The 288,358-nt window shown below is 42.9% G+C and overlaps 2 protein-coding genes and 1 long non-coding RNA gene across 4 annotated transcripts; 1 reads left to right on the plus strand and 2 right to left on the minus strand.

The window, feature by feature from the left end:
• Positions 1 to 9,199: 9,199 nt before the first annotated feature.
• On the minus strand, positions 9,200 to 9,829 carry LOC139582338 (merozoite surface protein 2-like). Its single transcript, XM_071412327.1, has 2 exons — positions 9,817 to 9,829; positions 9,200 to 9,609 (listed from the first exon to the last, which is right to left on the minus strand). The coding sequence occupies exons 1-2, from the start codon at positions 9,827 to 9,829 to the stop codon at positions 9,200 to 9,202; spliced, it is 423 nt and encodes a 140-aa protein (XP_071268428.1).
• Positions 9,830 to 34,624: 24,795 nt separating this feature from the next.
• Positions 34,625 to 66,250, plus strand: LOC139583780 (uncharacterized). 2 transcript variants are annotated; one of them, XR_011676613.1, is made up of 5 exons: positions 34,625 to 34,742; positions 42,116 to 42,235; positions 42,334 to 42,501; positions 65,683 to 65,731; positions 66,012 to 66,250. It is a non-coding gene; the product is annotated as an uncharacterized lncRNA (long non-coding RNA). The 2 variants fall into 2 exon arrangements; XR_011676614.1 differs by lacking the exon at positions 65,683 to 65,731 and having other exon boundaries at positions 34,626 to 34,742.
• Positions 66,251 to 69,117: 2,867 nt separating this feature from the next.
• LOC139583781 (cadherin-7-like) lies at positions 69,118 to 208,449 on the minus strand. The gene is made up of 12 exons (XM_071415229.1): positions 208,211 to 208,449; positions 197,578 to 198,173; positions 154,770 to 155,064; positions 139,529 to 139,648; positions 122,904 to 123,071; positions 120,609 to 120,793; positions 117,569 to 117,822; positions 116,208 to 116,344; positions 110,912 to 111,033; positions 90,187 to 90,304; positions 89,000 to 89,251; positions 69,118 to 72,736 (listed from the first exon to the last, which is right to left on the minus strand). The coding sequence occupies exons 2-12, from the start codon at positions 197,812 to 197,814 to the stop codon at positions 72,207 to 72,209; spliced, it is 2,418 nt and encodes an 805-aa protein (XP_071271330.1). The 5' UTR covers positions 197,815 to 198,173; positions 208,211 to 208,449; the 3' UTR covers positions 69,118 to 72,206.
• Between the last annotated feature and the right edge of the window lie 79,909 nt (positions 208,450 to 288,358).

Genomic DNA, 288,358 nt, shown 5'->3' on the forward strand with positions numbered 1-288,358 from the left:
TTTTTAGTCAAGTTTTCGATTATTTATTGATTAGATTAGGTGCCTTTCCAAGATGGCGCCGGTCAGAATGCATGCCATGTTTTTACTGATTACATTGCATAACCACGATTTGTGCTGTTAAATATGCACATTTTCGAACAAAAGCTACATGCATTGTGTAATATGATGTTACAGGACTGTCATCTGATGAAGTATATCAAGGTTAGTAAAATTATATATCTTTTGCTGGGTTGTTACGATCGCTAACATTTACTGCTGGTAAATGCGGTTGTGATTCTGGCTATTGTGGTAAGCTCATATAATGCTATATTGTGTTTTCGCTGTAAAACACTTAAAAAATCTGACATATTGGCTGGATTCACAAGATGTTGGGCTTTCATTTGCTGTACGCTGTGTATTTTTCAGAAATGTTTTAAGATGAGTAATTAGGTATTTGACGTTGGTCTCTGTAATTATTCTGGCAGCTTCGGCACTATTTCAGATTGCAGCTGCAATGTACAACTGTGATTTATACCTGAAAAATGCACATTTTTCTAAAAAAACATATGCTATACCATAAATATGTTATCAGACTGTCATCTTATGAAGTTGTTTCTTGGTTAGTGGCTATATATATCTTTATTTAGTCGAATTAGTGATAGCTACTGATGGAGTAAAACTGGTGGAGTAAAAAAAGTGGTGTCTTTTGCTAACGTGGTTAGATAATAGATTTACATATTGTGTCTTCCCTGTAAAACATTTAAAACATCAGAAATGATGGCTGGATTCACAAGATCTGTATCTTTCATCTGGTGTCTTGGACTTGTTATTTAATGATATTTAGATGCTAGTATTTACTTGTGACGCTATGCTAGGCTATGCTAGTCAGCTTTTTTACTGTGGGGGGTCCTCCCGGATCCGGGATGGTGACTCGTGAGAAGTTAAGTACTGCAGTGCATCTCCTCCTCATGGACTGCACCAGATTTGCCAGTTCTTGCTGTGAGATGTTACCCTCACTCTTCCACCAAGGCACAAGCAAGTTCCTGAACATTTCTGGGGGGAATGGCCTAAGCCCTCACCCTCCAATCCAACAGGTCCCAGATGTGCTCAATGGGATTGAGATCTGGGCTCTTCGCTGGCCTTGGCAGAACACTGACATTCCTGTCTTGCAGGAAATCACGCACAGAACGAGCAGTATGGTTGGTGGCATTGTCATGCTGGAGGGTCATGTCAGGATGAGCCTGTAGGAACGTTACCACATAAGGGAGAAGGATGTCATCCCTGTAATGCACAGTGTTGAGATTGCCTGCAATGACAACAAGCTCAGTCCGAGGATGTCGTGACACACCGCCCCCAGACCATGACGGACCCTCCACCTCCAAATCGATCCCGCTCCAGAGTACAAGCCTCGGTGTAACGCTCATTCCTTCGACGATAAACACGAATCCGACCATCACCCCTGGTGAGACAAAACGGCGACTCGTCAGTGAAAAGCATTTTTTGCCAGTCCTGTCTGGTCCAGCGATGGTGGGTTTGTGCCCATAGGCGACGTTGTTGCCGGTGATGTCTGGTGAGGACCTGCCTTACAACAGGCCTACAAGCCCTCAGTCCAGCCTCTCTCAGCCTATTGCGGACAGTCTGAGCACTGATGGAGGGATTGTGCATTCCTGGTGTAACTCGGGCAGTTGTTGTTGCCATCCTTTACCTGTCCCGCAGGTGTGATGTTCGGATGTACCAATCCTGTGTAGGTGTTGTTACACGTGCTCTGCCACTGCGAGGATGATCAGCTGTCCGTCCTGTCTCCCTGTAGCGCTGTCTTAGTCATCTCACAGTATGGACTGTGGCAGGCCAGTGGGTTTGATCAAGACGTTTACACAGATCAGAGTCACTAGGAGAGGAGAGGAGGAGTAGAAGAGTTACTAAAGTCAGAAATAGCGATAAAATGAATCACTTATCTTTAATGATCTTCATGTGGTTGCACTCAGAAGACTCCCAGTTACACAATAAATGTTTGTTTTGTAAGATAAAGTCCCTCTTTATGTCCCATAAACTCTGTTTTGTTGGCACGTTTTGTTCAGAAATCCAATGGCTCCAAGGCGGTCACAGCAGGCAGACGATTACATACAAAAATTACCGGTAAAGTTCGTCCAAACATGTCAAACGATGTTTATAATTAAGCCTCAGGTTGTTTATTGTCTTTATAATCAAAAATATGTCAACCGGACAATACCATTTTCAATAGAAAGGGAAAATAACAAACGGCGCGGAATCAGGTCTGCAAAGTTCCTCTGTCCTCTGACCAAAATGTCTGTTTACTCGTAGTTTTTCAAAATAAAAGCCTGAAACCATGTCTAAAGACTGTTGACATCTAGTGGAAGCAATAGGAACTGCAATCTGATTCCTAACCCATTGGATTCTCTATAGGCATTGAGTTGAAAAACAGCCACATGATTTTTCTCAGGTTTTCACCTGCCATATCAGTTCTGTTATACTCACAGACATTATTTTAACAGTTTTGGAAACTTTAGACTGTTTCCTATCCAAATCTGCATATGCATATCCTAGCTTCTGGGCCTCAGTAACAGGAAGTTTACTTTGGGCACCCTTTTCATCCGGAGGTGAAAATACTGCCCCCTACCCAAGAGAGGTTAAATAATAAATCAAAAGAAAAGGATAGGTCTCCCACATGAGACCTTCTCCGGGATACCGTCTTCTGGGCTCCGGGTCTTACTGTATCCTGTCGGGCACACAAACTCAAACTCCCTCATCTTAGCTCGGGCACCGTCTCCAACTACACGGAATTCACCTTATTCACCAGTCCTCTCCTGTGTGCTGCCCTTCTGGCAGCTTTATGGGGCTTGTACAGCTGGTGAGCAATCAGCCCTTGATTACTCACCAACTCCCCAATCAGCCCCAATTAGTCCTGGGCGGAGAGCCCGTCGAGACCTGGCAGATGGTGCCCTCGCCTCACGCTTTGTGTCATCGTGAACACAGGAAATGGACATCTCCCTACCCCTTTCGGTCTCCTGGTTCAGCAGGCTCGTGGTTACGAGCGTAACCATACTTCCGGAGTCCAATAGTGCTTCCGTGTCGTGTCCTTTAACTTTCACCGGGACCATGGGTGCAGTTGATTCGGGGTGCGCCCAACAGGAGGTGACATAGTTCACTGCGTGACCAACCTCGCCTCCGGGGCTAGCTGATGGCATCGACTCCTCTCGAGCCAGGCAATTCCAGGCAATGTGCCCCCGGGCACCACATTCAAAACACCTGCTTTGGTCTCCATCTGCCTGGGGTCGTCGGAGACGGGTCGGCCCTACCCCAGCCATTTCTCCACGGGTTTGCGATCCTTTGGCCCTGCCGACTGTCGATTCGGGGTACACCGCGGTGGGGCTGTCCTTCCGTCCCCTCGGACGGGTCACCGACTCGGCCCGGCTCCCACTGCGTGTTATGATGCGTCTCCACTGCTTCCAGGAGGCCCTCCAAGGTCTGGGGCGCGCATAGACTCGCTGCCCTCTTCATGTCATGGGGTAGCGCCCGTAAGAAACGATCCAGGACCACTTTGTCGAGGATGGAGAGGGTGGATACGTCGGTTAGGAGCCATGCCCTGGAGACGCGCGGTAGGTCGCTCACCTGTGCTCGGGGGGATGCGTCGGCTACAAACCTCCAGTCGTGGAACCGTTGAGCCCGATGAGCCAGGCTGTACCCGTAGCGGCTGAGTATCTCTCGTTTGAGTCTGTCATAATTAGCCGCCTGTTCGTCGCTCAGGTCCCAAAACACCTTTTGGGAATTACCAGAGAGGAACGGGGCCAGCAGGCCATCCTTCCCATAGAGCTGTCCGTTCAAACATACAGAGGTAGCTTTCGACGTCATCGTTTTCCGTTAGTTTGAGTAAAAACTGGTTGGGATGTGATTCAGGAGACGCTCCTCCTTGCAGCTTCCTGATTTCCTCAACGAGGCGGACGTTTTGTAATCGCTGTTCCTCCAGCGTTCGTTCCTGAACCTCCTGTTGTGCTTGTTGGGCCCGGACGAACTGAACAATCAACTCGTCCATGCTGATGCTGCGTAAACGTCAACCCTGATCTGACCACGTTATCAGATTGCCCGCAATCTCCACTACTTGTGGCAGACCAGTGGGTTTGGTCAAGACATTTACACAGATCAGACACGGACAGAGTATGATTAGTTCGGTTTCAAGGGTTTTTATTCAATAATAAATCAAAAGAAAAGGATAGGTCTCCCCCATGAGACACTCTCTGGGATACCGTCTTCTGAGTCGTGAAATCTTAAGCTTGTTTTAGGCTGTGTTTTACACACTGTTTGTACACCTATTTTGCAGTGCTCTGCAATCTCTTCAACCTCTTTCCATAGTTCTCCAAAGTAACCCTCACTTCTGTAGTCCTGTAATGTGTCTGTAAGGGCACCTACTAGATCCACAGCTCTAGCTAGGTCAAGAAAGCTTGATTGGAGCATGTCAGTAAGACATTTGGCATCACCAAGCACTTTACAAAAGGTAACCAAAAGCCCTATGAAATGTAAATCTATCTGAGAAAGAAGGCCCTTTGCCTCCACTGATCTATCACCACTATTTTCAAGTGTGATATCCTGTAGCACTCTCAGAACTGCTGGAAGCCTGTCCCTCAGATTATGGCATGCCATGTATCTGCATGCCCACCTTACATCCGCAAATCTCTGTAGTTCCCTGGACTGCTGCTGTGGATACAGCTCTTTCTGAACTGCAAGCCACTTGAGATGAACATACGAGCCAGATACAACGTTTTATAGCTTCTGCAGGAGAATTAAAAAGTTAACTGCCTCATGCACTGATTTTAAAGCATCGACAAGAACCAAATTCAAACAATGTGCAGTACAATGCATATAAAATGCAAATCTTGCACTGTTTTTAATCTGTGCAGACTCTGTCCAGAATGCTTTCCTCTCATGACGGATGCACCGTCATAGCCTTGCCCCACAAGATTATTTCTGTAGTCCAGGGCATGGTTTTCAAGGCAATCAATTATCATTTTTGTGAGACCTGCTGTGCTGCATCTAAGCTTTCAGCTGAATGAAAGTGTAAAAAGCTTTCGTGGATGGCCCTTGTGGAATAGCACCTCACAACTAAAGACATTTGTTGTTTTTCTTTAAATCTTTGGTTTCATCTGCATTTACACTAAAAACATAACTTGATTTTACTTCTCTTATTATTTCACTTTGTACCATCTCAGCTAAGCCCTCAAGAACTTAATTCTGGATTTGGTGGCGTGTGTACTTAGCATTGCCACATGCATTCATCCTTTTCTCTATGAGGGTCATGCTTTTCTATTTCTTCTAAGATTGTCAAAAATTACCCTTGTTGTGAGAGTCATCAGACTCTCGATGACCTCTCTGCGCTATATTTTGAGTGGCAGTTAATAGGAGCACATCTGCAATTGTTTTAAAGTTTTCCTCAACTTTCTTTTTCTGGTCCTCATTTATGACATCTAACATTGATGAGTTGCTGTCAATAGCCCTTTTATGCTGATTCCAAGCATAGCATTGATATTCAAATGGAGCTTAAACACAGAATCTTTAAACAGCACCTTTCTTTCAGTTACAAAAACCTTACTGTGATGTGAAGGCAGATTCAGGTGTATTGGGCAGAGACAAATGCCTACAGGCGAAATAATAAGTTGAATCTTGAGTTCCAGAATATTCAAGCCATGAATTGTCCTTATACCAGGAGCTGTTGAAAGCCCTTTTCCTAGTACCATGCTGAGTTCTGGGAAATGTTTTCAAACACTGCTGTACAGGACCCTCTTCTCTGGATCTTGAAATGTCTGAAATACAAGTTAAATAATATGTCATATCACTATGGAAATGTATAATTAAGGGATCCGCAAGATTAGATACTAACAGCTGATACTAACAACTAAGATGTGTAGTTTAAAGTATAGGCCTGGGTCCTTTTGGAACAGCATATCTGGTGCTTGATGCATTTGGGAGGGGCTAGATGACATCTCCTGGCAGCTCTGGCTCAGAGCCAGAGGTCTCTGTATCATCCCTTGGTACATCTATTACATTAAAATTAGAATGAAAATGCCAGAGCCATCAAAACAAGAACACACATGAATCAACAACCAACATTTTAAAGTAAGGCTTAATCTGACAAAATCATCTATTACAAGCTGAAGCAAAACTTAAACTCTGAACTGGGCATGGGACTGACTGCCTGGTAGATGCTCCGACCTGGTGGTGGTAGACTGGGTCCTTGTGAAGTCTGACCACACTGACTCTGACTAGCATCAGGTAGGGAGCTGCTCTGGGGTCCGGTGGTGATGCAAGGGCTGGGGTCTGTTTGCACCTAATCTGCCTATTTGTGCTACTTTAAAAAGAAGTCTGATATCTCAAATAAAATAAAATCAAATCAAAGTTTATTTGTCACGTGCCCCGAATACAACAGTGAAATGCTTACTTACAGGCTCTAACCAATAGTGCAAAAAATGTGTTTAATTGATCCTATGCAAAAATAAGACAGTCTATAGTTACATCTAAGCATCCAATTACCCACATTTTAGTCCAATCTCAATCTTAATAACAAATTCCCATTGTCATAACTGTACCTTAAAATCAACTACCAGCCTAAGTTACTAGTTAGATCATGGCTAGCCCTACTCTGCAGTAAGTAACTTAGCTAGCTATAATGTCTTACTATTATCTGCAAATTGTGGTAATATTTTGAGTTATGTTAACCGATTGATAATAACAATTGTTCATTTTGAGTTGAAGTATGAAAATCTAACTGAGTTAAAGGATTTTAAATTGCTGAATGTTAACTTGCTGAAAACTGACAGCTGTAGCCTACTAGTTACCCCACATTAGCTAAACATTCATATACTGTAATTTACGACACTGCACTGTATATGTGTGTATTACTATCACAGATGTAAACATAATGTTAGGCTAAATTGGGCACCGATCTCTCTTATCTGACTAACTGTCTGTTAATGGATCCAAAGTTCTAACGTTAACTTACATAGCGACTCAACTTTCGTAAAAGTTGTTCAGGAAACCTAAACCCGATGCTAATCCTTAAAACTTACTTCAAATATGATGCTTTCGCCAATCGCGAAGAGCTTGTGGAGCTGTGGAAATATTCTCTCTTCTTCTGTATGTTCTTCTTATTCTTATTCTTCTGTCTCTCGCAACCAACGTTAATATTCTCTCTTCCTTGTCCTCGATTTGAAAAATGTGTCGCCGAACGTCAAAATAAATGCTTCTTTCAAGAGGTGAAATGAGATGTCAATCAGCATCAAACTGCCAGTAGCAAATTACAGAGGGATGGCACCCCTCTGGCTCCACCCCTGGTAGTAACGCATTTTGCATTGCGATTCGGTGACTTAGACACCTGCGCCACTGTGGGAGGCCCAATCCATAAAAATATCAAAATACAGAGAGGTGTTGGTAAAGGTATACTGTCCTGCTAATAGCCCATTATGGGCTATTATAATACTGTGCATGGTGTCCAAGTCAGGATAACCAAAACATTTCTTTATTAAAGACTATCAGAAAGAATGATGGTACTTATTTATTTTGATCCAAAGCCTTGAATGAGTGAGTCACTCAGCTTTATGTAGGTGCCGCTACATGACTGTGCCATCAACTTGATAATATATAATGGTATTTTGGAGGTTATTTAATTTTTTCAAAAAAATTAAAGTGAGTGATTGTAATCTGAATAACGGCCCAAAAAATATTTGTAAAGGTCAAACCATTTATTTCTGTTTTTAGAGGGAGAGAACGCTGGGCCAATTGTGCGCCCCCGTATGGGACTCCCAAACACAGTCGGATGTGATACATAATAATACTTTTTGTGGTATTATTTGTTTTGTCTTTTCTGCTGGATTAAACTGAAATTGCAACCAATCACGGCCGGTTGTGATACAGCCAACCTAATTTAGAAATACATTTGACGATAGAATTCTCCCCCTACCTTCCTTCTAGGCAAGTATATTAATCGAACAAAAGGACCATTAATCGAACAAAACGACCATTTGTGATGTTTATGGGACGCTAGCGTCCCACATACCCTAGAAAAGTTAAGTTTCACCGTAATAAAGAATGTGGAACTCTACTCACGCTGCGCCTTGGTCCACTCCTTGCAAAGAACGTGACAGAATATCCCACCACACAAGGACCAAGCAGCGTGCTATGGAGGCAAAAGTGAGTTGGACATGGGTGGAGATCCTGGGAGGATGCGAGACCCTTCCTTGAAGGGAGTCGCCAAGGAATCTGGAAGGACAGCGACAACGCCGGGGTCCGCGGCCGCAGAAAACCCCAAGATTTTTTGGGGAGGGGCAGTCAGCTGAGCTGAGGAGAGAGCCAGAGACCGTCTGGCAGTCGATGGAGGAGTTTGAGGAGGGATACCAGAGAGAGGTGTTGGCGAGGAGTATGCTGCAGCGCAGGCGTGCTGAAGAGCGTGTCATCAGTCCGGTGCCATCTGTCCGGGCTCCACGCACCAGGCCTCCAGTACGCCTCTCCAGCCCGGTACGTCCTGTGCAGGCTCCCCTCACTCGCCCTGAAGAGCGTGTCATCAGTCCAGTGCCACCTGTGCCGGCTCCATGCACCAGGCCTCCAGTGCGTCTCCCCAGCCCGGTACGTCCAGTGCCGGCTCCCCGCACTCGCCCTGAAGAGGGTGTCATCAGTCCGGTGCCACCTGTGCCGGCTCCATGCACCAGGCCTCCAGTGCGTCTCCCCAGCCCGGTACGTCCAGTGCCGGCTCCCCGCACTCGCCCTGAAGAGGGTGTCATCAGTCCGGTGCCACCTGTGCCGGCTCCACACACCAGGTCTCCAGTGCGTTTCCCCAGCCCTATACGTCCTGTGCAGGCTCCCCTCACTCGCCCTGAAGAGTGTGTCATCAGTCCGGTGCCACCTGTACCAGCTCCACGCACCAGGTCTCCAGTGCGCCTCCCCATTCCGATACGTCCTGTGCCGGCTCCCCGCACAAATCCACCAGTGCGTGTGTACAGCCCGGAACCTCCAGCGGCGGTTCACTGTCCGGAGCCTCCAGCGAAGGTTCACACCTCGGAACCTCCAGTGACGGTTCACAGTCCGGAGCTTCCAGAGACGGTCAGCGGTCCGGAGCCTCCAGTGACGGTTAGCGGTCCGGAGCCTCCAGTGACGGTCAGCGGTCCGGAGATTCCAGTAACGGTCAGGAGCTTCCAGTGACGATCAATGGTCAGAAGCTTCAAGTGACGGTCAACAGCCCGGAGCTTCCAGTGACAGTCAACAGTCCGGAGCTTCCTGCGCCGGTGCTCAGTCCAGGCACTGCGTCTAGTCCTACTCCATGGCCTGAGCCTTCCTCTGCGCCGGTGCCCAGTCCAGGCACGGCGTCCAATCCCGCTCCATGGCCGGAGCCCTCCTCTGCGCTGGTGCCCAGTCCAGGCACGGCGTCTAGTCCTACTCCATGGCCTGAGCCATCCTCTGCGCCGGTGCCCAGTCCAGGCACAGCGTCTAGTTCCACTCCATGGCCGGAGCATTCCTCGGCGCCAGTGCTCAGTCCGGGCACGGCGTTCAGCCCAGCTTCATGGCCGGACCCGCGGTCTGAGCGGGGGCTACGCCCCGCACCGGAGCCACTACCGACGCTAGTTGCCCACCCTAACCACCCCCATCTAGGTTCAGGTTTTTGCGGTTGGAGTCGACACCTTTGGGGGGGGGGTACTGTCACGCCCTAACCATAGAGAGCCCTCGGGGTTCTCTATGGGGTATAGGTCAGAGCGTGACTAGGGGGGTTTCTAGCGTTTCTCTTTGTATTGTTCCCAATTAGAGGCAGCTGATTATCGTTGTCTCTAGTTGGGATCATACTTAAGTTGCCCATTGATCCCACCTGCGTTGTGGGATATTGTTTTGTTTAGTGCCTAGGTGTGCTACGAACAGCACGTTCATTTGTTGTTTTTGTTAACTTCTTTGGGGTATCCCCCCTTCTTCTCAATTTCCGCCTAAAGACATACCCTAATCTAACTGCCTGTAGCTCAGGCCCAGAACCAAGGATATGCATATTCTTGGAACATATATACAGTGCCTTCGGAAAGTATTCAGAGCCCTTGACTTTTTTCACATTTTGTTACGTTACAACCTTATTCTAAAATTGATTAAATAAATAAAAATCTACACACAATAGCCCACAATGACAAAGTGAAAACAGGTTTTTGACAATTTTTGAAAATGTACAGAAATACCTTATTTACATAAGTATTCAGACCTTTCGCTATGAGACTCTAAATTGAACTCAGGTGCATCCTGTTTCCATTGATCATCCTTGAGATGTTTCTACAGCTTGATTGGAGTCCACCTGTGGTAAATTCAATCAATTGGACATAATTTGGAAAGGCACACACCTGTCTATATAAGGTCCCACATTTGACAGTGAATGTACGAGCAAAAACCAAGGCATGAGGTCGAAGGAATTGTCCGTAGGGCGCAGAGACAGGATTGTGTCGAGGCACAGATCTGGGGAAGGGTACTAAAAAAATTCTGCAGCATTGAAGGTCCCAGAGAACACAGTAGCCTCCATCATTCTTAAATGGAAGAAGTTTGGAACCACCAAGACTCTTCCTAGAGCTGGCCGCCCAGCTAAACTGAGCAATTGGGGGAGAAGGATCTTGGTTAGGGAGGTGACCAAGAACCTGATGGTCACTCTGACAGAGCTCTAGAGTTCCTCTGTGGAAATGGGAGAACCTTCCAAAAGGACAACCATCTCTGCAGCACTCCACCAATCAGGCATTTATGGTGGAGTGGCCAGACAGAAGCTACTGCTAAGTAAAAGGCACCTGACTGCCCGCTTGGAGTTTGTCAGAAGGCACCTAAAGATTCTCAGACCAGATGAAACCAAGATTGAACTCTTTGGCCTGAATGCCAAGCGTCACGTCTGGAGGAAACCTAGCACCATCCCTATGGTGAAGCATGGTGGTGGCAGAATCATGCTGTGTGGATGTTTTTCAGCAGCAGGAACTGGGAGACTAGTCAGGATCGAGGCAAAGATGAACGGAGCAATGTACAGAGATATCCTTGATGAAAACCTGCCTCAGAGCTCTCAGAACCTTAGACTAGGGCGAAGGTTCACGTTCCAACAGGACAACAACCCTAAGCACACAGCCAAGACAGCGCACTAGTGGCTTCGAATGTCCTTGAGTGGCCCAGCCAGAGCCCGAACATCTCTGGGGAGACCTGAAAATAGCTCCCCATCCAACCTGACAGAGTTTGAGAGGATCTGCAAAGAAGAATGGGAGAAACTCCCCAAATACAAGAAATTGATGTGTAGCAGAACCACTACAGGCCCCCTTGGCATATAGTTTGAGGTTGGCACCGATTCTTTCTGACACAAGGTCATTGACATGGAAATTATCTGATGACGTCAGACTCACACTGCCCAGGTTGCAGCCTACCAGGATACTTGGTTTCTTGCCCTTGACATGTGCACTTGTATAAGCATAAGCGCACATTCACAATGGAACCTTTAATGAGGATTTATACTAGGGTCACTTTAGGGTCCAGTCTTGGTAAAGTTGAAAATAGACCCTGAAGCCCCTTTGACTCTACAGCATGACATTAGACAAATTTCCATTATAGAGTCATTTAGCCAAGACTGTGGACGTATATAGAATAGAGTCCAATTATATGATTAAGGTGTGGTAACTATATTTGGGATATCTTTTTTGTTTGTGTTTTTATTCATTTTTACTTCATTTTCTTTGACACTTAGGAAGTGATACTGCCATAAACAAGATCCCCATACAACCACCAGTTATTGCCAACGCCGTTCCTATGGGGAAGAAACGTAATGATGTTTTCGTGAGTGTTATTAACATCTGTCTAAGTTACTGTCTAGATCCACAAGCCTGGACAACCGGACGATGGGACTGAAACGAGGATCCACAAACAGGACTTCCCATGGCCATTCTTGTTGGGGTCTGCAGATTGCAGATATCCTACCAGGTTAAACTACCAGGGGGGGACTGTCACGATGATCCACTAACCAGGACATCCCATGGTCATTCTTGTGGTGGGTTGCAACTTGCAGAATCCTTCCTAGATTGAACCCACCAGAGGGGGACTGTCATTACTGTGGTCAGATCAGCTTTGCAATAAATAACTTCTACCAGACCCCCTCTCACCCGCAAGGGGGGTGACAGCTCACACTCTGTTGTACATCAAGGAGAGAACATTCAGCATCTCCCTCTCCAAATTCACCCAAGGAATGTGTTTTTGTTTCAACACATCTATTCCACTGAAACTCTAACATGTTCTAAAGCAAATACTGGAACAATATTTCTATCATAGAATGGTCAGTGGTGACCTAAAAGAACACTAATGTAATATTGTGTGTTATTTTAGGATGACATTCAAAATGGTATAAAGGAATTACTGTAACTTGGAAAGTATTCCCATTATAAGCGTGAAGTGCATAAAATATGAACAATTCTGAAAGTTTTTTTGTTAAGGGAGGGATGTGATTTTAGAAACTATGAGGAAATTGTTTTGAAAACTGTTCAAAGTAAGTAGTCACCGCCTTCTTGAGTGAGGTCAGAGAGCGTGTCAGCCTGATGGAACCGCCCCTTTTGAAGAACTGTGTAAAATGATGGGTTACGAATGAACATGTCAGACCAGAGAGACGTTGAGCTGCAGCTCACGTTTAAAGTGGTTTGAAATCTGAAATCTCAACACGAGGTAGAGACGATTGGAACCCCCACCACATTCCACTGAAAAGGCAGCGCGCGAAATTCAAAAAATATTTTTTTGATATATTTAACTTTCACACATTAACAAGTCCAATACAGCAAATGAAAGATAAACATCTTGTGAATCCAGCCAACAAGTCCGATTTTTTAAATGTTTTACAGCGAAAACACCACGTATATTTATGTTAGCTCACCACCAAATACAAAAAAACACAGACATTTCTTTCACAGCACAGGTAGCTTGCACAAAACCCCCAAATAGAGATAGAATTAGTCACTAACCAAGAAACAACTTCATCAGATGACAGTCTTATAACATGTTATACAATAAATCTATGTTTTGTTCAAAAAATGGGCATATTTCAGGTATAAATCATAGTTTTACATTGCAGCTACAATCACAAATAGCACCGAAGCAGCTAGAACAATTACAGAGACCAACGTGAAATACCTAAATACTCATCATAAAACATTTTTGAAAAATACATGGTGTACAGTAAATGAAAGATAAACATCTTGTGAATCCAGCCAATATTTCAGATTTTCTAAGTGTTTTACAGCGAAAACACAATATAGCATTATATTAGCTTACCACAATAGCCAAAAACACAACCCATTTATCAGCAGCAAAAGTTAGCGATCGCAAAAAAACAGCAAAAGATATATAATTTTTCACTAACCTTGACAAACTTCATCAGATGACAGTCCTATTGTAACGGTAGTCATATTCCTCCTCCTCCTCCTCCTCCTCCACGGTAAGCACGGGGAGTTGGCTCAGGTATCCTACCCGGCTTTGCCACACTCCGCGTGTGCCCCCCCCCCCCCCCCCAATACATTTTTGGGTCTGACTCTCGGGCTCCCAACCGCGTCGCCGCGCTGCCTCCTCATACCAACGCCTCTCTGCCTTCACTGCCTCCAACTCCGCCTTGGGACGGCGATATTCCCCTGGCTGAACCCAGGGTCCTTTGCCGTCCAGGATCTCTTCCCAAGTCCACGAGTCCTGTGTCTTCTGTTGCTGCTGTCGCTGCCCTTTTCCAATCCGCTTGGTCCTTTGTTGGTGGGTGTTTCTGTAACGGTAGTCATATTCCTCCTCCTCGGACGAGGAGAGGCGAGAAGGATCGGACCAATACGCGGAGTGGTTAGTGCTCATGATGATTTAACTTCTTGTCACTACAGGGGGTGCTGTTTCAACATTTTGCGTCTCCAAATTAAACTGCCTCGTACTCAATTCTTGCTCGTACAATATGCATATTATTATTACTATTGGATAGAAAACAATCTCTAGTTTCTAAAACCGTTTGAATTATGTCTGTGGGTGAACCAGAACTCTTTCTACAGCGAAAATCATGACAGGACATGCGAAGGTCTGAAAACTAGGCTCTGATCTCGGATCAGTTTAAAGCTCTGTGTGTGCCCTATGGATCGAAATGAACTGCACCCGCCTTCCCCTGGATGTCAGTAACCAATGAGAAGTGGAATGGTGTTTCTACGTATTTCTCAGAGCTTATAAAAGGGCAAGGAACGAGGTGCGCTCTCGACTTTACGCAACGCAAGACCCCAGGATAGCATTTTGAAACGCTCAGTTATCGGCCTTAGATATGTCCGTCTGTAATTTAATTCGGTATAGGTGTTAGAAACATCATAACGAAGTTATTTGAAACCGATTTATATCAGTTTATGCGAGTATATTGCTATTTTCGGAATTTTCGTAGTATTGCGTTTGAGGATTTGGACATGTGTGTGCCACGTAGCTACTGTTAGCTGCTAGTTCCGAAGTTGAAGTGGACGTTTTACAACAAAGCAACGATTCTTTTGGACAAAAGGACACCTTGCCCAAGATTCTGATGGAAGCTCGTCCAAAAGTAAGAACTATTTATGATTTTATTCCGTATTTATGTGGAAAAATGTAAACGCATTTTTCGGCCAATATTGCGGCACTAGTCTGGCTGTAACGCACACTGTATGTCTAGTAACGTTAATTTTAAAAATCTAAATCAGCGGTTGCATTAATAACCAATGCATCTTTCATTAGCTGTCCAACCTGTATTTTTTTTGTCAATCTAATCGATAAATAATCGTAAACTTAGGTGCCCTTCCAAGATGGCGCCGGCCAGAATGCATGCCATGTTTTGACTGATTACATTGCATAACCACGATTTGTGATGCTAAATATGCACATTTTCGAACAAACTCTATATGCATTGTGTAATATGATGTTACAGGACTGTCATCTGAAGAATTCTGAGAAGGTTAGTGAAAAAATTAATATATTTTGGTGGTGATAACGTTATCGCGCTTTTTGCCTTGAATCAATGCTGGGGTGATGTTAGCTCATGTGGTATGCTAATATAACGATATATTGTGTTTTCGCTGTAAAACACTTAGAAAATCTGAAATATTGTCTGGATTCACAAGATGTTGGGCTTTCATTTGCTGTACGCTGTGTATTTTTCAGAAATGTTTTAAGATGAGTAATTAGGTAATACACGTTGCTCTCTGTAGTTATTCTAGTCGCTTTGGGTGAGTTTTGTGATAGTGGCTGCAATGGTAAACTGTGATTTCTACCTGAAAAATGCACATTTTTCTAAAAAAACATATGCTATACCATAAATATGTTATCAGACTGTCATCTTATGAAGTTGTTTCTTGGTTAGTGGCTATATATATATCTTTATTTAGTCTAAATTGTGATAGCTGCCCATGCAGGAAAAAAATGGTGGAGAAAAAAAAGTTGTTTCTTTTCCTATCGTGGTTAGCTAATAGATTTACATTGTGTCTTCCCTGTAAAACATTAAAAAAATCGGAAATGATGGCTGGATTCACAAGATCTGTATCTTTCATTTGGTGTCTTGGACTTGTGATTTCATGAACATTTGATTATATGATATCCCTGTGGCTTTAGGCTAGGCTATGCTAGTCAGCTTTTTTGATGGGGGGGATCCCGGATCCGGGGTTGTGACTCGTTAGAGGTTAATAAAACGAAACTGAACACTGAAAATACAAAAACAAATAAACGAAGAGCAGAAAACCGATACAGTACCGTGTGGTGAAAAACACAAACACGGAAACAAACACCCACAAAACACACGTGAAACCCAGTCTGCCTAAGTATGATTCTCAATCAGGGACAACGATTGACAGCTGCCTCTGATTGAGAATCATACCAGGCCGAACACAAAAATCCCAACATAGAAAATCAACCATAGACAAACCCACCCAACTCACGCCCTGATCAACTAAAATAAATACAATACAAAAGAAAACAGGTCAGGAACGTGACAGAACCCCCCCCCCTTAAGGTGCGAACTCCCGGCGCACCACCATAAACTCTAGGGGAGGGTCTGGGTGGGCGTCTGTCCACGGTGGCGGCTCTGGCGCTGGTCGTGGTCCCCACCCCACCATAGTCAATCCCCGCTTCCGTGACCTCCTCCCAATGGCCACCCTCCATATACGCAGCACCGGACTGAGGGGCAGCTCCGGACTGAGGGGCGGATCCTGGCTGGTTGGCTCTGGCGGATCCTGGCTGGCTGGCTCTGGCGGATCCTGGCTGGCTGGCTCTGGCGGATCCTGGCTGGCTGACGGCTACGGTACGGTCTTCCATCTACCACCAACCTACTGATCAGTAGACTCTCGATGACCTCTCTGCGCTATATTTTGAGTGGCAGTTAATAGGAGCACATCTGCAATTGTTTTAAAGTTTTCCTCAACTTTCTTTTTCTGGTCCTCATTTATGACATCTAACATTGATGAGTTGCTGTCAATAGCCCTTTTATGCTGATTCCAAGCATAGCATTGATATTCAAATGGAGCTTAAACCCAGAATCTTTAAACAGCACCTTTCTTTCAGTTACAAAAACCTTACTGTGATGTGAAGGCAGATTCAGGTGTATTGGGCAGAGACAAATGCCTACAGGCGAAATAATAAGTTGAATCTTGAGTTCCAGAATATTCAAGCCATGAATTGTCCTTATACCAGGAGCTGTTGAAAGCCCTTTTCCTAGTACCATGCTGAGTTCTGGGAAATGTTTTCAAACACTGCTGTACAGGACCCTCTTCTCTGGATCTTGAAATGTCTGAAATACAAGTTAAATAATATGTCATATCACTATGGAAATGTATAATTAAGGGATCCGCAAGATTAGATACTAACAGCTGATACTAACAACTAAGATGTGTAGTTTAAAGTATAGGCCTGGGTCCTTTTGGAACAGCATATCTGGTGCTTGATGCATTTGGGAGGGGCTAGATGACATCTCCTGGCAGCTCTGGCTCAGAGCCAGAGGTCTCTGTATCATCCCTTGGTACATCTATTACATTAAAATTAGAATGAAAATGCCAGAGCCATCAAAACAAGAACACACATGAATCAACAACCAACATTTTAAAGTAAGGCTTAATCTGACAAAATCATCTATTACAAGCTGAAGCAAAACTTAAACTCTGAACTGGGCATGGGACTGACTGCCTGGTAGATGCTCCGACCTGGTGGTGGTAGACTGGGTCCTTGTGAAGTCTGACCACACTGACTCTGACTAGCATCAGGTAGGGAGCTGCTCTGGGGTCCGGTGGTGATGCAAGGGCTGGGGTCTGTTTGCACCTAATCTGCCTATTTGTGCTACTTTAAAAAGAAGTCTGATATCTCAAATAAAATAAAATCAAATCAAAGTTTATTTGTCACGTGCCCCGAATACAACAGTGAAATGCTTACTTACAGGCTCTAACCAATAGTGCAAAAAATGTGTTTAATTGATCCTATGCAAAAATAAGACAGTCTATAGTTACATCTAAGCATCCAATTACCCACATTTTAGTCCAATCTCAATCTTAATAACAAATTCCCATTGTCATAACTGTACCTTAAAATCAACTACCAGCCTAAGTTACTAGTTAGATCATGGCTAGCCCTACTCTGCAGTAAGTAACTTAGCTAGCTATAATGTCTTACTATTATCTGCAAATTGTGGTAATATTTTGAGTTATGTTAACCGATTGATAATAACAATTGTTCATTTTGAGTTGAAGTATGAAAATCTAACTGAGTTAAAGGATTTTAAATTGCTGAATGTTAACTTGCTGAAAACTGACAGCTGTAGCCTACTAGTTACCCCACATTAGCTAAACATTCATATACTGTAATTTACGACACTGCACTGTATATGTGTGTATTACTATCACAGATGTAAACATAATGTTAGGCTAAATTGGGCACCGATCTCTCTTATCTGACTAACTGTCTGTTAATGGATCCAAAGTTCTAACGTTAACTTACATAGCGACTCAACTTTCGTAAAAGTTGTTCAGGAAACCTAAACCCGATGCTAATCCTTAAAACTTACTTCAAATATGATGCTTTCGCCAATCGCGAAGAGCTTGTGGAGCTGTGGAAATATTCTCTCTTCTTCTGTATGTTCTTCTTATTCTTATTCTTCTGTATCTCGCAACCAACGTTAATATTCTCTCTTCCTTGTCCTCGATTTGAAAAATGTGTCGCCGAACGTCAAAATATATGCTTCTTTCAAGAGGTGAAATGAGATGTCAATCAGCATCAAACTGCCAGTAGCAAATTACAGAGGGATGGCACCCCTCTGGCTCCACCCCTGGTAGTAACGCATTTTGCATTGCGATTCGGTGACTTAGACACCTGCGCCACTGTGGGAGGCCCAATCCATAAAAATATCAAAATACAGAGAGGTGTTGGTAAAGGTATACTGTCCTGCTAATAGCCCATTATGGGCTATTATAATACTGTGCATGGTGTCCAAGTCAGGATAACCAAAACATTTCTTTATTAAAGACTATCAGAAAGAATGATGGTACTTATTTATTTTGATCCAAAGCCTTGAATGAGTGAGTCACTCAGCTTTATGTAGGTGCCGCTACATGACTGTGCCATCAACTTGATAATATATAATGGTATTTTGGAGGTTATTTAATTTTTTCAAAAAAATTAAAGTGAGTGATTGTAATCTGAATAACGGCCCAAAAAATATTTGTAAAGGTCAAACCATTTATTTCTGTTTTTAGAGGGAGAGAACGCTGGGCCAATTGTGCGCCCCCGTATGGGACTCCCAAACACAGTCGGATGTGATACATAATAATACTTTTTGTGGTATTATTTGTTTTGTCTTTTCTGCTGGATTAAACTGAAATTGCAACCAATCACGGCCGGTTGTGATACAGCCAACCTAATTTAGAAATACATTTGACGATAGAATTCTCCCCCTACCTTCCTTCTAGGCAAGTATATTAATCGAACAAAAGGACCATTAATCGAACAAAACGACCATTTGTGATGTTTATGGGACGCTAGCGTCCCACATACCCTAGAAAAGTTAAGTTTCACCGTAATAAAGAATGTGGAACTCTACTCACGCTGCGCCTTGGTCCACTCCTTGCAAAGAACGTGACAGAATATCCCACCACACAAGGACCAAGCAGCGTGCTATGGAGGCAAAAGTGAGTTGGACATGGGTGGAGATCCTGGGAGGATGCGAGACCCTTCCTTGAAGGGAGTCGCCAAGGAATCTGGAAGGACAGCGACAACGCCGGGGTCCGCGGCCGCAGAAAACCCCAAGATTTTTGGGGGAGGGGCAGTCAGCTGAGCTGAGGAGAGAGCCAGAGACCGTCTGGCAGTCGATGGAGGAGTTTGAGGAGGGATACCAGAGAGAGGTGTTGGCGAGGAGTATGCTGCAGCGCAGGCGTGCTGAAGAGCGTGTCATCAGTCCGGTGCCATCTGTCCGGGCTCCACGCACCAGGCCTCCAGTACGCCTCTCCAGCCCGGTACGTCCTGTGCAGGCTCCCCTCACTCGCCCTGAAGAGCGTGTCATCAGTCCAGTGCCACCTGTGCCGGCTCCATGCACCAGGCCTCCAGTGCGTCTCCCCAGCCCGGTACGTCCAGTGCCGGCTCCCCGCACTCGCCCTGAAGAGGGTGTCATCAGTCCGGTGCCACCTGTGCCGGCTCCATGCACCAGGCCTCCAGTGCGTCTCCCCAGCCCGGTACGTCCAGTGCCGGCTCCCCGCACTCGCCCTGAAGAGGGTGTCATCAGTCCGGTGCCACCTGTGCCGGCTCCACACACCAGGTCTCCAGTGCGTTTCCCCAGCCCTATACGTCCTGTGCAGGCTCCCCTCACTCGCCCTGAAGAGTGTGTCATCAGTCCGGTGCCACCTGTACCAGCTCCACGCACCAGGTCTCCAGTGCGCCTCCCCATTCCGATACGTCCTGTGCCGGCTCCCCGCACAAATCCACCAGTGCGTGTGTACAGCCCGGAACCTCCAGCGGCGGTTCACTGTCCGGAGCCTCCAGCGAAGGTTCACACCTCGGAACCTCCAGTGACGGTTCACAGTCCGGAGCTTCCAGAGACGGTCAGCGGTCCGGAGCCTCCAGTGACGGTTAGCGGTCCGGAGCCTCCAGTGACGGTCAGCGGTCCGGAGATTCCAGTAACGGTCAGGAGCTTCCAGTGACGATCAATGGTCAGAAGCTTCAAGTGACGGTCAACAGCCCGGAGCTTCCAGTGACAGTCAACAGTCCGGAGCTTCCTGCGCCGGTGCTCAGTCCAGGCACTGCGTCTAGTCCTACTCCATGGCCTGAGCCTTCCTCTGCGCCGGTGCCCAGTCCAGGCACGGCGTCCAATCCCGCTCCATGGCCGGAGCCCTCCTCTGCGCTGGTGCCCAGTCCAGGCACGGCGTCTAGTCCTACTCCATGGCCTGAGCCATCCTCTGCGCCGGTGCCCAGTCCAGGCACAGCGTCTAGTTCCACTCCATGGCCGGAGCATTCCTCGGCGCCAGTGCTCAGTCCGGGCACGGCGTTCAGCCCAGCTTCATGGCCGGACCCGCGGTCTGAGCGGGGGCTACGCCCCGCACCGGAGCCACTACCGACGCTAGTTGCCCACCCTAACCACCCCCATCTAGGTTCAGGTTTTTGCGGTTGGAGTCGACACCTTTGGGGGGGGGGTACTGTCACGCCCTAACCATAGAGAGCCCTCGGGGTTCTCTATGGGGTATAGGTCAGAGCGTGACTAGGGGGGTTTCTAGCGTTTCTCTTTGTATTGTTCCCAATTAGAGGCAGCTGATTATCGTTGTCTCTAGTTGGGATCATACTTAAGTTGCCCATTGATCCCACCTGCGTTGTGGGATATTGTTTTGTTTAGTGCCTAGGTGTGCTACGAACAGCACGTTCATTTGTTGTTTTTGTTAACTTCTTTGGGGTATCCCCCCTTCTTCTCAATTTCCGCCTAAAGACATACCCTAATCTAACTGCCTGTAGCTCAGGCCCAGAACCAAGGATATGCATATTCTTGGAACATATATACAGTGCCTTCGGAAAGTATTCAGAGCCCTTGACTTTTTTCACATTTTGTTACGTTACAACCTTATTCTAAAATTGATTAAATAAATAAAAATCTACACACAATAGCCCACAATGACAAAGTGAAAACAGGTTTTTGACAATTTTTGAAAATGTACAGAAATACCTTATTTACATAAGTATTCAGACCTTTCGCTATGAGACTCTAAATTGAACTCAGGTGCATCCTGTTTCCATTGATCATCCTTGAGATGTTTCTACAGCTTGATTGGAGTCCACCTGTGGTAAATTCAATCAATTGGACATAATTTGGAAAGGCACACACCTGTCTATATAAGGTCCCACATTTGACAGTGAATGTACGAGCAAAAACCAAGGCATGAGGTCGAAGGAATTGTCCGTAGGGCGCAGAGACAGGATTGTGTCGAGGCACAGATCTGGGGAAGGGTACTAAAAAAATTCTGCAGCATTGAAGGTCCCAGAGAACACAGTAGCCTCCATCATTCTTAAATGGAAGAAGTTTGGAACCACCAAGACTCTTCCTAGAGCTGGCCGCCCAGCTAAACTGAGCAATTGGGGGAGAAGGATCTTGGTTAGGGAGGTGACCAAGAACCTGATGGTCACTCTGACAGAGCTCTAGAGTTCCTCTGTGGAAATGGGAGAACCTTCCAAAAGGACAACCATCTCTGCAGCACTCCACCAATCAGGCATTTATGGTGGAGTGGCCAGACAGAAGCTACTGCTAAGTAAAAGGCACCTGACTGCCCGCTTGGAGTTTGTCAGAAGGCACCTAAAGATTCTCAGACCAGATGAAACCAAGATTGAACTCTTTGGCCTGAATGCCAAGCGTCACGTCTGGAGGAAACCTAGCACCATCCCTATGGTGAAGCATGGTGGTGGCAGAATCATGCTGTGTGGATGTTTTTCAGCAGCAGGAACTGGGAGACTAGTCAGGATCGAGGCAAAGATGAACGGAGCAATGTACAGAGATATCCTTGATGAAAACCTGCCTCAGAGCTCTCAGAACCTTAGACTAGGGCGAAGGTTCACGTTCCAACAGGACAACAACCCTAAGCACACAGCCAAGACAGCGCACTAGTGGCTTCGAATGTCCTTGAGTGGCCCAGCCAGAGCCCGAACATCTCTGGGGAGACCTGAAAATAGCTCCCCATCCAACCTGACAGAGTTTGAGAGGATCTGCAAAGAAGAATGGGAGAAACTCCCCAAATACAAGAAATTGATGTGTAGCAGAACCACTACAGGCCCCCTTGGCATATAGTTTGAGGTTGGCACCGATTCTTTCTGACACAAGGTCATTGACATGGAAATTATCTGATGACGTCAGACTCACACTGCCCAGGTTGCAGCCTACCAGGATACTTGGTTTCTTGCCCTTGACATGTGCACTTGTATAAGCATAAACGCACATTCACAATGGAACCTTTAATGAGGATTTATACTAGGGTCACTTTAGGGTCCAGTCTTGGTAAAGTTGAAAATAGACCCTAAAGCCCCTTTGACTCTACAGCATGACATTAGACAAATTTCCATTATAGAGTCATTTAGCCAAGACTGTGGACGTATATAGAATAGAGTCCAATTATATGATTAAGGTGTGGTAACTATATTTGGGATATCTTTTTTGTTTGTGTTTTTATTCATTTTTACTTCATTTTCTTTGACACTTAGGAAGTGATACTGCCATAAACAAGATCCCCATACAACCACCAGTTATTGCCAACGCCGTTCCTATGGGGAAGAAACGTAATGATGTTTTCGTGAGTGTTATTAACATCTGTCTAAGTTACTGTCTAGATCCACAAGCCTGGACAACCGGACGATGGGACTGAAACGAGGATCCACAAACAGGACTTCCCATGGCCATTCTTGTTGGGGTCTGCAGATTGCAGATATCCTACCAGGTTAAACTACCAGGGGGGGACTGTCACGATGATCCACTAACCAGGACATCCCATGGTCATTCTTGTGGTGGGTTGCAACTTGCAGAATCCTTCCTAGATTGAACCCACCAGAGGGGGACTGTCATTACTGTGGTCAGATCAGCTTTGCAATAAATAACTTCTACCAGACCCCCTCTCACCCGCAAGGGGGGTGACAGCTCACACTCTGTTGTACATCAAGGAGAGAACATTCAGCATCTCCCTCTCCAAATTCACCCAAGGAATGTGTTTTTGTTTCAACACATCTATTCCACTGAAACTCTAACATGTTCTAAAGCAAATACTGGAACAATATTTCTATCATAGAATGGTCAGTGGTGACCTAAAAGAACACTAATGTAATATTGTGTGTTATTTTAGGATGACATTCAAAATGGTATAAAGGAATTACTGTAACTTGGAAAGTATTCCCATTATAAGCGTGAAGTGCATAAAATATGAACAATTCTGAAAGTTTTTTTGTTAAGGGAGGGATGTGATTTTAGAAACTATGAGGAAATTGTTTTGAAAACTGTTCAAAGTAAGTAGTCACCGCCTTCTTGAGTGAGGTCAGAGAGCGTGTCAGCCTGATGGAACCGCCCCTTTTGAAGAACTGTGTAAAATGATGGGTTACGAATGAACATGTCAGACCAGAGAGACGTTGAGCTGCAGCTCACGTTTAAAGTGGTTTGAAATCTGAAATCTCAACACGAGGTAGAGACGATTGGAACCCCCACCACATTCCACTGAAAAGGCAGCGCGCGAAATTCAAAAAATATTTTTTTGATATAGTTAACTTTCACACATTAACAAGTCCAATACAGCAAATGAAAGATAAACATCTTGTGAATCCAGCCAACAAGTCCGATTTTTTAAATGTTTTACAGCGAAAACACCACGTATATTTATGTTAGCTCACCACCAAATACAAAAAAACACAGACATTTCTTTCACAGCACAGGTAGCTTGCACAAAACCCCCAAATAGAGATAGAATTAGTCACTAACCAAGAAACAACTTCATCAGATGACAGTCTTATAACATGTTATACAATAAATCTATGTTTTGTTCAAAAAATGGGCATATTTCAGGTATAAATCATAGTTTTACATTGCAGCTACAATCACAAATAGCACCGAAGCAGCTAGAACAATTACAGAGACCAACGTGAAATACCTAAATACTCATCATAAAACATTTTTGAAAAATACATGGTGTACAGTAAATGAAAGATAAACATCTTGTGAATCCAGCCAATATTTCAGATTTTCTAAGTGTTTTACAGCGAAAACACAATATAGCATTATATTAGCTTACCACAATAGCCAAAAACACAACCCATTTATCAGCAGCAAAAGTTAGCGATCGCAAAAAAACAGCAAAAGATATATAATTTTTCACTAACCTTGACAAACTTCATCAGATGACAGTCCTATTGTAACGGTAGTCATATTCCTCCTCCTCCTCCTCCTCCTCCACGGTAAGCACGGGGAGTTGGCTCAGGTATCCTACCCGGCTTTGTCACACTCCGCGTGTGCCCCCCCCCCCCCCCCCCCAATACATTTTTGGGTCTGACTCTCGGGCTCCCAACCGCGTCGCCGCGCTGCCTCCTCATACCAACGCCTCTCTGCCTTCACTGCCTCCAACTCCGCCTTGGGACGGCGATATTCCCCTGGCTGAACCCAGGGTCCTTTGCCGTCCAGGATCTCTTCCCAAGTCCACGAGTCCTGTGTCTTCTGTTGCTGCTGTCGCTGCCCTTTTCCAATCCGCTTGTTGGTGGGTGTTTCTGTAACGGTAGTCATATTCCTCCTCCTCGGACGAGGAGAGGCGAGAAGGATCGGACCAATACGCGGAGTGGTTAGTGCTCATGATGATTTAACTTCTTGTCACTACAGGGGGTGCTGTTTCAACATTTTGCGTCTCCAAATTAAACTGCCTCGTACTCAATTCTTGCTCGTACAATATGCATATTATTATTACTATTGGATAGAAAACAATCTCTAGTTTCTAAAACCGTTTGAATTATGTCTGTGGGTGAACCAGAACTCTTTCTACAGCGAAAATCATGACAGGACATGCGAAGGTCTGAAAACTAGGCTCTGATCTCGGATCAGTTTAAAGCTCTGTGTGTGCCCTATGGATCGAAATGAACTGCACCCGCCTTCCCCTGGATGTCAGTAACCAATGAGAAGTGGAATGGTGTTTCTACGTATTTCTCAGAGCTTATAAAAGGGCAAGGAACGAGGTGCGCTCTCGACTTTACGCAACGCAAGACCCCAGGATAGCATTTTGAAACGCTCAGTTATCGGCCTTAGATATGTCCGTCTGTAATTTAATTCGGTATAGGTGTTAGAAACATCATAACGAAGTTATTTGAAACCGATTTATATCAGTTTATGCGAGTATATTGCTATTTTCGGAATTTTCGTAGTATTGCGTTTGAGGATTTGGACATGTGTGTGCCACGTAGCTACTGTTAGCTGCTAGTTCCGAAGTTGAAGTGGACGTTTTACAACAAAGCAACGATTCTTTTGGACAAAAGGACACCTTGCCCAAGATTCTGATGGAAGCTCGTCCAAAAGTAAGAACTATTTATGATTTTATTCCGTATTTATGTGGAAAAATGTAAACGCATTTTTCGGCCAATATTGCGGCACTAGTCTGGCTGTAACGCACACTGTATGTCTAGTAACGTTAATTTTAAAAATCTAAATCAGCGGTTGCATTAATAACCAATGCATCTTTCATTAGCTGTCCAACCTGTATTTTTTTTGTCAATCTAATCGATAAATAATCGTAAACTTAGGTGCCCTTCCAAGATGGCGCCGGCCAGAATGCATGCCATGTTTTGACTGATTACATTGCATAACCACGATTTGTGATGCTAAATATGCACATTTTCGAACAAACTCTATATGCATTGTGTAATATGATGTTACAGGACTGTCATCTGAAGAATTCTGAGAAGGTTAGTGAAAAAATTAATATATTTTGGTGGTGATAACGTTATCGCGCTTTTTGCCTTGAATCAATGCTGGGGTGATGTTAGCTCATGTGGTATGCTAATATAACGATATATTGTGTTTTCGCTGTAAAACACTTAGAAAATCTGAAATATTGTCTGGATTCACAAGATGTTGGGCTTTCATTTGCTGTACGCTGTGTATTTTTCAGAAATGTTTTAAGATGAGTAATTAGGTAATACACGTTGCTCTCTGTAGTTATTCTAGTCGCTTTGGGTGAGTTTTGTGATAGTGGCTGCAATGGTAAACTGTGATTTCTACCTGAAAAATGCACATTTTTCTAAAAAAACATATGCTATACCATAAATATGTTATCAGACTGTCATCTTATGAAGTTGTTTCTTGGTTAGTGGCTATATATCTTTATTTAGTCTAAATTGTGATAGCTGCCCATGCAGGAAAAAAATGGTGGAGAAAAAAAAGTTGTTTCTTTTCCTATCGTGGTTAGCTAATAGATTTACATTGTGTCTTCCCTGTAAAACATTAAAAAAATCGGAAATGATGGCTGGATTCACAAGATCTGTATCTTTCATTTGGTGTCTTGGACTTGTGATTTCATGAACATTTGATTATATGATATCCCTGTGGCTTTAGGCTAGGCTATGCTAGTCAGCTTTTTTGATGGGGGGGATCCCGGATCCGGGGTTGTGACTCGTTAGAGGTTAATAAAACGAAACTGAACACTGAAAATACAAAAACAAATAAACGAAGAGCAGAAAACCGATACAGTACCGTGTGGTGAAAAACACAAACACGGAAACAAACACCCACAAAACACACGTGAAACCCAGTCTGCCTAAGTATGATTCTCAATCAGGGACAACGATTGACAGCTGCCTCTGATTGAGAATCATACCAGGCCGAACACAAAAATCCCAACATAGAAAATCAACCATAGACAAACCCACCCAACTCACGCCCTGATCAACTAAAATAAATACAATACAAAAGAAAACAGGTCAGGAACGTGACAGAACCCCCCCCCCTTAAGGTGCGAACTCCCGGCGCACCACCATAAACTCTAGGGGAGGGTCTGGGTGGGCGTCTGTCCACGGTGGCGGCTCTGGCGCTGGTCGTGGTCCCCACCCCACCATAGTCAATCCCCGCTTCCGTGACCTCCTCCCAATGGCCACCCTCCATATACGCAGCACCGGACTGAGGGGCAGCTCCGGACTGAGGGGCGGATCCTGGCTGGTTGGCTCTGGCGGATCCTGGCTGGCTGGCTCTGGCGGATCCTGGCTGGCTGGCTCTGGCGGATCCTGGCTGGCTGACGGCTACGGTACGGTCTTCCATCTACCACCAACCTACTGAAGCGCAGCTCAGAGTAAATATTTATTGCATTTTCCTTTTCAAATGGGCGGTAATTTAGAATGCATAAGATACTGTATTTACGATAGTACAGCTTCGCCTCTGTCCCAGACTCCCGCGCTTTCACTAAAACTCAGCCCCTTCCCTTTGTGTAACAAGCTGTCATATCTATTCCGCCCGCTAGGGACGTTTTCCTTTATGACGGCAATTTGTAATCAAGTAATGATTTAATTGTGTATGTGTGATTCTGTGTGATTAGTTAGGTATTTAGTAAATAAATAATTAAACCCAATTTTGTATTGCTGATTCAACTTGTTAGCCAGGATTCTTGCAGATAACCAAGGATTTACAACTTTCAGATGAGACTGACTAAAATGACGATTAATGTGACTGCTATGGATGTAAAATATTACTAAATCTTTAAGAGTTTATTCGGAAGATAACAGCTCTATAAATATTATTTCGTGGTGTCCCTCTCTAGTTTATTATATTTACATGATTAGTTCAATCAGGTAATATTAATTACGGAGAAATTATTTTATAGAATAGCATGTCAATCTGTTAACCTCTTTGGGCTGCAGGGGCAGTATTGAGTAGCCTGGATAAAATGTGCCCATTTCAAACGGCCTCGTACTCAATTCTTGCTCGTACAATATGCATATTATTATTATTACTATTGGATAGAAAACACTCTCTAGTTTCTAAAACCGTTTGAATTATATCTGTGAGTAAAACAGAACTCATTTTGCAGCAAACTTCCTGATCAGGAAGTGGAAAATCTGAAAACGATGCTCTGTTCTAGGGCCTGCCTATAAATGGGCTTGATACGTATTAGTATACATGCACGTCATACACCTTCCACTAGATGTCAATAGGCAGTGAGAGAAGAAATGGAGTGTTTATCTTGGTCTGAGGTGGAATAAAAGCTCTTGGCATGACGTGTCACCCATTTCCTGTTTTCTGGAAATCGCGAGAAGGAGCCTGGGATTGCCTTCTGGAAAGCTGTCGTTATAGACCACTAATATCTCCGGCTTTGATTCTATTTGATAAATGTGACAATATCATCGTAAAGTATGTTTTTTCAATATAGTTTTATTAGATTATTGAAATTTATTCGGGACGTTAGGCGTGTTGCGTTGTGTGCCTTTGTTCAGGAAGGAGAGCTTCGCGCCACTTTGCTAGCTTTCCGTGCTAATTGACTGGAGAAGAGGACATTCTAAATCCAAACAACGATTGTTCTGGACAAAGGACCCCTTGTACAACATTCTGATGGAAGATCATCAAAAGTAGGACCCATTTTATGATGCTATTTCAGATTTTGGGCACTCTCACTCTCTCGCTATAACTAAGCTGGATGTCGTAATGAAGTTATTTTTAGAATTCTAACACGGCGATTGCATTAAGAACTAGTGTATCTATCATTTCCTATACAACATGTATTTTTTAGTAATGTTTATGAATAGTTATTTGGTCAGAATATGTGCGTGTCAGAAAAATATCCGGACGTTTTGGGAAAAAGATGCTACGTTAGCACAATGTATAACCACTGATTTCAGCTGTAAATATGCACATTTTCGAACAAAACATACGTGTATGTATAACCTGATGTTATAGGACTGTCATCTGATGAAGCTTATCAAGGTTAGTCAAAAATAATATATCTTTTGCTGGTTTGTTACGATCGCTAACTTTCGCTGCTGGTAAATAGCTTGTGTTTCTGGCTATTGTGGTAAGCTAATATAATGCTATATTGTGTTTTCGCTGTAAAACACTTAATAAATCTGAAATATTGGCTGGAATCACAAGATGCCTGTCTTTCATTTGCTGTACACCATGTATTTTTCAGAAATGTTTTATGATGAGTATTTAGGTATTTGACGTTGGTGTCTGTAATTACTCTGGCTGCTTCGGTGCTATTTCTGACGGTAGCTGTGATGGTAGCTGCAATGTAAAACTGATTTATAGCTCAAATATGCAAATCTTTCGAACAAAACATAGATTTATTGAATAACATGTTATAAGACTGTCATCTGATGAAGTTGTTTCTTGGTTAGTTTGGTTGGTTCTTGGTTAGTTAGGTTGGTTTTGTGCATGCTACCTGTGCTGTGAAAAATGTCTGTCCTTTTTTGTATTTGGTGGTGAGCTAAATATATAAATAAATAAATATACGTGGTGTTTTCGCTGTAAAACATTTTAAAAATCGGACATGTTGGCTGGATTCACAAGATGTTTATCTTTCATATGCTGTATTGGACTTGTTAATGTGTGAAAGTGAAATATTTCAAATAAAATATATTTTGAATTTCGCGCCCTGCACTTGAAGTGGCTGTTGTCATATTGGGCCCGGCTTCGGGCTTGCAGCCCAAATCAAATCAAGTTTATTTTATTTTAAATCAAATCAAGTTTATTTTTTATAGCCCTTCGTACATCAGCTAATATCTCGAAGTGCTGTACAGAAACCCAGCCTAAAACCCCAAACAGCAAGCAATGCAGGTGTAGAAGCACGGTGGCTAGGAAAAACTCCCTAGAATGGCCAAAACCTAGGAAGAAACCTAGAGAGGAACCAGGCTATGAGGGGTGGCCAGTCCTCTTCTGGCTGTGCCAGGTGGAGATTATAACAGAACTATGCCAAGATGTTCAAAATATTCATAAGTGACAAGCATGGTCAAATAATAATCATGAATAATTTTCAGTTGGCTTTTCATAGCCGATCATTAAGAAGTTAATCTGGCATAGCCAAAGACACGACACTTAAAAGCGTGCAGCAAAAAGTCCCAACCTACCCCCTTTCCAAGAAGGCCCGGTTAGGAGAGACACATGGCAAACCAAGGCATTTCCACGTGAATACATTCATGATTTCTTACTCCAAGCAGGCGGCGGTTCGTGTGCAAAGTATAAGTGAGAGTAGTTTCAAAATGTACCAACGTTAAGTGTCTCTGATCCTCTCTCTCTCGCCCTTTCCATGCCTTTTGTAACAAGCAGCCATATTGTTGTCATTCTGCTAGGGACCTGTTTCTAATGTATTAAGTGTGTATGTTCATCCTGTGTTACCATTTAGTTAGCTAGTAAATAAATAATTAAACCAATTTGTGTAGTACTGAATCATAAGTAAGGCTCAGGTTTTTGCAGATGCAAGGAGGTTACAACTGTTCAGAATGATGATATGATACGAGGTTATGATTAATACGTTGACTGTTTATGGATGTAATATTTAAAGACCTTTAGAGTTTAATTCGGGAGATGGTAACTCTTTAAATAACCACTCTCGTGGTGCCTCAAGTTAATTGTTACCTGATTTAATTTAATCAGGTAACAATTAAACCTAGTTAATTGATTAGATAAATAACAGTCATCAGATTAATGAAAGTAAAGTCATAACCTGAGTTTCAATATCACGAGCATGTACTGTGACACTGTACTGTCAGACAAGATCAAAATCGTAGCGAAGATGTTGAGCCCCATGTTGTTCTCACATTACACCTACCACAACACTTGTCCAGGGGTCTCACTTACAGAAGAGCTGCTGTTTTGTAGTTGCTATGTCCCTGTGGCATACTGTAGCTGCTTCTTAGACACTGGGTAGAGGACATTGGCGGGACACGCCAGCTTATACATGTTAATGCCTCCCTTTTCCCTATTCCAGTCCTGTTAGATTGATGGCTCAGCAGTGGTTCTCATTGATCAATCTGACACAATCTGCATCTCAATTGAACCCTGGCCAGAGGGATTGTACATTCTTTCAGAGGAAGCACATCCCTTAGGGCTATGACAGTGCTCTGCACTGGATCGATTGTTTTCAACTTATTTGTGCAAATACTTTGTAACCTTGTCCATTAATCATCTATAGTCGCCCAGTGGCACGGAGTAGGAGACAACACAGCTACAATACAGGAGTGACAGGGCCTCTAAGTCATTTTCATTTAGGTCGTCAAGTCAAGAGAAGGGAATACGGAAACAAGGATTAATTATGTATTTCATCACAATGACGGATACCACACCCCTCTCTGATCCATATTTCCCCTGAGAACAGAGAGAGGCTTTTGCTTTAGGCTTGTATTTACTTTTGAGAAACATTGTCCTTTTTCAATGCTTGACGACGTGTCACAACGACTTGCGAACAGTGGGTGCAGAACAACAACGACAAAAACTGTATACAAAAAAAAAATATATATATAATAACCACCACCCAAAAGGGCTCTTGGCAAGTGGGGGGGGCATGTGCTCAGCACAGGTAGACACCTATCTGTGCACGTGCCTACAGTATATACACTTGTATTGGTATAGGGCCTATTTCATGTATTAAGTTATTTTCTGACTCTATCATACGTTTCTCAGAATCCCATTTAACCTCAGGTGGCTAATTTAAGACATGCCTATAGCCATTATGAGTTATTTAGTACGTGGGGTTGCTGTTAAGGTTGTATAACTGTAAATGTTACTAACACATACAAAAAACAAACTCAGTAAATTTTTATGTAAAAACAGCCAATAACTTACTGGAGATACATGCCATGACAGCAGACTCAAACTATACAGCTTGAGTTCTGGCATGTCATCAACTGTGAAGACAAACACTTTACAGGTGCGTCTCCTCTTGCTCCTCCAGTAGGCAGACATGAGGAAAAGAGACTAACGGTTCCATTGGAATGAGTAGACCAACCCTTAGCACTCTGTCCTTATTTGTCATAAGTGTTCGCTGTTTCCCATGGCTGAATACAAAGGCCAAGGAACGCACGAGGAACATACATTTATTATGTGACGTCCTCATCAAATTCAGTGCAGTGGAATGAATGGAATCGCAATGACGTTTTCACATAAAGGACAGCTCTTCTCCCTCCAGCAACGGGGAAAGGGCCTTTTTCCACTAACCCGGACATGCAGAACTTGTGTCCTCAGTTGTTCATTCACAATATAAATGACTCCCTTCAACATCTGTATTTTATGGTTATGGCCGACGTGTGAAGATAATGTAAACAGCTTATCTGGGTTATAAGAGTTATTTAAAGCATTCAGTGTGTGATTCCAAAGCAGAAGTCAGTCATCACCAAAATAATAATTTTCTCTTAAATTCTTAAATCATGAACTATTAGTCTTATAGCAATGTTTGTCCAGGATCCAGCCTTGGCAAGCTGATTCCGTCCTACACGAAGAACAGCTCTGGGTTCAAATCTACCCTGTTGCTACTCTCAATACAGCATGTGTTTTCATTAAATGTTTTCGGTTTATATTGCAAAATGTAATACCAATATAAAACCTGTTGATTCTAGTTTATAGCAAAGGATAGCTTAGGGTAGACAACCTCTGTTTTGAGCCTAAACTTTTTTTTCTGTATTGATGCATTAATTCCAATATTTTGAAAGAACAAGAGTAGAAACAGAGATAGGGGTAGCATTCAATGGTGCTATTCTTTCCCAGTTGTTGGTGATTCTAATGAGGGAGGCTCCATTAGACTCAGTCCACAATGGATGGAGGTTTGAAATGTCACAGTACAAGTCCTGACATTTCTGTGTTTGATGTGGGATCAAAATGTGAGTCATGGAGTTCACAGCAATTGAACCAATCTGCGGATACAAAATAACAAAATCCTTGTGTTACTGCCTCAGAGGGGAGAATGCTGTAAACGCTAATTATGCATCCATAACCTGCGAGGTTAGCATGTCAAAATAGTGTACATGCCAGGAAAGAAAGTACTGCCAATTGTGTAATTTTATTTTTATATGGTATTATTTATGGTGGCCCTAAGAAAAGTAGCTTTTAGTTATTGGAGTGAGAAGCATTATCATTAGGGATAATTATTTCTCTACAACAGCTAGAGTAGCGTTAACTTTCCACAATAGTCCAACAGTGTCCACAGACGATTCACGACCAAACATACATGAATTCACAACTCGAGGTCACGTTTAGAAAACGTGTCAATATCAAGACGACGCCTATGTCGAGGTCTTTCTCCGTTTTTTTTCGCAGTCTTAAAAACTCTTAAGGATCGGACCCTTTTTTTTTTTTATCAATTTTTGCTAAAACGCCAAATCTAACTGCCTGTATCTCAGGACCTGAAGCAAGGATATGCATATTCTTGATACCATTTGAAAGGAAATACTTTGAAGTTTGTGGAAATGTGAAATTAATGTTGGAGAATGTAACACATTAGAACTGGTAAAAAATAATACAAAGAAAAAAACATGCGTTTTCAAAATATTTTTTTAAAATCTTTGAATGCAAGAGAAAATAAATTATATTACTTAGGAGTCTAGGCACAATTTAGCAGGGGTTCAAACTGTAGAATCTAGTTCCTACATTTTAATATAAAAATGGATTCTATCAAATAAAACTATGCTACATGTTATCTCTGGGGCCCACAGGATGGCAAATCAGAGCAAGATTACTTAATATAAGTATATTATTATTGTCAAAATCGTCATAAGGAGTGGACCAAGATGCAGCGTGGTATGTTTCCATCCTTTATTTTGGAATAGAAAACTCAAAGGGAAAAAACAATAAAGCGAACAAACGAAACGTGACGCTCAAAATAGTGCACACAGGCAACTATACCTAGACAAGATCCCACAAAGCACAATGGGAAATGGCTACCTAAATATGATCCCCAATCAGAGACAACGATAAACAGCTGCCTCTGATTGGGATCCATACCAGGCCAACATAGACATATAATTCCCCTATATAACCCAACCTTAATCACACCCCGACCTAACCAACAGAGAATAAAACGTTCTCTATGTTCAGGGCGTGACAATTATCTTCAGAGGTGAATGTGTCAAACCAGTTGCCATAATAAAGGTTTTGTGTTGTTGTGCACTCTCCTCAAACAATAGCATGGTATTTTTTCACTGTAATAGCTACTGTAAATTGGACAGTGCAGTTAGATTAACACGAATGTAAGCTTTCTGCCCATATAAGACATGTCGATATCCTGGGAAATGTTCTTGTTATTTACAACATCATACAAATCACATTAGCTTAGGGGGGGACACTGATCCCTTAGAGGATTAAATGTCAAAAACAGACTGAATTCCTCTTATCACTTGCAGAAATAGTCGATTTAGATTAATTGCCACACCAGCAATAAGTGCCGGATTGTTCTTCAAATGGAGAGCAAGAGAAAGTGAGAACTGGGTAGAAAGATAGAAATCCATTTGAATCTCATTGCTGGGCCTATTTGCATTGCCATGGAGGCCGTGAGTGTTCAGCACTGTTCAGATGTGCACCCAGACAATAGTGCCAGTGTTTGAGAAAGAGAGAAAAGGGGGATAAAAGAAGAAGAAAAGGGGAGTGGAAGGGATTACGCATCGTGAGAACAATGTCCATTTGCTGCTAATGTTATTGGGTCTAAAAAGCAGTATCTGCAGTACCAGGGCCCTTAGTTAACCAGACCAGTGTGTGCTCTTCTACACCATGATGATCTCTGTTGGTAGCAGCTGTTGAAGAGAGTGGCTTAAGGACAGAACAATCACACGTAAAGGTGGGTGTAGCTAATTTATCTTTCAGAATGTGAAATTAAGAAAGTATGAAGAGAGTATCTATCTATTACTGTCACGCCCTGACCTTGGAGATCCTTTTTATGTCTCTATTTTGGTTTGGTCAGGGCGTGAGTTGGGGTGGGCATTCTATGTCTTGTGTTCTATGTTTTCTTTTCTGTGTGTTTGGCCGGGTGTGGTTCTCAATCAGAGGCAGCTGTCTATCGTTGTCTCTGATTGAGAACCATACTTAGGTAGCCTTTTTCCACCTATGTGTTGTGGGTAGTTGTTTTCTGTTTTGTGTCTGCACCAGACAGGACTGTTTTGTTTCGTTCACTCTCTTTGTTTTTTTTTGTTTTGTTTTTTGTTTCAGTGTTCAGTTTATTTATTAAATTAAAATGAACACTTACAACGCTGGGTTTTGGTCTCCTCCCTTAGACGAACGTTACAATTACTAGAGATGATTACATTATATATTGGTACGGTTAATTTAATTAAATGATGCAGTTATTGCATGTAACAGAACACTGATGCTGGATTACGTAAAGCTGATACCAGACAAACCTTTTGGGGAAAAAATATGTTCATCATTGTTTATATTCGTTTATTCTAAAGATACATTTCTGAATTGTTACTTCCTTGTCTGGTAGAGTATGATAGGGCCTATGAAGTTTTTGTCCCAAGAGTAAATACATTTTGTTAATAATGGAATAAAATGTATCAATTGAATGGTCTTACTATTATTATTATTTTTTACATTAACTAGGCAAGTCAGTTTAGAAATAATAATTATTTTCAATGATGGCCTAGGAACAGTGGGTTAACTGCCTTGTTCAGGGGCAGAATGACATATTTTTACCTTGTCAGCTTGGGGATTCGATGATGTGAAGGTTGTCCTGAAACACTGTGACCCTTATATCCACTGTAGCCTTATGTTAAACACCTAGATGTCATAGCTATAGGCTATACCTCACTTTTACACAATGCATCTCAAGCTGCTAGTTCCGTTTGTCTATACTTGTTGAAACTGATATCATTACAGTTGTCTGTCTAAGGCAGATGACAATTAAGAACTCCTCTGAACAAAGTTTACATTTACACTCTTTACTAAGATACATTATACTATACTCATTTATTATTTTACTAGTTGTAATTAACAAGATGAAACAATTGATTTCAAGAAATATAAAATTGTGAATGTACAACGGATGTGTAAAGAATGATAGCGATGAACTTTTTTCTCTCAAATTACCAAGTTTGTGATGCATTGTTGACAATAATGACTTACATAACAACACGTACAAACAATACGTATTTTACTAAGTAGTACATGGTAGCGTGCTAACTTATCATACGATGGTATGGTTCTTCATAGGGAGATCAATCATTTTAACTGTCTGCTGGAAATCAAAGGTGGAACATTCAGCAGTGCTTTGTATTAAAGTGACATTTCAGGCTGTATATTAATAGGCATACAACTTTTTTGAAACTAACTTTTTTGCACTATAACTTTATTCCACTGATTGCATGCCAGGGATAAAAGTACAGAGAGAAATGCTTTCCACAGCATGCTCTGTACACACCAAAAAATTGTACTCTATGTTGGACATGTCCTTAATGTTATTATGCTATTACATTTGTTAGACTGTAGTTACTCTGTTATAACATATTTGATTGTCTACATAGACTACCTATATACCTTGTGTTACACATGCCTAACGCAGCCAGGTATTAGAAATGGCAGGTAAGTAGTTTAACAGTTTTTCTAGATGGATGTGGAGAATGTAAATATCTCCATGAGAGCACATATAGTTAAGTCATGTGATGGTCTCACTACATCTAGTGCTTAACATTGCGAGACCCCAGCTCATTCTCAACTCTGTCATATGGTGGAGTAGTGGACAAGTGTACATGTTGGTGCTCCAGGAGGTCTGCTGGAGTGGGAGGAAGAAGGCCTATTACTACATTAAAAAATGTCTGCCAACCATAGGGTTCTACACTCACTGATGCTAGTCATCAAAAATATATTCAAATGGTTTAGCTAATCAAAAATATACCTCTTTCTGGGGTTGCTCAGTTCAACACCCCAGCATTTTCGACAGATTCCAGAATAAGCAGTGCAACACCATTCACGCCATGATTCATTGTGCAACTTGATGCCATTGAGCCAGATGCCATTTCAGCCATATTTTCATGGAAATAAGCTATTGCAAAAATTTCCAATGGACATGCATAGAAATATGCAAGATGGTTTGGCAGCTAAACCTGTCATATTCATATAGTCTATTGTTTTCGGTATTTCTAATATCTCGGATTAGATAAACAACACAGCACTTATTCCAAAGTCAGGACATATTTCAGTGAAAAGGCGTGCCTAATAAGCCTAATGAGCGTTTGTATAAGAGCAGATGTGCTCTTTTTCCAGCTGTCTATACTCCGCCGTTTTGGCTGCCTGTAGTGCATCTTGTTAGCCAACCAACTTTCTCCAGATCTGTTGGGCAGTGTGTCAGCCAGCCATTCTAGTGTGTGACTCATCTGGCACTGGTCTTTATTGGCGTACTTAGTTGGGAAATGTTAAACACTGGGAGATGCCTTTCAGTAGTGTTGAAGGCTGTTTTCTAGTTTTGGCCAGCAGTGTTCAATTAGGCTGCTTGGCAGCCAGATGAAGTACCTTCATTACTTCACGATTCACTGGCCACAAATTGGAATGTCACTCCATGAGTCTCATGCTGATATGAATATGCCCAGTTAAGATGCACTTACAGACAAACATATACACTTTCACTCACATTATGAGACCTAATTGAATTTCAAAAATAAAATTGGGTATTGGTAATTGATTTTTACCAACACATTGTAATGTAGGAGGCTTGACAGTAAATATAATTTCACAAGATTAAATATGACCATTAGGCAGTCAGACATGAATAATACTTCCATGGCTACTACAACATCTACTATAGTAACTGCACAATGCACACAGTATTATTTAATTATTTAATATTATTGCACATAGCATTGTCTCTTGTTACGTTCAGAAACATACAAAACGTTAAACTACTGATAGAAAATACTTGTTGTGATGGTATTGTCATGCACTGACCACTCACGCCGCCAAACTTACCCTAGTAAAACTGACTATCCTACCGATCCTCGACTTCGGCGATGTCATCTACAAAATAGCTTCCAATACTCTACTCAGCAAACTGGATGCAGTTTATTACAGTGCCATCCGTTTTGTTACTAAAGCACCTTATACCACCCACCACTGCGACCTGTATGCTCTAGTTGGCTGGCCCTCGCTGCATGTTCGTCGTCAGACCCACTGGCTCCAGGTCATCTACAAGGCTATGCTAGGTAAAGCGCCGCCTCATCTCAGTTCACTGGTCACGATGGCAACACCCACCCGTAGTACGCGCTCCAGCAGGTGTATCTCACTGATCATCCCTAAAGCCAAAATCTCATTTGGCTGCCTTTCCTTCCAGTTCTCTGCTGCCTGCGACTGGAACGAATTGCAAAAATCTCTGAAGTTGGAGACTTTTATCTCCCTCAACAACTTTAAACATCTGCGATCTGAGCAGCTAACCGATCGCTGCAGCTGTACATAGTCCATCGGTATATAGCCCACCCAATGTACCTACCTCATCCCCATACTGTTTTCATTTATTTACCTTTCTGCTCTTTTGCACACCAGTATCTCTATTTGCACATGATCATCTGATGATTTATCACCCCAGTGTTAATCTGCTAAATTGTAATTATTCGCTCCTATGGCCTATTTATTTATTGCCTACCTCCTCATGCCTTTTGCACACATTGTATATAGATTTTCTTTTTTTTCTTTTTTTCCCCTACTATGTTATTGACTTGTTTATTGTTTACTCCATGTGTAACTCTGTGTTGTTGTCTGTTCACACTGCTATGCTTTATCTTGGCCAGGTCGCAGTTGCAAATTAGAACTTGTTCTCAACTAGCCTACCTGGTTAAATAAAGGTGAAATAAAAATAAATATATATATATAAAAAAAAAAGAGAGACTTTTATTCTCTATGTTGATGGGTTATCTAGGTTGTTGTATGTCTATGTTGGCCTGGTATGATTCCCAATCAGAGGCAGCTGTTTATCGTTGTCTCTGATTGGGGATCATATTTAGGCAGCCATTTACCCACTGTGTTTTGTGGGATCTTGTTTGGAGTTAGTGCATGTTGCACCTCTTATGTTACGGTTCGTTGTTTGTTTCTTTTTTTGTTTTGTAAGTTTCACGAAATAAAGATGTGGAACTCAGAGCACGCCTTTGTCCGTTTATTCATTAGACGATCGTGACAGAAGATCCCACCACTCACGGACCAAGCAGCGTGCGCAAGAGGAGAGGGTATCCTGGGCCTGGGAGGATATCCAGGAGGTAAGGTTATCCTGGACTTGGGAAGAGATAATGGCAGGATAAGAAAGCCTTCCATGGAAGCAGACGCAAGCGGTGAGGGAAGGACAGCGACGACGGCGGGGTTCGCGGCCACGACGCAAGCCAGAAAGACAGCCCCAATTTTTTGGGGAGGGGGGGGCACATGGGGTGGTCGGCGGAGCCGAGGAGTGAGCCAAAGCCAGTCTGGGAGAAGAGGGGGAAACTGGAGGACAGCGAACAGAGTGAGTCAGAGACCGTCTAGGAGTTATTGGATAAATTGGAGGAGAGTGAACGGAGGGGTGAGTGAGAGACCTTCGAGGAGTTGTTGGATAAATTGGAGGAGAGTGAAGCGAGAGAGCTGTTGGTTTGGCGTAGTATGCATGGCATTCGCACAGAGGAGCATGTTAGCCGTCCGATGCCACCTGTGCCAGCTCCCCATACTTGTCCTGAGGAGCGTGTCATTTGTCCGGTACCATCTGTGCTGGCTCCACGCACCAGGTCTCCAGTACCCCTCCACAGCCCAGTACGTCCTGTGCCAGCTCTCCGCACTCGCCTTGAGGTGCGTGTCATCTGTCCGGTACCATGTGTGCCTACTCTACGCACCAGGTCTCCAGTGCGCCTCCACAGCCCAGTACGTCCTGTGCTAGCCCCCCGCACTCACCGTGCGGAGTGTGTCATCGTTCCGGCACCATCTGTGCCAGCTCTACGCACCAGGTCTCCAGTGCGCCTCCACAACCCAGTACGTCCTGTGCCTGCTCCTCGCACTCTCCCTCAAGTGCACCTTCCCAGTCAGGTACGTCCTGTGTCTGCTCCCCGCACTCGCCCTGAAGTGCGTTTCACCAGTCCGGTGCCACATGTGCCGGCCCCACGCATCAGGCCTCCAGTGCACCTCCCCACTCCAGAGCTTCTGGCGACGGTCCCCAGTCCAGAGCTTCCGGCGACGATTCACAGTCCAGAGCCTCTGGCGACGGTCCCCAGTCCAGAGCTTCCGGTGACGGTCCCCAGTCCAGAGCTTCCGGGCCCCAGTCCAGAGCTTCCGGCGACGGTCCCCAGTCCGGAACCTCCGGCCACAGTCCACAGTCTGGAGCCTAATGCGACGGTCCACAGTCCGGAGCCTCCTGCGACGGTCCACAGTCCGGAACCTCCTGCGACGGTCCACAGTCCGGAACCTCCTACGACGGTCCACAGTCCGGAACCTCCTACGACGGTCCACAGGCCGGAGCCCTCTGTTGCGCCGGTGCCAAGTCCAGCTCCAAGGCCAGAGTCTTATTCTGCGCCAATGCCCAGTCCAGGCACGGCGGCCAACTCAGCTCCAAGGCAGGAGCATTCCTCTGCGTCAGTGCCCAGCCCAGGCACGGCGCTCAGTCCCGCTCCAAGGCCCGAGCCTTCCTCTGCGCCGGTTCCCATTCCATTCTTTTAGAACAACTATTAAGTCATCCTACAATGTCCTAGACATGACCGAAGCTCGACATTTCAGAGGAAGACACATTCAATAGTTTTGGACTTGGTCATTGGAACATCAATTCTAATTGGAGGTTTTTAGATGCATGTTTCTCTATTTTCCATGTCTAACCAGGCATTGATTTAATTACACGTCTTGATTAGTCAGCTGCAGTGCTGTATCATACTGCAGGAATTATGTTTTGGTCCTAATGCTCGCCAATGGAATACAATACATTGCCTTGTTTTCTTTCTTTCTTCTTCTTGTATATCTCAGTGGAAGCTGCATTTGTTAGAAAAAGCTGGTTATCTAAAATGTATTTTCATGTCTCGAAATACAGTGTTTGACCAGGGGTGGATAGGCTGGTATTTTGATTTGTTTCAAAGCCTGGTAAAAAAACTCTATCATCTTGTCAGCTAGATAAAACAACAATCAAATATGAAAGATTACTTTCCTCTCCTTTTATCAGTGGCGTAGCGTAGTTTCGAGGTGCCACTCGCAAAGTCCATACATTTACATATATGGATGATGAGAAATCTTAGATCTGATGTGTTTTCCTGAGCACCTGAAGTTCCGATTTAAAGTCACCTGCACCTGTACCTTGAAGAGCATTTGAAATGAATACATTCAAATTATGCATTTGGATCATGGAAAATCTTAGTTGAGGGATAAAATATATTGTGTTTTACTGAGCACCTGAAGATTGTGAGTTGTTGAAGTCCCTCACATGGTACATGGGATTTCATACAGGTTTGAAATGTACCTTGAAGAGCATTTTACATGAATAAATTGTTTCATCACATCTCATTTCAAATTAAGAAAGAATCTAAAGGGAAGGGTATATGGCTGTCCTCCGTCGCCCCTTTCAGGAATATGAAAGTATTGGTTTAGGTATCATACCTATAAATCGCTCATATGATTTATTTTTACTTAAATAATGTTGTTATTACCAGTGCCATTTCATAGCGCAAGCATTACCATTTCAATTTATATGTAATCTGTTCTGCAGAAGAATATCTTTCTTGTAATAAATCATAATGCATTTGAATTTGAGAGAGAGCAAAAGAAAGAGAGGAAAAGAGAGGAAAGGGGAAGAGGTGGAGACACTGAGAAACAGAATTGGTCATAGAGAATACAGGAAGTAACACTCCGGCTAAGAGATAGAGAGAGAGAGAGCGAGAGCGCTAGAAGAAACAGAGACATGTAGACTGAAAGACAGAGAGAGAAAGATAGTGATAAAGTGGTGGAGAGAGCGAAACGAGAAGAGAGAATGATAGGGAGCAATGTCACGGAGGGGGTTGGAAAGAGTGTCAGGCACACCTGCTCAGCCTTGGTGCCTAGTGAAAGGCCACAGTGAGCATCGGGCACCCAGCCCCATCCCTTTCTCCTACTACATCTCCTTCTGCACCCCTGAGCCAGACAGACATACCCTGTGGGACCGTGGCATAATCACTTTATTTCCCCGTTGGCTGCTGGAGGGGGGCTGGGAGGCTGCAACCTTAGCCAAGCCTGCCCGTGTGATCCTCTCCTATCCCACAGGGACCACTGTGGCCCAGGTGACAGCCACAGATGCTGACGATCCGCTGTTTGGAAACAACGCCAAGCTCATCTACTCTATCCTACTGGGGGAGCCCTACTTCTCTGTGGAACCCAAGACAGGTATAGTTGAGAGATATACTGTAGAGACATTCACGTGGGTCCATGAATGCATCAAAATAAGTCAAGTTCAGTGTCAACAATCTTTAACCCCCCCGCAGGCATAATCATGACCTAAATGGCCAACATGGACAGGGAGGCTAGGGAGCAGTATCTGGTGGTGGTGCTGGTGAAGGACATGCTTGGACTCAACGGTGGTTACTCGGCCTCCACCACTGTCATCATCAGCTTGACGGATGTCAATGACAACGGACCCACCTTCCAGCACAGTGAGTCACATCAGTCACAGCCGCACACTAACTGTGCCACTGGTCAAGCCTCTCACACATACTGATTCACATCACAATGGAGGAAAATCGGAGTGTGCGATGGTGACTTGTTATACACAGCATGAGTATTTTGAGCATCTTTGGATTGTATGACACCTTTGTATTCTGCTCTTACTCCTTGTGTTAGACCGCAGTTTAAACACACAACTACTATATATATGTTCAATATATATACAGTGGGGAGAACAAGTATTTGATACACTGCCGATTTTGCAGGTTTTCCTACTTACAAAGCATGTAGAGGTCTGTCATTTTTATCATAGGTACACTTCAACTGTGAGAGACGGAATCTAAAACAAAAATCCAGAAAATCACATTGTATGATTTTTAAGTAATTAATTTGCATTTTATTGCATGACATAAGTATTTGATCACCTACCAACCAGTAAGAATTCCGGCTCTCACAGTTAGTTTTTCTTTAAGAAGCCCTCCTGTTCTCTACTCATTACCTGTATTAACTGCACCTGTTTGAACTCGTTACCTGTATAAAAGACACCTGTCCACACACTCAATCAAACAGACTCCAACCTCTCCACAATGGCCAAGACCAGAGAGCTGTGTAAGGACATCAGGGATAAATTGTAGACCTGTACAAGGCTGGGATGGGCTACAGGACAATAGCCAAGCAGCTTGGTGAGAAGGCAACAACTGTTGGCACAATTATTAGAAAATGGAAGAAGTTCAAGATGACGGTCAATCACCCTCGGTCTGGGGCTCCATGCAAGATCTCACCTCGTGGGGCATCAATGATCATGAGGAATGTGAGGGATCAGCCCAGAACTACACGGCAGGACCTGGTCAATGACCTGAAGAGAGCTGGGACCACAGTCTCAAAGAAAACCATTAGTAACACACTACGCCGTCATGGATTAAAATCCTGCAGCGCACGCAAGGTCCCCCTGCTCAAGCCAGCGCATGTCCAGGCCCGTCTGAAGTTTGCCAATGACCATCTGGATGATCCAGAGGAGGAATGGGAGAAGGTCATGTGGTCTGATGAGACAAAAATAGAGCTTTTTGCTCTAAACTCCACTCGCCGTGTTTGGAGGAATAGAAGGATGAGTACAACCCCAAGAACACCATCCCAACCGTGAAGCATGGAGGTGGAAACATCATTCTTTGGGGATGCTTTTCTGCAAAGGGGACAGGACGACTGCACCGTATTGAGGGGAGGATGGATGGGGCCATGTATCGCGAGATCTTGACCAACAACCTCCTTCCCTCAGTAAGAGCATTGAAGATGGGTCGTGGCTGGGTCTTCCAGCATGACAACGACCCGAAACACACAGCCAGGGCAACTAAGGAGTGGCTCCGTAAGAAGCATCTCAAGGTCCTGGAGTGGCCTAGCCAGTCTCCAGACCTGAACCCAATAGAAAATCTTTGGAGGGAGCCGAAAGTCCGTATTGCCCAGCGACAGCCCCGAAACCTGAAGGATCTGGAGAAGGTCTGTATGGAGGAGTGGGCCAAAATCCCTGCTGCAGTGTGTGCAAACCTGGTCAAGAACTACAGGAAACGTATGATCTCTGTAATTGCAAACTAAGGTTTCTGTACCAAATATTCAGTTCTGCTTTTCTGATGTATCAAATACTTATGTCATGCAATAAAATGCAAATTAATTACTTAAAAATCATACAATGTGATTTTCTGGATTTTTGTTTTAGATTCCTTCTCTCACAGTTGAAGTGTACCTATGATAAAAATTACAGACCTCTACATGCTTTGTAAGTAGGAAAACCTGCAAAATTGTCAGTGTATCAAATACTTGTTCTCCCCACTGTATATATTCAGACAGACAGACAGACAGACAGACAGACAGACAGACAGACAGTGTGAGTGCGCGCATGCATGCATGCGTGCGTGCGTGCATAAACGTGCGAGTGTGTGTATGTATATATCACGATCGTCTTGTGAAGAGAGAGAGGACCAAAACGCAGCATGTGAAAAATAAGACATCTTCTTTTTATTTTAAGAAGGAAAAACGAAACAAAACACTTTACAAACGAACAAAACAACAAACGACCGTGAAGCTACAAAACGAAAGTGCACACACAAGCTACTAACGTTTAGACATAGACAATTACCCACAACCAGCTAAAGCCTATGGCTGCCTTAAATATGGCTCCCAATCAGAGACAACAATAACCAGCTGTCTCTAATTGAGAACCAATTCAGGCAACCATAGACTTTCCTAGACACCTACACTGAACACTAAACCATCTACTCTACTTAACCCCCTAAACCATACAACACCCTAGACAATACAAAAACACATACTACACCATGTCACACCCTGACCTAACTAAAATAATAATGAAAACAAAGATAACTAAGGCCAGGGTGTGACAGTATATCTGTTTGTAAGACCACTGGATGAATTTAATCATTCACACATGAAAGGACATTTGTCATGACCTTTGGAAACAAATCCGGCCTTCTCTGAGATAAACCTCTCTAAATGAATACACAGGGAATAAATCAATTCCTCTCAAATGGGAAAACAGACACAGCAGTTTTAACAAAGTATCCCTTTCATACATTTAAATATCTACATTTTTTGATCGATACTTTGAGTCAAATATCGATATACTATTGTCTAAAAATAATATTGCGATATGTTACTGTATCGATTTTTTCCCCCATCACTAATATCTCACATACTGACCAATACCCTGTTACGTGTAAGATTTTTGTAAACTTTGAAAGTTATTATCAGTGAGTGGCCGTCTATTCTTTAAGGTTCGGGTAGTCTGTTTTCTGTTGAGCATCCACCACTTGTGGCAATCATCTAAATAAACTCACTTGAAGACACAATCTGTCACGCCCTGAGCGTAGATTGCTTAGTATGTTTCTATTTTTAGTTTGGTCAGGGTGTGATGTGGGTGGGTATTCTATGTTGTAGGTCTAGGTTTTCTATTTCTATGTGTTTGGCCTGGTATGGTTCTCAATCAGAGGCAGCTGTCTATAGCCTGTAGCCTGTTTTCCCACTTTTGTTAGTGGGTGGTTATTTTCTGTTTAGTGTTTTTCGTCACCTTACAGGACTGTTCGTTTGTCGTTTTTGTTGTTTTGTTCAGTGTTCAGTTGTTTAATTAAAATAATGAACACTTACCACGCTGCACATTGGTCCTCCTCTCCTTCTCCCGACGACAAACGTTACACAATCACATTTTCTCAACTTCTTATTAGAGTTGGGCCAGGATTATATAGACCTGCCATGACCTATCTATGCCTCACCACAAATGATTCCCACAGACCACAAAGGATTTCTGTTGTTATTCTTCCACACTACTGCAGACACCCTTGACTGGCTATTCACAACTTAATCACCACACTTTTTCAACCGCTCGGGAAACTACTATGAACTTTGTGTACAATAAGTACAAGGACAGTCCTTGTTCATTTCTTGCAGGCATGTGAAAATGTGAAAGGCAAAGCTGCAGGACCGCTACCTCCGCCTTTGTGCAAGGAGGAGCACTGCCAGAGCCCTGCAAAATGACCTCCAGCAGGCCACAAATGTGCATGTGTCAGCTCAAACGGTCAGAAACAGACTTTTGTGGCCTGCTGGAGGTCATTTTGCAGGGCTCTGGTAGTGCTCCTCCTGCTCAAAGGCGGAGGTAGCGGTCCTGCTGCTGGGTTGTTGCCCTCCTACGGCCTCCTCCACGTCTCCTGATGTACTGGCCTGTCTCCTGGTAGCGCCTCCATGCTCTGGACACTACGCTGACAGACACAGCAAACCTTCTTGCCACAGCTCGCATTGATGTGCCATCCTGGATGAGCTGCACTACCTGAGCCACTTGTGTGGGTTGTAGACTCCGTCTCATGCTACCACTAGAGTGAGAGCACCGCCAGCATTCAAAAGTGACCAAAACATCAGCCAGGAAGCATAGGAACTGAGAAGTGGTCTGTGGTCACCACCTGCAGAATCACTCCTTTATTGGGGGTGTCTGGCTAATTGCCTATAATTTCCACCTTTTGTCTATTCCATTTGCACAACAGCATGTGAAATTTATTGTCAATCAGTGTTGCTTCCTAAGTGCACAGTTTGATTTCACAGAAGTGTGATTGACTTGGAGTTACATTGTGTTGTTTAAGTGTTCCCTTTATTTTTTTGAGCAGTGTATATTGCAGTCTGTTATGAATTTATAACTATAAAACAGCCTTGTCAAATAAGTGGTAGTTTATCTTTACAAACTCCAATACAGCCTTTAAACTTGTATAGTTCTGAACTAGCTTTTCATAAATAGGTGTATTCACTTCTATTCAGAGGCCTCAGACCTATATTCCTCCTCTGAGAAGTGTGAGATCAAGGCAGTCCCCATCAGAAATGTGAGACATGCACATACTGCGTGTCATAGTGCGCTGTGCTTTCTGATGAGTCATCCCAAACCTCATCACTGGCCTGTCATCAGCCCAGAGGACAGGGGTAGGCCAGACAGACAGCATTCCTAACTTCACCCTTCAGTCAACATGTACACACCATAAGTGGTAGAGTAGTGAGTTAAAAAAACAGCATTGAAAAGACGGACAAAGTATCTCAAGGAGAACGTACAATATGTAAATGTAAGTGCCTTCTCAAGGACTGATGTACCTGATGTCCGCTTGAGGGATCTGCGTGAAATACTGAGACAGTTTCTCCTCTCTTTAGTTCGGAGTAGGAAATGGCTGCTTGGAGCTGTTGTGTGGGTGCTGCAGCTGTGGTTGGATCTAGGTCATGTCCAGGTGATCAGGGTACCTACCTCCTCATCATCAACTAATTGGACTGTTCTGCTGTATAAAAAGTTCAATGTGGACTCCGAGGAGCTGCAATCAAACCATTGTTGTAGCAAGCGGTAGGGATAAGTCCAGGAAAGACAGCTTATAATGTGAAGAGAAGGGCCCTCTGTAAAAGTTTAGATTGTATATTTTCATCTCAGAATAGTTGTAGGCCTCAAAAAAAGGGCCTCACCCTGATTTGAATGTATTACTGTTCATATGGAGCCTGGAATTACACCTTTCACAGGAGCCTATGAACACTGTTGGACAATCTTTCAGAAAATTCAAATTAAATTAAAGTTGAGTCTCACAGTGGTATTCAGCAGACCGGGCAGGTGATGCAACGTGTCATTTTCAAACACCTCACATTGGATTTGCCATTTTTGTCAAACTGCCTTAGCATCTAAAGTATTTCAGCCCATGAGGACGTTTAAAACCTGTCTCGCCCCCCCGTTCCGCTAGCGGAACTCCTCCCACATTCCACTGAAAAGGCAGAGCGCGAAATTCAAAAAATATTTTTTTAGAAATATTTAACTTTCACACATTAACAAGTCCAATACAGCAAATGAAAGATACACATCTTGTGAATCCAGCCAACATGTCCGATTTTTTTTATGTTTTACAGGGAAAACACAATATATATTTATGTTAGCTCACCAACAAATAGAAAAAAGCACAGACATTTTTCACAGCACAGGTAGCATGCACAAAATCAACCAAACTAACCTAGAACAAACCAAAGAAACCAAGAAACAACTTAATCAGATGACAGTCTTATAACATGTTATACAATAAATCTATGTTTTGTTCGAAAAATGTGCATATTTCAGGTATAAATCATAGTTTACATTGCGGCTACAATCAGAAATTGCACCGAAAGCAGCCAGAATTATTACAGACACCAACGTGACATACCGAAATACTCATCATAAAACATTTCTGAAAAATACATGGTGTATAGCAAATTAAAGACAAAGATCTTGTGAATACAGCCAATATTTCAGATTTTCTAAGTGTTTTACAGCGAAAACACAATATAGCATTATATTAGCTTAGTACAATAGCCTACCACATTCATTTATCAAGGCACGTTAGCGATAGCAATAGGCACGTTAGCGTTAGCGAATAAACCAGCAAAAGATATTAAATTTCACTAACCTTCATAAACCTTCCTCAGATGACAGTCCTGTAACATCAGGTTATACATACACTTATGTTTTGTTCGAAAATGTGCATATTTAGAGCTGAAATCCGTGGTTATACAACGTAGCATAACGTAGCATAACGTGCTAACGTAGCATCTTTTTCCCAGAATGTGCAGATATTTCTATTAGACTCTCACCTATTCTGACCAAATAGCTATTCATAAACATTACAAAAAAACACATGTTGTATAGGAAACGATAGATCCATTAGTTCTTAATGCAATCGCAGTGTTAGAATTCTAAAAATATCTTCATTACGACATAAGACTTAGTTATGGTAAGGGAATAACCAAAACCTGAGCGCAAAGCTACTATTACACAGTTCGACAGATATATGAAATAGCATCACAAAATGGTTCCTACTTTTGCTGATCTTCTATCAGAATGTTGTACAATGGGTCCTTTGTCCAGAACCGTCGTTGTTTTGGATTCAGAACGTTCTTTTTCCCTCTTGAATTAGCAAGCACACTGGCCATGCAGCGCTAAGCTCTCCAACGTCAACAAAGTCGAACAACGCAACACGCCGAACGTCCCGAATAAAGTTCAATAATCTAATGAAACTATATTGAAAAAACATACTTTAGGATGATATTGTAACATGTATCAAATAAATTCAAAGCCGGAGCTCATATTCGCCCATAACGACAGGTTTCCAGTAGGCAATAGCAGGTTCCCCCACGCGCCTTGCAGACAACAGAAAATGGGGGACACGTTGTTCCAAGAGGGCTCATTCAACGTCAGACAGAGATAATCAACTCCTTTTTCCTCTCACTTCCTCTTGACATCCAGGGGAAGATGTATGACGTGCACGTATAGTCATACGTATCATGCCCATTTATAGGCAGCGACTTGAACACAGCATCGATTTCAGACTTTCCACTTCCTGGTCACAAAGTGTGCTGCCAAATGAGTTGTGTTTGACCCACAGACAAAATTCAAACGGTTTTAGAAACTAGAGAGTGTTTTCTATCCAATAGTAATAATAATATGCATATTGTACGAGCAAGAATTGAGTACGAGGCCGTTCAAATTTTGAACGATTTTCCCCAAAAGTGAAAACAGCACCCCCTATCCTCAACAGTTGGGTTTTGTCATTACCCATGGTGCATATCACGGCTAATTTAACCCAACACTCCCTTTTTTTATGTAAATCTGTCCATTTAACAACCATGTGAATGGTTCCACACTGTTAACAGTATAGATCTGTTGCTGCCATTGATCCAGATGTTCAATTCTGCACTTCTTTCAAAAGGAACTGCCAATCTTATCATAGTAGGACTGTGCCAAAGTCTAAAGCCTTCTCATTTTATAACTTTCATAGGAGAGACCAGAGACAGCTGTTTGATTGAGAAAAAGCAGTGCCAGTGCATGGTTTTCTCTTTAGAGGAAAACTATTAAAGGTCCTCAAATGGCAAAACTTTAATGTAGGATTTTCTCAGTTATGGTTTGAGATTCATCATCACCTGCTCATAATAACGTGGTATATCCACTTCTGTATGTTCATAGGTGTAATGAGATCTGGATGAAGAGAGATTAGCACCATTACTCAAATTTCTCTCTGACATGTAGCATCAAATTTCTCTGACATGTAGCATGAAATGAGTTGTAATGACCAGAGATACTATCTGCATATGGATGAGATTGAAGATGGATGGAAATGGAAAAAGTTAGCCTTTATCTATTAGATTTTAGATGTGAACAATTTAACACCATGAAGCACACAGTGCATGGAATTAGAATTCCTCTTCTAAAAGAACCAAGGTGAGAATGAATGTGTCTGAATGCTTTGGATTTGATTGATTCTAATGAACGTTTGACACAACTCGGTGTCCGCAATGTTAATTAATTAAGAGAATGTCTGCATTGAATGATGGCACAAAAGTGTAAGAAAAATGATACTCCTGCTTTTGGTATCAGAAGATTCCAGTTGATCATTCCATTGAATAAGGCTGATCAGAGACTTAAAGTTAAATGTCAATGCTTCACTATTCAGCAAAAGCATTCAAATATGTATTCCTAAATCAATATTTAACTAGACTTGGCATACTCTTAGCTAAACTGGCACCCAGAGAAATATGTTTCTATCAGAGAGCCCTTTTACTGTACCACTAAATTGATCCCAGCTCTATGTGAGATGGAGAAAATGCAGTACAACATTAGTACAACATTATGCAAACATTCATATTTTAGTCTATGCAATAGCTAATACCTTGGAGGTAGTTCTTTATCGTGATAGCATTCACAATGTCCGTAATGAGTTTCTCCCTTGCTTTTTGGTTTGAGTTCTCACTGTCACATAATTGAAAACCAAGAACAGTGGCATAATGTGTAATTATCTATTTATTGTTTAAAATCTGGTTTGTTTGTAATAGTTAGTTCCATAAAATCTGATGAATAATTAATAATTGAAAGGCAGATCCCTGTTTACCTTTTTTGGCTCATAACTGCATTCTGCAACACATTTGGGAGAGTCTTACCACTAGCCAGTTACAGATCTAGGTCCCAAAGTTTAATATTTGACTGTTTAGAAATGTATTCTAATAAAACATTAACCTTTCACAAATTACTAAAATACTGGGAATACGCTAGCCGAGAGCTATACTGTAGGTGCTAGTGGATAGTTGAGTCGCCACAGGTACATACAGCTCTTGCCTTGCCCTCTATTTTTCATGGACCTTTGAGCTGGATTCGAATCAGTGAAACTTGTTCAACCATCAGAGATTTATTAATTAAGCCTTTGAATTAAGAAAGAAATACAGAAGAGAATACCGTTATGGAATACTACAGGCTCTGCTGTAGTCCCATTAATAAAGACTTTACGTTAGGTTGCTGTCAGGCCATTCTCTCTCTGCTAAAGGATTGATACTTTCTTATTAAATCAACACCAGAAAGAGCTACCCTCTCTGTCCATCTCCTTCTGTATCACCCTCTCTCTTTCTCTCAGAGAACCAAAAGTGTTGTTATTCACTTTTTCTTGTTTGGGCCATCACTCAAAATGCAGAGCTTTCCACTGATGTGCAGTGAAGCAGGGAAATGAGAAATGACTCACACATTTTAGCTCTTGTTCATTTTCAATTGCCTTATTATTACAACACACACACACACACACACACACATAAATGTCGGGGTGGCACAGATGCATTGGAATTCGATCAAACCTGCAATTGCAATGTTTATGCCGTGTCTTTGCTAACAAACTAGATCACATTTGATCAGTCCCAGAACTAAAAAGACACCTACATCTTTGTAAAGTGGTTAAAAGGGTTTTGTCATAATGTGTTAGACATTGTAAACAGCTGCAATGCCAGCTTTGACATTGAGAGGGAAAAAAATTCTGTCATACCTCTAATTACCTGCCATTCACAATTTTATTAAAGTCAGAATATAAATGGAAATCTTATTTTATTTAGGATGTTTTGTCATTTACAGTTACCTGAGGCACTGTTCAGGCTCTGTAAATGCAGAGTAATTTGTGAATCACAGGTTACGGCAAACGACATGAGAGCCAAAGTGAATGTGTTAAGCGTTATAGCTCCCTTCTCTAACTTCAGTCCTCCCCTTTTATAACTCACCACTATTCTACTTTCAAAGCAAGTTAATTTTCCATTCACAACAACAGGACCCACACTTAGAAGTAAATGAGCCTGGAACAACCTTTTGGGGTTGTAAAAATTCAGGGTTTGGCGCATACCAGGAGACGCTACCCACCCCAATGCATAGTGGCAACTGTAAAGTTTGGTGGTTGGATTTTTCTCTGGTTTTTGCCTGCAATATGAGTTTTGTTATACTCACAGACATCATTCAATGTCAATGAGTGTTTTCTATCCAAATCTACTAATAATATGCATATCCTAGCTACTGGGCCTGAGACTCAGGCGGTTTACTCTGGGCACGCTTTTCATCCGGAAGTGAAAATACTGCCCCCTATCCCAAGGAAGTTAAGGAGAAGTTTATCTTTAATCCTATGTATAACAATTGTATCTTTCATCAAAGTTTATGATGAGTATTTCTGTAAATTGATGTGGCTCTCTGCAAATTCACCGGATGTTTTGGAGGCAAAACATTACTGAACATAACGCGCCAATGTAAACTGAGATTTTTGGATATAAATATGAACTTTATCGAACAAAACATACATGTATTGTGTAACATGAAGTCCTATGAGTGCCATCTGATGAAGATCATCAAAGGTTAGTGATTCATTTTATCTCTATTTCTGCTTTTTGTGACTCCTCTCTTTGGCTGGAAAATGGCTGTATGTTTTTGTGACTAGGTGCTGACCTAACATAATCGTTTGGTATGCTTTTCACCGTAAAGCCTTTTTAAAATCGGACACGGTGGTTGGATTAACAAGAAGTTTATCTTTAAAATGGTGTATAATACTTGTATGTTTGAGGAATTTTAATTATGAGATTTCTGTTTGAATTTGGCGCCCTGCACTTTCACTGGATGTTGGTCAGGTAGGACGGTAGAGAGGTTTTAAGAATGTGAAATGTCAGAATAATAGAGAATTATTTCAGCTTTTATTTTGTCACATTCCCAGCAGGACAGAAGTTTACACAAGTTAGTATTTGGTAACATTGCCTTTAAATTGTTTAACGTGGGCCAAATGTTTCGGGTAGCCTTCCACAAGCTTCCCACAATAAGTTGGGTGAATTTTGGCCCATTCCTCCTGACAGAGCTGGTGTAACTGAGTCAGGTTTGTAGGCCTCCTTGCTTGCACATGCTTTTTCAGTTCCTCCCACAAATGTTCTATAGGCTTGGAGGTCAGGGCTTTGTGATGGCCACTACAGTACCTTGACTTTGTTGTCCTTAAGCCATTTTGCCACAACTTTGGAAGTATGCTTGGGGTCATTGTCCATTTGGAAGACTCATTTGCGACCAAGCTTTAACTTTAACTGATGTCTTGTCTTGCTTCAGTATCGCCACATCATTTTACATCTTCATGATGCCATCTTTTTTGTGAAGTGCACCAGTACCTCTTGCAACAAACCACCCCCACAACATGATGCTGTCTTCCCCGTGCTTCACGTTTGGGATGGTGTTCTTTTGCTTGCAATATCCTTCAAACATAACAATGGTGATTATGGCCAAACAGTTCTATTTTTGTTTCATCAGACCAGAGGACCTTTCTGCAAAAAGTAAGATTTTTGTCCCCATGTGCAGTTACAAACCATAGTCTGGCTTTCCTTACTGCACACAAAGTGGGCATCAATTCACAAGTGATAATATATCATTCACAAGTGATATCCTAATATTGTCACCCATCAGACTATTCTTGATTTAATCATGTCTTTACATATACTAAATAAATATATATGTGTGAAATTTGTTTTGATTTAGAATGGACCATTATCAGACACCTGTTTCGAAAACAGGGGCAGGGGAATACTTACCACCTGCAAACATCCTATACTCAGTGGAGGCTGGTGCCTGGACACATTTAGGAGGATGGAAGACCCACTGTACAGTTGTGGACCGCACGGAGATGACAAATCATTGAATAAAATCGTCAAGAACAAATTATTTCAACCTAAAATATTTCATAAATATATTTATAGTAAAATATTATGGGGAATGGGTATGAGAGTAATACTTACACAGTGTTGGGAAGGGAGTGATTGAATGAGGGTATGAGGCATAAGTTGAGGTGTTCAGAGGCTTTAGTGTAGGACAGGCTCATTGTGGATGGATAGTGATGGAGAAGAGCTCAATTCTTCTGCTGAGGACAGGACAGGATTTGACTGGGAAGACAAAAAACAATAACACAGTTAGACAAAATAGCTATAAATGAGTTATTACAAGCAAGAATGTAAATCACATTGATGTGTATGTGATTGACTCTACTTACAGTAATGAGAGAACATTGACAGGGCTACTTACAGTGCTTGGAGAGGAAACATTCAATGCGCCAATGGATGAGAGGGCACATGAGACATGTCTTCAGTTCATATCAGGAGATAATTGACACTGGTAGTGGAGTGGTCATCCCCTCTTAATCAGGGAACGGGAGGGGACTTAGCAGATACTTTATATTACAGCAGCACCATCATACAGTAGGTTTGCGCAACAAGTTTCTCCATGAAGTTCAACTCAGACATCTCAGAATTTACCATGTCAAACACAGACTGCACATCATGCCCACTTACCATATCAAAGTAGCCCAAGAAAAGTTATTGAATAAAGCCCTGATTATCCACATACCTGACGATAACTAAAACCATGAGCTACAGTTGAGGCCTTTTGGTTTTATCCATTTGCCATGCGAAAAAATGCGCTGTGTCAACCTTTTCATCGCACTTTTAATGGATGATGCGAGGGAGGCTATTAAATCATTCTGAAATGATGTAGACATCCCAGAGAAGACAGTAGAAATGTCCATATGCAAGTAAAGCATTGTAACGTGCAATTACCTCTACAAGCTCCTTATAGTTGCCCTTGTTAGCAGAACTTTCCCTCTCATCGTACCCCCTAGCTTCGTCTCCAATGAGCCATTGTTTACAATGGCTTGTTGTGAGACAAAGCAACGTACCCCCTAAAAGCCAACTCTTACATGTTAAAAAATGCAGTATCCCTGTTTCTTCTCATCTTCTCATTGTGTTGCACAGTTTGAATAAGCAGAACTTCGTTCATTACATGATCGATGTAGCTCTTTCCAGGAAGCTTGAAATTCATTTTGGACAATGAAAGGGGTTCTTCAACAAAAAATCTGCTACATTGTCGTTAGAAATAGCTAGCCATTCTGGTGGAGAACTGCACTCTGGTAGCTCTCTACTTGCTAACAAAGTTAGCAGGGCAAATTTTTATGAATGGCACTAACTTGACACAAAGTTCTTAAACCAAGAAAATAATATATATTGTTATATATCTACCTCTGTCTCCTGCATTTGAAGAAACTACACTACATTACCAAAAGTATGTGGACACCTGCTCGTCAAACATCTCATTCCAATATCATGGGCATTAATATGGAGTTGGTCCCTCCTTTCCTGCTATAACAGCCTCCACTCTTCGGGGAAGGCTTTCCATTAGATGTTGGTAAATTGCTGCAGTGACTTGCTTCAATTCAGCCACAAGAGCGTTAGTGAGGTTGGGCACTGATGTTGAGGGATTAGGCCTGGCTCGAAGTCAGCGTTCCAATTTATCCCAAAGGTTCTTCCACACCGATCTCGTCAAACCATTTATGTATGGACCTCGCTTTGTGCATGGGGTCATTGTCATGCTGTGACAGGAAAGGGCCTTCCCCAAACTGTTGTCACAAAGTTGGTAGAAGACAATCGTGTAAAATGTCATTGTATGCTGTAGCGTTAAGATTTCCCTTCAATTTAACTAAAGGGCCTAGCCCAAAACATGAATAACAGCCCCAGACCATTATTCCTCCTCCACCAAACTTTACTGTTGGCACTATGCATTCGGGCAGGTACCGTCCTCCTGGCTTCCCCCAAACCCAGATTCGTCCGTCAGACTGCCAGATGATGAAGTGTGATTCATCACTGCAGAGAACGAGTTTCCACTGAGTCCAAGGGGGAAGCTTTCCACCACTCTAGCCGACATTTGGCATTGCGCATGGTGATCTTCGGCTTGTGTGCAGCTGTTCGGCCATGGAAACCCATTTCTTGAAGCTCCCGATGAACAGTTCTTGTTCTGACAATGCTTCCAGAGGCAGTTTGAAACCCATAAGTGAGTGTTGCAAGCGAGGACAATTGAACTTCCGGTTTGGAGCGAGTAGTCGCATTCCACTCTCGCTCCCCAGGTAGTATTACCATTTCATTTTCATTACATTTTCATTACACTTTCATTACAGTACAACGGTTTGATTTGTTTGATCTTAGCTAGCTACATAGCCGTCTTTGTATCAAAGATAATTGTGTAGTTATTGAGGTTCGCTAGCCAGCTATTTTCGTCGTAACGTAACGTAACGTAGTCAACACTGCTAGCTAGCCAGCTAGCCACCGAATAGCAGCACTGCAGAAACGATTACATTACAACGGAACGACTTGATTAGTGTAGTGTTAGCTAGCTACATAGTTGTCTTTGCTATCTTTGTATCTAAGATACTTGTGTAGCTTAGAGAAGTTTAGAGTAATTATTCGGTTAGCTAGCCAGCTATTTTCGTCCGCCGCGCTGCCGTTCTCCTACCTAGTCAACACTGCTAGCTAACACTGCTAGCTAGCCAACTTCTACCGAATAGCAGCACTGTAGAAACTCACATTACAACTTACATTACAACGGAATGACTTGATTAGCGTAGTGTTAGCTAGCTACATAGTTGTCTTTGCTGTCCTTGTATCCAAGATAATTGTGTAGTTTTGAGAAATTGTCGAGGTTACCTAGCCAGTTAGAGGTTACCTAGCCAGCTACACTTTCAAACAAAGTCAACAACGCAGCCACTGCTAGCCAGCCTACTTCACCGCCAGCAGTACTATATCATTTTAGTCAATAAGATTTTATTTTATTTTTGCATGGTAAGCTTAACTTTCTGAACATTCGAGACGTGTAGTCCACTTGTCATTCTAATCTCCTTTGCATTAGCGTAGCCTCTTCTGTAGCCTGTCAACTATGTGTCTGTCTATCCCTCTTCTCTCCTCTCTGCACAGACCATACAAACGCTTCACACCGCGTGGCCGCCGCTACCCTAACCTGGTGGTTCCAGCGCGCACGACCCACGTGGAGTTCCAAGTCTCCGGCAGCCTCTGGAACTGCCGATCTGCGGCCAACAAGGCAGAGTTCATCTCAGCCTATGCGTCCCTCCAGTCCCTCGACTTCTTGGCACTGACGGAAACATGGATTACCACTGATAACACTGCTACTCCTACTGCTCTCTCCTCGTCTGCCCACGTGTTCTCGCACACCCCGAGAGCTTCTGGTCAGCGGGGTGGTGGCACTGGGATCCTCATCTCTCCCAAGTGGACATTCTCTCTTTCTCCCCTGACCCATCTGTCTATCGCCTCCTTTGAATTCCATGCTGTCACAGTTACCAGCCCTTTCAAGCTTAACATCCTTATCATTTATCGCCCTCCAGGTTCCCTTGGAGAGTTCATCAATGAGCTTGACGCCCTGATAAGTTCCTTTCCTGAGGATGGCTCACCTCTCACAGTTCTGGGTGACTTTAACCTCCCCACGTCTACCTTTGACTCATTCCTCTCTGCCTCCTTCTTTCCACTCCTCTCCTCTTTTGACCTCACCCTCTCACCTTCCCCCCCTACTCACAAGGCAGGCAATACGCTTGACCTCATCTTTACTAGATGCTGTTCTTCCACTAATCTCATTGCAACTCCCCTCCAAGTCTCCGACCACTACCTTGTATCCTTTTCCCTCTCGCTCTCATCCAACACTTCCCACACTGCCCCTACTCGGATGGTATCGCGCCGTCCCAACCTTCGCTCTCTCTCCCCCGCTACTCTCTCCTCTTCCATCCTATCATCTCTTCCCTCTGCTCAAACCTTCTCCAACCTATCTCCTGATTCTGCCTCCTCAACCCTCCTCTCCTCCCTCTCTGCATCCTTTGACTCTCTATGTCCCCTATCCTCCAGGCCGGCTCGGTCCTCCCCTCCTGCTCCGTGGCTCGACGACTCACTGCGAGCTCACAGAACAGGGCTCCGGGCAGCCGAGCGGAAATGGAGGAAAACTCGCCTCCCTGCGGACCTGGCATCCTTTCATTCCCTCCTCTCTACATTCTCCTCTTCTGTCTCTGCTGCTAAAGCCACTTTCTACCACTCTAAATTCCAAGCATCTGCCTCTAACCCTAGGAAGCTCTTTGCCACCTTCTCCTCCCTCCTGAATCCTCCTCCCCCTCCTCCCCCCTCCTCCCTCTCTGCGGATGACTTCGTCAACCATTTTGAAAAGAAGGTCGACGACATCCGATCCTCGTTTGCTAAGTCAAACGACACCGCTGGTTCTGCTCACACTGCCCTACCCTGTGCTTTGACCTCTTTCTCCCCTCTCTCTCCAGATGAAATCTCGCGTCTTGTGACGGCTTGACCCTATCCCCCCCCCGCTTGACCCTATCCCCTCCTCTCTTCTCCAGACCATTTCCGGAGACCTTCTCCCTTACCTCACCTCGCTCATCAACTCATCCTTGACCGCTGGCTACGTCCCTTCCGTCTTCAAGAGAGCGAGAGTTCTGAAACCCCTTCTGAAAAACCCCTTCTGCACCCCTTCTGAAAAAACCTACACTCGATCCCTCCGATGTCAACAACTACAGACCAGTATCCCTTTCTTTTCTCTCCAAAACTCTTGAACGTGCCGTCCTTGGCCAGCTCTCCTGCTATCTCTCTCAGAATGACCTTCTTGATCCAAATCAGTCAGGTTTCAAGACTAGTCATTCAACTGAGACTGCTCTTCTCTGTGTCACGGAGGCGCTCCGCACTGCTAAAGCTAACTCTCTCTCCTCTGCTCTCATCCTTCTAGACCTATCGGCTGCCTTTGATACTGTGAACCATCAGATCCTCCTCTCCACCCTCTCCGAGCTGGGCATCTCCGGCGCGGCCCACGCTTGGATTGCGTCCTACCTGACAGGTCGCTCCTACCAGGTGGCGTGGCGAGAATCTGTCTCCGCACCACGTGCTCTCACCACTGGTGTCCCCCAGGGCTCTGTTCTAGGCCCTCTCCTATTCTCGCTATACACCAAGTCACTTGGCTCTGTCATATCCTCACATGGTCTCTCCTATCATTGCTATGCAGACGACACACAATTAATCTTCTCCTTTCCCCCCTCTGATAACCAGGTGGCGAATCGCATCTCTGCATGTCTGGCAGACATATCAGTGTGGATGACGGATCACCACCTCAAGCTGAACCTCGGCAAGACGGAGCTGCTCTTCCTCCCGGGGAAGGACTGCCCGTTCCATGATCTCGCCATCACGGTTGACAACTCCATTGTGTCCTCCTCCCAGAGTGCTAAGAACCTTGGCGTGATCCTGGACAACACCCTGTCGTTCTCAACTCACATCAAGGCGGTGACCCGTTCCTGTAGGTTCATGCTCTACAACATTCGCAGAGTACGACCCTGCCTCACACAGGAAGCAGCGCAGGTCCTAATCCAGGCACTTGTCATCTCCCGTCTGGACTACTGCAACTCGCTGTTGGCTGGGCTCCCTGCCTGTGCTATTAAAAACCTACAACTCATCCAGAACGCCGCAGCCCGTCTGGTGTTCAACCTTCCCAAGTTCTCTCACGTCACCCCGCTCCTCCGCTCTCTCCACTGGCTTCCAGTTGAAGCTCGCATCCGCTACAAGACCATGGTGCTTGCCTACGGAGCTGTGAGGGGAACGGCACCTCCGTACCTTCAGGCTCTGATCAGGCCCTACACCCAAACAAGGGCACTGCGTTCATCCACCTCTGGCCTGCTCGCCTCCCTACCTCTGAGGAAGTACAGTTCCCGCTCAGCCCAGTCAAAACTGTTCGCTGCTCTGGCACCCCAATGGTGGAACAAACTCCCTCACGACGCCAGGTCAGCGGAGTCAATCACCACCTTCCGGAGACACCTGAAACCCCACCTCTTTAAGGAATACCTAGGATAGGATAAAGTAATCCTTCTAACCCCCCCCCCCTCCCCCTTAAAAGAGTTAGATGCACTATTGTAAAGTGGCTGTTCCGCTGGATATCATAAGGTGAATGCACCAATTTGTAAGTCGCTCTGGATAAGAGCGTCTGCTAAATGACTTAAATGTAAATGTAATGTTTTTACGCGCTATGGTCCCATACTGTGAGCTTGTGTGGTCTACCACTTCACGGCCGAGCTGTTGTTGCTCCTAGATGTTTCCACTTCACAATAACAGCACTCACAGTTGACCGAGGCAGCTCTAGCAGGGCAGACATTTTACGAACTGACTTTGTTAGAAAGGTGACATCCTATGATGGTGCCACATTGAATGCCAATGAGCTCTTGAGTGAGGCCATTCTACTGCCAGTGTTTGTCTATGGAGATTGGATGGCTGTGTGCACGATATTATACACCTGTCAGCAACGGGTGTGGCTGAAATAGCCAAATCCATACATTTGAAGGGGTGTCCACATACTTTTGTATATATAGTTACATTTGAATAATATCCAAAAAATTCGCAACTATCACTACTCACGATCTCAATCTATTCTACAATGTCACCAACTCACCAAGCTTCTAAATCACACATGAATGGTACAAGGTTCATTCTCTGATCCTTTGAATGGAAAGACAACATGTCGGTTCATACTGTAAATAGCTTTGATTGGTTGGAAGACAGCCTCTGGAAGTCATCATAATTACCATCTAGGTCTATGGAAGAGCGCGAGGAGCAAGAGTCTCCTAGGTTTTGTATTTAAGTCAATGTACCCAGAGGAGGACGGAAAATAGCTGTCCTCCGACTACACCATGGAGCTACCCTAGAGGGTGCTATTGAGACTACTGTAGACATTCATTGCAGGTATTTTGGTGACGTGAACATATTTAGTATAGTTTTTTCCAAAAAATATAACTTTTTAATTGTTTCTTTATTTTTCTGTGAATTTCTGCCTAGGATGGTCTTCCCCTTCCTACACTGAAGATCCTCCACTGACTATACTGTACTTCTATAGACCAATATCTTTACATGACAATCAAAATGGCATCTCGAAAATGGCATATTGTGGTGGCTGCACTGAAGCTACCAATTACCACTTCAATGCAAATTAAAGGATGAGTTAAGTATGAGTTTACCTTGAGTGAACATTTTCTGGGCATTTGAAGGGTGTCTGCTTTAAAAGATGTGGGACTTCATCTTACTCATCATAAACAGCCTTCTACCCAAATCTTTTTTTCTTCCCAAATCCTTCAGACTGTCCAAAAAGTCTCGAAATATGTAAATCAGGCTGCTCTCGTGATGAATTTCAATCTGAGTTGCTCTCAAAACTCCCTCACTCACACACACAGGCATGCACACACACCAGCGGTTGTCAGTGCACGGTGGAGAATCAGAGAGCCTGCTAATGGAGGCAGACGGCTTGGTTGATGCTTCATCAAAGTGCAGATCCATGTGTAGCAGGATGTGGGGAAATAGATCAGTTTCCTAATCCGACGACTTCGAAATGCAGCTGCAGAGAGATTAGTCATACTTTCCCCACTGTATCTCCCCAAAGGAAGGCCCTTTTCATTCCTGAATAAAGCGTCGTGCCTCAGTCCATAGTAGCTTTTCATAGTTTAGTTACGTCAACGTTTTGTCAACTTAAAATAGATAGATAACATGTAGGTAAACCGGATATGTCATGTTAGCATGGGTATGAATCAACAATTATCAAACCTTTTTAATGATTGAAAACAAGACAAATTGTACCAATTCAAATGATTACTTATTGCCCTCCATCTGCACAAAATATTCAGACTACATTGATAAATCGATTGCTAGAAGGCACAAACTGTTTACATCTTATTTATGGTGCAGAATGTCATTTGAGAGCATATTTTGTATTACTCCAGCCGGCTGGCATTCAGTGGCCTTTAAACAAGAGTCCCATTTTGAGACACCTGTCCCAATTTGAGATGTATTCAGTGAATGACAATGAAACAACAACAGTTCATCCCTACAGCTGTCTTTGGTAAAACATACTATTATGTTATTAACACTGTATTCTGTGCTGTAATGTAAATGCTAACAAATTATTTAGATAAATGCTGTTTACACTTGCAGAGTTGTTTTTAATGAATTTTGATGGAAGAAATAGGTGCAGACTACAAGCAATTATGATATCAAATTACTCTGTAATTTTGGTATGGGAATAATAATGCATTTTATTTAGCATCAAACAACATTTTCAGTAAAATAATTTCTACAAAAATGTGGCAGGTGTCTTAGTAATTATTAAAAGCGAAATCTTGGATAGGAGAAACACGGTGTAACGATGTACACAGAGTCGGGAATCAAGTTCAGGGAGTGAATACATTTAATAAATAAACAAACTTGAACGAAACACGAACAGCGTACCGACATGAAACAGAAACAATAATGCCTGGGGAAGGAACCAAAAGGAGCGCCATAAATAGGGCAGGTAATCAAGGAGGTGATGGAGTCCAGGTGAGTGTCAATAAGCGCTGGTGCGCGTGACGATGGTGACAGGTGTGCGTAATAATCAGCAGTCTGGTGACCTAGAGGACAGAGAGGGAGTATACGTGACACACGGCAGTTGTTGAAATGTGTATTCTGTATATATCGCAAGATGATTGTACAATTGACAGAAACATTACTGCTGATGGCGTAAATGTAGTTGAGTAAATATATATTCATCTGGAGCTCTGAATGAGCTAGATTTGAGACCTTTGGAGACCAGTCATTTTCTGAGTGAACGGTCCCAGAAAGAGCTAACGATATGTTAATGTCTACATTGAGACGTTAGGGACGCCCATTGACAGCAATCCCAATAACCTCTAAGGGAAACACCTTGTGGGGGTTCGTCACTCAAATAAGCCCAGCAGCATACCACCCTGCATCCCACTGCTGGCTTGCTTCTGAAGCTAAGCAGGGTTGGTCCTGGTCAGTCCCTAGATGGGAGACCAGATGCTGCTGGAAGTGGTGTTGAAGGGTCAGTAGGAGGCACTCGTTCCTTAAGTCTAAAAAAGTATCCCAATGCCCCAGGGCAGTGGTTGGGGACACTGCCCTGTGTAGGGTGCTGTCTTTCAGATGGGATGTTAAACAGGTGTCCTGACTCTCTGTGGTCATTAAAGATCCCATGGCATGTATTGTAAAAGTACAGGTGTTAACCCTGGTGTCCTGGCTAAATTCCCAAGCTGTCCATCTCGATCACCTAATCATCCCAGGCTTACAATTGGCCCGAATCATCCTCCTCCTTTCCCATGTAACTATTCCCCAGGTTGTTGCTGTAAATGAGAATGTGTTCTCAGTCAACTTACCTGGTAAAAGAACAGTTAAATACAAATAAAACAATGGACACCATCCTGAAAGGTAAGTCTCAAAGGTAGCTGACAAGATGTCAAAGAGCTGCAAATTAAAATAGCAGCAGAAAAAACTATGTCGGTGTACTTTAACTCAAAATGATAACTATTGTAGCTACTCTACTGCACAGTACATTTATTTTCCTTTTATATAACAGCTGATGCTGTACATTTTAGACCTATTCTATATCTAAATCTTTAGTTTTCATGACCTAATAATCTAATGATCTTTATTCTCAGATGTATAGTCTAAATAACTAGTTAAAAACTAAAGTTTTGTGGATTTTTCCCCCGCATAAACTTTCCAGCACTTCTGAAAATTCACTTCTGTTTTGGAGGAAGACTGCTACATCCACCATACTGTGTTTACTTTCCGATGTGCGATAGCTTTGTGGGGGTGTAAATCGTGGGAGGAGACAGCGAAACAGCACAAGATTGAAATCTGCCATGGCAGATTTTGAGTTCCCAAGCGTCCTACTCTGCATCTATCCACCACATGGTAAACCTGTATATGTATCCATGTGTTAGTGTCTGGGAATTCAGGCTCACACTCAAACTGCCTCCCCCAGCCCTCTTCTAGTGTCTGCGGCATATGGTCATTGTGATGGAGGGTAAAAGGAAATGACAGGCCATTTGAAGATGCTCTAGTCCCCATCCTATGAATAATGCAGAGGTTGTGGTGTGCAGGTACGAGCAAGCTGCAAAGTTTATCGGCCTCCGCTGTCTCCCAGGGAGAGAGCGAGACAACACCACTGCAGAGAGATTAGGCAAACACATCTAGAGCAGTGGACTTGGTCAAACTCAATTATAGTACCAGGAAAATTTCACCTTTTCATTGTTCCCAATGGTTTTATTATAGAAATACACTCTGGATGTGGCACCATTTCGAAGGAACTGAATTGAGCCACTGGGCAGTTTCTACTGAGGAATGAGAAACTTATCTACTTCAGAATGTATTAAATAAATACCGAAATAGAGTATGAAGGATCAGTCTCTTCAAACAGTTTCAAAAGTACAGAAAGTGTTAAGTGACAGTTTGTGTTGAGTGTTATGCCATATTCAGTAAACACAAGTACTGTCAAACACTCACTCGTCCTAATGCTCCAGCTGGCTCATATGGCAGCATAAAAGGTTCTCTATAACTGCTGTACTCTTATCATGAATCATTTAAGGTGTAATGTCCCTGCTTTTCAACTGATGTAAAACATAGATGAGAAACTTTTAGTTCAAAACACAAATGGTGTGTGTAATAGAATGGAGGAAATTGGATCCCTTAGGCTAGCTGGAGAAGTGTGCCCTGCTGATGACAGCTAGCCATTGTTAGCATTGTGCTGTTTTGTGTACTGACAGTGCAAATAGACTAGACACTTAGGGATCGATTCCATCTGTATCCCAGAAGTTCCGCATTATAGCGCAATTAAAATGTTAAGGTAATTTCCGATTGAGCCGACATATGCAGCATATACCGTGAATCCAACGCGGGATCATTACCTTTAAATATAAATCGCGCTATACTGAGGGACTTCCACGATACGGATTGAATCGAGACCCAAAACTTGAATTTCGCACCTTGGATGTGCCTTGATTCATCAAGTCAGTTCTCCAAGTCTATTTTAAGAACTAGAATTCCTACAGTCCCTCCATGGCAGGTGGCACACTCAAATAGATCACATTGATTGAACGATGGTTCCATGTTGCTGTCACATTCGTCGGAAGAAGTGGACCAAGGTGCAGCGTGGTACGTGTTCATGATTATTTATTGACAAAGAACACCAAACAAAATAACCAAAGAATAATGAACGTCACGTTCCGTAGGCTTCACAGAGCTAACAAAAAACAACATCCCACAATCTAAGGTGGCAAAACAGGCTGCCTAAGTATGATTCCCAATCAGAGACAACGATAGACAGCGGTCCCTGATTGAGAACCATACCCAGCCAAAACATAGAAACGCAAAACATAGAATGCCAACCCCACAACAAACCCTAACCAAATAGAGAAATAAAACGTCTCTCTAAGGTCAGGGCGTGACAGTTGCGTGTAACAATTTTCCATGTCTACATGATAAACTAAAACACATGACACACACACATCCCATCCCGAGCTTGGCTTATGATGACAAACATACATAAGAGGACAAAGTGGTGCTAATTATACCTTTGTTGATTATGGCTCATTAATACTGATGTTGCTCTGACATGTTTTGCCGATGTATAGAAGTTTTCCCATGCATCGTCTTCTCATTGCTCCAATTCTTTACTGTTGTAGATGCTATGCGAATGCCAAAACCAAGGACAAGTTTTCTGTTCAAGACATGGTACTTGTATAGTGTACTTCATTCTACATTGTGCAACAAGCTATATCCCGTCATTTCTACTAAGTAACAAAATTTATAAAGAGATTAGCAGAAATTAATATTTTCTCTGTGGAAGAAGCCTTTGTATGGGAACAGTGTACAGAAATTCTGATCATGCCCAATTAACAAAAATAGTGGAAATCTAATAATTACTGGTATTTTGCTTTGCCATTTATATGTAAATTATAACAATGAAACAGTTAAGAGTTAATGATTTATTTGACAAAACCAATACTTCCAGGTGTGCATAATGATGGGGAGCGGGTGTGCGTAATGAGGGTTGCCAGGACCGATGGTTAGTAGACCGGCGAAGTTGAGTGCCGGAGCGAGGGAACGGGAGTAGGTGTTGCAAGCATCATACCCAAGAAGACTCGAGGCTGTAATCACTGCCAAAGGTTCTTCAACAAATTACTTAGTAAAAGGTCTAAATACTTATGTAAATGTAATGTTTCAGTTTTTTGTTTATAATAAATGTTCTAAAAAGTCTAAACCTGTTGTTGCTTTGTCATTAAGGGGTATTGTGTGTAGATTGAGGGAAAACATTTTTTTAAATACATTTTAGGATAAGGCTGTAACGTAACAAAATTTTGAAGAAATTAAGGGGTCTGCATGCACTGTATACCCTTCTAGTGAAATAATAGTGTCTCTGCGCCTTGCAAACGGACCTCAAAGTAGGTTTGCAGATGACTAAACTTTCTTCACACTCCTTTTGGATTATTTATTTATGGAGAATGGTCAAAAACTGTCTGGCAGGATGTTTCTAGGCTGTATATAATGAAAAGGTGTGAGATGTTGTGCACAGTTTCTCACTCTCTCAAATGTTTTTACATTTTGATTGTGAAATTGTTTCCCAACTTTTTCCCTCACCTCAAATCCTAGGTTCGCTTCCTGTGCATTCATTCCATTGTAGAGCAAGAGGCACTGAATGAAAACAAATGTTATCCTTACAGAGAGAGACTGACAATGGGCTCCCGAGTGGCACAGCGGTCTAAGACACTGCATCTCAGAGCTAGAGGCGTCACTACAGACCCTGGTTAGGTTGCAGGTTAGGGTTTGACCGGGGTAGGCCGTTATTGTAAATATGAATTTGTTCTTAACTGACTTGCATAGTTAAGAAAAAATTTAAACAACAGAATAACAGCCAGCTAGAAACAGTGGTCTCTGAGGACTTGCGAAATACATAGAGTACTGTTGGAGAAATGTTAAGGTGAAAATACAAGTGTACATTGTATTGCCTTGAATGTACTCAACCACATAGAATATTTGAACAAAATTGACAGTGAATGATTACTGAGAAACCTGTTGTACACCTTCGCCTCCTCTCGGTCCCACTGCCTGGCTGTGAAATGAAGGCCATTACAGCAAATGATTCCAACTGCAGGCAGCCAAGAGTTCAGACTCCATTAACAGTGTTCCACCAGACAATGAACGAAATAAGATGTCCCTCTACCCTCCCTTGTCTCTAAAAATGGCCCCCTCCTCATCAGAGCAATTTGCTGGTGATATAGTTATAACGTGGAACGGGCCTGAAGTTACCCCCCAAAACACCAAGCCTCCGGGGCCAGCAGGTAGTAATCTGCCGCGGTACAGATTGTACAGATTGTACAGATTGAGTCCATGATAACAGCGAATCCCTGATTGCTCCTAAGTACTGTAAAACTCAAGACCATCTCTGTCAAAAACAATAGGATACTTGTGTCATTACTAAGTATGGATGTCAAAGAGTAAGGTTTAATTATAATGGCAGGATTATGAGAAATGTACTGGGTGGGGCTGGAACACCAAGTGACTGATGTACAGTACAGTATTACACCAATTTTCATTGTGAGACTAAGAGAGTATTGTTTTAGGATGACGAAAGACACAAAAGCCTAATTATGAACTTGTGTGACATGACAATTAATTATCTCTGTTTCCACATGCAAACAAGCTTGGTGTCAGGATGGTACTGTGTGTGTGGTGTGTGGTAGGAATAGACTATGAGACTGCCTCAGTCAATGAGTTCAAGCATCCAGCAGAAAGAATCCAAATATAATCTAAAGGTAAACAAGAATATGATGGAGTAGCATTTTGATGTGAATACCACATCCTTGAAAGGCTGTATTGTCTGTCAAATGGTATAGTACTGTAAAAAACATAATCAAAGGATTCAAGGGCAGATTTTACTGCTTATAAGTCAAACAGTTAGGTACAGTCTTTGAAAGAATCTTTCTAAATTAGTTAATTGGATTGTGAAAAAAAGTTGGCTCAAGTTACAATAACTGTTCCTGTTTCTTCGCATTACAACTCTTGAGTGGCCAATACGGCACAGTAGTGTCAGTATTAATTAGTACACGTGCTTATCTTTGCTCCTCATGGCCCATGGTTCATACTCCTCAGATGTTCTCCCTTTTGCTTTTCTTCAAAGCTTTGGAAACTATGTCAATACCTGTACGGAGAGGGAGCATATTTACCGGCCCAAGTGAAGATGCATAGCAACCTCATTGCATGCTGTTGCATCACGATTAGTTACAGTACTGTCAGTTGTTTTCATGCACCTTGGCAAGCTGTCGAAGGTGCCCGAGAAGCTGCCTCTTCTGCATATTGCATCACAAAACTTTATCAAAACAGATGAAACCATGCGGTGAGATATTCATACACAAAAGTATGCAATCCCATGGCACGTGCTTGCTCTCTCTATCAACACACAGACACACGCAAGGCAAGCACATGTGCATGTACTGTATGCACACAGAGTACATGCAAAGTACACACACACACACACACACACACACACACACACACACACACACACACACACACACACACACACACACACACACCATAGGTAGTGCAAAAATGTGTATGTGTAAATGCCACTGTTCACATGATCTGACCAGAACTATTAGCACACACAGCTAGAAGGCTGATTAACACAGGAGGAGCGTCTGGCTAATTTGCAAAAGGCTCTTTAAGAGGTCCAAGAGCGTGCACGCCATTCATCACACACGCCTCTGCAGAGCGTGAAGCCTGTTTTGTTTCCGACTGGCCTTTCATGTACAAAGCCTGATCTAGAGGAGATGTGGAACAAACAGAAAACTTTCTCTCCTCCTCCCTCTGTACCCCTCGCTTTCATTCCCTTTCTCTACCACCCCATCTGGATCCCGGAGTTGTGCAAAGGCAAAGAAAATGTATGTTTGTGCGTGTCTGCGTCTTACGCCTGCTGATATTCATTGCAGGCAAAAATCTCCTCAAAACAACCCTAATTTTTTTTCTCAAAGCCTATCTGGTTCACCTTGTTAAGATAAGACACTGACATATCATATATTTTTTTATGTTCAAAAGAATTGAAAGAAGTCTTTTGAGGAATTTAATTTTTATTGTCCACAAAAATGATAAAAACATCCGCAAACATCACATTTATGATTTTTCAAAATAAATAAGAATAATGTTTGATTTAACATGCTGACTTCCAATGGGAACAGTTTAAAAGGCATTTTGTTTGAAAGAAAATACTTCCTTTGCCTCCTGTTTTCTCACCAAACAGTGTGTGTCACTTACCAATTAACGAAATTATTCATTCTGCAAAATACATTTTGGACAAACAAATTTGCTGCATTTACTGTGAGCTACATGGAGAGCAATGTATTTTAGTTATGTAACCCATGGGGCGGCAGGTAGCCTAGTGGTTAGAGCGTTGGATTAGTAACCGAAATTGTTGCAAGATCGAATTCCAAAGCTGACAAGTTAAACATCTGCCTTTCTGCCCCTGAAAAGGGCAGTTAACCCGCTGTTCCTAGGTTGTCATTGAAAATAAGAACTTGTTCTTAACTGACTTGCCTAGTTAAATAAAGGTATAGAATTACATTTCAGCCCAGCATTGAAACCCATTCAAAAAAGCCTTCACTTTATTCAAGTCAATGTTGCAAGTATCCAACATCGACTGTGAATTCCGAATTCCTTTGCAAATAATGAAAAACACTTTATTTAAAGGTTCAACCAGGTGGATATGGATTTTCCATCTCAACCATAACGTTACATCATTGTTATTACATCATTATTACATAACAGTGGACTTGAATGAGCCTAAAGGAAACAGACTTCAAAGGCAAACACCACATTCTAACATCTGTTAAATGCAATGTTAAGAGGAGAAAATGTATGCAGATTTCAGAGCTCTCTCAGGAAATTAACAGCATTGGTTCCTTTTGAACAGATCTGTACACTTGACTACTTGACACATAGCAATGAACCGCCACATTTAACCATGGCAAGGTAACTGGGAATATGGTTGAATACAAACAGTGTAGTTATACCCTCCGTAAGGCAATCAAACAGGTAAAACGTCAGTACAGAGACAAAGTGGAGTCGCAATTCAGGGACTAAGACACAAGACGTATGTGGCAGAGTCTACAGACAATCACTGACTACAAAGGGAAAACCTGCCACGTCGTGGACACCGACGTCTTGCTCCCGGACAAGCGAAACACCTTCTTCGCCCGCTTTGAGGATAACACAGTGTCATCGACGCAGCCCGCTCCCAAGGACTGTGGGCTCTCATTCTCCGTGGCCGACGTGAGTAACACATTTAAGTGTGTTAACCCTCAAGGCTGCCGGTCCAGACGGCATCCCTAGCTGCATCCTTAGGGCATGCGCGCTGACCCACTTGCTGGAGTGTTTACGTACATATTTAATCTCTTCCTATCCCAGCCTGATGTCACCACTTGCTTCAAAGATGTCCACCATCGTTCCTGTACCCAAGAAAGCAAAGGTAACTGAACTAAATTGCTATCACCCCGTAGCACTCAGTTCTGTCATCATGAAGTTCTTTGAGAGGCTAGTTGAGGATCATATCACCTCTACCTTACCTGACACCCTAGATCCACTTCAATTTGCTTACTGCCCAAATAGATCCACAGATACAGTCGCCATCACACTGCACACTGCCCTAGCCCATCTGTACAAGAGGAATACATATGTAAGAATGTTTTTCATTGACTATAGCTCAGCCTTCAACACGATAGAACTCTCCATGTGAAGGTAGGAAACAAGACCTCCCCTTCACTGATCCTCAACTCAGGGGCCCCACAAGGGTGCGTGCTCAGCCCCATCCTGTATTACCTGTTCACCCATGACTGAGTGGCCAAAAATGCCTCCAACTCAATCATCAAGTGTGTGGACGACACAACCATAGTAAGCCTGATTACCAACAATGACGAGGCAGCCTACAAGGAGTAGGTGAGGGCCTTGGCGGAATGGTGTCAGGAAAATAACATCTCCCTCAACGTCAACAAAATTAAGGAGCTGCTCATGGACTTCAGGAAAAAGCAGAGGGACCATGCCCCTATCCACATCGACGGGACCACACCGTAGAAGGTGGAAAGCTTCTAGTTCCTTGGCGTACACATCACTGATGATCTGAAATGGTCCACCCACACAAACAGCGTGGTGAAGAAGGCGCAACAGCGCCTCTTCAATCTCAGGAGGTTGAAGAGTGGCCTGTTCACCGCGCTATCTCAATGGCCTGTTCACCACGCTATCTCAAGGCCATCAGACTGTTAAATAGCCATTACTAGCCGGCTACTGCCCCATATACATAGACATGGAATCACTGGTCACTTTAATAATGGAACATTAATCACTTGAATACTGTTTACATACTGCTTTACTCATTTCATATGTATATACTGTATTCTATTCTACTGTATTTTAGTCAATGCCACTCCGACATTGCTTGTCCTAATATTTATTATTTTACTTTTAGATTTGTGTGTATTGTTGTGACTTGTTAGATATTACTGCACTGTTGGAGCTAGGAACACAAGCATTTCTCTACACCCGCATCTGTTAAATATGTGTATGTGACCAATTTGATTTGATTTGATGATTGGTTTTTCTCTGTGAGTCTGACTTAATATATTTTCTTCATAGTCTCTGTGAAAAACACAGAACAAAAACAAAACGTTGACACTCTTCATGACTTTCAAATGAATAGTTGAGTGACTACTCTACCGATTAGCCACCGGGGACCGGGCACTTCAGGAGAAAAGTGTTGTTGTTTTTTACGAAAAGAGCAAGAGAATGCATCAATGCAAGACTGCTGGGTCTGTGCCCATGTCAGGAATGAGAGAACAGGTTTCTCCACATAAATATACTGTAGCCTACCATGTACGCTGGACCTCAGCCCAACTTTGAAAACCTTTAATGTTTTTGCTCACAAGGTTTCCTCTTCAGTCAACTCACTTTTGAAATGACTTGTCAAAACTTGCCAAGTCACCCCTTTTAAAATCCAAAATCCAAGGCACATAAACAAACCCAACCTTTGAAGTCATTTGTATTTTCCCAATCTCACTTTGTTTTCAGACTCTCACCCCCTTCTCTGCCCTTTGGTAGTTTAGTTGTTCATTTTCTTTTTTTATCATAACACATTTGTTGTCTAAGTTCAGGAAAGTTTTGGCTATGACAACACGCTGTTGCCATTGCTATTGCCGTCGCTGTTGCCATACAGGTCGGCTAGCTTCTTGAAACGTGGCCCCCAGGTGCTGAGATAGTCGTAGTTCTGCTCTGAGTCTGTACTTAGCGACTCCAAGGAGCTTAACGATTCAGCTACCGATCCACTCCCCTCAAAGGCGTGCGTCTGCAAAGAGTCGTACGGCGGAGCTGACGGCTCAACATCTGCATGTTTCAGCCGGTCCCAGATGAACTCTCTGAACACCACATTGTCTGGCAGGGTTTTGTGGACAGCCTGCGAGGAGGACGTCGGGTAGGGGAAGAAGGTGTGGGTGTCAGGGATGACGTCTCGCCGGACCTTGGGGTCTCTGATGACGTTGAGGTTGCGGAGGGCTACCATGTCGAAGGCCTCCGTGTCTTCCTCTCCTCCACCCTCGTCGTCGTAGCGGACGATGTTCTCCCTCACGTCCCTCTCCTCCTCCAGAATCAATGGCTCCTTCTTCCTCTGACGCATCGACACGATCAGCAGCACCATCACTGAACAACAGAAGAGAACGAGAGAGAAAGGAGAAGGAGGAAGGGGGGGGTCTGGGTAAATGTTTATTCATCACCAGTTTAGAAAACTTGCAATGACCTTTTCTTTAATATAAATATAAAGGCATAGTACATTTAGGATGATACATCTACATTAAATAATAGTCCATATTTTATGAAAATGAAATGTTGAAACATTTCAAATGAATATATCCTTGCATCAATACATTTCTCTCCTCTATCCTCCATTTTGCACGCTACTTCCACGTCCCAAAAACGAAATTTCTGAACTTCTCAGAACTTTCCATCCAATCCCTAGTCCCAAATATTACTGATGAAAATAACTCTCCGCACCAAAGCAAACTGGCAAATGTCTAATGATCCGTCATCCATCAATGTCGCACTGGTGCCAGTGAAATATCGCTCTGTGGACCCATATTCCTTCCCCTATCTGCGTCTGGATTCCGCGGGCTAGTGTGAGGCCACCAGGAAAGCGAATGCAAACACCGCTTCACACCTCGTAATAATAGAGAAAATGTAGGGGTGGAAGGGGTGGGGATGACACAGATGAATGGAGATTCTTCTGACTGCTGTTTGGTGACCACTTTCTGACAGCATGGCTCTTTGCTGCTTTTCTTTCTGTCTGATCACTTTTCTCTCTTTCTTTCTCTTAGGAAAAAGCATCGCTGTCTGTGTCTTCCTCTTTTTTTCTACATAGAGGCCTATAGTATCCATAGCCATGGGAATTTGGGGTGCTGCAGCACCGCCTGATAAAAATAATTAAATATATACATATACACATATATACATACACATGTATATATATCTATACAGTGCCTTTGGAAAGTATTCAGCCTTATTCTAAAATTGATTAAATCGTTTATTTTCTGCTCATCAATCTACACACAATACCACATAATGACTGAGCAACTTTATATTAAAAAAAAAACTGAAATATAACATTTAAATAAGTATTCAGACCCTTTACTCAGTACTTTGTTGAAGCACCTTTGGCAGCAATTACAGCCTAGAGTCTTATTTGGTATGACGCTGCAAGCTTGGCACACCAGTATTTGGGGAGTTTCTCCCATTCTTCCATTCTTCTGCAGATCCTCTCAAGCTCTGTCAGGTTGAATGGGGAGCATTGCTGCACATCTATTTTCAGGTCTCTCCAGAGAAGTTTGTTCGGGTTCAAGTCCGGGCTCTGGCTGGGCCACATTCAGAGACTTGTGGACTTGTGCCTCCTGGGCCATATACAGCATTCCTCACTGAGTTCCCTGAATTCCTATTGGACCTTGTAGTCATAGCAGATAATATTCAAATTTTTGGTGATTTTAATATTCACATGGAAAAGTCCACAGACCCACTACAAAAGCCATCATCGACACAGTGGGTTTTGTCCAACATGTCTCTGGACCTACTCACTGCCACAGTCATACTCTGGACCTAGTTTTGTCCCATGGAATAAATGTTGTAGATCTTAATGTTTTTCCTCATAATCCTGGACTATCGGACCACCATTTTATTACGTTTGCAATCGCAACAAATAATCTGCTCAGACCCCAACCAAGGAGCATCAAAAGTCGTGCTATAAATTCTCAGACAACACAAAGATTCCTTGATGCCCTTACCGACTCCTTCTGCCTACCCAAGGACGTCAGAGGACAAAAATCAGTTAACTTCTTGCAACTATAGGGGGTGCTGTTCCGCATTAGCATTTTTTGGTCTCCAAATTAAACTGCCTCGTGCTCAATTCTTGATCGTACAATATGCATATTATTGTTATTATTGGATAGAAAACACTTTCTAGTTTCTATAGCCGTTGGAATTTTGTCTCTGAGTGGTACAGAACTACTTCTACAGCACTTTTCCTGACAGGGAGTCAGATTTCAGAAATTTTTACCCCTGATCTGGGATCGGTTTTAAGGTGCCAGTAGATGCTATGGAGAAACCGACACTGCCTACGTCTTCCTCTGGGTGTCAGTACGTCATCACGCTTTGAATGGATTCGATTGCGCAATCAGAGCCACTATAAAACAAGAAAACGTGGAAGTACCGTTCTCTTCCTGCATGCGTCTTGCGCAAGATGGACATCAGACCTGCCTCCTTCCAAATGGTTGTTTAGCCAGTGATATTTCTCCGGTCATGTTTTTAGTCGTTATAGTTGTTAAAAACATCATAATGTAGTTAATTTGAACCGTTTTATAGCAATTTATATCCGTTTAGTGCGATTTTGAGGAATTTCTTTGTCGTGCACTCTGAAACTTTGGGCACGTTTCGGGGTCCCGTTCGATCGTTAGTGGATATTTCGAAGGACAGAGGACATCTATCGACCAAAAGAAGATTAGACCCAAGAAAGGATACATTGCCCAAGAATCTGATGGAAAATCACCCCATAGTAAGAAATATTTAATATGATAAATCGTTGTTCTGTCGAAATATTTTAAACGCATATTACGCCATTTTGTTTGTTATAGCTTCTCTTGGCGAACGCTGTATAAGAAAGTAAGGATAATTTTAGAAATGTAAATCAGCGATTGCATTAAGAACTAATTTGTCTTTCGATTCCTGTCAACCCTGTATTTTTTAGTAAAGTATATGATTAGCTTTCGATTAAACTAGATCACTCTGAAAGATGACGTCCGACATTTTGAGGCTTGATTTCCTACTACTTTCATTGTGTAACCACGGTTTTGTATGGCTAAATATGCACATTTTCGAACAAACTGTATATGTATGTTGTAAAATGATGTTACAGGAGTGTCATCGGAAGAATTCTGAGAAGGTTAGTGAAAAAATTAATATATTTTGGCGATGATTACGTTATAGCTCTCTTTGGCTTGAATCGATGCTCTGGTAACGTTTTCACATGTGGTATGCTAACTTATCGATTTATTGTGTTTTCGCTGTAAAACGCTTAGAAAATCTGAAATATTATCTGGAATCACAAGATCTGGGTCTTTCCATTGCTATGCTTTGTCTATTCTTATGAAATGTTTTATGAAGAGTAAATTGGTCATACACGTTGCTCTCTATAGTAATTCTAGTCGTGTTGTGATGGTCGGTGCAATTGTAAACTGTGATTTCTACCTGAAATATGCACTTTTTTCTAACAAAACCTATCCTATACCATAAATATGTTATCAGACTGTCATCTGATGAGTTTTTTTATTGGTTATTGGCTATCAATATCTTAGTTTAGCCGAATTGGTGATAGCTACTGGTGGAGAGAAAAAATGGTGGACAAAGAAATTGTGTATTTTGCTAACGTGTTTAGCTAATAGATTTACATATTTTGTCTTCCCTGTAAAACATTTTAAAAATCTGAAATTGTGGCTTTATTCACAAGATCTGTATCTTTCATCTGGTGTCTTGGACTTGTGATTTAATGATATTTAGATGCTACTATCTACTTGTGAAGCTATGCTAGCTATGCTAATCAGTGTGTGGGGGGGTGGGGGGTGATCCCGGACCCGGGGTAGAGGCTCATGAAAGGTTAACCACCTAACTGAGGAACTCATTTTAACCTTGCGCAATACCCTAGATGCAGTTGCACCCTTAAAAACTAAAAACAATTGTCAGAAGAAACTAGCTCCCTGGTATACAGAAAATACCCGAGCTCTGAAGCAAGCTTCCAGAAAATTGGAACGGAAATGGCGCCACACCAAACTGGATCTCTTCTGACTAGCTTGGAAAGACAGTACCGTGCAGTATCGAAGAGCCCTCACTGCTGCTCGATCATCCTATTTTTCCAACTTAATTGGGGAAAATAAGAACAATTCAAAATGTATTTTTGATACTGTCGCAAAGCTAACTAAAAAGCACCATTCCCCAAGTGAAGATGGTTTTCACTTCAGCAGTAATAAATTCATGAACTTCTTTGAGGAAAAGATCATGATCATTAGAAAGCAAATTACGGACTCCTCTTTAAATCTGCGTATTCCTCCAAAGCTCAGCTGTCCTGAGTCTGCACAACTCTGCCACTCTGGACCTAGGATCAAGAGAGACACTCAAGTGTTTTAGTACTATATCTCTTGACACAATGATGAAAATAATCATGGCCTCTAAACCTTCAAGCTGCATACTGGACCCTATTCCAACTAAACTACTTAAAGAGCTGCTTCATGTGCTTGGCCCTCCTATGTTGAACATAATAAATGGCTCTCTATCCACCGGATGTGTACCAAACTCACTAAAAGTGGCAGTAATAAAGCCTCTCTTGAAAAAGCCAAACCTTGACCCAGAAAATATTAAAAAATTATCGGCCTTTATCGAATCTTCCATTCCTCTCAAACATTTTAGAAAAAGCTGTTGCGCAGCAACTCACTGCCTTCCTGAAGAAAAACAATGTATACGAAATGCTTCAGTCTGGTTTTAGACCTCATCATAGCACTGAGACTGCACTTGTGAAGGTGGTAAATGACCTTTTAATGGCGTCAGACTGAGGCACTGCATCTCTCCTAGACCTTAGTGCTGCCTTTGATACCATCGATCACCACATTCTTTTGGAGAGATTGGAAACCCAAATCTCCACGGACAAGTTCTGGCCTGGTTTAGATCTTATCTGTCGGAAAGATATCAGTTTGTCTCTGTGAATGGTTTGTCCTCTGACAAATCAACTGTACATTTCGGTGTTCCTCAAGGTTCCGTTTTAGGACCACTATGGTTTTCACTATATATTTTACCTCTTGGGGATGTCATTCGAAAACATAATGTTAACTTTCACTGCTATGTGGATGACACACAGCTGTACATTTCAATGAAACATGGTGAAGCCCCAAAATTGCCCTCGCTAGAAGCCTGTGTTTCAGACATAAGGAAGTGGATGGCTGCCAACGTTCTACTTTTAAACTCGGACAAAACAGAGATGCTTGTTCTAGGTCCCAAGAAACAAAGAGATATTCTGTTAAATCTGAAAATTAATCTTGATGGTTGTAAAGTCGTCTCGAATAAAACTGTGAAGGACGTCGGCGTTACTCTGGACCCTGATATCTCTTTTGACGAACATATCAAGACTGTTTTAAGAACAGCTTTTTCCATCTACATAACATTGCAAAAATCTGAAATTTTCTGTCCAAAAATGAGGACCTTGAAATTTGATCATATTACTCCAGTGCTAGCTTCCCTACACTGGCTTCCTGTTAAGGCAAGGGCTGATTTCAAAGTTTTACTGTTAACCTATAAAGCGTTACATGGGCTTGCTCCTACCTATCTTTCCGAGTTGGTCCTGCCGTACATACCTACACGTACGCTACGGTCACAAGACGCAGGCCTCCTAATTGTCCCTAGAATTTCTAAGCAAACAGCTGGAGGCAGGGCTTTCTCCTATAGATCTCCATTTTTATGGAATAGTCTGCCAACCCATGTGAGAGACGCAGACTCGGTCTCAACCTTTAAGTCTTTACTGAAGACTTATCTCTTCAGTAAGTCATATGATTGAGTGTAGTCTGGCCCAGGAGTGTGAAGGTGAACGGAAAGGCTCTGGAGCAACGAACCGCCCTTGCTGTCTCTGCCTGGCCGGTTCCCCTCTCTCCACTGGGATTCTCTGCCTCTAACCCTATTACAGGGGCTGAGTCACTGGCTTACTGGTGCTCTTTCATGCCGTCCCTAGGAGGGGTGCGTCACTTGAGTGGGTTGAGTTACTGACGTGATCTTCCTGTCTGGGTTGGCGCCCACCCTTGGTTTGTGCTGTGGTGGAGATCTTTGTGGGCTATACTCGGCCTTGTCTCAGGATGGTAAGTTGGTGGTTGAAGAAATCCCTCTAGTGGTGTGGGGGCTGTGCTTTGGCAAAGTGGGTGGGGTTATATCCTTCCTGTTTGGCCCTGTCCGGGGGTATCATCGGATGGGGCCACAGTGTCTCCTGACCGCTCCTGTCTCAGCCTCCAGTATTTATGCTGCAGTAGTTTATGTGTCGGGGGGCTAGGGTCAGTTGGTTACCTGGAGTACTTCTCCTGTCTTATCCAGTGTCCTGTGTGAATTTAAGTATGCTCTCTCTAATTCTCTCGTTCTCTCTTTCTCTCTGAGAACCTGAGCCCTAGGACCATACGTCAGGACTACCGGGCATGATGACACCTTGCTGTCCCCAGTCCGCCTGGCCTTGCTGCTATTCCAGTTTCAACTGTTCTGCCTGCGGTTACGGAACCCCTACCTGTCCCAGACCTGCTGTTTTCAACTCTTAAAGATCGGCTATGAAAAGCCAACTGAGATTTATTCCTGATTATTATTTGACCATGCTTGTCATTTATGAACATTTTGAAAATCTTGGCTCTCTCTAATTTTCTCCTTCTCTCTTTCTTTCTCTCGGAGGACCTGAGCCCTAGGACCATACGTCGGGACTACCGGCCGTGGTGACTCCTTGCTGTCCCCAGTCCGCCTGGCCTTGCTGCTATTCCAGTTTCAACTGTTCTGCCTGCGGTTATGGAACCCCTACCTGTCCCAGACCTGCTGTTTTCAACTCTTAATGATCGGCTATGAAAAGCCAACTGAGATTTATTCCTGATTATTATTTGACCATGCTTGTCATTTATGAACATTTTTGAACATCTTGGCATAGTTCTGTTATAATCTCCACCCGGCACAGCCAGAAGAGGACTGGCCACCCCTCATAGCCTGGTTCCTCTCTAGGTTTCTTCCTAGGTTTTGGCCTTTCTAGGGAGTTTTTCCTAGCCACCGTGCTTCTACACCTGCATTACTAGCTGTTTGGGGTTTTAGGCTGGGTGTCTGTACAGCACTTCGAGATATTAGCTGATGTACGAAGGGCTATATAAAATAAAATTGATTGAAAATTGATTGAAAGAGGGAGAGAGGGTGATGGTATGTAATTTCTGTGGAACTCAGGTGCGATCTTGCAGAGGTAATTTGACTTACCGAGTTGAAGTTGGTCATCGCCTTGTCAACATTCATGTAGCTCATCTGCTACAGTCCAATGATTCATCAAAGCCATGTCGAGAGACAAGAACCATAATATTACACGTTTTACCTCATTTCTACCAGCATGTCACATGTGCAACCAGAGGGGAAAAAAACTCTAGACCACCTTCAGTCCACACACAGAGACACAAAGAAAGCTATCCCTCACCCTCCATTTGGCAATTCTGACCATAATTCTGTCCTCCTGATTCCTGCTTACAAGCAAAATCTAAAGCAGGAAGTTTCGGTGACTAGCTCAATACTGAAGTGGTCAAATGACACAGATGCTACAGGACTGTTTTTCTAGCACAGACTGGAAAATGTTCCGGGATTCATCCAATGGCATTGAAAAGTACACCACATCAGTCACTGGCTTCACCAATAAGTGCATCGATGACGTCGTCCCCACAGTGACCATGCGTACATATCAAAGGTTAGAGCTGCCGCTTTCAAGGAGCGGGAGACTAAGCTGGACGCTTATAAGAAATCCCGCTATGCCCTCAGGCGAACCATCAAACAGGCAAAGCGTCAATATAGGACTAAGATTGAACACTACTACAACGGCTCTGACGCTCGTCGGATGTTGCATGCCTCGCAAACTATTATGGACTACAACGGGAAACCTAGCTGCGAGATGCCCAGTGACACGAGCCTACCAGACGGGCTAAATGCCTTTTATGCTCGCTCCGAGAGAAGCAACACTGAAGCATGCATGTGAATGGCAGCTGTTCTGGACGACTCTGTGATCACGCTCTCCGTAGCCGATATGAGCAAGACCTTTAAACAGGTCAACATTCACAAGGCCGCGGGGCAGGACGGATTACCAGGACATGTACTCAGAGCATGCGTGGAACACCTGGCAAGTGTCTTCACTCACATTTTCAACCACTCCCTGACCGAGTCTGTAATACCCACATGTTTCAAGCAGACCACCATAATCTGTGTGCCCAAGAAAGTGAAGGTAACCTGCCTAATTGACTACCACCCCGTAGCACTCACGTCAGTAGCCATGAAGTGCTTTGAAAGGCTGGTCATGACTCACAAAACCATCATCCTGGAAATACTAGACCCACACCAATTCGCATACCGCCCCAACAGATCCACAGATAGCGTACTCTCAATCGCACTCTACACTGCCCTATCCCACCTGGACAAAAAGAACACCTATGTGAGAATCCTGGACTTCCTGAAGTGCTGCCCCCAGGTGGAAAGGGCAGGCAACAACACATCTGCCACCCTGATCCTCAACACGGGGGCCCCTCAGGGGTGCATGCGTAGTCCCCTGTTACCCTGTACTCCCTGTTCATCCACGACTGCGTGGCCAAGCACGACTCCAACACCATCATTACGTTTGCTGACGACACAACGTGGTAGGTCTGATCACCGACAAGGATGACACAGCCTATAGGGAGGAGGTCAGAGTACCTGGTAGTGTGGTGCCAGGACAACAACCTCTCCCTCAACGTGAGCAAGAGAAAGGAGATGATCGTAGACTACAGGAAAAGTAGGGCCGGACATGCCCCATTCACATCGACAGGGCTGTAGTGGAGCGGGTCGAGAGTTTGAACTTGAAACTCATCATGGTCCAAACACACCAAGAAAGTCATGAAGAAGGCATGACAATGCCTTTACATCCACAAGAGACTGAAAAGACTTGGTGTGGATCCCCAGTTCTTCAAAAAGTTATACAGCTGCACAATCAAGAGCATCCCGACTGGTTGCATCACCGCCTGGTATGGCAACTGCTCGGCATCCGACCGTCAGGCGATACAGAGGGTACTGCGTACAGTCCAGTACTGGGGCCAAGCATCCTGCCATCCAGGACCTATATACTTGGTGGTGTCAGAGGAAGGTTCAAAAAATTGTTCTGAAGTTATCGGCAGTCATAGTCAGACAGCCTGAACATCTTGATTCTATGTTTAATTGAGATCTTTTGTGAATAAAGCATTTAATGAACACTTTGACTGCTCTACGTATGGTCTGGATCACTAGTAGATGTGCAAATGTTTTTAAGAGCCACATTACTAACGTAGGCTCTGGGAACACCTTATATACTAACGATACATCGTAAGAAGGTTCTAACGATGATCATAACGCTACGAATTCTTTTGGAAAACAAGGCCCTGTTCTACTCTACTATGGCTGGAGGACACCTGAGCAGACAGCACCTGAGGACGCAGAAGCAGCAACACCCCTGGACTTTCTCCTCTGGGCTCTCCTCTCAGCCAAAACAATGCAATCACTCGCAATCACGCCCCAAATTTCAGTGCCGCAGATTCAAACATGCGTTGATGGAGACGCCAGATCTGGGAGCAAGGACAGAGAGGAGAGAGAAAAGGGTTGTGCACAGAGTATTAATGCAAGAGGGGGAGGCAGGGAGGGGTGGAGGAGGACCCTTGCTACCTTCGGCTTCAACGTAGACTTTGATCTGAAGCCATTCTTGTGATTATTGTGACTTTGCCATTGTAATTGTTTGTAGGCTTATGTAGTCTAAATTGAATCTATGATCGTATGCTATCCTTTTGTTTTTGGTATGTTATTTGTTTGTCATTTTAATATTTGAGAATTAACCAATGATATTAGGCCATACTTGGCCATGATTACAGACACCTGTGTGTGTCTGTCGACACTATATAAACGAGTCACCCTGCAGTGTTTGTGATTATACCCTGATGAAGACAGCTTGCCTGTCGAAACGTTGGACATTACATTTTTGCATCTGAGCACTCCTCTATTTTCAAGTTTTCCACTCTGCTAGCCAGCACCTCGCCTAAATAGGTGTGCGTTTCTTTTTCCTCTAGGGGTGTAGGAGGGTCACACAGGGAGAAGGGGTAGGGGAGAGCAGAGAAGAAGAAGTGGAGGAGAGAGAGAATGGAATATAAGGAGACAAAGTTAAGCAGCACAGACTGATGAAGGCAGATGAGGACTCATCCACCCACGGATCAGCTCATGTACACGCACACAAATACACGCATACGCACAAAAACAGACATAGGCTTGGACTGGAAGCCATAAATTCTAAGCCTGGGGCCATGCAATTGCTTTTCATTAGCAATGCTGGGTTCAGAACTCCACCACTACCTCTTTCCCCTGTTGCTCTTTTCATCTTTTCATTAATAACAAAAAATATTCTCCTTTGCAATAAAAAGAAGGTTTACTTTTGTGAACTAAAATGTAAGTGAGTGTTGGCTGTCCCTATTGTATATCCCATTAAAACTTTGTAGGGCTAGGTCCCTTTTTTCTCCTTTTCCGTCTGAATGACGTGCCCAAAGTAAACTGCCTATAGCTCAGGCCCTGAAGCCAGGAAATGCATATAATTAGTACCATTGGAAAGAAAACACTTTTGAAGTTTGTGGAAATGTTAAAATAATGTAGGAGAATATAACACAATATATATGGTAGGAGAAAATCTAAAGAAAAACCAACCAGATTTTTTTTTGAGAGAGACCATCCTCTTAGAAATGCAAGAGAAAGGTCAAATTGTAAAATAGCTCCCTGGATTCCTATGACTTCCACAGGGTGTCAGCAGTCTATGTTCAAGGTTTCAGGCTTGTAACTTCAAAAACTAATAAGAAATAACAGTTTTTGTATGAGGACATAGTCTTAGAAATCTGTGTTTTTGCATGCCATGATGAAGTTGTGCAACGGCTAAAATCGGTTTCTTTTTGCTAAGGTTTAGTTTAATTACATTTTAGGGTGTCGGTTTAGTTTAATTACATTTTAGGGTGTCTGAGGAGTAAATAGAAACGTATTTTGACTTGTTGAAACAAAGTTTAGGGGTAGATTTTCGGATTCCTTTCTCTGCAGTGGATTACTCAAATCGATTGCGCCAACTAAACTGACTATTTGGGATATAAAAAGTATTTTTTATATGTAGTGACATATTATAGCTGGGACCCTTTGGATGACAAATCAGAGGAAGATTTTCAAAAAGTAAGTGAATATTTCATCTTAATATGTGAATGTATGAAACCTGTGCCAGTGGAAAAATATTTTGGTCTGGGGCGCCGTCCTCAAACAATCGCATGGCATGTTTTTGCTGTAATAGCTCCTGTAAATTGGACAGTGCAGTTAAATTAACAAGAATTTAAGCTTTCAGCCGATATAAGACACTTATATATACCTAAATGTTTAAAACCCATAATAACTATTAGAATTTATTTCAGTTATGCGCCCTCCAGTTTCACTGGAAGTTGTTCCGCTAGCGGGACACCGATCCTTTTAAGACTCCATCTCAATGTTCAATTAAGTTCACGAGCGCATTAAACTATTCTTCTGACTGTGCTGTGATGTGGTGTAAAAACCCTGTCTCTGGATTCTCATAGCAAATGTGACTAGTGTTATCATCATGAGACACAACCTGCCAAAAAGTGAGAATCCTTTACACATACTGTACCTTCTCCCTATACCCACAAAGGCATGCTCAAACCCTGCAAACAATGAGTCATTAGGACGTCCCCAGGACGTCACGAAATGGTTGCTTAAAGTCGACAGGTGGTTTCCCCTGCAGGTTTTGTCTAGATCCCGGTTTGTTCCGGGCACGTTTTTTAGGACTTTCTTGGGATGTTGAGACATGGTCCCCTCAAGGTTTTTGTCTAGTTCCCGGTTTGTCCCAGGGACGTCACCCAGTGGTCGCAAAGAAACGTTCTCCCCCCAAAAACAGAAAATCTAACCATGGTACACGCACCCTAGTTTCATTACACATCACCCTTTGTTACTGTTGCCAAGTACATCAAGGCCCTGATTCATGAACCACTGATCCAGTCACAGCTCTTTGGCAATGGTAGGGACACTCACACACAAACAGTGCTTTTGACATTGTGTTTTCAAGATACATATTTGATACACAGTACATGACTACACCGTGTATGTGTATTCATACAGTCATTATTATTTAACATGTCCTCACCTTGGATTTGAATTCACGACCTCTTGGTTCACAGCATTCTGTTCTTCCTGCTACACCACAATATCTGAATCAATGAGTACGGTTACATGCACACAATAATGTGATTATTGTGGATAGTCAGCTTAATATAATAATTTAATTAAAACGTTTACATGCTTTGCAAGAACAACGATTTTCCTAATAATCCTGTTTACACATCTGAAATTAGGCTACATAATGGCACTCTGATTGTCACGAATACCACCGAAGGTGGCTCCCCTTCCTGTTCGGGTGGCGCTCGGCGGTCATCGTCACCGGTCTACTAGCTGCCACCGATCCCTTTTTCCTTTTCGTTTGTTTTTGTCTAATTGTTTTCACCTGTTCCTTGTTGGGGTTTTGGGATGGGTGTTATTTAAGTTTGTTTAGCCCGCTGGTGTTTGTGCGGGTTTGTTGTTATTTTGACGAATGTGGTGTTTGTGTTCTTTTGGGTTCTCGCTGTCCGTTTTTTTTAGTAACTATGGTTTTGGGTTTGTTGCACCTGTGTTTTGGGCTTCACCCATGTTTTTAACTGGTTACTAGCCGAAAGGACATTAAAGCGTTTTTCCCGTCTACCTTCTGCTCTCTGCGTCTGACTCCACACCCATCACTCTCCAGACGTTACACTGATACATGCAGAAAATCGGCAATCAAAATAAATGTTTTACCACAGCGACCATGTTATTTTTGGGAAGCATATTTGATTCTGTGAAAACTACTTCTATGACGCATACATTCAGTTGCTCCGAATTCACTTCACTCAAGCTAAAGAGGGAGGCTTGCTCGGCTGGTGCTAGCAAATGCGCAGATCAAATAATCGGCATTCCAGCGGTGTCATAATAATTTGAAAGATTTCTTAGAAAACCAGGTATTTAAATCGGCCTACGCTTACATTGATTTTGAACAGATGCCGATTAAGATAAGCGGAGTAAGGTGTTTAGAATACTTTTGCATAATCTGCCTACTGCCATTATCAGTTTAATATCTAATTATTACTGTGAATGTAAACATACTCAATGACTAATTTCACATGTAGGCCTATTTCAACACTTTCCACTTCAAAATCAACCTCAGCTCTGTTAAAAATACACTGAAGAAAAACTATTACATTTATTGTGGTGATTCAGGAGTAATATTAAAACAGAATAATATGACCCACCAATATTAAACAACTATACTGAAAACCCAAACTCAAATTGCTGAAATTAGTAAATTAAATCAATTAGAGAATAGTCAGATTAACTGATAACTAAAATAGCATTGCAGATGGCTCTCTTTTGCTAATATCAGAGATGTATTGTAGGTAATAAATGTGCAGGGGACTTCTGATATTGTGGCGCAGCAGAAAGATAGCATATCCTGTCGCAGCCGGCCGCGACCGGGGGGTCCGTGGGGCGACGCACAATTGGCCTAGCGTCGTCCGGGTTAGGGAGGTTTTGGCCGGTAGGGATATCCTTGTCTCATCGCGCTCCAGCGACTCCTGTGTCGGTAAGGGCGCAGTGCGCGCTAACCGAGGGGGGTGGGTGCACGGTGTTTCCTCCGACACATTGGTGCGGCTGGCTTCCGGGTTGGAGGCGCGCTGTGTTAAGAAGCAGTGCGGCTTGGTTGGGTTGTGCTTCGGAGGACGCATGACTTTCGACCTTCGTCTCTCCCGAGCCCGTACGGGAGTTGTAGCGATGAGACAAGATAGTAATTACTAGCGATTGGATACCACGAAAATTGGGGAGAAAAGGGGGTAAAAAAAAGAAAAGAAAAAAAAGAAAGATAGCATATCCCCAAATCCAGAAGTTGTTGAGTTCAAATCCCAGGTGGGGTCATATAGAAAAGTCAGTAGCGATCATGTCAAATGTAATCATATTGTCAATGATTAACGACGTGTACACTATTTTAGCTGAACAGGATACCACTTGCCTTAAAACCCCCTTACCATTTAATGTCTTTACTTATAATGGTTTGGAACACCTGGGACCATTACATGACAAAAACCTTGAGTGGACTATGACAAAAAGTCCAAAGAACATTCAGGGGACCATGACACAATGTCACAAGAACATGCTAAAAAAGGTCCTCTGGGATGTCCCCGGGACAAACCGGTATCTAGACAAAACCTCCAAGGGACCATGACACAACGTCCCAAGAGCGTTCTAAAGATGTCCACAGGTCAAACCAGGAACTATAAAAAGGTCCCCCAGAGAACGTTGCCTTGGAATCATCATGCAATGTCCAAAGGACTAGTAAAAGGAAAGTCCTGAGAATGTCCTAAAAAGGTCCTGACATGGTCCTCAGTTATGTCCTGGGAATTTACGGGGAACTAGACAAAGGTCCCCAAGAGAACGTTCACTTGGGACCATCACGCAACATTCTTAGAATGTTCTCAGAATGTCAGTGGGATAATGTCGCGCTGAAACCCTTAAACGACCTGATGGGAGCGTCGCAGAATGTCCTCAGGACATCCCTTGTTTGCTGGATACACTCATTCATTGCATTTGGAAAATATTCAGACACCTTGACTTTTTCCATATTTTACGTTACAGCCTTATTCTAAAATGGATTAAATATATTTTTTAAATTCCTTAATCTACACACAATACCCCATTTTCAATTTTAGAATAAGGCTGTAAAGCAACAACATTTTGAAAAAGTCTGAATACTTTCCGAATGCAGTGTACAATCACATTAGTAAGTTCTCAAAAAACTTTGAAAACGGACATTCAAGAACATGGAGATAACATGAGAATACTACCCATAGATGTCATCATGGTTGATCTTCCCCAAGCCTATCTCTGAACTTTTTAACCTGTCTCTCCTCTCTGGGGAGGCTCCCATTGCTTGGAAGGCAGCCACAGTGCATACTTTATTTAAAGGGGGAGATCAAGCTGATCCTAACTGTTATAGGCCAATTTATAATATGCCATGTTTATCAAAAAGTGTTGGAAAAACTTGTTAATAATCAACTGACTGGCTTTCTTGATGTCTATAATATTCTCTTGGGTATGCAATCTGGTTTCCGGTCAGGTTATGGATGTGTCACTGCAACCTTGGCCAAAGCTTTTGATACGGGAGACCATTCCATTCTTGTGGGACGGCTAAGGAGTATTGGTGTCCCTGAGGGGTCTTTGGCCTGGTTTGCTAACTACCTCTCTCAAAGAGTGCAGTGTATAAAGTCAGAACATCTGATGTCTCAGCCATTGCCTGTCACCAAGGGAGTACCCCAAGGCTCGATCCTAGGCCCCACGCTCTTCTCAATTTACATCAACAACACAGCTCAAGCAGTAGGAAGCTCTCTCAACCATTTACATGCAGATGAAACAGTCCTATGCTCAGCTTATACTCAGCTCTACAACAAAGATTTCTTAGTGTCCAACAAGCTATCTCTGCCCTTAACCTTGTTCAGAACACCTCCAAAACAAAGGACATGTTGTTTGGTAAGAAGAATGCCCCGGTGTGATTACCAGCTCTGAGGGTTTAGAGCTTGAGGTACTCACCTCATAGAAGTACTTGGAAGTATGGCTAGACGGTACACTGTCCTTCTCTCAGCACATAGCAAATCTGCAGGCTAAGGTTAAATCTAGACATGGTTTCCTCTATCGTAATCCCTCCTCTTTCACCACAGCTACCAAACTAACCCTGATTCAGATGACCATCCTAGCCATGCTAGATTACGGAGACATAATTTATAGATCTGCAGGTAAGGGTCCTCTTGAGAAGCTAGATGTTCTTTACCATTCGGCCATCAGATTTTCCACCAACGCTCCTTACATCACTACACTCTCTACTACTCTGTAAACTGGTCATCTCTGTAATTCCGTCGCAAGATCCACTGGTTGATTCTTATTTTTAAAACCTTCTTAGGCCTCACTCCCCCCTCTGAGATATCTACTGCAGCCCTCATCCTGCACATACAACACCCGCTCTGCCAGTCACATTCTGTTGAAGGTCCCCAAAGCACACACATCCCTGGGTCGCTCCTTTTTTCAGTTCGCTGCAGCTAGCGACTGGAAGGAGCTGCAAAAAAACAATCAAACTGGACTGTTTTATCTCCATCTTTTCATTCAAAGACTCAATCATGGACACTCTTACTGACAGCTGTGTCTGCTTCACGTGATGTAGTGTTGTCTCTACCTTCTTGCCCTTTGTGCTGTTGTCTGTGCCCAATAATGTTTGTACCATGTTTTGTGCTGCTTCCATGTTGTGCTGCTGCCATGTTGTTGTCATGTTGTGTTGCTACCATCCTGTGTTTTCATGTGTTTTCTTATGTCTCTCTTTATGTAGTGTTGTGGTGTCTCTTGTCGTGATGTGTGTTTTGTCCTATATTTTTATTTTATTTTTAATCCCAGCCCCCGTCCCCACAGAAGTCTGTTAGGCCATCATTGTAAATAAGAATTTGTTCTGAACTGACTTGCCTAGTTAAATAAAGGTTAAATAAAAAATACCCAGCAGTGTAATGATGCATCCCAGAATGGAGAACAGGGCCCCTGTACTGAGGCCGGCAGGAAGTGTGTATGGCATGGCTCCACACGATTGGGCCACACCGTCCGAGTCACAGTCACACACGTTCACTGATAAGGTGTTGGTGCTACTGAGGGCGGGGCTTCCACTGTCGACAATCAACACGGGCAGTCGGTACAGCATCTGCTTCTGTCTTCGAAACCCTCCACGTTTCGTTACGATAGACGCCGTGTTGTCTGGAAGGGAGGGTCATGAGAATGATCAGTCAGGAAGAAGGGGAAGAGTATTTAGAGATCAAATCCTGCATAGTCTGTGATGAGCCTGCAGACTGTGGATCAACCCTAGAATGATTGATATCATCTCTAATTTAAAAAAAACTTTAATACAGGAGATTTCTTTATCTCACAAATCACATACAGTATACTATAGCTGCAGAGACAACTTTATACTGTTTTGTTTTTATGCTTTGTTTTTGCTTAGTTTTTTATGCGTTGTACTACAGTCCGCAAAAACACAACAGTAAATACTACAGTATACTAGTCAGCAAAAACACTAGAGCAATTACTACAGTATATAGTACACTTCTTTTACCAGTATTTATACTATAGTAAACTGTAAATACTACAGTATACTATAGTATTCCTACGATAGTATATATACACACAATAGTATTTTTTCAATTGGGCAGTGACATATGAATACTAACAACTGAGGAATAGAAGAGAAGGCTCAGAGGCATAATGTCAGGGTAGTCCAGACCAGAAAAAATTTACATAGGAGAAAAATATTTTGTGCAAATGGGCATGATACCGTTAGTGATTAAATTATACTTTCAAATTGTGTCTTTACATTTCAAAACTTGTTTTTGCCTCCACACTTCTAAACCTGCAATTAACATTCATAGATATTCTTATCTACTGAATGGATTTAAAGGTGAAAGAAACATGAATAAGCCATCAGAATCATCCTCGGAAAGTTTATTTCAGCAACTACTTTCAATCAAAAAGGTTTTGAAATGTCTAATGTTTGAAAATCCAATATTTACAAAGAACACTTCTCAATCCACACTTGGCCATGGTTGACCCTGATCTTACATACCTTACAAACCCTGATCCCTTACATTAAAAATGTTCCTCATATTCTTCTCTGTTGACGAGGACGAGACACCTACCTTTGTTGTCTCGGAGAGTGAAGTTGCTGTTGCTAGCCACAGACGCAGGTAGGGCAAAGTAGAAGCGATGACCACTGGGAGGCTCATCCTTGTCCACGGCGCTGATGGTCTGGATGACCTGTGGAACACATGACCACACACAACCACTATGATTGTCTGAACCTCTAATGACGCAACCAAATTGTGAAGCTGATCGGTTGATTGACAGTTTGATTGATACAATTGCCTAATTGCTGCCGCTAAAAGGTCATAAATCCATATCTGTAGTTTCTTTGTTTTAGTCTGGCATCTCCATAAGAATTAACTGTGCTGGTTCAACATGGTGCCTAATTGCGTTCACAGGTTAAGATGAATTTACAAACTAGCATAAATCTCGCTTAACACAAGGCCAATGCAATAGTGTAACTAAAATGATGCAAATAAAGCAGATTTTGATTCATAGGAAATATTTATTTTATAACGTTGGCTATGATTTTACATCACTTAACACTTGCAGTAAATGCTTATTTGGCAAGAGAAGCCTACTGCAGCCTTATAGGGATGAGATTCTCTCTGAAACATTATAGGTATGGATTAAATTGTTTTTTTCCCCTCATAAATCTACATACAATAACCCATAATGACAAAGCAAAAACAGGTTTTTAGAAATGTTTGCAAATGTATTAAAAATAAATAACTGAAATATCACATTTACATAAGTATTCAGACCTTTTAATCAGTACTTTGTTAAAGCACCTTTGGCAGCAATTACAGCATTGGGTCTTTTTGGGTATGGCGCTACAAGCTTGGAGCAATTGTATTTCGGGAGTTTCTCTCATTCTTCTCTGCAGATCCTCTCAAGCTCTGTCAGATTGGATGGTGAGCGTCGCTGCACAGCTATTTTCAGGTATCTCCAGAGATGTTAGATCGAGTTCAAGTCCGGGCTGTGACTAGGCCACTCAAGGACATTCAGAGACTTGTCCCGAAGCCACTCCTGCGTTGTCTTGGCTGTTTGCTTAGGGTCGTTGTCCTGTTGGAAGGGGAACCTTTGCCCCAGTCTGAGGTCCTGAGCTCTCTGGAGCAGGTTTTCATCAAGGATCTCTCTCTGTACTCTGCTCTGTTCATATTTCCCTCGATCCTGATTAGTCTCCCAGTCCCTGCCGTTGAAAAACATCCTCAAAGCATAAGGATGCCAACACCATGCTTCAACGTGGGGATGGTGCCAGGTTTCCTCCAGACGTGACGCTTGGCATTCAGGCCAAAGAGTTCAATCTTGGTTTCATCAGACAAGATAATCTTGTTTCTCATGGTCTGAGTCCTTTAGGTGCCTTTTGGCAAACTCCAAGCTGGCTGTCATGTGCCTTTTACTGTGGAGTTGCTTCCATCTCGCCACTCTACCATAAAAGCCTGATTGATGGTGCTGTAGAGATGGTTGTCCTTCTGGAAGGTTCTCCCATCTCCACAGAGGAACTCTGGAGCTCTGTCAGAGTGACCATCGGGTTCTTGGTCACCTCCCTGACCAAGGCCCTTCTCCCCCGATTTCTCAGTTTGGCCCGGTGGCCAGCTCTAGGAAGAGTCTTGATGGTTACAAACTTCTTCCATTTAAGAATGATGGAGGCCACGGTGTTCTTGGGCACCTTCAATGCTGCAGAATGTTTTTGATACCCTTCCAAAGATCTGTGTCTCGACACAATCCTGTCTCGGAGCTCTACGGGCAATTCCTTCAACTTCATGGCTTCTGACATGCACTGTCAATTGTGGGAACTTATATAAACAGGTGTGTGCCTTTCCAAATCATGTCCAATCAATTGAATTTACCATAAGTGAACTCCAATCAAGTTGTAGAAACATCTCAAGAATGATCAATGGAAACAGGATGCAACTGTGCTCAAATTCGAGTCTCATAGCAAAGGTAAATAAGGTATTGATGTTATATTTTTTCTGTTTGTCATTATGAGGTATTGTGTGTAGATTGATGATGAAAAAAATGTATTCAATACAATTAGAATAAGGTTGTAACGTAGCAAAATGTGCAAGAAGTCAAGGGATCTGAATACATTCAGAATGCACTGTAACTACTCATAAACCAACATTTAACATGTCAAATATCCCCTTATCAGAGTACAATAAACGAACATTTAGCTTAACAACCTCTACACAGACTTGTGCCAACACCACCATTATGTAGCGGTCTGACTAAATCAATTGAAATGTGTGGTGCCTCTCGAAGTGGCAGTTTGGGCCCTGGTCAAAAGTAATGCACTATAAAAGGAATAGGGTACCATTTGTGAAGCCAGGGCCATCATAGTGAATGATATACACAGCCATTCACACATCTACAGTCTAGCATAGTGTTCTGTCACCACTGCTTCAAATCAAGTCGTCCAAATTTGAAGCCAGCGAGAATAATAAAAACCTCAAACTTAAGACATCCCTCAAAAACCATGGACCACATCCACATCCAAAATAGCTGTTTTCACATGTTGATCTTAAATTTCAAATGTGAAACCATATTTAAATATGTATGAAATGTTTAGTTTACAACTTAACACAACATTTTCACTGGTGAGGAGAATAAGATGTTTTCACCTAATGTGAATTGCATTTTTACATGTGAAAAACATTCAACATGTGAAAATCTCAGTTGCCGTTTCACATGTAAAAAAAAACATAAACATGTGAAAATCTCACTTTCACATGTGAAGCTGCAAGTTCAAGTCAAAATGAATCATGTGAAAATCTAATTTGCAGTTTCATATGTGAAAAACTTCCAGTTTCATATGTGAAAAACTTCCATGTGAACTTTTTCAATTCCCATGTGAAATTGAGATATTCACGTGAAAGGTTTTATCATACGAAACTGCAAATGTAATGGTTTTACACATTTGTAATTGCAGATTCACATGTGTGGTTGAAATACTATTATTCTCCTCAGGTGGTGTTACCATTAGCGATGTGACAAATGGAAAATTGTTCTTAACGTTTAAACTGCCAGTTTTCCGTTAAAGAGTAACTTTCATGAACAAAATCGAAAACAATATGTTTTAGGTTTAGTTATAGTGAAACATGTCAATTATGGTCTACATTTTGACAGTTTGTAGCAAAAGTGATATATTTTTATATTTTAGGGAGTGAACGTTATTTATAATAAGGATTACATGGAGAAAATCTGACCTATATGAAGTGTAAATGGTTTCCCCTCCATTCAGCAAAATATATTTTACCTAAACCCTCCCTATACCCAAAATAATAACTAAAACAAAGTGGATAGCAGAGAACATGTCTACCATTTACTCTAACTTGGACACACCAGAGTCTTAGATATGCAGTTTTAGAAACTGTTCTTCGTCCGGTAAGCATTACAAGGCAACGCATGAATATTAATAGTGCACAGGGCTGCGGGCCAGGTTGTGGGTTCACAAACCACTGTGGACAAGAGTAGGGTTGGAAATATCTCCTTTATAGTAAAAGCATTGCATGAATCTATCATCATATTTCCATTTCCGAGAAAAATATATATTTTATAAACATTTCATGCAATTCTATGTAATTCTTGCATAATAGCAGATAATATTTTAATACCACACAAATTACCGAAATGACAGGCTAAAAATGGACAGAGAGAAAAGCTTGTGTGTTCATCGAATCATATTTCTCCAAAGCCAAATCAGTGTGTCTTGTTTGCAACGAAACTGTCCATGTTTGCAAATAATTAAATCTGAGACATCATTAGGAACCTGAGCATGGTACTTTTAAAAGTTAGTCCTATATTTCCACCCCAGACAGAGTCGGCGTACCGACGCAGAAAAATGTAAGCTTTAACTTCTGGCTACTCAAATGCCATGGCTTAAACCAACTAGAGGTCACAAGTGTTTCCCTAAAAGCTCTCTGGGTTTAAACATATTCTATTGTACAGAAAGTAAATAGCTTAATCAATTGATAGTGACAGAATTAGAATACTTCTCAAACAAAGTAAAACATTTTGTCTCCTCAAATATAGAAGGTTGTTGAGCATAGTCTCAATGTCATAGAAAAGAAACAATGATGTCCCCATATGCATTGAAGTCATGTCTGTCCTGTGTATTTTACAGCTTGTTTCTAGCATAAAGCATGGCGGACCAAAGTGGTGTTATCAATCACTTTATATTATCGGATCAGTTTTATTTTCTTCAAAATCTTGATTAACACTCCTCAGTTAGCAGGCTCAAGCAAGCAAAAACTTAACTTGCAGAAATTGTTAACAAGTTAGAAATTATTTTAACACACTTTGCTGTAGGCTACTATTTACTAGTTAACAAAAAATAATGTATGTCATATAAAATATATTCACCCACCCAGTATTGTAATCAAAACATACCAGAAAGCATGTATTCCTCAGCTCAGACAGTGTAGTATTGTGGGCGCAATAGCATCTCATTAGTGTGCAAGATCTTGAAAATCACCTGTACATGTGATGGAAGAGTGCACTGCACATGTGATGGAAGAATGCACTGTGCATGCAGAGGGTTGCAATTCCATTGAATTGCGGATAGTTTAACGAAAATAAGCCATTAGACCTAGAATTGCCTTATGTGTATCCCACAAAAAGGTTCACTGTTATAAGCTAACTTTTTTGATGAATTTAGGCAAATTCCCCAAATTCCAGGGCTTAACTTCCCATGGAAAATACCTGAAAGGTTTCCGACCCTTTGCAACCCTACCAACGAGTATGTGGAGTGAAGTACTAATATTTAGTAAAACTTACAGATATTGAATATAACGTTTTTATCTTGAGGCGATCTGCACCGCTGTGTTCAGTCCGCCATTTTACCTCACGGCCTCACCTTAAGCACTAAACCTTCCCCTTGACTGAAATTGAAAAAGCATTACCCTTACGAATTTTCCTCCAGGTAACCATTTGGTAAATTTCGATCCATGCCATAGTAACAAATCAAGCTCTTTTTGCCCTTAACGGTTCAACTCTACCATTGAAATAGTAATGTGGTGCCTCTAAGTAATCTCAAGGGAGAGGTTCGGTATGAAATACACTCCCTTCTAGATGTGCTGGGTGGTACCACTTCAAAGCTTACAATAAAAGCAGGTGACAGTGCACCATTTTTGGCAATGGTCTTGGTAAGTGGAGTGTGCCAATACATTTTGCATGATGCTTCCTTGACTAGTGTCACGCCCTGACCTTAGTTATCTTTGTTTTCTTTATATTTTGGTTAGGTCAGGGTGTGACAAGGGTGGTTTGTTTAGTTTTTGTATTGTCTAGTGTTTTTTGTATGTCTAGGGGTTTTGGTTAGTCTAGGCATATTATAGATCTATGGTGGCCTGAATTGGTTCCCAATCAGAGACAGCTGTTTATCGTTGTCTCTGATTTGGGATCCTATTTAGGTGGCCATTTTCCATTTAGGTTTTGTGGGTTATTGTCTATGTGTAGTTGCATGTAAGCACTCGTGACTTACAGCGTTCACGTTTGTTTTGTTATTTTGATAGTGTGTTTAGTGTTCTTCGTATAATAAAAAAATAATGTATTCTTATCACGCTGCGCCTTGGTCTTATAATTACAACGAACGTGACAACTAGACTACTGACATTACACAAAATTCAAAGGCAGTAAGGCACATTTCCGCATATGACCAAATTCAACGTTTTTGCTACGTTACAGCCTTGTTCTAAAATGGATTACATTGTTTTTTTTTATCAATCTACACACAATAACCCATATTGACAAAGCAAAAACAGGTTTTAAAATATTTCATTAAATGTATTAAAAACAAAAAACTGAAATATCACATTTACATAAGTATTCAGACCCTTTACTCAGTGCTTTGTTAGGTTCAAGTCCAGATTCTGGCTGGGCCAAACAAGGACATTCAGAGACTTCATGGCTTGGTTGTTGCTCTGACATACACTGTCAAATGTGGGACCTTATATAGACTGGCGTGTGCCTTTCCAAATCATGTCCAATCAATTGAATTTACCACAGGTGGACTCCGATCAAATTGTAGAAACATCTCAAGGATGATCAATGGAAACAGGATGCACCTGAGCTCAATTTCGAGTCTCATAGCAAAGGGTCTGAATACTTATGTAAATAAGGTGTTTCTAAAAACCTGTTTATGCTTTGTCATTATGTGGTATTGTGTGTAATTGGCTGAGTATGTTTTATTTTATTTAATCCATTTTAGAATAAGGCTGTAAAGTACCAAAACGTGAAAAAAGTCAAGGGGTCTGAAGGCTTTCCGTAGGCACTATAATTTCTAGATTAAGACGGCATGGAAGTATGTTAAAAATTACCAACCAAGCATGTTGGTTACGATTAAAGTAGGCAATGGAGTATCAGTTGTCATCTGCGATTAAATGTGGTTACAAGCTTGTGGTTACAAGCAGTCAGGTATTAGGCACTAGAGGAGGTGGAGAAAGACACCCTGCCAATTAGGACTGGCAGACCCAGGGAGATTTTATCCTCATTTGATTTAATGAGGCCTCCAGAGTGGTGCAGTGGTCTTAAGGCCCTGCACTGCAGTGCTAGCTGTGCCACTAGAGATCCTGGTTCGAGTCCAGGCTCTGTAGCAGCCGGCCACGACTAGGAGACCCATGAGGCGGCGCACAATTGGCCCAGCGTTGTCCAGGTTAGGGGAGGATTTGGCCGGCAGGGATGTTCTTGTCCCATCGCGCTCTACTGACTCCTGTGGCAGGCCGGACACAATGCATGCTGACACAATTGCCAGGTGTAGTGTTTCCTTCAACACATTGGTGTGTCTGTCTTCCGGGATAAGCGGGCATTGTGTCAAGGAGCAGTGCAGCTTGGTTGGGTTGTGTTTCGGAGGACGCACGGCTGTCGACCTTCGCCTCTCCTGAGTTGCAGCAATGGGACAAAACTGTAACTACCAATTGGATACCACGAAATTAGGAAGAAAAAAAGAAGGGATTTCATGAATATTACATTTATACTACTCCCTGGCACTCAGATTAAAACTACACAAGAAAATAAAAAAGCACAACATGTCTCCTGTGTCTGACTTCATACCCAGATGTTGTAAGTTTCATTTAAAACATTGTTTTTACAGTGGAAACTGGAATCATGCTGATCAAGGTGATCTATTTGCAGAGCGTTCACAATCTCAAATTCACTGATTGGTTTTGGATTTGTGTGTTTTGGTAGATACAGTAATAGCTAATATAAAGCACTTTATACCCTAAACATGGATGTACTGTATATGCACAGCTGTGCAACATGAAAGACACAATTTCTTCACAGGGTACAATATATATATATATTCTTTCATATAACATGCCTGTGTAGCAAAAAATACATTTCAATACAAATACAGACATCGCTCTATGGAGCTTGCCTTATTCCCCAACGATGAAGCAGATGGGAACTCTATGATGTACTTTGAATAAGCTTATCTCGAGGAAGGTATCAATTCCATTCCTTGCTCGCCGGGAGAAGGACAGTAAATCAATGTTAAATCAACCCACTTTGTAATTTATAATGACTGTCATTATCGGGCCTCTGATGCAAACCATTTTGGAAGCTCTTCAGAGACGAGTCCTCTAACGGTTCAAGTAGAAGACGGAAGGGGAAAGACACTGATGTAGACATAAATTCCCACAGAGAGACATTAACAGCCTCAGCCGAACGGTGCCTGTCAGACACAAGACTGAGGAGTCAGATAAATCACAGAATTTTTTAGTTTACATGCGGCTGGGTGTCAGATCAAATAGATATAAAAGAGACTGTCTTTTTCTTCATTTGTGCCTTTACAGCACGCCGGATTAACACAAAGGCAGGCTCATTCAGAGTAACGTGCATGCACTCACACACATGCTTGCTTGCGCTCGCGCACACACACACCGTGCAGGTCCTATTGTTACACAAGCTAATTAGAGATAAATTAAAGATAAATGATCACTGCATAAAGTTAGATGGGCTCCTAACTTGTCTGAGCCAACACAAGATAAGGCAAAAGAAAGCCTAACAAATGATTACTTTCAAAGTGCAGGGCTGTAGAACGAGATGTACATTTTATATCTCATCTTTAGTTTTTTAACTGCAACAACTGTGATTGCTGCCTATTTATTTTAAGGCCATACAGCAACTACACATAGCTCTAGTTGGGATTTCATTATCATCACATCTCTAGAGCGGGCATAAAGGACACTTTTAAAAGTTTTATTATACGTAGATGAAATTACACATTTGCAGCACGTCAGCACGGACAGACCATCAGGCTCATTAATTTGATTGGCCTACATTTGGTCGTTTTAAGACTGATTAATTACTTTACTTGACTGATTTGATTATTTTATTGTGTGTATTTTGCCTTTAATATGTGTATTTCTGTATATTGCACGCCTCATTTGAAAAAGACACCTGGGTCTTGTTATTCAGTGAAAGTATAGAATAAAGGTAAAAAATAAATAAAAATAGACTAAACTCAGTCCCTGTTTCTCTCTCTACCGAAACATGTGCCATGCCATTGTTGTTTCCGACTCCTACCTTCAATTACATTTGTTGTTCCCGACTCTCACCTGAAATAAATATCTATAATGAACTGCTAATTGGAAGAAGAAGAAGACACACTTAATATGTTAATAGCTAAGATCCTTAGAAAATAACCATAAATATTTACACTTATGAACAACAGATTTAAGTAATCATAAAAAAAATTGCCAGCTCACTATGGTAGCTATGTGTAACTTCTGTTAGTTTTCATTCTTCAGTCAATACAGGAACCCAACAGAAAACTAAAATGAACACACTGTAAAGTCAGGGGATGCTTGGTGGGACTGTGTATTTGGCGCAGGTTGGAAGATTGGGGGCAGTGGAATGCCAAGAAAGTCCACTCATGTATGTAACAGTGATGGAAATGATTAGAAGCGTGTGACCTCCCTGCTTTTCCCCTCCACTCCATCGTAATATCAATTAATATTATGGTAGTAGACAGACGCACCGATGATCCGTAACAAGTGGCGTCTCTGGAGCGAGCTAGTGCCATGAGACCGCCCCTAATTAAGCCTGAACGATGGCAGGTTATTCCAACCACCAGGCTTCCGGCTAATCTGCGCTAAAGAGCCATGGTGCCCGAACTACTGGCAAACTTTATAATTTCTTCCAGTGGGCGGCTGTGGGTTTTTAACTAAACACTAAGTTGTTGGGAAGGAGATGTGCAGATAGAGTCTATAGGAGTTTGTTTGTGTGCTCTTTGCTGTTCCATCCCCAAGGGTGGACGTACAGAGAAAAACATGTTAATTAGAATGTAGGAAGGCTCTGTCTTGCCTTGTACAGCCACGATGTCCACCCATCCTGACAGCAAATACACGGCTTGACTGCTCCTTGTTATTCAAATAGTGTTCAAATGTCAACCTTTTCCCCTTTTTTTTTTTTTAGGTGTATATTTGCATAATGCCACAGGCAGTAACCACTCAAAAACAAGACGGAGCGTCTGAACTTCAAGTTCTATCTGGAGAACACGTGTGATACATGTGTTTCAATAGGTCAACCGTGAAACATTGGGCTGGCCATTCTACAGGAGTTAGGGAGGGCACCAAAGGCAGGCCATTCTTTGACCAGACCTGGGTTCAAAGAGTATTAGTTTTCTTTTGAATGTCTTCTGCCATAGTGTTTACTTACTGTTTTACCCACTTCATATGTACAGTATACTGTATACTGTATTCTAGTCAAAGCTCATCCTATTTAACTACAGCTGTACACATATTTCCTATTCATATACTGTCCATAATGTCTATGAACACCATAATATAAAGTACATAGTATGTATTTAGTCCGGACATTGCTCGTTCGGATATTTCTTAATTCCTTTCTATTCATTCCTTTTTATTTTTGAAATGTGTGTATTGTTTTGTATAGTTAGGTATTACTGCACTGTTGGAGCTAGAAACATAAGCATTTCACTGCAGCTGCATTAACATCTGAAAAAAAGCGATAACATTAGATTTCGTTTTAAAATGAGCATTTAATTTAGCCTGCCTGGAGAGCCAGATGGATAGGGGTTGGAACATTCAATTGGTCCCATCTTGCCAGGCAAGCTCAATCAAGTGAAGTATTTGAAGGAAAATGAATTTAAGCTTTGGGCCTGTATTCAAAACTTGAGTAGGAGTGCTGATCTAGGGTTTGCCTTTCAGATCAGAATGAATAAGATTATATGGAACAGGGGGGACCTGATCCTAGATCAGCACCCCTACTCTGAGACACTTTATGTATACGGCCCTAGGTTTGCTTCTAACACAACACTGTAGTGTATGAGAACAAGTAAGGAGGGTGATGGCACGTAAAGGCTTAGCAATTTCCCCGTGTATCATGATGTGACAAGGCCAAATGCATGTGATGTATAGGCTAGGTTAAAGGGCAGCAGAGAGCTCTCTATTAACATTTTAAAATGCAGTGTCTTATTAAGACAGATTTTCAAAAGGCATGGACAGAAATGGAATGCTCTTCAGCAGGGGTGTCAAACTCATTCCATGGAGGGCTATTGTCTGCAGGTTTGAGTTTTTTCCTTTCAATTAAGCCCGAGGCAACCAGGTGTGGGGAGTTTAATTCATCAAGGACAAGGGAGAAGCGAAAACCCGCAGACACTCGGCCCTCCATTGAGTTTCACACCTGTGCTCTACAGTATAATACAACATCTCAATAAAACAAAGTAATAATTTCCAACACCTCAACCAAGACAATAATAATTTCTCACCAAGGTTATGCCGCCTTTGTCAAATCAAATATGATTTGTCACATGCGCCGAATACAACAGGTGAAGGAAGAACTTACCGTGAAATGCTTACTTACAAGCCCTTAACCAACAATGGAGTTAAGAAAATATTTAATAAATAAACTAATGTAAAACAATTAAAATGATAAGGAACACAATAAATAACAACAACGAGGCTATATACAGGGGGAACCGGTATCGAGTCAACGTGCGGGGGTAGAGGTTAGTTGAGGTAATTCGTACATTTAGGTAGAGGTAAAGTGACTATTCATAGATAATAAACAGCGAGTCTCAGCAGTGTAAAAACAAAGGGGGGTGTCAATGCAAATAGTATGAGGGGACATTTTATATCTCATGGCTTGGGGGTAGAAGCTGTTAAGGAGCCTTTTGGACCTAGAGTTGGCGCTCCGGGACCGCTTGCCGTAAGGTATCAGAGAGAACAGTCTATGGCTTGGGTGACTGGTGTATTTTACAATTGTTTGGGCCTTCCTCTGACACCGCCTAGTATATAGGTCCTGAATGGCAGGCCCTATTGATGTACTGGGCTGTATCCACTACCCTCTGTAGTGCATTATGGTCGGATGCCGAGCTGTTGCTATACCAGGCAGTGATGCAAGCGGTCAGGGTGCTCTCGTTTGTGCAGTTGTAAATCTTTTTGAGGATCTGAGGACCCATGCCAAATCTTTTCAGTCTCTTGAGTCTCTTCATGCCCTGTTCATGACTTTCTTGGTGTGTTTGGACCATGATAGTTTGTTGGTGCTTTGGACACCAAGGAACTTTAAACGATCGACCCGCTGCACTACAGCCACATGAATGTGAATGGGGGCATGTTTGACCCTCCTTTTCCTGTAGTCCACAATCATCTCCTTTGTCTTGCTCACATTGAGGGAGAGGTTGTTGTCCTGTGCTATGGGCACAGGGAATATGGTGGTCTGCTTGCCACTTGCCAGTTGGTCCGCGCATGCTCTGAGTACACGTCTTGGAAATCCGTCTTGCCCCGCGGCCTTGTGAATGTGGACCTGTTTTAAGGTCTTGCTCACATCGGCTACGGAGATCGTGATCACACAGCTGGTGATCTGATGCATGCTTCAGTGTTGCTTGCCTCGAAGCGAGCATTAAAGGCATTTAGCCCGTCTGGTAGGATCGCGTCACTGGGCAGCTCACGGCTGGGTTTCCCTTTGTAGTCCGTAATAGTTTGCAAGCCCTGCCACATCCGACGAGCATCAGAGCCGGTTTAGTGTGATTTAATCTTAGTCCTGTATTGCTGCTTTGCCTGTTGATTGTTTGTTTGAGGGCATAGCAGGATTTTTTATAAGCGTCCGGATTAGTGTCCTGCTCCTTGAAAGTGGCAGCTCTTTGGCTCGGTGTGTATGTTGCCTGTAATCCATGGATTCTGGTTGGGATATGTACGTACGGTCACTGTGGGGACGGCGTCGTCGATGCACTTATTGATGAAGCCGGTGACTCAGGTAGTATACTCCTCAATGTCATTGAATGAATCCCGGGAAATATTCCAGTCTGTGCTAGCAAATCAGTCCTGTAGCGTAGCATCCGCGTCATCTGACCACTTCCGTACTGAGCTAGTCACTGGTACTTCCTGCTTTAGTATTTGGTTGTACGCAGGAATCAGAAGGTTATAATTATTGTCAGATTTTCCAAATGGAGGGCGAGGGAGAGCTTTGTACACGTCTCTGTGTGAAGGGTAAAGGTGGTCTAGAGTTTTTTTCCATCTGGTTGCACATGTGACACACTGGTTGAAGCGCCACTTCTGGATGAGCATTTTCTTGTTTGCTTATGGCCTAATACAGCTCATTGAGTGTGGTCTTAGTGCTAGAATCGGTTTGTGCTGGTAAATAGACAGCTATGAAAAATATAGATGAAAAGTCACTTGGTAGATAGTGTGGTCTACAGCTTATAATGAGGTACTCTACCTCAGGTGAGCAATAACTCGAGACATCGTGACCAGGTGATATTGACAAATAGACTTACACCCCCACCCCTCGCCTTATCGGACGCAGCTGTTCTGTCCTGCCAATGCACGGAAAACCCAGCCGACTGTATATTATACGCGTCGTCGTTCAGCCACGACTCGGAGGAAACATAAGCTATTACAGTTTGTAATGTCCCATTGGTAGGATAGTCTTAAACGGAGCTCATCCAGTTTATTCTCCAGTGATTGCATGTTGGCCAGTAGAACTGATTGTAAAGGCTGGTTACCCATTCGCAGACTAATTCTCACAAGGCACCATGATTTCCGCCCCCTGAATTTCCTTATTTTCTTTATGCAAATGATGGGGATTTGGGTCTTATCTTATATCCTTCGTGTCAGACTCATTAAAGAAGAAATTTCGTCCAGTTCGAGGTGAGTAATCGCTTTTCTGACATCCAGAAGCTCTTTTTGGTCATAAGAGACAGTAGCATCAACATTATGTACAAAATAAGTTACAAACAATGCGTAAAAAATACAGAAAATAGCACATTTGGTTAGGAACCCGTAAAACGGCAGCCATACACTCCGGCACCATTCTTTTAATTCTTTGTGGCGTGAGAATAAAAAAATGTGCGACCAAAAAATAATCAGAATACAAATGCTTTAAAAATTTGATGATTATTTCTTAGATTAGTTTTTCATTCAGAAAGGATATTAGCAAAAATAAACATTATTACGCCTTTCTGTTTTGTCAATGACATTCAATTCAGGGCTGAAAAAAAGGCGGCAAGTTTAAGTTTGTTCCACCTCAGCGAGTCTGCGAGTCTGACCACAAGTTAGAGACCACTATGACGACGCACTAAATATGTTTGATGGATCGTTTTTGTCTTCTTCTAGTGGTTCTTAAGGGGAAAGTTATCCAAATGTAACTGAAGGTAATCACATTACGTTACTGAGTTTGGGTAATCCAAAAGTTATGTTACGGACTACAGTTTGGGACAGGTAAATAGTAACTGTAACGTATTACATTTAGAAAGTAACCTACCCAACCCTGGCTACAACCACAAAGACAACAATCCAACACTTCAACTCCAGACGTATATCAAACACCTCCTCAAAAAACGGATATACCATTTCCTAAAACAGTTTTCTTTAAACAGCAATCTTGCTTTCCATGGACCTCAGCTCTATAATAAGAGTGTGCACCTGTGAGGTTAAGGTGGATGTACAGCCAATTGGCTGTCTGGCAGTAGAGAGGCATCTCAGGCATAATATATAGCCATCTCAGCAGCAGCAGAGCCTTTACACCCCAGGGCTCTCAGCCACACCTGAAGGACCCTGGTGTCTCACAGTAAGCAGTATGGTTCGGCTGAGTAATCATTCATCCACACTGCTGAGGCTCATTCTGGTTTCTATGACTTTCTCATGCCATGGCTGTGTCCTGTCTGATTAGTGTGCTGTTGAACAGTAGACATGAGGCACAAGAGGCCACCAGTGTCCATGTCCTTGCTTCTGAATATCTTGCAGTTTAAAAAAATATGTTTGATTGATTTGGATACAGTGCCTTCAGAAAGTATCCATACCCCTTTGATTATTCCACATTTTGTTGTGTCATAGCCTGAATTCAAAACATAATGAAAAACATTCTCACCCATAATGACAAAGTGAAAACAAGTTTTTAGAAATGTTTGCAAGTTTATTGAAAATTCAATACAGAAATATTTAATTGACATAATACTCACACCCCTAAGTCAATACTTTGGAGAATCAGCTTTAGCAGCCGTTAAAGAGTCTTTCTGGGTAAGTCTCTAAGAGCAACATTTGCCCGTTATTCTTTTCAAAAATCTTCAAGCTCTTTCAAGTTGGTAGTTGATCATTGGTAGAGTTAATTGCTTTGCTAAATTTTTTTGCAGCATTACTTTAGAGCCTTGTTGCAAACACGATGCTTGTTTTGTAATTTTTTTATTATGTATAGGCTGCCTTTTCACTTAATTAGGTTAGTATTGTGGCGTAATTACAATGTTGATCCATCCTCTGTTTTCTCCTACCACAGCCATTAAACTCTGTAACTGTTTTAAAGTCATAATTTGCCTCATAGTGAAATCCCTGAGCGGTTTCTTTCCTCTCTGGCATCTGAGTTATAAAGGACGCCTCTATCTTTGTGTAATTAAAAACTTCACCATGTTCTAAGGGATAGTCAATGTCAAATTTTTCTCTACCCATCTACCAATAGGTGCCCTTCTTTGAGAGGCATTGAAAAACTTCCCTTGTCTTTGTGGTTGAATCTGTGTCTCAAATTCTGCTTGACCGAGGGAACTTTTTTTAGGGGGTAGATCAATTTTAATACATCAGATAGAATATAGCTTTCATCAATGTAATTTTCTGCATCCTTTCCAATCCCCCATATATTATTTTGTAATAATATACACTACCGTTCAAAAGTCTGGGGTCACTTAGAAATGTCCTTGTTTTTAAAAGAAAACACCAGTCTCAAAGTCATGAGTGTAGAGGATGCTGGCCTTCTAGGCAGAGTTGCAAAGAAAAAGCCATATTCCAGACTGACCAATAAAAACATAATATTAATATGGGAAAAAGAACACAGACACTGGACAGAGGAACTCTGCCTAGATGGCCAGCATCCTGGAGTTGCCTCTTCACTGTTGATGTTGAGACTGGTGTTTTGCAAGTACTATTTAATGAAGCTGCCAGTTGAGGACTTGAGAGGCGTCTGTTTCTCAAACTAGACACTCTAATGTGCTTGTCCTCTTGCTCAGTTGTGCACCGGTGCCTCCCACTCTTCTTTCTCTCTGGTTAGAGCCAGTTTGGGCTGTTCTGTGAAGGGAGTAGTACACAGCGTTGTACGAGATCTTCAGTTTCTTGGCAATTTCTCGCATGGAATAGCCTTAATTTCTCAGAACAAGAATAGACTGATGAGTTTCAGAAGAAATGCCTTTGTTTGTGGCCCTTTTGAGCCTGTAATCGAACCCACAAATGCTGATGCTCCAGATACTCAACTAGTCGAAAGAAGGCCAGTTTTATTGCTTCTTTAATCAGCACAAAGGTTTTCAGCTGTGTTTAGATCATTGCAAAAGGGTTTTCTAATGATCAATTAGCCTTTTAAAATGATCAACTTAGATTAGCTAACACAACGTGCCGTTGGAACACAGGAGTGATGGTTGCTGATAAGGGGCCTCTGTACTGCTAGGTAGATATTCCATAAAAAATCATCCGTTTCCAGCTACAATAGTCATTTACAAAATTAACAATGTCTACACTGTATTTCTGATCAATTTGATGTTATTTTAATGGACAAACGTGCTTTTCCTTCAAAAACAAGGACATTTCTAAGTGACCCCAAACTTTTGAACGGCAGTTTTTATAGTTATTAAAAAATATACAGTATATATTAAAAAAATCTTGCATATCTTAATTTCCTCAATTAACGAATAATATGCGTAATAATGTAGGCAGTTCATGTGAAGGATTGTTACCTATAACTAGGATTGCCATTACAAAAATTACATTATTGGCAAGCAAATATTATTTTAGAAAACAATTATTGTGATTCATCCTATATTATCCCTAACATCATCACCCCATAACAGATGTGGGATAAATACATAGTCATGCATACTCGACCGCAAAAACTCAGACGTTCAAAGGTTGTTTCATCCCCGAGCCCAACTCAAGAAAGGACTTGATGTGCGAATGCATATTCAATTGCTGCTGTTTGAGAAGGCATCCAAAAATAGGCAACAACTGGGAAATTGAATTAACCAACGTCAACTCCTACAGTTGAAGTCGGAAGTTTACATACACCTTAGCCAAATACATTTAAACTCAGTTTTTCACAATTCCTGACATTTAATCCAAATAAAAATTCCCTGTATTTGGTCAGTTAGGATCACCACTTAATTTTAAGAATGTGAAATATCAGAATAATAGTAGAGAGAATGACTTATTTCAGCTTTTATTTCTTTCATCACATTCTCAGTGGGTCAGAAGTTTACATACACTCAATTAGTATTTGGTAGCATTGCCTTTAAATTGTTTAACCTTTCTCGCCCCGGGGTTCCGCTAGCGGAACACCCACAACATTCCGCTGCCTTCGCAGAGCGCAAAATTAAAAAAATATTTTTGGGAAATATTTAACTTCCACACATTAACAAGTCCAATACAGCAAATGAAAGATACACATCTTGTGAATCCAGGCAACATGTCCGATTTTTAAAATGTTTTACAGCGAAAACACAATATATATTTATGTTAGCTCACCACAATAGCCAAACACACAACGCTATTTATCCACCGCATAGTCACTAACCAAGAAACAACTTCATCAGATGACAGTCTTATAACATGTTACACAATACATTGTTACATTTGTTCGAAAAATGTGCATATTTGAGGTATAAATCTTAGTTTTACATTGCAGCTACAATCACAAATAGCACCGAAGCAGCCAGAATAATTACAGAGAGCAACGTGAAATAACCAAATACTCATCATAAAACATTTATGAAAAATACATGGTGTACAGCAAATGAAAGATAAACATCTTGTGAATCCAGCCAATATTTCAGATTTTTTAAGTGTTTTACAGCGAAAACACAATATAGCATTATATTAGCTTACCACAATAGCCAAACACACAAATGCATTTATCAGCAGCAAAAGGTAGCGATCGCAAAAAAACAGCAAAAGATATCAAATTAATCACTAACCTTGACCAACTTCATCAGATGACAGTCCTATAACATCAGGTTATACAATACACTTATGTTTTGTTCGAAAATGTGCATATTTTGAGCTGCAAACCGTGGTTATACATTGTGAATATGTAGCATCGATTCACCAGAATCTCTGGAGATATTTTGGACACTCACCTAATCTGACCAAAGAACTCATCATGAACTTTACTAAAAAATACATGTTGGACAGCAAATGAAAGATACACTAGTTCTTAATGCAACCGCTGTGTTAGATTTTTAAAAATAACTTTACCATAACAAACAGCTTACGTTATAGCGAGACAGCGCCCGCAAAAAGGGCGGAAAATAGGACTCTACATTTTCCACAGAAATACGAAATAACATCATAAATGGTTCTTACTTTTGCTGACCTTCCATCAGAATCTTGTACAAGGAGTCCTAGGTCCAGAATAAATCGTTGTTTGGTTTTAGAATGTCCTTCTCTCCTGTCGAATTAGCAACCTTAGCTAGCCATGTGGCGCGAACATGTCCATCTCCTCTCGACGCATAGAACGGAAAACTCCAAAAGACCCATTAAACGTTAAATAAACTGATGAAACTCGGTTGAAAAAACCTACTTTATGATGTTTTTCTAATATGTATCAAATAAAAACAAAGCCGGAGATATTAGCCGTGTATACCGAACGCTTATCAAAAGACAATAGGAAGGTCCTTCCCGCGCCTAGGTAGAGAAAGGAAATTGTGGTCACGTCATTCCAAGAGCTCTTGTTCGACCACAGATCAAGCTAGACACCCCATTCCACCTTCTACTGCCTGTTGACATCTAGTGGAAGGCGTATGCAGTGCATGCAAATCCATAAATATAAAGCAATTCAATAGGCAGGCCCTGGAACAGAGCATCGTTTTCAGATTTTTCACTTCCTGTCTGGAAGTTTGCTGCCAAATGAGTTCTGTTTCACTCACAGATATAATTCAAATAGTTTTAGAAACTTGAGAGTGTTTTCTATCCAATAATAATAATAATATGCATATTGTACAATCTAGAATAGAGTACGAGGCCGTTTAAATTGGGCACGATTTTTTCCCAAAGTGAAAATAGCGCCCCCTACACACTAACAGTTAACTTGGGTCAAACGTTTCGGGTAGCCTTTCACAAGCTTCCCACAATAAGTTGGGTGAATTTTGGGCCAATCCTCCTGACAGAGTTGGGGTAACTGAGTCAGGTCTGTAGGCCTCCTTGCTCGCACAGGCTTTTTCAATTCTGCCCACAAATTTTCTATAGGATTGAGGTCAGGGCTTTGTGATGGCCATAAAGGCCAAAAAGGCAATGCTACCAAATCCTAATTGAGTGTATGTAAACTTCTGACCCACTGGGAATGTGGTGAAATAAATAAAAGGTGAAATAAATCATTCTCTCTACTATTATTCTGACATTTCACGTTCTTAAAATAAAGTGGTGATCCTAACTGACTTACTCTGATTAATTGTCAGGAATTGTGAAAAACTGAGTTTAAATGTATTTGACTAAGGTTTATGTAAACTTCCGACTGTATACTTTTATACCTGTTTCCTCCAGCATCTTCACAAGTTCCTTTGCTGTTGTTCTGGGATTTGATTTGCACTTTTTGCACCAAAGTACATTCATCTCTAGGAGACAGAACTCGTCTCCTTCCTGAGCGGTATGACGGCTGCGTGGTCTCATGGTTTTATACTTGCGTACTATTGTTTGTACAGATGAACATGGTACCTTCAGGCATTTGGAATTTGCTCCCAAGGATGAACCAGACTTGTGGAGGTCTACAAATTTTAGGTCTTGACTGATTTCTTTTGATTTTCCCATGATGTCAAGCAAAGAGGCACTGAGTTTGAAGGTAGGCCTTGAAATACATCCACAGGTACACCTCCAATTGACTCAAATGATGGCTTTAGAAGCTTCTGATAGGCTAATTGACATCATTTGAGTCAATTGGAGGTGTTTCTGTGGATGTATTTCAAACAATAGTACGCAAGTATTAACACCATGGGACCACGCAGCCGTCATACCGCTCAGGAAGGAGATGCGTTCTGTCTCCTAGAGATGAAAATACTTTGGTGCGAAAAGTGCAAATCAATCCCAGAACAGCAAAGGACCTTGTGAAGATGCTGGAGGAAACAGGTACAAATGTATCTATATCCACAGTAAAACGAGTCCTATATCGACATGACACAAGTCATTTTTGCAATAATTGTTTACAGACAGATTATTTCACTTATATTTCACTGTATCACAATTCCAGTGGGTCAGAAGTTTACATACACTAAGTTGACTGTGCCAAAAATAGCTTGGAAAATTCCAGAAAATGATGTCATGGCTTTAGAAGCTTCTGATAGGCTACATGACATAATTTTCTGGAATTTTCCAAGCTGTTTAAAGGCACCGTCAACTTAATGTATGTAAACTTCTGACCTAGTGTATGTAAACAATTGTTGGAAAATGATTTGTGTCATCCACAAAGCAGATGTCCTAACCGACTTGCCAAAACTAAACTATAGTTAACAACAAATTTGTGGAGTGGTTGAACAACAACTTTTAACGACTCCAACCTAAGTGTATGTAAACTTACGACTTCACCTCTATTTAAAAGAGCCGAATAGCAATTCTCAAATCAATGCATCATTTTGAGCAATTGTACTTATTCAGTTTTACATTCTCTCTTCCCCCTCCCCCTCTGATGCTATTTTCCAAATGCCAGGAGTAGATGAATCGGCATCGCCGAAGCACAAGTAATTTAGCAACATTGAGGCCAATATAAATTCCAGCCTTTCCGTTTTGTTTACATCATGTTGTGATTCATTTTTTCTCTAGTGCCCACTACACTGATCCTCTAATTATACACGCATGCACACACATAGACACACACAACGAATGAGAAATCAGACCCGGGCAGACACCCACTCTGCCCCGGCATGAAATATCATTTTAGTGTGTGATATCATTGTAGAGCCAAGCCACTGGCAAATTCAAACACTTTCATTATTCAGCTAGCAGCTGCAGCAGAAATGACTAACATCTCTAATGAAGGATACAAACACCAACAATGCTTGCAATTTGATCTAAAAATGTGGATCTGACAAATGTGTCTCCCTCGATTTGACCTCAAGCTTTGAAAAGGGATGATACACAGTCTGAGGCTGATGCAGATTTATTTACATTTGTTTCTCAGGTTGCTAATGGGAATCAAACAGTGAGTGTGGGTGAGGCAATATCTTAAATGTTAAAAGTTCTCATCTATTGGGATGCTTAAGAGCAAATAAGCAGTGGGTACATCTGAATGTGAACTGAATCAGGCTGGTGAATGCAGTACCAATAATTTACTTCCCCATCAGATAATGTATCTCCAGTTTCTCACCTGTCCAGGAGCTGCATTCTCACATAGGAGGGTCTCATACGCGATGGCAAACACCGGAGCGTTGTCATTGATGTCCAGCACTGTGATGGCCACAAAACCTTTTCCAATCTTTGTTGGATCCTCTGAAAAAGAGGGAGGGAGAGAAGTAGACAGACAGGAGAGAGCGAGAACAAGATTTTATAATCATAGCTGGTTTCCTTCAGTACTTAACTGACTTAACTTTGTTAACCTTCATCCACTTACCCTACTATCAATCTTTTTCATGTTTTTTTAATTCATCACAAAGGTTGAGCGAAATGAGCAAAATGCGGCCAAAAGTGCCCATTCTAATGACATATCCAAGGCATTCACCATCAGCTGGCATCCTTAGTTGCTCTGGTGGGGATCAGCCAACATGATCAGGCAGCTAATTACGATTGGAGTGGAGCTACAGCTTAGGTGAAAATGGCTAGGGATGCGTACGACATTGCATCCTATACCCTTTATAGTGCACTATCTAGAGCAGTGGCGGTCAGTATCGTTGAAGATGAGGGAAGACCCCCCAAAAATGTATGAGCATGACCTTTTTTCTATTACAGCATATTGGATGCTCAATGCAACATATAGCTACTAGAAGTAACGCATTAGTAAACCCGCTACAATCATGCAGTACAGTCAACAAACAGTTTAGCAGTTACACCGGCAGACCACGGTGGCAATACATTTATAAAACTAAAAGCTTACCTTGACTTGGAAAAGTTCCAGTGTTGTATAGCAATAGCCAGCTAGCTAACATGGCATCCCTTTCTGTTTGAGCTGGGTGTTTGAGTAGGCTAAACTAGCTAGCTGCATTTGATAGCTAAGTAAGTGAACGGGAAAGTGACCAAAAAATCACTGAAATATAGCTCTCTCTCTCTTGCTTCACCTTCATTTGTTAACAGTTTTGAACAAATTAATTTCTTCAACTATTGTCTGTCTCTCTCTGAGTCAACTACTCACCACATTTTATGCTCTGCTAGCTAGCTGTAGCTTATGCTTTCAGTCCTAGATTCATTTTCAAATTATTTGATTGGGTGGACATGTCAATTCATGCCGCAAGAGCTCTAATAGGTTGGAGGATCTCCTCAGGAAGTTGTCATAATTACTGTCTAAGTCTATGAAAGGGCGTGAGAACCAAGATCCTCCTAGGTTTTGTACTGAAGTCAATGTATCCAGAGGAGGACAGAAACTAGTTGTCCTCTGGCTACACCATGGTGCTACCCTACAGAGTGCTGTTAAGTCTACTGTAGACCTTAATTGCAGAACAGTGTTCTAATCAATTATTTGGTGTACGTGTCTTTGGACTATCATTAATGTTGACGATTGCTTTATCAAATTGATTATTACGATGATTAAATTACTCCTGTAACAATCAACTCATCAGCAATCTTGGGGAAAAAGTTTATTTACAGAGTTAGCGTTTTCAAATTAACTCTTAGATATAAATATATCTGACATTGGTCATTAATTGTTTATCTTCTATTAGCCTCTGTCACGCCCTGACCGTAGAGAGCTTTTTATGTCTCTATTTTGGTTTGGTCAGGGTGTGATTTGGGTGGGCATTCTATGTTCCGTTTTCTATGATTTGTATTTCTGTGTGTTTGGCCGGGTGTGGTTCTCAATCAGAGGCAACCGTCTATCGTTGTCTCTGATTGAGAACCATACTTAGGTTGCCTTTTCCCACCTGTATTTGTGGGTAGTTGTTTTCTGTTTTTGTGTCTTCAAAAGACAGAACTGTTTCTGTTGTTACATTTTGTTATTTTGTCTCATTGTTCAGTTTTTTAAATAAATAATCATGAACACTTCCCACGCTGCGCTTTGGTCCACACCTTCTTCATACGACGACCGTTACAGAACTACCCACCACCAAAGGACCAAGCAGCGTGGTAAGGAGGAGCAGCATGGCCAGGGGTATGAGACAACCTGGGAGGGGGTAGAGAGGTGGTCGATCAACCCAGGGAGAGTGCCAGAGCCCGCCTGGGATTCTACGGAGCAGTGCAAAGAGGGATACCGGAGGATGGAGTCTGCCAGACGAACGCGGCTGGCAAGGAAGCCCGATAGGCAGCCCCCCCAAAATTTGGGGGGGAGGCTCACGGGGAGTGTGGCAGAGTCAGGATGGAGACCTGAGCCAAGCAGGTGACTGGTCAGGCCCCGTGCTATGGCGTGATGCGCACTGTGTCTCGGCCGAGCATTCACAGGCCGGTGTGCTCGGTTCCAGCGTCCCGCATTTGCCGGGTGGAAGTGGGCATCCAGCCAGAATGGGTGGTGCCAGCTCTGCGCTCGAGACCGCCAGTGCGCCTCCACGGCCCAGTGTATCCGATGCCTCGGCCAAGGAAGAGGCCTCCGGTATGTCTCCTCAGCCCGGTGAGTCCTGTGCCTGCTCCTAGAGCCAGGTCTCCTGTGTGTCTCCCCAGCCTGGTGAGTCTTGTGCCTGCGCCCAGCCCGGAGCCTCCAGCGACGCCCTCCAGCCCGGAGCCTCCAGCGACGCCCTCCAGCCCGGAGCCTCCAGCGACGCCCTCCAGCCCGGAGCCTCCAGAGTCGCCCTCCAGTCCGGAGCCTCCAGAGGCGCCCTTCAGTCCTGAGCTTCCAGAGGCGCCCTTCGGTCCGGAGCTTCCAGAGGCGCCCTTCGGTCCGGAGCTTCCAGAGGCGCCCTTCGGTCCGGAGCTTCCAGAGGCGCCCTTCAGTGCGGAGCTTCCAGAGGCGCCCTTCAGTCCGGGGCCCGCTACGAGGGTCCCCAGTCCGGGGTCGGCGGCGAGGGTCCCCAGTCCGGGGTCGGCGGCGAGGGTCCCCAGTCCGGGGTCGGCGGCGAGGGTCCACGTGCGGGTCTACGTCCCGCACCAGAGCCGCCACCGCGGTGAAATGCCCACTCAGACCCTCCACCCATAGGTTCAGGTTTTGTGGCCGGAGTCCGCACCTTTAGGGGGGGGGGGGGGGGATGGGTACTGTCACGCCCTGACCGTAGAGAGCTTTTTATGTCTCTATTTTGGTTTGGTCAGGGTGTGATTTGGGTGGGCATTCTATGTTCCATTTTCTATGATTCAAATTTCTGTGTGTTTGGCCGGGTGTGGTTCTCAATCAGAGGCAGCTGTCTATCGTTGTCTCTGGTTGAGAACCATACTTAGGTTGCCTTTTCCCACCTGTATTTGTGGGTAGTTGTTTTCTGTTTTTGTGTCTTCACCAGACAGAACTGTTTCGTGTTGTTACATTTTGTTATTTTGTCTCAGTGTTCATAGTTTTTTTAAATAAATAATCATGAACACTTCCCACGCTGTGTTTTGGTCCACACCTTCTCCATACGACGACCGTTACGGCCTCATTCTGAATGTCGCAAAATCCTTGGATACCTGCACGAACCCTGGCATAAATCATGAATCAGCGATATACAAAGTGGCTCAATTATTTAATTACTAACTAAATAATCACACAGAATTACATAAACACAAACAGAATAGGTTACACATTGATTACTACATACTGAAATGAAAAGTCCCTAGGGGGGAGGGGGCTTCCCTCCTTTTTTCGTAATGTCTGATCTCACATGAGCGTGGCCACTCACTTGGTTAAGACTTCATATGAAGAAAAAAAAACTCAAATTTTGAAGGCTAACATCACATTACATCTTCTCACAAATAGTTTCATATTTAATCATGTCAGTTCCCCAACATTTGAATGTGAATCTGATCACTGAGAATTATGCACATTCAGAGATACAGTGATGCTGTTCTACTGTCCTTAGTTACATTGCAAATTATTAATAGATTCAACAGGATTGTTCTTTAAATACCCACGGACCATTCCAAATGTTTGGATTAAAGACATACTGTTTAATTATTCAACCTTTTTGATGTTACCGTACCGCAACCTCTCTCTGTGGTAACAAAGGAATTTAACGACTCTCTCCGAGAGTCGGAGAGAGCGTTTTCATGGAGGTATTTATGACCGTCATAAAACTGTGGAGAGAGAGCGAGGGGGGGGCGCCTATGATCCTCCACAAAGGGCAAGTCATGACAAGTGACGTGAATATATTAAATATAGTTTTATCTTAAAAGGATAACTTTGGAAATTTACTGAGGAGGATGGTCCTCCCCTTCCTCCTCTGAGGAGCCTCCACTGATAGAGTCCACCTCTGGTCAAAAGTAGTGTAGTATATAGAATATAGGGTGCCATTTCAGACACAGCCTAAGTGACTGTGTAGTAGCACTGGCCATCCTGTACTGACACAAATGCAGCACTGAATAAAAGGCTGGCTTCTGAAAGCCTGGATGGGACAATGATTTAGCCTGGCGTCGGCAGCCACACTGACAGCAGAGATGACGTGTTGGCTGACATTTGGGGGCGGCTGATTTGGTAATAAAAAGGACGCGTGGCACCCCGGGGCACAGACTTGTTGTCATTGGCGTCTTCAGAGCAAAGTCTGCGCGCGGATGAAATGTGGGCGCCATCCGACCGCGGCTCAAATGCATGAAGAAGTGCTTCTCTCCCCTCTTTTGTTACAAAAAGCCCATTTTACTCTAAAAAGCGTAATAAGGCATCCTGGGCTCTGAGAGAGACTGCCTGGACATCTGATTCTATAGCTGCTGCTTTCCACTGTAAAGAGAATAGAAGTCTGACTGTGTGTCAGAGGCCAATGTCTCCTCAGTGAAGGGCTGTTCAGACAATTTGCACAGTTATTATTAATGTTTACTGTGTGTTACTCTATTGAGAGTAACAAGGAATCATTCGTGTTAGGCTTATATTTGTGCTTGAATCACAATGCATTTACATGAGTGATGAAGATTGTTAGATTGTTTGGTTTTGTGACTATTTGTGCATTGACTGATACAATGACAATTTGATGTACATTTTATCTTCATTGTGGTTTTAAACTCATACTGATTATAGTTACTTAGTAGAGTAACTAGTATGTTGTTTAATGGAGCTTGTGAGATGATTCCTGTCCATTGTGTCTGCGTGGGCAGTGGGCAAGGGGGGATGAACGAGCGCCTTTGTCCTTGAAGCCGTGGAGGGATGAGTCAAAGGCATCACGGCACCTCTCCTCACATTAGCATAGTTCACTAGCGGATTTACCATCGCCTGCGCCTGCCCTTAGTCAGCAGCTCGCTCCTCACACACGCCATGACTCACGGAGAACCAGAGGTCGCAGTGACTGCTATAGGTCAGAATTAACCTTCGGCTCCATCGCAGAAGGGACTACAATACTTTATGCAGGGCCTTTATAAAACCCTGACTAGTCTGACTTTGAGGCCTGATGTGGAAAGCTGCGTGTGTGTGCTCTTACGACTCTCCATGGCGAGTATGGTGAGGTTGTGGACAGAGTTGACCTCTCGGTCCAGGGGCTTGGCAGTACTGATGACCCCACTCAGAGCATCCACATTGAAGAAACGCTCCAGGTCTGTGTTTCTATCTATGGAGTACCTGGAGACAGACACACCGATCCACAGTCAGTAAGTCAGACAGACAGACATAGCTATGATGAGGTATTTTCCTTTTGTAGAAAGTTCTTATTGATTTTAAATTATTAACTGTATCTCTGAAACACTTTTGGACGAATAAGAACTTTGTACCGTCAAAACGTGCCAAATGAACAATTTAAGAGTGCTTTTGGATTCAGTCCATTGGTACAGACCATTACTGAGCTGTCAACATGTGGAATTATGTAGTTTTATTATCCATTTATAATGCTAGCTAAAACAATCATGTTGAACTATGAATGAGAGATCTATACATCAACTTTTAACTTTTAGATTTTGACGAGAACTGTTTTTTAAAGATAGAAGTTAGACTGAGATGAGTTGACTGTGAACACAGAACAAACACTATCCATTCCTATACAGCAGCTCATATTTCTGGGCAAAATTACAACTTCAATAAGCCTAAATCCAAAGTGAATTATTCAATGTAATTTTACTCAATATAATTGGTTGCTTTAGTTCCACAATAATTTAAATGTTACCATTAGTAGGGCCATTTTATGCCAGGTTATTAAAGACGCTGAGAGCCGCCACACTCACAATGGCTGAGTAATTCGATTTTCTGATTAACAATCCTAAGGGTCCTAGCATGAATACCACCACACAACACTTTTAATTTTCAAATAATACATAATGGGAGGGAGTCTCATAAGTGACATGGGGCAGATTGCGTTTATGAGTGGTTGCCATGGAAAAAAATATATAACAAAAAAAAGCCATGTAGCTGGTACAGACTGTTGACCCTTCTGGGGGATTGCCCTTCACTTGTTGATGACATTTCACTTTTGCAAATGTTGCATTCCCTCGAAAACCACAACACCATCTGGCTTTAGTGCGTGTCACACAGTCACAGAGGGAGTATAGAACTCATGGTGTCAGTGGTTTAAGTGTGTTGTGTAGATGGTGCTTAAATGTGTCGCTACTGAGATGTGAGAAGGTGAACGTGTATTTACAGTCCTACTCTAAAGGCGTTTGGACCTCCTGTCAACCTGACGGTGTAGCAACATGTTGAAAAAAACTGTTGAAATGACTTGGAATTCACTACTATGTTGAATAGGGCCAAGCTGGGTATAGTTGTTTTAGGAAACAGGTGCCACTTCATAAATTGGCTGGGACAACCGAGAGATTGGCTGTGATGGTGTGTAATAACTGGAGAGATGGGCTCTACCTGATGGCACTGTTGGAGGAGTCCGGATCGTGCGCGGCGACTCTCCCGATAAAGGTGCCAACTCTGGCATCCTCAGAGACCACCATCCTGCTGAGCTGCGTTGAGAACACAGGCGACTCGTTCACGTCCTCCACCATCACCTTGACCGACGTTGTGTCGCTGAACGAACCCAGATGCACAAACGCAGGGTCGATGTTCCGATTGGTGGCTTCGATTCGCACATTAAAGCTGTTCTTGGTCTCAAAGTCTAACGGCTGAACAAGTAAGACCAATAAAGAGAGACAAATATACATTAAAAGGAAGAAAAGGAAAAGCTATTTCATATTAATAAAAAAAAACATACAGTTGAAGTCAGAAGTTTACATACACTTAGGTTGGAGTCGTTAAAACTCATTTTTCAACCACTCCACACATTTCTTGTTAACAAACTATAGTTTAGGAAAGTCGGTTAGGACATCTACTTTGTGCATGCCACAAGTCATTTTTCCAACAATTGTTTACAGATTTCACTTATAATTCACTGTATCACAATTCCAGTGGGTCAGAAGTTTACATACACTAAGTTGACTGTGCCTTTAAATAGCTTGGAAAATTCCAGAAATTGATGTCATGGCTTTAGAAGCTTCTGATAGGCTAATTGACATCATTTGAGTCAATAGGAGGTGTACCTGTGGACGTATTATAAGGCCTACCTCTTTGCTTGACATCATGGAAAAATCTAAAGGAATCAGCCAAGACCTCAGACAAAAAATTGTAGACCTCCACAAGTCTGGTTCATCCTTGGGAGCAATTTCCAAACGCCTGAAGGTACCATGTTCATCTGTACAAACAATAGTACGCAAGTATATACACCATGGGACCACGCAGCTGTCATACCACTCAGGAAGGAGCTCAGTTCTGTCTCCTAGAGATGAATGTACTTTGGTGTGAAAAGTGCAAATAAATCCCAGAACAACAGCAAAGGACCTTGTGAAGATTCTAGAGGAAACAGCTACAAATGTATCTATATCCACAGCAAAACGAGGCCTATATCGACATATCCTGAAAGGCCGCTCAGCAAGGATGAAGCCACTGCTCCAAAACCGCCATAAAAAAGCGAGACTATGGTTTGCAAATGCACATGGGGACAAAGATCGAACTTTTTGAAGAAATGTCCTCTAGTCTGATGAAAACAAAAACAGAACTATTTGGCCATAATGACCATCATTATGTTTGTTGGGAAAAGCCGAAGAACACCATCCCATTCATGAAGCACGTGGGTGGCAACATCATGTTGTGGGGGTACTTTGCTGCAGGAGGGACTGGTGCACTTCACAAAATAGATGGCATCATGAGGTAGGAAAATGATGTGGAGATATTGAAGCAACATCTCAAGACATCAGACAGGAAGTTAAAGCTTGGTCGCAAATGGGTCTTCCAAATGGACAGTGACCCCAAACATACTTCCAAAGTTGTGGCAAAATGGCTTAAGGACAACAAAGTCATGATATTGGAGTGGCCATCACAAAGCCCTGACCTCAATCCTATAGAAAATGTGTGGGCGGAACTGAAAAAGTGTGTGCGAGCAAGGAGGCCTACAAACCTGACTCAGTTACAACAGCTCTGTCAGGAGAAATGGGCCAAAATTCACCCAACTTATTGTGGGAAGCTTGTGGAAGGCTACCCAAAACGTTTGACCCAAGTTAAACAATTTAAAGGCAATGCTACCAAATACTAATTGAGTGTATGTAATCTTCTGACCCACTGGGAATGTGATGAAAGAAATAAAAGCTGAAATAAATCATTCTCTCTACAATTATTCTGACATTTCACATTCTTAAAATAAAGTGGTGATCCTAACTGACCTAAGACAGGGAATTTTTACTAGGATTAAATGTCAGGAATTGTGAAAAACTGAGTTTAAATGTATTTGGCCAAGGTGTATGTAAACTTCAGATTTAAACTGTAGCTTGAGAGTATAGGTCAGCCAGATTCCAGATATCGACAGAGTGACTTTCCATTTAAGGTAAAGCATGTCCTGATTGGCTAGTTTATAAGCACTGGCCACATTTGCTATAAATGGGGAGGGCAAAGCCGTAAAGATACTGTATTTGTATGTGCATCGCACATGCCAACATGGCCTCGTGGTACACCAGTATATTGAAGAAATACAACAACCCTATCCAACCTTGCACATAATCAGACTCTCACAAATACATATTTTATCCAGACATTTTTATATTGACATACTGTGTAGTGTGAAAGCAAGCTATTGATTGCAAGAAAAGGCAACACATCACGTTGAGAGGCATTTGTGAGTGTTTAGAAGATATATTGTCATATTTTTGACTTATTGACTCACAGTTGTAGCCCTTATAATAAAGGACATTGATGTGACACATTTATTGTCTGTGTTTATTGTCTGTATGACTTTCCACTCTGTGGTTCTCGTCTATGACTGGTGATGGTGAAAACAAACAAAATATCAGATTGAACCCTGTGACAACCGGCTTGGGGCCAACAATAGCTCTCACACCTACAAAGTCTCATGGCGGCCATTCTCAAATTCTTGAGTGGCCTGGGGATATCTTTTTAAACCTTAAAAAAACACTAAAATAGCCTACAAGCAAATAAACTATTGACATAGCAGTAATATTACATTTCGACCACTAAGTAAAAAGAAAGTAAAGTCTATGTGTGCGATAGGCTATAAAATAAAAGCCATTATATTTGGTCAACTGAAAAAAAAGCATGCTTATAATGCAATTGAAGCTAGACATCAAAGCATTAATATTACACAACTCTGCATCCCATCACATTCTCAGAGTGAGTCATCATCTTTGAACAGTGCAAGGCCATTGCCAGACAGAGATCGATGGAAACGGATGAAAAATATGCATTCGTCACTATCCGTTTTTGTCCGCCAAAAGATTGACTTCAACTTTTGACGGACAAAGTCAGAAGTGTTGCATGCGTAAAAAAACAAAACATTGTACATCTCAATGTATGAGATCCATAGAAAAACAATTTTTGGACGGATACAAAATCTCTGCATGTTTACCTTTTGAAGGGTTATGACACCCTCTTGCGTGTCCTCATCTGTAGTGATGTTGAACAACCCAGGTCCGTCCTCCATGATCCTATACTCCATCTCTGCATTGGGGCCTATGTCTGCATCCACAGCCTTGACCCTGGCCACCACGGATGCCACAGGCAAGGACTCCAGCACAGTGTACTGATAGTTCTCTGGAGGATAGAGGAGTAGTGGTTAGAGATGAGGTGGTTTCCTTACTCCTTAGCAGCTCATATTTATATTGCCCCCCAGCTGCCTGTGATTTCCCTCTCTCACAATGAATGGTAAAACAGCATATTAATGGATTTGTTTTTTTTCTCAATTTAAAGAGGAAATAGTGACAAATTATATTTAATGAGTAGTTTTACATTTAATACATGTATGGTGGTAAGGGCAAATATTTTTTTCTTGAACATACAACTTTTAGAACAATGGAGTTGTTTGTATTCACATGAAAATGTATTACACATTCTGACCACTCCACGCTACATGAAACATAATATTTCTTGACCAAAGTGTATGGAAGAGTCCCCGATCCGTGCGTAATATAGTTGAAGTCGGAAGTTACACCTTGGCCAAATACATTTAAACTCAGTTTTTCACAATTCCTGACATTTAATCCTAGTAAAAATTCCCTGTCTTAGGTCAGTTAGGATCACCACTTTATTTTAAGAATGTGAAATGTCAGAATAACAGCAGAAAGAATAATTTATTTCGGCTTTTATTTCTTTCATCACATTCCCAGTGGGTCAGAAGTTTACATACACTCAAGTAGTATTTGGTAGCATTGGCTTTAAATTATTTAACTTGGGTCAAACGTTTCCGGTAGCTTTCCACAAGCTTCCCACAACAAGTTGGGTGAATTTTGGCCCATTCCTCCTGACAGAGCTAGTGTAACTGAGTCAGGTTTATAGGCCTCCTTGCTCGCACACGCTTTTTCAGTTCTGCCCACACATTTTCTACGGGATTGAGGTCAGGGCTTTGTGATGGCTACTCCAATACCTTGACTTTGTTGTCCTTAAGCCATTTTGCCACAACGTTGGACGTATGCTTGGGGTCATTGTCCATTTGGAAGACCCATTTGCGACCAAGCTTTAACTTCCTGACTGATGTCTTGAGATGTTGCTTCAATATATCCACATATTCTCCATCCTCATGAAGCCATCTATTTTGTGAAGTATACCAGTTGTTAACAAGAAATGTGTGGAGTGGTTGAAAAACAAGTTCTAATGACTCCAACCTAAGTGTATGTAAACTTCCGACTTCAACTCTGTGTTCTGGTGGGATGAAATGTCTACTGGAAGATTCTATTACATGCAAACTCTCCCATTGTTTCCCCAAAGTCTTTGTCTGCACTTCTCCGACTTAAAGCATAAAAGGCGGGAATCATTTTCACAATCATAATTTCACCAATCACTATGGCAGAGCTCATTACCAGACCTTCCATGTTCCTCACCCCAGTGGCTCCCGACATTGCCCTCCTAACATTGTTTGCTGTCGTGTAATCTTTGTAATGGCTTATTAATTTGCCATGGAATAGAGGCTCCTTAAAAGACAAAAAGGCTTTCCTCCCCTTCCCTCATACGGTGTATGCCCCTCTTTGCCACCTTCCTCCAGCCTCCCCTCCAATCCTCCAATGTCTAATGTTTCTAGACTCTATAAGCTGTGGTGCTGTGTAATACTCTATTAATTCTGATCCATGACCTTGGGGGGGGGGGGGGCTTTTCACCAAGCCTGGTCCCAAAGCCTCTTTCTTCCTAGGACAACAGTGCTTGGTTAAAGCGGCCGGTCGGTAGGACTATCAGCGGTAAAGCAATTGCCGGGGCCACAGATTATCATGAGAAGCACCTCACGCCTTTGAATCCCAACGCCTGGCCTGGAACCCATTAGTGGGCTGTGAAATAGGCTGTTGACAAACATTTTTTAGGTTTATACCTCCTAGGATATCCTACATTTGAAGCCTTTGATCAAAGAAGTAATACATGTGTTGTGAACACCCTGATGATCAGATCGAGAGATACACAATGTTCAGCGAAATTACACATATGCACGAAAGGGGTACTGTGGTTAAATGAATCTGCAATATAAAGTATAGCCTACATTTTCACTCAAAGCTTTCTCCCCAAAACTGTCATTGTGAATGAGAGTGATTTTAGAGATTCATGTCAAACCGACACTATAGTGAGACTGAGATGACAGTGAATGGAGAGGTTCAGGGAATTGTCTGCGAGGGAGAGAGACACAGTGTCAGTGACGCACAGAGCATAAAGGACTCAGTCTTACTACGAGAGAAGTGTGGCGGGTTGTCGTTGACGTCGGTGAGAGTGATCGTGACAGAGGTTGTGCCTGAAAGGCCGCCCATCTGGCCCACCATGTCTTTGGCCTGGATGACCAAAATGTATTGGTCTTTCACCTCTCGGTCCATGTTGGGCAGCGCTGTCCGGATGATGCCTGGAGAGGAGAAAGAGGGCGATTCAGAGATAGAGAGAGGGATGACAGGAAAGAAGAGAAATGCATGACAAGAGTGGAGAGAGAGGAGGGAAGGACAGGAGTGGATAGAGAGAGGGGTGACAAGAGAGGAGAGAGAGAGATCGGGGATGATGGGACATTTTTGTACAGAGAGCTAAGGGGTGAAAGCATAGTTTGCTCAGCTGTACCTGTGTTGTCAAGGAATGTATTACCTGCCTGACTCAGCCCCTGTAATAGGATTAGAGGCAGAGAATCCCAGTGGAGAGAGGGGAACCGGCCAGGCAGAGACAGCAAGGGCGGTTCGTTGCTCCAGAGCCTTTCCGTTCACCTTCACACTCCTGGGCCAGACTACACTCAATCATATGACCTACTGAAGAGATAAGTCTTCAGTAAAGACTTAAAGGTTGAGACCGAGTCTGCGTCTCTCACATGGGTAGGCAGACCATTCCATAAAAATGGAGATCTATAGGAGAAAGCCCTGCCTCCAGCTGTTTGCTTAGAAATTCTAGGGACAATTAGGAGGCCTGCGTCTTGTGACCGTAGCGTACGTGTAGGTATGTACGGCAGGACCAACTCGGAAAGATAGGTAGGAGCAAGCCCATGTCACGCTTTATAGGTTAACAGTAAAACCTTGAAATCAGCCCTTGCCTTAACAGGAAGCCAGTGTAGGGAAGCTAGCACTGGAGTAATATGATCAAATTTCTTGGTTCTAGTCAGGATTCTAGCAGCCGTATTTAGCCATATTTAGCACTAACTGAAGTTTATTTAGTGCTTTATCCGGGTAGCCGGAAAGTAGAGCATTGCAGAAGTCTAACCTAGAAGTAACAAATGCATGGATTCATTTTTCTGCAGAAAATTTCAGATTTTTGCAATGTTACGTAGATGAAAAAAAGCTGTCCTTGAAACAGTCTTGATATGTTCGTCAAAAGAGAGATCAGCGTCAAGAGTAACGCCGAGGTCCTTCACAGTTTTATTTGAGACGACTTTACAACCATCAAGATTAATTGTCAGATTTAACAGAAGATCTCTTTGTTTCTTGGGACCTAGAACAAGCATCTCTGTTTTGTCCGAGTTTAAAAGTAGAAAGTTTTCAGCCATCCACTTCCTTATGTCTGAAACACAGGCTTCTAGCGAGGGCAATTTTGGGGCTTCACCATGTTTCATTGAAATGTACAGCTGTGTGTCATCCGCATAGCAGTGAAAGTTAACATTATGTTTTCGAATAACATCCCCCAAGAGGTAAAATATATAGTGAAAACAATAGTGGTCCTAAAACGGAACCTTGAGGAACACCGAAATGTACAGTTGATTTGTCAGAGGACAAACCATTCACAGAGACAAACTGATATCTTTCCGACAGATAAGATCTAAACCAGGCCAGAACTTGTCCGTGTAGACCAATTTGGGTTTCCAGTCTCTCCAAAAGAATGTGGTGATCGATGGTGTCAAAGGCAGCACTAAGGTCTAGTAGCACGAGGACAGATGCAGAGCCTCGGTCTGACGCCATTAAAAGGTCATTTACCACCTTCACAAGTGCAGTCTCAGTGCTATGATGGGGTCTAAAACCAGACTGAAGCATTTCGTATACATTGTTTGTCTTCAGGAAGGCAGTGAGTTGCTGCGCAACAGCTTTTTCAAACATTTTTGAGAGGAATGGAAGATTCGATATAGGCCGACAACTACTGTGATTATTATTATTTGACCATGCTGGTCATTTATGAACATTTTAACATCTTGGCCCTGTTCTGTTATAATCTCCACCCGGCACAGCCAGAAGAGGACTGGCCACACCTCATAGCCTGGTTCCTCTCTAGGTTTCTTCCTAGGTTTTGGTCTTTCTAGGGAGTTTTTCCTAGCCTGTTTGGGGTTTTAGGCTGGGTTTCTGTACAGCACTTTGAGATATCAGCTGATGTAAGAAGGACTATATAAATACATTTGATTTGATTTGATATTTGGACACTAAACTTTCTAATCTCTCTTTTGTAGTAAATAAAACATGAGAATTGTGTCTTTACAACAGCAAGGAGGCAACTGCATCCAATGAGGTTAAGTAGGCTAAGTATGTATGCATGGATTAGAAGTCATGCATAGAGGTCCACCTGTCTAATGTAAATAATATTAAATTATTTATATTGTCTTTGGAAAAAGCTTTAGAAGCTTATTTACCTGTCTGTACCCCTACACCTGCTGACCAATGTTCCCTCTAAACTGCGCACGTGCGTGTGAGAGCAGTAGCCCGGAGAGAGAAGCACGATATTGAATTTCCCTCATTTTTCTAGAGCAGTGGTCACCTGTCGATTGCGATCGACTGGTTGTTCCCCAAGGCATTCATATCCATGTGTTCCTATTTTTGTTATTAGGCAGAGCGCATCGGAGTAGGATTCTATTGCATTTACATGCACTACTCAGCCCGTACTCTACACAGACCTGTGTGACATAGACAATCAGAGCTGCAGTAGGCCTATATGCAAATAGAGCATTGCCATATATGGATCTGTGCCATTAACTTTGAACTGCACTGTGATGAGAGCATGAGCGATTGCGAGTAGATGTGCTTGTTTTGAGATCAAAGCGAGAGCTGCAAGTAGCCACTTGTGCACATTTTGTTCATATCCTTTGCTACTTAGAGAGTTATTAGCCTAGTTATAGATCATTTGTAGTCAGCAATAGGGGAGTGATTGCTTCCTACGAGCACAAAATGTGTACATTTCTAGGCAAATTTGAAAAGTGAGTCAGGTAAAAAGCTTTATTTTTGTCCTAAAGGGTTAGTGTTGTATTTTGAGACAGGCTTGAATAAGCTAAGTAGCAAATAGGCAGAGGGTAGCATAATTTGTCGATTCTCTGTAATAATGGAATGGGAATAATAATGCTTTTTATTTTGTAAAGTGATTTCTTGCGTCAAAAAACACAGCAACATTTTCAGTCACCTCCTTGTCTGAAGGTGTCTTATGGAATGTAGGCCTACATTAAACACCACACATTGGCTGCTACTAGGCTGATGATAGAACAGCTATTTCCATGTTAAAATGTTATGGGATGCATTTCTCCATTGTTTTTGATGGTAGGCCAGAGTAGCCTATATTATGATCAATTAGCCACAGAAGACAACATGGCCACTGTAAAAATAAATAATTAAAAAGTGGGTAGAGCCCCAGTATTCACAGTAAAAGCCAGCTGGAAGTTGCAAAGCATTTTCACAAAGTTGAAGTTTGCGCTCAGCAGACCTGAAATTTGCTCAGTGCTGAAAAAAAAGAGGGAACATTGCCGCTGACTACCCACAAGCATACACTCTCATAGCGACATTGTGAACAGAACTTGTAGACTTGACAAAAGGATGCATACATTTCAAATTAAGCCTGGGATCACTGAGGAAAAACATTGTTGAGGTATTTAGACCAACTGCCTAAACTTTTGTTATGCTTACAAATCAAAGACTCTGTTAAGTGTTTTCTTTTCTCTCTGTCTTTCTTTATCAATGCCATTAAAGCCCTCAGGCTGAAAAGTGTTATTGGCCAGTCTAAGTAAATGGCTCAATTAGTGAAATGATATGCCGCTGTCCGCCTCTTTATCTGAGGCCTCTGCCATGCTCTCGCTACGCCATAATGATGGTCAATAAAGCCAAGTAGTTGTCAATATCCATACAGAACAAACCAATGAATAGTGGGTGAAGTTTTCCTAATGGGAGAACCACAGCTGCCTCTTCTTCAATGCTTTAGTTCCCTGTTTAAGACGAGGAATCAACATGTCAGTCGAGAAGCTGATTTATTTTTAACTCATGTTCATCAAAGTATCTGTCTATGGAGCTACTGTATGTGTGGATGTGTGGATCGGATCGATCCATCTGCTCCTATATCCTAGCTGTATCCCCCTTTCCTCCAATCCATCCACTTATTCATCGATTCATCAGGTTTGATGCTAGTTTCTCCCACCGTGTAACCCTGTAGCCAATTAAAGAGCATTAACAGCGCTCCAGTGTCAGCTGCTGTGACACCAGTGAACCCTGTTTGTTGACATGCACGAGAGAGCTAGCTTCAAGCCATCAATCCAACAGAGGTCCCTCAAACCAGGCTAGGTACAAAATGAACAAAACATTCCTTGTTCTTTCAAGCAATCAAAATGATTTATAAAGCCCTTTTTACATCAGCAGATGTCACAAAGTGCTTTATAGAAACCCAGCCTAAAACCCCAAACAGCAAGCAATGTTGATGTAGAAGCACAGTGGCTAGGAAAAACTGTGGTAGAGAGACTTGAAAACAGCAGGTCTGGGACAAGGTGGCACTCCCGATGAACAGGTCAGGGTTCCATAGCCGCAGGCAGAAGAGTAGAAACTGGAGTAGCAGCATGACCAGGTGGACTGGGGACAGCCAGGAAGTCCTGAGGCATGGTCCAAGGCTCAGGTCCTCCGGGAGGGAGAGAGAGAGAATTAGAGGGAGCAACCTCTTGAGAATACAGGGGGTGCTGTTTCAACTTCGACATTTTGCGTTCCCAAATTAAACTGCCTCGTACTCAATTCTTGCTCGTACAATATGCATATTATTATATTATTATTATTACTATTGGATAGAAAACAATCTCTAGTTTCTAAAACCGTTTGAATTATGTCTGTGGGTGAACCAGAAGTCTTTCTGCAGCGAAAATCATGACAGGAACTGCGAAGGTCTGAAAACTAGGCTCTGATCTCGGATCAGTTTAAAGCTCTGTATGTGTCCTATGGGTCGAAATGAACTGCACCCGCCTTCCCCTGGATGTCAGTAACCAATGAGAATTGGAATGGAGTCTCTAGGGAATTTCTCAGACTTCATAAAAGGCCATGGAGTGGAAGGTCCGTTCTTTTCGACGCTCGTCAAGACGCAAGAGAGGACATCAGAATGGCATGCTCAAAAGCTCTCGTTATCGGCCTAAGATATATCCGTCTGTGATTTAATTCGATATAGGTGTTAGAAACATCATAACGAAGTTATTTTAAACCGATTTATATCAGTTTATGCGAGTATATTGCTATTTTCTGAATTTTCGTAGTATTGCGTTTTGAGGATTTGGACATGTGTGTGCCACGTAGCTATTGTTAGCTGCTAATTCGGAAGTTGAAGAGGACGTTTTACAACAAAGCAACGATTCTTTTGGACAAAGGACACCTTGCCCAAGATTCTGATGGAAGCTCAACTAATAGTAAGAACTATTTATGATGTTAATTCGTTGTTCTGTGGAAAAATGTAAAAGTATTTTTCGGCCATTATTGCGGCACTGGTCTGGCTGTAACGCACACTGTATGTCTAGTAACGTTAATTTAAAAAATCTAACACAGCGGTTGCATTAATAACTAATGCATCTTTCAATTGCTGTCCAACCTGTATTTTTTAGTCAAGTTTTCGATTATTTATTGATTAGATTAGGTGCCTTTCCAAGATGGCGCCGGACAGAATGCATGCCATGTTTTTACTGATTACATTGCATAACCACGATTTGTGCTGCTAAATATGCACATTTTCGAACAAAAGCTATATGCATTGTGTAATATGATGTTACAGGACTGTCATCTGATGAAGTATATCAAGGTTAGTAAAATTATATATCTTTTGCTGGGTTGTTACGATCGCTAACATTTACTGCTGGTAAATGCGGTTGTGATTCTGGCTATTGTGGTAAGCTCATATAATGCTATATTGTGTTTTCGCTGTAAAACACTTAAAAAATCTGACATATTGGCTGGATTCACAAGATGTTGGGCTTTCATTTGCTGTACGCTGTGTATTTTTCAGAAATGTTTTAAGATGAGTAATTAGTTATTTGACGTTGGTCTCTGTAATTATTCTGGCAGCTTCGGCACTATTTCAGATTGCAGCTGCAATGTAGAACTGTGATTTATACCTGAAAAATGCACATTTTTCTAAAAAAACATATGCTATACCATAAATATGTTATCAGACTGTCATCTTATGAAGTTGTTTCTTGGTTAGTGGCTATATATATCTTTATTTAGTCGAATTAGTGATAGCTACTGATGGAGTAAAAAACTGGTGGAGTAAAGAAAGTGGTGTCTTTTGCTAACGTGGTTAGCTAATAGATTTACATATTGTGTCTTCCCTGTAAAACATTTTAAAAATCAGAAATGATGGCTGGATTCACAAGATCTGTATCTTTCATCTGGTGTCTTGGACTTGTGATTTAATGATATTTAGATGCTAGTATTTACTTGTGACGCTATGCTAGGCTATGCTAGTCAGCTTTTTTACTGTGGGGGGTGCTCCCGGATCCGGGTTTGGGAGGAATTAGAGGTTAAATTCATACAGGACACCAGATAAAACAGGAGAATAACACCAGATTTATCAGACTGACCCTAGCCCCCCGACACATAGACTATTGCAGCATAGATACTGGAGGCTGAGACAGGGAGGGTCGGGAGACATGGTGGCCCCGTCCGACGAACCCCCCGGACAGGGCCAACCAGGCAGGAAATAATCCCACCCACGTTGCCAAAGCACAGCCCTCACACCACCAGAGGGATATCAACAGACCACCAACCTACTACCCTGAGACAAGGCTGAGTATAGCCCTCGAAGATCTCCTCCACCGCACGAGCCCGAGGGGGCAACAAACCGGACAGGAAGATCAGGTCAGGGACTCAACCCACTCAAGTGACGCACCCCTCCTAGGGACGGCATGGAAGAGCACTAGTAAGCCAGTGATTCAGCCTCCGAAATAAGGTCAGAGGCAGAAAATCCCAATGGAGAGAGGGGAACAGACCAGGCAGAGACAGCAAGGGTGTTTTGTCACTCCAGTGCCTTTCCATTCACCTTCGCACCCCTGGGCCAGACTACACTCAAACATAGGACCTACTAAAGAGATGAGTCTTCAGTAAAAACTTAAAGGTCGAGACTGAGTCTGCGTCTCTCACATGAATAGGCAGACCATTCCATAAAAATGTAGCTCTATAGCAGCTGCGCCACTCTGGCTCCTGAGTAGTGTAGCGGTCTAAGGCACTGCATCTCAGAGCAAGAGTCATCACAGTGGTCCCTGGTTCGAATCCTGGCTGCATCACATCCGGCCGTGATTGGGAGTCTCATAGGGCACAATTGGCCCAGCGTAAGAATTTGTTGTTAACTGACTTGCCTAGTTTAATAAAACGGGAGAAAGCCCTACCTCCAGCTGTTTGCTTAGAAATTCTAGGGACATCACAGAGACAAAGAAACAAAGTTCTAACTTGAAAGAACAAAACAGTCATAAAGCTTTCTGAAGAAGAAGCTGGCTGTTATAAAAAAGTTGGCTAATGGCCACCAAACCACCCCCCCCCCAAAAAACAACAACAGCAGCTTCCCAAAAAACGTTAAATGAAGCCCGTAAGAAAATAGGTTGTGTTTGCAGCCGGCAGTAAACCAAGTGAATCATCTCACTAAGCAAAGAAAGGCTTCACATCTCTGTTAACCCTGCACCACGACCGTGTCATTCCTGGGGAGAGCCGATGATTAAAATACTTCTGTGGCTGTCACGGCATGGCCCTGCATCGGCATTGTCCCTGTGCTGCTGGAAAATATACATTATAGCAGGCGCGCATTTCCTCTACCCAGCGCTGGCGGCAGAGGGGTAGGCCACTCTCCCTGCAAAAAGCCTAGGATCCTTGATATTTGTCTAGGGAAGAGGAAATAAAAGTGTGGGGACTGGAGCGCTTTGTTAGGATAGGAACCCCTCTGGCCTACCATCCGTGTAGTTATGAGAGGTAACGATGAAGGTGATGGACACTTAAACAAGAGTGGTAGGCCAGAGGGGTCCACTTACACCCAATTGATCCATGTTAGATAAAAACAGGCCATATACAGTACACTGGGAATTGTACAACTTCCGAGCCAGGTGGTTGACTTTTAGCTTGTCCATGAAAAGCCACCTTCTAGGCATACTCTACATCTAACTCTTATCTTTTGAAAGATTCCAAGCCAGAGCACAGATACATATTTGAATAAAAATTGATCTTACTCATTGTAACGTCTGCTTCCAACTCACACTCTCAAAGACGTAGATCCCCTGAACGCAGCTCACTCTCCAGATCCCAATCACCTGAATTCTGATGAGCTGTTCACACACCTGTATGTCATTATCTTACACTATTTAGTTCAGTTCTTTGCCCCCCATCATTGTGAGGTATTGTTTGTTTTGTGACATACCTCTATACGGAGCTCTGTTTTTCCTGTAATTTACTCCTCCTGTGTATGATAGTTTTTGCCTGCCTCAATAATGATGCCTTTTGCCTATTCCCTGTCTGTACTTTTGCCTATCGGATTTCCTGTTATCAACCTATTGCCTGATCTCCCGGACGACATTACTAGCCTTTTCCCTGCCTGTACTGTTGCCTTTTTGGACCCCTGTGTATGACCTTTAATGGGGTCAAATTGGGGTCATGATAGGGGCTGCACCAAATGTTTGATATATTATAATAATTGATTATGCTTAGGTTGTATTAATAGAAGGGGGGGCTATGGGACCCTCCTCCTCCACATTTATAGGGTCATAGACTACAGATTAACAATATATGTATATTATAAGGTTTAAAATTGTTTCATAGTTATTTTCTAGTCTCTGCCTCTTATAAAGAAACGGTCTGTGAGAAAAGCACCTCAAAGATAAACACAGAACCATGCAGGGGAAAGAGATAAGAGACTAGTTAGACATACCACTATAAATCAACTTGGGGAGTGGACATTTACTGCTAAGCCTTTAGATAACGCTGAAATTATGTTTGTATAGCTGTGGATGCATGGGCTTGGTCTCATGAGTAGAAGGTAATGACGTAGACAGTTACATTACAGAGGGTTGACTACAAGCATGATAAAAGCAACTTGGGACTTTTCCTATTTTGCAAAACTCAGGAGAGACATCCGTTGTATCTGTGATGTTTGATCTTTGACTTCTGTCTACAGCTGTACTTTGATTAAAATTGTTATGATTCATAAGTGCACATTTTGAGTGTTCCTTATTTGTTAAGTAAAAAACAGAGCACAGAAAAACTGAACCAACACCTTCTGCCTGCCCCTGGACCCAGCTACCTGCCTCCTCCTGTGGTCCTTTACAATAAACACCTGCTGCACCCTGCGCTTGAAACCAGATCTCTGTCTCCCATTGTGTTCATTACACTCATACTGTGAAAGATACCCAGACGGAACTAGTATCAGCTGAGTCATCATTCGCCACCTTGACTTAGTATTATACGTTAAATGGCTCGGGGCAGTATTGAATAGCTTTGATGAATAAGGTGCCCAGAGGTACCCAGAGTAAACTGCCTGCTCCTCAGTCCCAGTTGCTAAAATATGCTAATATATAATATATATATTTGGATAGAACACACTCTGAAGTTTCTAAAACTGTTTGAATGATGTCTGTGAGTATAACACAACACTTATGGCAGGCAAAAACCTGAGAAAAATCCAACCAGGAAGTAGGAAATCTGAGGTTGGTCGATTTACGACTCAGCCCCTATTGAAGATACAGTGGGATATTGGTCATGTTGCCCTTCCTAAGGCTTCCACTAGATGTCAACCATCTTTGGAAACTTGTTTGAGGCTTCTACTGTAAAGGGGGGCTGAATGAGAGGGGATTGAGTCAGAAGTCTGGCAGAGTGCCAGGATCTGGTCACGCGCATTCACATGAGAGGTAGCTCCCGTTCCATTAGCTTTTTCTGAAGACAAAGGATTTCTCCGGTTGGAACATTGTTGAAGATTTATGTTAAAAACATCCTAAAGATTGATTCTATACATCGTTTGACATGTTTCTACAGACTGTAACGGAACTTTTTGACATTTCGTCTGCAACTAGTGAACGCGCTTCGTGAGTTTTGATTTGTTTACCAAACGCGCCAACAAAAGTAGCTATTTGGAAATAAATGATGGACATTATCGAACAAATCAAACATTTATTGTGGAACTGGGATTCCTGGGAGTGCATTCTGATGAAGATATTCAAAGGTAAGTGAATATTTATCATGTTATTTCTGACTTCTGTTGACTGCACAATATGGCGGATATCTTTTTGTCTTAATTGGGCTCTGAGCGCCGACCTCAGATTATTGCATGGTTTGCTCTTTCCGTAAAGCTTCTTTGAAATCTGACACAGTGGTTGCATTAAGGAGAGGTGGATCTACATTTACATTTACATTTAAGTCATTTAGCAGACGCTCTTATCCAGAGCGACTTACAAATTCCATGTATAACACTTGTATCTTTGATCAATGTTTATTATGAGGATTTATGGAAATTGATTTTTTTATATAAATATGAACTTTACCGAACAAAACATACATATATTGTGTAACATGAAGTCCTATGAGTGTCATCTGATGATCATCAAAGGTTAGTGATTCATTTTATCTCTTTCTGCTTTTTGTGACTCCTGTCTTTGGCAGGAAAAATGGCTGTGTTTTTCTGTGATTTGGTGGTGACCTAACATAACCGTTTGTGGTGCTTTCGCTGTAAAGCCTGTTTGAAATCGGACACTGTGGTGGGATTAACAACAAGATTACCTTTAAAATGGTATAAGATACTTGTATGTTGGGGTTATTTTAATTATGAGATTTCTGTTGTTTGAATTTGGCGCCCTGCACTTTCACTGGCTGTTGTCATATCGATCCTGTTAACGGGATCGCAGCCATAAGAAGTTAAATGTCCCATCTCTTGGTGGTCTGGATGTGGTGTAACATTCAACAATTATGTAACTTTACGAGACGTAGATAATTGTGACTCATCTTCAGTAACATTACTATTATATTTGAAATACAGGAGGAAATGGTACTGTATATGCAAAATGTGATGAGATAATGGATTTTTTGCCAAGCTATAGTATTGCACACTACGTGGCATAACGATGTGAGGCCAGATTTATACCTACCCTGAGCTGTAATGGCCTCCAGTCACTGGAGTGGATAGTACTGTACAAGGATCTCCGTCAGAGGCGATTCACAATGTTGTGTGTGTGCGTGGGTTGGTGTCATGACTTGTACAGACTAGAGAGCACCTCGAGTAGAAAGCTCCCAAAAGGCCCTGCCAATATCTTAATCAGAACGGGATTTCCAGGTTTTGGAACCATCTCCCAGTCTTTGTAGTTGGTATCTTAGCGCTGAAAAAAACAGTTGGGGAGCAACTAGACTGGCATTGGCATTTTACATTTAATTAAATTATCTCCTCTCTCATGACCAGAGGAGCTGAAAAAGATGATGGGGAAGCTCTAAACGCTGTCATCACAGAAGTAGCACGTACATCAAATTGAAATGCATGCAGGCCCCCTCTTAAAAAAAACTTTAAACATAATGAATCCTCGCACAGACACCTGGCCTTTCCGCTCCCACCCGTCGTTAGGACAGAGGTCTGAGGCAAGCAGATGTCTGGCATTGCCGATGTGCTCGAGTGCTCATCTCTGCCCTAAGGTGTACAAAACTGTGTGTGTGTCCGAGTATTTGCAGGGAGGTGTGCATTATTAATCCCTGTTAGTTATGGTCCATTTCTACTAATGCCATTCCAAAATGCCAAATGAGTATCATAGAAAACAGTAGACGGACTAGACAGTCATTTTTAGCTACATTCATTCATTGAGTCTTTCATCAATTACCCACATGCAGGCTTCAACGCCTAGCAGTGCACCACATTTTGATTTCACCTTCAAACTCAAGTGCCCTATTTCCTGAGCAACATTACAAAATGGAGGCTTAATAGGCCACTGTCACCCACAGCAATTTATGTATTTTGCCAACATGATGCATTACATTTACAGCTTGAAAATTATTGAAGCTATTCAGGATTAAGCACTTTTTTTCCCCAAGGGCACCTTGCGGATTCAATTTGCGATTAAAGACTCCCAGTATAGGGACTTGCCTGACCAAAGTGAGCCAGGATTCAAACCCTCCAAGTCACATTTGACGTTGTCCACCTCCCTGACCACTATTCCTCAACCACTTAATCGCTGGTGGTGCAGTATTACTGTGTAGCCCGAGCTCAAGGAGTGCATTTCAGCCCGAGCACTTTGTCAAAGTCACCCCTTCGCTAAGGCACAGCTTTTTTCAATGAATTAGTCTAATTAGTAGTTTGCAGTCATAGAAACAGCATTCACCTCTGGTCTTTTCTTCACAGGTAGCCTCATTTAAATGTATTGTAAATCAATGTTCTTGTTTCCTGTGCCAGACACAATTTGTTTGATTTAGCTTTGCAGTATGTACTGTATTTCTTCCATGTTGTGTCTGCACATGTAAAGTGCATACAAATTCTGTTCAAATATGCTAAAGTTAAGGTGCCACTCAAAATAAATTTTCACAGAAGTATCCACAGCAAAAACATGAAACATAGTCTGTTCTGGCTTTCCAGGAAGTCAAAGAGCACTATTACATCACCTGAAGAGTACTCTTTCTTCATTGCACTTTCTAAAGTATGTAGCCACTTCAGTAATCCCAACCGCTTCAAACAATAAGAAAGATCAAATTTCAAGAGCCTTCTTAGGTAATGAAACACACATCATGGCTTGCGTGTGGGCTCCATTCCTTGAACTGGATGAGTCTTTAGTAAAAATAACTATGCAGACAGAGTAATGAGCCTTTATGGGGTAGACATGCTGCTTAGACATTTTTAAGCAAATGTCGGCTCTCACTCTGATTAGTATTGATGTCACAAATTCTCAGTTGAGACTTATTGCGGAGCTGAAGTAGTCTCGCTAACTTTGTTAAAGATCATTTTGAAGACTGTTAGGAATTTTGTTAATAAATAATTAAAACAATTTCTAGCTTTAGATAAAACTATAACTAATTGAACTCTGCACGCCTGGTGAAAAGAGATTTGTGTTGTGGGTTATAAAATAAGCAGAAAGGGTTGTTAAACTATGGTTGAACTGACCCAACTTAGCCCTGAGATGTTTAGATAAGCCTGTGGGTAACTTTTTAGGTCTTCCATTATCTTGAGTTGTCTGCTAAAGTGGTAATAAATTATAGTGAGCCTTCAGGAGAATAGATTATATTGTGTGTCATGTGTGTGCGCTGGGAAGTTGGAATGAACTTTTGAACCTGTTTTCTATTTGTCAGGACAAGGAGATTTATTCTGTAACCTATGACGTCATATCTTGTATATAAACCTGTTGTTTATGGTCAAATGGTAGCGTGCTCCGAGAATAAATACTATTATCTAATTATAATAAGACTGTATCCTGTCTATTTTATGTTAATAAGTATCTTACAAATTCTTATAAATAGACAGATTGAATTTAATTAATGAGTACATTAGAGGAATTATTTAATTCCACTAACAAAGACGCATTCAAGTAGTCAAATTTCCATCAATCTTGTTCCCCGCACAGACTAATGTGCTAGGCTTCACAGCATGAAAATGCTTCCAATGTCTGCTCGTCTGAACTTCCTGAAACGCATATGGTGTTGAATCAGGGGACTGACTTGATGCTACTTGCCCACCCAGTCTCATGGACTCTGTAATAAGAGGACTGTTTATTCAAGAAATAGATAAGTTAACTTTTAATAAGTCAGTGAGTTCACTTATTGTCTATAAGTCTGTCTGACTTATAAAACCTCAGCATGTAAGCAAATCTCCCCTGGATGTGTTGCAGGAAGAAAAAGATGATAAGCCAAAAATAATGGAACTACGCCCAATGTTCTGTTTTCTTCCCAGAGTGCTTTGCATGAGGCTAGCGTCCCCCACAGTGGGGCGGTGGCTAATGAGCCAACTAGCTAGCTGTAGCCGAGGACAACAGCTGTACCCTCCAACGAAGCACCCCAAGAGTCAGAACAACTACTTCACATCCCAGCATTGTTATGCAGTTCCATTGCTTTATATCTGTCGAATTAAACAAAAAAAACGAATATATATTCTTGAGTTTAGAGAATGTAGATAGCAAATTCTCCAGCATTGAATCAACACTGCCAGTGTTAAATTTAACACTGGGTCACAGTATATATTGGTCCACACTTTTCAGTGTTAAATTAACATTGTGCTTAGCGCTGACGCTGTTACACTTCGTCAGTGTTAGGGACCTGACACTTCTAGTGTTATGCAATAACACCTTATAAAGTTGTTTTAACACTAGGAAGTGTATATAGTTTGAGACAATCAGGTTTTACAATAACACCTCATAATCAATCAAATGTATTTATAAAGCCCTTTTTACATCAGCAGATGCCCAGCCTAAAACTCCAAACAGCAAACAATGCTGATGTAGAAGCATAGACCACCTAAACTGGTACAACACTTCCACTTTCACAGGAGGCCAAAAACAACTAACTGAAAGCCATGCCCCCACTAAGCCACACCTCCAATATCATTTCCCAGTGTCCCTTGCCTTTAAGAGTGAATTGTAGAGTTACCACCAATGACTGTATTTGTTAGTGACAAAGAAATGGTTGTTGAATTCATACATTTTCAGTCATTTAGCCTTCATCTAGTGAGTTATTATGTAAATATTATCATACAAATGTAACTCTTTATGACAATACATTACATATCTCATTAGGCCTTATTTTGAGACCTAGTTTTACCGTAATACTATGGCCTGGAGCGTATTGTTTACAGACCACATCAGGCCTACAAGTCACATTACGATGGTTTACAAAGTTAAGCAGAATTGCTATTGGAATCCAGGCAGAGTTAGGAACAGCTGGAATTTTCATTCACCCACAACCTGCATTCAGAATGGCTGTAAAGATTGTGAACAGTGATAAAGGAGACTATCTAAACCATTTAAACTGGAACAACCACTTCAGTAATGTGTGCAATAAATCTAACTAACTGATTGGATAGCATAAGATTGATTGAGTAATCAATGTACATACAAAAACACAGATAATAAAAACATTCCAAAAAACAACAACCTACAGTAGAGCATGCTGGGAAATATAATAATGATCGGCATGGTTTGGATGGGAATATTTTTTTCTCTCAAGGGTAAAACACTCCCAACTCAACTCTGGTTATTATCACCAACACTGGGGTTATTTTACACCAATGAGTGCTAATTTAAAGATGCATTATGAAGAAATCGCTCAGCCATTTCCTGGTTGCAAAAATTGTAATAGTTTGCTTAATTTCAGTTTGTGACAAAACAAGCAAGTATAGTGTAGAGAATCATTGTACCGTATAAATCGCTTTGAAATACTGTATACAAAATCTTGTATTTTTAGCTGTTTTAAGCTGGTGTACAAAACCGAAAGTAAAAGACAAGAAAATTTAATTTAACTTAAAGTAAAATGCAGAGCGCCAAATTCAAATAAATTACTATAAAAATCTAACGTTCATGAAATCACACAAACTTTGCCAAAACATTTCAAACTACTTTTGTAATACAACTTTAGGTATTTTTTTACGTAAATAATCGATAAAATTGAAGACGGGATGATCTGTGTTCAATACAGGATTAAAACAAGCTGTAGCTAGCTTTCTGGTCATGCGCCTCTAACAAACAGTACACAACAAGTGACCCTGATTCAAAATGGCCGTACTTCTTCATTACACAAAGGAAAAACCCTCAACCAATTTCTAAAGACTTTGACATCCAGTGGAAACGGTAGGAACTGACTGCAAGAAGGTCAATTAGAAATCTGTATTCCCAATGAAAATCCATTAAAAAGAGAGTGACCTCAAAAAAAATTATCTGAATGTTTTGTCCTCGGGGTTTCGCCTGCTAAATAAGTTCTGTTACACTCACAGACATGATTCAAACAGTTTTAGAAACTTCAGAGAGTTTTCAATCAAAATCTACTAACGATATGCATATCTTATCTTCTGGGGATGAGTAGCTGGCAGTTGAATTTGGGTATGCTTTTCATCCAAACGTGAAAATGCTGCCCCCTATCCTAGAGAAGTTAAGGGAAGCATAGATATAGCGCTATAGAACAGATCTACCTCTTCATAGACTTGCTTCAATGAGAGTGACAGATCTATAACACACATTTCTATGTGAATATGGTTAGTCGCCCCCAAAAAGTTACATATTGCAGCTTTAATTCTTAGAGTTCATTTAACACCTGAATCAACACTAGAAATGTTACACTAAGTAAATATCTATGTGTGATAGCATACATACTGCTACCATGTGTATCTGCTACAATGTAAACTGACATTTTCATGTGAGGCATTTGAGCAGTTTGATAGTATAGCACATATATTTTTTTAATACATAAAAAATCCTTAGGAGTATATTTATGCACCTGTGCATCAATCTAAGTAACATATTTAAAAAATCCCATCAAATCTGTCAGTTTAAGATGGAGATATCAGTTTTTGTATGGGCTGTGTCTTAATCCACCGCATCTGCCTATGTCGGTCTTCCGCATCTGCAGTGGAAGGTCGCCAAGCTACAGTGGTGTTTGTTAGACCAACGGCTTAGACTTTAAGTTAATAACATTTAGTCATACAGTATGTCTGACCAGTCCAGACTGCATGGTCAATTCTTATTCCCAACAGTCAGCAGCCTACCTGTTTTTGGTTCCACTGAGAAGTAGGGTTGTCCGCTGATGATGCTGTAGACCACCCTGGCACTGTTCCCATATGTGGGATCATCTGCGTCTGTGGCTGCCACTTGGACCACCATTGTTCCTGTAGACAGACAGCATCCAATTAGTTATCAAGACAACATCAGCCATTTTTGTCCACCAGAGCTATTTGTAGACAAACAGCTCTCACATCAACAGTATGTTGTAACATTTCCACAAAGCTTACAAATGTCAATGTTATATATTCAGTAAAAATCCCAACTTATTCTATATGGGCTACAATTAGGGATGTTCTATATATATGTGTATATATGTATATGTATATATGTATATGTTTGTATATATATATATATATGTTTGTAACAATACATACTGTAATAACACATTTCTGCCCAGTAATCCTTGGTGCTTGTTTTTTAGTTCAGAGGAAATGTCTTACCCATGGCATTTAACATTTGGATCTCTGATTTCATGTTAAAGTGAGTTTAGATCTCTACGCACTCAAATGTTTGTCTAAATCGTCCCAGGCGCCAAATGTTCAAGCATAAACTGTGCTCTGACTTCTTCCACAGACGCTGCACAACACTGTTTCCTATGGATACCATACACCGTTACCAGTGTTTGTACTGTACACTGAAACATATTAAGGTTCTTAAATGGTTGAAGCGGAGCAATTCGCTCATGCTTTGCTGGGCAGTACAGTCATATCTGAGTAAGATCATAACATGGTGTGTACTAACAGCTGACTGCTCTCTCGTGTCTTGTTATTGAGCCGAGCAGCCCAAGCGGAGTCGTTGGTATGGATACTCACAGACACAGAGCTACCAGGAGCAGAGCCCATGCAGAGCGAGCAACACTCAGGGAGTGAGTGAGTGACAGACAGAGATCAGCAGCTAATGGATTTACTAATGGAGGAAGTTATTTCTGATTTTGGTTTTCGGGCAAAGCCGGGCTGGGCCTTAAATTAGGCAGAAGCAATTGGGCCTGGGTATGTCTGGGGGTGATTACGGCCATCTATTGTTTTTCATGAACATGTGTACATGTTTAGACAATAGTGACCCATCCACTTCGCTAGATGTGGCTGAGGGTGGTTATAGCATTTCCTTCACATGACCCATCAATTTAGACAAGTGTGTTGGGTAATCTAATAATTATTAAATATTTATTTAAAAAAAATATCTGGACACTTTCTTTGTTTGATATTGCTACTATGCAAGTATCCATTTCAGGTAGCCTAGTGGTTAGAGCCTTGGGGCAGTAACCGAAAGGTTTCTAGATTGAATCCCCAAGCTGACAAGCCTAAAAATCTGTCGTTCTGCCCATGAACAAGGCAGTTAACCCACTGTTCCTAGGCCGTCATTGTAAATAAGAATTTGTTCTTAACTGACTTGCCTAGTTAAAAGTTTTTTAGGATAGGGGGCAGCATTCGGAATTTTGATGAAAAGCGTGCCCAAAGTAAACTGCCTGCTACTCAGGCTCAGAAGCTAGGATATGCATATACTTGGTAGATTTTGATAGAAAACACTCTAAAGTTTCCAAAACTGTTAAAATCATGTCTGTGAGTATAACAGAACTGAAATGACAGGCAAAAACCTGAGGAAAATCCATCCAGGAAGTGCTATTATTTTGAAATGGGTGTTTTTCCATTGAAAGCCTATCCACCATATAAATGGTTATAACTCAGATTGCGTTCCCTATGGCTTCCACTAGCTGTGCACAGTCTTTAGACATTGTTTCAGGCCTTTATTCTGAAAAATTAGGGAGAATGAGCAGTTTCTTTGAGAGGCCAGTGGAAAGTCCCCAACCTGTTTGGTGCGCAATCCCTAGAGAGCGCCATTCATTGTTTTTCTTTTATAATGACGACGCTATTGTCTGGTTGAAATATGATTGATTATTTAGGCTAAAAACAACCTGAGGATTGATTATAAACATCGTTTGACATGTTTCTACGAACTTTACGGATACTATTCAGAATTTTCGCCTGCATCTTGTGACCGCATTTGAGCCATGGGATTACTGAACAAAACGCGCCAACAAAATGGAGGTTTTTGGATATAAAGAGGGACTTTATCAAACAAAACAAACATTTATTTTGTAACTGGGAGTCTTCTGAGTGCAACCATACAAAGATCATCAATGGTAAGTGATTCATTTTATTGCTATTTCTGACTTTTGTGACTAGTCTACTTGGCTGGTATGTAATGTTTTGTCTGCTGAGCGCTTTCCTCAGATAATCGCATGGTTTGCTTTCGCCGCAAAGCCTTTTTGAAATCTGACAGCGGCTGGATTAACAACAAGTTAAGCTTTATTTTGATGTATTGCACTTGTGATTTCATGAAAGTTAAATATTTATAGTAATTTAATTTGAATTTGGCGCTCTGCAATTTCACCGGAAGTTGTCGAGTGTCCCACTGATCCATAAGAAGCTAAATCCATTTTATATATTTTTTTATCTGGTGCATGTGACAAGTAAACATCGATTTTATTTTATATAGCGTGTGTTTACCTCATGGCCTCACATGTGAATCCTTAAAGAGATGTGTGGGGCTAAGGCTTAAGAGGGTGTGAATGATGCTGAATGGGTGTAGACCAAAAAAAGCTCTCCAGTAGATACACCTAAACATTCCAGGGCCATTTTCTCAAAAGTGGGGTTACAAGTTATTCAGATTTCAAAGAAGAATGACTTTCCCATTGTTCCTCAATTGCAGTGTATGATATAACGTTTTGTAGCACCGTTATCCAATGTAAAAACCACAATTTCAAATGTTGCTACATTAGACTGAATCGAGACGATCGGTCACATATGCAAATAAGTCTTAACCCTACAGCAGGTCTATTTAATTCCGGTGATAGAGGGACATTTCTGGTTTGGGATTTTTATATGGTTCTTCAAAGACTCATCATCCCATTTTTGTGTTTTCAGAGACTGTATAATGGCTCCCCTATGGCATTGCTCTCAAGAACCTTATTTGGTTCCAACTTGCACCTTTATTTTTGTGTACCATTCTACAAGTTCATACGGTTGCCACTTGTTATCAGGATAGTTTGTTACATTTAAGGTGCAACTTTTGTTTGTAGAAACCTGCGAAAGGTACTGGTTAGAAACAGCATATAGTATATTACTGTGAAGGAAAGTGCATGGCTATTTATTTGAATGTGAATGTACTGTGATGACTATGATTGAAATACCTATGAATAATGCTTGAATAAAGGTTGAAAAATACATATACCCATTCTTAGAACTAACACAATGCATTTGATTTGAAAGTGATTGTAATGACACTGTTAGCATGTTGATGCTCCATATTTCCTAAAGAAGTTTGCCTCTTCCTTACTGGTCAAGGGACGCCACCTGAGTATCAAAGCACAAAGGTCCAGTAATCACCATTTACCTCTATTGTTCTGTTGTGAACTATCATCTGGCCGCTGATAGAGACCAGAGTTTTATCTGTAACCTACAAAACCAAGTAATATGACATGCAGAACAACTTGGCCTCAATGGAGAGCCACTGCCATTCTTTTTTATTGAATTTATTACAAAGAAAAATACACACCGAATAAAATGTTATATTAAATTCAAATATTTGTGTGAGAATCAAGAAAATGAAGGCTCAGACTTTGCGTTAATAGCCTTGCAGCTCTGGCGGTATTTTAGGCCCATATTGTAGCACATAAAGGAAAGTGCTGTCTTACAGAGCAGGTTATATTTTATTTAGCAGCATTATAATAAGCCCACTTTCTTGCACGAACCGTATTTTACGGGCTCTTGTAGAATGAACTGATCATGGAAATTGAAGATTAGACCGCCCTATTTCCATCATAAACCAGAATAAACAAGCACTGGCCCTGAATTTGAGCAATATAATAGAAAATGGCGAGAAGTTCTATGCGGACACCCAAGATTATATCATCACCTCTTATTCATGGCAGGTTATATTACAACATTAAAACAACCAAGGTCAATCAATGCCACTACGTTAAAGAGTTTTGTGCATTCCAATCTCTGATCACTGCAGGGTAGCAGTAGGCTGAAACTGATTTAGTTTATCCCTCAATAATGGTTCTAATGTGTAAAAGGGATCTTTCAGATTTCTATTTTGTGTTTTCTGTGGTGTATCTTCAGTGATACCCAGGATAGAGGAAATTGGTTGCGAAACTCTGTATTTACATCGATATTTACAGCTGTCAAGGTCCCAAATAAGAATAGCTAGCCTTCAAGAGTGGCTGTCCAAAACAGATAAACAACTTCACATCAGAATGTATCAAATTCAAATTCAAATTCTCATATTTTCATTTATTTCCAGTGAAGATATACAAAACAGGGGTTACTAATCAATTCTACATCTCAGGGTGAGCGATTGTCATCTGACAGTAATGAAAATAAATATAGCATGTGTAATTTAGATGGCAGACAGGTATTCATCAAAACTTTACAGACACAAGACCAGATCCAACTGCTACCATGATTACTCATCTCCAAGTAAACATGATTCCAATGTTCAAACTGTAAGCTTTTTGTTTTGCATTGCCTTGGCTTGCAACGTGTAGACTTAGAAGATAAGTATTGACTTCTCTGAGGCATCTACTTTATTATACTTTTATTTAAACAATGAACACAGACAGACCAAGGTCTCTTTTACAGCTGGGTCCTGCATATACAGTGGGGCAAAAAAGTATTTAGTCAGCCACCAATTGTGCAAGTTCTCCCACTTAAAAAGATGAGAGAGGCCTGTAATTTTCATCATAGGTACACTTCAACTATGACAGACAAAATGAGAAAAAAAATCCAGAAAATCACATTGTAGGATTTTTTATGAATTTATTTGCAAATTATGGTGGAAAATTAGTATTTGGTCAATAACAAAAGTTTATCTCAATACTTGAATACTTGCAATGACAAGACAAACAAAACGATCACAGATAACACAAAAAATACATAACGTAACATATACTGAGGATTAAAGCTAACTTTAACCACCAAAGCGTATCCCTTTCCACACACAGCCCCTGTCATCCCCTATACAGGTTGAAAATGGCAGATTTTGGCATTGATAAGGGCCAACATTGGAATGCAGTGGCTGGTAGGTAACATGCTATACATGATGTCACAGCTCCGGTTCTCCACTTCACAGCGCTGTATGGGTTCTGACAGACAGCTGTTATGAACTTGAGCACCGCGCGCAGCAAGAAGATGCCCCCATACCTCCCGCTAATTGGGCTACTTTTGCACATTTGTTGTCTGAGTGAGGGAAATACTGTAAATCGAGAGGAGTCGATGTGTTCTGAAAGATGAGACGTTGAGGATTATAATAATTACTTCTCTGAGAACTTCTACGGAGCTGTGAGGGGAACGGCACCTCCGTACCTTCAGGCTCTGATCAGGCCCTACACCCAAACAAGGGCACTGCGTTCATCCACCTCTGGCCTGCTCGCCTCCCTACCTCTGAGGAAGTACAGTTCCCGCTCAGCCCAGTCAAAACTGTTCGCTGCTCTGGCACCCCAATGGTGGAACAAACTCCCTCACGACGCCAGGTCAGCGGAGTCAATCACCACCTTCCGGAGACACCTGAAACCCCACCTCTTTAAGGAATACCTAGGATAGGATAAAGTAATCCTTCTAACCCCCCCCCCCCCCCCCTTAAAAGAGTTAGATGCACTATTGTAAAGTGGTTGTTCCACTGGATATCATAAGGTGAATGCACCAATTTGTAAGTCGCTCTGGATAAGAGCGTCTGCTAAATGACTTAAATGTAATGTAATGTAAATGTAATAATAAATACCGCTATTTATTATAAATAGGGGCAACATCATCAGACTTCTGGGAACGCTTGTGAAACAGACCAAACAGGCCAGGGAGGGGTTTGAGAAGTCAATGAGAGAAGTGACACGTTTCTTTAGGTAGTTGAACATGTTATTACTCCAACCTCATCAAAGTAACAAACTGACATGTTTTATTTTAGTCAAAAAACACTTTATATCAAATGTGTGTCTTTGTCTTTGATGCGCAGTTTGGCACGAGACGACCGTTAGACCCAATGACATTGGCTGTTTCTACACAGCTTAGCTAGCCAATGTCGCCATGACATCACCTACAAGTGTGATCAGGGATTTGTATTGGGAGAAGCAGTTTCTGCCTATCTTCATACTGTGCTATCTTTGAGTAGCCTATGTTTGTCTTATTGTGAAGAATATTTGCCGTGGAACACGCACAAAAAGGACAATATGTTAGGCTTTCAAAAGGCACTTCAGACAAACACTGAGATCATATTTTATAACTTTACTAACCATGTTGGCAATAGAATACGCTTTCAAATAATGCCCATCGGACCTAGACTGAGATTTATAATGGTGCATTTTTGGATTGAGTAAACGACAGTAATTGTGTGATGGTTGGGACGCAGGGCTATGTTCCAAACATAAAACTAAAAGTGTTTATGCTTCAGTTCCTCAATGGCAAAGCTAGGAGAGCTCGAAAAAGCATCTTATGGTGGAAGGCTCTTTCCTTGAGTCATAAAAGTGCATTGAAATGATTTAGGAACAGTGCACAGTTTGGAAAGGTGTGTGTCCGTTTGGAGACACCAGTTAGACCTCTCACTCAAACCCTTGTCATCGTTTTTTCTTATAATGCACCTACTTCAACATTTCAATATTTGAATATTCTTATTATGTTACTGAATGTATCCAGAGTATTTTCAGATTTCATTATTGACAAATGCTGTGAAAAGTATAGTGTCTTGTCAGGTGAACTGTTGTGTCCTCACTTTTTGGTCTGATAATTTGCCCATAATCTCCAAAGTGTTCTCTTTCAATTGCTACCATGGTGATGCATATGCTCTTTATAGTTCTTCTGTTTGTCACGACTTCAACCGAGGCAGGCTCTCCTTCCCGTTCGGGTGGCGCTCGGCGGTCGTCGTCACCGGCCTACTAGCTGCTACTGACTCTTTTTCCTCCCCCTCCTTATGTGTTTATGTGTATCACCTGGTTTGAGGGAATTGGCAATCAGGGTGGCTTTATTAGTCAGCCAGCCTGTCTGCTTCTTTGTGCGGGATTGTTCGTCTGTTTCTTTGGATTTCGGGAGTGGTTCGTGTTTGTGTAATGGTTTTGTCTTCATGTTTGAAGACAGGTGTTTATTTGACACCCAGTAGTCCGGTTTGGACATTTTTGGTTTACGGGTTGGGAATTAAACTCAACGTATTGAAGCTCTGCTGTTCCTGCGTCTGATTCCACACACACCCCGACACCTAGAGCATTACAGAATACATGGAGTCAGCAGGAGCAGCAGCTAACCCTCTCCCATCGATGGAGGAACGGGTTCTCCACCACACCACCGTCCTCCATCGGATCGGATCCGCCATGGATCAAATGATGGAGAGAATGGAGCGATGGGAGAGGAGTGGGCTCCTCTCTCCACCTTCGGCTCCCCCTCCCCAGGATTCTCCATCCCCCGGCTCCAGCGCGCTCCGTCTTACGCTCCCGAGGGATTATGATGGAACAGCGGCAGGTTGTCAGGGGCTTTTACTCCAACTGGAGCTATACCTGGCCACTGTTCGCCCCACTCCCTCGGGAGCGGAGAGGGTGAGTGTCCTCGTCTCCTGCCTAACGGGTCGTGCTCTGGAGTGGGCCAACGCAGTCTGGAATGGCCCGGACTCCGCGAAGGAGTACTACCCGGAGTTTACCCGTCGTTTTCGTGCCGTGTTCGACCACCCCACAGACGGCCGAGCGGCGGGTGAGAGACTATTTCATCTAAGGCAGGAGAGGAGGAGCGCACAGGATTTCGCGCTGGAGTTCCGGACCTTGGCCGCGGGATCAGGGTGTAACGACAGGGCCCTTATTGACCACTACCGGTGTAGTCTCCGGGAGGACGTCCGTAGGGAGCTAGCGTGTCGGGACATCGCTCTGTCGTTGGATGAGCTTATCGACATGTCCATCCGACTGGACAATCTGCTGGCTGCCCGCGGGCGTTCGGAGAGGGTCCTGTGCGTTCCACCACCCAGCGCCCCGGCTCCCATCCCGATGGAGTTGGGAGGGGCCGCGCCTAGGGGTATCGGAGGGCGAGGCCTCCCCTGCACCAACTGTGGTCGGAGAGGACACACGGCCGATCGGTGCTGGGGGGGTCTGTCTGGGAGTCGAGATGTCAGGCGGGACGCTTCTCGATCACCCCAGGTGAGTCAGCACCAAACTCACTCAGAACCTCCTGTCGGTCACATGTTTGTCTCAATTTTTTTCCTTGATTTTTCCCCCTCTTCTCAGCATAGGGCACTAGTCGATTCAGGTGCAGCTGGGAACTTTATGGATCGCGGACTCGCCCGAGAGTTGGGCGTTCCGCTTGTGCCGATAGATTCTCCCTTTCCCGTGCACTCCCTAGATAGCCGGCCATTAGGGTCAGGGGTGGTCAGGGAGGCCACAGTTCCCCTGGACATGGTGACGCAGGGGAATCATAGGGAACGTATCAGTCTATACATTATCGATTCGCCTGCGTTTCCAGTGGTGCTGGGTATTCCCTGGTTGGCCCGGCACAATCCCAATATTTCGTGGAGACAGGGGGTTCTCCAGGGGTGGTCAGAGGAGTGTTCTGGAAGGTGTCTGGGAGTTTCCATTGGTGCCACGTCGGTGGAGAGTCCAGACCAGGGTTCCACGGTGCGCATTCCCCCCGAGTATGCCGATTTGGCAATCGCTTTCTGTAAAAAGAAAGCGACGAAATTACCACCACAACGACCGGGTAGGGATTGTGCGATAGATCTCCAGGTTAACGCTGCGCTTCCTAAGAGTCACGTGTACCCTTTGTCCCAAGAGGAGACGTTGGCTATGGAGACATATGTCACGGAATCTCTGGGACAGGGGTACATTCGGCCCTCCATCTCACCCGTCTCCTCGAGTTTCTTTTTTGTGAAGAAAAAGGAGGGAGGTTTGCGTCTGTGTATTGATTATAGAGGTCTAAATGCCATCACGGTGGGGTTTAGTTACCCACTACCTCTCATCGCTTCGGCGGTGGAATCATTTCACGGAGCGCAGTTCTTTACAAAACTGGACCTCAGGAGCGCGTACAGCCTGGTGCGTATTCGGGAGGGAGACGAGTGGAAAACCGCATTTAGTACCACATCGGGCCACTATGAGTACTGCGTCATGCCGTATGGGTTAAAGAATGCTCCAGCCGTGTTCCAATCCTTTGTAGACGACATTCTCAGGGACCTGCACGGGCAGGGGGTAGTTGTGTATATCGATGACATTCTGATCTACTCAACTACTCACGCCGCGCATGTATCTCTAGTGCGCAAAGTGCTTGGCAGACTGCTGGAGCATGACTTATACGTCAAGGCTGAGAAGTGTGTGTTTTCCAAACAAGCCGTCTCCTTCCTGGGTTATCGCATTTCCACCTCGGGGGTGGTGGTGGAGAGTGACCGCATAAAGGCCGTGCGTAATTGGCCGACTCCGACCACGGTAAAAGAGGTGCAGCGGTTTTTGGGTTTTGCCAACTACTACCGGAGATTTATCCGGGGTTTTGGCCAGGTAGCGGCTCCCATTACCTCACTGCTGAGGGGGGGTCCGGTGAGGTTGCGGTGGTCAGCGCCGGCGGACGGAGCTTTCAACAGGTTGAAGGCTCTGTTCACGGAGGCTCCCGTGTTGGCGCATCCGGATCCCTCTTTAGCATTCATAGTGGAGGTGGACGCTTCCGAGGCTGGGGTGGGTGCCGTGCTATCACAGCGCTCGGGTGCGCCACCAAAACTCCGCCCCTGCGCTTTCTTCTCTAGTAAGCTCAGTGCAGCGGAGCGTAACTATGATGTGGGGGATCGGGAGTTGTTAGCGGTGGTCAGGGCTCTGAAGGTGTGGAGACACTGGCTTGAGGGGGCTAAGCACCCTTTTCTCATCTGGACCGACCACCAGAATCTGGAGTATATTCGGGCAGCTCGGAGACTGAACCCACGTCAGGCAAGGTGGGCCATGTTTTTCACCCGGTTTAGGTACACGTTGTCCTATAGACCCGGTTCAAAAAACGTAAAGGCAGACGCACTGTCCCGCCTTTACGACACGGAGGAGAGGACCACTGAACCCACTCCCATCATCCCCGCCTCGAGGCTGATCGCGCCAGTGGTATGGGAGGTGGACTCGGACATCGAGCGGGCGCTACGGGCGGAACCCGCGCCTCCTCAGTGTCCGGCGGGCCGTAAGTACGTACCGCTTGGTGTTCGGGACCGCCTGATTCGGTGGGCTCATGTCCTACCCTCCTCGGGTCACCCTGGGGTGACGAGGACAGTGGGGAGCCTTCGGGGGAGGTATTGGTGGCCTACCTTAGCTCGAGACGTTAGGGTTTATGTCTCCTCCTGTTCGGTATGCGCTCAGAGTAAGGCTCCTAGGCACCTTCCTCGAGGGAAGTTGCAACCCCTCCCCGTTCCACAACGGCCATGGTCTCATCTGTCTGTAGACTTCCTGACCGATCTGCCTCCCTCTCAGGGAAACACTACGGTTCTGGTAATTGTGGATCGGTTTTCTAAGTCCTGCCGTCTCCTCCCGTTGCCCGGTATCCCTACTGCCCTACAGACTGCGGAGGCCTTATTCACTCACGTCTTCCAGGCACTACGGGGTGCCGGAGGATATTGTTTCTGATCGGGGCCCCCAGTTCACGTCCCGAGTGTGGAGAGCGTTCATGGAGCGTCTGGGGGTCACGGTCAGCCTGACTTCCGGGTATCACCCCGAGAGTAATGGGCAGGTGGAGAGAGTGAACCAGGAGGTGGGTAGGTTTCTGCGGTCGTATTGTCAGGACCGGCCAGGGGAGTGGGCGAGATACATTCCCTGGGCTGAGATGGCCCAGAACTCACTACGCCACTCCTCTACTAATGTGTCCCCCTTTCAGTGTGTGTTGGGGTACCAGCCGGTCCTGGCACCATGGCATCCGAGCCAGACCGAGGCTCCTGCGGTGGAGGAGTGGGTACAGCGCTCCAAGGAGACCTGGAGGGCCGTCCGGGAGTCCCTTCAACAAGCTACTGGAAGGCAGAAGAGGAGCGCTGACCGCCACCGCAGTGAGGCCCCCGTGTTTGTACCGGGGGAAAGGGTCTGGCTCTCGACCCGAAACCTACCCCTCCGCTTGCCCTGCCGGAAGCTGAGGCCGCAGTGTGTAGGGCCATTCAAAGTCCTGAGGAGAATAAACGAGGTGTGTTATCGATTAAAACTCCCTTCCTATTATCGTATTAACCCCTCGTTTCATGTGTCTCTCCTCAGGCCGGTGGTAGCTGGTCCCCTGCAGGACGGTGAGGTACTGGAGGTCCCTCCTCCCCCTCTGGACATCGAGGGGTCCCCGGCGTACACGATACGGGCCATTCTGGACTCGAGACGCCGGGCGAGGGGCCTGCAGTACCTCGTGGACTGGGAGGGGTACGGTCCGGAGGAGAGGTGCTGGGTACCAGTGGAGGACATGTTGGATCCATCTATGGTAAAGGATTTCCATCGCCTCCATCCGGAGCGCCCTGCGCCTCGTCCTCCGGGTCGACCTCGAGGCCGGTGTCGGCGCGCTGCGGGAGCCGCGCGTCAGAGGGGGGGTACTGTCACGACTTCAACCGAGGCAGGCTCTCCTTCCCGTTCGGGTGGCGCTCGGCGGTCGTCGTCACCGGCCTACTAGCTGCTACTGACTCTTTTTCCTCCCCCTCCTTATGTGTTTATGTGTATCACCTGGTTTGAGGGAATTGGCAATCAGGGTGGCTTTATTAGTCAGCCAGCCTGTCTGCTTCTTTGTGCGGGATTGTTCGTCTGTTTCTTTGGATTTCGGGAGTGGTTCGTGTTTGTGTAATGGTTTTGTCTTCATGTTTGAAGACAGGTGTTTATTTGACACCCAGTAGTCCGGTTTGGACATTTTTGGTTTACGGGTTGGGAATTAAACTCAACGTATTGAAGCTCTGCTGTTCCTGCGTCTGATTCCACACACACCCCGACACCTAGAGCATTACACTGTTAGAAACATTTACATTTGGCCTTATCCATACAGGCCAATTTTTACGAGTGTGAAAATGTAAAAGTTCAAAAGTTCAACAGGTAAGCGTATTGTACGTCATCCTGACAAATGTAACATAAACTGCAAAGTACGACAGTGTCAAGAAACGTTTGTAGTACTTCTGTTCGTCTCTTATACAAAATGGATTTGAGTGTGGGTATCACTGATGATAACCTATTAAAAACGCAATATTCAAACCTGCCGTGTAAGCCGACCAACTTTGCAATGCCTTGATGAGTACTCAAAATTGGCACACATGATTAAGTTGATAATATTCATACACGTTCACACCTGCTCCCCTCTATTTGAGATAAGCAGGGGTTATTGCTTGGAGACGAGTTCGACTTTATTTGTAATTGGCATGTGAATATGAATGACACAATTCAAACAAAGACAAACCCATAATTGCCCTGCTGTGCTTTGAGGCCATAGGTAGTTGGCAATGCTCTGAGCATGGGTTCCTAAAAAACTTTTTCAGCCTGGGACCCAAATGAGAAATTCTGTTTTCCTGTGACCCAAGCTTATGAAAATATGCAACTATGCGAAAATATTAGTACATTTCATTACCCTTATGCCTAGAACAAATGCAATATCGACAAAAACAAATAACAATGAAATGAAATACCCATATAAATATCTATTCATGTTTATTTTTCCCCATTAAAAACACATATCTGTCTAGGTTGGAACAGTGCAGATGAAACATGATCAGGCCTACTGCACATCTTACTGTAGAAAGTACTGTTGAAAGTCTAAGTTGGATCTGTTGCTGTTAAAATATTTGTTTATTCTGAACTGGAAAACACTGATTGATCAAATCACACAGGTTGACGTTTTCAACAAGCATGTCTATTCTGGACTTTTGACAGTGCAACACAGAGGTCATGCTCAGCATTGAGTCTGTTTCTGTACTTGTTTTTTAAGTTGGCCAGAGTTGAGAACCCTGACTCGCATAGGTATGTGGTGCCAAACTGGATCCGAGCATCTACTGCTTTCTCAGTCAGGCAGGAGACCACTTCCTTCTGTAGATGAGCAACCCAGAACTGTGTGAGCGTGTTTGCCTCTAAAAGCATCTTGCAGGACCTCGTAGGCTAGGAGTTGAATAATGATGAGTCTATTATGGACAAAAAATACGAGATTATTTTAATTTGTCAAATGACAGCCAAGCATCGATCATCACGTCACCAGAATAAGACCCTCAATTTTTGGGGAATGGAGCATCAAGCTCATAACCTTGCGCTTTCACCATCATGTGAAGTTCATAATAATGTATTTCATTTGTAGCCTACTGACATTTTGATGAGGCGGTAGACTTGTTCTAGCCTCACCCATGCACCCAACAACCGGATGTTCCGGTTTTCAGGGGAAATGGAAGGAGAGCCTGTGACGCAACTTCTGCTTTAGGACGTTAACAAGACGACACTCCATCTTAACTCCTCCACATTTACTTTGAACAGTGCATCAAGACCAGTTTGTATCTAGTTTCAGTTTTTTTTTTAATGCCTGCTACGTTAGGTAAGCCTTGATCTGACATTACATTCCCTATGCCTTGTAGTGAGCTCTCATCGGCACCTCTGTCTGCCATGTAGACCTGGGACCTGTGCCTTGTCACATGGCCAACTGTCCTCAAACCCCTCGTCTTTTATTTTACATCCCAGAGGCGTGATTAAGACAAAGTCTTCCCAGATCCCCGGGCCATAAGGTCTACCGTGTGTAAGGACTAGCAACCGCAGCCTAATTACTTTAATTAAATTAATGATTTCCCCTAAATTGAACCCATTCATCACGGGTAGCCGGTCTATGCCCATTAATGATTTAAACACATCTATAAAGGAGTTATGGAGGACGAGGTGCTTGGCCGGCTCCATTATTTTACTGCACTGTAAATTGCCCTGAGCAGCTATTTACAAAGAGCGGGATGCATTGTTCATATGCTTTTCTAACAACTTCAGATGAAAACCCTGCGATGTAAATAAACCAGAGTGTGAATTGGTGTGCTTGTGTTCACGGTGTGTATGGAACTGGGAGCTCATCCTTTACTGCAGATGATGCGCTAAGATGCTCTCTCTCTCTCTCTCTCTTATCTCCCGTTGGACACGAGACACCAAGCCCTTGTAGTGTAAGCCCTCTACTTCCTTAAGTCAGAGCCCTGTACTGTACCCCCGTTGACTCAGGGCTGCCTAATCCTAAGGAGATCTCACTACCTATGTTATGAATGTTATGAGCAAAGCACTGCATTGGCCTGGAAAATACTCTTACCACTGCCAGTAGACACCTAGCATAGGCTCTATTTCAACTTTATTCACACGAAATTGTACTGTACCTCAATGTCTCCACTTGTTTGCATCTATGCCTATCAGCCTGAGGAAGAAAAGACACGTAGATGCAATGTTCTCCTGTCTCTGGATCTGCATGATGAGAATAATGTGCCTGTATGTGCTTGCGGCTGTCATATCACTTAACCCTGAAGATTGGAAGACATTATCTGGCACTTGGCATTTGGCGCCTGTTATTCCTCTCCCTGGCAGATTGTCACATGAATTTGAAATGGAGGCTTAATTATTATTTTCCATTCACACAGGATTGGCTCACGGTGTCCCCAAGCGCCTTGTGGTACGCTTTTGTTTCGGGGGCAAAACACCTCGGAAGGTGCTCCGTTACATGTCCCATTGGATTTGAATAACCTGCCATCTCTGAACTCGCTAGATTCATTGCTCTACATTGGGGTTTCGTGTCTTTGTTTGTCTAAGCAGGTATTTCATCGCTTTCACCATTCAAACTGCAATACAATGGGAACCACTTAAATGAACTGACCGGTTGCAGTGATTACTTTGTAGAGGGTCAGATTAGATATTGGAGCTTTTGACAGTGTTTTGAAACCACAACAGTTAACACTGTAGAGACAACCTCTGTGTGTGGATAAGGACCCTCTTCAGCATTTATCTACCTCACGACTTGCTAATACAATTGTGTCTATGAATATCATGCACAGCCTGACAGGCAAATGAATGCCACAGATTCAGTTTCGTGTTTATAATGAAGCTTAGGCTGTGTTCATCAATAATATCCAAAGTGAGAGAGATGAGAGTGGGAGAGAGATAAATTAAGGATATGGAAGATTATGGTGGGTAGATGCGAGAGATATAGAGTGAGATTAAGAGAGAGAGAGGGAGACCGACAACATACAACAGAAACGAGGACAGAGGACAAACAAACAGAGGGAGTTGCAGAGAAAGAGGCTCACCCAATGCTGACATCTCCGGTACCCCGGCCATGTAGTGCCCGTCCATGAACTTGGGCTCATTGTCATTGATGTCCTGGACCTTGACCAGGAACTCAGACCTGGGCTCCACAGGGATGTTGGTGATCCGGTCCACGGCCTGGGCCTGAAGCGTGTAATAGGCTTGCTCCTCCCGGTCCAGGCGCTTGGTGGCGTGGATGTCTCCCGTGTTCTCATCAATGGTGAAGATGGAGGTGGAGCCCTCTCCTGAAAGCACGTATTTCACCTTGCCATCCCCTTTGTCCACGTCTGAGTGGAGCTGTAATTAGAGACCAGTCAGTGGATAGGAGACATTCAGAAGGATTGGTGACTTTAAATAACATATCCAATTATATACTTCACCATTATGATCAATACTGTCACGCCCTGACCATTTGTATGTTTTATGTTTTGGTTGGTCAGGGTGTGATCTGTGTGGGCATTCTATGTTGTATGTCTGGTTTGTATATTTCTATGTGTTTGGCCTGATATGGTTCTCAATCAGAGACAGGTGTTTTGCGTTGTCTCTGATTGGGAACCATATTTAGGTAGCCTGTTTTGTATTGTGGGTTGTGGGTTATTGTCTATGTTATGTTGCATGTTAGCATATTGTTTATATAGCGGTCACGTTCGTCTTATTCGTTTTGTTTTGTAAGTTTGTTTAAGTGTTCTTCATTAAAGATAGAAGAATGTATTACATTTACATTTTACATTTTAGTCATTTAGCAGACGCTCTTATCCAGAGCGACTCACAGTAGAGTGCATACATTTTATTACATTTTTACATACTGAGACAAGGATATCCCTACCGGCCAAGAGCATACGCTCTTATCCAGAGCGACTTACAGTAGAGTGCATACATTTTATTAAATTTTTTACATACTGAGACAAGGATATCCCTACCGGCCAAACCCTCCCTAACCCGGACGACGCTATGCCAATTGTGCGTCGCCCCACGGATCTCCCGGTTGCGGCCGGCTGCGACAGAGCCTGGGCGCGAACCCAGCCCAGCCTGGGCGTGAACCCAGAGACTCTGGTGGCGCAGCTAGCACTGCGATGCAGTGCCCTAGACCACTGCGCCACCCGGGAAATCAATACTGGTATTCAAACCACGCTGCGCTTTGGTCCGCTTCTTACGACGAGCGTGACAGAATAACCCACCAAAATAGGACCAAGCAGCGTGGTAACGGGCAGGAGCAGGAGAGGCAGCGATGTCAGGATTTCTGGACATGGGAGCAGAATCTGGACTATACAACTTGGGAAGAGATAGACAGGTGGGCGTTCGACCCAGGGAGAGTGCCGGAGCCCGCCTGGGATTCGCTGGAGCAGTGCAAGGAGGGTTACAGGAGAATGGAGTTGGCGAAACGAGCACGGCGGCAGGAAGCCCGAGAGGCAGCCCCAAAAATGTCTTGGGTGGAGACACACGGGGAGTGTGGCGAAGCCAGGTAAGAGACCTGCGCCAACTCCCCGTGCTTACTATGGAGAGAGAGAGAGCGTCGTACTGGTCAGGCACCGTGTTATGCGGTAGAACGCACGGTGTCTCCAGTACGCGTGCTTAGCCCGGTGCGCTACATCCCAGCTCTCCGCATCTGCCGAGCTAGGGTGAGGATCCAGCCAGGGAAGATGGTGACAGCCCTGCTCTCCAGACAGCCAGTGGGTCTCCTCGGGCCAGGATATCCTGCGCCGGCGTTGCGCACTGTGTCTCCCGTATGTCTGCACAGCCCAGTGCGTCCTGTGCCTGCGCCCCGCACGTGCCGAGCTAGAGTTACCATCCAGCCAGGACGGGTTGTGCAGGCCATTAGCTCGAGACCTCCAGTGCGTCTTCACAGTCCGGTCTATCCAGTACCAACACCACGCACCAGGCTTCCTGTGCGTCTCCAGAGCCCTGTAAGCCCTGTTCCTCCTCCCCGCACTCGCCCAGTGGTGCGTGTCCCCAGTCCGGTACCACCAGTTCTGGCACCACGGACCAGGCTTACTGTGCGCCTCCAGGGTCCAGTATGCCCTTTTCCTGCTCCCCGCACTCGCCCAGTGGTGCGTGTCCCCAGCCCGGTACCACCAGTTCCGGCACCGCGCACCAAGCCTACGGTGCGCCTCGGCAAGCCTGAGCTGCCCGTCTGCCCAGCGCCGTCTGAGCTGCCAGTACGACTGAGCTGTCAGTACGACTGAGCTGCCAGTACGACGCTCTCTCTCTGAGCTGCCCGTCTGCCCAACGCCGTCTGAGCTGCCCGTCTGTCCAGCGCCGCTAGAGCCGTCCGTCAGTCAGGAGCCGCCAGAGCCACCCGCCAGTCAGGAGCCGCCAGAGCCGCCCGCCAGTCAGGAGCCGCCAGAGCCGCCCGCCAGTCAGGAGCCGCCAGAGCCGCCCGCCAGTCAGGAGCCGCCAGAGCCGCCAGCCAGTCAGGAGCCGCCCGCCAGTCAAGAGCCGTCAGAGCCGCCCGCCAGTCAGGAGCCGCCAGAGCCGCCCGCCAGTCAGGAGCCGCCAGAGCCGCCCGCCAGTCAGGAGCTGCCAGAGCCGCCCGTCAGTCATGAGCCGCCCGTCAGTCATGAGCCACCCCTCAGTAATGAGCTACCCCTCAGTCATGAGCTACCCCTCAGTCATGAGCTACCCCTCAGTCATGAGCTGCCCTTCAGTCATGAGTTGCCCCTCAGTCCGGAGGGGTCATTTAGGAGGGTCGCCGTTCCTAGGAGGCCACGGAAGCGGGTATTGACTATGGTGGAGTGGGGGCCACGTCCAGCGCCAGAGCCGCCACTGCGGACAGATGCCCACCCAGACCCTCCCCTATAGGTTCAGGTTTTGCGGCCGGTGTCCGCACCTTGGGGGGGGGGGGGGGGGTACTGTCACGCCCTGACCATAGTTTGCTTTATATGTTTTATGTTTTGGTTGGTCAGGGTGTGATCTGTGTGGGCATTCTATGTTGTATGTCTGGTTTGTATATTTCTATGTGTTTGGCCTGATATGGTTCTCAATCAGAGACAGGTGTTTTGCGTTGTCTCTGATTGGGAACCATAGTTAGGTAGCCTGTTTTGTATTGTGGGTTGTGGGTTATTGTCTATGTTATGTTGCATGTTAGCACATTGTTTATATAGCGGTCACGTTCGTCTTATTCGTTTTGTTTTGTAAGTTTGTTTAAGTGTTCTTCATTAAAGATAGAAGAATGTATTCAAACCACGCTGCGCTTTGGTCCTCTTCTTACGACGAGCGTGACAGATCCATTATGTTAATCTGTATTATTTTAACTTCTTTGGGACTGGGGGGCAGTATTGAGTAGCTTGGATAAAAAGGTGCCCAGAGTAAACTGCCTGCTACTCAGTCCTAAAAGCTACAATATGCATATAATTAGTATATTTGGATAGAAAACACTCTGAAGTTTCTAAAACTGTTTGAATGATGTCTGTGAGTATAACAATACTCATATGGCAGGCAAAAATCTGAGAAAAAATCCGACCAGGAATTAGGAAATCTGAGGTTGTAGTTTTTCAAGTCATTGCCTATCGAATATACAGTGTCTATGGTGTCATATTGCACTTCCCAAGGCTTCCACTAGATGTCAACAGTCTTTAGAACCTTGTTTAATGCTTCTACTGTGAAGGAGGGGGGAATGAGAGCTGGTTGAGTCAGGGGTCTGGCAGAGTGCCACGAGCTCAGTCTTGTGCGCTCCCGTGAGAGTTAGCTGCATTCCATTGCATTTCTACAGACAAAGGAATTCTCCGGTTGAAACATTATTGAAGATTTATGATAAAAACATCCTAATGATTGATTCTATACTTTCTTTTAACATGTTTTTACGAACTGTAATATCACTTTTCGTCTGAACTTTCGCCTGGACTTGCCCGTGACTCCTGAGTTTGGATTTGTGTACTAAACGCGCGAACAAAAAGGAGGTATTTGGACATAAATTATGGACTTTATCGAACAAAACAAACATTTCTTGTGGAACTGGGTTTCCTGGGAGTGTATTCTGATGAAGATCATCAAAGGTAAGTGAATATTTATAATGCTATTTCTGACTTCTGTTGACTCCACAACATGGCGGGTATCTGTATGGCTTGTTTTTGTGTCTGAGCGCCGTACTCAGATTACTGCATGGTGTGCTTTTTCCGAAAAGTTTTTGGGAAATCTGACACAGCGGTTGCATTAAGGAGAAGTTTATCTATAATTCCATGCATAACAATTGTATCTTTTAGCAATGTTTATTATGAGTATTTCTGTAAATTTATGTGGCTCTCTGCAAAATCACAGGATGTTTTGGAGGCAAAACATTACTGAACATAACGCGCCACTGTAAACTAAGATTTTTGGTTATAAAATTAACTTTATCGAACAAAACATACATGTATTGTGTAACATGAAGTCCTATGAGTGTCATCTGATGACGATCATCAAAGGTTAGTGATTAATTTTATCTCTATTTCTTCTTTTTGTGACTCCTCTCTTTGGCTGGAAAAATGGCTGTGTTTTTCTGTGACTAGGTGCTGACCTAACATAATCGTTTGGTGTGCTTTCGTCGTAAAGCCTTTTTGAAATCGGACACTGTGGCTGGATTTACAACAAGTTTATCTTTAAAATGGTGTAAAATACTTGTATGTTTGAGGAATTTTAATTATGGGATTTCTGTTGTTTTGAATTTGGCGCCCTGCAATTTCACTGGCTGTTGTTGAGGTGGGACGCTAGCGTCCCGAATATCCCAGAGAGGTTATAAACATAGGTTCAAGGGTCGGTTTTCATGTGCAGAAACATGGTGCCAAAAAAATTAACAACTCTTTGAACAAGTGAACAAAGTGCACATTGTTTGTAAAACAGGAGACCAGAAGTCTCAAATCTCTGAGCATGGCTGTATGTCTGCTATATAAATGCATTCTGGCAGGAATAAGGAGCGTCGCGTTGAGTGTTAACACAATTCTGTAGGATGTGAAGCCCAAAGCTGCCCAGGGATTACAGTGTGGTACGTTTGAAGGAGGGTTATTTCTCAAGCACTTCACTGCGTCTGTAAGTATCCATTTTTGTTTCCAAGTCAATAGGTGTATCAAATGATTGCCTGGTTATCGCTGCGGGCTTAGTGTATGTTTTATATATCCAATAGAGTCTCAGCCGGAAACCAACAGTATTTTATTCATGGATTCCATCAGGCTGTTGATGAATGGCATGTCTGGGGCATAATGATGGTATTGGTTGCATGGGCATGCCTCAGTGTGCGCCTCCTGACACTCCAATAGGGAGGCCACATTATTATTCACCATCCCTTGCTGTCAGGGGCAAACTTGAGGTAAATTGTCAAACGCAGTAGAGAGTCAACATTTAATCTTGAGAAAGCCATCCGTGGCAGTGTGTTCAGGTAAATACCACGGACAGGGAGGACAAAGCTGACAGCCCACAGAGCATGCAACTGAAGGTCACGGGTCAACTAAATGCAGTATGTAGTCTCTCTCTCAAAACATCAGTTGTTAGCTTTACGCTTGGCTTTTTTAACACTTTCTTCGATACCTGCTGTAGAAGTAGAAGAGACCCTATGGGCTTCAAGTGTTTCACTTGAAATATATTCAGAAGTTAGTGTATTACATAAAACTTGTTCCACAGTAGGTCCTATTAAAAAGTGTATCCCTGTAGAACACCGCCTCCTTCAATTAATCTAACTTGTTTTTAAACCGTCACTGCTCGTTTTCAGGTGCTATTTCAAACTTCTACCGTTATTATGTGCAACTTTCATCAAGCACCAGAGTTGCTTCTCTTAAAAAAATGTAAATATCCCTTTTGTAATTCTTCTCTTTTTCTCCCTTGATGTGAGCCTAGCACATCAGCGTACCTTAAAGATACTGCGGGCAGCAGATGCAGCGAGAGTACAAATGGTTGAGTGGAACAGAACAGAAAAACTCCAGTGAAATCAATGATGACACTTATCGCCACTTTGTATGCAGACAGTCCTCCTGGGACAATCATGTTTGCTTTGTGTTCACTTGTTTACCTTAGAGTGTAAAAAGACTGGAAGAGTAAAACTTTAAGGAAAAACAATGTCGCCAAGGCCATCTCTCACCTGATTTTATCCATATTACGATATATGGCACATTTTTATCACAATCGCTGAGAGGCCTTATGGTTTTTAATGGTTCTGGAGTAACTTAATGGGGTTTTAATTTTCGCTGTACTCTTCAGTCACAGTGTGTTAGCGCTGTCATTATTTTACTGTCCATGTCTCTTTTCTTCCTCCCTGTTTGGCTGACGTACTTTGTAGAAAACGGCAAAGACGACTGGAGGCCTTGGAAGAAAATTATATATAAATAAAATCAGAGATGCATGTTTCAAGCTTTGAATTTCCACTAATCTCTCAGGAGGAGAGCGAGAGAGTTTTCTTCTATTCAATGGACACTGTACACAGTTTTGAGCCAAGTGAAAATACAGTCCATACGCAGAAACAGCCTATTGGCTACAGCTACTGCTCTGGAGCGCGTTATTCAACAATCTCCCTGCAGAATCGTTTCACAGAGCACTGCGGTTGAGTGTAATGGAGTTTCCACAGGGATGATGACATGGTTCACAAACAAACCAAAATAAAACTCTTAAAGAAACAGCATTGGTTGATCTGACTGTGTTTTGTACTTGTGGTACAAGTGTACTGTAATACACTTCTTCATGTTGTGGGGGAAATAAAAGTAAGCATATGCTGTGAAGAAATTCTGCTTCAGTTGTAGGCCATTAAGTCAAACTAGGTACTGGAAGGACTACACTCTTAGATAGAACAAAGGAGCTTTCTAAAACCTAAAAGGGTTCTTTGGCTGTCCCCATAGGAGAACCCTTTTGAAGAACCCTTTTTGGTTCCCGGTAGAACCATTTTAGTTCCAGGTAGAACAGTTTTGGATTCAGTGTACAACCCTTTCCACAGAGGGTTTTACCTGAAACCAAAAAGGTTTATCCTAATGGGACCCTTTTGTGACTGTATCCGAAGAGATACTGTATAGTTATCAGGGGGTAGTCCTTACAACATTGCTTGGAGCATTAGTGTTCACCATCCTCTCTAGTTCCCTTTGTTCGTAGCTATGTAGATACTATGCCTTTGCTCATAAACAAACCCAGCACGCACGCAAACACACACAAACATACACACACACATAGACATATATACAGGATGAATAACATCAGTGTCCAATGGCTAATTACATAATTACTCATGAAAGATCAAATCACAGCCAACATAATTTCCTTAGCAATGATACGAGACAACAAACTGATACTTGTAGGGACAGCTCAGGGCTCTGTGCCCTCTTCTATCCCTCTTCTTGATTTCTGGTTGAGGTTTGGGGTTGGGCAACGGACAAGGGTGGCGGGAATTGTAGTTCAACGTTTCTTGTTGTTCTCGGCTTGACTTTATGAAAACAAACTTTATTTGGTTAAAAATATGTAAATACAATAAAGGAGAGGGTAGGGAAGGGTATGGGATAAAAACCTGGCTTATGGTAAGGATTTGGTTTGGAGGAGGGTTGGGGATGGGATATGGACTCGGGTTGGTGTCAGGGTATTGGGTTGGGGGAGGAGAGGGGATAAACAACTTAATAAAAAATATAAAGAAAAGGTATGGAGAGCTCTGCTCTTCTAGATGCAGAGGGGGGAGTGCTTTGTGGCTGTGATTGACTGGTTGTATGAGTGGTTGTGGTTGTTGTAATGAGCTTAGTTTTTTTTGTCCAACAAGTGCGGGAAGATAGGATTACGCACTACACAGGCCATTTCCAGAAAAGGTAAGTATTGGTTGAGGTTAAGACCATTCCAGGTAAGTACACTGAAAATATGCACAAAAAGCTTATATCTCTCAAATGTTGTGCACACATTTGCTTACATCCCTGTTAGTGAGCATTTGTCATTTGCCAAGATAATCCAACCACCTGACAGGTGTGGCATGTCAAGAAACACATTAAACAGCATGGTCATTACACAGGTGCACCTTGTGCTGGGGACAATAAAAGGCCACTCTAAAATGTGCAGTTTTGTCACACAACACAATGCCACCAATGTCTCAAGTTTTGAGGATGCATGCAATTGGCATGCTGACTGTATGAATATCCACCAGAGCTGTTGCCAGATGGTTTATTTCTCTACCATAAGTCACCTCCAACATCATTTTAGAGAATTTGGCAGTACATCCAACCGGCCTCACAACCGCAGACCATGTGTAACCATGCCAGCCCAGGACCTCTACATCCGGCTTCTTCACCTGTGGAATCATCTGAGACGAGCCACCATGACAGCTGATCAATCAAGCAATCAATCAAATGTATTTATAAAGCCCTTCTTATATCAGCTGATGTCACAAAGTGCTGTACAGAAACCCAGCCTAAAACCCCAAACAGCAAGCAATGCAGGTGTAGAAGCACGGTGGCTAGGAAAAACTTCCTAGAAAGGCCAGAACCCACGAAGAAACCTAGAGAGGAACCAGGCTATGAGGCGTGGCCAGTCCTCTTCTGGCTGTGCCGGGTGGAGATTATAACAGAACATGGCCAAGATGTTCAAATGTCCATAGATGACCAGCAGGGTCAAATAATAATAATCACTGTGGGTTTGATGAAACTGTGGGTTTGCACAACCAAATACTTTATGCACAAACCGTCAGAAACCGTCTTAGGGAAGCTCATCTGTGTGCTCGTTGTCCTCACCAGGGCTTGACCTGGCTGCATTTCGGCGTAGTAACCGACTTCAGTGGGCAAATGCTCACCTTCGATGGCCACTGGCGCACTGGGGAAGTGTGCTCTTCACGGATGAATCCCGGTTTCAACTGTACCAGGCAGATGGGCGAGTGGTTTGCTGGTGTGGGCAGGCATAAGCTACGGACAATGAACACAATTGCATTTTAGCGATGGCAATTTGAATGCACAGAGATACGTGACGAGATCCTGAGGCCCATTGTCGTGCTTTTCCTTCGCGGCCATCACCTCATGTTTCAGCATGATAATGCACAGCCCCATGTCGCAAGGATCTGTACAGAATTCCTGGAAGCTGAAAATGTCCTCGTTCTTCCGTGGCCTGCATACTCAGCAGTTTTGGGAGTCAATATCCAGCAACTTCGCACAGCCATTGAAGAGGAGTGGAACAACATACCACAGGCCACAATCAACAGCCTGATCAACTATATGCAAAGGAGGAGTGTCACACTGCATGAGGCAAATGGTGGTCACACCAGACACTGACTGGTTTTCTGATCCATGCTCTTTTCAGACGGGCTTAGATTTTTTTTTTGCAGAGCGTGGCAGGAGCATCTTCCTCTTTGGAAGATTAAGAATTTTCCGAATATGAGGATCATGTCTCTGTCAATTTGGAGTCTGACAGTGAGTTGGAAGAAGAGGATGTGATTAACCCTCAGTTGCATCGTTATATGATAAGGATGCAACACGAGCCGACGCGGATGACTGTTACTCATGTGCAGGACCTAAAGTGTTCTTTTGGACTGTTCATCAGAGACACCATCCAGAAAATCATTCTGGACTGCGCTAATTTGGAGGGAAGGCATGTTTTTGGAGAGAGGTGGAAAGAGTGGACCAAACTCATTTACATGTATACTTAGTTTTTTTAATCCTTGCTGGTGTTTTTAGATCCAATGGGGAATCCACAGAATCCCGGTGGGATGCAAAAACTGGCAGAGAACTTTTCCGTGCAACAATGTCTCTGGAAAACTTCCACATTATTTCCAGGATTATCCACTTCGATAACCGAGACACCAGACCAGCTCGGCGGCAGAGAGACAAGCTAGCTGCAATAAGGTCAGTGAGGGTGGACCTCCTTCCCCTGCTTTACAACCCTGGGCCCAACGTTACTGTTGATGAGCAGCTTATGCCATTTAGGGGCCGCTGCCCCTTCAGGCAGTACATACCGTTTAAAACCGCAAAAATATGGAATCAAGATCTGGGTTGCCTTTGATGCTGCTTCATCATATGCGTGGAAGCCAGATGAAGGAGCCCCTGAGAATAACCAAGGGATGTGGGTTGTCCTGTACGTGACACAGGGACTCCGTGGCCAAAACATCATATGCGATAACTTTTTGGATCAGGAGCTCCTTAAAGAGTTCCTTGTGAGGATGCTGACGATGGAAGGAACAGTACGGAAAGAAAAGCCAGATCTCCCACCTCAGTGTCCTACGTGCCAATTTTTTTTTTTAAATGTGGTACTCATGTGTACGCTGCATAGGGATGGGAGAGTCTGTGGCCAGGAACATCAAAAACCAGAAATCATAATGGACTACAATGCCACAAAAGGATTAAGACAAGCTGGTGACTGGCTACAACTGCAAAAGAAGAACCCTACGCTGGCCACTTGTGATAAAGTTCAACATCTTGGACATTTCGGCGTACAATGCGTTTGTCATCTGGATGGCTTTGAACCCAGATTGGAATAGAGGGAAACTCCAGAGGAGACGGCTCTTCTTGAGGAGCTGGGAAAGGCATTGGTAAGACCTCATATCCAGAGGAGGAAACATATCCCAGGGACCCCAGCTTCTGCAGCCATCGTCAGGACGATTCAGGAGGAGGATGCTGGTGCCCCATTTGCCCGACCCACAGAACCAACAACTCCAATACTGGAAGTGTGAGTGAGTGTGTGTGTGTGTGTGTGTGTGTGTGTGTGTGCATGTGTGTGTGTGTGTGTGTGTGTGTGTGTGTGTGTGTGTGTGTGTGTGTGTGTGTGTGTGTGTGTGTGTGTGTGTGTGTGTGTGTGTGTGTGTGTGTGTGTGTGTGTGTGTGTGTGTCTGTCTGTGTCTGACTGTCCTACCTTGGCCTGCTTTTACTATATATGTGAGTGAGTGAGATGTTCGTAAAATTCCTAAACATCTAGATTGCAGCAGGTAGCAATAAGAAGCGCTGCGATGTGTGTGGACCCAAGAAGGACAGAAAGACACATGCATCAAGTGCAAGAAATACACTTGCAACACACACAGTAAATCTCTGTACCTCATGTGGTGTGTAGACTGGCCTTAATTTGTGTTCAATGGGGCTCATTTATAATTTCCATAAAATACTGTATGTAAAATGTGTCCTTCATATTTGTTTAAGATGAACATGACTTATTCCACCCATGTCTAAATAATAATAGATAGAAAACTTGCGCTTTTATTGATAAATGGGATCTAGCAGAGGTAAATGGCAAATATTAACCATGTATGCTGTCTATATCGCCTGTAATTGATATAAGTCAACATCTAAGTATTATTACGTAAATTGTTATGGCTCTATTGTTTTAAAAACCCAATAACGTTGTGGGACCATCAGACCTGCGAAAATTGGGTGAATAACAAAAACATGAACACCACACAAGGGTTAAGGTACTGTATCTGTATCAGATGCATCTGTATTCCCAGTCAAGTGAAATCTCTAGATTAGAGCCTAATGAATTTATTTCAATTAACTGATTTCCTTATATGAACTGTAACTGAATTAAATCTTTGAAATTGTTGCATGTGGCATTTATTTTTGTTCAGAATTTATATTTTAAAAGCCTTGAATGTTTTTAAAAGTTCAGTGCAGCTAAGTATACATGTTGAAAAGTCAAGCATGTCTTTAAAATGCCACCCTGGATAAGTATAAGGTAAGTATAACTGTTTTTAAAGGGATTGGTTAGGGGTTAAAATAGGGGTGTCTGTTTCCAAGTTAAAATGTCTTAAAGTCTGCCTCAGGCATGCTATTCCTCCATAAGAAAGGAAAAAATTGTTTAATCTAATCAAATTTTATCAGTCACATACACATGGTTAGCAGATGTTATTGCGAGTGTCGCAAATGCTTATGCTTCTAGATCCAACAGCGCAGCAGTTTCTAACTGTCACCCCCTGGCCTTAGTATTCTTTGTTTTCTTTATTATTTTAGTTAGGTCAGGGTGTGACATGGGGAATGTTTGTGTTTTGTCGTTTTGGGTGGTTATATGGTAAAGGGGGTGTTGGGTTTAGTGTATGAGTTTGTGTTGAGTGAATGTTTCTAGGTATGTCTATGGTTGAGTGAATGTTTCTAGGTATGTCTATGGTTGCCTGAGTGGTTCTCAATCAGAGACAGATGTCTTTCATTTGTCTCTGATTGGGAGCCATATTTAAGGCAGCCATGGGCATCATGCATTTGTGGGTAATTGTCTATGTCTAAGTGTTTAGTGTCAGCACTTATTTGTTAAGATAGCTTCACGTTCGTCAGTTTGTTGTTTTGTTTCGTTCATTTTTGTCTCTTTAATAAAAGGAGATGTATTTTTCACGCGCTGCGCCTTGGTCCTCTCTCTCTTATCAAGACGATCGTGACACTAACAGGTAATAACAGCAACAACCTAATATCTAACAAATTCCACGAAACCTAATACACACAATCTAGTAAAGGAATGGGATAAGAATATATAAGTATAAAATATATGGATGAGCAGTGACAGAGCGGCTATGATGCAATAAATAGTGCAGGATACACTATACAGTATATACATATGAGATGAGTAATGCTAGATATGTAAACATTCTTAAAGTGGCGTTATTAGTGACTCGTGTTACATTTATTAAAGTGGCCAATGATATCAGGTCTGTATTGTACGCAGCCGCCTGATGGCTGTTTAACAATCTGATGGCCTTGAGATAGAAGCTGTTTTTCAATCTCTTGGTCCAAGCTTTGATGTACCTGTACTGACTTCGCCTTCTGGATGGAAGCGGGATGAACAGGCAGTGGCTCGGGTGGTTATTGTCCTTGATAATCTTTTTTGCCTTCCTATGACATTGGGTATTGTAGGTGTCCTGGAGGGCAGGTAGTATGGCCCCGGTGATTCGTTGTGCAGACCGCACCACTCTCTGGAGAGCCCTGCGGTTGTGGACGGTGCAGTTGCCATACCAGGCGGTGATGCAGCCCGACAGGATGCTCTCAATTGTGCACCTGTAAAAGTTAGTGAGGGTTGTAGGTGACAAGCCAAATTTTTTCAGCCTCCTGAGGTTGAAGAGGCAATGTTGTGCCTTCTTCACCACAGTCTCTGTGTGGGTGGACCATTGCAGTTTGTCGGTGATATGCACACAGAGGAACTTAAAACTTTCCACCTTCTCCAGTGCTAACGTTAACCATTTTAATTTACAATGATGAATACATCAAGATAACTAACTAGCTAATATGAAGTTAGCTAGCTGGTGATATTTAATTCACTTAGCTAGATATACTAACTAGCTAACATTACATTAGTAGTTCATTTTTGTTAGCGTGCACAGTAAGTTCCTATAGCTAGCTAGCTGAAAATATATTTACTTACTTGAATAGGTTCTACCACAGCCTCCGTTTTCTGTGTCATTATAAAAACTAAATAATTGGCAATCTTCCCTATGTTTCCGGTGGTAGCAAAATGCAGCCGGCAATTGGAGGACTTCCACCCACCGAGCTACCACCAGACAAACTCTGGTCTTCTAACATGGCATCTGGTGAGGTTGCTAGGTGATCTGAAACCACTCTATAGGAGATAAAAAATTCTTTTTTGGATTGTAACCAATACGGTCAATGCATTCTATCACCTCCCACATTCCATTCCACTTCATATTGGGGTTTAATATCGGTTTCACTTTGTTTAAATATGGATCAAATGTGTTAAAATCACTAAATGACATTCACAAAATGTGTAAGCTACAGCAAGGAGTCAGTGAGAAAATTGGAGGAACATTTTTAGACAAGTGTTTCCACAGAGCATTACTGCTACAACGCTGATGCTAGCTAGCATATTTTTCATTGAAATAACATGGCTGGTTAACTAGCTACTGCACCATTAGAGACTTCTGACTAGCCTGTAACTAATGGAAGAGGAAAGCCTATAGAACAATAACAACTAGCTAGTTATATCAGATAGACATTTTCAATGTTGCTATCCTCGAAGCAAGCAAATAAGTAATTTAGCTCGTCTAGTCGGCTTGTTTCACTGGGCAGTTCGCGGCTGTGCTTCCCTTTGTAGTCTGTAATAGTTTTCAAGCCCTGCCACATCCGGCGAGCGTCGGAGCCTGTGTAGTATGATTCGATCTTAGTCCTGTATTGACGCTTTGCCTGTTTAATGGTTTGTCGGAGGGCAAAGTGGGATTTCTTATAAGCTTCCGGATTAGAGTCCCGCTCCATGAAAGCGGCAGCTCTACTCTTTAGCTCAGTGCTGATGTTGCCTGTGATCCATGGCTTCTGGTTGGGGTATGTATGTACAGTCACTGTGGGGCGATGTTATCGATGCACTTATTGATGGAGCCAGTGGCGTACTTCTCAATGCCATTGGATAAATCCCGGGAGATATTCCAGTCTGTGGTAGCAAAACAGTTCTGTAGCTTAGCATCGGTTTCATCTGACCACTTTTTTATTGACCAAGTCACTGGTGCTTCCTGCTTTAGTTTTTGCTTGTAAGCAGGAATCAACAGGACAGAATTATGGTCAGATTTGCCAAATGGAGGACGGGGGAGAGCTTTGTACCCGTCTCTGTGTGTGGAGTAAAAGGTGGTTAGGGTTTTTTCCCTTCTGGTTGCACATTTAACATGCTGGAAGAAATTAGTAAAACGGATTTAAGTTTCCCTGCATTAAAGTCCCCGGCCACAAATGGAGTTTATATATAAATGTCTAGAATATTTCAATTTTGGGGAATCTCTTTTAAAATGATTTAAAGTTATGTATAGTAACCCTAGGTGTAAAATAGTAAATAATGTCTACATCTCAGAAAGTTTTAAACTATCTAGAGGAGTAAAACAAGGTTGTCCACTATCGGCATATCTATTTATTATTGCCATCGAAATGTAAGCTGTGAAAATTAGATCCAACAATAATATTAAGGGATTAGAAATATGTGGCTTAAAAACAAAGGTGTCATTGTACAGTGATGATTCATGTTTTCATTTAAAACCACAATTAGAATCTCTCCACAGCCTCATAGAGGATCTAGATACTTTGCTATCCTCTCTGATTTAAAACCAAATTATGATGTGTACTATATTACGCCAAATTATTATAAGTGTACTATATTACGTATTGGATCACAAAAAAAATGCACATTTTACATTACCATGTAGTTTACCAATTAAATCTCACTCCAAATTTTTTTTATAGAAAGTTAGCAAAAATAGATAAGATCTTGCTACCATGGAAAGGAAAATACCTTTCCATTTGTGGAAAAATTACCCTGATTAACTCTTTAGTCATATCACAGTTTACCTATTTGCATATGGTTTTGCCTACACCTAGTGACTTGCTTTTTAAATTAAATGACCAAAAATATTCAATTTGATTTGGAATGGTAAGCCAGACAAAATTAAAAGGGCCTATTTATATAACAAATATGAAATGATTAAATATTAAAGTAATAGACTTCTCACTAAAGGCATCAATCATACAAAAGTTATACTTAAATCCAAACTGTTCTCTAGTAAGTTGGTAGGAATGTCTAATCCTATGTTCAAGAATGGCCTTTTACATTTACATTTACATTTAGCAGACGCTCTTATCCAGAGCGACTTACAAATTGGAAAGTTCATACATATTCATCCTGGTCCCCCCGTGGGGAATGAACCCACAACCCTGGCGTTGCAAGCGCCAAGCTCTACCAACTGAGCCACACGGGACCTTTTTCCATTTATTCAGATTACAACTACTCACTATCAGTTGTTTGAAAATGAAATCATCTCCAAATTATCGTTATTCTTTAACTTCTTTGATATAGGGGGCAGCATTTTCACTTTTGGATAAATTGCGTGCCCATAGTGAACTGCCTCCTAATCTGTCCCAGATGCTAATATATGCATATTATTATTACTATTGGATGGAAAACACTCTGCAGTTTCTAGAACTGTTTGAATGATGTCTGTGAGTATAACAGAACTCATATGGCAGGCAAAAACCTGAGAAAAAATCCAAACAGGAAGTGAGAATTCTGAGAGTGGTCGATGTTAAAGTCATCGCCTATTCAATTCCCTGTAATATATGGATCTGTTTGCACTTCCTACGCCTTCCACTAGATGTCAACAGTCAGTAGAACGTGGAATGAAGCTTATGCTGTGTTGTGGGACCGGATGGGAGGTGTTTGAGTCAGTGGTCTGGCAGAGTGCCAGTTCTTGGTCACGCACTTTCCTCATGATATCGTCATGCGTTCCATTACTTATAGAGACTGAAAAGAATGCTCCGGTTGGAACGTTATTGGATATATATGAAAACAACATCCTGAAGATTGATTCTCTACTAAGTTTGACCAGTTTATTCGACTTGTAATATAACTTTTTGAAGTTTTCGTCCGACGTTTGCCTGTATCTGCGCGAGCGTTTGGACATGTGTACTACACATGCTAGCAAAATTTGCTAATTGGACATAAGTAATGGACATTATCCGAACAAAACAACGATTTATTGTGGAAATAGGATTCCTGGCACTGCATTCTGATGAAGATAATCAAAGGTAAGGGAATATTTATGATGTCATTTTGTATTTCTGTAGACTCCAACATGGCGGAGAAATGTTGTTAAATCTGAGCGCCGTCTCAGATTATTGCATGGTGTGCTTTTTACTAAAGTTTTTTTTAAATCTGACACAGCGGTTGCATTAAGAACAAGTGTATCTTTAATTATATGTAAAACATGTATTTTTCATCAAAGTTTATGATGAGTATTTCTGTTATGTGACGTGGCTCTCTGTAATTACTCCGGATATTTTGGAGGCATTTCTGAACATGGCGCCAATGTAAACCGAGATTTGTTATCGAACAAAACATAAATGTATTGTGTAACATGTCATATGAGTGTCATCTGATGAAGATGTTCAAAGGTTAGTGATTAATTTTATCTCTTTCTGCTTTTTGTTACTACTATATTTTGCTGGGAAAATGGCTGTGTTTTTCTGTGGCTATGTACTGAGCTTTCGGTCCCTGCGCTCGACGCACAATGGACGCGGACTGGCTTCTTTCCAAGCCTTGGTTTAGCCAGTAATATATCGCCGGTCATGTTTTTACCCGTTATAGGTGTTAAAAACATCATACGGTAGTTAATTTAAACCGTTTTATAGCAATTTATATCCGTTTAGTGCGATTTTGAGGCATTTATTTGTGACGTCCTTCCATGAGCTGGGCACTTATCCTGTACATACCGAACGTTAGTGGCCATTTCGACGGGACAAGAGGACATCTTTCGACCAAAAGACGATTAGACCGGAGAAAGGATACATTGCCCAAGATTCTGATGGAAGAACAGCTCATAGTAAGAACTATTTATGATGATAAATCGCTGTTCTGTTGAAAAATGTTAAACGCATATTTCGCCATTTTGTTTTGTGTAGCTTCGCTTTGGCGGACCCGGTATTGCACAGTAAGGATAATTTTAGAAATGTAATTCAGCGATTGCATTAAGAACTAATTTGTCTTTCGATTCCTGTCAACCCTGTATTTTTTTGTCAAGTTTATGATTTATTATCGATTAGACTAGATCACTCTCAAAGATGGCGCCCGACATTTTCAGGCCAGTTTTGCTACTATTCTCATTGTATAACCACGTTTTTTTGTGGCTAAATATGCACATTTTCGAACAAACTCTATATGTATGTTGTAATATGATGTTACAGGAGTGTCATCGGAAGAATCCCCGGATCTCCCGGATCTCCCGGGTTTCTGAGGCAGTAAAAGTTAAGCCACTAGATTAAAAGGCCTGGGTGGTACTCCTACATGTCTTTTTTTAATTAACAATCACATATCAAAGGGCTTGATGATACCAAAGTGAAAAACATGAGTGATTTTATTGTGTAATTTCTGCATTTGAAGGTTGTTGGACGGGAAATAGTGAGCGGACTGTACTAGGTACACACAAACTCAGGCACACACATGCACATGCAAACGTAACCACACACACATACAGACACGCACGCACACACACAAACACAAACACAGGTCAGTCTATGAAGTTCCTCCCAGAAGATATTTGTTCTACTAAGGGCAGCAGGGAGCAAATATTGTTTGTAATTTTCATTATTGATTGTTCAAAGAATCTATTCTGAAGCCTTGAAAGTGATTTCTATTCTGAAGCCTTGAAATAAATGTGCTATTATTATATGTCCCACTAGTTTACTTCTTACTAATGCCTCATGTGAGTCAGTGAGGTGAACAGTGTACAGTGAGAAAAGTGTACAGTGTACAAAATAAACAAATCTTTACGTTTATGAGATATACTGTAAGAGGAGTTTCATGAGACAAAGACAAGGTCCAACACTTAATTTGGAGTTCAAGTCACTTTTCTGATAGTGGCTCCAGTGCAGGGCAATGCACAGACCTTTTGAGGCTGTGCACAAAGCATAAGCACATTTGTTTCTGCAAAATAAACAAATAGCAAGCTAGTTACAGTGCCTCCTAAAACATGATTGACAAAAGGAAAAGAGGGTGGGCTATCAGCTGATTATTGATGTTAATGATAGTTATCTAGCCTGATTTTTTTCACTGATTCTTATTTATCTTCAATGTTCTTAAATAATAACTTCAGAATATATTATTCATAATCTTCTAACTCAAGATATTCTACCCCTCTTTCTCCACAATTTCATGGTATCCCGTATGGACTCAGGAGAGGCAAATGTCATGTCAATCCTCTGAAACACAACCCAACCAAGCCACACTGCACACTTAACCCGGAAGCCACACCAATGTGTCAGAGGAAACAACCATGTAAGCGTGCACTGCACCCAGCCACCACAGGAGTCACTAGTGCACAATGACATCCCTGCCGGCCAAACCCTCCCCTAACCCGGACGACGTTGGGCCAATTGTACGCCGCCCCATGGGTCTCCCGGTTGCAGCCGTCTGCGGCAGAGCCTGGACTCGAACCCACAATCTCTAGTGGCACAGCTAGCACTACGAGGCAGTGCCTTAGACCACTGCACCACTCGGGAGGCCCTGCTAGTGACTTTTTTTGCTAGAGTATAGACTTCCTGTGTTGCTGCAGCCGACTGAGGAAGGGATGGAGATGGATCGAAGCGAGGGTCATTGATGCAGCCGCTCCTCTCTGTCTTTCTGCCTGCCTATGCTGTGCATATCAGCCAACTAAACCAAATATTGATGATGTAAATCAAGTGTTATCAAGTGCTAATCTGTGCTATCAGTGCACGTGCCTGCTCCAAGTGTACTGTTTGTGTTCGTGTAGTCTAATGAATCTATTCATTCCAATTAGGAAGCAATGCAAGGCTACAACAGAAAGTCTTCCACATTGATGTCAAATGAAAAACATGACACTTTGTGGATGACAAAACACTAACTGATCTTTGCAATACTGTGGGTCTTCTCTGGGCCTTTCCAGAGTCTTCTCTCATTCTACCTCAAAAACCACAACCACCGCCCCACCCCCCTCAATATGAATGCAGACAACAATCACTATTACTAGGGGTTAAACTGGAAAAAAATATTTATTGAGTTTGTATACACTTGTTGTTACAAACACACTCGAGCCCCCTCGAATGCTAATGTTTTTAAAAAGTAGAGCTCGACACATTATTTTCGTTAAAAACCTGTCAGTTTAAGGATGCTCATCACTTCAAGAACTTTCAAGTTGCCACTCGACAAAAATGATATCAGTAGTTCCTCCTTAGGCCATACTCACGTAATATACAGTACTTGAATGGAGACTGTCAAAGAGGCCTTGGTGAGAGTGGCCAGCAGAAGACTGAGTCAGCATTACAAATGGCACCACATTCCCTATATAGTGCACTAAGTTTGACTAGGGCCCATTGGGAATACATAGGGAATAGGGTACCATTTGAAATCAGGGATTGAAAGAGGCAAATAGTAAATGAAGTGCAACAGAGAGGCTTGAATTACGATACACTTTTACTGTCCACGTGTAAATCAACACACACTCCTCGACCTTAAGAGCCCATCATAAGGAAACCTATATGACTATGCTAACAGTGCCGAAGAGTGCGGAGCTAAGTGGCTCTATTTCTTTAGCTGAGAAGGCTATGACTAGAGTATCCCCAGTGATGTGACTGCAGCTGCCGCAGAGCCTGAAATACTTACTGATTCCAGTCAAAGGATGTAAATAAGCACTGTGACTTATCAGGACGCCTCAGAGTCACAAGGAGTTTTAAGGTAGGTAATGACAAAACAGTCTGTAACACAGCAATTTCATAATTGAATTTCATAATTGATTCATCATACTGGAATTCATCATAAAGTCAGGTCTACGCAGTACACACACACTATAACAAACTATCCTGGGCAGAAATGTACACACACTACCCAAGACTGAAATCCTTGCAACAGAAAACCAGGCCCCGAATGAATAAACATACTGGGTCATGGGGGATATGCTCTGTTTGTTTGAAACACTTTCCAAATTTGCACCCTTGGTATTTCTAGGGGAAGGGCAACCTTAAAATGTATGTCATCCATCCTGAAATTTGATCAGAGTTTAAACTGTTTACCAACTGTTTGGTGGCTGACATTTGTTGAAAGTGGCCTTTAGTAAAAGCCTTAGCCGATGCATGAATGGCTTTGGTGATGAGGCTGTGAAGTAGTCACATCTCCCGTTAGACTAAAAGGTTCCTTCTTACAGTGCATTTGTAAAGTATTCAGACCCCTTGACGTTTTCCACATTTTGTTACGTTACAGCCTTATTCTAAAATGGATAAAATAATTGTTTCCCCTCATCATTCTACACACAATACATGACATAGCAAAACCTGTTTTTTATAAACTTTAAAAAAATATATAAAATATAAAATAAACAGATATACCTTATTTACATAAGTATTCAGACCCTTTGCTATGAGACTCAAAATTGAGCTCAGGTGCATCCTGTTTCCATTGATCATCCTTGAGATGTTTCTACAACTTGATTGGAGTCCACCTGTGGTAAATTCAATTGATTGGACATGAATTGGAAAGGCACACACCTGTCTATACAAGGTCCCACAGTTGACAGTGCATGTCAGAGCAAAAACCAAGCCATGAGGTCAAAGGAATTGTCCGTAGAGCTCTGAGACAGGATTGTGTCAAGGCACATATCTGGGAAAGGGTACCAAAAAATGTCTGCAGCATTGAAGGTCTCCAAGAGCAGTGTCCGCCATCATTCAGTGTCCGCCATCAAGTTTGGAACCATCAAGACTCTTCCTAGAGGTGGGCGCCCCCTGTCCAAACTGAGAAATCGGGGGAGAAGGGCCTATGGTCACTCTGAAACAGCTCCAGAGTTCCTCTGTGGAGATGGCAGAATCTTCCAGGGCAACCATCTCTGAAGTACTCCACCAATCAGGCCTTTATGGTAGAGTGGCCAGTAAAAGGCACATGACAGTCCGCTTAGAGTTTGCCAACAAGCACCTAAAGGACTCTTAGACCATGAGAAACAAGGTTCTCTGGTCTGATGAAACCAAGATTGAAGTCTTTGGCCTGAATGCCAAGCGTCACATTTGGAGGAAACCTGGCACGATCCTGTGAAGCATGGTGGTGGCGACATCATGCTGTGGGGATGTATTTCAGTGTCAGGGACTGAGAGTCTAGCCAATATTGAGGGAAAGATGAATGGAGCAAAGTACAGAGAGGACAACAACCCTAAGCACAGAGCCAAGACAACACAGGAGTGGCTTCGGGACAAGTCTCGAATGTCCTTGAGTGGCCCAGCAAGAGGCCGGACTTGAACCCGAATCTAACATCTCTGGAAAGCAAATAGTTGTGCAGCGAAGCTCCCCATCCAACCTGACAAAGCTTGAGAGGATATGCAGAGAAGTATGGGAGAAACTCCCCAAATACAGGTGTGCCAAGCCTGTAGCGTCATACCCAAGAAGACTCGATGCTGTAAACGCTGCCAAAGGTGCTTCAACAAAGTACTGAGTAAAGGGTCTGAATACTTATGTAAATGTACTAAGTTTATTTTTAAAACTTTAAAAACTTGCTTTGTCATTATGTTTTTTTTTTGTATAGATTGATGAGGAAAAATAACAATTTAATACATTTTAGAATAAGGCTGTAAATGGTCTGCATACTTTTTGAATGCACTGTAGATTGTATGCGCTTGACCCAAGTTGTCTCTTCTAATGTGAGCTTCAGAATATTATTATATGAATTAAGCCGCTAATTGATGAATTTGAAAATGAAATAACTTATTGTTTTGGTGGTGTGGATGGTGGTGCTGTGGATGGATATGGACAGAGAAGCCAATACATTACCCATAGGGGAACCCCAGGAGGATAAACACATGCAAATCACTGTGACCATTGTACAATGTGAATTTTCAAAACAAGATGACAAAGAAAGAAAACAATGGTCCCTATTCAATCAACCCATGTGTAGATAGAGACCTGCCAAAACATATTATACAGATATTGCTATAGATAGATATCTGGCAATACACGTTGTACACATATTGTTTTGGCAAAAGTCTATCCCCATGTCACGTGGCATAAGTCGATAACACATTTGTTCTTGGAATTCAAGAGTGCATGTTTGAAATCATGTACTCAACAAAATAATGGCTGCGCAAAACAATTAGAATGCCAACCACATTTAAATTTCAACTTGCTTCTCAATGTTGGGAAGAATGGTATTTATTTTATCTCGGTTAACTGTTTTGATTGAATAGTGGTCAAGTAAAGAACCATTCGGCATACACAAAAGACCTGAGTAAAATTGTCTGTGGATGTGGATAGCTCAAGCATTAAAGTGGATAATGTGACTCCTGTGTCATTATTACTGAAAAAAAACAATTGTTACTGAAACTTGATACCTGTGACTGAAGAGAACATGGGGGATAATAATTTAATTATCGTTCACATAGTCTACAATACCACTACAATCCGATGGGATTAAAACCAACTCAAACAAGCAGTAACACTTCAAACAATAAGATACCTTTAACCTCATCATGAGAGGACCTTTGGGAGGGGACACTTTTGAGGTGTAAACACATTCTCTGCAGAAGTGAATACACATCCCCTGCCCAAGAAACAGATTAAATCATTCTACCGTCTTAAACATGCCTTCTGTGGGATATCAAGAAAAGTCACACAGAACTCAACAAGAACCTTAGATCATATCCCAATCCATTTCCAAATTATCCCATAGTTTTTGCTTTACAGAGCTAGCTGCAGCCCTGGGCATAATGTGTTACTGTTAGACGATGGACTCATTTCCTCCACTGAAAATGAATGGGCCTCATTCCAAGAATAGGATGACTTCACACAAACTCTTTCCAACAAGACAATTAAGGACACAACTGAATTCAGTTTGAAAAGTCAAGAATAATACCTATGGGCATTGAAATTAAATAAATAGTCTGACCTTATTTCACTGCAATATTAAAGCAAAACAATGCAGAACAGAAGAACTATTCACACTTGTGAATTTTGGGGAGAGAATATTTTATGGAACATCCACAGTTGTTATGAGAGTAAAGTCATATGCCGACAGATAATTTGTTTGTTCGACACAGTGGATTTTTTTTTTGTCCGTAAAATGTATTATGCGAGAAATGGCGGTGTAACTGTCTTTTTGCGCAAATATTGATGATATAGTGTGTGGTCCTCCCACTATGACTCGGAAACCATGCAGTTTATTAGGCTACAGATTAAATCAATTGTGATGAATTTCACAGGGTGGTGAAAGTGCACGGTGATGAGCTTGATGCTCCTATCCAATATATATTGAGGGTCTTATTCTGGTGAAATGAATGATTAATGCAGACTAGCCTACTCGCACTGTGTCAGCGAGCTGTTGGATAGAGTGAACGTGCCAAGAGCAGAGTAGGCACATTTGATATTTAAAGCAAAACTGTCGGTAGAGTTGAAAATGCGATGGAAACACATTGAACTTTAGATTATTATTCGGTACATGAAAATTAAGCGGAAAAAATACAAATGTTGTGCATTACGCCATCACACACTGATTTTTTATCTGCCAGAAGTCCGTTTGCTGGAAACACACCACTGTTGGGAAAATATGCATATTTTCTTTATGCAGGTTTTAGAATATTTGCAAGAAAATCTGTAGTCAATTGGATGTTAACCTAGCTACTGACAGCATATATTACCTGAAAGCCTCACTGATGACTTGGATACATTTCCAAAATAGTTTCTATCTACTGGTGCATTAGACAACATGGATAACCGGTTCAGCACTTGATACACCCGGATTAAACGGGTTTCATTAAAAAAAGACACTCTGATAATGAATGTCGATACTGTAATCTGACTAGTCATTCCATGAAAATGACCGCCTCACATTCGTTGTCTCATTTGATTTAGAGAAAAAAGCAATTGACTCATTAATTTCAAGCTATAGTGCAATATGTTATATTTTAATAGCGTATTAAAATGAATAGAAATAGGGCTATCATAACTTTCTTGAGGCCCAACAGCTATAGAGTACAATGCCGAATGATTCCAAAGTATTTTGTGAGCCAACATCGTACATTTTTTGTATGAAGACAGGCGAGACCACAAGGCAGGTTGTGTGTGTGTGATTTTGAAATGTATACATTCCCCTGGTCTTTGTGTTTATACAATAGTTGCAACAAAGGCTGAGGACACCATATCAAATAGGTCCGTCGTGGGTCCTTAAAAGTCAACACAGAACTTCAACAACAATTTTTAACATGTCAATCCCCTACCTCTAGCCATACCTCAAACAATAATAGTACTTATGATAAACAAACAACCCTTTCCCAAGACACACAATGTATCCCTCTTGTGCTCCCTTCATATGAGAAAGATTCCATTTTAATAGGGGGCATCAACCATACTCGAATTGAACGAGTCAGCAATTATTTAGCTCTTCTTGCTACCTGTGTTTCTTAGCAACCCCACCATACCATAAAGTGGGAAAATCAAGCCCCAAAGGATGCTTCTCATGGCAAGGTGATAGGTGAGAGCGGTATGACATCAATGATCCTCTGCTCTGTACCTGGCTCTCTCAGGGCCCAGGGGACATACACTGGCAAGAAAAAGTATATGAACCCTTTGGAATTATCTGGATTTCTGCATAAATTGGTCATCAAATTTGATCTGATCTTCATCTAAGTCACAAAAACAGACAAACACAGTCTGCTTAAAGTAATAACACACACATTATTGTATGTTTCTTGTCTATATTGAATACATCGTTTAAACATTCAACAGTGTAGGTTGGGAAAAGTATGTGAACCCCTAGGCTAATGACTTCTCCAAAGGCTAATTGGAGTCAGGAGTCAGCTAACCTGGAGTACAATCACTGAGACGTGATTGGAGATGTTGGTTAGAGCTGCCCTGCCCTATAAAAAACACTCACAGAAATTTGAGTTTGCTATTCACAAGACGCATTGCCTGATGTGAACCATGCCTCGGACAAAAGAGATCTCAGAAGACCCAAGATTAAGAATTGTTGACTTGCATGAAGCTGGAAAGGGGTAACCCTTTCCATCTTCATGCAAGTCAACAAGTCAACTTCTAACAAACCTCATCCAACTGTAAAGTATGGTGAAGGGAACATCATATTTGGAGCTGCTTTGCTCTAAAAGCCTTGATGTTCATCAGTCCATGGGAAGATAAATTGTCTATAAATGGAGAAAGTTCAGCACTCTTGCTACTCTCCCTAGGAGTGGATGTCCTGCAAAGATTACTTTAAGAGAACAGCGCAGAATGCTCAATGAGGTTAAGAAGAATCCTAGAGTGTCAGCTAAAGACTTACACAGTTATCTGGAACATGCTAACATCTCTGTTGATGAGTCTACGATACGTAAAACACTAAACAAGAATGGTGTTTATGGGAGGATACCACGGGAGAAGCCACTGCTGTCCAAAAAAAACTGAAGTTCGCAAAAGAGGATCTGGATGTTCCACAGCGCTACTGGAAAAATATTCTGTGGACCGATTAAACTAAAGTTGAGTTGTTTGGAAGGAACACACAACTCTATGTGTGGAGAAAAAGACAAAGCACACCAACATAAAAAACCTCATCCCAACTGTAAAGTATGGTGAAGGGAACATCATATTTGGAGCTGCTTTGCTGCCTCAGGGCTTGGACAGCTTGCTGTTATCGACAGAAAAATGAATTCCCAAGTTTATCAAGACATTTTTCAGGAGAACAGGATATCTGTCTGACAATTGAAGCTCAACAGAAGTTGGGTAATGCAACAGGACAACGACCCAAAACACAGAAGTAATCAACAACAGAATGGCTTCAACAGACGAGAATATGCCTCCTGGAGTGGCCCAGTCAGAGTCCTGACCTCAACCCCATTGAGAGGCTATGGCATGACCTCAAGAGAGCGGTTCACACCAGACATCCCAAGAATATTGCTGAACTGAAACAGTTTTGTAAAGAGGAATGGTCCAAAATTCCTCCTGACTGTTGTGCAAGTCTGATCCGCAACTACAGAAAACATTGGGTTGAGGTTATTGCTGCCAAATGAGGGTCAACCCGTTATTAATCAAAGGGTTCACATACTTTTTCCACCCTGCACTGTGAAGTTTTAAACAGTATGTTCAATAAAGACATGAACATTTATATTTTTTGTGTGTTATTAGTTTAAGCAGACTGTGTTCATCTATTGTTGTGACTTAGAGGAAGATCAGATCAAATTGAATGACCAATTTATGCAGAAGTCCAGGTAATTCCAAAGGGTTCACATAATTTTTCTTGCCACTGTACCTGCCTCAGCCCCCCAAAGCCACTATGTATTCTGCCCCATCTCTCAAGACGAAAGAGAAGTTGGACAGGTTCCTATAGCGTGTACACTGAAACATCAGTCACAAAGAGAGTGTGAAGTGAAAGTGTCTGCATGTTATAATGTATGTGGCACAATTAGAAAGAACAATATCTAAACCAGTCCTAACAATGTATTATTTGTCTCCTACCACCTCCTGCTCTAGATACACCATGGCTTCATCCATTTTGATTCCTTGGATCAGAGCTAGTGTTGCCTTCCCCACCACCAACACCAGGCTCCATGATGAGCTACCTCACTCCCAGCCCCTCTCCCTGGGGTAGTTTTTAGGATATAATGTAGTGTTTTACACCTGTTGTATCCTGTGCATGTGGCAAATAAACTTTTAACTTCTTGACACTAGGGGCCAGAATTTATTATTTTTATTTTTATTTTTGTCACACCCTGGCCTTAGTTATCTTTGTTTTCATTAGTATTTTAGTTAGGTCAGGGTGTGACATGGGTTAGTATGTGTTTTTGTATTGTCGAGTGTGGATTGTATGGTTGAGGGGGTTTCATAGAGTAGATGGGGTTGTGTTCAGTGTAGGTGTTTAGAATTGTCTATGGTTGAGTGTAGTTGTTTAGGAAAGTCTATGGTTGCCTGATTTGGTTCTCAATCAGAGACAGCTGGTTATTGTTGTCTCTGATTGGGAGCCATATTTAAGGTAGCCATAGGCTTTAGGTGTTTGTGGGTAATTGTCTATGTTGAACGTTTGTAGCCTGTGTGTATGTGCACAACGTTTGTAGCTTCACGGTCGTTTGTTTGTTTTGTTAGTTTGTAAAGTGTTTCGTTTCGTGTTTGCTCTCTTCTTAATAAAAAGAAGATGTTCTTTTCAAGCGCTGCGCCTTGGTCCTCATTCTCTCCAGTAGACGATCGTGACAGAATTACCCACCAACGGACCAAGCAGCGGAAAATAAAGCAACAGCAGCGATGTCAAGACTCCTGGACGTGGGAGGAGATCCTAGACGGGAGAGGACCCTGGTCACAGCCAGGGGAATATCACTGCCCCAAGGCAGAGATGGAGGCAGCACGGCGACACGATAGGAAGCCCAAGAAACAGCACAAAAAAATTCTTGGAGGGGGGCACTTGGAGCAGTCGGCGAAGTTGAGGGGTGAGTCTGAGATGGTCGAGGAGTTATTGGACAGATTGGAGGAGAGTGAACGAAGGGGAGATTATGAGACATTCGAGGAGTTGTTGACGAAGTTGGAGGAGAGTGAAGAGAGAGAGCTGTTGGTTTGGCAGAGTATGCATGGCATTTTCCCTGAGGAGCGTGTTAGCTGTCCGATGCCACCTGTGTCAGTTCCTCGTACTCAGCCTGAAACTGGTGTTAAAGTTCCGGAAGATTTGATGCCGGCTATACATACCAGGTCTCCAGTACACCTTCACAACCCGGTGTGTCCTGTTCCTACCTTTTGCACTCATCCTGAGATGCATGTCCCCAGCCCGGTACCACCAGTTCCGGCACCAAGCACTAGGTCTAATGTGCGTCTCCAGAGCCCTGTACGCACTGTTCCTGCTCCCCGCAATAGCCTTGAGGTGCGTGTCTCCAGCTCATTACCACCAGTGTCTACACCACGCATCAAGCTTCCTGTGCGTCTCCAGAGCCCTGTTCCTCCTCCACGTACTAGCCCTGTGGTGCGTGTCTCCAGCACATTACCACCAGTGCCTACACCACGCATCAAGCCTCTAGTGCGTCTCCAGAGCCCAATTCCTCCTCCACGCACTCTTCCTGTGGTGTGTGTCTCCGGCCCGGTGCCTCCAGTTCCGGCACCACGCACTAAGCTACCTGTGCGTCTCCAGAGCCCTGTACGCACTGTTCCTTCTCCCCGCACTCGCCCTGAGGTGCGTGCCCTCAGCCCGGTACCTCCAGTTCCGGTACCACGCACCAGGCCTATGGTGCGCATCGAGAGTCCAGTGTGCCCTGTTGTTGTTCCCCGCACTAGCCTAAAGGTGCGTGTCCTTAGCCCGGTACCTCCAGTTCCGGCGCCACGCACCAGGCCTATAGTGCGTCTCAGCCGGCCAGAGTCTGCCGTCTGCCCAACGGCGCCTGAACTGCCCGTTTGCCAAGCGGCGCCTGAACTGCCCGTTTGCCAAGCGGCGCCTGAACTGCCCGTCTGCCAAGCGGCGCCTGAACTGCCCGTCTGCCAAGCGGCGCCTGAACTGCCCGTCTGCCAAGCGGCGCCTGAACTGCCCGTCTGCCCAACGGCGCCTGAACTGCCCGTCTGCCCAACGGCGCCTGAACTGCCCGTCTGCCCAAAGCTGTCTGAACTGTCCGTCTGCCAAGCGCCGCATGAACTGCCCGTCTGTATTGAGCCTTCAAAGCCGCCCGTCTGCCATGAGCCTGCAAAGCCGCCCGTCTGCCATGAGCCTACAGAGCCATCCGCCAGACAGGAGCCGCTAGAGCCTTCCGCCAGACAGGAGCCGCTAGAGCCTTCCGCCAGACAGGATCAGCCAGAGCCTCCCGCCAGACCGGATCAGCCAGAGCCTTCCGCCAGACCGGAGCAGCCAGAGCCTTCCGCCAGACCGGAGCAGCCAGAGCCTTCCGCCAGACCGGAGCAGCCAGAGCCTTCCGCCAGACCGGATCAGCCAGAGCCTTCCGCCAGACCGGATCAGCCAGAGCCTTCCGCCAGACCGGATCAGCCAGAGCCTTCCGCCAGACCGGATCAGCCAGAGCCTTCCGCCAGACCGGATCAGCCAGAGCCTTCCGCCAGACCGGACCAGCCAGAGCCTCCCGCCAGACCGGACCAGCCAGAGCCGTCAGCGAGCCATGACCAGCCAGAGCCGTCAGCGAGCCATGACCAGCCAGAGCCGTCAGCGAGCCATGACCAGCCAGAGCCGTCAGCGAGCCATGACCAGCCAGAGCCGTCAGCGAGCCATGACCAGCCAGAGCCGTCAGCGAGCCATGACCAGCCAGAGCCGTCAGCGAGCCATGACCAGCCAGAGCCGTCAGCGAGCCATGACCAGCCAGAGCCGTCAGCGAGCCAGGATCCGCCAGAGCCGTCATTAAGCCAGGATCCGCCAGAGCCGTCATCCAGCCAGGATCCGCCAGCCAGCCAGGATCCGCCGTCCCTCAGTCCGGAGCTGCCCCTTATCCTGGTGCTGCCCTTTATCCTGGTGCTGCCCTTTATCCCGGTGCTGCCCCTTAGTCCGGTGCTGCCCCTTAGTCCGGTGCTGCCCCTTAGTCCGGTGCTGCCCCTTAGTCCGGTGCTGCCCCTTAGTCCGGTGCTGCCCCTTAATCCGGTGGGGTTAATTTGGAGGAGGCTACGAAAGCGGGTAGTGACTATGGTGGGGTGGGGACCAGTACCAGAGCCGCCACCATGGACAGACGCCCACCCAGACCCTCCCATAGACTTGATGCTGGTGCGTCCGGAGTTCGCACCTTAAGGGGGGGGTTATGTCACATCCTGGCCTTAGTTATCTTTGTTTTCATTAGTATTTTAGTTAGGTCAGGGTGTGACATGGGTTAGTATGTGTTTTTGTATTGTCGAGTGTGGATTGTATGGTTGAGGGGGTTTCATAGAGTAGATGGGGTTGTGTTCAGTGTAGGTGTTTAGAATTGTCTATGGTTGAGTGTAGTTGTTTAGGAAAGTCTATGGTTGCCTGATTTGGTTCTCAATCAGAGACAGCTGGTTATTGTTGTCTCTGATTGGGAGCCATATTTAAGGTAGCCATAGGCTTTAGGTGTTTGTGGGTAATTGTCTATGTTGAACGTTTGTAGCCTGTGTGTGTGCACGACGTTAGTAGCTTCACGGTCGTTTGTTTGTTTTGTTAGTTTGTAAAGTGTTTCGTTTCGTGTTTGCTCTCTTCTTAATAAAAAGATGTTCTTTTCAAGCGCTGCGCCTTGGTCCTCATTCTCTCCAGTAGACGATCGTGACAATTTTTATAACGTTCCCAACGTAAACGGACTATTTCTCAGGCCCAGATCGTAGAATATGCATATAATTTACAGATTAGGATAGAAAACACTCCAAAGTTTCCAAAACTGTCAAAATATTGTCTGTGAGTATTTGAGCTGACACCTCTGTCAGCTGGAATCCCCTCTCCCCTCCTCTTCAGCCAACCCATGTTGCTCGTTCCACAAAGGTTATTCGCCATTTGCACAGGATACAACAGGTGTAAAGCAGAAGAGTTCAATTCTTACTGGAGTGGTTGAGGTGGGTTTATACATAAAAAGTGACTGGTAGTAGGATATACACTCAGTGGCCAGTTTATTAGGTACAGCATCCCATTCACGAAAATGGTTCGTTCCTACATATAGTGAGTTACATGGCCGTGGCTTGCTATATAAAGCAGGCAGACAGGCATGCATGCAGTTACTGTTTGATTGAATGTTACAATGGGCAAAACGAGTGACCTAAGCAACTTTTAGCGTGCTATGATCATCGATGCCAGGTGCGCCAGTTCCAGTATCACAGAAACAGCCGGCCTCCTGGGCTTTTCACACACAACAGTGTCTAGGGTTTACCAAGAATGGTGAGACAAACAAAAAACATCCAGTCAGTGGCAGTCCTATGGGCAAAAACAGCTTGTTGAGAGGTTGGAGGACAATTGCAAGAATCGTGCAAGCTAACAAGCGGTCAATAAACAGGCAAATAACGGCGCAGTACAACAGTGGTGTGCAGAATGGCATCTCGGAATGTACAACTCGTCGTTCCTCGTCGCAGATGGGCTATTGTAGCTTCCACTCAGTTAAAAACAAGAAGAAGCGGCTCCAGTGGGCATGCGATCACCAGCACGGGACAATTGAGGAGTGGAAAAACATTGCCTGGTCTGACAAATCCCTGTTCCTGTTTTGTCATGCTGATGGCAGAGTCAGGATTTAGTGTAAGCAGGATGAGTCCATGGCCCTAACTGGTGTCAACGGTACAGGCTGGTGTATTGGTGTGTGTAATGTTATCCTGGCACACGTTAGGTCCCTTTATACCAATTGAGAAAACATTTGAACATCACACCCTGATGAATTCAGGCTGTTTTGGAGGCAAAGGGATGTCCCACTCGGTACTAGATGGGTGTACCTAATCAACTGGCTAATAAGTGTATCTGTAAACAGGGCTGAAATGTGACTGGTAGCTGGAATGTATGGCAATATACTATTGGTAATATATACATGTAAACAGGAGTAATAGAGACCAGTAGCTGGATAAATAGATACATACTAATGGCAATCAATAATCAATGGACAGCACTATAATGGGGTCATAAAAATAAATCTAATCAATAATAATTTTAGCAGCAGCTGAATGTCTGAATGGGTAGAGATCTGTGGATGGGCATAGAGTCAGTGTGGATAGTCTGTGGGAGAGGGAGAGCAGTAGTTCTCAGCCTTTTAACAGTCTTATGTCCAGTGGATAGAAGCTGTTTCGGAGTCTGTTTATCTGAGCCTTGATGCACCGAGTACAGGAGGCGGCTTAGCCCACATCCCTGGGGCCCCCGTGTTGAGGGTCAGCGTGGCCGAGGTGTTGTTGCCTACTCTCACCACCTGGGGTCAGCCTGTCAGAATGTCCAGGATCCAGTTGCAGAGGGAGGTGTTCAGTCCCAGGTTCCCGAGCTTGGTGACGAGCTTGGATGACACTATGGTGTTGAACGCTGAGCTGTAGTCGTTGAACAGCATTCTCACATAGGTATTCCTCTTGTCCAGGTGGGAGAGGGCAGTGTGGAGTGCAATTGAGATTGCATCATCTCTATATCTGTTGGTGCAAATTGGAGTGGGTCTAGGGCAGGGGTCTCCAACAGGTAGACCTATGAGTAGCTCAACAAATTATTCTGAAAGTACATGCAATTTTCACGTGTTCCACGTGCAAACTGTCATAAACAAATCTCACAAGTATCAGACACCGCAAGCTCCCAGCTACTATTTAACCCTGGTTAGCCACTATTGGCTTAAAAAGGCAAACTTAACACAATATCTGCCAATCCAGCAATATTGCTCCTTTCTGTCTGTGTGGTGCGGTCATTTGTCTATCACTCCGTGTGTAGCCAGTAGTGATAGGTCATTCGCGAACGGACGGCTCTTTCTCAAGGGCTCTTTTTGGTAATCATCGGGAAGCGAATCGCATAGATGAAAGAGCCGTTCTTTCGGCTCCATGATTTGCATACTTTTACTATTACTTTTGAGCTCCACACAGCGATTATCTGCAGATAAATTATTTTAAAAAACATTCTCTGAAGATGAGGAGAAGATGAGGAGAGAGCATCATTCTAGTCCACACTGCTTTTTAAGATAAAAAATTATTTGAACTCACATTTCATAATCTGACATAATGGTAGGCAACGTTTTATTATTTAAAATAGAGATTGACATTGTTTTCATAGTTTTAGGTCAATTTCTAAGCATTACTGAACAAAGAGCCATTTGGGAGCCAAATTAACAGCTCCTTTAGGTGAACGGAGCCAAATGTTCCGGCTCACAGAAAAGACTAGGAATGCCTATAACTAGTAGCCAGTTGATGTGATATCTGTCTTGTGGGTTAAAATACATACTTTCCCCAAAATCTTCTTAATTAAATGTTAACTGCAAAGTAGTCTTACATGGCTGATGTATGTAATGAGTAAGTACATCATTTGTATCTATTATTTGTTATTTGCACACTTTTCAATAAAATGAGCAGCAGCAGTAAAGAGCCATCGCTCGACCGGCACATTAGATGTCACACTAGATGAGAAATTAGGGACAGATGCACTATTAATGGGAAAATACACCAAAAATATATAAACGTGGTCTTCTGATGTGATTTAAGCATTGACTTCGACTCAGAACATCCTATTCTGGTGTTTCTCTATGAACAATTGTAATTTTGATGGTGAAAAACCACAAAAATCTAAAACCAGAAAAAATTAAACTGAGAAAACTAAATTTAGGAAAAAATGCAACAGAATTTTGGGGGAAAAAACAGGGCCCCCGTTATTTTACCATGTAACCTACATAAAACATAGTGTACAAGAGAAAGTAGTGGACTAAGGGCATAGGGAAGAGTTGCAGGGGAGAGGAGAAGAAAGCTAGAGAAAAATATGTAACTCGTGATATCTTTCATATTTTAAAAGTAGCATCAGGCTAGAAAATGTTGGAGATCCCTGGTCTAAGGTGTCTGGGATGATGGAGGTGATATGTGCCATGACCAGCCTTTCAAAGCACATTATTGTCATTGTGGCAGGTAGCCTTAGAGTTCTTGGGAACAGGAATGATGGTGGTCAGCTTGAGACATGGGGATTACAGACTGGGACAAGACGAGGTTGAAAATGACCGCCAGCTGGTCTGCACATGCTCTGAGAACACGTGCATTGAGCATCGGAGCCGGTGTAATAGGATTCCACCCTGTTCCTATATTTTCCTTTTGCGTGTTTGATGGCTCTGCGGAGGTTGTAGCGAGACTTATTTTACTTGTTTGTGTCCTCAGCCGTGGCCTTGGGGTTGGCTGCGATAGACATGTGTGCGGTAGCTCTGTCCTTTAGTTTAATGTGTTCCTCGTTACTAATCCAGGGCTTTTGATTGGGGAAGCAGCGAACCTTTACTGTGGGGACAACGTCTACGATGCATTTCCTGATGAAGCCCGAGACAGATCTGGTTAGCTCGTCGATGCTATCGATAGAGTCACAAAACATATTCCAGTCAGCGCTAGCAAGGCAGTCCTGCATTATACTGTTGCCTCCAATTTGGAGGACCATTTCTCTATGGAGGTCATTACAGGTACCTCCTGTTTGAGCTTCTGTTTGTAAACAGGACATGACCTGATTTGGAGGGACAAGGGATGGCCTTGTATGCTTGCTTGTGGGTTGAGTAACAGTGGTCGTGTTGATAGAAGTTGGGCATCATGTATCTTAGTGACGCGGAATTAAAATCGCTGGCAACAAGAAAAGCCGTTTCCGGGTGCATAGTTTCCTACTTTTTTATAGCCTCATAGCTAAGTGTCAGCTTGTTATGTGTTGTCCTGAGGTGGAATATATACAGCAGTCACGATAACAGATGAAAACACTCTCGGGAGGTAGAAGGGTTGGCATTTGACCATCAGGTATTCCAAGACGAGTGAACAATAGGTCAAGACCTACTGCACTAGAGTCTGCACACCATCTGTTGTTGATGAAGAGACATACCCCTCCCCACCTGGATTTATCTGAATCCAATTACCTGTCCGCTCGGAGAATAGTGAATCCATCGAGTTGGATAGCCATGCGGGGTGTCTTGCCCGAAAGACATGTTAAAAGAAACGGATGATATCTCAGTTACAATAGTCCCGGAGGTCATCCATCTTATTGGCCAATAGAATGGACGGAAGTGGTGGCCAGTTTTCCCTTTGCCTTAGTCTCAAAAGGGCGCCCGACCTTTCCTCTTAGGTAGCACATAGATTGGATCGGAGGTACATTAAGAGCCCAGGACGGATCAGTCAAAGTCGAAGCCAAAATTGAGGTTATTAACTGCTGATCTGATGTTCAAAAGTATTTGTTGATCATAAGAAATGATAGCAGATACATTTCATGTATTTTCTAGGGGATAAAGGCCAAAATAATCACAAAATAGTTAGGTTGGGTCAGAACTCTCAAGACGGCACTATCTCATGGGTTTGTGGTAAGTGAATGGAGAGAGTGAGTGGATACGATTGGGACTGACCTCTCAGTGGAGGCACACTGTAGCACGCCGGGCTGTAGGACGCTAATACATTTGAAAGGGAACCTCTAACAGAATGCTAATGAGGGAGCTGATCTTAATTTCTCAGACACATTTTCCTGTGTGTGTGTCTGTGTGTGTGATAGTGTGTGTGAATTCTTCAAAATGTAATGACTGTCGTTATATGCTTATTGCAGAGTACGTTTGTCACCAGAGTACGAATGCTTCATCTAAGAACTAAAGGGTGGAAAGCATCTTGCAACTGGTGGTGATCAGTAAAACCCAAGCTGCAGATCCATTTGTTTTGAAGTTACAGACTACCTGTTGATAGAGTTAATACAAAATGATGTGTACTTTGCTTAGTTGTGAACTCAGTCCAAGTCTACTTTAAACTCAACTTTCCAGCTGCTCATGCACAGATGTTTTACGATCTCCTGCTTCTATAGTTGTGCCCGTAGTTTTGTCTTTGGCAGGAAAAAGCATGCATAGTACTGCCCTGAAAGCAGCCATTAAGGGAAGAAAGGGGAAAGAAGTTTAACCATGATTTGGATGGTTATTCAGGCTTTCCGCTTTTGGAAGCGGGCTCTAAAAATAAGTGAGCTGCAGCACAAGGTCCTGTCTGTTGTGCACTACAACAGTCCATTTGATGTGAGCAAGCACTCTGCCTGCCCTGAGGGTTGATGGGAAAAGCACTGTAGCCACTGAAACAGACCTTAGGGAACGGAGGACACTGCCGTGGTAGGCTCTCATCAACAAAGTCAGTATAACACAGGGTACGTTTTTTGTAAAGTTTGTAAAATGGCTTTAAAAAATATGAGTTCTGTACACATTCAGGGAAGTGCACCCAAGACACAAAATCTAAAGCTTAGACATGAAAGTTGACAACTAGTTAGGCATAAAATTGATACTGAATCGCATGCCTACTTAGATAATTAATTCAGCCCAGACTCCACACTGGTACTTGCAAATATTTTGTCACTCGATCACCCTGTGCACAAAACGATAATCACCACACACTGACGCAATGTTTACCGCCGAGCGTCTGTTAAGTGTAAGCGCTACACTGACGACGCCATTCCCACTTGCTTAAATATGCATGTCACCAATTTGCAGTTGACACTGTGGAGTTTTGAGTGTCTTTAATGTATGTTTTCACCGGCTTGCTGTGACTGCAGGTTAGTCCAGGACAGTGCACTTACCCCAGGCATAGTGCCAAGGCATAATGAGAAATTTGCTTCTGAATTTCACAATCTGACAGAATACATTAAAGCCAAGCAGGGCTGCAGATGCAGTGGCGGCAGAATCAGCCAGGCCAAAGTGATGACTTCCCATTTCCCTCTCATAATATCATATATCATACTGTTTCTGCTTAGAAAAATGACCGGATCCCACTAGGGGGTCTGTCAGATTGTTTGCAAACAGATGTCAAATTATGGCTATCCATGGCTGGCACAGTGGTACTATTGACTCAGTATAGATCATGATTAAGAGTGACTTACTGTGTAATAACGAACAGCCTATAAGTGTGTAGATATTCTTACTCTAGAATTGCGGGCACAGAAGAGTCCAAAATGATGATGAAATCACACTACATTATTTTGGCATAATTGCGGTCATTAATTTTGTCAATTCACATACAGACTGATACATGAGTGCACGCGTACATCAATATGGAGACAGTGACTCAATCCCAATACCTCGTGGGGGAGTGGCACTCGAAAACGGAGCAACTAGTGATAGAGAGAGATAAATTAGGCCTTGGGAAAGGGACATCACTACATCACTCAAGCACATTAGAGACTGACAACTGATACCATGCAATTTGTTAACGACAGGCATTGTATTTTTTTTACAATGCCTGTACTGGCGGTAGTAAAAGCTTTTTCTTATATTTCTCATGCTACAAATACGTACTTACCATATGAGCAACAAATGAAAACAGCAGAACAACAATGTGCCCGTAATGTAGCCATCCCCTGGCTGTAGGTTACTGAATCAGAACATTCATTTAATAGCAGTTTCACATGTAATAGTCACATTTCCTTAACTCAGTCATTACCCGTGTAAACATTCTAGCTAGAACAATTAAAACCACTGTTCGGAACTAATATTTGACAATGTTCCCGAACTCTGAGGATTGTTTTTTCCAGCAGGACAATGCTCCATGCCACACTGCCAGGTCAATCAAGGTGTGGATGGAGGACCACCAGATCAAGACCCTGTCATGGCCAGCCCAATCTCCAGACCTGAACCCCATTGAAAACCTCTGAAATGTGATCAAGAGGAAGATGGATGGTCACAAGCCATCAAATAAAGCCGAGCTGCTTGAATTTTTGTGCCAGTAGTGGCATAAAGTCACCCAACATCAATGTGAAATACTGGTGGAGAGCATGTCAAGACGTATGATTGAAAATCAGGGTTATTCCACCAAATATTGATTTCTGAACTCTTCCTAAGTTAAAACATTAGTATTGTTTATTTAAAAATGAATATGAACTTATTTTCTTTTCATCACTGCATCTTTTTTGTTATTTTGACCAGTTGACATTTTCTGCAAATAAATGCTCCAAATGATAATATTTTTATTTTCAATTTGGGAGAAATGTTGTCAGTAGTTTATAGAATAAAACAAAAATGTTCATTTTACCCAAACACATACCTAAAACCAGAGTAATTGATAATTTTGCAGTGGTCTCTTAATTTTTTCAAGAGCTGTATATACGCCAATATAGGAAGCTACATGTATAGGGAATTGGCTAATGTTAGCTAGTCAGGTAGCTTGTAAAATATAGATTTTTGTAAATGATATTTATGACTAAATAATATGCATAATACTTTCTCTACATTAAATAATATATTCCTCTCCACTGTACATTTTTTGCATGATTCGTTATGAAGTTATAATTCCTTACATTTGCGTGCGTCTATCTTAGTATTTTTGTCAGCCATCTTCCTGAAGCAACTTGAGAAGACTCATCTCTTCAGTAGGTCATATGATTGAGTGTAGTCTGGCTCAGGAGTGTAAAGGTGAACGGAAAGGCTCTGGAGCAACAACTGGCCTTGCTGTCTCTGCCTGGCCGGTTCCCCTCTCTCCACTGGGATTCTCTGCCTCTAACCCTATTACAGGGGCTGAGTCACTGGCCTACTGGTCCTCTTCCATGCCGTCCCTAGGAGGGGTGCGTCACTTGAGTGGGTTGAGACGCTGATGTGATTGAGTTGGCGCCCCCCCTTGGGTTGTGCCGTGGCGGAGATCTTTGTGGGCTATACTCGGCCTTGTCTCAGGATGGTAAGTTGGTGGTTGAAGATATCCCTCTAGTGGTGTGGGGGCTGTGCTTTGGCAAAGTGGGTGGGGTTATATCCTGCCTGTTTGGCCCTGTCCGGGGGTATCATCGGATGGGGCCACAGTGACTCCTGACCCCTCCTGTCTCAGCCTCCAGTATTTATGCTGCAGTAGTTTATGTGTCGGGGGGCTAGGGTCAGTCTGTTATATCTGGAGTACTTCTCCTGTCTTATCCGGTGTCCTGTGCGAATTTAAGTATGCTCTCTCTAATTCTCTCTTTCTTTCGCTCTCTCGGAGGACCTGAGCCCTAGAACCATGCCTCAGGACTACCTGGCATGATGAAGCCTTGCTGTCCCCAGTCCACCTGGCCGTGCTGCTGGTCCAGTTTCAACTGTTCTGCCTGCAGCTATGGAACCGTGACCTGTTCACCGGACGTGCTACCTGTCCCAGACCTGCTGTTTTCAACTCTCTAGAGACAGCAGGAGCGGTAGAGATACTCTCAATGATCGGCTATGAAAAGCCAACTGACATTTACTCCTGAGGTTCTGACTTGTTGCACCCTCGACAACTACTGTGATTATTATTATTTGACCATGCTGGTCATTTATGAACATTTGAACATCTTGGTCATATTCTGTTATAATCTCCACCCGGCACAGCCAGAAGAGGACTGGCCACCCCTCATAGCCTGGTTACTCTCTAGGTTTCTTCCTAGGTTTTGGCCTTTCTAGGGAGTTTTTCCTAGCCACCGTGCTTCTACACCTGCATTGCTTGCTGTTTGGGGTTTTAGGCTGGGTTTCTGTACAGCACTTTGAGATATCAGCTGATGTAAGAAGGGCTATATAAATACATTTGATTTGATTTGAGAGTCTTGGTGTTGCAGAGCTTTATGGGAGTTTTGATAACCACGCAATAGGGAGTCTGCATTTCGATTCACTTCGTTTTGAGGGCCAACTAGAGGGCTGAAAAGGCACTACCCCTCACTCAAAGTTGAATTGGAACACCACTCCGACTCAATGCGGCTTGCGGGATTGCGCAAAACGGAGTGGGATGGATAAGGGGAAAGGGAAAGATTGGGATAGAGCCAGTAAGTTCTTCTTCATGAAATTACTAGGAGGACTAGCGTGTCTACCACGCTCAGCCACGAGTACAGAACTTCCTGCCATGTCAGACACAGTGGGGCTGGGCAGTATACCGTATTTTACTATATACCGGTATTGATTTTTTATTTTACCTTCTATAACGGTATTTGAATGTTTGGTTTGTTAAATGTGATATGCCGTGTGTAACGTCCCTTTTTATAGTTTACGCGCTACTTGAGTCATTCCTCTCCACTCTCTCTCTCGCTCCATGCCATGTTCCACACAGATCTAGCTCCGCCCCCGGTCACTCACTTTGTTGAAGCACCTTTGGTAGAGATTACAGCATTGTGTCTTCTTGGGTATAACACTACATGCCTGACACACCTGTATTTGGGGAGTTTCTCCCAATCCTCTCTGCAGATCCTCTCTCACCGTTGCCGCTTGCTATAGACCACTCTCTGCCCCCAGCTGTGCTCTGGACACCATATGTGAACTGATTGCCCCCCATCTATCTTCAGAGCTTGTGCTGCTAGGTGACCTAAACTGGGACATGCTTAACACCCCTGCCATCCTACAATCTAAGCTTGATGCCCTCAATCTCACACAAATGATCAATGAACCTACCAGGTACAACCCCAAAGCCGTAAACACGGGCACCCTCATAGATATCATCCTTACCAACTTGCCCTCTAAATACACCTCTGCTGTTTTCAACCAAGATCTCAGAGATCACTGCCTCATTGCCTGCATCCGTAACGGGTCAGCTGTCCAACGACCTCCACTCATCACTGTCAAACGCTCCCTAAAACACTTCAGCGAGCAGGCCTTTCTAATCGACCTGGCCCGGGTATCCTGGAAGGATATTGACCTCATCCCGTCAGTAGAGGATGCCTAGTTAGTTTTTTTAAATGCCTTCCTCACCATCTTAAATAAGCATGCCCCATTCAAGAAATTTAGAACCAGGAACAGATATAGCCCTTGGTTCTCTCCAGACCTGACTGCCCTTAACCAACACAAAAACATCCTGTGGCGTTCTGCATTAGCATCGAACAGCTATGCAAGTATTCATGGAAGTTAAAAACCAATATACACAGGCAGTTAGAAAAGCCAAGGCTAGCTTTTTCAAGCAGAAATTTGCTTCCTGCAACACAAACTCAAAAAAGTTCTGGGACACTGTAAAGTCCATGGAGAATAAGAGCAGCTCCTCCCAGCTGCCCACTGCACTGAGGCTAGGAAACTCTGTCACCACCAATAAATCCACTGTAATTGAGAATTTCAATAAGCATTTTTCTTCGGGCTGGCCATGCTTTTGTCATGACGTTGGCCTCCAAAGACACGACACTTTCCACCTGGCTACCCCTACCCCGGTCAACAGCACTGCACCCCCCACAGCAACTCGCCCAAGCCTTCCCCATTTCTCCTCCCAAATCCAGTCAGCTGATGTTCTGAAAGAGCTGCAATATCTGGACCCCTACAAATCAGCCAGGCTAGACAATCTGGACCCTTTCTTTCTAAAATTATCTGCCGAAATTGTTGCAACCCCTATTACTAGCCTGTTCAACCTCTCTTTCGTGTCGTCTGAGATTCCCAAAGATTGGAAAGCAGCTGCGGTCATCCCCCTCTTCAAATGGGGGGACACTCTTGACCCAAACTGCTACAGACCTATATCTATCCTACCCTGCCTTTCTAAGGTTTTCGAAAGCCAAGTTAACTTCTTTGGGGTAGGGGGAGTATTTTCACGTCCGGATGAAAAGCGTGCCCAGAGTAAACTGCCTGCTACTCAAGCCCAGATCCTAGGATATGCATATTATTAATAGATTTGGATAGAAAACACTGAAGTTTCTAAAACTGTTTGAATGATGTCTGTGAGTATAACAGAACTTATATGGCAGGCAAAAACCTGAGAAAAAATCCAACCAGGAAGTGGGAAATCTGAGGTTTGTAGGTTTGTTAACTTCTCTAGGGTATGTGGGACGGTAGCGTCTCACCTCGTCAACAGCCATTGAAACTGCAGGGCGTCTAATTCAAAACAACAGAAATCCCATAATTAAAATTCCTCAAACATACATGTGTTTTACACCATTTTAAAGATACATGTCACGTTCCTGACCTTATTTCCTTTATTTTGTCTTTGTTTAGTATGGTCAGGACGTGAGCTGGGTGGGCATTCTATGTTATGTGTTTCTATGTTTAGGTTCATTGTTAATTAGCCTGATATGGTTCTCAATCAGGGGCAGGTGTTTTACGTTTCCTCTGATTGAGAACCATATTAAGGTAGGCTGTTCACACCGTTTGTTTGTGGGTGATTGTCTTCTGTGTATGTACCACACGGGACTGTTTCGTTTGTTTAGTCTGTTCCTGTTCGTGCGTTCTTCGTGTTATGTAAGTTCTCATGTCCAGGTCGGTCTACGTCGTTTTTGTTATTTTGTAATTTATTCAAGTGTGCTTCGTGTTCATCTTGTTTGAATAAATTCATTATGTACTCCACAAAAGCTGCGTTTTGGTCCGATCCCTGCTCCTCCTCAGACGAGGAGGAGAACAATCGTTACAATACACTTGTTGTAAGTCCAGCCACAGTGTCCGATTTCAAATAGGCTTTACGACGAAAGCAAACCAAACGATTATGTTAGGTGACTGCCTATTCACAGAAAAACATGTCTGTAAACAGACCAGCCTCTGGTCTACGCATGCTCTGAGGACCCGGCTCAAGAAAACAGAGATCCAGGAGAACCAAATAAAGCCCATCTTCTCAATATAAGCTCAGGCCCTCACTGAGAGGAACTGTCCACTTACATGTGGTGCTCGAATTAGCTGTGGTTACTAATAGCACCTGTTGTGTGTTGCTGATAGAGTGGTAACGCTTGAAAGAGAGTGTCTCAACACTGAACAAAATAACCTAAAGAAAAATGGAATTATATATAGAACAAAAAAACAACAGCATTCAAATGATCACTAAGGATACTTAATGATAAAAAAAATATTTTATCTGTTTGGAATTAGCTTAATTAGCTTAATTGACCAATTCTGAAAATAGATATGGATGTGTTTAACGAAACAAATAAGCAGTTAGTGTGAATTTTCTTTACATATTGTACATGTGATCAGAGTGTTTAAATCTTGTAATTTGTTATCTGAAAATATGGTGACATTAAACACTAGCTCTTGTTTGTTTTTCATCCACACTTGTACATGAACACACATTATGTCCAAACACTTACCTTGCCAACATACAGAGGTTCCTCGCCTGTGTACTCCTCCAGGACAAAGAACTGGTTCCATACCCAGCTGCGTTTGTGCCTGCGAAGCATCTCCCAGGGGCCCACAGTAGTGTGCTGCGCCTGGTTCTGGCCCCCAGAGGCGGAGATCAACCCCCAGCAGCCCAGCTCCCAGAGGGGAAACAGCACAGCAAGGAGAGTTCCTGCTCTCCCCAAGCTTCCTGAGCCACACCACCTCATTTAGGCCCCCTCCAACAAGCACCAAGCACAGGAGAGAATAAAATCACACAGCGGAGAAGAAAATGTAAAAATCCTCAGGGGCTGCTTCCCACTGTCCTCTTGACCCAATGTTTTCCAAAAAAGAAAAAAGACAAAGAGGATATAACCTTGAAGAAGAGAGCTTTGATTGTAGAAAAGGGAAAAAGTCAAGCTCTGTGTATAGGACTAGTGCTGTTGTTCCTTGGTCTTGATTGTATACAAAAGCCTTGGTAATTCTCTCCACTTTGGAGACAGAGATTTGACATTGAAGGTGGATAGAGGGGGGGTCAATAGTGACAGGCAAGCTTGCTTCTTCACCACAGAGGTGGAGTAATTGGCACCTATCAGAACAAAGGGATGAGGAGAGAGAGAGAGAGAAAGACAGAGCGAGAAAGAGAAAGAGAAAGAAACTGCCGTCAGCAAAATTGCCTCGGTGACCGCAGTCACTTTAGACAGCAAGTAATGTGCTTGCTAAAGCAATGATAACGACATTTTTCAACCACTGTTAAAGAAATTGACCAAAAATGAAAATATGGTAAATACAATCAACATAACATCCTGCAGGGGCCCATATACGTAGTTCTACATAATATTCTGCATTCCCAATATGACAAAACCAAATTGGGTTAGGTGAAATGTTAATAAAAATATGAAGGAGGCAAAATTACCTGTTTTTTCAATGTACACAAGCAAAGCAATTTCTACATTCAGGGAAACAATAACGGGTGGTCGGTGTCGTTCAGCCTTCTTTCATACTGAATTCCCATTACTGAGGCTTTACCTTTTCCAAGGTTTTTATCTTTGTATAAGAGCAAAAAGTAATAGCGCTATGGCTCTCCACCTGACGGTAACAAGGCACATGATCTGTGTGGTAAGCCCTCATCCACAAGAAAAAAAATTAATCTGAACTGTCAGCAACGCGACAGACTGGCTCCAGTTCTGACCTTTACACCCAGTAGTCTGTTTGTGTGTGTGAGTACTGCGGAGTGCCGCATAAGATCATGCAATGGGATCTCTGCCTGAGCTACTGAGCCACCATACTGCTGTATGGGAATGACAACCAAAAACCAATCATGCAATTAGGAACTAGTGGAAGTAGTGAAATAGACTTATGACCAACTGTTGTCTAGGCCTTCATCACTCCTTATCTCAGTGACACCATCTTTGGAGAATTATTAACCTTTTCTCAATAGGGGGGGGCGCTGTTTTCACTTTGTAAAAAATCGTTCCCAAATTAAACTGCCTCGTACTCAATTCTTGCTCGTACAATATGCATATTATTATTACTATTGGATAGAAAACACTCTCTAGCTTCTAAAACCGTTTGAATTATATCTGTGAGTAAAACAGAACTCATTTTGCAGCAAACTTCCTGTCAGGAAGTGAGAAATCTGAAATCGGGGGCTCTGTTCCAGGGTCAGCCTATTAATTTCCATGGAATCTATGGGTCTACATGCACTGCATACACCTTCCCCTAGATGTCAGTAGGCGGTGAGAGTTGGAATGGGGTGTACAGCTCTATCTGAGGCCGAACAAGACCTGTTGGAATGACTCGACCACTCTTTCCTTTATTCTGCATGGCGCGAAAGGGACCCTGGATTGCGTTCTGAAAAGCTTTCGTTATAGGCGTTAGATATATCCGGCTCTGATTTTATTTGATATATGTGTTAAAAACATCATCAACTAGTTATATTAAACCAACTTATATCAGTTTATATCAGTTTATTCAGATTTTCGGTATTTTCTTTGTTATGCGTTCTGGTGAGTTGGACACTTCTGTGCCGCATGGCTAGCGTTGGCTAGCGTTCTACAGATGAAGAGGGCATTCTACAACCAAACAACGATTATTCTGGACAAAGGACCCCTTGTACAACATTCTGATGGAAGATCATCAAAAGTAGGAACCATTTATGATGTTATTTCCTATTTCTGTCGAAAATGTGTCGTCGTATTTTGGGCGCTGATTTTGGACGCTGTCTCGCTATAACGTAAGCTGTATGTCGTACTAAGGTTATTTTAACAAATCTAACACAGCGGTTGCATTAAGAACTAGTGTATCTTTCATTTGCTGTCCAACCTGTATTTTTTAGTAAATTATATGATTAGTTATTTGATTAGATGATGTGAGTGTCAGAAATATATCCGGATAATTTTGTGCAGTTTGGCTACGTATTCACATTGTTCAACCACGAATTGTACCGCTAAATATGCACATTTTCGAACAAACCATATATGTATTGTGTAATATGATGTTTTAGGACTGTCATCTGATGAAGTTTGAGAAGGTTAGTGAAAAAATTTATATCTTTTGCTGGTTTATTCGCTATCGCTAACGTGCATTGAATGAATGCGGTTGTGTGGTAGGCTATTGTAGTAAGCTAATATAATGCTATATTGTGTTTTCGCTGTAAAACACTTAAAAAATCGGAAATATTGGCTGGATTCACAAGATGTTTGTCTTTCATTTGCTGTACACCGTGTATTTTTCATAAATGTTTTATGATGAGTATTTAGGTATTTCACGTTGGTTTCTGTAGTTATTCTAGCTGCTTTGGTGAGACTTGTGATGGTGGCTGCAATGTAAAACTATGATTTATACCTGAAATATGCACATTTTCCGAACAAAACATATGCTATACAATAAATCTGTTATAAGACTGTCATCTGATGAAGTTGTTTCTTGGTTAGTGACTATTTATATCTTTATCTGGTCGAATTTGTGATAGCTACCTATGCAGTAAAAAAAAATTGAAAATATGCGGTTGGGTCTTTTGATATCGTGGTTAGCTAATAGAAATACATATTGTGTTTTCGCTGTAAAACATTTTAAAAATCTGAAATGATGGCTGGATTCACAAGATGTGTATCTTTCATCTGGTGTCTTGGACTTGTGATTTCATGATATTTAGATGCTAGTATTTACTTGTGGCGCTATGCTAGGCTATGCTAGTCAGCTTTTTTACTGATGAGGATGCTCCCGGATCCGGGATGAGTACCAAGTAGAAGTTTTAACTAAGAACCATACTGTGACTGTGACTTCATCACTTTAGTCTGACGCGAAGGATATACTACTTTCTCGGGAAAGGGCCAAAATCCCAGTCATTTGCGTGAAGAAAAGATAAAAAGGGAGCGGAGGTTGGGCTACCTTGTGAGAATTCATAGGCGAGTGAGTAAACCTCCATTACCATACGTTCTATTGGCCAACGTGCAATCATTGGATGGATGATATATCATCAAGACTATCCTATCAACGGGACAATAAAAGCTGTAATAACTTAAGTTTCACCTATTCGTGGCTTAACAACGACATGGATAATATAGAGCTATCAAGATTTTCCATGCATCAGCAGGACAGAGAAGTTACGTCTGGTAAGACGAGGGGCGGGGTGTGTTTCTATTTGTCAATAACAGCTGGTGTGCGATGTCTAATATTAAATATTAATATATAATATATTAATATTAATATTAAAGAGTCTTGAGGTATTGCTCGCCTGAGGTAGAGTACCTCAGCTATAAGCTGTAGACCACACTATCTACCAAGAGAGATCTCATCTATATTATTCGTAGCCATCTATTTACCACCACAAACCGATGCTGATACTAAGGCCACACTCAACCAGCTGTAGAAGGCCATAAGCAAACAAGAAAATGCTCATCCAAAAGTGGCGCTCCTAATGGCCTGGGGACTTTAATGCAGGCAAACTTAAATCCGTTTCACGTCATTTCGACTAGCATGTCACATGTGCAACCAGAAGGAAAATAAACTCTAGACCACCTTCAGTAAACACACAGAGACACATACATAGCTCTCCCTCTATTTAGAAAATCGGACCATAATTCTGTCCTCCTGGTTCCTGTTTCCAAGCAAAAACTAAAGCAGGAGTACCAGTGACTCAGTCAATACAGAAGTGGTCAGATGACGCGAATGCTACGCTACAGGACTGTTTTGCTAGCACAGACTGGAATATGTTCCGCGATTCATCCAATGGCATTGAGGAGTATACCACCTCAGTCATCGGCTTCATCAATAAGTGCATCGGCGACGTCGTCCCCACAGTGACCATACGTACATATCCCAACCAGAAGCCATGAATTACAGGCAACATCCGCATCAAGCTAAAGACTAGAGCTGCCGCTTTCAAGGAGGGGGACACTAATCTGAACGCTTATCAGAAATCCTGCTACGCCCTCAGACAAACCATCAAACAAGCAAAGCGTTAATACAGGACTAAGATTCAGTCCTACTACACCGGCTCTTACGCTTGTTGGATGTGGCAGAGCTTGAAAGTTATTACAGACTACAAAGGGAAACCCAGGCGCAAGCTGCCCAGTGACATGAGCCTACCAGACAGGCTAAGTGCCTTTTATGCTCGCTTCGAGGCAAGCAACACTGAGGCATGCATGAGAGCACCAGCTGTTCTGTACGACTGTGTGATAATGCTCTTGGTAGCCGATGTGAGCAAGGTCAACATTCACAAAGCAACTGGGCCAGATGGATTACCAGGATGTGTACTCAACGCATGCACGCACCAACTAGCAAGTGTCATCACAAACATTTTCAACCTCTCACTGACCGAGTCTGTAATACCTACATGTTTCAAGCAGACCACCATAGTCCCTGTGCCCAAGGAAGTGAAGGTAACCTGCCTAAATGATAACCGCCCTGTAGCACTCACGTCGGTAGCCATAAAGTGCTATGAAAGGCTGGTCATGGCTCACATCAATAGCATCATCCCGGATAACCTAGACCCACTCCAATTCGCATACTGCCCCAACAGATCCAGAGATGACACAATCTTAATCGCACTCCACGCTGCCCTCTCCCACCTGGACAAAAGGAACACCTATGTGAGAATGCTGTTCATTGACTACAGCTCAGTGTTCAACACCATATTGCCCACAAAGCTCATCACTAAGCTAAGGACCCTGGGACTAAACATCTGCCTCTGCAACTGGATCCTGGACTTCCTGACGTGCCGACTCCAGGTGGGAAGGGTAGGCAACAACACGTCTGCCACGTTGATCCTCAACACTGGGGCCCCTCAGGGGTGCGTGTTTAGTCAAAATCAAATCAAATCAAATTGTATTGGTCACATACACATGGTTAGAAGATGTTATTGTGAGTGTAGCGAAATGCTTGTGCATCTAGTTCCGACAGTTCAGCAATATCTAACATGTAATCTAACAATTCCACAACAACTACCTAATACACAAAAATCTAAGTAAAGGAATGAAATAAGAGTATGTACATTAAAGTGGCCAATGATTTCAAGTCTGTATGTAGGCAGCAGACTCTCTGTGTTAGTGATGGCTGTTTAACAGTCTCTCGGCCCCAGCTTTGATGCACCTGTACTGACCTCACCTTCTGGATGGTAGATGGGTGAACAGGCAGTGGCTCGAGTGGTTGTTGTCCTTGATGATCTTTTTGGCCTTCCAGTGACATCGGGTGCTGTTGCTGTCCTGGAGAGCGGGAAGTTTGCCCCCAGTGATGCGTTGTGCAGACCGCACCCCCCTCTGGAGAGCCTTGCGATTGTGGGCGGTTCAATTGCCGTACCAGGCAGTGATACAGCCCGACAGGATGCTCTCAATTGTGCATCTGTAAAAGTATGTGGGGGTTTTAGGTGCCAAGCCAAATTTCTTCAGCCCCCTGTACTCCCTGTTCACCCACGACTGTGTGGTCAAACACAACACCGACATTAAGTTTGCTGATGACACAACAGTAGTATGCCTGATTACCGACAACGATGAAACAGCCTATAGGGAGGAGGTCAGAGACCTGGCAGTGTGGTGCCAGGACAACAACCTTTCCCTCAATGTGAGCAAGACAAAGGAGCTGATCCTGGACTACAGGAAAAGGCGCACCGAACAGGTCCCCATTAACATCGATGGGGCTGTACTGGAGTGGGTCGAGAGTTTCAAGTTCCTTGATGTCGACATCACCAACAAACTATCATGGTCCAAACACACCAAGACAGTTGTGAAGAGAGCACGACACCACCTTTCCCCCTCATGAGACTGAAAAGATTTGGCATGGGTCCCCAGATTCTCAAAAAGTTCTACAGCTGCACCATTGAGAGCATCCTGACCAGTTGCATCACCGCCTGGTGTGGCAATTGCTCGGCATCTGACCGCAAGGCGATACAGAGTGTAGTGCGTACGGCCCAGTACATCACCGGGGCCAAGCTTCCTCCCATCCAGGACCTATACACTAGGCGGTGTCAGAGGAAAACCCCCAAAATTGTCTTAGACTACTCCAGTCACTCAATTCACAGACATTTATCTCTGCTACCGCACAGCAAGTGGTACCCGAGTGCCAAGTCTAGGACCAGAAGGCTCCTTAACTGCTTCTACCCCCAAGCCACAAGACTGCTGAACAATTAATCAAATAGCCACCCGGACTATTTACATTGACACCCCCCCATTTGTTTTCACACTGCTGCTACTCGCTGTTTATTATATATGCATAGTCACTTTACCCCTACCTACATTTACAAATTACCTCGACTAACCTGTACCCCCACACATTGACTCTGTACCAGTAACACCTGTATATAGACTCGTTTTTGTTATTTTATTGTGTTACTTCTTATTATTTTTTACTTTAGTTTATTTGGTAAATATTTTCTTAACTCTTTCTTGAACTGAATTGTTGGTTAAGGGCTTGTAAGTAAGCATTTCATGGTAAGGTTGTAGTGTTGTATTCGGCGCGTGTGACAGTTTGATTCGATATCTAGTTGAGAGCTGAGCAGGCTTCGCCACAAAATACTATAATATAATTGAATGACAGCTTGAAAACACTCAAAAGTCAGTTCATTCACCAGCGTAGAATGGAATACACGTGAATGACCAGATATCATTTGACTTCCCAATTCAAGTCAGTCAGAAGAAAACCCACCAAAATACCCAAGAGGCCTGCTTAAACTGAAAGCAAGCTCTTAACATACATCTTGAATAACGTTCCAACCGGAGAACTATAACGACTTCAATTGAGAGATGGAACACAGCTGCCTCTCACGTGAACGCGCGTGGTGAATGCATGGTCACCTCATGGGACCTGATACTAAATTCTGTCTAATTCGACCCCCCTCCACATTAGAGTCATCAGACTTAGTTCTGTTGATTGCTGACATCTAGTGGAAGCTGTAGGAAGTGCAAACCCATCCACATCTCTCTGTATTTTGAATCAGCCCTTGGTTGAAAATATGACACCCCTAGAAAAAATACAAACGGGAAGTGGAACTCACAGACTTAATTCAAACAGTTTTAGAAACTGTAGAGTGTTTTCTATCCAATACTAATAATAATATGCATATATTAGCAACTGAGACTGAGGAGCTGGCCGTTTACAATGGGCACCTTTCATCCAAGCTACTCAATACTGCCCCTTCAGCCATAAGAAGTTAATGCTCCCAAATCACGTCACAGTCATCAACCAGGTCTCCTCCTCATCCTCCATCCCTCGTCATTTACATTTCATGATGACAGCATCTCAAAACTTCTTCAATGTAGCTGCCTGAGGAGTTGGATTCGACAACAGTTGCTATCCATTGGAGTGCTGCGATTGGTTAGCCAAAATCCTGGAGCGGTCACGATCGTCGTCAAGGAAATGACCGGACCAAGGTGCAGCGTGGTAAGCGTACATTCTTTTATTTTAAATGTCGCCAAAAAATACAAGAAACAACAAAACGAACATGAAGCTCTGTAAGGCTATACATGCCGCTAACAAAGGACAACAACCCACAAATAAGAAAAGGAAAAAAGGCTGCCTAAGTCTGATTCCCAATCGGAGACAACGATAAACAGCTGTCCCTGATTGAGAATCGTACCCGGCCAAAAACAAAGAACCAGAAAGCATACTTTCCCACCCGAGTCACACCCTGACCAAACAAATATAGAATAAAAGGATCTCTACGGTCAGGGCGTGACAGGAGCGGAGTTTGGCGAAGGGTCAATTGCTGAAATAATCTGGGCCATGTTCAATTCCCAAATGTGACCCGATTCAGGAAACTAGTAAACGTCTGCAAAAAAAGCGTAATGAAATTGTTGCCAGCAGCGCTGGTTAGGCTGTTTTCATGTTTTCCATAGGTAAACAAATAATCGCCAAAGCGTCAAATGTGCACTCCGAGAGCTAAACGAGATGGTTGGGGCTAAAGCTTAAGAGTTTGTGAACGATGCTGAATGGGTGTAGACAAAGAGGAACTCTTCATTAGATACCAAAACATTCAAAGGCCATTTTCTCAAAAGTGAGTTTACAAGTTGATCAACTTTCAAAGCAGAATTTATTTCCCATTGTTTGTCAAATGCAGTGCATGATATACCATTTTGTAGCTCTGAGTCTCTACTTTTATCCAAAGTAAAAAACACCATTTCAAATTTTGCTTCATAAGACCGAATCCAGATGGTGAGTCACAAATGTTCTTGAAAGTTGCAAAGCCTATCTGAATGGTCCAAAATGTTCAATCCTGCTGAATGCGCCTCTGTGGAGTCTCAAATGACATGAATCACTTGCACCACCTACTTTTAATGTAATTTCAACTGCAATCCAGGTCATTTGGTTATGTTATTAGATGAAGCACAGGGATAATACATTAATCTGCTGCATAAATAAACAAATATCTGACATTGTATTCCCATTTGAACTTTGCTGTGCTGTTAAAGATGCACTAGAAATCGCCTAGTCATTTCATGGCTGCTAAAATTCTAATAATTTGTTTAATTTCAGTTTATGTGACAGAACAAACAATTATAGTGTAGAGAATCATTGTACCATCTAAACCGCTGTGAAATATATTTTCAGCTTGTTGAAGGTGATGTACAAAACCAAAAGTAAAAGATCCCAAAACAAACCTTGAGAACAAGAAGCATAGAAATAGCCCACAGAACAGATCTACCACTTCCTAGATTTTTTGGTCAATGAGAATTGGAATTCCATTGGAATTAAATTCCAATGGATTTCAAATGTGTTCTGTGGGCTATGCTTCCTGGTCTTTAGGTTTGTTTTGTGTCTTTTACTTTTGGGTATGCTTTTAGATCCCTGTTAGGGGTATCATCTCATGCAAGACCAAGGGAGTAATCTATCTCATCACCTGTTCATGTGGAAAAGCCTATGTAGGACAAATGAAAATACAATTAAAACAATGCATAGCTGACTATCCAGTAGAAGCTCACTTTGTTGAAGCTAACCATTCAATCTCCTCCCTCAAATGCACAGGCATTGAGCATGTTGCTCTACCAAGGAGAGGAGGTAACATCGAGATCCTACTACTACAGTACAAAGGGAGACTTACTGGATATCCTATCTAAAAACATTGACCCCTAGTGGTCTGAATATTGACTTTGATCTTAGGCCCTTCTTATGAACAAATGTATCCTTCATGAACAAGTCTTATAAATTGATATATTCTTGATGATGATGCTCATTATACGTTAAGGTTGAACCAAAAGATTACATGTAACAAATACGAAATTATTATGTGAAATTGAATGAAACAATGTATGTTGATGCTAATATGATGTACACTATTAAATTAGGTTTCTATACGATAACAATAACGTAATATATTTAATATGCCATATACTATTTTTTAACAGTTTCACTAATTCATTTGAATTAACTTAATCATTATGACACACCCCTCACTATTGTCATTGGTTGCACTAATTGCACTGTTTGTCTACATAACCTGGTTCAAGTATTAATGAAATTACCCTGAGGAAGGCACAGTGATTCCCGAAACGTTGGTAAATACCCATTAAATTCCTGGGAGTTTAAACATGGAGTGTGCGACTTTCTTTATTTTGAAAGTTTAAAGCACACATGACACACTGGAAATTCAACTATCTTTTGGCTGTATTTTTGAGTGTGGGTGAATATTGATCAATATACCAACCAAATATGACCAAATTATCCACATTGAAATTGGTATGCCCAGTGGGATATATACAGACTTGCATCACTCATAACCAGGCTACATTGAACCAACATTGAACTGATGTAAGATACAGACCAACAACATCCCATAGCCTATCATTAGCAATCAGTCTGACATCTATAGCACTCACCTGCAAGTGTGTTGAGGGAAATGGGACAGGAAAGGAGGAAGCGAGATATCTTAGTCAAGTGGTGAAAAGTGGTGAAAATGTCTGGCACTAGAAAATGATGCGCGCCATACACCACAAAAACCTTGGTCAACTCAGCGAACAGCCGCCGCAGGAATGCTGTGTCCGCTGCATACTGATTACAGAATTAGCAATCATGTCATGCATTAACCATAAGCCAACTTCGAGTCCCAGTGGAATCAATCTTTCACAAGAACACAACTGCTGCAACCAAAAAACTGGTGGAAATGCATGTAAATATCGGTTCGAATTTACTCACCAATGCAGTGGATCAACTTCAATAATTCGATAAGATGCACCTGGTATTGGCAGGTCGTAAGTTATAAAAGTTTAGCTCTTTCCGTGAAGGCTAACTCTCCAGCAACCCGATTTATCACAGGTGATGTGTCTGCTATATATTAAAAGTTTGTTGTACAAACGTATTCCTGGTCGCGCATAGATGAACCATAGATGTACCATAACGCACTGGTGAACAGCGGAAGAGATGCGGAGCAGGCACTCCTTTACAACTCCAATCAACGAATTTTCTCTCTCTCTCTCTCTCTCTCTCTGACAGAGAGAGACGAAGTGTCTTCTGCCGGGTACTGACGCAAGGGCACCCATCCTTTGCTTACCCAAATGGAGAGAGGTTTTCAACAGATTCCTACTCTGCAGTGCCTTTTTTGTTCTTCATATTTGTGTAAAATGTGGATTCCAAAAGGCTTTAAATATAAGGTCACGTGTCCTTTAACTTAATAACACAAACATATGGGAATAAAAAAATTACAATTGATATCTTTCTTCATTATTTTATAGGCACAGTTAAATTCTCTCTCATCAATAACGTATGTCATGATTACTATAGCTAAATAAATATAAACAATCAGTTTTATACATTTTTCCATGTTTTATATTGTTAGTCTGTATGTCCCACTCATAAATTCCCACCCTGTTAGGCTAAATGAGTGAAAATTAACAACATTTCAAAATATGTTTGATAAAGGAGTTAATATCATATTAATCTAGCTATCTAGCTCACTCACAGAGCTATAGCTAACTTAAGCTCAAAATATCCACCCTGTTAGGAAATGCAGGTTGGAAATTGCTCCCCAAAAATTTGCCTGAGCTTGACCAATATGTTTTTCTGAAAGACAAATGTCCTTTTTCTGAAAGAATACAAAAACATTTCAATATATATACTTTTTTTGTGTTTTGTTATGATGTCCAAAAGGCACCAGATTGTAGGAATCAACCAGCTACTGTATACATGTGCATATACCAGGTAAAACTAAGGGAGCGGAGTATTTTTCATGTTAGGGATTGTTAGTGTCACCTGTACAAGTAGAGACCAACACTGTAACTGAGATGAATTTAGTAAGAAATATGTATTCTATATACTTACATAAAACAAGATGGTTCCCCTTTTAGAATCGTTGAAGACAAAAACCTTAGAAAGAGAAACCTGAGAAAGAGGACGTGTTAGGTACTTATATGGCCGTGTCTCTTGTTCTGTGCTTATTGTTCTTAATTTAACCTCTTGTATGCGTGTTTTTATTTCCCATAGAGTTGATGTCCGTGCCCCTGCAAAAATCTAAGTAGCGTAATAAAAAAAATCCCATAAAAATCCATCTGTTTTTTGCACGGGCTCCATCTTAATCGCCGATGTCTGCCTTCCGCATCTGAGGTGGAAGGTGGCAGACCTACAGTGGTGTTTGTCAGACCAGGAGACGTCCCGAAAACGATTTTCTTATGAAAATGTCTGTAGCATCCGAACGGTTTGGACTACAACATATGACATTCTTTGGAAAGAAGAGGCTCTAACAAACCCTATGGTGATTTATTTTTTTACTATCTGTTTTTCCATGTATACATAAGTTATTGAATGCGTTTCTATGGGCTAATAGCAGATAAAGTACCAGTCAAAGGTTCAAGGGTTTTTCTTTATTTTTACTATTTTTTACAATGTAAAAGACATCAACACTATGAAATAACACATATGGAATCATGTAGTAACCAAAAAAGTGTTAAATAAATCAAAATATATTTTATATTTGAGATCCCTCAAAGTAGCCACCCTTTGTCTTGATGACAGCTTTGCACACTCTTGGCATTCTCTCAACCAGCTTCATGTGGTAGTTACCTGGAATGCATTTCAATTAACAGGTGTGCCTTGTTAAAAGATCATTTGTGGAACTTCTTTCCTTCTTAATGCGCTTGAGCCAATCAGTTGTGTTGTGACAAGGTAGGGTGGTATACAGAAGATAGCCCTATTTGGTAAAAGACCAAGTACATATTATGGCAAGAACAGCTCAAATAAGCAAAGAGCAACAACAGTCCATCATTACTTTAAGACATGAAGGTCAGTCAATCCGGAACATTTCAATAACTTTGAAAGTTTCTTCACGTTTCTTCTAGAGGAGACTGTGTGAATCAAGCCTTCATGGTCGGATTGCTGCAAAGAAACTACTAATAAAGGACCGCAATAATAAGAAGAGACTTGCTTGGGCCAAGAAACACGAGCAATAAACATTAGACAGGTGAAATCTGTCTTTTGGTCTGTTGAGTCCAAATTTGAGATTTTTGGTCCCAACCGCCGTGTCTTTGTGTGACGCAGAGTGGGTGAATGGATGATCTCCACATGTGTGGTTCCCACCGTGAAGCATTGAGGTGGAGGTGTGATGGTGTTTTGCTAGTGACACTGTCTGTGATTTATTTAGAAGTCAAGGCACACTTAAAACATCTTCGGGCTAGGGGGCGGTATTTTCATGTCTGGATGAAAAGCGTGCCTTAAAGTAAACTGCCTGCTACTCAGGCCCAGAAGCTAGGATATGCATATACAGTGGGGAGAACAAGTATTTGATACACTGCCGATTTTGCAGGTTATCCTACTTACAAAGCATGTAGAGGTCTGTCATTTTTATCATAGGTACACTTCAACTGTGAGAGACGGAATCTAAAACAAAAATCCAGAAAATCACATTGTATGATTTTTAAGTAATTAATTTGCATTTTATTGCATGACATAAGTATTTGATCACCTACCAACCAGTAAGAATTCCGGCTCTCACAGACCTGTTAGTTTTTCTTTAAGAAGCCCTCCTGTTCTCCACTCATTACCTGTATTAACTGCACCTGTTTGAACTCGTTACCTGTATAAAAGACACCTGTCCACACACTCAATCAAACAGACTCCAACATCTCCACAATGGCCAAGACCAGAGAGCTGTGTAAGGACATCAGGGATAAATTGTAGACCTGTACAAGGCTGGGATGGGCTACAGGACAATAGCCAAGCAGCTTGGTGAGAAGGAAACAACTGTTGGCACAATTATTAGAAAATGGAAGAAGTTCAAGATGACGGTCAATCACCCTCGGTCTGGGGCTCCATGCAAGATCTCACCTCGTGGGGCATCAATGATCATGAGGAATGTGAGGGATCAGCCCAGAACTACACGGCAGGACCTGGTCAATGACCTGAAGAGAGCTGGGACCACAGTCTCAAAGAAAACCATTAGTAACACACTACACCGTCATGGATTAAAATCCTGCAGCGCACGCAAGGTCCACCTGCTCAAGCCAGCGCATGTCCAGGCCCGTCTGAAGTTTGCCAATGACCATCTGGATGATCCAGAGGAGGAATGGGAGAAGGTCATGTGGTCTGATGAGACAAAAATTGAGCTTTTTGGTCTAAACTCCACTCGCCGTGTTTGGAGGAAGAAGAAGGATGAGTACAACCCCAAGAACACCATCCCAACCGTGAAGCATGGAGGTGGAAACATCATTCTTTGGGGATGCTTTTCTGCAAAGGGTACAGGATGACTGCACCGTATTGAGGGGAGGATGGATGGGGCCATGTATCGCGAGATCTTGGCCAACAACCTCCTTCCCTCAGTAAGAGCATTGAAGATGGGTCGTGGCTGGGTCTTCCAGCATGACAACGACCCGAAACACACAGCCAGGGCAACTAAGGAGTGGCGCCGTAAGAAGCATCTCAAGGTCCTGGAGTGGCCTAGCCAGTCTCCAGACCTGAACCCAATAGAAAATCTTTGGAGGGAGCTGAAAGTCCGTATTGCCCAGCGACAGCCCCGAAACCTGAAGGATCTGGAGAAGATCTGTATGGAGGAGTGGGCCAAAATCCCTGCTGCAGTGTGTGCAAACCTGGTCAAGAACTACAGGAAACGTATGATCTCTGTAATTGCAAACAAAGGTTTCTGTACCAAATATTAAGATCTGCTTTTCTGATGTATCAAATACTTATGTCATGCAATAAAATGCAAATTAATTACTTAAAAATCATACAATGTGATTTTCTGGATTTTTGTTTTAGATTCCGTCTCTCATAGTTGAAGTGTACCCATGATAGAAATTACAGACCTCTACATGCTTTGTAAGTAGGAAAACCTGCAAAATCGGCAGTGTATCAAATACTTGTTCTCCCCACTGTATATGCATATATATATATGCATATTGGTAGATTTGGATAGGAAACACTCTAAAGTTTCTAAAACTGTTCAAATTATGTCTGTGAGTATAATATAACTTATTTGGCAGGCGAAACCCCGAGGACAAACCATCCAGGCCCCAAAAAAATTGAGGTGACTATGTTTTCAGTTTTTTCTAGGTGAATCTAGATTTCTGAGGCATCTGGTTGCCTCAGAAACCATGGCTTCCACTAGATATCAACAGTCTTTAGAAATTGGTGGATGTTTTTCCTTTGAGAAATGAAGAAGTAGCCATTTCCTTTCCTTCCTTTCTGGGTGTATAGCCAAGTGGACTGTTTTGTTTTGGGGGCGCGACCTGAAGCTCGCTCCACTTTCATTTTATCCGCTATTGAATGCAGTTTATCCCGTCTTAAATTTGATCGATTATTTACATTTTAAAATATCTAAAGTTGGATTAGGAAAGTTGTTTGAAATGTTTGGACAAAGTTTATAGGTAACTTATTAGATATTTTGTAGTCATGTTGGGCGAGTTGGCACCGGTATTTTTCTGAATCAAATGCGCCAAATAAATGGACATTTTGGAGATATAACGACGGAATTAATCGAACAAAAAGACCATTTGTGATGTTTATGGGAAATATTGGAGTGACAACAGAAGAAGCTCTTCAACGGTAAGGCATGAATTATATCATTATTTCTGAGTTTTGTGTCGTGCCTGGCAGGTTGAAATATGATTGTCATGTGTTTGTTTGATGGGGTGCTGTCCTCAGATAATCGCATGGTTTGCTTTCGCCGTAAAGCCTTTTTGAAATCTGACACAGGTGGCTAGATTAACCTTTTCTCAATATAGGGGGTGCTGTTTCAACTTTGTAAAATATCGTTCCCAAATTAAACTGCCTCGTACTCAATTCTTGCTCGTACAATATGCATATTATTATTACTATTGGATAGAAAACACTCTCTAGTTTCTAAAACCGTTTGAATTTTTTCAACAGAACTCATTCTGCAGCACACTTCCTGTCAAGAAGTGAGATTTCTGAAATCGAGGTCTCTGTTCCAGGGTCGGTTTATAAATTCCCTTGTAAGCTATGGGGCTACATGCACTGCATACGCCTTCCCCTAGATGTCAGTAAGCGGTGAGACTTTGAATGGAGTGGATAGCACCATCTGGGGTAGTATAAAGCCTCTTGGAACGGAAGGACCGACCTTTTCGACGCGGGGCCTGACGCAGGAGGGACACCAGCATGGCGTCCTGAAAAGCTTTCGGTTTAGCAGTTCTATATCTCCGGCTCTGATTTAATTAGTTTTTTGTCTTAAAAACTTCATAAGGTAGTTAATTTAAACCGACTTATAGCAGTTTATATCAGTTCATTGCGATTTTCTGGAATTTCTTTGTCAGGCGTTATCGCGAGTTGGGCACCTCTCCGGTACATCGGCGTTAGCAGCTAATTTCTACAGGAGTAGAGGACATCTTTCAACCAAAAGACGATTGTTCTGGACAAAGGACCACTTGCCCAAGATTCTGATGGAAGCTCATCAAAAAGTAAGAGCTATTTATGATGTTAATTCGTATTTCTGTGGAAAAATGTACAATTATTAGTCCGCCATTAATTTCGGCATGGTCTCGCTGTAACGCACGCTGTATGTCGAGTAACGTTAATTTTAAAAATCTAACACAGAGGTTGCATTAAGAACTAATGTATCTTTCATTTGCTGTCCAACCTGTATTTTTTTGTCAAGTTTACGATTAGTTATCAATTAGATTAGGTGCCTCTCCAAGATGGCGCCGGACAGATTGCTTGAAGTTTGGCTACAATTCACATTGTATAACCACGATTTGTGCCGCTAAATATGCACATTTTCGAACAAATCCTACATGCATTGTGTAATATGATGTTACAGGACTGTCATCTGATGAAGTATATGAAGGTTAGTCAAAAATTATATATCTTTTGCTGGTTTGTTAGGATCGCTAACCTTTGCTGCTGGTAAATGGCTTGTGTTTCTGGCTATTGTGGAAAGCTAATATAATGCTATATTGTGTTTTCGCTGTAAAACACTTAAAAATTCTGAAATATTGTCTGGATTCACAAGATCTTTGTCTTTCAATTGCTGTACGCTGTGTATTTTTCAGAAATGTTTTATGATGAGTATTTAGGTATTTGACGTTGGTCTCTGTAATTATTATGGCTGCTTCGGCACTATTTCAGATTGCAGCTGCAATGTAGAACTGTGATTTATACCTGAAATATGCACATGTTTCTAACAAAACATATGCTATACAATAAATATGTTATCAGACTGTCATCTGATGAAGTTGTTTCTTGGTTAGTGACTATTTATATCTTTATTTGGTCGAAATTGTGATAGCTACCTATGCAGGAAAAAAATGGTGGATAAAAAAAGTAGTGTCTTTTGCTATGGTGGTTAGCTAATAGAAATACATATTGTGTCTTCCCTGTAAAACATTTTAAAAATCAGAAATGATGGCTGGATTCACAAGATGTGTATCTTTCATCTGGTGTCTTGGACTTGTGATTTCATGATATTTAGATGCTAGTATTTACTTGTGGCGCTATGCTAGGCTATGCTAGTCAGCTTTTTTACTGATGAGGGTGCTCCCGGATCCGGGATGAGTACTAAGTAGAAGTTAACCTTTCACGAGCCTCTACCCCGGGTCCGGGATCACCCCCCACCCCCCCCACACACTGATTAGCATAGCTAGCATAGCTTCACAAGTAGATAGTAGCATCTAAATATCATTAAATCACAAGTCCAAGACACCAGATGAAAGATACAGATCTTGTGAATAAAGCCACCATTTCAGATTTTTAAAATGTTTTACAGGGAAGACAAAATATGTAAATCTATTAGCTAAACACGTTAGCAAAATACACCACTATTCTAACTCCATCAGTTTCTTACTCCTTCAGGTGCTATCACCAATTCGGCTCAACTAAGATATTGATAGCCAATAACCTATAAAAAAAACCATCAGATGACAGTCTGATAACATATTCATGGTATAGGATAGTTTTTGTTAGAAAAAAGTGCATATTTCAGGTAGAAATCACAGTTTACAATTGCACCGACCATCACAAATCGACTAGAATTACTAGATAGAGCAACGTGTATGACCAATTTACTCATCATAAAACATTTCATAAAAATAGACAAAGCATAGCAATGGAAAGACCCAGTTCTTGTGATTTCAGACCATATTTCAGATTTTCTAAGCGTTTCTCAGCGAAAACACAATAAATCGATAAGTTAGCATACCACATGTGCAAACGTTACCAGAGCATCGATTCCAGCCAAAGAGCGCTATAACGTAATCACCGCCAAAATATATTAATTTTTTCACTAACCTTCTCAGAATTCTTCCGATGACACTCCTGTAACATCATTTTACAACATACATATACAGTTTGTTCGAAAAGGTGCATATTTAGCCATACAAAACCGTGGTTATACAATGGAAATAGTCACAACTCAAGCCTCAAAATGAGGAACGTCAGCTTTCAGAGTGATCTAGTTTAATCGAAAGCTAATCATATACTTGACTAAAAAATACAGGGTTGACAGGAATCGAAAGACAAATTAGTTCTTAATGCAACCGCTGATTTACATTTTTAAAATTATCCTTACTTTTCAATACAGGGTTCGCCAAGTGAAGCTATACCAAACAAAATGGCGAAATATGCGTTTAAAATATTTCGACAGAACAACGATTTATCATATTAAATATTGCTTACTTTGAGCTGTTCTTCCATCATATTCTTGGGCAATGTATCCTTTCTATGTTATAAACGTCTTTTGGTCGATAGATGTCCTCTGTCCTTCGAAATATCCACTAACGATCGAACGGGACCCCAAAACGTGTCCAAAGTTTCAGAGTGCACAACAAAGAAATTCCTCAAAATCGCACTAAACGGATATAAATTGCTATAAAACGGTTCAAATTAACTACATTATGATGTTTTTAACAACTATAACGACTGAAAACATGACCGGAGAAATATTGCTGGTTAGACAAGGATTTGGAATGAGGCAAGTCCGATGTCCTTCACGCTTCAGGCGCGTGACGAGAAAGGGCGGTCCCTATACATTTTGTGGTTTTATAATGGCTGGGATTGTGCAATAGACTCCATTCAAAACGTGATGACGTACAGACACCCAGAGGAAGACGTAGGCAGTGTCGGTTTCTTCATAGCATTCAATGTCGCCTTAAAAACAGACTCCAGATCAGGGGTAAAAATTTCTGAAATCTGACCCCTGTCATGAAAAGTGCTGTAGATATTGTTCTGTACCACTCAGAGACAAAATTCCAACTTCTATAGAAACTAGAAGGTGTTTTCTATCCAATAATAACAATAATATGCATATTGTACGATCAAGAATTTAGCACGAGGCAGTTTAATTTGGAGACCCAAATATGCTAATGCAGAACAGCACCCCCTATAGTTGCAAGAAGTTAACCAGAAATTAAGCTTTAATTTGGTGTATTGCACTTGTGAATGTATGAAAGTTAAATATTTCTAATAATACATTTTTAAAAATGCTCTCTGCAATTTCACCGGATGTTGTCGAAACGTTCCGCTAGCGGAACCCCCAGCCTTAACAGGTTTTAACCAGGTCAGAGTCTGAAAGGCTCGAGGTCAGGGCAGGCTGAACAGGCCGGAAACGGAGGGCTAGAAAACAGAGACTAGGAAAACCAGGAGCCCGGAAAAACATATTGCTGGTAGGCTTGATAAGACATGACCAACTGGCAACAGACAAACAGAGAACACAGGTATAAATACACTGTGGATAATGGGGAAGATGGATGACACCTGGAGGGGGGTGGAGACGAGCACAAGGACAGGTGAAACAGATCAGGGTGAGACAGTATCCCCCCTCCAGGGGCGCCACCGGGTGTCCTTCCTGGGCGCTTACCTGGTTGACCGGGGTGCCGGCGTTGGAACTCGGCGATGAGGGCCGGGTACAGGATGTCCTTAGCGGGGACCCAGCACCTCTCCTCCGGCCCATAACCCTCCCAGTCAACCAGGTACCGGAAACCCCTGCCCCGAGGTCGATCCCTCAGGATGGTGTATGACCGTGTACGTCGGATGACCGTCGATGAGATGGGGAGGAGGGGTTGGCCTGAAAATAGGAGACAAAGGACTATGAGACAAGGGCTTAATCCTGAACACATGACAAGTGGGATGTTTATGGAGGGTACGGGACAACAGAAGATGAACAGCAGTGGGACTAATGACTTTAGAGATGAGGAAAGGACCAATAAATCGGGGGGGCAAGTCCTGTGTAGATGTCGTGGAAAATCATTTCAAATACAACGCTTATCAGAACTTGTAAATTCAATCATGCTCTTTATTACAACTGTACAGCCCACTGGCATGTCCCCGCGGAACACACCCCGCGGAACACACACCGCGGAACACCCCCCGCGGCACACCCCTGTTCTCCTTTTTATCCTGGCCACTCCATTTTGCACCGCTGTCTACCCTGCAGGCTATTTTTAGACCGTAGCTTCTGTAGACACAGAGTGATCGACGGCCTGTTTTTTCCTCTTCCTTTGTTACACCGTTCGTGAATCCTTAATCTGTCCTGAATTTCACTATTTATCACTATTTATCTTAACTAACCTAGATTCGTTTTTAACTTTATAGTACAATTTCATTTTATCAACGATTCTACTTTCTGTTTTGTTACCACACTGTTCTATTCATATTATACTATTCGGTTAACTCCTCTTTAATTATTTTTATTCATTATTTATTTTGATACCTTTTTAGTAATTTTACTATGGTCGCTTACTACTTTATCACATCAGTGTTTTTATCCTTGCTTATAACTTATTTTACTTCGATGTTTCTTAACTTCTTTCCCTCTGCCTAATAGCAGTTAACGACACCCTTCATCAACTCTACTCTGTCACAGGAGAGCTGCGCGCTCCCTCTCCTGGACGTTCTGCCTACACACACACACAACTTGTCTTTCCTTCCTAATCTTCTATTTTTACACAGATCTACTCATTTCTTACAACATTATCATTCATCCTTTTATGTTTCATCCGTTCATTCAATCCCTTTGTTTTTACCTCAAAACAACTCAGTCTTTCTTTATTGACTTAATTCACTTCCTCCTACATAAGCCTAGACTTCTACAATATGACGAGACTACTGTCTAATCGGATCAGCTTGTCTTCATATCCTATTCAACCCCCAATACTTATCTTTTCTTCTATTATTAGAGTAGTATTGTGGCGTGACCTACTGAATTACCAAACCCTGGTAGCTAGACAGAGCGGTTTTTTATTCGCAGGATTTCTTTTGCATTTGAACGCCGCACAATCGGGCCAACGTTTTTCCTGCACCTACTACTTCACCCATACAGTCCTCCTTTCAGAGCGGAAACTATGAATATTTATTTAACTACTGATTTATGTTTTGACCGTATAAGTTACTTTTGCAGTTGAACGCCGCACAATCGGGCCAACGTTTTCCTACAACCTACTGATTTATGCTTTGACCGTATAAGCTACTTTTGCAGTTGAACGTCGCACAATCGGGCCAACGTTTTCCTACAACCTACTGATTTATGCTTTGACTGTATAAGCTACTTTTGCAGTTGAACGTCGCACAATCGGGCTAACGTTCTTCCTGCCTTCTAAATATTTCATCCGTTCAGTCCTTCTTTCAAAGCGGTAACCATGAAATATTAATTTAACTACTAAATATTCACCAACAGACCCTTCTGCCGCGCCGTGAATATCCCACCCAAGCAGACCTTTTCAAAAATGTTAACCAGCCATCTCAGCCAGATGCGCAAACAACCGCATCATTTAAGCTACACATTCGAACGGTCTGATCTGAACGAGCGCATGCATGCTCACTCTACATCTAACACAAGCAAAGTTCACAGCACCTATTCACTCAGTCTCTATACATGCGCATACATTTATATTTAATACCATTCCCCAAATTACACATACATGCAAATTCATTGAATTTAAAAGTTCTTTTGTATTTACTGGTTTCATTTTAGGAAATTTGAAAGAGAGACTTACGTGGCGCTCCTCTCGCTGAGACAGTATCTCTGAAGCAATCTTACACAAACATTTCAACTATTGTAAGAACTTGCTTACCGTCTAGTTGGGCGGCCACCTCTGTTTGTTAGATTGTCCAAAGAACCCATCATCAGCCAAGAACGTCCCAGTCCCTATCAGCTCCTGGCTAGCTCGCCAAATATGTCGTGGAAAATCATTTCAAATACAACGCTTATCAGAACTTGTAAATTCAATCATGCTCTTTATTACAACTGTACAGCCCACTGGCATGTCCCCGCGGAACACACCCCGCGGAACACACACCGCGGAACACCCCCCATTTCCCAGAGCCTTAGCTCCTATATTTATACACACATAGCACTATGTCCATCCCTTATGCAAATGACCTTTCTTTTCTTAAGTCTTTCACCACCATTATCTTTTAGTTCAAGCCTCCTACTTGTTCACGCCCAATAACGCTCATATCTGCTCTCAGCTAGACTACAATGGTGGCCGGACCCTCCATCCTAGTGTGTCAGCAGATTCTGTGTCTCTTCCTTTCATCAATGTGTCAATGCACTTTGCCCCCATTGGAATCAGCAGATTCAGCCCTATAGGCCTTCTTTTTAGAAGCAGCTGACTATGGATCCCTCTATCTTTAGTGTGTCAGGTCAGCAGACCATGTGTTCTCTCCCTTTCATTAGTGTCAGGTCAGCAGACCATGTGTCTCCCTTTCATTACTGTGATCTATTTTTAATGTTCAGCCATTTTATACATCTATGTGCTGTCCTATACATCTCATTTACTCCTACATAGACAGCCATACCCTCTGCCCGAGACCATAGAGGGGAGCAGGAGTCCGGTGGCGGTCCACTTGTTGACGATACCTGGAGTTGGCCTTGAGAAGAGCAGACCAAGCTCACTTCCAGGTATGCCGACAGCTGCAGACAAACATCTGGGCCGAGGGTATGTTGACCTCTTCTTCTTGCTCTGGGAACAGCGGGGCTGATAACCGATGGAGCACTCAAAGGGCAAGAGCTCATTGGCCAAGTAGGGAAGAGTGTTCCGCGTGTACTCCACCCACACAAGTTGCCGGCTGCAGGTGGTGGGGTTGGTCGAGACGAGGCAGCTAAGGGTAGTCTCCAGGTATTGATTGGCACGCTTCGATTGGCCGTTGGACGGGGGATGAATCCCGGAGGACAGGCTTGTCGACGACCCATTGAGGGTGCAGAACACCTTCCAGAATTGGGACCAGAATTGAGGACCACTATCAGAGACAATGTCGACAGGGAATCCATGGATTCAGAAGACGTGCTGCACCATGAGCTGGGCCATCTCCTTGACTGAATGTAACTTGGGGAGAGGGATGAAATGGGCGGCTTTAGAGAACCTTTCCACTACTGTCAGGATAGTGGTGTTGCCATCAGACAGAGGAAGCCAAGTGACAAAATCCAGGGATATATGGGACCAATCGTAGGGATGATGTGGAGGAAGGGAGGTGGCGTGAGCCTTGCTGCACACCTCCAGGAGGTCCTGATATTCCACCGGAATGGTGAAGAAATTTGAAGCTTTACCAGAGCCTGCAGGAGGATGTCCCGGAGCAGTCTGCACCGCCTATATTTGGGCAACTTCAGTTGTGATACTAACCTTATCAAAATAGGCCTTATTTTTTATTTATTTAACTAGGCAAGTCAGTTAAGAACAAATTCTTATTTTCAATGACGATAATATAATATATAATATATCACTCACAACTGGCAAGCTAATATTGTCATCAGACTATTCTTGATTTAATCTTGTCTTTACATATACTAACAGGGGCAGTGGGAATAATTACATGTCATCTATGCACTTAAAAAGCGAATGGCTGGAGTAGGATGGCTAGTGCACATCTTCCAAAGGCATCGGCCTTCTCATCAAGGATGACATAAATGCCCTTTCCCTCTACAGCATCTTTAACTTTTACTTGGTACTCATCCCGGATCCGGGAGCACCCCCCACAGTAAAAACGCTGACTAGCATAGCCTAGCATTGCGTCACAAGTAAATACAAGCATCTAAATATCATTAAATCACAAGTCCAAGACACCAGATGAAAGATACAGATCTTGTGAATCCAGCCTTCATTTCTGATTTTTAAAATGTTTTACAGGGAAGACACAATATGTAAATATATTAGCTAACCACGTTAGCAAAAGACACCACTTTTTTTACTCCACCAGTTTTTTACTCCATCAGTAGCTATCACTAATTCGACTAAATAAAGATATATATAGCCACTAACCAAGAAACAACTTCATAAGATGACAGTCTGATAACATATTTATGGTATAGGATATGTTTTTTTAGAAAAATGTGCATTTTTCAGGTATAAATCACAGTTCTACATTGCAGCTGCAATCTGAAATAGCGTTGGAAGCAGCCGGAATAATTACAGAGACCGACGTCAATTACCAAAATACTCATCCTAAAACATTTCTGAAAAATACACAGCCTACAGCAATCGAAAGACACAGGTCTTGTGAATCCAGACAATATTTCAGATTTTCTAAGTGTTTTACAGCGAAAACACAATATATCGTTATATTAGCATACCACATGAGCTAACATCACACCAGCATTAAATCAAGGCAAAAGGGGCGATAACGTTATCGCCACCAAAATATATTAATTTTTTCACTAACCTTCTCAGAATTCTTCAGATGACAGTCCTGTAACATCATATTACACAATGCATATAGAGTTTGTTCGAAAATGTGCATATTTAGCATCACAAATCGTGGTTATGCAATGTAATCTGTCAAAACATGGCATGCATTCGGGCCGGCGCCATCTTGGAAAGGCACCTATGTTTACGATTATTTATCGATTAGATTGACAAAAAAAATACAGGTTGGACAGCTAATGAAAGATGCATTGGTTATTAATGCAACCGCTGATTTAGATGTTAAAAATTTACGTTACTAGACATACATTGTGAGTTACAGCCAGACTAGTACCGCAAAAAATGGCTGACAACTGCTTTTACATTTTTCCACATAAATCCGGAATAAAATCATAAATAACTCTTACTTTGGACGAGCTTCCATCAGTATCTTGGGCAATGTGTCCTTTGTCCAAAAGAATCGTTGCTTTGTTGTAAAACGACCTCCTCAACTTCGAAACTAGCAGCTAACGATAGCTACACGGCACACACATGCCCAAATCCTCAAACGCAATACTAAGGAAATTCAGAAAAATAGCAATATACTCGCATAAACTGATATAAATCGGTTTCAAATAACTTCGTTATGATGTTTCTAACACCTATATCGAATTAAATCACAGACGGATATATCTTTGATCAATAACGAGAGCTTTTGAGCATGCGATTCTGATGTCCTCCCTTGCGTCCTGGCAAGCGTCGAAAAGAAGGGACATCTCACTCTATTCCCTTTTAAAAACTCTGACAAACACGTAGAGACACCATTCCACTTCTCATTGGTTACTGACATCCAGGGGAAGGCGGGTGCAGTTCATGTCAAGCCATAGGGCACACACAGAGTTTTAAACTGATCCGAGATCAGAGACTATTTTTCAGAGCTTCGCATGTCCTGTCATGAGTTTTGCTGTAGAAAGAGTTCTGGTTCACCCACAGACATAATTCAAACGGTTTTAGAAACTAGAGATTGTTTTCTATCCAATAGTAATAATAATATGCATATTGTACGAGCAAGAATTGAGTACGAGGCAGTTTAATTTGGAAATGTAAAAAAAAAAAAAAATGCTAACAGCTCCCCCTATTGACAAAAGGTTTAATGTCCTGCTCATATTGTGGATATAGATCTGGCTGGTACACAGATGGGATGGTGCTGGGATAGACCCTCCCCGCTTGCAGTGTTTCTTCAGAAATGTGGAGAACTTGAGCTCTTTCTGCTTTGATTAATGTTATTGTGAAGTCCAAGATAAACACCTTTCTCTCAGCTGTGGGGGGGGTCTTTGCCAGACAGGAGGCCAGGGCCTGTGTTCATGTCTGGACTGAAAATAAATGTAGAAAATAAAGAACAATTGTTAAATTTGGTAAATGAATATTTCTCAGGTTGACTTCAATAGCAGGCCTATAATGGATCTCAAGCTTTGAAGCTAAGCACAGTCTCTCCTGAAGCTACACACACACAGCCCATAATCCTGACACAGAGGCCAGGAACACAAAGACACAGACCCACAGCCCATTAACCTGACAGTATGTCTCACACACAGACATTTTAAAACAATGATAGTTAGAAAAAAAAATATGTCTGTGACTTGCTGCTTTTGTAATTCCTAACTTGTCACTTGTTTTGATAGCACCACCACTTCACTTTGGCTAAATTGTTAGCTAGCTAACATTACCTCAGCTAAGTTAGCTAGCTAGCCTTGATTATGTGATGGATCTGGAATGATGGCACTGGAGAAGCTTGCCAGGCTAACATTAGCTAGCTGGCTAACATTAGCTAGCTAGCTAATTTGCCACTGAGTAGATACAGACAAAAATGGAATTATCAAGAACATATTAGCTAACTTCAAGAAACGTACTAGCTAGTTCTTGGAAATAGGGGGCGACATTTTCGTTTTTGGCTAAAAAACGTACCCATTTGAAACTGCCTATTTCTCAGCCCCCGAAACTAGAATATGCATCTAATTATCAGATTAGGATAGAAAACACTCTAAAGTTTCCAAAACTGTCTTAATATTGTCTGTGAGTTAAACAGAACTGATATTTCAAGCAAAAACCGGACGAAAATCTAAACCGGAGGTGTATTTTTTTTGAAACCTCACAGTTCTGAGGCCTGTCTAACGAGCATTTAAAGGGATATCAACCAGATCTTTTTCTATGGCTTCCCTAGGGTGTCAACAGTCATTAGACAAAGTTTCAGGCTTATATTTTGAAAAATGAGCGTGAAGGGGCACATTGCGTAAGTGGATAGGTGGGGGCTCTCAGAGTGAGCTCTGCGTAACAGAGAAATGCGGCCATTGTTCCTCCCGTTCGTAATGAATAAGCAACACTCTCGGTTGATATATTATCGAATAGACATTTGAAAAACAATCTTAGGATTCATGATAAAAAACATTTGACATGTTTCTGTGGAATTTATGGATATTATTTGGCATTTTCGTATGCGTTTTGGCGAATGCTCTTTACGGTGGATTTTGGCGCATAACGAACCAAACGAACGGGAGGTATTTGGATATAAAAGTAATATTAATCGAACATAAAGAACATTTGTTGTGTAACTGGGAGTCTCGTGAGTGGAACCACCCGAAGATTATCAAAGGTAACCGATTAATTTGATTGCTTTTATAACTTTCGTGGCCAAGCCAAGCAAGCTAATATAAGGCTAAGCTAATGTAGCATAGAATGCTACACTCATAAAAGCTTGGATTTCTTCCGCTGTAAAATATATTTTCAAAATCTGACACGATAGGTGGATTAAAACCTTTTGTCAATAGGGGGGTGCTGTTTTCACTTTGTAAAAAATCGTGCCCAAATTAAACTGCCTCGTACTCTATTCTAGCTCGTACAATATGCATAATATTATTACTGTTGGATAGAAAACACTCTCAAGTTTCTAAAACCGTTTGAATTATATCTGTGAGTAAAACAGAACTAATTTTGCAGCAAACTTCCTGACAGGAAATGAAAAACCTGAAATCGAGGCTCTGTTCCAGGGCCTTCCTATTAATTTGCCTGAAATCTATGGATATACATGCACTTCATACGCCTTCCACTAGATGTCAACAGGCAGTGGGAGGTGGAATGGGGTGTCTAGCTTGATCTGAGGTCGAACAAGAGCTTTTGGAACGACGTGTCTGGAAATGTCATTGTCTTCGAAGGCGCGAGAAGGAACCCCAGATTGCCTTCTGAAAAGCTTTCGGTATACACGGTAGATATCTCCGGCTCTGATTTTATTTGATAGATGTGATAAAAACATCACAAAGTAGTTTTTTTCAACCGAGTTGTATCAGTTTATTGAACGTTTATTGCGAGTTTTGGAATTTTCTTTTCTTTGCGTCAGGTGAAGTTGGGCACGTTTGCGCCACATGGCTAGCTATGGTTGCTAATTCGACAGGAGAAGAGTACATTCTAAAACCAAACAACGATTATTCTGGACCAAGGACTCTTTGTACAAGATTCTGATGGAAGCTCAGCAAAAGTAGGAACCATTTATGATGTTATTTCGTATTTCTGTGGAAAATGTTTAGTCCTATTTTCCGCCCTTATTGCGGGCGCTGTCTCGCTATAACGTAAGCTGTTTGTTATGGTAAAGTTATTTTAAAAAATCTAACACGGCGATTGCATTAACAACAAGCTAAACTGTGTTTTTGGTATATTTCACTTGTGATTGCATGATTCTAAATATTTTTAGGAATATTTTTTTATCTGATACGTTTGGAAATTTCTCTCTTCCGTTCAGGACCTGAATGAGGCACACTTTTTTTCTTCATGACGCACAACCCAAATGGCGTTTTTTTGTGATGAAAGTAATATTTATCGAACAAAAAGAAGATTTGTTGTGTAACTGGGAGTCTCGTGAGTGGACACGTCTGAAGATTATCTAAGGTAAGCCATACATTTTATTGCTTTTCACTCTTTCGTGACATGCTGATTTGGGATTAGCTGATTTAGCATTAAAAGCTACACTCACAAAAGCTTGGATTTCTTTCGCTGTAAAATATATTTTCAAAATCTGACACGAAACGTGGATTAACAACAAGCTAAGCTGTGTTTTGCTATATTTCACTTGTTATTGCATGATTATAAATATTTTTAGGATCTTTTTGAATTTGGCGCGCCTGCAATTCAGTGGTTGTTTAGGATCCCGGATACGGTATGGGTATTGAGTATAGCTGTAGCTACCTAAAGCATCTGAATGTTTACCTGGTCCGCTAGCCCGCCTATTTTTGTGTCGGAGTGACCTCAGGTGCTCCAGCGCAGTTTGACACTGTATGTAGTCGATTGAGTGCTGACAGACTTTGCAGAAAAGTACTCCTCCATCCTCGTACAGTTCAGCTGGAAACTCCCTGGCCCTGTCCCTGGCTGTTATTCTGGTCGTCACTCACACAGGGGAGGGGCTACAGTGGGGAGTGTGGGCTACACCTCTGGCTATACTTTCCGTTGTTTGAAATACATAAATGAAAACAGAGGGAAGACTTAAATTCATCAACAAGTCAATATTATTTGACTTCGCTATCAGCTGGCAGCTTATTTTTAGTTTTAGAATCCTATGCATCATATTTGAAATTCCGCAGATTTTAGTCGGAATTCTGCGTGCGCGGATTCCACTCTGGTCTACTTATGGGTTATGTTTAGGGTTTGGGTTACAGTGTTAGGGTTAGATGTAAGGTTAGGGTTATAAGGATTTGGGATTAGGGAAAATAGGATTTTGAATGGAAATACATTTTAGGTCCACACATGCATGTTCCAAGATGGTGGACTGAACACAGTGGTGCAGATTGCCTCAAGATAAAAACGTAATATTCAATATCACTGAAGTTTCACTAAATAGTAGCACTTCATTCACTCGTGGGTAATAACATTCAATCTGGGCAACAACACAAACGTATCATAAGGCTTGAGAAATGTATCGACAAATATTACGAAAGCAAGCAACACTTAAAAATGACGGAGAGCAAAAAAGGAGAATCAATCTCCAAAAGAAAACGCAACTCTTCGACGGATACAGACGATTTATGCTTTTCACCAACAGGACTGGTAAGGGTGGAAAGCGATCTGTTAAAGTCGATAAATGACAAACTGGGCATACTTGAAGTAGTCAGAAAAGATAAAAAGGAGTTGAAGGCGAGCCTCAAAATGAGTGACGAAAAAGCTGCGACAATGGAGATGAAAAAAAAGCTAAAAGGGACAGTCAATACGATAGAAACGGACATTAAGAACTGAAAAAGGAGGACATATTTCTGAGAGGAGCGTTACTTTATCAAACAGCTGTAACTGTATATGCATTCGTAAATCATGTCCTTTCTTGTCCTTTCTTGAGTTGGGCTCTGGGATGTAACAACCTTTGAGCATCTGAGCTTATGATTGTGGTGGAAAGGGGTTGAGTGTGTAAGAGTATGTGTGTTGTGTATGAATATGTATCCCGCATCTGTTGCTAGGGGGTAAGGATGTTAGGGACAATATAGTATGAATCACAATAATTGCTGGCTAAAATAATAATTGCTTGACAAAAATGTAATGCTTTGGAAATCCTGGTTATAGGTATCAATCCTTTTGTAACGGCTGTTTGAAGAAGAGGACCTAGGTGCAGCGTGGTACGTGTTCATGATTTTTAATAGCGCTGAACACTAAAACAAAAAATAACAAAGCGGAACAAACGAAACAGTTCTGTCTGGTGCAGACACACAAAACAGAAAAAAACTACCCACAAAACACAGGTGGGAAAAAGGCTACCTAAGTATGGTTCTCAATCAGAGATTGATAGACAGCTGCCTCTGATTGAGAACCACACCCGTCCAAACACAAAATATTATTATGCATATTAATTGTTAATGATGGAAATTAAGATACAAGATTTTTTAATATACATATATAGTTTTTAATAGCTATCTATAAAGCAAATTATAGCGGTTGATCTGCTTCTGTTCTGTGTGTGGCCTGTGCACTTTTGAAGGATGGATCCTGGCCTCTCGGGGGGCCTAGGGATCCAGGGGGACGGGGTGGCCTGCTGGTCACTGGGATAACAACCTAACTTGGGATGGTGAGGGGCTTTAGTGGGTGGAATAGTGGAGAACAATTGGAGGGTTACTTAGTAGCAATGCAAATATCATGGTACAGCAATATGGACACTCAATCACTATGGTACTTTTGTAATGGTAAATTTACAAACATATACTATGATAAATAGATTTGAAACTTGTATCTCATTATGGTAATTGGTGAAATAAGTATAGCCAGTGAGAATTGTAATTGCTTAGCAGATAATAAGAAAATACAAAAAATATTTACCTGGCTTAAAGAGAAGGAATATAATATACAGTATATTGTTTATAGGAAACTCATTCAACAATTGTAGATGTTGTTCTCCCATGTGCAAAGAAACTCAAAAATTGTGATATTAATTAACAGTAATTTTGATCCGAATGTGCAAATTGTCTAAACAGATCCGTAAGGTAGATGGATGATTTTACGTATCTTATTGGGCCATAAACATATATGGCTCGTTAACCTTTACGGACCAAATAAAGATGATCCACTTTTCTTTGAAAATATATATAATAAATGATCAACCATACAACCTGTCATAGAGCGTATGTGTAAGGGTCCTGTGTGTAGCTGGTGTAGAGAGTCAGGCGCAGGACAGCAGATATGAGTAATCAACGATCTTTACTCAAAAAGACAAATATATAAAATAAACTCACGAGCCAAAAAAGACGGAACAAATTACAAAAAACAATCACTCACAAACACAACATGGGGAACAGAGGGTTAAATAATAAACAAGTAATTGGTTGAGTGAAGCCAGGTGTGTAAGACAAAGACAGAACAAATGGAAAATGAAAAGTGGATCGGCGGTGGCTAGAAAGCCGGTGATGTCGACCGCCGAACGCCGCCCGAACAAGGAGAGGGACCGACTTCGGCGGAAGTCGTGACAGTATGACACTGAAACAAATGATTGATTGAAGAAAGACTCTTTATTCTACCCTGACCTGTTCACCGGACGTGCTACCTGACCCAGACCTGCTGTTCTCAGTAGAGATAGAGATACTCTGAATGATCGGCTATGACAAGCAAAATTACATTTACTCCTGAGGTGCTGACCTGTTGCACCCTCTACAACCACTGTGATTATTATTATTTGACCCTGCTGGTCATCTATGAACATTTGAACATCTTGGCCATGTTCTGTTATAATCTCCACCCGGCACAGCCAGAAGAGGACTGGCCACCCCTCATAGCCTCGTTCCTCTCTAGGTTTCTTCCTAGGTTCCGGCCTTTCTAGGGAGTTTTTTCTAGCCACCGTGCTTCTACACTTGCATCGCTTGATCTTTGGGGTTTTAGGCTGGGTTTCTGTAGAGCACTTTGTGACATCAGCTGATGTAAGGGCTTTGTACAATCAATCTAATTAATTTATCTCTTCAAGGTAAAGTCAAAAATCCTGAAACCAAAGAGAATGTTGGATTGAGTAGCGCATTCCGTTTGCCAACAATACTTTGACATAAGGCGCCAAAGTTGACTGCTTGTTGCGCACGCCAGTTACTAAAATGTTGTAACTTGGTAACAATGTTTCTACCGTGTATAAAGCTGCCATTTAAACATACATGGTCTAGCAATGTGAAATGTATTATTAGAATAACGATCAAAGTATTAGTAGAGTATAATCATAGCATTTAACCTACCTCTGTCTGAAGCGCCAAAATAACACATTTGTGGTAGAAATGTGTTTTGGGGCTATCATGATGGAACATACCTAGCTGAAGGGAGTTCCTGGAAAAAGTACTTAGGTGCTCAGTTGGTTTTTGCCTGGGGGAGAGCAGGCTGGGCTGGGCAGTTTGTCAAAGGCAAAGATTTGTTGCCGGAATAGTTTATACTGGACAATATGTTGGATTTATTCAAGTCTTTGTCAATGTCCTGTTTGTTGTTTTCCTTACAAAGTGTATTGGCCAATTAGTCCTGAACCTGTTAATATTGTAAATAAATGCCTCTGAGAGAGGTGAGCACCAGAACTTTGACAAAGACTTGAATAAATCCAACATACTGCCTGTCACCTCACTGTCCGATTGGCCGCTTCGGTTTCTGCTTCACGCAAGCAATACAAGACTATTATGGTGGGAGATTACAATACTGTTTTAAATACCTCAATGGACTGTAAATAAAATCACACTACAAATGATCACCCTCATGCTCTTAAGGAAATTGCGAATGCCATGAATATATTGGATATATGGAGGATTAAATATCCTGACCTAGTGAGTTATAAACTCAGCAAAAAAAGAAACGTCCTCTCACTGTCAACTGCGTTTATTTTCAGCAAACTTAACATATGTAAATATTTGTATGAACATAACAAGATTCAACAACTGAGACATAAACTGAACAAGTTCCACAGACATGTGACTAACAGAAATGGAATAATGTGTCCCTGAACAAAGGGGGGGGGTCAAAATCAAAAGTAACAGTCAGTGTCTGGTGTGGCCACCAGCTGCATTAAGTACTGCAGTGGATCTCGTCCTTATGGACTGCACCAGATTTGCCAGTTCTTGCTGTGAGATGTTACCCCACTCTTCCACCAAGGCATCTGCAAGCTCCCGGACATTTCTGGGGGGAATGGCCCTAGCCCTCACCCTCCGATCCAACAGGTCCCAGACGTGCTCAATGGGATTGAGATCCTGGCTATTCGCTGGCCATGGCAGAACACTGACATTCCTGTCTTGCAGGAAATCATGCACAGAACGAGCTGTATGGCTGGTGGCATTGTCATGCTGGAGTGTTATGTCAGGATGAGCCTTAAGGAAGGGTACCACATGAGGGAGGAGGATGACTTCCCTGTAATGCACAGCGTTGAGATTGCCTGCAATGACAACAAGCTCAGTCCGATGATGCTGTGACACACCACCCCAGACCATGATGGACACTCCACCTACAAATCGATCCCGCTCCAGAGTACAGGCCTCGGTGTAACGCCCATTCCTTCTACGATAAACACGAATCCTACCATCACCCCTGGTGAGACAAAACCGCGACTCGTCAGTGAAGAGCACTTTTTGCCAGTCCTGTCTGGTCCAGCGACGGTGGGTTTGTGATCGTAGGCAACATTGTTGCCGGTGATGTCTGGTGAGGACCTGCCTTACAACAGGCCTACAAGCCCTCAGTCCAGCCTCTCTCAGCCTATTGCGGACAGTCTGAGCACTGACAGAGGGATTGTGCGTTCCTCCTGTCACTCGGGCAGTTGTTGTTGCCATCCTGTCCCTGTCCCGCAGGTGTGATGTTCAGATGTACCGATCCTGTGCAGGTGTTGTTACACGTGGTCTGCCACTGCGAGGACGATCAGCTGTCCGTCCTGGCTCCCTGTAGCGCTGTCTTAGGCGTCTCACAGTACGGGCATTGCAATTTATTGCCCTGGCCACATCTGCAGTCCCCATGCCTCCTTGTAGCATGCCTAAGGCACGTTCACGCAGATGAGCAGGGACCATGGGCATCTTTCTTTGGGTGTTTTTCAAAGTCAGGAGAAAGGCCTCTTTAGTGTCCTAAGTTTTCATAAGTGTGACCTTAATTTTTTTATTTTTTTATTTTTTTATTTCACCTTTATTTAACCAGGTAGGCAAATTGAGAACACGTTCTCATTTACAATTGCTACCTGGCCAAGATAAAGCAAAGCAGTTCGACACATACAACAACACATAGTTACACATGGAGTAAAACAAACATACAGTCAATAATACAGTGAAAAATAAGTCTATATACAATATGAGCAAGTGAGGTGAGATAAGGGAGGTGAAGGCAAACAAAATATATATATAAATAAATAAAAATATAAAAAGGCCATGGTGGCGAAGTAAATACAATATAGCAAGTAAAAAAAAAAGGAGAGTAGAGATAGTAGAGATAGAAAAAGTAGAGATAGAAATAATGGGGTGCAAAGGAGCAAAATAAATAAATAAATACAGTAGGTAAAGAGGTAGTTGTTTGGGCTAAATTATAGATGGGCTATGTACAGGTGCAGTAATCTATGAGCTGCTCTGACAGCTGGTGCTTAAAGCTAGTGAGGGAGATAAGTGTTTCCAGTTTCAGAGATTTTTGTAGTTCGTTCCAGTCATTGGCAGCAGAGAACTGGAAGGAGAGGCGGCCAAAGGAAGAATTGGTTTTGGGGGTGACCAGAGAGATATACCTGCTGGAGCGCGTGCTACAGGTAGGTGCTGCTATGGTGACCAGCGAGCTGAGATAAGGGGGGACTTTACCTAGCAGGGTCTTGTAGATGACCTGGAGCCAGTGGGTTTGGCGACGAGTATGAAGCGAGGGCCAGCCAACGAGAGTGTACAGGTCGCAGTGGTGGGTAGTATATGGGGCTTTGGTGACAAAACGGATGGCACTGTGATAGACTGCATCCAATTTATTGAGTAGGGTTTTGGAGGCTATTTTGTAAATGACATCACCGAAGTCGAGGATTGGTAGGATGGTCAGTTTTACAAGGGTATGTTTGGCAGCATGAGTGAAGGATGCTTTGTTGCGGAATAGGAAGCCAATTCTAGATTTAACTTTGGATTGGAGATGTTTGATGTGAGTCTGGAAGGAGAGTTTACAGTCTAACCAGACACCTAGGTATTTGTAGTTGTCCACATATTCTAAGTCAGAGCCGTCCAGAGTAGTGATGTTGGACAGGCGGGCAGGTACAGGCAGCGATCGGTTGAAGAGCATGCATTTTGTTTTACTTGTATTTAAGAGCAAATGGAGGCCACGGAAGGAGAGTTGTATGGCATTGAAGCTCGCCTGGAGGGTTGTTAACACAGTGTCAAAAGAAGGGCCAGAAGTATACAGAATAGTGTCGTCTGCGTAGAGATGGATCAGAGAATCACCAGCAGCAAGAGCGACATCATTGATGTATACAGAGAAGAGAGTCGGTCCAAGAATTGAACCCTGTGGCACCCCCATAGAGACTGCAGAGGCCCGGACAACAGACCCTCCGACTTGACACACTGAACTCGATCAGAGAAGTAGTTGGTGAACCAGGCGAGGCAATCATTAGAGAAACCAAGGCTGTCGAGTCTGCCGATGAGGATGTGGTGATTGACAGAGTCAAAAGCCTTGGCCAGGTCAATGAATACGGCTGCACAGTATTGTTTCCTATCGATGGCGGTTAAGATATCGTTTATGACCTTGAGCGTGGCTGAGGTGCACCCATGACCAGCTCTGAAACCAGATTGCATAGCGGAGAAGGTATGGTGGGATTCGAAATGGTCGGTAATCTGTTTGTTGACTTGGCTTTCGAAGACCTTAGAAAGGCAGGGTAGGATAGATATAGGTCTGTAGCTGTTAGGGTCAAGAGTGTCCCCCCCTTTGAAGAGGGGGATAACCGCAGCTGCTTTCCAATCTTTGGGAATCTCAGACGACACGAAAGAGATGTTGAAAAGGCTAGTAATAGGGGTGGCAACAATTTCAGCAGATAGTTTTAGAAAGAAAGGGTCCAGATTATCTAGCCCGGCTGATTTGTAAGGGTCCAGATTTTGCAGCTCTTTCAGAACATCAGCTGACTGTATTTGGGAGAAAGAGAAATGGGGAAGGCTTGGGCGAGTAGCAGAGGGGAGGGCAGTGCTGTTGACCGGGGTAGGGGTAGCCAGGTGGTAAGCATGGCCAGCCGTAGAAAAATGCTTATTGAAATTCTCAATTATAGTGGATTTGTCGGTGGTGACAGTGTTTCCTATCTTCAGTGCAGTTGGAAGCTGGGAGGAGGTGTTCTTATTCTCCATGGACTTTACAGTGTCCCAGAACTTTTTTGAATTTGTGTTGCAGGAAGCAAATTTCTGCTTGAAAAAGCTAGCCTTGGCTTTTCTAACTGCCTGTGTATATTGGTTTCTAGCTTCCCTGAAAAGTTGCATATCACGGGGGCTGTTCGATGCTAATGCAGAACGCCATAGGATGTTTCTCTGTTGGTTAAGGGCAGTCAGGTCAGGAGAGAACCAAGGGCTATATCTGTTCCTGGTTCTAAATTTCTTGAATGGGGCATGCTTATTCAAGATGGTGAGGAAGGCATTTAAAAAAAATATCCAGGCATCCTCTACTGACGGGATGAGATCAATATCCTTCCAGGATACCTCGGCCAGGTCGATTAGAAAGGCCTGCTCGCTGAAGTGTTTCAGGGAGCGTTTGACAGTGATGAGTGGAGGTCGTTTGACCGCTGACCCATTACGGATGCAGGCAATGAGGCAGTGATTGCTGAGATCTTGGTTGAAAACAGCAGAGGTGTATTTGGAGGGCAAGTTGGTTAGGATGATATCTATGAGGGTACCCGTGTTTACGGAATTGGGGTGGTACCTGGTAGGTTCATTGATCATTTGTGTGAGATTGAGGGCATCAAGCTTAGATTGTAGGATGGCTGGGGTGTTAAGCATGTTCCAATTTAGGTCGCCTAGCAGCACGAGCTCTGAAGATAGATGGGGGGCAATCAGTTCACATATGGTGTCCAGAGCACAGCTGGGGGCAGAGGGTGGTCTATAGCAGGCGGCAACGGTGAGAGACTTGTTTTTAGAGAGGTGGATTTTTAAAAGTATAAGTTCCAATTGTTTGGGAACAGACCTGGATAGTAAAACAGAATTCTGCAGGCAATCTTTGCAGTAGATTGCAACACCGCCCCCTTTGGCCGTTCTATCTTGTCTGAAAATCTTGTAGTTGGAGATGAAAATGTCAGAATTTTTGGTGGTCTTTCTAAGCCAGGATTCAGACACGGCTAAAACATCCGGGTTGGCAGAGTGTGCTAAAGCAGTGAACAAAACAAACTTAGGGAGGAGGCTTCTAATGTTAACATGCATGAAACCAAGGCTATTACGGTTACAGAAGTCATCAAAAGAGAGCGCCTGGGGAATAGGAGTGGAGCTAGGTACTGCAGGGCCTGGATTCACCTCTACATCACCAGAGGAACAGAGGAGGAGTAGGATAAGGGTACGGCTAAAAGCTATGAGAATTGGTCGTCTAGAACGTCTAGAACAGAGAGTAAAAGGACGTTTCTGGGCGCGATAAAATAGCTTCAAGGAATAATGTACAGACAAAGGTATGGTAGGATGTGAATACAGTGGAGGTAAACCTAGGTATTGAGTGATGATGAGAGAGATATTGTCTCTAGAAACATCATTGAAACCAGGTGATGTCATCGCATATGTGGGTGGTGGAACTGAAAGGTTGGATATGGTATAGTGAGCAGGGCTAGAGGCCCTACAGTGAAATAAGCCAATAAACACTAACCAGAACAGCAATGGACAAGGCATATTTACATTAAGGAGAGGCATGCTTAATCGAGTGATCAATAAGGGTCCAGTGAGTAGAGGTTGGTTGGGGTCACGGCGATCCAGACAGCTGGCCGGGTAGATGGCTATCGGTAGCAAGATAGCATAGGATGGAGGTCTATTTTTAGACACCTCGTGCGTTTCCGTCGGTAGATTAGTGGGGTTCCGTGTGGTAGAGGGGATCAATCCAATTGGCAAAATAGATATAGTGACCCAAGAAAAAAAAAGAAAAAATAATAATAATTAAAATAAAAAATAAAAATAATAATAATATATATATATATATTTGTCCGATATACTTATTCTGATAGCAGCCGATAAGACAGCTAACGATTAGCGGGCCCCAGATGAGCGTTCAGGTAACGTCGCGACGGAGGTGCCAGTTGGATAACTCCCTCGGGCAGATAACGTCGGCAGTCAGTCGTGAAGGCCCGGTGGGGCTCCGTATCTGCAGCAAAAAAAAAAAAAAAAAACGGGTCCGGATAGGTGACTGTAGCCCAGGAATGGCTGATGGAACTCCTCAGCTGGCTAGCTCCGGAATAATTTAAGTTTGCTCCGGGATCGACGTAAGCCAATAGTCACACGGTTTGCAGCTAGCTAGCTGCGAAATCAAGGTGCAAATGTCCAGAGCCTGCGGCTGAAATCCGGGGAAACTGAGAGAAAAAAAAGGCCCGGTATGCTCCGGTCCGAGTCGCGTTGCACAAAAGTGCCGGTAGATTATCGAGCTAAAGGAATAGCTGATGACCACAAAACGTGGGCAGCTGAAACATCAACGCTAGCCAGCAAACCGGCTAACTTCTGGGCAGCTTCAGATTAGCTTTCGGCTAGCTTCTGGTTAGCTTTCTGGCTAGCTTCTGATTAGCCCCTGGCTAGCTTCCACTGTGGATTTTCAGATTTGAGGTAAATAATACTTTTTTTTTTGTAATTGGTGAGGCGTGTTGCAGGAAAGCTTTTGCAGGAAAGCTTTTGTAGTTGAGTTCTTGGATAATAAAATATATAAAAGATATGCGAAGAAGGTGTAAATATATATATATACAGGACAAGACAGTACGAGGACAAAAATGACGTCTGAACTGCTAAGCCATCTTGGAACGTCGAATTGCCTACCGTCTGTAAGCGTCTTAACGACCGTTCCACAGGTGCATGTTCATTCATTGTTTATGGTTCATTAAACAAGCATGGGAAACAGTGTTTAAATCCTTTACAATGAAGATCTATGAAGTTATTTGGATTTTTACGAATTATCTTTGAAAGACAGGGTCCTGAAAAAGGGATGTTTCTTTTTTTGCTGAGTTTACATGGTGGAGGCTCAGTCAAGCTAGTCGTCTTGATAACTTTCTTTTATTTAATTCTCGTTGGCACCACAAGTTAAAAAAGTGTTGATTGGGGACAGAATGCGTTCGGACCATCAAGTAATTGGCATATACATGAATCTTTCTGAATTTCCATGTGGGCGAGTATATTGGAAATTTAACTTGTTTTTAACGAGGACAGAGGAATTTATAACTGAATTGTTCCGACATGGTACAGCAGATCCCCTTATTGTATGGGACACATTTAAATGTTCCTTTCGAGGCCATGCAATTCAGTACTCAGCTCTAAAACAAAAGCAATTTAGGTCAAAAGAGTCCATTTTAACAAAGGAAATAGAAGGTCTAACAGAACAGATAGATAGCAATAAAAACTGTACCATAGAAGCTCAGAATATGTTAGAGGAAAATAAAAGAAATGGAGGAACTTATTCAACAAAGTTCCAGTGTAATATATTATAAAATAAAGCGAACTGGATGGATTATGGGGAAAAATGCCCCAAATTATTTTTCAATCTTCAACATAGGAATGTTACCTAAGAAAATGTATTGAAACATGTTACAAATGATGGAGTCACCCATGATTCACCAAATTATATGTTGAAAGAAGAAGCAAAGTACTTTAAGCATATTTTTTCATTTCAATCTCTTCCATCTCCTCTAACCAAAAATAATTGTATGTTTTTTTTCTATTAATAATGTAAAATTAACAGCCATACAGAAAGACTCATGTGAAGGCGAAATTACAGAGGAGGACATTTTTGATGCAATTCAAGCCTTTAAGACAGGGAAAACTCCAGGGCTGGATAGCATACCAGTTCAGGTATAGCAGACATACTCAGAGGACTGTTATTAGCATGTTTTAACCACTCCTATGTAAATGGTGGATTGCTGGACACTCAACAAGAAGGTCTGATTTCATTACTACTGAAACAGAATACAAGTGGTAAATATAAAGATCCAGTCCATAAAAAAAATGGAGGCCCCTTACACTTCAGTGTTGTAATGCAAAAAGTCTAGCAAAATGTATTGCACATTCTAATCAGACAGGTTTATAACATGGGCGAAACATTGGAGATAATACAAGAGAAGTACTGGAAACAATAGAACACTTTGAAAAATCTGGGAAACCAGGCCTGCTATTCATAGTTGACTTTGAAAAGGCTTTTGATAAAGTATGACTGGAGTTTATATATAAATGCCTGTAACATTTAAATTTTGGACAATCTCTTATAAAATGGGTTAAAGTAATGTATGGTAACCCTAGGTGTAAAATAGTAAATAGTGGCTACTTCTCAGAAAGTTTTAAACTATCAAGAGGAATAAAACAAGGTTGTCCACAATCTGCATATCTATTTTATTATGGCCATCAAAATGTTTGTTATTAAAATCACATCCAACAATAATATCAAGTGGTTAAAAATCCAGGGCTTAAAAACAAAGGTGTCATTGTACGCTGATGATTCATGTTTTCTTTTAAATCCACAATTTGGATCCCCCCACAGCCTCAGAGAGGATCTAGATACTTTTTCTAACCTCTCTGGATTACAACCAAATTATGATAAGTGTACTATATTAGGTATTGGATCACAAAAAAATTACAACTTTTACATTACCGTGTAGTTTACCAATACAATGTTCTGATGGTGACGTGGACATACTCGGTATACATATCCCAAAATAAATAAATGATCTCACTCCAATACATTTTCATAGAAATGTAGCAAAAATAGATGAGATCTTGCTACCGTGGAAAAATCACCCTGATTCACTCTTTAGTCATATCCCCGTTTACCTATTTGCTTAAGGTCTTGCGGACACCTAGCATACAGTTATTTAAATTATATGAGAAAAACTATTCAATTTTATTTGGAACGGCAAGCCAGACAAAATTAAATGGGCCTATTTATATAATGAATATGAATTCGGAGGGCAGATATTATTAAATATTAAAGCGTTAGACCTCTCACTAAAGGCTGTCTACCTTGGCTCTGGAGTGTGCTGGCAGGGGTCATGCTGGATTGGGCTGAAATGAGGCCCCTGGGGGCAGGATCAAACAAAGGGCCCAGGGTGGACACAGTGAGACACAGTGACAGGGGCCTGATGTGATGTACCGTCAAGCGTCCGTTCGTCACCTTTTTCATTTCCTGGGCCACGCCATTGATTCCCTGGGTAGGTGATATTAGTGAGTCGCCCTTTTAATCTGTTACAAAGACCTTGACATGCCGAGCTCCTCCCTGTGGATCCATACAGGGCTGGTCACTTGAGCCAAAATTGAAAATATTACTTTTTCCATTCTCCTTCCTGGCTGTTTCACTAGAACACGGCCACGGTAACCCTCACTTCGTGGTCTAAAGGTTTTCGCACCTTGAAATGTAAATAATCACGATCTCACCAATGGGGTTTTGGTAAAGTAGCTTTATCTCTTGTATTCGCACCATGAGAATATCTTCTGGGGGTAATAATGGTGAAGCTATAATAGGCCTTCAAACAAGGCACCTGGATGTTTGGCTAGAAATTGATACGCATGAGGGTACATTCTAATATGCGTCTTCTGGAAATGTAATAGTATCATAGACGGGGGTTTCATTTGATTTGACCCCATGTCTTTGATAGCTTAAGAAAAGACATCAGCACTGTGTCTTAACACTAACGGAGCGAGGTGTCATGTAACTTGAGTGGTCCAAGGGACCAGTAACAGCCTGTGAGACCAGGTCAGGCAGTTCATCACAGGAGTAGGGATATTGATTGATGAAGAGTGAGCGAAAGAAAGGCCCCGGATGGAGTGTACTTGGGCAGACAGACTTCGTAGAGGACATCAGCAGCACTCTCAACATTATCCTGATCAAGGAATGGGAAGTTTGAGGACTATTCTCATGACAAACTCAGTCTGATCACTTCAATTGATGTGATGCATTAGAGCCACTTTGTTTGGAGGCTGCAACTAAATGTCATGTTACTTTTCCCTTCTCTGTTCTGTTTTGTTCTGTACATTAATGGTAATAGGATGATTATTCAGTAATAATAATGTCCAATCTCTTCTTGTCCCAGTCTGTAATCACAACATGTTTCAAGCTGACCACCATTGTCCCTGTTCCCAAGTACTCCAAGGTAACCTGCCTAAAATGACTATCACAATGTATCACTCACATCTGTAATTATGAAGTGCTTTGAAAGGCTGGTCATGGCACACAACACCATCATCCCACACTCCAATTTGCATACAGTCCTAACAGATCTACAGATGATGCAATCTCAAATGTACACACTTCCCTCTCCCACCTGGACAAGAGTGGAAATAACTATGTGAGAATGTTGTTCATAGACTACAGCTCAGCGTCCAACACCATAGTCCCTTCCCAAGTTCGGGACCCTGGGACTGAACACCTCCATCTGCAACTGGATCTTGGACTTCCTGACGGGCCGGCCCCAGGTGGTGAAGGTAAGCAACAACAACTCTGCCACTCAGACCCTGAACACGGGCTTCCTCAGAGCTGCGTGCTAGGTCCCATCCTGTACTCCTTGTTCACCCACGACAACGTGGCAATGAACAATTCCAAGTTTGCTGACAACACAACGTTGTAGGCCTGATCACCGAAGGCGATGAGACAACCTACAGGGAGGAGGTCAGAGACTTTGCATTGTGGTGCCACACATGATTACATTGTGTATGTTTATACATACAGTAATTATTATATTTATGTTCTCCCCTTGGATTACAACCTCTTGGTTCACAGCATTCCAATCTTCTTGCTAGGCCTATTCCTACACTTTGCACTTCAAAGTAAATCCCAACTGTTAAAAATAGACTCAAGAAAAATGATTATATTTATCGTAGTTATTCAGGAGTAACATTAAAACAGAATAATATGCCTCACCAACATTAGACAATTATACTGAAAACTCTAACTCAAATAGCTGAAATAAGTACATTAAATCAATGAGAAAATAGTAAGATGAACTGATAACTACAACAGCAGTGCAGATGGCAATCTTTTGCTTAATGCAGAGATTTATTATAGGTAATAAATGTGTAGGGGACTTTAAAAATTCTACAGACTCTGTGACGCAGCAGAATGATCAGCATACCCCAAATCCAGAACTTGGGAGATCAAATCCCAGGTGGGGTCAATTTGAAAAGTCAGTACTAAGTGATCATGTCAAATGTAATAATATTGTCATTGATTAAATATTTGTACACTATGACACAACGCCCAAAGAACGTCTTAAAAATTTGGGACAAACCGGGAACTATAAAAAGGTCCCACAGAGAAAGATTGTCAAATCAAATGATATTTGTCACATGCGCCGAATACAACAGGTGTAGTAGACCTTACAGTGAAATACTTACAAGCCCTTAACCAACAAATGCAGTTTTCAGAAAAATACCTACAAAAAATAAGAAATAAAGTAACAAATAATTAAAGAGCAGCAGTAAAACAACAATAGCGAGGCTACATACAGGGGTACTGTATAGTTGAGGTAATTGAGGTAATATATACATGTAGGCAGGAGTTATTAAAGTGACTATTCATAGATAATAACAGAGAGTAGCAGCAGCGTAAAAGGGGGAGGGCAATGCAAATAGTCTGTGTAGCCATTTGATTAGATGTTCAGGAGTTTTATGGCTTGGGGGTAGAAGCTGTTTGTTCAGGAGTCTTATGGCTTGGGGGTAGAAGCTGTTTCGAAGCCTCTTGGACCTAGACATGTCGCTCCGGTACTGCTTGCCATGCGGTAGCAGAGAGAACAGTCTATGACTAGGGTGGCTGGAGTCTTTGAACATTTTTAGGGACTTCCTCTGACACTGCCTGGTATTGAGGTCCTGGATGGCAGCAAGCATGGCCCGAGTGATGTACTGGGCCGTATGCACTACCCTCTGTATAGTGCCTTGCGGTCGGAGGCCGAGCAGTTGCCATACCAGGCAGTGATGCAACCTCGTCAGGATGCTCTCGATGGTGCAGCTGTAGAACCTATTGAGGATCTGAAGACCCATTTCAGTGTCCTGAGGGAGAATAGGTTGTGTCGTGCCCTCTTCACAACTGTTTTGGTGTGCTTGGACCATGTTAGTTTGTTGGTGATGTGAACGCCAAGGAACTTGAATCTGAGAGCTAGTAAAATGTAAGTCCTGACAACTTCCTAAAAAGATCCTGGCGGTTTACAGTGACATCCTGGGCACTTACAGGGAACTAGACAAAGGTCCCCCAAAGTACATTCCCTTGGGACCATCACTTGACGTCCTAAGAACTAGTAAAATGAAAGTCCTGAAAACGTCCTAAAAAGGTCCTGACATGGTCCTCAGTGAAATCCTGGTAATGTACAGACAACTACGCAGAGGAGGTGACTACAACAACAAATTCCTCCAATGAGAAGCCATGTGGATATATAAATTAAATTCTGTATCCCCACACAGTTTAAACAAATAACTAGATTTCACCTCCCTCCTATAGGCCAAATTTAAAATAATCTTTTTTTTATACAAGAACACTTTCTATATCAGAATTTGCAAATCATTTATGAGTTAGCCCCATATATTTATGCATTCAAGACTGATGTCCTTCGTAGTAAGCTACTGTATGAATTTATATAATGTACCAAAGTGAGGGGACACCTAAGGCAATTGATTCATGAATGGTTCACGTCTGATGCCCTCAATTGCCCTTCGTGCATGCTCCCATACCCTATAATTCTGTATTTCTTTTTGACTTTACCTGGTATACAGGTAGACCAGAGATGGCACATTCCTGATTGGCAGATGAGTGGCAACACTGATTTGAAGCACATGCTGCTCGTCGGTTGCTCACCTGTGTTCCCTACAAAATGTTGTTTTGAATGAAAAAGATTTGTACTTAAACACTGAAGAAGGCTGCAAAGCCGAAATGTATGTGTATGCTATCCCTGATACAGTGAAAAAATTTAAAATGTAAAAAATGAAGTAAGCTTTATGCAATATCTTTTTGATATTGCCATCACACCTTTTTATTTACTTATATTGATGGGTTTTAGTCACCAACCAAACTTCTGGGAGAGCACAAAGGTCACATTTTCATTAACTACGCAAAAGGTCCCCGGAGAACATTCCCTTAGGACCATCACGCGTCCTAAGGAATAGTAAAATGGAAGTCCTGAGAACATCCTAAAAAGGTCCTGACATGGTCCTCAGTGACATCCTGGTAACATACAGGGAACTACTCAGAGGAGGTGACCACGACAACCATGTGGATATATAAATTAAATTCTGTATCCCCACACGGTCTATATTTCACCACCCTCCCATAGGCCAAATTTAGACTGTAATACAAGAACACTTTCCATATCACGCAATGTTTTAATTAAATCATCAATAGTATGGCAACAGTGGCTAATGGTGCAGCTGACACCTCCGAGGTGTCTCTCTCAGCCAGGATAAGGTACCCCGTTCCTTCCTCTATTTTACCGTTGTGCACACATAACATTTAATGCTGGCATTTACAACGTAATACCAGAAACCAGAGATGAGATATATCCTGTTGGATGAATGGTCTATCCTGTTCGGTCTATCTATCATTGTTCAGTCTATCCTCTTCTGATATTGTGATTACTACAAAGATACAAAGGGCCGGGGTTCCCAGACACACATTATGCCTAGTTCTTGATATAAACACATGTTCAGTGGAGAATCTCCATGTAAAGTGCTTTTTAGTCCAGGAGTAGGCTAAATTGTTGTCTGGGAAACTGACACCGAAAGTGTTATCATATGACAATTCGTTAATGGTTTATGTCATAAGCACATCTTCTAGACATTGTAATACAGCTCTATGACGAGAATGATTTGTTTGGCTTTCAGAGTTAGCTCTTTTACATGGATTAGTGAAAGTAACGGTGAAGTCATTTCTGTCCAGTCCTTTGTGTGTTCAAGTGTCACCGATATCTATGAATTAATTAAGCAAGCTACACAGTTTTGAGAGTCGAAAACAAACCAAACAAAACTTCACCGACAGCAACACACATCACACTTTTCCATTGTGCATTTGTCGAAGAATACACTACACCTTTTTCATTAGCAACATACACTTTAAACTGTTCCCGCTTTTGTGCCCCACCTCCCCCCATTCTGCCTTGAAATAAGATAATGGAGAGAAAAAAATGAAAGAATCCATCATTCAAAGTGGAAAAGGGTAATTTGGCTCGCTCCTCCTGACAGCTTTACCACTTTGTGTGGTATTCTGTTTTAATTGGCAATCATGAATTAACTGAATGAGAGGCCCGTTCATTGCTGCTGTCTCTCTCTCGTCGTGGCTTTTAATTGTGTGGACTTGATGGTTTCCTCAGCTAAGGGCAGACAATACATTCTCATGATTGGCAACTCATTTGTTGACATGTAATTAGACTGGAGCACTTCCCAAACACACAACTGTTGTCTAACAGCGAACCCTAATCTTTTATCAGGCAGGCCTTTTTAGATTTCCTTTTTTTTTATAATGAGAGTGATGATATACTGTCATGACAATACAATAAATTAAAATAGCTCCTTAAGAGTTCCACGTTAATGTAATGTATCCGCCGTGTAGCAATAGTCATCTACAGGTTGGAGAGTGATTACCTATTCATGCTGTCAAAAGACTCATTACGGAATTGATTTATGACCCATGTCAGGTGCTCAGGCTTGACACCTTATGTCCCGCCCCCTTAAACATTTATGATATTCATTGGTGGGTTTATAGGTGCTCATAAGTAATCTAAGATTTGGCAACATTGATTCACATGCACGCACATACACACACACCATAGGCACACACACACACATACATAAACACGTCTACCCCAAAATCCTTGGGGAGGGTAGTTCTTGTATTTTTCTGAAACAGATTGAGCTTTTTCCAACAGACCGAGTAGTGCACCAGAAGGAGGGAGGGATATGGTTAGGATAATTACAAATATTCAAAGGTGCATCACTTCCCTGCCAGATCATAATGCATTGTTTATGATTGTGATGACACTCCCTAGGGCACTCAGTAGTCTCCCTATAATTTTACATATAGGGTCAAATGTTAAAAGTTTTCTCCATTCTCCATCAATAAAAAAATAAGAAATAAGGAATTAAACATGAATGTGTAAATAAATATTTTGTGTCTCCAGGACGCAGCACTTTCTACACTCCTGTAGCCAGCCTAATGAAGTCTTCCTGAAGCCTTTTGTAAATTAACAGATCTCTTCTAAAGCCACCTCCACATTCGGTTCCTTCTGCGAACGGAGGTAGGAAGGGTGAAAAGTATTTAAGCAGTTTCTCAGTGCAGCGATATGTCACAGTGAGGGATGCATAATTACCCGACCTCCCGAGTTGCTGTTTTAACTTACAGCATAGTTTCCCCTCCAGATGACGACGATCACACTGCGCACAGCGCTGGGGGTGAAAGAAGTGTGTTTGGGACTCCTTTGTACTCTTGCACTAAGGGTTTAAGACTTATACAATAGCTCGGTAATGAACTGTTCCCCCCTCTCTTTATGCTCAAAGGATAGAGATCAGTAAACAGACCCAGTGCCTGAGCTGTATCTTGAATGATATGGTAAATGTGATATTTTCGAAACCCTGTCACAAGCTATTCAGAACCATTTAGGTGCTAGTATCTCAACTAAGCCTCCTCTTTCCTCTGCCCCTCGTCAGATTCCCCCACAAGGTTTTGAAAAAAGGTATACATCTATTTGAAGACATCACACAGATGATGTCAAATCTGTGAGGGACACTTGTCCATGGTTCCCCAACTGGTGGCGCGGTGGTTTTATTTGGCCCCTCAAGTTTTCTGAGCAAAGAAATAATAATGTATACATAATGTATACATATACAGTACCAGTCAAAAGTTACTCATTCCTGTAACGTCTGCTTCCAGCTCACACTCTCAAACATATAGATCCCCTGAACGCAGCTCACTCTCCAGATCCCAATCACCTGAATTCTGATCACCTGTTCACACACCTGTATGTCATTTACACACACTATTTAGTTCAGTTCTTTGCACCCCATCATTGTGAGGTATTGTTTGTTTGATACACATTTCTATTTGGAGTGCTGGGTTTTCCGTATTAGTACTCCCGTATCGTAGTTTTTGGCCATCCTCACTAACGATGCCTTTTTGCCTATCCCTGCCTGTACTTTTGCCTATCACATTTCCTGTCATCAACCTCTTGCCTGATCTCCCGGACTACGTTATTAGCCTTTTCCCTGCTTGTACTGTTACCTTTTTGGAGCCCCTGTTTACGACCTTCTGCCTGCCCCTGGACCCAGCTACCTGCCTCCTCCTGTGGTCCTTTACAAATAAACACCTGCTGTGCCCTGTGCTTGAAACCAGCTCTCTGTCTCCCATTATATTCATTACAATTCCAGGGTTTTCCTTTTTTTCTACATTGTAGAAAGACATCAAAAGACAACAAAACTATGAAATAACACATATGTAATTATGTAGCAAATATTTTATATTTGAGATTCTTCAAAGTAGCCACCCTTTGCCTTGACAGCTTTGCACACTCTTGGCATTCTCTCAACCAGCTTTATGAGGTAGTCACTTGGAATGCATTTCAATTAGCAGGTGTGCCTTGTTAAAAAAACAAGTCCATATTATGGCAAGAACAGCTCAAATAAGTAAAGAGAAATGACAGTCCATTTTACTTTAAGACATGAATGTCAGTCAACCCAGAACATTTCAAGAACTTAAAGTTTATTCAAGTGCAGTCGAAAAAACCATCAAGCGCTACATGATGAAACTGGCTCTCATGATGACCGCCACAGGAAAGGAAGAACCAGAGTTATCTCTGCTGCAGAGGATACGTTTGTTAAGAGTTACCAGCCTCAGAAATTGCAACCCAAATAAATGCTTCATAGAGCTCATAGACACATTATAACATATAATATAATATAATATATATATAATAATATATATATAATATAATAGACACATTTCAACATCAAGTGTTCAGAGGAGACTGCGTGAATCAGGCCTTCATGGTCGAATTTCTGCAAAGAAACCCCTACTGAAGGACACCAATAAGAAGAAGAGACTTGTTTGGGCCAAGAAACATGAGCAATGGAGATTAGACCGGTGGAAATCTATCCTTTGGTCTGATGAGTCCAAATTTGAGATTTTTGGATCCAACTAGTGTGTCTTTGTGAGATGCAGAGTAGGTGAACGGATGATCTCCACGTGTGGTTCCCACAGTGAAGCATGGAGGAGGAGGTGTGCTGGTGTGGGGGGGCTTTTCTGGGGACACTGTCAGGGATTTATTTAGAATTCAAGGCACACTTTACCAGAATGGCTACCACGGCATCCTGCAGCGATATGTCATCCCATCTGGTTTGCGTTTAGTGGTCCTGTTTTTCCACAGGACAATGACCCAGCACACCTCCAGGCTGTGTAAGTGCTATTTGACCAAGAAGGAGAGTGATGGAGTGCTGCATAAGATAACCTGGCCTCCACAATCACCAGACCTCAACCCAAATTAGATTGTTTGGGATGAGTTTGTCACGTTCTGACCTTAGTTCCTTTTTTATGTCTTTATTTTGGTTTGGTCAGGGCGTGAGTTGGGATGGGCATTCTATGTTCTATGTTTTGTTCTATGTGTTGTATTTCTGTGTTTGGCCTAGTATGGTTCCCAGTCAGAGGCAGCTGTCAATCGTTGTCTCTGATTGAGAATCATACTTAGGTAGCCTGTTCCCACCTGTGTTTGTGGGTCGTTGTTTCCTGTTTTGTGTTTGTTTTCACCATTCAGGACTGTTTCGGTTTTCTTTGTCATTCACTTTGTTATTCTTGTATTTTTTCGTGTTCTGTTATATGGACACTTACCACGCTGCATTTTGGTCCGATCCTTCATATTCCTCATCAGAAGAAGAAGAAAATTGTTACAGAGTTGGACTGCAGAGTGAAGAAAAAGCAGTGCTCAGCATATGTGGGAACTCCTTCAAGACTCCTGAAAAAGCATCCCAGGTGAAGCTGGTTGAGAGAGTGCCAAGAGTGTGCAAAGCTGTCAACAAGGCTGGCTACTTTGAAGAATCTCTAATATTTCATATATATTTTGATTTGTTTAACAGTTTTTTTGGTTACTACATGATTCCATAAGTGTTATTTCATAGTTTTGATGTCTTCACTATTATTTTACAATGTAGAAAATAGTAAAAATAAAGAAAAACCCTTGAAAGAGTTGGTGTGTCCAAACTTTTGATTGGCGCTGATTCATTGTTGACATAAAAGACTGTAAAAACACCAGGAAATCATCTCCAATTGATTTACATTTTTTAAATCTGTTCCCAACTATTCCCACACATAATAGAAAGGCACATGATCGCACACAAATGGAAGCAAGGTTTAAAATGATTGTTTTAGTAAAATATTATATCTGTTTGGCCTTCTTGCGGTCAATTTGCAGTCTGCAAATTAGTTGATGATCCTTGACCTAGTTGCTTCTCTATCATTGGAGTGACATTCCCATAAAACAGGTTAACATCAACTAATGAGACCTTTTTAACATTACCCCAATCATGCTCCGTCCATTGTATTTGCCAGCCACCTTTAATGGATAATGTATTATATGTGTAAGAACCAAAAGGTGAAAATGAGCAATGTACATAATGAGGACATTATTCATTCTTCCTCTGGTGAAAATATTTGTCCAACTAATGCAGGTCAGATATTGAGTGCTGCATTCTAAATGTGGTGTTGTATGGAGTCCAATTTGACTCAGTGTTTAAGACGATTATGAATTTGTTGCTATGCTACGATCACACCCTGATCTGTTTCACCTGTCTTTGTGCTTGTCTCCACCCCCTCCAGGTGTCGCCCATCTTCCTCATTATCCCCAGTATATTTATGCCTGTGTTCTCTGTTTGTCTGTTGCCAGTTCGTTTTGTTTCGTCAAGTCTACCAGCGTTTTCCCCTGTGCTCTTGTCTGTTTTTAATTCCTGTTTTCTATCTTTCCTGGTTTTTGACCATTCTGCCTACCCTGAGCCTGCCTGTCGTTCTGTGCCTTGTCACACCACCCTGGATTACTGACCTCTGCCTGCCTGCCATTCCGTACCTTTCGGACTCTGCTCTGGACTACTGTCTATTGCCTGCCCCCCTGTTTTTATAATAAACTTGTTACTTCGAAACATTCTGCATCTGGGTCTTCTCTTGAGCCTTGACAGCTACCTTTATTTGCCAGATAATTCCTCCTCTGATTCCATCATGTTCAGAGCTCACACTTGGCGAACGTGTTGTACTGTCACTATAGTAGGTTTATTCACAACTGCCCTCCCATGTCAGTCCATCCATACTGAGTGGCCGGTCCTCTTTCACCCCAGTTTATTGTTTGGTTTCTTGGCCTGTGTTCACCCCTTGGATTCCACTCGGTCACGTCTGGCAGCAAGTGATAAATGTGACATTACGCCATCTGAGGATCATTAAATGTCACGTCCTGCCGTGACAGCAGAACGTTCTGGCAGAAAGTCAATCTTGAGGGGGAGGAGGGGAAGGGGGGTGTGAGAGGACGCAGTGCCCGCTGGGACAGCACACTGGGAGGGATCAATGGCTCATGTAACACCCCCATGATGCCCACAGCTGCACAGCACAACACAACCAAGACCCACTCGCACCACTACCACACCACCACTTACACACACTCTCCCCTCTCTGCCAGAAGGATATCCAGCTGCTTGGATGATCTGTGTTCATCTATAAATGACCTCCACATCTGATTTGGAAATAGATGTCTACTTCAGGTTAGAATTGGAACAAGGTGCAAGAAAATAGAACATTGTTGTCCTATTCAATTATGAATTTAATATGTATTACTATAAGCAGTAGTAGCACTGGCAGTATCTGCATTAATAATCCTTAAAAATGAGCAAATTCTATTTTACACTTATCACAGTTATGGTATGTATTTAAATCTAGCAAGACATAAACGTGTTCATCAAGTGCCCTTATGGGCCATTATGTGGCCTTCATTGTGAGATGCACTGTATTGTTTAGTATTGATCATTTGGGGGACTCGCTGTATTGTACCTTGACCAGGTGAATGCCATCTAGACTCCCCACTGATTCTATTCCTCTCCCCTGACAACATAGATCATGCTCTCTCACACATCCCTCAAAGCAGAGGAGAAAACATTGATTATGTTGACAGGTGAAATAGAGAGCAGCTTAAGTAACATATCAAGTGAAGAGGGAAGCATGCTGATTGGTCCCTTGATTCCGCAAGTTTGGTTGGTTCCACCATTCAGGTAAACATGGATTGAGAGGACAATCACAAAAGCATGAGAAGAGACAAGGCAACCGTGGAGAGGGTAGTAGGACAATAGGGAAGAAGATACAAGTGACATTACCTTTTAATTTGAAGAGAACAAACTATGGGCTCCTGTCAGCCATCGTATGGCTTTATTATGATGCAATGTGTCCATGTATGATGATGCAATGTGTTCATCATGTATAACGTCAAAGCACCACTGCTTGATGTGCTAACATGCTATGAATCAAGTATCCATATATTACAAAACCAATGAAGACAGTCCAGATGCTGTGCATCAAAAACATTTAAAATTAGTCTTGCAGTCATGTAACAAAAATAAATGTTTAAAGAAACCAAACTAACTTTGATGAGGCAACGGACAGGAGAACTGATACAGTTCAAATACATTCAAGGACAAACCGTATACAGAAAAATACAAGTCAAAACAGAGGAACAGACAGAGGAACAAGAGGAATTTATCTGAAGCAAGAGACAGAACTACAGTACTCTAAACCCTGAAAATCTGATTGATTTAGTTATCTCTGTCTGTCAGAAAAATATACAACACAGCAAGGTCACCGTCACGCTGCATCAAGCGCGTCTGCTCAGAGGCCAGTTTTTGTTCACTTGTGTGAGGTCCCTTTGCCAGAGGTAACAATTAAGGCTAATATGTCAGACTGAACAAATGTGCTCATTCAGAATTCTACTGTGAAACTTAACTGTTGCGCTTTCCTCCGCCTTTAATGGAACAAAACAAAACTTCAATTTGTTCCTGCCCATTTCATAAAGCCGTCTTCCAAAATTTGAATCAGCTTTCTCAGCAGATTGAAGTGTATTCTAACTGTCACCATAACTGGTAATTAACAAGTAGTAGGCTATAGCCACATAATTAGCGGTACAAAACATGTTATGCTGCCTGTTTCTTGCATTTACTTTCAAAAGAAAATGTTCATGACTTGGTGAGTTACACGTTTTGTGGTAAACTGTGCCCCTAGGTTAATTTCCAGAATGAACAACTGGCAATTAATCTGGCAAATAACAAGTAGTACAGCCACATTAGCGGTAGAAAAAAGTGTTATGCTTCCTGTGTTTGCATTGTTGAAAGCAAAGTTTTGTGCTATGAGTTGCACCAATGGACTGTAGTCAACTATAGGTTACTGTACTTGACGCACTATGATAGCGTGTACTCTAGGTTTGTTTCACACAGGTGTGGCACTGTGTGGCATTGCCATTCTTCCTGTTTTCCTGACATCGCAGTGTCAGTGAGCTTTATGAAATGTGACAGGTTTGGCCCAACAAAGTGATGGTCTTTAACCAAGGTCCTTTAAGGGAATCTGAGAGGAGATACAAATAATGGCTCTATCGCCCCATCCGGAGGCAATTTATTTCCCATAGTCCATTGTCTGCTGCTGTTTCATCATCATGCCTGACTGGACAAGGATAGCTGTCTTCAAGGCAGTCCTTAAAATAAAATATACTAAAGGTAGGGTCTAAAGTAGCAGGGATAAGGACAGTTGGTTGGTAATGAATTTTAGCATTGCATTTTGGAGGGATGGGTGATGATGAATGGTGATGGGGATGTTGCATGCTTCGTAATCAACAGGTGTAAATTAACAGTGAAATGCTTACTTTACGTGTCCTATTCCAACAATGCAGAGTTAAAGATTTTAAAAAATATATAGAAATAGAAATAGTGACACGAGGAATAAATTAACAGCCAATAACGAATAACAAGTAAAAAATAACATGGCTATTGTGGTGTTCAGCAGGTCAGCCACCAGGGGCAGGCTCATCGAGGCATGGACGGAGTCTACATCACGAGGCGATGGCTCCCTCTGCTGGACGTGCCAGGTCTGATCTGTTTTAACGTCTTGACCAAACAATCTGGTCTGCCACACTATATAAAGGGAGTACCAGTATCGAGTGTGAGTGTGCATAGAGTAAGTGCAGGATAGTTATTACAAAAAAAGTGTGTGTGTGTTGGGGGTGTCAGTGGAGGGAGATGTTTGAAGGGAGACGTTTGTGGTTTTCTCTTTTGGGGATCCATCATTGACTCAATTCCACCAGGGCCCTTTGGAGAGTGTAGCACGGAGATAAAGGCACTTTGACAATGTTCAACTCGTGATCCTGACGCAGCATTCTTCTGCTGTGGGATAGCACTCCAATACATTTACAATGTTCAAATCATGCTTATCCATTGTCCCCCTAGCCCTGGCTACAAATGGAGAATGCATTCAACCCACTTTCACTCACTCTGTCTCAAGATGGCACATTTGTTTTTTTCGCGCTCCTCGCTCTCAATTGCCTCTCTTTTCAGCTATCCTCTTAATTTCAAACATCCATTGGCAGAGTTGAATCCCTCGTCCTCTTTCTCTCACTGTCTCTCAAATGCAATTATATGAGACAATGCAGCTGATGGGAGTTGAGTCGAGGACACTGCTGTCCTCTTTTTCCTTGCACTAGTTTTTAACAAAAATGTTAGCTCTTGTTTTCTCCGAAGTGCCACGCCAAAATCAATATGCAGCTCTGTCAAGAGTTCAGGTCTAAGAGATAGTCAATTATGCTCGGGGTCATAAGGAGATGCTTTGGTTTAGCTCACCTCTTGGCATGATGCTCAATTTTTTTTAGATTTTTTTTATTTCACCTTTATTTAACCAGGTAGGTTAGTTGAGAACAAGTTCTCATTTACAACTGCGACCTGGCCAAGATAAAGCAAAGCAGTGCGACACAAACACAGAGTTAAACATGTAAATAACAAACATACAGTCAATAACACAATAGAAAAAAGTCTATATACAGTGTGTGCAAATGAGGTAAGATAAGGGAGGTAAGGCAATAAATAGGCCGTAGTGGCAAAATAATTACAATTTAGCAATTAAACACTGGAGTGATGAATGTGCAAGTAGAGATACTGGGGTGCAAATGAGCAACAAACAAAAAAAGAACAGTATGGGGATGAGGTAGTTGCATGAGCTATTTACAGGTGGGCTATGTACAGGTGCAGTGATCTGTGAGCTGCTCTGACAGCTGATGCTTAAAGTTAGTGAGGGAGATATGAGTCTCCAGCTTCAGTGATTTTTGCAATTCGTTCCAGTCGTTGGCAGCAGAGAATTGGAAGGAAAGGCGGCCAAAGGAGGAATTGGCTTTGGGGGTGACCAGTGAAATATACCTGCTGGAGTTCATGCTACGGGTGGGTGCTGCTATGGTGAGCAGTGAGCTGAGATAAGGCGGGGTTTTACTTAGCAGAGACTTATAGATGACCTGGAGCCAGTGGGTTTGGCGACGAATATGAAGCGAGGGCCAGCCAACGAGAGCATACAGGTCATAGTGGTCGGTAGTATATGGGGCTTTGGTGACAAAACAGATGGCACTGTGATAGACTGCATCCAATTTTCTGAGTAGAGTGTTGGAAGCTATTTTTTAAATGACATCGCCGAAGTCAAGGATCGGTACGATAGTCAATTTTACGAGGGTATGTTTGGCAGCATGAGTGAAGGATGCTTTGTTGCAAAATAGGAAGCCGATTCTAGATTTAATTTTGGATTGGAGATGCTTAATGTGAGTCTGGAAGGAGAGTTTACAGTCTAACCAGACACCTAGGTACTTGTACATGTCCACATATTCTAAGTCAGAACCGTCCAGAGTAGTGATGCTGGATGGGAGGGCAGGTGCTGGTAGCGATCGGTTGAAGAGCATGCATTTAGTTTTACTTGCATTTAAGAGCAGTTGGAGGCCACAGAAGGAGAGTTGTATGGCATTGAAGCTCGTCTGGAGGTTAGTTAACACAGTGTCCAATCACCAGCAGCAAGAGCGACATCATTAATGTATACAGAGAAAAGAGTCGGCCTGAGAATTGAACACTGTGGCACCCCATAGAGACTGCCAGAGGTCCAGACAACAGGCCCTCCGATTTGACACACTTAAATCTGTCTGAGAAGTAGTTGGTGAACCAGGCGAGGCAGTCATTTGACAAACCAAGGCTGTTGAGTCTGTCGATAAGAATGTGGGGATTGACAGAGTTGAAAGCCTTGGCCAGGTCTATGAATACAGCTGCACAGTATTGTCCCTTATCGATGGAGGTTATGATATCGTTTAGGACCTTGAGCGTGGCTGAGGTGCACCCATGACCAGCTCGGAAACCAGATTGCATAGCGGAGAAGGTACGGTGGGATTCTAAATGGTCGGTGATCTGTTTGTTAACTTGGCTTTCGAAGACTTTAGAAAGGCAGGTAGAATAGATATAGGTCTGTAGCAGTTTGGGTCTAGAGTGTCTCCCCCTTTGAAGAGGGGGATGACCGCGGCAGCTTTCCAATCTATGGGAATCTCAGACGATACAAAAGAGAGTTTGAACAGGCAAGTAATAGGGGTTGCAACAATTTCGGCTGATCATTTTAGAAAGAGAGGGTCCAGATGGTCTAGTCCAGCTGATTTGTAGGGGTCCAGATTTTGCAGCTCTTTCAGAACATCAGCTATCTGGATTTGGGTGAAGGAGAAATGGGGGAGGCTTGGGAAAGTTGCTGTGGGGGGTGCAGGGCTGTTGACCAGGGTAGTGGTGGCCAGGTGGAAAGTATGGCCAGCAGTAGAAAAATGGGTGGATTTTGGATTTTTCGGTCAATGAGTCATTAGCATTGAGAAGACGCCTCAGAGAGCTCCTGTGACCAGGTCACCCTATTTTACAGTATACATGGTTGCATTGACCCCATATTCTGTATTATAAACTGAAATCACACACCATGTTTAATAATCTGTGTTAGTTAGGAGAGGGATTATTTGATCGGTCTGATGGTTGCAGGAATGCTATTGACTTTCTGATTATTGTGTTTGGCTAAAATAAGGATGTTTTTAAGTTCTAGTAAAGTAGTACGATACAGTGATCAAGTTATCGAAATGTTAGTGTCTTCTATCAGAAACCACCACAATCAGCAGCCCATACAGGAGGAGGGTCAGTGTTTCTTTAATAATAATAAGTGTCAAGAATAGAAATCATTGACTGCACCATGTGCCTCCTCTTTGGCTGTTGAACAGTGAAAGGCTAACCCACTCTCTGTAACCCTCACCCTTTCCCCACGGACCCTCCAGGAGTTTACTAAGCTATGACCTCTCTCATGTCAGCAAACTCTTTCACCTGAGAGCTGAAAATAATGAAAAACAGGGTTAGGGGGGCGGAAGTCTCAGTTTGAAGGGGAAAGGGGTAAATGAATGATAGCAGTGCTTTTTTCATTGTTATTGAGGAAAGAGAAACACATTGATTGATCACTGGGGAAGCCAAGCCAGAAAAAAAGCCATATGTGTGGTGATAATAGCATTTTGCTATATTAATCCTGTTAGCTCATATGCCCTGAAACCGTTATATATAGGCTTATGGCTCAGAATATGAAGACATAGTGGCAGAATAAATTCATCCACACATTTGTTTCATCACAAAAATCGGAGAGCAACTTCTGTCTGGTGAAGTCCACAAAGCATATTGCATGTAACAAGCAAGTTAATGTTTCCAACAATTTTGGACCACTAAACAACTATTGATTTAGAACCACAAAGAGTTACCGCATGTCGCAAATAAAACAGGAGCTGCCTCCACTATTCCAGCACCATTTCAACTTTAACATTTCAATGCCAGGACCATTCACAGTTGAGCTCACTCAGTTTAGCTCAAAACTGATTGCCAATTATTTTTATATTTTTTTTCGAGGGAGGCCAAATGCTCGCTGGCTTCCCTTGAATTCAATGTGGCAACAATGTCATACTCTTTTGGACCAGACAGCATCAGATGCAGTGCATTCAGAAAGTATTCAGACCCCTTGACTTTTTCCACGTTTTGTTACGCTACAACCTTATTCTAAAATTGATTAAATATTTTTTTTCCTCATCAATCTACACATAGTGACAAACAGAAAACAGTTTTTTTTTAATGTTTGCTAATGCATTAAATATAAAAAACATAAATACCTTATTTATATAATTATTCACACCCTTTGCTATGAGACTCGAAATTGAGCTCATGTTCATCCTGTTTCTGTTAATCATCCTTGAGATGTTTCTACAACTTGATTGGAGTCCACCTGTGGTAAATTCAATTGATTGGACATGATTTGGAAAGGCGCAAATCAGTCTATACTGTATATAAGGTCCCACAGTTGACAGTGCATGTCAGAACAAAAACCAAGCCGTGAGTTAAAAGGAATTGTCCGTAGAGCTCCGAGAAACGATTGTGTCGAGGCACAGATCTGGGGAACGGTACCAAAAAACTATTGCAGCATAGAAGGTCCCCAAGAACACAGTGGCCTCCATCATTCTTAAATGGAAGAAATTTGGAACAGCCAAGAATCTTCCTAGAGCTGGCCGCCCGGCCAAATTAAGCAATCGGGGGAGAAAGGCCTTGGTCAGGAATGTGACCAAGAACCCAATTGTCACTCTGAAAGAGCTCCAGAGTTCCTCTGTGGAGATGGGATAACCTTCTAGAAGGACAACAATCTTTGCAGCACTCGACCAATCAGGCCTTTATGGCTAGTGGCCAGACGGAAGCCACTTCTCAGTAAAAAGCACATGACAACCCGCTTGGAGTTTGGCAAAAGGCACCTAAAGACTCGGACAATGAGAAACAAGATTATTTTGTCTGATGAAACCGAAAATCAAAAATCTTTACGTCTGGAGTAAACCTTCGGTGAAGCATGGTGGTGTAGGCATCATGCTGTCAGGATGTTTTTCAGCAGCAGTTACTGGGAGACTAGTCAGGATTGAGGGAAAGATGAATGGAGCAAAGTACAGAGATTCTTGATCAGGATCTCAGACTGGGGTGAAGGTTCACCTTCCAACAGGACAATGACCCTAAGCACACAGCCAAGACAACGCAGGAGTGGCTTCGGGACAAGTCTCTGAATGTCCTTGAGCGGCCCTGCCAGAGCCCGGACTTGAACATCTCTGGAGACACCTGAAAATAGCTGTGCAGTGACACTCCCTGACAGCGCTTGAGAGGATCTGCAGAGAAGAATGGGAGAAAATTCCCAGATACAGGTGTGCCAAGCTTGTAGCGTCATACCCAAGAAGAATCGAGGCTGTAATCACTGCCAAATGTGATATTTCTATTTTTTATTTTGAATACATTTACACATTTCTAAAAACCTGTTTTTGCTTTGTTATTATGGGTTATTGCATGTAGAATGATGAGGGGAAAATACAGTTTCATCCATTTGAGAATAAGGCTGTAACATAACAAAATGTGGAATAAGTCAAGGCGTCTGAATACAGTACTTTCCAAATGCACTGTAGGTGACCTACACTTACAGAGACAGATAGGCACTGTTTCATTCCCTTGGATGCCATCTCTTTTTTTTTTTTACTTCTTAGTCAATGTTTTGGGGTTGTCTGGCTTTCCTTGGCATCCATGAGTACACCACTGTTGATTACTCACATTACTTCAGCCTTGGCATTTATTCAGACCAGCCCACATCCCTGCGCGCGCCCCTAACTTATCTTATGAAGTCATTTATAGTGCTTTATTAAAAGGTATAATACATAGTCTACTGAGGTAGTCAAGAAATAAGTTGTTGATTACCTCAGTAGACTAACTAGTTGAGAAAATAAAAGTATACCTAGAGAAAGCTGAGACTCTCCTCTCTTCGAAAGGGACAAGAGGACGAAGCTTCCAAAGCTGTGTTTTTACATTTGGAAATGTGAGCACAGGCACTAGTGATATCCGTGGGGCGGGCGGGTTTAAGGTCATGAAATATTGTGTGGATGAAGGGCGGGTGGGTGAGGGGCGGGTTGAATAAAGAGAGAAAACAATATATATAAATGTATAATTATTGTGCATTTCATTCATTATTTGTATCTGCCATTAGGCTAGTGCGCAAGCCTAACCTTTAGGGCCTAACTATACGCGAATCAAATACACGCCAAATGCTTTTGGAAACTTGGGCAGAAAAAGTTAACGTTGATCCACTGAGGCAAAAGAAACGTTTAATTCAGTTTAATTCAATTTAATTTAATTTAATTCAAATTGGATAAAAACTGTGAAATGGAAAGTTGAAAATATAGAGGAGGGAGGGTCAGAACTGTAATGTTTGGGAATGATTTGGTGAAGTGGTAAAAGAGGATGATAGCAATGTTGTGTGAGGAAAGTGAGGACCTATAAAAACTCAACAGTCACAAGACGGGGACTGCAAACATGGCACGTCAAGGGAACTGTAGCCTAGTGTTCAGATGGGTTAAATAGATGTAACTGAAATCTGGACATTTACTGTAGGCTAGGTCTATAACCTCCCACATAGAGTAATAGCTTATATACACTGAACAAATATATAAACGCAACATGGTCTCATTTCCAATGGTGCCCTGAGAACAACAGTGAGCAACAACGATAATCACAGGAGAGAATCACTGGGGACAGGGGAAAATGGCGGACGGAAGACAGGGTGGTGCGGCAGGTGCCGCTTCTCATTCGAATGCTGTAATTTTATCTAAACCATCAGGTGTACGCTGATCCCAGCTAAGTAACTCATGCAAAGAGTTAAAGCGCAATTATGTGTTTTATCTCCAGTACTCTGCCATGATTGTCAGTTATGTAGCTGCTCTACTGATAATCTCAGTGCGTCCTTGCTGGGATGACACAATCAGTCTACTACCAGAGAATATCAACACCAAACACATTGGTTCACCATTCCACGGGAGCGGACAGTACACAGCATACCATAATGTTCTGAATAATGGCCAAGTCTACCTCGCTCCTTATTCTACTGAACCACTTAGGCGTAACAAACACAAGTCCAACATTTATCGGAAACTGTTAAACTACCTGTTCACTACCCTCCTGCTCTCCGGGGATGTACAACTCAATCCTGGGCCCAATATCACCGAGCCAGCGATACGCACCGGAGTGGAGAGCGGTGGATGGCCTCGTCCACTGGTCGTCGCCGCTGTGGAGGTGGGTGAGTGCTATGGTCCTATGGTTTCTCTCGACTCACCCGGCTCCAGGATAGATTTTGACTCTTCAAACATACCAGAGTCGCTATATGCGATTCCTGACTCTGCTTCTGGTACGCAAGCTATTTTAATTAGTTCCCCGCATCCAGTGCAGGCGGGAGGGATTGTTAATTGCGCTACCGAACTGCCCCTAATCAAAACGAAACAAAACGGCCTAAACCCAGCCGTCAGAAAACACAGAAAATTTAACTTTTTTCAATGTGTCAATCACTCTCGAGTCATCTGGGACCCACGAGCTAAGCGCAAGGGACTACTAGGGGGGCACTTGAACATTCGTAGTGTCATTCCAAAAAGTGATCAAATTCAACATCTACTCACAGACTCCAACCTTGACTTTCTCTGCCTCTCAGAGACATGGCTCCATAAAAACTCTCCATATGCTGCTTTGATTGTGCCTGGCTACAATGTTTTCAGGAGAGACAGGATTGAAGGAAGAGGAGGGGGTGTGATGATTTACATTAAAGAACATATCCGATGTAAACAAATTGAGTGGTCATGTGATAATGAACTAGAATGTATTGGCCTGAACGTTACACTGTCTCCCCAAATGTCTTTTACCCTCATTGGAATGTATAGGCCACCTTCTACCAAAAGTGTGTTTTTTGATCAGTTTAATACCATGCTTAGGGAATGTGATTTTGGGAAAGAGGTCATCTTAATGGGAGATTTTAACATTAATTATGAAGACAAGTGTTGTAGGAAAACCCTCAAACGGATCACTAATACCTTTGACCTTACACAGCTAGTTAAAGGGCCAACCAGGGTGACTTGTTGCTCTAAAACACAGATTGATTTGGTGTTCAGTAATAAACCAGAGAGAGTGACTAAATCATTCAATATGATTACTGGGCTGTCTGATCATAATCTGACACTTATAGCCAGAAAGCTGTCTAAGAGCAGGTTTAACCTCTCTACTGTTAGAAAGCCGGATCAACTCAGAATACCTAAGAGTGAATTAAACTATTTTGAAAAAGCAATTAAGGGAATAAACTGGAATGATCTCTTGTCCTATACAGACGTGGAAGCTGATAGTCAGGTTTTTCTATCCACAATCCAGACTACAATAAATGGCTTCCTAAAGAAAATCAAATCCAAACCTGGCCAAAAGAGCACTCTTCCTTGGCTAAATGGAGAAATCTGGAAATTGATGAAAGAACGAGATTATGCTCTAAAAATAGCCCTAAAATCTAAATTAGAGCATGACAGACGTAGGTTTACCATGTTGAGAAATAAGGTGATGAAAGAAATCAGACAGGCCAAGGCAAACTTTTTTATTAACATAATTGGTGAAGCAAAGGGAAATTCTAAATTGATATGGGAGAATCTAAAAAAGTTAACAGGGAAAGACCATAGTAACACTGCAAAAAGACTAGAAATCATGGTGAATAACAATCTAACACAGGATGCAGTCGAAATAGCAATAGCCTTCAATTCCTACTTTATTGACTCTGTCAGGGTACTGACACAGAACCCCTCCACTGGTTTCTTGGGCTCAGTGCTAGTGAATGACACTCAACCTGTCTTCATCATAAGGGAGGTTTCTGAGTCAAAGGTGAACAAGGTGATTAGCTCACTAAAGAACTCTAAAGCCAAAGATGTGTTTGGGATGGACTCTACCTTTCTTAAAAACTACAAAGAGTCACTCATTGGCCCCATTACTAAGGTCACCAACACATCTATTGGTCTCTGGGTGTTTCCAAGGGTATGGAAGTCGGCCATAATAACGGCCATCTTTAAATCAGGTGACCCTGCTGACGTGAGTAACTACAGGCCCATTAGTATACTACCTGTGGTGTCAAAGGTTGTTGAAAAGTGTGTAGCAGAACAACTGATTGCCCACCTCAACAACAGCCCCTTCACATTACACTCCATGCAGTTTGGCTTCAGAGCGAAACACTCCACAGAAACGGCCAACTGCTTTCTTCTGGAAAATGTGAAGTCCAAGATGGACAAAGGGGGTGCTGTTGGGGCTGTGTTTCTGGACCTAAGGAAGGCTTTTGATACTGTTAACTGTCAGGTTTTGGCCAGGACTGTTCAGGTTTTGGTCACTAGATATCCCCGTTGCACCTTTTTTGAACCTTTTGTTTTTTCCTTGCTCTATTATTGTTTGCACCTGTGTCGTTCCCTTGTTGATATTTAAACCCTGTGTGTTCCTTAGTTCTTTGCTCAGTGTTTGTAAGTTAGCACCCAGCCCCAGCCATGCTGTTAAACTTTTTCTCTTGTTGGATTTTCCAGAGGTTCGCTGGTTTTGTTCTTGTTTATTTTGGATTAGTCTTTTGAGGTTTGTTTTTTCTCTTGCTGTTCTTACCACTTTGTGGATTTTCTTTATATTTTGGAAGATATCTATTTTTGTCTCTTGGCTTTTCTTTGGACGTTGTGGATTTATATTTTTGCCGGAAGATCTTTTCTTTGATTAAACCACCGTCTCTTGTACTGCTGTGTCTGCCTCATCTTCTGGGTTCTGACGATTTATTTAGTGACTGTTTCTCACACCGGGTCCTGACAGAAACACTGAGCCATTATAATGAACCCAGAGGCAGCCAGTACCCAGGATTTTTTTTCCATGCTGTCCCACCACGAGGGGACTGTCCAACGCCACGAAGCTGCTCTGGTTCAGCAAGAGGCCTTAATGGCTAGACATTCTCAACTTCTGTCGGAGATGCTGACTTCCATAAAGCAGATTTCTGATCGACTTTCCCCGGCAACCGCTTCTGCTCCAGTACATCAGATTCAAGTGCCCGTGGCAGTTAACCCCCTGGCTGAACCTCGTCTGCCGCCTCCCCAACGGTTCGCAGGTGATCCGAGTGTTTGTAAGGGGTTTTTTACCCAATGTTCTCTCTCCTTCGAGCTGCAACCATCGTCGTTTCCCACCGACCGGTCCAAGATAGCATATATCATCACCCTGCTGTCGGGAAAAGCCCTAGCCTGGGCTACTGCTGTGTGGGATGCCCAAAGTCCCTGCTGTGCCAGCTACTCTACCTTTGCTGAAGAATTCAAGCGAGTTTTTCAAGGTCCTACCAACGGCCCTGACTCAGCCAAACAGCTCCTGACTCTCTGCCAAGGTCGGCGCAGCGTGACGGACTATGCCATCCAGTTCCGCACTGTGGCAGCAGCAAGTGGCTGGAACGACGAGGCGCTCACAGTATGCTTTTTGAAGGGTCTTTCCGACACCATCCAAGATGAACTGGCCACTCGGGAACCACCGGACAACCTCGAGTCCCTTATCAAGTTGGCTTCGCGCATAGACCAGCGTCTGAGAGAGAGAGAACTCAACCGTAGACCTCTCACCCTAGCTCCCATCGGTTCCAGCTCCGAGTCTCCACCTTTATCCTCGCTGGCTCCACCAGAACCCATGCAGGTTGGACGCATCTCCCAGGCTGAGAGAGACCGCCGGATGAGGGAACGTTGCTGTCTATATTGCGGCAAACCGGGTCATTTCCGCTCCACGTGTCCCGGGCTCCAGGGAAACGCACTCTCCCGTGCAGGCCTGGGAGGACTGTAACGGGAAACATAACCTCCTCCCATCCATCCAACTCCCGCCTGCTCATTCCAGTTACCCTTTCCTGGGACGACCACGAGTTTCCTCTTCAAGCCTTGGTAGACTCTGGAGCCGCAGGTAACTTCATGGATGGGGTCTGGGCGAAGGAGAATGGCGTTCCCTCTGAACCTCTAAGTGACCCCATAAGGGTTACTACGTTGGATAGAAGCCCTTTGGGATCTGGACTTGTCACTCATGCCACTACCCCCTTGCGACTTTCAGTTTCCCAACACCAGGAAGTGATGAATTTTCATCTGATCTCCTGTTCCGAGTTCCCTCTCGTCCTTGGATACCCCTGGCTTCACAGCCATAACCCTCACATCGACTGGTCTGTAGGCACCATCAAGCAGTGGGGTCCTACGTGCCAAGCCACTTGTATCTTCCCGAGTTCCGGGCACCTGCCCTCCCAGGGGTCTGATCTTTTCCCTATCTCCTCCCGAACGAGCTGCTATGGATACGTACATCAAGGACGCTCTGGCAGCAGGCCTCATGCGTCCATCCACCTCGCCGGCGGGAGCAGGGTTTTTCTTTGTTGCCAAAAAAGACGGTGGATTACGACCTTGCATCGACTACCGGGGACTCAATGCCATAACCGTCCGTAACCGCTACCCGCTACCCCTTATGGCCACAGCCTTTGAGCTGCTCCAGGAAGCAGTTGTCTTCACTAAGCTTGACCTGCAGAACGCATACCATCTTGTGCGGATCAAACCTGGGGACGAGTGGAAGACCGCTTTCAACACGCCTACTGGTCACTACGAATACTCGGTGATGCCCTTCGGCCTGACCAACGCCCCGGCTGTGTTCCAAGCGCTCATAAACTATGTGCTTAGGGATATGCTTAACATCTTCGTGTTTGTTTACTTGGATGACATCCTCATCTTTTCGAGCTCCCTTCAAGAACACACTAAGCATGTCAGACAAGTGCTCAAACGCCTCCTAGCCATTTGTACGTTAAGCCGGAAAAGTGTGAATTCCACTCCTCTCGAGTACAATTCCTGGGATTTGTAGTGGAACCCGGTCGAGTCCAGATGGACCCCAAGAAGGTAGGGGCGGTAGCGGATTGGCCCACCCCCAAGTCCGTTAAGGAAGTTCAGCGTTTCCTGGGCTTCACTAACTTTTACCGCAAGTTCATCAAGAACTTCAGCTCGGTAGCAGCCCCTCTCTCAGCTTTAACCAAGGGTGGCAACACAAGGTTTCTGTGGGGAAGAGAAGCTGAGACGGCCTTCCAAGGACTCAAGCAGCGCATCCTCTCTGCTCCCATCCTGACACTACCGACGGCGGATGAACCTTTTGTGGTGGAGGTAGACGCATCAGAGGTCGGTGTTGGAGCTGTCCTGTCTCAGAGGGGTGAAGACAAGAGGCTTCATCCTTGCGCCTTCTTCTCTCACCGGCTTACCCCGGCCGAGAGGAATTACGATGTGGGGGATCGTGAACTCCTAGCGGTTAAGATGGCATTGAAGGAATGGAGACACTGGCTCGAGGGGGCTTCTCAACCATTTCAAGTGCTTACGGACCACAAAAATCTGGAGTATATCCAGCAGGCGAAGCGGTTGAACTCCAGACAAGCTCGATGGTCTCTGTTCTTCAGCCGATTCCAGTTTATCCTCACCTATAGACCCGGGTCGAAGAATCTCAAACCGGACGCCTTGTCACGAGTCTACTCTCCTGCCATTCGAGAAAATACTGACATGACTGTCCTTCCTGCCGCTAAGATCGTGGCTCCGATCTCGTGGCAAGTTGAGGATACCGTGAAACAAGCTCAAGCCATCGAACCGGGTCCATTACAGCTCATCTTCTGGGTTCTGCCGATTTATTTAGTGACTGTTTCTCACACCGGGTCCTGACAGTTAACCATGAGATTCTCATCACAAAATTGTCTAAGTTCAACTTTTCCCCTGATGCCTTGAGATGGATGAAATCATACCTTGAAGGCAGAACTCAGTGTGTCAGAGTGAGCAATGAGCTGTCGCCCACTCTTAGCTATGATGTGGGCGTGCCCCAAGGGTCAATACTGGGGCCCCTCCTGTTCAGCCTGTACATTAATGATCTGCCTTCTGTCTGTACTGGGTCTGAAGTTCAAATGTATGCAGATGATACAGTGATATATGTGCATGCAAAGAGCAAACAACAAGCTGCACAAGAACTCACTACTGTAATGGTCCAGGTTACAAAGTGGCTCAGTGACTCGTGTTTGCATCTCAATGTGAAAAAAACTGTTTGCATGTTCTTCACAAAGAGGGCAACAGATGCTACTGAGCCAGATGTCTATGTGTCAGGGGAGAAGCTCCAGGTGGTATCCGATTTTAAGTACCTTGGCATCATACTTGATTCCAACCTCTCTTTTAAAAAGCATGTGAAAAAGGTAATTCAAATAACCAAATTCAACCTAGCTAATTTCCGATTTATACGAAATTGTTTGACTACAGAGGTAGCAAAACTGTACTTCAAATCTATGCTACTCCCCCACTTAACATACTGCTTGACTAGTTGGGCCCAAGCTTGCTGTACAACATTAAAACCTATTAAGTCTGTCTACAAACAGGCTCTCAAAGTGCTTGATAGGAAGCCCAATAGCCATCATCATTGTCACATCCTCAGAAAGCATGAGCTCTTGAGTTGGGAAAATCTTGTGCAATACACCGACGCATGTCTTGTATTCAAGATCCTTAATGGCCTGGCTCCCCCTCCACTCAATATTTTTGTTAAACAGAAAACCCAGACATATGGCAGCAGATCCACAAGGTCTGCCATGAGAGGTGACTGTATAGTTCCCCTAAGGAAAAGCACCTTTAGTAAATCTGCATTCTCTGTGAGAGCTTCCCATGTCTGGAATACACTGCCATCAGACACACATAACTGCACCACATATCACACTTTCACAAAATGCTTGAAGACATGGCTAAAGGTCAATCAGATTTGTGAACATGGTCCCTAGCTGTGTGTTGCCGCTTTCCATGTCTGTTGTCTGTAACTTGTAAGGTGTGGAAACACTTTGTTGCTTTTATGAATTTTGTCTTGCTGCTTTTTGTTCTATGTTGCTCTGTCTGTATGCTACGTCTTGCTTGTCCTATGTTGCTATGTCTTGCTTGTTCTATGTTGCTATTGTCTATATTGTAATTGTTTTTAATAACCTGCCCAGGGACTGCGGTTGAAAATTAGCCGGCTGGCTAAAACCGGCACTTTTACTGAAACGTTGATTAATGTGCACTGTCCCTGTAAAAATTAAAATAAACTCAAACTCAAATGCAGCAGTTACAGTTCATATAAGAAACATTGTTCTCGTATTGTGTGCATAAATTAGTTTGCATCCCTTTATTAGTGAACATTTATCCTTTGTCAAGATAATCCATCCATGTCAAGAAGCTGATCATTGCACAGGTGCACTTTGTGCTGGGGACAAAAGGCACCTCTAAAATGTGCAGTTTTGTCACACAACACAATGCCACAGATGTCTCATGTTTTGAGGGAGTGAGCAATTGGCTTGCTGACTGCAGCAATGTCCACCAGAGCTGTTGCCAGAAAATGTCATGTTAATTTTTCTACCATAACCTGCCTCCAACATTGTTTTAGAGAATTTGGCAGTACGTCCAACCGGCCTCATAACCGCAGATCATGTGTAACCACGCCAGCCCAGGACCTCCACATCGGGCTTCTTCACCTGCTGGATTGTCTGAGACCAGCCACCCGGACAACTATTGAAACTGAGGAGTATTTCTGTCTGTAATAAAGCCCTTTCGTGGGGAAAAACTCATTCTGATTGGCTAACCTTGGCTCCCCAGTGGGTGGACCTGGCTCCCAAGTGGGTGGGCCTATTTCTGCCCTGCTAGAGATGCCCCGGTCAACTGTAAGTGCTGTTATTGTGAAATGGAAAAATCTAGGAGCAACAATAGCTCAGCCGAGAAGTGGTAGGCCCCACAAGCTCACAGAACGTGACCGTCTGTCCTTGGTTGCAACACTCGCTACCGAGTTCCAAACTGCTTTTGGAAGCAATGTCAGCACAAGAACTGTTTGTCAGGAGTTTCATGAAATGGGTTTCCATGGCCCAGCAGCAGCACACAAACCTAAGATCATAAAGCCAAGCGTCGGCTGGAGTGGTGTAAAGCTAACCGCTATTGGACTCTGGAGCATTGGAAACACATTCTCTGGAGTGATGAATCACGCTTCACCATATGGTAGTACGACAGATGAATCTGGGTTTGGCGAATGCCAGGGACACGGTACCTGCCCGAATGCATAGTGCCAACTGTAAAGTTTGGTGGAGGATAATAAATGGTCTGGGGCGGTTTTAAATGGTTCGGGGTAGGACCTTTAGTTCCAGTGAAGGGTCATCTTAATTATATAGCATACAATGACATTCTAGACGATTCTGTGCATCCAACTTATATATTGTAATGGTAAAATAAAAAGGGAGACATTTTGGTGCCATTTAGGGGAAATGGAATTCTAAGCATCACTGCTGTAGAAGAGGTTCAGCGAAAGTTTGTTAATATTTGGCTGTTTTTCAGCCTTGGGTGAATTTTCACTCTTTCTATTGTCCAGCCTAACAATAAATGGGGCACTTGCCTGAACCCGATGATCTTGTGTGTACGTATCAGTCCTGCAATTTAGCGACAGTCAAGAATCGAAGGGTTACATCTGGTGGCGTGACTCCATGACTTCATGAAGACCAGCTTAACTGCCAGTCGGGGGACAACAGCTACAAAGCGGAGACATCAGAGAAGTTCGCATCCACAGACAGAGACAGCGCAGGAAAGCGCAGGTTATGCAATTAGGGCAAGTGTAACGGCAGCCTTCCCTCTCTTCACTAGAAGAGGGGGTGAAACAGGGATCAGACCAACACGCAGCGTAGCCAGTGCTCAACATGTTTAATATGACAAAATAAACAGTGAACACGATACAAAACAAAATAACAAAAAGTGGCAAACCGATACAGTCCTAGCTGGTGCAGACAAAACACAAAGACAGGAAACAACCACCCACAATCCCCAACACAAAACAAGCCACCTATATATGATTCTCAATCAGGGACAACGATTGACAGCTGCCTCTGATTGAGAACCATATTAGGCTGGACACAGAAACAGACGAACTAGACACACAACATAGAATTCCCACCCAGCTCACGTCCTGACCAACTCTAAACAAGCAAAACACATAAGAACTCTGGTCAGGATGTTACAGTACCCCTCTCCTGAGGTGCGGACTCCGAACGCACCCCTAAAACTCAAGAGGAGGGTCTGGGTGGGCATCTGTCCGCGGTGTCCGCAGGACGAGGACACCACTCCACCACTGTCTTTGTCCCCCTCCTTAGCGTCCTTTGAGTGGCGACCCTTGCCCACGACCTTGGCCTAAGAATCCTCCCCAAGGCCCCCACATGATTTAGGAGGTAGCTCAGGACAGAGAGGTAGCTCAGGACAGAGAGGTAGCTCAGGACAGAGAGAGGGCTCAGGACAGAGAGGTAGCTCAGGACAGAGAGGCAGCTCCGGACTGAGTGGCAGCTCCGGACTGAGTGGCAGCTCATGACTGTAGGGCAGCTCATGACTGTAGGGCAGCTCATGACTGTAGGGCAGCTCATGAATGTAGGGCAGCTCATGACTGTAGGGCAGCTCATGACTGTAGGGCAGCTCATGACTGTAGGGCAGCTCATGACTGTAGGGCAGCTCATGACTGGAGGGCAGCTCATGACTGGAAGGCAGCTCATGACTGGCGGGCAGCTCATGACTGGCGGGCAGCTCATGACTGGCGGGCAGCTCATGACTGGCGGGCAGCTCATGACTGTAGGGCAGCTCATGACTGGAGGGCAGCTCATGACTGTAGGGCAGCTCATGACTGGAGGGCAGCTCATGACTGGAGGGCAGCTCATGACTGGCGGGCAGCTCATGACTGGCGGGCGGCTCATGACTGGCGGGCGGCTCATGACTGGAAGGCGGCTCATGACTGGAAGGCGGCTCTGGCGGCTCCTGACTGGCTGGCGGCTCTGGCGGCTCCTGACTGGCTGGCGGCTCCTGACTGGCTGGCGGCTCTGGCGGCTCCTGACTGGCTGGCGGCTCTGGCGGCTCCTGACTGGCTGGCGGCTCTGGCGGCTCCTGACTGGCTGGCGGCTCTGGCGGCTCCTGACTGGCTGGCGGCTCTGGCGGCTCCTGACTGGCTGGCGGCTCTAACGGCTCGGGACAGACGGGCGGCTCTAACGGCGCTGGGCAGACGGATGGCTCTAACGGCGCTGGGCAGACGGATGGCTCAGATGGCGCTGGGCAGACGGATGGCTCAGACGGCGCTGGGCAGACGGATGGCTCAGACGGCGCTGGGCAGACGGATGGCTCAGACGGCGCTGGGCAGACGGATGGCTCAGACGGCGCTGGGCAGACGGATGGCTCAGACGGCGCTGGGCAGACGGATGGCTCAGACGGCGCTGGGCAGACGGATGGCTCAGACGGCGCTGGGCAGACGGATGGCTCAGACGGCTCTGGGCAGACGGATGGCTCAGACGGCGCTGGGCAGGCAGGCAGCTCAGACGGCGCTGGGCAGACGAGCAGTGCAGGCAGCTCAGACGGCGCTGGGCAGACGAGCAGTGCAGGCGGCGTTGGGCAGGCAGGCAGTACAGACGGTGTTGGGCAGACGAGCAGTGCAGGCGGCGTTGGGCAGACGGCCGACTCTTACCTGCTGAGGCGCACAGTAGGCCTGGTGCGTGGTGCCGGAACTGGTGGTACCGGACTGGAGACAGGCACCTTAAGGCTAGTGCGGGGAGCAGGAACAGGCCACACTGGACTCTCCAAGCGCACTATAGGCCTGGTGCGTGGTTCCGGCACTGGTGGTACCGGGCTGAGGGCACGCACCTCAGGGCGAGTGCGGGGAGAAGGAACAGTGCGTACAGGGCTCTGGAGACGCACAGGAGGCTTGATGCGTGGTGCCGGAACTGTAGGTACTGGGCTGGAGACACGCACCACAGGGAGAGTGCGTGGAGGAGGAACAGGGCTCTGGAGACACACTGGAAGCCTGGTGCGTGGTGTAGGCACTGGTGGTACTGGGCTGGGGCGGGAAGGTGGCGCCGGATATACCGGACCGTGCAAGCGTACTGGCTCCCTTGAGCACCGAGCCTGCCCAACCTTACCTGGTTGAATGCTCCCCGTAGCCCGTCCAGTGCGGGGAGGTGGAATAACCCGCACTGGCCTGTGTTGGCGAACCGGGGACACCATGCGTAAGGTTGGTGCCATGTACACCGGCCCGAGGAGACGTACTGGAGGCCAGATATGTAGAGCCGGCTTCATGGCACATGGCTCAATGCTCAATCTAGCCCGGCCAGTGCGGGGAGGTGGAATAACCCGCACCGGGCTATGCACACGTACAGGAGACACCGTGCGCTCTTCCGCATAACACGGTGTCTGCCCGTACTCCCGCTCTCCACGGTAAGCATGGGAAGTGGGCGCAGGTCTCCTACCTGACTTCGCCACACTATCCTTTAGCCCCCCCCCCCAAGAAATGTTTGGGGTTTCTTCACGGGCTTCTTACCGCGTCGTCGTGCTAACCTCATTCGCCGGTATCCCTCTGCACATTGCTCCATCGAATCCCAGGCGGGCTCCGGCACTCTCCCTGGGTCAACCGACCACCTGTCTATTTCCTCCCAAGTGGTGTAACCCAGATCCGGCTCCTGCTGCCGAGCTAGCTCCTCGAAACGCCGCCTCTCTGCTTTTGCTGCCTCCAGCTCTGCTTTGGGGCGGCGATACTCCTCTGGCTCTGCCCAGGGTCCTTTTCCGTCCAGCTCGTCCTCCCATGTCCATTTCTCCTGGTCCCGCTGCTGCTGCTGCTGCCGCTGCTGCCCGTTGCTACGCTGCTTGGTTCGAGTTTGGTGGGTGGTTCTGTAACGGCAGCCTTCCCTCTCTTCACTAGAAAAGGGGGTGAAACAGGGATCAGACCAACACGCAGCGTAGCCAGTGCTCAACATGTTTAATACGACAAAATAAACAGTGAACACGATACAAAACAAAATAACAAAAAGTGGCAAACCGATACAGTCCTAGCTGGTGCAGACAATACACAAAGACAGGAAACAACCACCCACAATCCCCAACACAAAACAAGCCACCTATATATGATTCTCAATCAGGGACAACGATTGACAGCTGCCTCTGATTGAGAACCATATTAGGCTGGACACAGAAACAGACGAACTAGACACACAACATAGAATTCCCACCCAGCTCACGTCCTGACCAACACTAAACAAGCAAAACACATAAGAACTCTGGTCAGGACGTTACAGCAAGTTCTTAACGTATTCACGTAATGAGTTATGTTAGATCTGTTTACGCTGATAGTATGTCATCCAAGCGTCAGTAATACTCATTCAAATCAAATCAACGTTTATTTGTCATGTGCGCCGAATTAAACAGGTGTAGACCTTACAGTGAAATGCTTACTTACAGGCTCTAACCAACAGTGCAAAAAGGTATTAGGTGAACAATAAAACATTGTTTGGTAGGGGTAGGCCCATTCCTTGTCACTCAGTTATTGCCCCAGGATCAGTAGGTTCACATGTATTGAGTGAACAGTTATTTGCTGATGATGAGTATGTTAGTGATAATGTGTATGACAAGGTGGCTCAGGCCCCAGGCACCTCCACTCCCTACCACCAGTCTAGTGAGGTAGACAATACATTCAAGCATTTAGGTGCTTTAGTCACAGAGTTGGGGAAACACATTGGGGATTCGATCACAGCCAGACTGATGTCTGATAGAAAATACACACATTCACAGAGCCGTGCCAGCAATACCAACAAACACAACAGCCCCAATACTGTAGATCTATCACAGCTAAATGTAGTCCTCAAGTCAGACTCAAGAAAGCCCTCCAAGAGCCTGACAAGTGCTCCGTCGATGAGTGGGTTGACCTATGACAACATATCTGAGAAAGAAGAATGTCTGTGCTGCTGATCAGTCGGAGATAATGCATAGGCTGATGGGGAGAGCCAAACATGTGGTGAAAATAGGATTAAGCAGTGATCCATCTCTTGATGTTGTACGCTATCCCCGAGCAACACTTCAGTGACCTATCATATTCCTGCATGCCTCTTGCAGACTTTTATAACACTCTGCCCAAGGCCCGTGAAAGTCCTGTTGATTACTGGATGCGTCTGACATAGCAGATGACTGTCTTCAACGTAAAGGGAGGAGAATGAAAAACCTGGACAAGGAGGTAGCCATGATGTTTGTGAGGAACTGCCCTGACTCACCTCTGTCTATTGTGTTTAAGAGCAAGCTTGTTGACAGCTGGACAGCGAAGGAGGTGCAGGAGAGAATGGATTAATATCACAGAGAGCTGAAATTTAGGCCAAGTAAGCACTCGTTCAACCGCCAGGCTAGGCAGGCAGTTGCAGTGGTGAGTGACAGCAGACAATCAGACGCTCCGTGTGACCCTGAGACAGTGTTGCAGACATGTCCCAGAGAAGTAATGAGAGTGCCTGAATACAGAGCAGAATGGATAGATCTACAGAATGGATAGATCTACAGTCAGTGTATGAAGCAGTCATTGAAGGTTGTCACACTCATTCTCAAGAACACACAGCATTTAAATGGCAATGATAGTTTGTTTTATTCCCCAGTTGTTGTTAATGGGTGTGCTACAGTGAAGGCTATTGTCACGTTCCTGACCTATTTCTGTTAGTTTGTTGTATGTGTTAGTTGGTCAGGACGTGAGTTTGGGTGGGCATTCTATGTTGTGTGTTTCTATGTTGGTTTAGGGTTGCCTGGTATGGCTCTTGATTAGAGGCAGGTGTTTGGCGTTCCTCTAATTAAGAGTCATATTTAGGTAGGTTGTTTCACTGTGTTCGTTGTGGGTGGTTGTCTCCTGTGTCTGTGTCGATGTTACACCATACAGGAATGTTTCGGTTTGTTCGTGCGTTTATGTAGTCTGTTCCTGTGTCAGCGTGCTTCGTGTATATGTAAGTTTGTTTGTTCAGGTCTGTCTACATCGTTTTGTTGTTTTGTTAGTTATATCAAGTATAGTTCGTTTTCGTCTTTGTCTGTTTTGTTTATTTAATAAATCATTATGTATTCACAACCTGCTGCGCCTTGGTTCAATCACTACTCCTCCTCTTCGTATGAAGAGAGAGAGGAACGCCGTTACAGCTATATGTTAGACACAGGTTCTATGGTGTCAAATCAAATGTTATTTTTCACATGCGCCGAAAACAACAGATTTAGAACTTACAGTGAAATGCTTACTTACAAGCCCTAACTAACAATGCAGTTTTTTTTTTTTAGGCAAAAAGAGAAAAATACCTTAAAACATAAAATAATAATAAATAAAAGTAACAAATAATGAAATAGCAGCAGTAAAATAACAATAGCGAGGCTATATCCAGGGGGTACCGGTACAGAGTCAGTGTGCGGGGGCACCGGTTAGTTGAGATAATTGAGGTAATATGTACATGTAGGTAGAGTTATTAAAGTGACTATGCATAGAGAATAAGAGAGAGTAGCAGCAGTGTAAAAGGGGGGTAGGGGGTCAATGCAAATAGTCTAGGTAGAGAATTGATGTTCAGGAGTCTTATGGCTTGGGGGTAGAAGCTGTTTAGAAGCCTCTTGGACCTAGACTTGGCGCTCCGGTACTGCTTGCCATGCGGTAGCAGAGAGAACAGTCTATGACTAGGGTGTGTGGCGGATGAATCAGAATTAGTTGGGTAACATAGATAAATAAGATGTTTTATTTATATAATATGCTTATGTGAGATACTTGTCATTAGAATGTGTCCCTTTGGACTATAGTGTTGGCAGTTGCACTTTACCCTTCTCAGCTAGGGCTCAGTCAGTTGGGGCCCAGATAGAGGAGAGGTCAGGCTTGTCTTTCACATGTCCCTGGTGCTATGCAGAATATCAGAAAGGGAAGAGGACAGAATGGAACATTGTCGTCATATGTGAATGTGTCTTTACCTATTCTTAAACCATGTGAAGGGATGGCGTGATTAATGGGGTACCAATTACTTGTCTCCACAATGTCTGTGCGCCAGTCACTCCCTCCTTTTCCCATTGGGGGGAGGTGTATTGCAATGTCTGGAAACATTGTGGGTTCTCTCTCATCTTACACTTATCTTGGGATAGTGTAGGACGTAAAGGCTCACTCCCCTCAGTGAGCTTGTCCATGAGTGGGGTCAAGAGGGGGTTTACGTGAGATGGGTGTATCTAGAGTTGACAATTGAGTTATGCCTTGGATGAGGTAATGTTTTGGTACTATGAAGTACCAGGAACGAGATTAGAACCTAGTTTTAGAGACCAAACTGAGCGATAATTTATAGCGAATGCAATCTGGCTAAGGGATACTCCTTTCTCAAGTAAAAGGCCCTTTGTGAAGAGTTCCTAAGATCTGTGGTTCGTCATGTAAGTTGAGAGGGGTGTATCTTGGCTATAAAAGATTTTTGTATTCTTCTGTAGTCACTCTCAAAATTCATTATAGATAGTGAATTGTTGAAAGTCAAAGGATAAAGCTTAAAGCTCATTAAAGATGAAGTATAACTCTGACTGGTGTGTAGTTTGTAACTCTCCTCATTTGGTTGTACAGGAAAATGCCACGACAGGTGGCTGGGGTCTTTGACAATTTTTAGGGCCTTCCTCTGACACCGCCTGGTATAGAGGTCCTGGATGTCAGGAAACTTGGCCCCAGTGATGTACTGGGCCGTAAGCACTACCCTCTGTAGTGTCTTGCGGTCAGAGACCGAGCAATTGCCGTACCAGACAGTGATGCAACCAGTCAGGATGCTCTCGATGGTGCAGTTGTAGAACCTTTTGAGGATCTCAGGACCCATGCCAAATCTGAGTGGCCATTTTGGAAAATCATGTGACATATAGTCTTTGTTTGCATTGTATTTTATGTCAATCATATTGCTGCTTGCAGTCTACAACTGATGCTTCATGGTCTTATGCAGCCATCTATTGGAAATATTATTGGAATAATATTTATCAAGTGATTAATTCACAGCAGACCATAAAGACATTGTAGAGAATGCTGAGAAATATATTTCTTATTAATTCCAGAGATCAATCTCAAACCTTTCACATAGAGGTTACTAGATCACACCCAGTTCAAGCCACATTTGAAATAAACTAAATGAAATGTTATGTTCTGCCTTGCAATAATAAATACCAAATAAAATAACAAATAGTTAAAAATCAAAACCTTGGTTTAGATTTTTTTTTAATATCGATAAATGCTATTTAGTATTATAATTGTTGTTACAGGCTTTGGTTTTTCCATTTATCTTTTGAGGTTGGACTTTATTACGTATAGCTCGTTAGCACGTAGGGTGCACCGATTGGTGTTCTCTCGTTAGTCAGTATATGATACACCTGTGCTGGTTGCCATCTCATGAGTGGGTAGGTGTTTCACCTGTGTTGGCCCAGGTGCTATTTAAGAGTGGCTGGCCCAGTGCTCCAGCTGTTTTGATAGATGCGGAAGGATAACATCTTTAATTGACTCTCCCTACTTAGATTTATAGATGAACAATCCTTTATTTTTGTAACCTGATTTTGTTTTGCTCTACATTTTTTTTTTTGCTTCCTGTCTAAGTTTTGTGGGGGTTTTTCTTTTCTTTGCCTCTTCTCGGGCAAATTTAGCAAACGCTCATGGTGGGTGTCTTTTAGGTTCCAGTTGTTGAGTGTCTTTCAGAACACTACCTGTTTCATTTTGGTTGTATGTCAGTGAGTCTTTGTTAGTTCTGTTAGTGACATTTTTGGTTTTCTTGCTGGGGAATGTAACAATGGTATTTACTAACATAATATTATTTCTAAAATCATTTCTGAAAGTGTTTTAGGCTATACTATCCTAGAACTATATTTATGGCTAGGGTTGCTGTCTGTTTAGGGTTAAGGCTAAAATAGGCTATTAACTTTTTTAAGGGATATAGCTAGGGTTAGGGTTTTTTTTGGTTAAAAAAAGTATGGGGTTATTGCGCACTTGCTCCTCCCCGTGGCCATCTACGGGTACTACATGCCACATTCACGACACTCGCTGGGCACATGAGGTAGTAAATGCGTCAATCTACAAATCAATGAGGTAGACCCATCCATTTGGTTTGCAACTCAGTGAACCTGCGCAGCATACTCTCAACTCGATGCCTACGAATGAACAGATTTCAAATTACCCAGCAGCCATTTCGAAAAAAATAAAAAAAATAAAAAATTGACAGTTTTAATTGGCAACATCTTGAAAAAGAGGACAGGGACAAGTGTTTTGTTTAGGTTTTACACCTTTTTCTGAAAGATGGTGAACCTGACCAAAAAATGTTTCATTTTTAAAGTGTAGGCACCAGCCATCTCTTGCACAGGTTACCACTCAATCAAGTCAAAGTATTTATAAAGCCCTTTTTACATCAGCCGGTGTCACAAAGTGCTCAACAGAAACCCAGCCTAAAACCCAAAACGGCATGCAATGCAGATGTTTAAGCACAGTGGCTGGGAAAAAAATCCCTAGAAAAGCCAGAACCTAGGAAGAAACCTAGAGAGGAACCAGGCTCTGAGGTGTGGCCAGTCCTCTTCTGGCTGTGCCGGGTCAATATTATAACAGAACATGGCCAAGATGTTTAAACGTTCATAGATGACCAGCAGGGTCAGATAATAATAATCACAGTGGTTGTAGAGGGTGCAACAGGTCAGCACCTCAGGAGAAAATGTCAGTTGGCTTTTCATAGCCGATCATTCAGAGTTAGACAGCAGGTGTGGTAGAGAGGGAGTCCAAAACAGCAGGTCCAGTGAACAGGTCAGGGTTCCATAGCCGCAGGCAGAACAGTTGAAACTGGAGCAGCAGCATGACCAGGTGGACTGGGCACAGCAAGGAGTCATCAGGCCAGGTAGTCCAGAGGCATGGTCCTAGGGCTCAGGTCCTCCGAGAGAAAGAGAGAATTAGAGGGAGCATACTTAAATTCACACAGGACACCGGACAAGTCATGAGAAATACTCCAGATATATCAGACTGACCCTAGCCCCCCGACACAAACTATTGCAGCATAAATACTGGAGGCCGAGACAGGAGGGGTCGGGAGACACAAATAGGCAGGATATAACACCACCCACTTTGCCAAGACACAGCCCTACACCACTAGAAGGATATCTGCAACCACCAACCTACTACCCTGTGACAAGGCCGAAGACCTCCCCCACAGCACGAACCAGAGGAGGGCGCCAACCCAGACAGGATGATCACGTCAGTGACAACCCACTCAAGTGACGCACCCCTCTTAGGGACGGCATGGAAGATCACCAGTAAGCCAGTGACAGCCCCCGTAATAGGGTTAGAGGCAGAGCATCCCAGTGGAGAGAGGGGAACCGGCCAGGCAGAGACAGCAAGGGCGGTTCGTCGCTCCAGTGCCTTTCCGTTCACCTTGTCACCCCTGGGCCAGACTACACTCAATCATAGGACCTACTGAAGAGATGAGTCTTCAATAAAGACTTAAAGGTTGAGACCGAGTCTGCGTCTCTCACATGGGTAGGCAGACCATTCCATAAAAATGGAGCTCTATAGGAGAAAGCCCTGCCTCCAGCTGTTTGCTTAGAAATTCTAGGGACAGTAAGGATACCTGCGTCTTGTGACCGTAGCGTACGTGTAGGTATGTACGGTAGGACCAAATCGGAAAGATAGGTAGGAGCAAGCCCATGTAATGCTTTGTAGGTTAGCAGTAAAACCTTGAAATCAGCCCTAGACTTAACAGGAAGCCAGTATAGAGCGGCTTGCACTGGAGTAACCACGCATGTACCAGGCGAAAAGTGATATTGGTCAGTAATTAGCAGTAACCTTGTTCTAATTAAGTTACTGGAGGTAAGTCTCATTACTAACAATAATGAAGCTGGCATTGTGACGCAGATGTCAATTGGTGTATTGGAGGTGAAGTCAGGTGCAGGAGAGCAGAGTATAATAAACAGTCGCACTTTTACTCATGTTCCAAACACGCTCAAAAAAACAGAACATAAAAGTAAAGCGTCTAAATTAACACCACATAAAATGAAAACAATTACACACAAAACATGATGGGAAACAGAGGGATAAATACAAATAGCTTGATTAGGAAATGAAAACCAGGTGTGTATGGAAACAAGACAAGACAAATGGATATATGAAAAATGGAGCGGCGATGGCTAGAAAGCCGGTGACGTCTGTCGCCGAACGCCGCCCGAACAAGGAGAGGAGCCGACTTCGGCGGATGTCATGACAGCAGAACAATGGGCTGGGAAAATAACTTTTGGAATGTGAGTTGGTGCCACTGTGCTCAATAGAACTAATAGGAGCTGTTTTTCCGCGATTACTTCAAAACTACGGCAAGCAGCTGTGACATATAAAACTGGGCTTCATGGCGGATGCAATAAACTAGTTTTTATCAGAAAAAAAAGCATTGTTAAAATGTCATGTGTCCAGCCTATTACTGTAGTCTAGCAATAAAGCACACACTGTAGGTGTTCAAGTTAGAATTATACGATTATAAATTGGCATTCCTCCAGCTCCTCAACTTTATGTACTGTCTCCGCCATAAACATAAATGTAAAGGACAAATATGGCTATAATAACACAATGTGATTATATTTTTTACATAGAATAACTTCAAAGAATACACATCACGAACACCCATTTTTATTTTACAGTAATGTGAACAAAATATGAGTACAACAACCAGCTAGCTTCAGAGATTACATTATAAAAATACATTTTCAACACAGTAAATAAATTACAACATACCTGGCAATATAGCACACAACATAGGTGTTCAAGTTAGAATCAGACGATTATGAATTTACGTTCCTCCAGCTCCTGTACATGGAAATATAATACCGTCACAATTTTGTCTTGATGCTAGTGGTAATATTGCCATTTCACGCCTCATTAGCCAGTAAAGTAGCTAAACATTCAGAACGTTTGTTTAGCACCAAGTAGTTAGCTAGCATGATACAAAATACATCAAGATACTGAGATATTCAAATATCTTCACACAGTTTGATCCATATACATACAGCACTTTATACAGTTAGACTAGACTTGTATGAGGACTGTGACATGTTATATCGTAAAAAAGAGTGCACCTCAACTTTCTAAGTATCATCTTTGCTAGAATCATAAATGAAAGGGATCTCAAATATGGCGGCAACGGTAAACTTGACACCAGCCCAATACCAGTTTATACCAGGAGAGGGCGTAAGAACAATGCATAAGAGCCTTGAATAGATACATAACATCTTGGAACTTATTCCCTTTAGAATGAGAATATAATATCTTTACGAACTTCATACAAATACATGCAGGTGAAAACTGCTCCTGCTACGTGCGCACTCACTTGAAAATCGTTTGGGGAAGAATATCCACAACTGAGCAAGAGGATAGGTGCATTAGAGTGTCTAGTTTGAGAAACCGACGCATCACAAGTCCTCAACTGGCAGCTTCATTAAATAGTACCTGCAAAACACCAGTCTCAACTTTAACAGTGAAGAGGCAACTCCGGGATTGCTGGCCTTCTAGGCAGAGTTGCAAAGAAAAAGCCATATCTCAGACTGGCCAATAAAAAGGAGTTACTCTGTCCAATGTTTGTTATTTTGCCAATCTTAAACGTTCCTTTTAATTGGCCAGTCATTTACAACATTAACAATGTCTACGCTGTATATCTGATCAATTTGATGTTATTTTAATGGACAAAAAATGAATTTCTTTCAAAAACAAGAATTTCTAAGTGACCCCAAACTTTTGAACGGTAGTGTATATCAAGCAACTGTTTTTATATTCCTCGAATATTATCAGATTAACTGTTTCATGCAGATACTTATCAGACTCAAGTTACAAATGTCGGTACACACAAATACATTTGCATTTTTTACAAAAATAGTGCACTGGGCCTTTACTAGTCCTGTATTAGTGGACCAATATAGACATTTCAGTGCGGGCAAAAACAATTTTCTGCATCCCCCCTCCCACCTATCGGCAATAAAATAGCAGCAGATTGGGTCTTGTGTGGTCAAGCCAGTCCTCCATGAAAGCAATTCAGTTTGTCCTTCTCTTGCTTCAACCCAACTCTCCATGAATAGTCCAACAAATGGCAGCTCTCTCAGGGCTATCTGTACAGTGCAGTTCTCATATAAAGACTTCCTACAAGCCCAAAATTATGATGAGAAACTAGTGACAACCCTTACAAAATAATACATGGCTGTCATATGTTTTCAATACAACTCTATATGTAGTATGATTAGTGACATATACCATGAAACCCAACTTTTACGATTGAAGATCATTGAAACCATTAGAACTGCTGTAGCCTAATGGTTTGCTTGTTTGCCAGGAATGATCTAACCAATCCTGACCTTATTTGAAAGGAATAAACCACACACAGAAGGGACATTTCCTCCACACAGATTAAGCCTAAGAGAAGGACCAACTGAATTTCTTTCATGGAGGACTGGCATGAATTCTGAGGATGGCCATACAATTTATTTTCATCATGAGCTAAATGTATTACTGGTTTTCCACCAAAAGTTGCAAAGAAAATGTTGTGATCTATTTCATAAACACAAGAGACCAGCAAAATGGATAAAAGGGTGTGGTGGCAGTAGCAGGAACACTGGCATCTAGTGGGCAAAATGTGCCACTTTCACAGTAATTCATGGTAAATAATGCAAGTGACTTCAATGGCAAATTTCTCTCAACAGGGGGAAAAAAACATCACCAAATTCACAGGGAATACATTACTTAGGATGAAGAAGCAATACTCTAAGCAGCAGCTCCATATTACTTGTCAGACAAGGAGAACTGATACTATATATCAGTTCTCCTTGTCAGACATTATATGAATCCTAGAAATTAAAATGGCCAATTTGGGTGCAATCAATTAGGTTAATTTCAACACATAAAAAAGTTTTTCAGGAATGCAAATCTTATCTGTTACAAACTACACACGCAATTTCAGAACAATCTGAGATGGTGGGTGTCAAAACTCTTTCTTGTGCTTTTTGAAATGGAATGACTCAGTTACTTCTGCTGCAATGCCTTTTGATCCAGAGCTGGAGCATATCCTGCAACAAGAGATAGGAGACGGTGCCGGAGGAGATGTCTGCCGTTTTATGGGCTCCTGACAAATTGTGCTGTTTTCGTGTGTGTGTTTTCGCATTGTTTGTCATTTATTTGTACATATAATGTTTCTGCCACCATCTCTTATGAATGAAAAGAGCTTCTGGATATCGGAACAGCGATTACTCACCTCGAACTGGACAAAGATTTTATATTTAACGAGTCGGATGCAAAGGATTTACTGCTGATACCGGACCAGGCCCAATCCACGTCATTTGCATGGGGATGCAGGTCCGGGTGACTTGTGATAATTCGTCGGAGAGTGGGTAACCCACCTCTACCATCCGTTCTATTGGCCAACGTGCAATCATTGGATAATAATCTGTATGAGCTCCATTCAAGACTATCCTACCTACAGGACATTAAAAACTGTGATATCTTGTGTTTCACTGAGTCATGGCTGAAAGACAACATGGATATTATACAGGGGAATGGGTTTCCCGTGCATCGGCAAGACAGAACGGCTGCCTCCAGTAAGACAATGGGTGGGTGTCTGTGTTTATTGGCCAATAACAGCTGGTGCGCGAAATGTAATATTAAGTAAGTCTCAAGGTTTTGCTCGCCTGAGGTAGAGTATCATGATGAACTGTATACCACACTATTTACCAAGAGTTTTAATCTATATTTTTTGTAGCTATCTATTTACCACTACAAACCGATGCTGGCACTAAGACCGTACTCAATGAGCTGTATAAGGCCATAAGCAAACAAGAAAATGCTTATCCAGAAGCGGCGCTCCTAGTGGCCGGGGACTTTAACGCAGGAAAACAGACCACCTTTACTCCACACACAAAGATGCATACAAAGCTCTCCCTTGCCCTCCATAGGCAAATCTGACCATAAGTATATCCTCCTGATTCCTGCTTACAAGCAAAAACTAAAGCAGGAAGTACCAGTGACTCGCTCAATACGGAAGTGGTCAGATGTAGCAGATGCTAAGCTACAGGACTGTTTTGCTAGCACAGACTGGAATATGTTCCGGGATTCCTCCGATGGCAATGAGTAGTAAACCACATCAGTCACCGGCTTCATCAATAAGTGTATGGATGCCTCCCGGGTGGCGCAGTGGTCTAGGGCACTGCATCGCAGTGCTAGCTGCGCCACCAGAGTCTCTGGGTTCGCGCCCAGGCTCTGTCGCAGCCGGCCGCGACCGGGAGGTCCGTGGGGCGACGCACAATTGGCTTAGCGTCGTCCGGGTTGGGGAGGGTTTGGCCGGTAGGGATATCCTTGTCTCATCGCGCTCCAGCGACTCCTGTGGCGGGCCGGGCGCAGTGCGCGCTAGCCAAGGGGGCCAGGTACACGGTGTTTCCTCCGACACATTGGTGCGGCTGGCTTCCGGGTTGGAGGCGCGCTGTGTTAAGAAGCAGTGCGGCTTGGTTGGGTTGTGCTTCGGAGGATGCATGGCTTTCGACCTTTGTCTCTCCCGAGCCCGTACGGGAGTTGTAGCGATGAGACAAGATAGTAATTACTAGCGATTGGATACCACGAAAATTGGGGAGAAAAGGGGATAAAATTTAAAAAAATTAAATAAAAAAATAAAAAATAAGTGTATGGATGACATCATCCCCACAATGAACGTACATACCACAACCAGAAACCATGGGTTACAGGCAACATCCGCACTAAGCTAAAGGGTAGAGCTGTCGCTTTCAAGGAGCGGGACACTAACCCAGACGCTTATAAGAAATCCCGCTATGCCAAAAAACAGGCAAAGTGCCAATACAGGACTAAGATTGAATCATACTGCACTGGCTCCTTAACTCGTCAGATGTGGCAGGGCTTGCAAACTATTACAGACTACAGAGGGAAGCCCAGCTGTAAGCTGCTCAGTGACACAAGTCTACCAGACGAGCTATATGACTTCTATACACACTTTGAGGCAAGCAACACTGAAGTATTATTAAGAGCACCAACTGTTCCAGACAACTGGGTGATCATGCTCTCCGTAGCCGATGTGAGTAAGACCTTTGAACAGGTAAACATTCACAAGGCTGCAGGGCCAGATGGATTACCAGGACATGTACTCTGAGTATGCGCTGACCAACAGGCACTTGTCTTCACTGACATTTTCAACCTGTCCCTGACTGAGTCTGTAATACCAACATGTTTCAAGCAGACCACCATTGTCCCTGTGCCCAATAACACCAAGGTAACCTGCCTAAATGACTACCGACCCGAAGCACTCATGTCTGTAGCCTTGAAAGGATGGTCATGGCTCACATCAACACAATCATTCCAGAAACCCTAGACCCACTCCCATTTGCAATCTCTATTGCACTTCACACTGCCCTCTCCCACCTGGACAAAAGGAACACCTACGTGAGAATGCTGTTCATTGACTACAGTTCCGAATTCAACACCATAGTACCCTCAAAGCTCATCACTAAGCTAAGGAACCTGGGACTAAACACCTCCCTCTGCAACTGGATTCTGGACTTCCTGATGGGCCGCCCCAGGGTAGGCAACAACACATCTGCCACGCTGATCCTCAACACGGGGCCCCTCAGGGGTGTGTGCTTAGTCCCCTCTACTCCGTGTTCACCCATGACTGCGTGGCCAAGTACGACTCCAACACCATCATGTTACTCTTAAATTTTTCTTTCGTTTATTTAGTAATATTTTTTAACTCTTATTTTCCTTAACTACATTGTTGGTTAATTAGGTTTTTGTATATTGATCATGGAATTCTGAACACATCATGCGTCTCTACTTACATTTAAATGTGTCCACCATGTGTCCAGATTCCTTTTTCCAGCGCTATATTCAAATGCCAGGTTTGCCTCTGCAAATGGTGGAATAGGTAAAATATAATAACACAACAACAACTTAAGTTTGATTGATGGCAGTAGCTAACTACTGTAGCTAACTAGCCATCTAGCCTGTGTGCTGTTGCTAGCTAGCAAGCAAAGCTAAAGGATTGCAAACAGGTTAGCATAACTCTAGCTCAACAAAAATGTTTTACTCAAATATTAGCCAGCTGGCTAGCATTTTAGGCAGCAAACACGTTCCTCACATTAGTAACATATTTCCTCCAACGTTAATGAAAAGGTGCTTTTCGCTCACAAAACACAAGTATTCTGGAGACGTGTGGGTGGAGTGCTGATGATGTCACCCAATGTATGTGATTTTGGTGGCCTGACTGAGGAGAAATCCGCTCACAAAGCGTCTCTGACCACCTGATCTGAACACAATTAGACCACAATGAGACATTTGTGCATTTAGACCTGTCTTTTGTGATGGAAAACTACATATTTACCGGTTTGTTGGATATTTAACAAATATTTACTTAACTAATACTGTGGTAAGACATTTCTTTCCTTCATTCTGAGTGAACTGAGAAGAGTTTTTTGAAGCTGGGGCTGGCAACTGATTAAGTAATGGCTAGGTAAAAACATACAGCTGGGGTTCCATAAATAAGATGTGGTGGGTGTCCCCGAGATGGAGATTGTTCTGTTACTCCAGGCTAAGGCCTCATATTCCTAATTATCCTGGCATCTGGAAGACAACACCAGAGGCAGATGACCACAGGATGAACCCAAAGTGGCTTATGATGCCCCCCAATCTATATGGGAGGGATGAAACCAAGTATTCTTGGTATCAGCTATAAAAACTGTGCATTTTCTGTAAAGGGTAGACTCTCGGCTCAACAGTCAAGACTGTTGAGTTGACAGCCTCCATTATTGCAATAATTAATCGATATTAAATAAAGGTGATTGTTTGAAGAAATGACAGTCTCTACTGAATTTCCACGCACTTCATATTCTTCATATGCGTTCTTCATATTCTGATAGCAGAAGTCACATGTAAATGTCAAGTGTAGACACAGCCATTGAACAACCCACACAAACTAGGTCCTCAGACAGAAGTGGAAGTGTTGGTGACGCACCTGTTCTCCAATGAATCTCTCTCCATATTTTATGTGATTCCATCTTCAGGCGTCACCCTCCAGTGTCTTGACTGGGGAAGCTGTTCCTCAATCAAGCCTATTTCACTGCTCTTGTCAGACGCCAGTGTCACTCATGCATACAGAATGGGTGGTTATTTGACTGGCAACGTTAACCCATTATGAGGTGTTGGTCATTATGAGGGGGGAAATTTGAGACAATATCTAAAGGATCGTATTATTAAACAAGTCGCTCAATGTCATTTCATGACACCCACTAATTTGAAGGGGTGTCCAGATACTTTTGGACATGTAGTGTATGAGTGAATTTATTTTATCAGAAGAAATATTGGGATTTTACCAAATTCCTATGATTCATTGAAGTGACTCGGAGCATAGGGACAAATGAGAGGGGAAATAGACTGCAAACTATGGCTCCAGCACAATAGTTTAATCTCTTTGACTTGAAACAAACATTTAAAAAGGGGAAAAGTGCCCAGCAAGCAGAAATAATTTTATCTAAAAATTATACCATCAGTAGCTGTTCGCTTGAGAAATATAGTGCATTGGGAAAGTAAGTACCCCTTGACTTTTTCCACATTTGATTACTTTACAGCCTTATTCTAAAATTGATTAAATTGTTATTTTTCCTCAATCAATCTACACACAATACCCCATAATGACAAAGTAAAAAGGTTTAGAAATGTTTGCAAATGTATTTAAAAAAAGGAAATATACACATTTACATAAGTATTCAGACCCTTTACTCAGTACTTTGTTGAAGCACCTTTGGCAGTGATTACAGCCTCGAGTCTTCTTGGGTATGAAGCTACAAGCTTGGCACACCTGTATTTGGGGAGTTTCTCCCATTCCTCTCTGCAGATCCTCTCAACCTCTATCAGGTTGGATGGGGAGCGTGGCTGCACAGCTATTTTCAGATCTCTCCAGAGATGTATAATCCGTTTCAAGTCCGAGCTCTGGCTGGGTCACTCAAAGCCACTCCTGCGTTGTCTTGGCTATGTACTTAGGGTCATTATCCTGTTGGAAGGTGAACCTTCGGCCCAGTCTAAGGTCATGAGCGCTCTGGAGCAGGTTTTCATCAAGGATCTCTCTGTACTTTGCTCCATTCATCTTTCCCTCGATCCTGACTAGTCTACCAGTCCCAGCCGCTGAAAAACATCCCCACGACATGATGCTGCCACCACCATACTTCACCTTAGGGATGGTTCCAGATTTCCTCCAGATGTGACACTTGGCAGTCAGGCCACAGCGTTCAGTCTTGATTTCATCAGACCAGAGAATCTTGTCTGTCTTTCGGCGCCTTTTGGCAAACTCCAAGCGGGCTGTCATGTGCATTTTACTGAAGAGTGGCTTCCGCCTGGCCACTCTACCATAAAGGCCTGATTGGTGGAGTGCTGCCGAGATGGTTGTCCATCTGGAAGGTTCTCCCATCTCCACAGAGGAACTCTGGAGCTCTGTCCGAGTGACCATCGGGTTCTTGGTCACCTCCCCGACCAAGGCTATTCTCTCCCGATTGCTCAGTTTGGCCAGGCGGCCAGCTCTAGGAAGCGTCATGGTGGTTACAAACTTCTTCCACTTAAGAATGATGGAGGCCTCTGTTTTTGGGGACCTTCAGTGCTACACAAATGTTTTGGTACACTTTCCCAGATCTGTGCCTCTGCACAATCCTGTCTCGGAGCTCTGAGGACAACTCCTTCGACCACATGGCTTGGTTTTTGCTCTGACATGCACTGTCAACTGTGGGACCTTATATGTGACTCACCACCTGGATTTGGTCTTATGTAGCAAAATTTGAAATTGTGTTTTTTACATTGGATAAAAGTAGAGACTATAAAATTGGTATATCATACACTGCATTTGAGAAACAATGGGAAAGTTATTTTGCTTTAATAGATGGTCAACTTGTAAACTCACTTTTGAGAAAATTGCCTTTTTGGTATCTAGTAAAGAGCTCTTTGTCTACACCCATTCAGCATCGTACACACACTCTTAAGCTTTAGCCCCACCCATCTCGTTTCGCTCTCGGAACGCACACTTGACGCTCTGGCCGATGATTTGTTTACCTACGGATTACATGAAAATAGCCTAACCAGCTCTGCTGGCAAGTTCAAGTTCAAGTTCAAGTTTATTTTATATAGCCCTTCGTACATCAGCTAATATCTCGAAGTGCTGTACAGAAACCCAGCCTAAAACCCCAAACAGCAAGCAATGCAGGTGTAGAAGCACGGTGGCTAGGAAAAACTCCCTAGAAAGGCCAAAACCTAGGAAGAAACCTAGAGAGGAACCAGGCTATGAGGGGTGGCCAGTCCTCTTCTGGCTGTGCCGGGTGGAGATTATAACAGAACATGGCCAAGATGTTCAAAATGTTCATAAATGACAAGCATGGTCAAATAATAATCAGGAATAAATGTCAGTTGGCTTTTCATAGCCGATCATTAAGAGTTGAAAACAGCAGGTCTGGGACAGGTAGGCGTTCCATAACCGCAGGCAGAACAGTTGAAACTGGAACAGCAGCAAGGCCAGGTGGACTGGGGACAGCAAGGAGTCATCATGCCCGGTAGTCCTGACGTATGGTCCTAGGGCTCAGGTCCTCCGAGAGAGAGAAAGAAAGAGAGAAGGAGAGAATTAGAGAGAGCATACTTAAATTCACACAGGACACTGGATAAGACAGGAGAAGTACTCCAGATATAACCAACTGGCCTTAGCCCCCCGACACAAACTACTGCAGCATAAATACTGGAGGCTGAGACAGGAGGGGTCAGGAGACACTGTGGCCCCATCCGATGATACCCCCGGACAGGGCCAAACAGGAAGGATATAACCCCACCCACTTTGCCAAAGCACAGCCCCCGCACCACTAGAGGGATACTTTCAACCACCAACTTACAATCCTGAGACAAGGCCGAGTATAGCCCACAAAGATCTCCACCACAGCACAAACCAAGGGGGGGCGCCAACCCAGACAGGAAGATCACGTCAGTAACTCAACCCACTCAAGTGACGCACCCCTCCTAGGGACGGCATGAAAGAGCACCAGTAAGCTCAGCCCCTGTAATAGGGTTAGAGGTAGAGAATCCCAGTGGAGGGGAACCGGCCAGGCAGAGACAGCAAGAGCGGTTCGTTGCTCCAGAGCCTTTCCGTTCATCTTCACACTCCTGGGAAGGTGAACAATTCCCTGGCAACAATCTCCTGACAACAATTTCATGACACTTTTTTGCAGACGTTTACTGACACCGGCCATATTCAACTGGTGTTGTACACAGGTCACGTAACTTTAGCTAACGAGCCAGCCAGCTAATGTTAGCTATTTAAACAACAATGAACACAGTGCCAACAGTGCCACGGTGCTGGGAGCTAACCAACAAGGTTCATTGTTAGCTAGCTAACAATAGGCTCTAAATAGAAAAGCAAACGGCTCTGGGATACGAATAATAATGTAAACTAGGGAGCCAGCCAGCTAGCTAACGTTAACAGTACACTTTAGCTTAAGACATGTAGGTAGCTAGCTAGGTAAACAATGATTCTAGCTAGGTAAACAATGTTTAAGATCACACACATCACGTAACGTTAGCTAATGAGGCAGCCAGCTAACGTTAGCTAGTTAAACAACAATGAACACAGTGCCAACAGTGTCACAGTGCTGGGAGCTAACCAAATCATGTCGTTACTACCCTGCATGAATACGGCTCTGGGATATGAATAATAACGTCAGCTAGGGAACAGTACACTTCAGCTTGAAATGAAACCACTTTCTGTCAAAATTAGAAACGTGTAATATCTGAAAATGTAGCTAGCTATCTTACCTGTATACATCATCATGCATGATGGACGCGACTCCCTGTCAGGAATGCCATACCACGGTTGCCTTAGTTTGAAGATGTAATCCGGAGACAGGTGTTTTCTCCGTCTCTTTAGCTATCATAGT

This window comes from Salvelinus alpinus, chromosome 8 (genome assembly GCF_045679555.1).
Source record: "Salvelinus alpinus chromosome 8, SLU_Salpinus.1, whole genome shotgun sequence".
In the NCBI taxonomy this organism is placed as follows: domain Eukaryota; kingdom Metazoa; phylum Chordata; class Actinopteri; order Salmoniformes; family Salmonidae; genus Salvelinus; species Salvelinus alpinus.

What these genes read in the sequence shown, in the direction of transcription:
- LOC139583781 (XM_071415229.1), bottom strand. Translation starts at nt 197,814, where the DNA reads ATGAGGTGGTGTGGCTCAGGAAGCTTGGGGAGAGCAGGAACTCTCCTT. An exon ending in CATACTCGCCATGGAGAGTC is followed by an intron (nt 111,034 to 116,207) that starts GTAAGAGCACAC and finishes CCTCTTTTTCAG; the next exon opens with AGGATCCAACAAAGATTGGA. An exon ending in AGAATGCAGCTCCTGGACAG is followed by an intron (nt 90,305 to 110,911) that starts GTGAGAAACTGG and finishes TGTGTTCCACAG; the next exon opens with GTCATCCAGACCATCAGCGC.